General features: G+C 44.5%; 1 protein-coding gene across 2 annotated transcripts; it reads left to right on the top strand.

The window, feature by feature from the left end:
- The first annotated feature begins 125,459 nt into the window (after positions 1-125,459).
- Positions 125,460-267,314, top strand: LOC121005333 (cytosolic carboxypeptidase 2-like). Of its 2 annotated transcripts, none has more exons than XM_040438005.1 (20): positions 125,460-125,539; positions 136,778-136,863; positions 141,361-141,412; positions 167,145-167,330; positions 167,704-167,811; positions 183,253-183,403; positions 203,827-204,609; positions 213,819-213,987; positions 215,815-215,941; positions 226,321-226,421; positions 229,610-229,728; positions 233,588-233,654; positions 234,010-234,099; positions 241,550-241,618; positions 249,813-249,923; positions 253,538-253,591; positions 254,018-254,072; positions 260,730-260,909; positions 262,660-262,870; positions 266,722-267,314. In XM_040438005.1, exons 1-20 carry the CDS (start codon positions 125,512-125,514, stop codon positions 267,173-267,175), a joined length of 3,201 nt encoding a protein of 1,066 aa, XP_040293939.1. In that variant the 5' UTR covers positions 125,460-125,511; the 3' UTR covers positions 267,176-267,314. The 2 variants fall into 2 exon arrangements, with proteins under 2 accessions (XP_040293939.1, XP_040293945.1); XM_040438011.1 differs by lacking the exon at positions 125,460-125,539 and adding an exon at positions 126,396-126,430.
- Positions 267,315-288,358: the final 21,044 nt, after the last annotated feature.

Here is a 288,358-nt window from a genome sequence, read left to right as displayed (position 1 = left end):
AACCTACAAGCAAAAATTCTAAAACAGTGTAGGAGATTAAAGCAGAAGAAGGGGGTTTATATCTTAGTCCAGGGCCACATGTTACATTGATATTCTCACCTATTCCCTCTGCGTTTTCTCTGCTGTAGAAAAGAAGAATATGCTTGTTTCATTCTCTCACGTCTCGCACTGCGGCACTGACACATCTCGACCTACATAAACAATAATATTTCACAGCAAGGGATTTTCAGAAAAAGAGAAAAATGCTGCTCTCTAAGGTATAAAAAGTGCAGATTGACTGGTGTTTTGTACCTTTCTTTTTTCTTAAAGGAGACGATCAATTATAGACAAAAGTTTCAACTATATTCACTATATTCACTGTATCGTGTCTACAGTATATTGGGGTAGCTACAATCTCTTGCCTCCTTGGCACTTATTTTCCAACTAAAACAAAAGTTTGTCATGGTCAAGTTTCCTATTTTATTCCTCTTTTCATTAGACATGCTATTATGGTCCATGGATGATGGGAGAGCTACCAATTGAAAGCAACGAATCGTGGGAGACGAATAAAGTGTATATAAATTCTAGTTATATTAGAGGATGAGATTCATGAATGTATGAAATTACTGTATTTTCCTGTATTTAATAATGATGACCTATTCTTAGTGACAATAGTGGCCCCATCCAGAGCAATTAGCTCATTACGTGTGTACATCATCATATCGATAACCCTCCTAAAAAATCAGTTATTGGAATAAAATTACTGTAAAAGTCATAATAAGAAGTAGTTACAAAAATAATTAGTACATTATAACAGACAAAGACATTAAAATGTCAATTGTGTTACCCAAGTTGTCCGATCAGACCAGGCGAGCGTTTCCCAATAGTGAAGGAATCTTGGTGACGGCCAAGGGCGCACCAGCAATGTCAGTTAGTCTAATAATCTGTCCGTGCCCGAACGGGCACAGACGGGCTTGCCTTTGGCTCGCCTTTGCGCTGGCGCAGTGGGGCCGGGTTAATAAGGGTACCTAATTAGGCCACACCCACAGTGTCTCTGTTGGGGCTCCGCCCAGAGTGGTGTTCTTGGGATTCCTGGGAGACAGGCTCTGGCAGGAGGAAGTCTCTTGTATTTGAGGTAGGTGCTGGAAGTTCAATCTGGATAAAGTGCTCGTGCTTCTCAGTTGGTGCAAGGTGCAAAAAGATCTGGGATCCACTGCCTGCTCACCCGCTGGGGGGAGTCAATTAGCCGCTGCGCTGGCGCAGTGGGGCCGGGTTAATAAGGGTACCTAATTAGGCCACACCCACAGTGTCTCTGTCGGGGCTCCACCCAGAGTGGTGTTCTTGGGATTCCTGGGAGATAGGCTCTGGCAGGAGGAAGTCTCTTGTATTTGAGATAGGTGCTGGAAGTTCAATCTGGATAAAGTGCTCGTGCTTCTCAGTTGGTGAGTCTGGTGAGCCTCAGGTAGGCCTTATCCAATTTTCCTTCCATAAAGTCATGCTGCCCTAGTTTCCTACAATGCATGAAGGCACAAATTAACTACATGCCCTTCTCTCCAGAGATAGGGAAGGTTTAGTGACATTAGAAAGCACCAGAAAAATTCTATTGTATGCATGGTTATGTATAGGTTGGATCCAAACTGTTTGTGACTCTCAATAAGGAAAATGATCAACCTATCATGCTCTAAAAATGAAGAGCAGAGCAGAACTATAACCCTTCTGCCAGATCATCAGGGCTTGTAAAAATGTGAAACCAGCTATCATAAAGTTAATCAGTTCTTCATCCCCAATTATTTTGTCTGTGGAGACCTCAATCAGTGATTGGGCCATTAAAATCAAAGCTATGATGATTGCATAATAATACTGTGTTCCTTGGAGGGTCGATATCAGGTCTCTAATTAGGTGATGATCCTGCTGCAAAACCATTGAGAAATTATTCACAAAAAGTTGCTCGGGAAGGAACCGTGCAAAAAATGTTTCATGGAAATGCATACAATCTACATACTGTACAAGAGGCAAAGCTCATATCATATGGACTTACAGGACCTTAAGGGGTCTATGACATCTTAAAAAACATGGTTACGTCATTCCAGGAACATTTCTACTGTTGACCACGTTAATGGGATTGAGCTGCAATGCTGGACACAGCCTATAGATAAGAGTGGCACTGTTGGTGGAAGAAAGAAGCCGTATTTCTTTTTTTACCTCATTTAATATTACAGTCCTGCTGGATATCTGCTCTCGGGAGGAGGGTTAGATTGGCCATGTTTGATTCTTAAAGATGATTAATTTGTAAACCCCCACCCGCAGCCAAACTGGATAAGAGGTGCCAGAGTCAATAATCTGGGTCAGACTGGACCACCCAGAGGATCTTACAGTGGGCCCAGGCTCTGACAATAATGGATCCTATATGTCTGACTGCAGGCAACTCCATTTGGTGCAGACTCAATCACTTGCCACCTTATTGTGGACCAGGGCTTGTTTTAGGACGTAGCAAACACATAAACCCTTAGGCCCCTTTCACACGGGCAAGTTTTCCGCGTGGGTGCAAAGCGTGAGGTGAACGCATTGCACTCGCACTGAATCCGGACCCATTCATTTCTATGGGGCCGTGTACATGAGCGGTGATTTTATCACAAGACACGGAGGCTTCATATTGCAATCTCTTCCTTTACTAAATTCCATAGCAGCAAGAAGAGTAACCATGGTAACAAAAGAAACACCCCTAAGGGTAACCCCTCCCTCCCATCAGTCCATAAGTAGCCCATCCTCAGAGACCACTTCCTCTTTGTTTGCTGCTCCATGGCAGATAAGTGTTCTGAGAATTGTCATTTTGTGTGTTTTACCATGTTTTCATAAGTATTTGGTGTTTTTTCCCGCTCTGGGCAGTCTCTCCCTTCTTTATTAAGGGTTTCTTCTGCCCTCTGTCTGACGAATTTTGTTATTCATATATATATATATTTATATAGGGGTTTCTTTATTCGTTCTTCTGATCTCTCCTTGTTTCTTGCCTTCCCCATATCACTGCCGCCTTTTCAGGTTTGTTCGTGCGGTCTTCTTGCTGCGCCCGAAGTCTCGCGAGTTGCGGGATTTCGGGCGCCATCTTGGTAGTTCTAGCGTACTGTCTCGACGCCATCTTGGTGTCCTCGGCCGCATTCGGGTTCGCCTCCCGGGGCGGTCCCTCTTGGGGGCGGCACCTCTCTATTCCTCTCCGCTCCTATTGACGCTTTTCGGAGTGGGGGGCGTATCATTATAACGTTCCCTGCCGCGTTCTTGTCCGGTCGCCATTTTAGAGAATAGGTCAGGTATTTCTGTCGGCCCCTTCTCTTTCCCTAATTAGTTCTTTGGAGTGACTAACTCCTTCACATTTAGTATGTCTCGCCCTACACAGGATCCGATCCCTCCTGCAGCCAGTTCTCTGGTCCCCATGCCCCAGGGATCTTCCCCTGCTCCTGGTGCTTTTACTGTAGCCCATCAGCAGGCTATATCCCAAGCTATTGCGTCTGCAATGGGATCCATGTCCTCTATTGTCACCCAGTCCATCTCGCAGGCCCTTATCCCTCTGAGCTCACGCAGCGCGCCGCCACCTGCGGCTACTGCCTCCAGAAACCCAGTTAATGATAGCACTGTTCTATCACATGAAAGCGTGCTTAGCTCACGCAAACGAGCCTGTCCACGCCAGGCAGAAAAGTCGCGTCGGTGGAAGTCTGCTCGCACTCAGCACGAGCCTAGTGATAACTCTGAAATGGAGTCTGATGAGGAGGCTTTGAGTTTCCATCCGGGTGGTTCGGATGATGATATTGAGGGTGTCAGGGTGGACCCCGATGTGGACGATTACGTCCCTGTGTCCCGGCCGTCTACTAGTGGGGCCTCTGGGCTATCACTGTAGGTGACGCTCCCCTTACTGACCCGTCTGGGGAACCCATGTTTGACCCCGACAGTCTACACCATCCTAGGTCGGCCGAGTGGGTTCCCTCCCCACATGTGGCTCAATACCTGGAGGCCAGGATTAGGACACCATTGTGTAAAGAGACCCGCAATAAGCTTAGGGCTGAGTGTCCGCGCCCTGTGGTTCCCAATAAAGTAGCCGAGACCCCTAATGTGGATCCTAAAATGGTCCAATTTTTGGCCAAAACTGGCTTTAACCCTCGCAGGGGCCTTGACTCGGCACTGCGCGCTTGCCAAGATAAGCTCTTGGATATCTTAGGGCCACTTACCAAGATCTTTGATCTAGCGGAGTCTGCTAGGGCGGATGGCACACAGATTGATCCAGAAGAGCTCAGGGGCTGGGTGCAACGTGCCATCTGTGTTACGGGAAATGTGAATACTTCCCTAGCAATTGAGCGGAGGAAGGCTATCCTCATGAAAATAGAGCCGAAGCTAACTAACATGGCCTTATCCGAATCTGGCAAAAATGCGCAAGGGCTCCTTTTTGGCGATTCCTTTATCAAGGAATTAGGAAAATTTGTTGGGGCTTTCACTGCCTTGGATAAGGCGCAATCAAATATGCGCAAAGTCTTTCATGGTAGGGTCTCTACCAGGGCCGGCAGTACTAGGGGCCGTCTGTCCGTCCGGTCACACTTTCAGACCCGTAACACCGGTCGAGGTCCCTTTAATCAGCGCCAAGGTTTTCAAGACCAGAGACAGCAGTCGTCATTCTTCCCGTCCAGAGGCGCCTTCGGGAGGTCCAGAGGTTTCAGGGGAGCTCCTGGTTCCCGACGTCCGTTTGGTAAGTCCTCATGTTTATCCTCTGTCTTCTTCCCTATGCATAGGGGGCAGGCTCCAACATTTTTTACATGCTTGGACTCACATCACCTCCGACCCATGGGTGTTGTCCACTATCAGGGGTTTTCAGATCGAGCTGATAGACGTTCCACTTTGCCTTCCTCCCTTCAGGCCACGAGCATGCTCTCTAGAGTCTTGCAAGCTCATAGCCGCGGAACTCTTGTCCCTTCTGGAAAAAGGAGCCATAGAAAGAGCTCCATGCTCCCATGGGGGAGTGATCAGCGATATTTTCCTAGTGGAAAAGAAAGGGGGACAGTTTCGGCCGGTGATAAATTTGAAGAATCTGAACGTTTATGTACGTTACCGCCACTTCAAAATGGAAGGCATACATCTTCTCAGGGACCTTCTCCTTCCAGGGGAGTGGATGGTCAAACTCGATTTGAAGGATGCCTACCTCACGGTACCGGTTGCCAGTCAGTCCAGGGACCTCCTACGTTTTCTGTGGGGGGAGCAGATATGGCGGTTCACTTGCCTCCCGTTTGGCCTGTCGTCGGCCCCATGGTGTTTCACCAAACTTATGAAGCCGGTGGTTTCATGGCTTCGGGGTCAGGGTGTCCGTCTGATAATCTATCTGGACGACATGCTCCTTATTGCCCAGGATCCACCCACTCTTCTAGCACATCTGCGGTTGTCCATCTCCCTTCTCACCGATCTGGGGTTTGTTATCAATCAAGAGAAATCTTGTCTTCAACCATCCAGGTCCATGGAGTTCTTGGGGTTCCGGGTGGACTCTGTCACTCGCACTCTTTGTCTTCCGATGGCCAAGGTGCGTTCCATCCGCAAGGAGTTGCGCCACACCCTTCGATTGCCTCAGGTTTCCCTTCGTCACTTGACCCGTGTTTTGGGTCTTCTTTCTGCCTCAATTCAGGCGGTTTTTCCAGCTCCGCTCCATTATCGAGCGCTTTAACGTCTAAAGATTGCCCATCTACAGGCGGGTGCCTCCTATGGGGAGTCGGTGATCCTGGATCAAGACACCAGAGACGAGCTGACGTGGTGGATCCACAATCTCGACGCGTGGAATGGCAAGGCGATCGTGGGCCCTCAGCCGGACGTGGTAATAGAGTCAGACGCCAGCCTGCAGGGATGGGGTGCTCGCTGCAATGGCGTGTCCACCGGAGGACCTTGGTCAACGTCGGAATCTTTTCTGCACATCAACGCGTTGGAACTTCTGGCGGGGTCCTTTGCGATTCAGAGCTTCGTCAACGGCAAGGTCAAAGCTTGTGTACGGCTCAGGATGGACAACGTTTCGGCCGTGCATTATGTGAACTCCATGGGCGGCACTCGGTCAGCAATGTTGACACATCTGGCGAAGGAGTTCTGGTCCTATTGTCTGGACAAAGGAGTCACGGTGGTGGCGGAGTATATTCCAGGTCTTCTCAATGTCCACGCAGATTGGAGTTCTCGTTACATCTCGGACTTCAGCGACTGGAAGTTGGATTCGACGGTGTTCTCCTCCATCGAATCCCTTTGGGGCCCGTTCTCCTTGGACCTCTTTGCTTCTCGTTGGAACGCCCAGCTGCCCAGGTATTACAGTCGGAGGCAGTGGACGCCCTTCTCCAGGATTGGTCAGGCACCCTCTCATATGCCTTTCCTCCTTTCGCCTTGATACCCCGGGTGTTATCTCAGGTGCGTCGCCAGGTGGCGGAATTGGTTCTGGTAGTCCCATTTTGGCGTCCACAGACTTGGTTCCCACAGCTGTTGGAGTTGTTGATTGCGGACCCACATCTTCTTCCGTCACGGCCGGATCTTCTGTTGGGTCCACTGGGTCAGCACCATCCCCTTCTGTTGGACGGCACGCTTCGTCTTCTGGCGTGCAGGATCTCGGGGGTCGCTGGGACATCGCTGGAATATCGGAGACAACTAGATTCCTCCTGGAGAGTGCTTGGGCCCCCGGTACCATTCGGGCCTACCGGGCAGCTTGGGGATCTGGGTCTCGTTGGTGCTTGGAACGGAACCTGGATCCCGTTACAGCTGCTGTAGAGGATGTTTTACAGTTTCTGTCCTCCCTCTTCGAGGATGGCAAGGCCTATCGTACGATTAATTTGTACAGGTCAGCTATTTCTTCCCGTCACCTGGGTTTCTCGGGTCTTCCGGCAGGCCAGCACCCTCTGGTACGCCGGTTGCTTAAGGGTTCTCGTCTCTCTAGGCCTCCTAGACCTCGGTTCTCCTCTCTTTGGGATGTGTCCTTGGTCCTTGAATTCTTCTCTCGTTGGCCTTCTAATTCGGAACTTTCGTTACGTCAGCTTTCGGCAAAACTTGTCATTTATTTTGCCTGGTGTCTTGTAAGCGCGTTTCGGATGTCCGTGCCTTGGACTTTGATGCGGTTTCGTTCACCCCCGATGGGGTGTCGTTCAATATCTCTCGACGTACCAAGACGGGTATTACTTCTGTCTCCTATCCTTTTTCTGATTCTCCCGCGGTTTGTCCGGTTTCCTGCTTTAGGGAGTACCTCTCTCGGACTTCTCCCCTTCGGCCTAGGGACTCGCCACAACTCTTTGTGTCCTTTCGCAGACCTTTTGCTCCGGTTACAAGTGTTACTCTGTCTCGTTGGGTCAAGTGGATTCTGTCTCTGGCGGGCATCGATACTTCTGTCTTTACAGCTCATTCGGTGCGAGGGGTTTCCGCTACGTCTATGGCAGTCTCGGGAGCCCGTTTGGAAGATATATTGAGACTAGCGGACTGGTCCAGGGCCTCTACTTTTAGGGATTTTTATTTTAGGCCTGGTCCTCATGCTTTTTCGTCAGTTATTTCTTCGCTTTGAACTTGCAATATGAAGCCTCCGTGTCTTGTGATAAAATTTAATGATTTTCCTAGTTTATGACATAAAGTCATGATTTTATTAAAGACACGGAGGCGAGTATTGCCCTCCCTTCCCTCCCTTTAAGTGTGGTTTTCCTTTTTATATAATTTTATACAGTATATGCTATTTTATGTATCTGAGATTATTTTTTCCCTTGTGGATTATGTATTTATTTCATTTGGTATTGGCCAATTTTATTTTGGCTTTTGTGCGATTGTTATTTTTACATTATTCTTTGAACTGAGATTACCATGCTGTTTGTTTCCCTTTTCTCCTAGGTTGATGCTCACGATCATGGTGCGTATCTGTGCAGCTCCTGGCAAGTTTGGTTCGGAGTTATGGTCGTCTCCCGTTGGAGTGAACCGGTTTGAGAGATTCCAGTGGCTTGTGGACGTTCGTTTATGTTGCAGTTGACAAAGAAAGAGGAAGTGGTCTCTGAGGATGGGCTACTTATGGACTGATGGGAGGGAGGGGTTACCCTTAGGGGTGTTTCTTTTGTTACCATGGTTACTCTTCTTGCTGCTATGGAATTTAGTAAAGGAAGAGATTGCAATACTCGCCTCCGTGTCTTTAATAAAATCATGACTTTACGTCATAAACTAGGAAAATCATGAAATTTTCACGCATCACTTGTGCGTTGCGTGAAAATCGCAACATGCTCTATATTGTGTGTTTTTCACGCAACACAGGCCCCATAGAAGTGAATAGGACTGCGTAACAATCGCAAGTATCTGCAAGCAAGGGCGGATGCGGTGCGATTTTCACGCACTGTTTCTAGGTGACGATCGGGATGAGGACCCGATCATTATTATTTTCCCTTATAACATGGTTATAAGGGAAAATAATAGCATTCTTAATACAGAAGTAAATTAGGGATGGAGGGGTTAAATATTTTTTTTTAAAAGATTAAACTCACCTCATCCACTTGTTCGCACTGCCCGGCTTGTCTTCTTTCTTCTTCTTTGATGACCTGGGAGGAAAAGGACCTTTGGTGGTGTCACTGCGCTCATCACATGGTCCGTCACATGGCCCATCACACGGCCCATCATCATGGTGATGGACCATGTGATGAGCGCAGTGACGTCACCAAAGGTTCTTTTCTCCCAGGTCCTCAAAGAAGAAGAAAGAAGACAGGCCGGGCGCGTGCGAACAAGTGGATGAGGTGAGTTTAATATTTTTTTTTAACCCCTCCATCCCTAATTTACTTTCTTTCTGTATTAAGAATGATATTATTTTCCCTTATAACCATGTTATAAGGGAAAATATTAAAATCTACAGAATACCTAACCCAAACCTGAACTTCTGTGAAGATGTCCGGGTTTGGGTACCACATTCAGTTTTTTCTCACGCACGTGCAAAATGCATTGCACTCGCGCGAAAAAAAACGGAATAACGCAAAGCAATCGCATACAAAACTCACCCCACTTGCAGGCAAAATCGCACGATTATCCCACGATGCACCCGCATCCTATCCGGCCCTCACACGCGATGCCCGTGTGACAGAGGCCTTACTGTATATGGAAACTATATAGCAGTGGGCTTTTTAAGGGAGCATTATTTAGATACTGCATATTATCTAGGTGCTATATGGTGGTATACTGTGGGTCTTATATAAAGGTATTTTGTGTTATTATGTGGGTTGAAATTATGCAAAAAACTGTCTAAAAATTTCAAGATGATACTTGTTGCCTGGGCATATTTTCTATTAAACCAGTCCTGTTGATGATAGGTCAGCAATCATAAAAATAAAAAAGTTTATGATGCAATTAAACATGGTAGTGCGCATATTTTGCATAGACAGAGGCTCATTTGGCAGGCTCAAGGAACTCCAGAACAGTTGCTACCTACAGCTTCCTCATTGTTAAGTTGGCCACAAACAGATTGCTACAGTGTCCCTATAACATTTGGTCAGTTGGTTGAGGAAACTGAGTGTTAAGTGGCCGCAGATACCTATGATTGCAGTGTACCACTAGTGTACGTGGGCACTGCAAAAGCTTGTTACATTACATTCTTATGTGAAATCCCTGTTACCAGGCTGTCAGGTGCACTACACACATTTCACCACTAGATGGGGGTAGCACCACAGTATCTATAGCACAGTTCAGGCCTAGTTAGTCAGTTAAGAGTGTAGGAGTTGAAAGAGATGGAGTCAGGAGCAAGGGGGAAGGAGAGGTCCCCTTTCCTCTCAGCTCTCTCTTGGGCTCCACGGCCCAGAGAAGCCAATTTATATCTCAGTGTCAAGCCAGGAAAATAGGCAGAGGTGAAGCCTGTATTCTACCATTCACTCTTCCGGAGTAGCAAGTGGATTTTGCCAAGTTTATTGTGGAAAAGACAAAGGAAGGACAAAGCCATTATTCTAGGCTCTAGGCGCCTTTGTATCTAGGTGAAGGATTTATTAGCCTCACCGTTATTTTAAGGACAGATAAGATTTTTGTTGCATCACTTGTGTGTAGAAGATAAGGACTTGAACTACCTCAAATGAGACTGAAGCAAGGCAAAGAGTTGAATATCAGTGAGTACACAATTACCTACTATAGCCTGAGACATAACTACAAGTACAGCCTACTACAGAGATTCATCACATCCAATTTGCATGTGTATCAGAGACTGTTTCATAACTGGATGTAAACTGTTATCAAAAACCTGGTTACAGTAAAGTTCTTAGTTGGTTTCAAACCTTCTATCTCCATACTACTACCACTCATCATTTTGCACCATCAAGGTGCTGGCGTCACGACATTACCTAAATCAAGGGCCCGGCCACACAAGCACTCAGAAACCATCACCATCAAGGGCACCTCGATCACCACCTGGCCGGGGTCCCCTGTAATAGAGTGTGCCCCGGAGAATCCAGTGCTGTTCTCCCCTTCACTGCACTGCTGGCCCAGGGAGGCATCTGCTAAACCGTGAGTAACCGATGAACTGTTGTACCTACCGCTGGCCTACCGTGAACCTTACGTGTTCTCCCCTGCAGAGCGGCACGTTGCATATTGAAATTGGTGTCACAAACAGGATCTATATCCTCTGTGCCTTATGTGAATGAGCTCCATTTGTTTGACTGTTTTATTGGGCTGAAGAACTGTTTAAACTACTTAGGAGCTGCATGGATATACAGTGCCAATTGAATACTTTGGAATCACACTGTAAAAACTGAAGAAATCGCAGATGTTAGGCCCCCAGGGCGGGTCCTTTCTTTGGCACCCCCCCCCCCCCTCCTTCCCCAAATACTTTAAAAAAAATTGTACCCCTCACAGTAGTATTGCCCTCATTGTACAACCTTCACAGTAGTTTTCTACAGATGTGTGCCCCCTAACAGTAGTTATGCCCACATTGTGCCCTCTCACAGTAGTTATGCCCACATTGTGCCCCCCTCACAGTAGTTATGCCTTCTCTATGCCCCTTGCACAGTTGTAATGCCCTCTTTGTGCCCCGTTCACAGTAATAATCCCGATTGTTCCCCCTTCACAGTAATAATCCCCATTGTGCCCCCTTCACAGTAATAATTCCCATTGTGCCCCCTTCATAGTAATAATCCCCATTGTGCCCCCTTCATAGTAATAATGCCCATTGTCCCCCTTTCACAGTAATAAGGCCCATTGTGCCCCCTTAATAGTAGTATTGCCCTTTGTGCCCCCTCCATTGTAGAAATCCCCATTGTTCCCATTCACAGTAAAAATGCCCTATGTGCCCCCTTCATTGTAGTAATGCCCTCTGGCTCTGTGCCCCCTCCATAGTAGAAATGCTTATTGTGCCCCCTTCCCATTAATAATGCCCTCTGTGCCCCCTCCATAGTAGTAATGCCCTCTGTGCCCCCTCCATAGTAATAAAGTCCTCTGTGCCCCCTCCATAGTAATAAAGTCCTCTGTCTGTGCCCCCTCTATAGTAATAAAGCCCTCAGTGCCCCTCCATTGTAATAAAGCCATCTGTGCCCATCCTGTATTAAAAAAAAAAAAAACATGGTAACTACTCACCTTGTTCCGCTCCTGAAGCTCCCATACCTCTCTTCCCTGCAGGCACAGATCGCTCTGCAGCACTGTGTGGGCAGAGCTTATGCAGATTTATGGGCGATCTGTGCCTGCAGTCTGAATGGTGGAGCCGGGAGAAGTCTTCCTGCTTCACCATTCTGTGCGCCGCCGGCCTGAAGGAGGAGAGGAGCGCTGGGAGCTGAGCGGTGAGTGACAGGACCGCAGCTCCCAGCGCTCCAGCAATGAGCGCTTACATCTGTATTGATGGAAGCGCTCATTGGTTCTGGCACCCCCCTGAGAGTGGGCACCACCCGGGGCAGACCGGCCCCCTAAGCCCCCTCCTTAGTACGCCACTGCCCCTGTATACATCTGTGACCTGATCTCCCGATACCTTCCTACGCGCAATCTCTGATCCTCACAAAACCCCTTCTCTCCTATCCACTTATCACCTCTTCCCACAATCATCTACAAGATTTCTCCCATGCATCCCCCGTACTCTGGAACTCTCTACAGCAACATATCAGTCGCTTATCTATCGTGGAAACCTTCAAAAGAAACCTGAAAACCCACCACTTCAGACAAGCCTACAACCACTGACCCTGCTGCCTCTATACCGCCATGACCAGCTTTACCCTCACCTTGTGTATCCTGCTCCCATCCCTTGTAGATTGTAAGCTCTCATGGGCAGGGCCCTCTCTACTTCTGTACCGGTTTGTAACTGGTCTTGGTCATGCTTATTGCACTTGTTTTTATTATGTATGTAGGCCTCTTTTATATGTACCGTGCCATGGAAAGAATGGCGCTTTAATAATAATAAATATTAATAATATCCTAGCGATATACCATCAGTTTCTGAGATGAGACAATCCTTTTAACAACACTGGTGTGATCCCAGCCTGAGCCGTTCCTTAGAAGTGAAGGGGGCCGAGATGCAATACCACGCACAACCTGTGGACAGGCGCAGTGCTAGTTTTGATTTGGCTTCAAAAATTCCTAGATTTATAGTGGCACGGTGTGACTGCCTTATTGATGCACCATTGAGCTTCTGTATTACCCACTTACAGAATTTCCCTCTGACTGGGGTCTCCAAAAGGAAGCAGTGAAAAGGTGAGACTCTGGTGTGTGCCCTCAAGTCCTGTGATTGTGTTAAGCACAGTGTTGATAACAAGTAAAGGCCATTGTTCCCTAACCACATCCACCGAGCAGATGGCAACATATGCACCAAAGCGTTCGCTAACTTAATATAACTCCCAATTGTGAAACAGACAAGCTGTCACACGGTGTCCAACAAGCTCGAGCACTCCAAAGAGGCCATGACAGATGGACCGGCCAAGGGCTGTAAAAACTTGTCCAGTTATAATACATGGTGTTCTATTAAACGCCGATCCTCCCACCTAGATGGGTTTATTGCCTTAAGAAAAAAAATTGTCTTTTGCTTTCCATCCGCACAGGGCTACGACAAGGATTAAATTATTTCTCAATGCACAAGATAACATGCGTAATTTATAAATGCGATGTTTGCTCCATTAACCAGGGACCTTTGCTATAATTTATTTATAATGGGCCACAGTATATTGCGGTGAAGCATGGGGTGAGAAAATAATAATAGAGTTATCCCATTCTTTTCTCCACTAAGTAATCATTCAGCTGGATATCATGAGATAATGTGCGTCAGTGTCTATTACGTTGAGGGCTCTTTAAATTAACACTTGCATTTACTGTGCATAGCATGATACATACAGCAATCAGCTATGACATTAAAAGAGTGACTACAGTAACATTGGTTATTTCATGTCAAGGGCACATGTCAGGGGGTGCAAGATATTATACAGTATGCGAAGAGTCTGTTCTTGATATGTTGGAAGTGGTAAAAATGTGCAAGCGTTCAGATAAAGGTCCTTTTAAATGGACTGATGATCAGGCAGATAATTGGGGGTGAGCGTTTGTAGAAACGATCGTTCCCAATAACTGGCCGGTGATCACCTGATGAATGCTCAAATCATCTGGTGAGCCCAGGGGCGTAGCTATAGGGGAAGTGGCTGCTTTGGGGCCCAAACCCAGAAGGAGCCCAATCAGGAAGAGGACTAAAAGATTTTATTGTCAGGGACTCTTCAACCATATTATAATAAGACATTATGTAGTGTCCCACTCAAGTAACCGTGGGCCCCACAAACGTGTTTTTATCATGTATTAATGTCATGTGATATGCCTGTATTTTGTATTTTATCTCCTGTCATATTCTCCATGTCACAATGTGATTCTATATGCAAATATCCTTTACACAGGCCTAGTCAGGGTGCACTACACTTGTTTCTCCACAAGATGGAGCAGTGTCAGTGTGTATATATAGCTTAGCTCAGACCTAAGTTAGGCTGTGCAGTTCTGTGCAGTTCTGTGGCTGTGCAGTTCAGTTCAGTTCCTGGTTGAGGTAAATCCAGACCAGTGCAGAAGAGCTCAGGTAAATACAAGTGAGAGTTCAGTTTAATGCAGCTCTCTCATGAGCCTACAAGAAAGCAACAGCCATGTAGCTGAATATCTGGAGGGAGGCCTCTTCCTAGCCTCTCTACTCTGTCCCTGTCGGCAACATAGCCCAGGGTTAAGGCCTACAAGTATTCTACCTAGAGGTGAGCAATCCACTGCTATAGATCACTCTTCCAGGGTGACCAATGTCTAGACTGTATGCAGCCGAGTATTTAAGGAATTATCAAGTTTATGCAAGACAAAGGATTAGCAAGATAGTCATTACCTGAGGACTTATTAGGCACCTTTGTAGTAGGTGTAGGACATAGCTTGAAGCATCTACATCTCCAGGCCAACTGTCAGAACAACATTGGAATAGAAGTTTCAGGATTCAGAAAAGCACCTTTAAACAAGGATTAGGATCAGGCCGGAGTTGTGACCAGTGTAAGACTTTCATTATTACCAGCCTAGTCTGAGCAGTAGCTTTCTTATGTATTACAAGAGCCTGTACTTCATTGAGGATTTGCATTTCCCTTTCCCCCTATGCATGGGAGATTGTGCTTAATGCCGGATTGTATCAAGAGACTGTTTATTGCCTGTGGATGTATTGTAATCAAGAGTCATCATCAGTAAAGCGCTATTTGGAGTTTTACCCTGCTTGCCTCAGACTCAATTCCTCTATTAACCCCTTAAGGACTTAGGGCGTACCGGTACGTCCTATTTCCCGAATCCTTAAGGACTCAGGGCGTACCGGTACGTCCTAAGTTCAAATCGCAATTGCGGCGCCGCGGGGGTTAATCCGAACAGGATGCCGGCTGAAATCATTCAGCCGGCATCCTGTCACAACGCCAGGGGGGGTCATGTGACCCCCCCCGTATCGGCGATCGCCGCAAACCGCAGGTCAATTCAGACCTGCGGTTTGCTGCGCTTTCTGCAGTTTCTGATCCCCTCGGTCAGGTCAGAAACTTTAACATGCCCAAAATATAGATTTTCACCACCCCTGCACCCCTGAGTGATTTTATGGCGGTGGGTGGTGCAGGGGGGGGTGCGGGAGGCGGGCGATGCGGCAGGCGGGCCCCCGCCCGCCTCCTTTTGAATAATCATTAGTGTACAGTGGTTATACCAGAGTGTCAGCACATTGCTGACACTCTGGTATAAACGGCTGACATCTGTGCAGATGTCAGCCGTTTAACCCTTTCCATACCGCGGTCCATACGGACCGCTGTATGGAAAAGGTTAACAGTCAGGGTCAGGGAGCTCCCTCCCTCTCCCACCGGGGGGGCTGCTGTGCCTTTGCAGCCCCCAGACAGGATGGGGTGACAGAGGGAGGGAGTGTCACAGCCAGACAGCTGAGAAGCGCTCACAGGAGCTTCTCAGATCCTCCTCCTTGAATTTCTTTGTTTTGGTTTAGTTTCTCATCTCGTTAGTCTATCTCAGCTGTCATGCAGTTGGACTGATTGCTACCCTTTAAGTTCCTCCCCATAATGCAGTAGTGTGCGGCTGATACAACTTCCTGGAGTGTGTGTGCATGCTGTTCCCAGTTCCCAGTTCCCAGTCGTCAGTCGTCTGCAAGATAAGTGCTGTTTATGTATTTATGATTTTGTCTTTTCTGGATCCAGGTGACCCTGACTCCCTCCGTGTCAGTGTAGGGAGCCGGTGGTCGTGTCCCTTCACTATTGTAGGGTCTTCAGGTAATAGATAGCCGAGGAACGTGGATATGCGGCCATCCATAGGCTGAGCAGTGAGGGAGAGCGGCAGGTCTATTGCAGGGGTCTCCCTTTGTTCCTTAGTTGTGGATCCAGAGAGACATTGTTTATATGGTATTGTCTTGTTTCCTGTACACCATCCGTGACATTATCAGCCGCCAAAACCGTCTCAAGCATGGATCCGGTTTCACTTTTGGCTGAACGCCTCCAGGGTCTTTCATTGGAGGTAGCTGATCTCCGTAGGATATTTTCTCAGTTTCAAGTGACCGGTTCAGCTTGCGTTCATGGAGTTTGTGCTGAGCCCAAGATCTCGCTCCCGGATACGTTCTCTGGGGGTAGTGAGAATTTTCTGCGTTTTAAAGAGGCTTGCAAACTCCATTTTCGCCTTCTTCCCCATTCTTCTGGTGATGAAGAACGGAGGGTGGGGATCATTGTATCGCTGCTCAGGGGTAACGCTCAGTCTTGGGCCTTTTCTCTACCGGAGGGGGCACGGCCCTTCCGTTCAGTGGATGAATTCTTTTTAGCCCTGGGTCAGATATATGATGATCCGGATCGTATTGCTCTGGCTGAGTCTAGACTACGTCTGTTATGCCAGGGTAAACAATCCGCAGAGATATACTGCTCAGAATTTCGAAGATGGGCAGCTGATACTGGTTGGAATGATGCTGCACTCCGAAGTCAATTTTGCCATGGTCTTTCAGAGGGATTGAAAGATGCATTTTCCTTTCATGAGAGGCCTATCTCCTTGGACTCTGCTATGTCTCAGGCCGTTCGTATTGACAGGCGTCTTAGAGAGAGACGAGAGATCTCTCCTTCCTGTCCTAGTCAGTCCCGGAACAGTGCAGCGGTCTCATTCTGTGCGCAGGAGTCTCAGTCGCTGTCAGCCCCTTCTGAGCAGGAGCCCATGCAGCTGGGGTTGATTGCCTCTGACAATAGAAGATTCAGCCCGCATGGGAGGGTTTGTTTTTGTTGTGGAGGTATAAATCATTTGGCAAATGTTTGTCCCTCTAGGAGATTCAGGCAGTTTTCTGGGAGTAATAAAGAGACAAAAAGGAAAAAATCTTTTAAAAATGTTCCGTCTGTTACTATTGGCAGGGTTGAGGCGGAAATTGAAGGTTTTCCGTTTGCTTGTAGTTCCCGTTTTGTCCTGCCTGCTAGGGTGGCGCTAGAGAGCAAGAGCATTTTTTGTGAGATTTTTGTGGATAGTGGAGCAGCTGTCAACCTCATTGATAATCAATTTGCAATAACTCATGGTTTCCAGGTATGCACTTTGGGAAAGGATATTCCTGTTTTTGCTATTGATTCAGCTCCACTTTCTCAGAAATCATTAAAGGGCATAGTTCACAATATCCGTTTAATTGTGAGTGATGCTCATGTTGAGGATGTGTCATGTTTCGTCCTTAGCGGTTTGCCTACTCCTCTAGTGTTGGGGCTACCCTGGCTCATTAAACATAACCCCACCATTGATTGGCAAGCGAGGCAAATAAATGGTTGGAGTAACTTTTGCAGAGAGATTTGCCTCATAACATCTGTTTCTGAGGTTTCTACTAAGACTGTACCACCTTTCCTCTCTGAATTTTTGGATGTCTTCTCTGAGAGTGGAGTTCAGGGTTTACCTCCGCACAGGGAGTATGATTGCCCTATTAATCTCATCCCAGGCGCCAAGCTGCCTAAATCTCGTTTATACAATCTCTCCCAACCTGAGAGGCTCGCTATGCGGGCTTATATCTCTGAGAGTCTGAGAAAAGAACACATACGACCCTCGAAGTCACCTGTTGCCGCTGGTTTTTTCTTTGTTAAGAAAAAAGATGGTTCTTTAAGACCTTGTCTGGATTTCAGGGAGCTGAACAGTATCACTATTCGTGATCCTTATCCGCTTCCTCTGATCCCGGACCTGTTTAACCAGGTTGTTGGGGCTAAAGTCTTTTCCAAATTAGACCTAAGAGGGGCATACAACCTGGTCAGGGTCAGAGAAGGAGACGAATGGAAGACGGCTTTCAATACCCCTGAGGGCCATTTTGAGAATTTGGTTATGCCTTTTGGTTTGATGAATGCCCCAGCCGTTTTTCAGCATTTCGTCAACAGCATTTTTTATCATTTAATGGGAAAATTTGTATTAGTGTATTTGGATGACATTTTGATTTTTTCTCCTGATTTCAAGACTCATAAGGAACACTTACGTCAGGTCTTGCTCATCCTGCGGGAGAATAAATTATACGCAAAACTGGAAAAATGTGTGTTTGCGGTTCCAGAAATCCAATTTCTGGGGTTTCTTGTCTCCGCTTCTGGTTTTCGCATGGACCCCGAGAAGGTCCGCGCTGTGCTTGAGTGGGAGCTTCCTGAGAATCAGAAGACACTGATGCATTTTTTGGGCTTTGCCAATTATTACATCAAATTTATTTTGAATTATTCCTCTGTTGTTAAACCACTCATTGATATGACCAGAAAGGGGGTAGATTTTTCTTCCTGGTCGGTAGAGGCGCGTAAGGCCTTTTCTAATATCAAGGAGAGTTTTGCTTCCGCTCCCATCCTAGTACAACCTGATATTTTGTTACCCCTCATAGTTGAGGTTGATGCTTCTGAGGTAGGGGTGGGTGCGGTCTTGTCTCAGGGTTCCTCTCCTGCCAAATGGCAACCGTGTGCCTTTTTCTCAAAGAAACTCTCCTCCGCAGAGAGAAATTATGATGTGGGAGATAGGGAATTGTTGGCCATCAAGTTGGCTTTTGAGGAATGGCGCCATTGGCTAGAGGGAGCCAAACACCCTATTACCGTGTTTACTGACCATAAAAATCTGGCCTACTTGGAGTCAGCCAAGCGTCTGAACCCGAGACAGGCCAGATGGTCTTTGTTCTTTTCAAGGTTTCATTTTGTTGTTACGTTCCGCCCTGGGGTTAAGAATGTGAAGGCAGATGCCCTGTCACGTTGTTTTCCGGGAGGTGGGAATTTTGAAGACCCGGGTCCCATTTTGGCTGAAGGTGTGGTGGTCTCTGCTCTTTTTCCTGAATTGGAGGCAGAGGTGCAGGCAGCCCAGTCAGAAGCTCCTGATCTTTGTCCTCCTGGGAGGTTGTTTGTGCCTCTCGCTTTGAGACACAAGATTTTAAAGAACACCACAACACGGTCCTTGCTGGGCACCCGGGGGCAAGAGCCACACTGGATCTCATCGCTCGGAGATTCTGGTGGCCTGCGCTTCGTAAGTCGGTTGAGGGTTTTGTGGCAGCTTGCGAGACTTGCGCTCGTGCCAAGGTCCCTCATTCACGGCCATCAGGTCCTCTCCTTCCTTTGCCCATTCCTTCCCGTCCTTGGACACATCTGTCCATGGACTTCATAACGGACTTGCCTCGTTCCTCGGGGAAGTCTGTGATTCTGGTGGTGGTGGACCGTTTTAGCAAAATGGTGCATTTTATCCCTTTTCCTGGTTTGCCCAATGCTAAGACGCTGGCGCAGGCATTTATTGACCACATTGTCAAATTGCATGGGATTCCTTCAGACATAGTCTCTGATAGGGGCACGCAGTTTGTTTCCAGATTCTGGAAGGCTTTCTGTTCTCGCTTGGGGGTTCGGTTGTCATTCTCTTCTGCTTTCCATCCGCAGTCGAATGGCCAGACAGAGCGCGTCAATCAGAATCTGGAGACATATCTGCGCTGTTTTGTGGCGGAGAATCAGGAGGATTGGTGTTCTTTTTTGTCCCTTGCTGAGTTTGCTTTAAATAACCGTCGTCAGGAGTCCTCTGATAAGTCACCATTTTTTGGTGCATATGGGTTCCATCCGCAGTTTGGGACTTTCTCGGGAGAGGGCTCTTCTGGTTTGCCTGATGAGGACAGATTCTCCTCGTCTTTGTCATCTATTTGGCAAAAGATTCAGGATAATCTAAAGAGCATGAGTGAGAGATATAAGCGTGTGGCGGATAAGAGACGTGTGCCTGGTCCGGACCTGAATGTTGGTGATCTGGTGTGGTTGTCTACCAAGAATATCAAATTGAAGGTTCCCTCCTGGAAGTTGGGTCCTAGGTTTATTGGGCCTTACAAGATCCTGTCTGTCATCAATCCTGTTGTCTACCGTCTTGATCTTCCTCAGACTTGGAAGATCCATAATGTTTTTCATAAGTCCTTATTGAAACCTTATGTTCAACCTATTGTACCCTTGCCTTTGCCTCCTCCTCCGATTATGGTTGATGGAAATCTTGAATTTCAGGTCTCTAGGATTGTGGATTCTCGTCTTGTCCGCGGTTCCCTCCAGTACCTCGTTCATTGGGAGGGTTATGGTCCTGAGGAGAGGATGTGGGTCCCAGTGACGGACATTAAGGCCTCTCGTCTCATCAGGGCTTTCCATAGGTCCCATCCTGAGAAGGTGGGCTCTGAGTGTCCGGAGTCCACTCCTAGAGGGAGGGGTACTGTCACAGCCAGACAGCTGAGAAGCGCTCACAGGAGCTTCTCAGATCCTCCTCCTTGAATTTCTTTGTTTTGGTTTAGTTTCTCATCTCGTTAGTCTATCTCAGCTGTCATGCAGTTGGACTGATTGCTACCCTTTAAGTTCCTCCCCATAATGCAGTAGTGTGCGGCTGATACAACTTCCTGGAGTGTGTGTGCATGCTGTTCCCAGTTCCCAGTCGTCAGTCGTCTGCAAGATAAGTGCTGTTTATGTATTTATGATTTTGTCTTTTCTGGATCCAGGTGACCCTGACTCCCTCCGTGTCAGTGTAGGGAGCCGGTGGTCGTGTCCCTTCACTATTGTAGGGTCTTCAGGTAATAGATAGCCGAGGAACATGGATATGCGGCCATCCACCTTTGGGGTGTTCGCATAGGCTGAGCAGTGAGGGAGAGCGGCAGGTCTATTGCAGGGGTCTCCCTTTGTTCCTTAGTTGTGGATCCAGAGAGACATTGTTTATATGGTATTGTCTTGTTTCCTGTACACCATCCGTGACAGGGAGCCCCCCTCCTTACCCTTCCCCGTCTGCTCAGTTGTGGCCACAACCGAGCAGACGGGGAAGGTTCCCCTGGCAACAGGATGCCTTCTCAGGCATCCTGCTGTCCATGGTGCTGAACAGATCTGTGCTAAAGGCATAGATCTGTTCAGACAAAGTGTAAGTAAAATATAGTACAATACACTATATAGTGTACTGTACTGTATTATACAGACATCAGACCCACTGGATCTTGAAGAACCAAGTGGGTCTGGGTCAAAAAAATGTTTAAAAAAAAGTGAAAAAAGTAAAGATAAAAAAAAATCACAAAACACATTTATCACTGAATAAAAAAAAAATAAAAAAAATACACTACACATATTAGGTATCGCCGCGTCCGTAACGACCTGATCTATAAAACGGTCATGTTACTTTCCCCGTACGGTGAACGCCATAAAAATAAAAAAATAAAAACTATTGAAATTTTGCCCACCTTACTTCACAAAAAAGGTAATAAAAGTGATCAAAAAGGTCACATGTACGCCAAAATAGTACCAATCAAACCATCATCTCATCCCGCAAAAAACGGTGCCAAAAAAGCTATTTCTTGTTATCTTGCCTCACAAAAAGTGTAATATAGAGCAACCAAAAATCATATGTACCCTAAACTAGTACCAACAAAACTGCCACCCTATCCCGTAGTTTCTAAAATGGGGTCACTTTTTTTGAGTTTCTACTCTAGGAGTGCATCAGGGGGGCTTCAAATGGGACATGGTGTCAAAAAAAACAGTCCAGCAAAATCTGCCTTCCAAAAACCGTATGGCATTCCTTTCCTTCTGCGCCCTGCCGTGTGCCCGTACAGCGGTTTACGACCACAAATGGGGTGTTTCTGTAAACTACAGAATCAGGGCTATAAATAATGAGTTTTTTTTGGCTGTTAACCCTTGCTTTGTAACTGGAAAAAATATATAAAAATGGAAAATCTGGCAAAAAAGTGAAATTTTGAAATTGTATCTCTATTTTCCATTAAATCTTGTGCAATTTAAAGGGTTAAAAAAGTTTGTAAAATCAGTTTTGAATACCTTGAGGGGTGTAGTTTCTTAGATGGGGTCACTTTTATGGAGTTTCTACTCTAGGGGTGCATCAGGGGGGCTTCAAATGGGACATGGTGTAAAAAAAAAAACAGTCCAGCAAAATCTGCCTTCTAAAAACCATACGACGCACCTTTCGCTCTACGCCCTACTGTGTGCCCGTACAGTAGTTTACGGCCACATATGGGGTGTTTCTGCAAATTACAGAATTGGGGCAATAAATATAGCATTTTGTTTGGCTGTTAACCCTTGCTTTGTTACTGTAAAAATTTTATTAAAATGGAAAATTTGCCCAAAAATTTAAATTCTGAAATTTTAACACCATTTGCCATTAATTCTTGTGGTGCACCTAAAGGGTTAACAAAGTTTGTAAAATCAGTTTTGAATACCTTGAGGGGTGTAGTTTATAGAATGGGGTCATTTTTGGGTGGTTTCTATAATGTAAGCCTCGCAAAGTGACTTCAGACCTGAACTGGTCCCTAAAAATTGGGTATTTGAAATTTCTAAGCCTTGTAACATCACCAAAAAATTAAATATAATTCCCAAAATGATCCAAACATGAAGTAGACATATGGGGAATGTAAAGTAATAACTATTTTTGGAGGTATTACTATGTATTATAGAAGTAGAGAAATTGAAACTTGGAAATTTGCAATTTTTTACAAATTTGGGGTAAATTTGGTATTTTTTTATAAATAAAAATGAATTTTTTTTACTTCATTTTACCAGTGTCATGAAGTACACTATGTGACAAAAAAACTATCTCAGAATGGCCTGGATAAGTCAAAGCGTTTTAAAGTTATCAGCATTTAAAGTGACACTGGTCAGATTTGCAAAAAATGGCCAAGTCCTTAAGGTGAAATAGGGCTGAGTCCTTAAGGGGTTAACACTATAGTAAATGGTTGTACCTCCATATAAAAGGTACTGGCGTCACTATTACAAGGGACATTGCCACTGGCACATTAATACAGACCACCAAGGGCACCTCAAACCCACATCTGGCCAGTGTCCCTTACACCAGAGTGTGCCCCAGAGAATCCTTTGCCATTCTCCTTTTTACTTATGAGAGCCTGCCCAGGGACGACATAACCGTGAGTAATCAGAACTGTATTTACCTCGGCCCACCTATTGCTCACCCCGTGACCTCACACATAATTCCCCTGCAAGGTCTGGCATACCGAAATTATATACGGTGACACTGTAGGAAACGGTCGTAGCGTCTGCCAGGCCTGGTCTGAGACAGCTATCTTGACTAGCCACAGGAGTGGGGGATGCACGAGAGGAGGGGGTTGCGAAGAAGTTGCTTGGGGCCCATTCAAAAATTAGCTGTAAGTCCCAGTCATTTCTAGTTACGCCAGCACTAAAAATCATCTTTTCTCTGCAACAGATAGTACTGTCTAAACAAGCAATCGCTGTAGTGATCACTTCTTCCCATACCAGGGTTGCCAACCTGAATTTTTCTTCTTTCTGGACAACTTATCCCAAAATCACAGACAACCAGGGGCGGACTGACAACTCATGGGGCCCCCGGGCAATAGAAGATTATGGTGCCCCTGTGCCCCGCCTACCCTCAACCCACACGCAACCCCACCCACATGTCACTCCGCCTCCAGTCTCAGTGGGCCCCCCTATACTGTGATAACTCTCTGAGTTCAGATAATATAGTAGATGTCCCCTGCAGTCCTATGTAACAAAACAGATAACACAGTGATGGCTATCTGAGTACAGAAAATGTAGTAGTGTTACCTGAATTCTTATGTAAAAACACAGATAACACTAGTGCTGATAATGTGGCAGTGTTACTTACGTCCTTAGTGTGCCTCCCTGTGCCTCTCCATGTTGGTGGCGCTGCCTCCTCTTCCATCTTCTTCTTCTTGCCCCGCACAGAACGTCCTGATGCAGCTGTGTCAAGGACATAGGAACGCTGTGGGCATGGTGATGGTGACAGACACATGGAGAGACACACAGGGACAGACACACACACAGGGACAGACACACACACAGGGACAGACACGCACACACACACACATAGGGACAGAGACACACAGGGACAGACACACACACACAGGGACAGACACACACAGACAGGGACAGACAGACAGCTAAGTCTCACCACACTCCAACCAGACTCCTCTCTGTACAGAAACACACAGGGTCACTAGTGGGGGGGAGCAGGGTCACTAGCGGGGTGACAGGAGGAGGGGGTAGCAGGGTCACTAGTGGGGTGACAGAAGGCGGGAGGAGCAGAGTCACCAGTGGGGTGACAGGAGGAGGGGGGAGCAGGGTCACTAGTGGGGTGACAGGAGGAGGGGGGAGCAGGGTCACTAGTGGGGTGACAGAAGGCGGGAGGAGCAGAGTCACCAGTGGGGTGACAGGAGGAGAGGGGAGCAGGGTCACTAGTGGAATGACAGGAGGAGGGGGGAGCTGGGTCACTAGTGGGGTGATAGGATGAGGGGAAGCAGGGTCATTAGTGGGGTCATGGACTGCAGCTGCAGCCCTATTTCAAAGATGGAAAGCTGGCGCTGCTCTACAAAATGTCTAAGTGTAGAGGGAGCCCCAGCCATTAACTATAGAACATGTCACTCTATATGAGGCTTGTGATTTCATAATCTGTGCATTGAAGAAGCAGTCATGTAATGTTAATAGTCAATGAAGCAGTTATGTTAATACTAACTAACATATCCACCTGTGCCATCTCCTGTCTGGGGGCATGGTGACTGGTCAGTGCTCATGTATTGTCACACACACCCTGGTGACCTTCACCAGGGTGTGTGTGACAATACATGAGCGCTGACCATGCCCCCGGACATGAGATGGCACAGGTGGATATGTATTACCTTAGTTAGTATTAACATAACTGCTTCAATGCACAGCACAGATTATGAAATCACAAGGACACAAGCCTCATGACGTCCATTTTGATTTTGAATAAATGATTTAATTATTTTCATTTTAGTATACTCTCTAACTCTACTCACTCTTATCTCACAGACTACTAGCGTTGGTGCCTTGGCATGCGTTGTGAACTTGTTTAGCAGCAGGCCGGCAGGAAAGCAGCGTAAATTCGTCACTCACTGCGTCACTCGCCTGCTCCTCCCACTTATGAAGCAGGCGGAGCAGGACCGTGATGACGTAAATGACGTTACGATTACACTGTCGTCCGGCCAAGCCTGCCTGCTGCGCACTACTTTGATAGTGAGACTCACCACTCGTCGTGATTGAGTATTAGTACAGTACATAATAGACCCTGCAGGAGCCTCTTACGGGGGCAGGCCCCCTAGTGGCCGCGGGCCCTCGGTCCATGCCCGGGTGCTCGAATGGTCAGTCCGCCCCTGCAGACAACCAAAGTTTTTACAGGCAAATTTTAAAACCATATTGATTGATAAAGATTATAAGTGATGCATGTCTATAGCTCAATATACTGATAACACTTCATTGCCAGCATTTACTGTGAGCTGTAAAATGATGATAATTACCACCAAAATAATGTAATCAAGTACCACCAGCCTCAAAAAAAAATCATGGACCCCTCTATTTCTTTTCACGGACACAGGAAAAGTCACCTATTTTTACAGACTTTCCAGAAATTTCTGAACGCTTGGCAACCCTTATCACTGACAAAAATCTATAGTACTGAAAAGTGCAGAAATAGCTATCACAGAGAGACTAATGACTTTTCGTCTAAAACTTAACTTTTACTTCATTGGTAATAAAATAATACCCCACAATGTATACAATAATTCATAGCATATTATGCCACAATTGAAAAGCAGAGCCTTACTTTGGACGTGGTGAAGGATTATCCACGAAATTGCAGATGCAACAACTTACAGTTTTGGAGACCGAGGGATTGGATGCTTCAATAAACTAGAAGTGAGGTCAGGAGAGGGTGGAGAATATCTTTCCCTGATGAATCCCTCAATCCACTACCCCTGCCTACAGGTGGAGCACCCGCCCCGAAAGGGGCGACCCCAACCTCTCCTGGCTAAGCCCTCGCTGTCACCTACTGTGACCCTGCTATGGTGTGATGAATACTTGTCCCGACGAGTTTCTCCAGTGTCATGTGAGCTGGTTCATCAGGGGACCAAAATTAAATAATCCAAAAGGCATCATTGATGTAAATAGCATGGTAATGGCATCTGCAATGAGCAAGACACTGGGTCATGGGGGCTGCTATGCAGTGGGTCAGATTTAGGTGTAAATAAGTTTGTGACGCCAGTTGCAGCTTGCGCAGGTACTGTAGAAGGGCTCTTTAAGATGGTATGAGCACATGTACTAGGTGAGGCATGCCAGAGGGGGATATTGTCTCTGTATTGTGTCAACGGTGTCTCCTACCTGTAGTACGGCTGGACTCCTGTATCCTGGCTCACATGCAACAAAATTGAGTGCTGTAGATAGGAGTAATGTAGGAATGATGGAATTCCACACAGATAATAGGGTCTAACTTGTCTTTACTTGGTGTTATAAGATGCAGCTCTTGATCCATACAAGTTTACAGCAATAGTCTAGGATCCCAGCAGGTATTGGCAATATGTGGCAGGAATTTTATATATATATTCTGCATCTGGTACATACGCCTATTAGAATCTGGCAGGTATCTATCTTCTGCTTGATATGGGCCTGACTAGCTGTGGAGGTACTTATCTTCTCCTTGTTTTGGGATCTGTACTTACAGGACTGCTCGCAGGGTATGGTGGTTTCGTCCTGGAGATCTGATAATTCCGAAGTTGGCTGCTTTCTTTGTCACCAGCTGAGGTAAGGAACTCAGGCTGGGAAGGTTGATCTTGGGCCTCAGGGAGGCTTGGATCCCTGGTTGGGGTCCCTATTTCTGGGAGCTCCTATTCAAGCAGCCTACACCAACAGGGGGGGGCTGGTACACTGCTAGAACTTTCTTTCCTCCCTCTGAAGTAGGATGTGGGAACATTCCACTCCTCCTCAGATAGGGGGAAGCTAGCCTGGAATGGTTTATTCCAGTCTAGGTCTGTTAACTAACTAACTGTAGACTGCCTACATACTGCTGCCACCTGCTGGTGTACATCAAGAATTACAGCATATACATATTAAACAGTCCCAGTAAATCCATATTATATAAATGCAATGCCAAATTACTCAAGGTGTTAACACATTCACACTTTAACATTATATAGCAGGGTGACAGAGTTTTAGTGACATACTCTGGGATGTTACACATCCTAATGTACGCTTGGCAACCCTGCCCCTATACAGTGGAGGTGAATGCCGCCCTCATCTCCGCTGACAATCAGGCAATTATTGGGACTGCAGAGATACCATTTGCACCTAGGCCCTGGAGGGAGCCCAAAGGTCCCACATCCCCATGAGAAGACACGAGTATTATAAAGGACACATGGTAAATGGAGACCTTTTTAGACATTTTGCACTGGGGCCAAAGAGCTTAAAATTATTCCTCTGGATGCAAGTAAGGTATCAGAGTTCCTTTAGGCATTTTGCGCCTTTCTGACAAAATGACTCCCACTGCTGCGTGTGGGGCGATGGGTTCACTTTAATCTTTTGCCTATGAAGAGGCGAGTCAGAGGTTAAGAAACTGATATGTTAACTGCAGCACTTGTACTGAGGTTCAATTACATAAAGTAAGCCAGAGGTCGCTTCCTTGGATTTAGACAGCTCTGTGCCGCTTGCACTCCACGTTACCTCTTCACCTCTCCCTGCCCTGTGTGTAATGTAAACTTTATCATATCGTTACAGCTCACATGGCTGAAATTGCCTCAATCTCAGCGCTGATTACACGTAACAACATATAAACTCCCAGGATCACACAGGCGCAGCAACCATCTCACTTCTACAGTGGATTTTCTGGTCATAAAAATCCTTCTTCTGGTTCCCTATTGTTGCCTTCGCCATAATTTACTGGTTAACCCTTTCCTGAGATTTCCACAGGTAAGGCTACTTTCACACTAGCGTTCGGAGCGGATCCGTCTGATGTTTCCTCAGACGGATCCGCTCCGATAATGCAGACGTTCGCATCCGTTCAGAAAGGATGCGTCTGCATTAAAACTTAGAAAATTTTCTAAGTGTGAAAGTTGTCTGAGCGGATCCGTTCAGACTTTACATTGTAAGTCAATGGGGAACGGATCCGCTTGAAGATTGAGCCATATTGTGTCATCTTCAAGCGGATCCGTCCCCATTGACTTACATTGTAAGTGTGGACGGATCCGCTCGCCTCCGCACGGCCAGGCGGACACCCGAACGCTGCAAGCAGCGTTCAGGTGTCCGCTCACTGAGCGGAGCGGAGGCTGAGCGCTGGCAGGCGGATGCATTCTCAGTGGATCCGCCTCCACTGAGAATGCATTGGGGCCAGACGGATGCGTTCGGGGCCGCTCGTGAGCCCCTTCAAACGGTGCGCACGAGCGGACACCCGAACGCTAGTGTGAAAGTAGCCTAACTTATTCTGTCAGAATTGTGGCTTCATCAATTAAAAAAGTCTATTGCCACCCCACACGTATTGTTGACCTAACCTGCCTTTTTCGGCAGAACCAGTTGATAATCTAATGTGTATGGGGAGCTCCTGACTAGAGTTGACCAAACCTGCCTTTTTCTGCAGAACCATTTGATAATCTAAGGTGTATGACTAGAGTTGAGCGAACCTGACTTTTGGCCGGTTCGAGTTCAGGTTCTAAGTGAATTACATAATGGATTCCGTTCTCACGGAATCCATAGCGTAATTCAATGCTTTTAGAGGCATTCGGTTTTGCATGCCGTCATAATACAAGTGTATGTCCAGCAGAACGGAACCCTCGGGGCTGGCCATACACTTGCATTATAACGGCACGTTTGGTAGGCCGGCATTGAATTACGTGATGGATTCTGTGAGAACAGAATCTATTATGTAATTCACTTAAAATACAAACCCGAACTGGAACCTGCCAAAAGGTAGGTTCGCTCAACTCTACTCCTGACTCTCCCCTGACAGATTAAATTGGCGGAGAAAAAGAGTGGGCATGATGAATTTCAATGTCCAGTTCATTTTGGGAAAAGCTACCAAGAGAGGTGTCTGGCAGTAGTTTTCTCATCTCTTACCCCACTGAAAACACATAACCATGTGAACATGGGAGGTGAAGAGATAGCTGTTGGTCTACTGATAAGGCCCCCAGAGCGTTTAGCTTGGGGGACACAGGGTGGCATCATTCTGTGGGCATTTATTGTGTTGGTATGGTCCGCTTGCTCCCCTCCCTCCCCCCTGCATTCCCTCTTGTTTTACAGTGAACTTACCAAGTGGTTATTTTTGGTTTGAGGTCAGTGGCGTAGCTAGAAATGCTTGGGCCCCACAGCAAATTTTTTCGCAACCCCTTCCTTTCATGCCGCCCCCATTCCTGTGGCTAGTAAAGATCGCTCTCTCAGACCAGGGCCGGCAGCTGTTGCATCCGTTTCCTACACTGTCTATACTGCCACTGTATATAATTTCATTATGTAATACTGTTGAGGGGGCCCTGACAAAATCTTTTAGTCCTCCTCCTCCTGGATGGGCCCCCTTCTGGGACAGGGCCCCAAAGCAGCTGCTTCCCCTACAGCTACGCCCCTGGTTGAGTTGTACATCTGGTATGAGCTGGTTCTGGTCACTTCAGCTGTGGCTTTGGCCATCCTAGACAACAGCTGATTGGTTATTGACGCTTATGGTGGGAAGATTTCCCCTTCGGTGCCAGTCTGAGATGAAAGAAGACCAGCGCCCCGACCTCCCTCCCTCCCTTTTGTTTTAGCTTTTTGAACTGTCATGGTGTTTATTAGAGGGAGTTTAGTGTCCCAGCTCACTTAAAAAAATAGTTGCAAGTGGCGGTTTTTACGCCGTTTTCGAAAGAGGGTGTGGCAAGTGTGGGAAGAGGGATGGGCAGCCACAGCGACAAATTTATCTTCATTTTCGCAAATTTTCTGTCGCGAATGAAGCCAGAAATCTACGGCAACTGATTTCTGTTTAGGTATAGGGACTGTTGGAGGATGCGCCTAATTTATGACGGGCATGCACCTAGTCATAAATTAGATGCATCCTCTGGCAGCGCAAGGGATATCTTAATAAATCTCCCCCTATAATCATAAATCATGATATCTTTAAACTGAAAGCACTACTTTACCAGGTAAAGTCCCCAGAAAGCCTCTTAGTAATGTAAATGCAATGTATGTTGACCCACCAAGAGGATTATACTGGGGGTAACGGCGGATAGAGACATCTAGTGGTCATTGCGAAAACTGCAATGTATAGCATTATCTTCATTGAGACTGGCTCTATGTGCTCTTGCAATGGCCTGCTGTGGGTTGAAACTACACAGGAGTTACTCTTCTCCAGAATGACCATAACCAAAGCAAATCACAAGGGATGGAGGAGGTGAGGAAAGGTACCAGCTCCTGTCCATTGATGACATGAGCAGACACCAGTAGTGACTCCCTTTTTCCTATTTATTATGGGGTCCCTCTTTGGTGTTCCTTTGGCCCAGGCCTGACTGTAAATGAACACTATAGTCATATACCTGCTTTGGTTTATTTCTGCTTCATTTGGCGATTCTATATTCAAGTAGAACACATATTCCCAGTGAGATGCAAATGAGTAGATCTTCAATAGTAAGCGTCACCACTAAAAATATAATGTGGAAGTGGGGTGAGATCAAGAATCCCAATGTCAAACATCTAATACCTGAATTCTGCAACTTATGTAATACAGCAGATACTAGACGTGCCTTTGTTCCTATCTCAGGTGCCTCTTTTCATCCCATATTATATTGCTGCCCTCTGTTGTCTGTAGTCAGTAAGGCTATTGATTTTCTCACAGACATTTCTAGTCTCACAATCAAGGTTTTGGGCCATCTCATACTTTACTACCAGAATTAGTACTGTACACTTGAAGAGCATGTTCAAAGTGAATGGCAATTTTTGTGCAATCTTGGCCACACATTTAATGGCCGTTGTTCCTTGTGTAATGGCGTGTGGTGGCTGAAAAATCACCAGTAAAGATTAAATCTTGATGTTTTTTTCTCAGTGATATAATAATAATAACCTTTATTTATATACCGCCACCATATTCCGCAGTGCTTTACAATTCAGGGGATTCATGTACAAAATAAAAGACATCACAAAGTTACAGGCTAATGGATAACTGAATTGCTAGGAGTGAGGACCCTGCTCGTAAGAGTTTACAATCTATGAGGAAGTGGGGGTGACACAAAAGGTAGTACATGCGGTATATATATATATATATATATATATATATTTATATATATCTACAAAAAATATTCATCAGCGGATGTGTATGCCAGATGTCCCGAAAAAGACGAGGATTTTGCACCCAACTTCTGTTTTGGTCTGACTGTGCTGCTGCTTCTTTTGTTGTTTTTTTAATAACATTTCTAGAAAAGCCAATTAAGTTCTGTGGGTATCTCAAGGTGGCCATTTATTGCCAACAGTCCTGAATTTACCAGGATTTTTTCATAGACAAATTCAGTCTGGCCTGGGCCAAGTGGGTAAACCGCTGACCATTAGTGGGCATTCCTGGTGGGTGTGGCATGATCATGGGGCGGGACATTTCCCCAAGTTTACCAACAATAAAATTGGTAAGTATGTACTGGTTATCACCAAGCTTTCCCAGAAACATATACAACTAAGATTTTTTTAAAGAGCTGGATAGAAGATGACTAATCAGGGACCAGGAAATACACTGAAATAATAAAGTAACCGACCTGCTCTGAACACTACCGCCATACACTTCATGCCATTCCTGGGTCCATGCTGTGGCTGCCATAGCTCCACTTCTTTGTGCTTCCAGTTACCTGCATATAATTATAAAACATGGCTGATTCTGAAATCCGTAAGAAGAAATGTCGGCCATATTTCCGAAAGACTTTTACTGAATTTTTGTAGTGCGCCAAATTGATAAAGTCACATGATCATCTATAATTTTGGTGAAAACAGGATAACGGATGAGTTTACTGTAGGTCCAGTTAGTAGATAAGATGGAAAGGTTAGAATGGAGAACAGGCAGATGGACACATAGGGTGGATTGGTGGACAGGGTTGATCAGTAGATAGGGTGATTCCGTGGACAGGGCAGATGGTGGATTGACTGGATGGGATGGACTGTGGACAGAACAGATTGGTAGATGGAGTGAATATAGATAGGGCCGATGGGTGAATGTAGCTGATAAGATAGATGGTGGAGAAGTTAGAATGGTAGATAGGGTTGATAGAGAGGATCGGTAGATAAAACGGATGGGTGAACAGAGCAGAATGGGTGGAACAGTGAATAGGACAGATCAACTGAGTCTTCTCTGGTTGTTCACTGGTTAACACATGTTTGAAACTTTGAAATATCTGAGAATCTGCGCTTGAAGGCACAGAAAAAAGAAAATTAAATTGCACAGGTTTTTCTTCGCAATTATTCCATACTGCGTGTCATGGAGAAGATTAATTGAGAATTATGGTTAAGGCTTCAAAATGGATAACCTGCCATCTGTTCCATCCTTTTTCCTTGGATAATTTATGTATTTCCCCTTAAAAGAACCGCACAGCTGTTTCTGGAGTCACGTGGTACAATAAATTCACTAGTGGTATAAGCCTGCAATGCCATGTGCCTGCCATGATGACACAAAGACTCAATGAGCAGCATATGTACAATATCAGCAGCAGAATCAGAGCCAATGACAAGTCCAAACAGTAATGCTATGCTCATGGCCATACAATTTCCCATACACCAGTTCCCTTCACTGGACATAGCATAAAAGTGCTTTTATATAAAATGTATAATATTACCAGTCATATTAGTACCTATACATATACTCCAACCACAAACCAAAATCCAACCACATGTTCAAGCAAAAGTTTAATACCATAAACTATAATAACATAATACCATTGATGTCAATATCGTTATAATAGTACCAAACATAAAAGTGATTATATAATAGTACCAGCTAGATTGTTGCCCACATACCATTGATCTCCTGTCCATCCATGTTTGAACCGATATAATGCTATTGATATCAGTGCTTATATTATAGTATCAGCCATAGTATCACCCTCAATATCAGTGGCCATATAATAGTACAAACCATATCAGTGATCCTATAATAATATCAGTCATATTACTAGACATATGATAATGCCATTATTAATATCACTGCCATATAAGCACCAGCCATAAAAATGAACACATACCGTAATAGTACCAGCCATATTAGTGGCCATAAAATAATACCATTACTATCAGTGTCCATACAGTAATAGCTTTTGACAGCAGCATACTCTGAGTGATCATCAGGAACATTACTGTATATTGTGAAGAGCATTGCACCACCGCCCTCTAAGAGTCTCCCCTATAATAAAAAAGAGTTCCCTTTAAATAATTTACAGCTCTGTATATATTTATTGCATCTATAGGCCTATTTCAATTAACCCCTACTTGCATGAGTACCGCCAATGTCTCATTACTATTTAAAATGGCTGCATAAAATAACAAGGCGGAGCTATCAGTGTTGGACAGCCTTCCCTCTATGACTGTGTATACAGATAGCTGTCAATCACTGATAGGACCGCCTCCTTGACTTCAAAACTCAGAATGAGCAGGAATTTAAATGACTAAATTACAGGTTATACTGATTTTTTCACATAAAATTATACATCAATCTGCTCAGCTCCTCCTGCTCTATAACATGCTGCCTGCAGATTACAATGAATTTTAATAGTAATAGGTTCCCTTTAAGACCCTATGACTCTAAGCTTCTTATACTTCAGGACATATACAAGTGGTCCCTCAAGTTACAATATTAATTGGTTCCAGGATGGTCATTGTATGTTGAAACTATTGTAACTTGAGTAATCGGTTCAAAAGCCTCAAAATGTCACCCAAAGTAACTATAACTAAGATAACTAAGACAGATAAAACAAGTCCTCACATCTAACAGTCAGAAATAGCTGCTAACTAGCAACTAATACATCTAATTTACCAGAAAAATGACCTTGATTAGGTGGATCTGTATCTGAGGCATTGTATGTTAAGTCTGGTTTCAACTTACGATGGGTCAGAAAAGACCATTGTATGTTGACAATATTGTATCCTGAGGCCATTGTATCTTGAGGGACCACTGTACCTGAACATTCACAGCTTCACACGACCAGAAAAAAAGGAAATCACAGTCCTGAAGCTTCACATAACCTGACAAGTCACATTCCTCTCTGACAGACCATAAATGACAACGTGTGTCGAGGGAACGTCAGTGGGGGGAACGGGGAGCTGTCATGAGCTGTCTATCAAGGGTTAATCTACTGCCTCAAAGACATCTCTACACTGTGGCGGGCATTTAGAAACAAAACACCTTCGAAACATCATTGGGGAAAAAAATCCAATAGTAAAACTGCATGTGATTTCTTTTTGAAAACCACATGCATTTTTTTTAAAATTATTTTTCCAATGGTGTTTATGTTGTTAAACAATGCAGAAAAAAAAATCAAAAACACCTTGTGATAACCTAGCATTAAAGGGGTTGTCCAGGATTTGATATTGATATCTTCAGGATAGGTCATCAATATCTGATTGGTGGAGGTCCATCTCCCGGCACCCGGCCCCACCAATCAGCTGTTTGAAGAGACCTCTCTCTAGACCAGTGACATCACGTTCATCGGTCATATGGCCTAGGCGAAGCTCAGTCAATACCAAGCACAGCCACTATACAATGTACGGGGCTGTGCTTGGTGAGCTGTAAGGAGGCTGCAACGCTCAAATAGTTTATCGTGGTGGTGCCAGGAACTGGATCCCTACCCAGGGGCGTAGCTATAGGGGGTGCAGAGGTAGCAGTCGCTACCGGGCCCAGGAGCCTCAGGGGCCCAAAGACTCTTGTGCCGCATGTGAAGACAATGGTATTATAGAAAGTGTTTGCAAGTTACACCTCTGGCTGGACAGAAGGGGTTAGGTTAAGAATTTGGTATGGAGGAGGGGGGGTGCAGTTTAAATTTTTGCCTCATGCAGCACGAAGGTTTGAGGGAATGGGGGCCAAAGCTGAACTCTTGCACCAGGGCCCATGAGCCTTTAGCTACGCCCCTGTCCCTACCCATCATGTTTAGAAGACTTATCCTCACCAACCCCTTTAAAGTAGTTTTCCAGTTTTATATAATAAAAAGTCTTTAATCTTAATCAGTTTTCCACCATTGTTAGGTTTTCTGCTTGTCATCAGTGAATGAAAACATTCCTACTTACATTCAGAAGCTGAAAACCCATAAAGAACTAGCACTCCTCACAGCTGAGGGTTTGTTACAATTGTATCCAGTCTATACAGGCCTCTGTGAGGTAAATGCAGCAAGCCACAGGGTAGGCGCAGGGCAGAGAGGATGGGAGTGGTGGTTGTGGCCCTGAGATGGGTAGTAGTACTCACAGTTCACGGTGGCAGTCCTCACTTTGGCATTTCTTGGGCACAGTGAATGGAGGTCTTACCCTTTCTTCCTTCGGGGCACCCCCTGATATTGGGGCTCCTGCCTGATAGTGGTTGGGGTGCCCTTGATGGTAGATAGCCGGCAGGGTGCAAGGCAGGAAGACAGATGCAGAGGCCAGTGGATGGATGATGGAGTCAATATTCAGGCCCAGTTTAATTAAAACAGATAATAATCTCTGAATGATGAGAGTTACCGTGCAAACAGCAGCAGCCAGCACAGTGCTGAGGTATTCTACAGTGTAGTCTTCTCCCAATAGCTGTTTATGGGCAGCAACAATGATGTTGGTAGTAGTCCTGAGCTCGTTCTGAACACTTTGCCATCCTTCCAAACTGACCACAGGCGTGCAAAACTCTCTCAATCAGTACTGCAGTTCCCACGGCCGGGTACAGATCTTCAAACGGACGGCCAATCTGTTATATAAGTGTGGTGGGCGCTATCGGCACACTCCCCCCACACAAACCACAAAGGGAGTCATTTATTAAGACCGGCATTTTAGATGCCGGTCTTAATAAAGCCCCTGCATCGGCGGTGGATCGCCAAAGATATGTAGAGGCCCCAACCTCTCCATAACTTTGGCACATCCAGTGCCAGTCTAAATGTAAGACAGCTTCCTAGCTGGCTTACATTTAGACCATTTTCTACACCTAAAGCCTGTCCCTTTCCCGCCCACTTATTTTAGACCTAGCGTGAACGGGGAAAAGTCGCAGATTGCGGCGCAAATAAACATTGCACTTCAATCTGCACCTGAAATACACCTAGTATAGGTGTATTTCAGGTTGATAAATGACCCCCAAAGTCTTTTGCCGTAAGCAAGAGTATCTTTCCTAAAACGCACAGTCCATTGCTATCCTAGACCAGGGATCAGCAACCTGGGGCGCGAGTGCCAAATGTGGCATGCAGGCCGTGTTCTGCTGACATGCTAGCTGTAGCCAAATGACAGCAAGACTTTTCACTCTTGTCATCATTTGTTCCTTGTCCCACCACTGTGCTGTATCTTTTAATGAAAAATTTCTGACGCGTCACACACGACACATCTGCTACGCCACCCTTAAAGCTTCCTGCCCTGGAAGCCAAAGAGGAGCGATAGCAGAGTGCGGGACTCTGCTACGCTACTGGCTGCCTGCCTACCTCTCTGCTGCTGCTGCTGCGCTGCTCCTACTCAGGACTGCAACAGACTAAGAAACGTATGTGAAATGACTGGGATGGGGGGAGGATGGTGAGTTAGGGGAGATGGTGGAACGAACTCTGTGACTAGATTTGGGGTGGAGAGAGGATGATGAACCTGGAGAATGAGCACTGTGACCAGTTTAGGGGTGGCAGAATGATGGTGAACTTGGGGATATGGGGGAACAAGCATTGGGACTAGTTTGGGGGAGGATGGTGAACTTGAGGACATGGGGGAACAAGCACTGTGACTAGTTTGGGAGTGGGGAGACAATGTTGAGCTTGCGGAAATAGGGGAACATGGACTGTGACTAGTTTGGGGGTAGGGGAGGATAGTGAACTTGGGGAGATGAGGGAATGAATACTGTGGCTAGTTTGGGGGTCGGAGGAAGATGGTGAGCCTGCATGTGATTGCAGGGGGGATGATGAAGAGCCAACTTTTTGACTATTTTGGGGGGTTGGAGGGGATGGTCATCCTGTATTTGATTGCTGGGGGGATGATGGGGAACAAGTTTTCTGACTACTTGGGAGGTGGAGGAGATGGTGAGCCTGCATGTGGTTCTTGGGGGAAAGTGGATGACGGGAGGATGTTGAGTCTGAATGTGATTGATGGGGGATTTTGGGAGACTGGTTATGATGGGAAACCAGATTTTAGACTACTTTGGGGAATTGGGGGGGGGAGTGATTGCTAGGGGGGGGAACAAGCTCTCTGACTACTTTGGGGGGTAGGGTGGGGATAGTGAGCCTGAATGTGATTATTGTGTTTGGCGGGGGTGAGATCTGTATGTGATTGGTGCATGGGGGTGAGCTCGGACTGTAATTGTTGTTAGGGTGACCAGTACATGGGATAGAAGTAGGCTTTGCTACCGAGGTAACAGCCAATACCAAAGCCCATTTCGGATTCCTATTTTTAATTGTTTTTAAATACGCAGATATGAATACAGTAGTAATTCATCGAAGTCTTGCGTGACTTTGGGCGAGACAAACTTTGGCTCCACTGAGCCAATAAATTTTTTAATGCTGTACAGAAACAGCAATAACATTGAAGTTTTTGTATGAATCGACTTCAAATCTATATTCCGAAGGTCAATTCGCTCAAGCCTACTGATGACCTATCCTCACATTGAAGTGAATGAGGCTGAGTGCGATACCAAGCGCAGCAGCTATACAATGAACAGTGCTGTGTTTGGTAAGCACGGAGATGGCCGCGGTGCTCACAGGATGCCTTCTGAAAATAGCTGATCGGTGGTGGTCCTAGGTGTCGGACCCCACCAATCAGATACTGATGAACTATCCTGAGGACGGGTCATCAGAATCAAAATCTCTGAAAAACCCTTTAATTGCTGTGTAACCTATGTTAAAGGGAACCTGTCATCTACTTCATGCTGACCTCACTGAAGGCAGCATAAAATAGTGACAGACATGCTGATTTCAGCGGTGTGTCACTCATGAGATAAAAGTAAGTGGTTTCCAAGAACCAGCATCATAATCATTGCAGCAGAGGCCTTGAGAAGAGTCCTGGTTATTCAAAATCTTCTGCTCTCCCCGCCCATCTGCTGATGATTGGCAGTTCTCTCCTAGACAGAAAGGGAGAAAAGTACGTAGAAGACTGTCAATCATGGGCAGGGAGAGCAGGAATTCATGAATAACCAGGACTCTTCTCAGGGGGCCGTGACTCTTTTCCAGGCTCAGTCTGCAATGATTGCGATGTTTAACTAATAAATGACAGACCACTGAAGTCAACTCACCTGTCTCTACTTTATGCTGCCATTAGTATGGCCAGCATAAAGTTGATGACAGGTTCCCTTTAAAAGTAATTTGCAGTAACTTTTGACATCATCCTTTGTTTTCATGTGTCCCCCTTAATGCTCCTGCTAATCTGCGCTGCTGGGGCTGTGGCATTGGGGCGAATCAGTCTCGTTCCCCCTCTGGCAATAGACAATATAGTCTTTTGGCTGCTCTTGTGCACATTGCTATACAATTCGAACACCAGGGCATGCACCAGGGCATATAGAGCTAATAATATGTACATAGCGCTATCACAATTGGTTGTTCTGGGCAGCACCTCTACACCTTCATTGTACTAGTTTTTATACATCTCATGAATTATTTTTGTACCAGGGGAGGCTTCTTCAACACTTAAAGGGCTAGTCCATTTAAGGATGTTGGTAAAGCACCAGCAAACTTTGATGGTAAGGTGCATGGTTAATATATTTCAGAAACATTTGTCTTGTGAACCATGGCTGAGTATTTATTCATGAAGAAAGATCACCTTACATACCGGTGTCTGACAGCCCAGAACAGTCCTGCATTACTGGACTGTAGCTAATCTCTCCTATGGTTGACTAGTTCATCATCATCTATGTTTACAGGTAATGAAATATATCTTGTAGGCAGCTCTAGACTAAAAATGTGGAATGATGGAAATACCAGCCCCATGAAGAGAGGCAAATATGGAAATCTGTATATGAAAATTAGTGTACTATGCGTATACGTTACAGTTGTCTCTCATGGTTGTTATCTGTTCAGAGAATTAACTAAAATAATATAATATTTAGAATATTAAAAATTTTTAGTTGCCAAATTTACAATTTATAGAGACAGTCCCTGCAAATGCTAACTGTCCCGGGCAGAAAATGGGCAGTCCTGCATAATTTGGCGGCATTCCCGGGGGCAGGGTCTATATGTCTCTAACTTACCAACTGCAAATTTGCTAAGAACGTTTCAACCCACCATCTCACAAATTTAGATTCCTAAACAGAGACCAAGACCTGCAGCCATATTGTTTTTTAAGCAGTCATTTAAAGGTGCGCGTCCAGCAGGAAAGTCCAGGTGCTCTGCGGTCACGTGAGATTGTCACATATGGTCTGGTTGAATATTTATTTATGAGGCAAGGTGCATAGAAAATTTGTGCATTAATTCCCATATATTCAGAACAGTGGCATACCTACCACAAAGGGCCTAAGGGGCCTAAGCCTCTGCAGCTGACTCAAGGGGAAGCTCAGTGCATACAGATGTATACATCTCTTGATAAGTTCTATACTAGACCAGCTTCCCACTGCAGATCAGCAGTACACTGCAAAAGGGGTTAAAATGTCCTTTTGTGTGGCATGTGCATTTTATTTACTGTATTAATTGCTCATCAAGGAGTTAATAGGCCATAGGATCCACCACTAATCAATAGTTGGGTCTGTTTTCCCTTTCCCCGTAGGGAAGAGTCAATCGGCAAAGAGTTAGGGTAGTCTGAGTTTAGACTTGGAGGAGTAAGCATATGTTAAGTGTGATAGCTGATGGAAGAGCCGGCTCTGGTTCATATGTCAACAAGGGCAAGGCCTGACAAGAACTTTCCAAATTCGAAAACTGGACTAGATGTCAAAGAAGAGATGTAGTGAGAAGTCCTTGGAGGATTGCTGTCTGAAATGAATCACTGAGTGTCCATTGCCATGTGTCTAGGAAAATAAGTGCTCCGATGCCGGGACACACAAAAAGTAGCTTCATCACCCGCGTAACTAAAATATCCACATCCCGCAGTGGACATTGTGGACTTGTACCTTTTGGGTCCACCATGAGGTTGCATTGCAGATAGAAAATGTTACTCCCCATGCCTGGATGCTTTTGCAAGAATCAGCAACAGAAATGCAGTATCAAGAGAATTTCTTTAAAGAAACACCCTGACCAACCAACTAAAGTGCATTTATGGACTTCCGGTTCCGGCCCCAGCATGAGCGGCAGCGTGTAGCAGGAGCTCCGTACCTGAAGCAATCTGAAAACGGCTCCCCTCATCTTCCCAGCTACAGGAACAGACACAAACACTCTGATTCCAGACCTTCGGTTTATGGACCAATTCCTGATTCCAGCGAAAGCTGACAAACATACCGGGGATCCCAAGATGGTGGACCCACCAGAAGGGCGCGAGGGCAACGCCAGCAGATCCTGGTGATCTCTTCCAAGACACTAACAAGCAGAACATCGATTATAAACATCTAGTACTGGAGGTTGCCACTCGCATAATACCAGATCTCCAGGAAGCCCTCTCTTCCACCGTAGCCCAATCCCTTGGGGCACTGCAGGCTGAGATAAGACAACATTCAGCTCACCTGGAGGATTTGGAGACAAGATTGGTGGTGGTGGAGACAGATAACGCAGTGATCAAGAATCACCTCACCCAGGCGGTTGATGAGAACACTAGGCTATGGGCAAAAATTGACGATTTAGAAAACCGCTCCAGAAGAAGCAACTTGCTCATAGTGGGTTTGCTGGAACAAATCCCAGCAAAAGAGCTCCCCAGGGCCCTGGGGCTACTATCCTGCTGCAAGGTTGAACAAGCACACAGGGTGGGCCAGGGGATACCTCCAGAGCCCTCAGGCAGATCAGTTAAAACACAAGTGCGCTCGGACCGTAATGCAAGACCCAGACAGGTCATAGTTAAGTACCTGGACTACTCTGACAAGGCCGCACTGCTGAGAGCATACAAGCAGAAAGGCAATAGAGTATCGCTAAGAGGTCAGCGCATTTTAATATTTGGAGACTTCTCAGCCAAGGTCACAAAACGGAGGAGATTATTCACCCCAATCTGTTCTGCACTGCATAAGAAGCAAATCCGCTTTGCCCTACTGTACCCGGCTATCCTCCGGGTCTCACTGCCTGATGGTTCATCTGTATAATTTGATAGCCCAGATGAGGCGAAGATACATCTCGGAGAGACTCTTTCAGAACGACATCTACTACCTGCCTTGGAGTAGAACGACATCTACTACCTGCCTTGGAGTACCCGGAGAGTTCCTTAACTCCCAAACCGCACAGACAGCCTAGGAAAACAACATCAAGAGATGATTTGCCTTCTTCCCGCCATATTGAACTCCCTGCCAATGGAGATAAACAAGACTCAGAGCATCCGAACACCTGAGTATATACAGTCGAGCCTTTCTTTTTATCAGGGGACACGATCTACACTGTTCCTGAATATATGAACTGAAGGCTGGCATAACCCGCAACAGTCAAGTCGCCAGTGGCGGGAATCACCTCCATTTGTACAGATCTACATACGAACTGTAAGTGATCAATCTAATGGGCGATTCACGGTTATAATTCCTGTTCTTGTTTGCCCGTCGGTACTGGTCAAAACTCTACTTATTACGGATGGCTCCCCAAAGTTGTTTGACAGTGTATACTCACTCCTTTTAACTATACCGAAGGGGAGAAATTCACTTTGGGCAGTAACCCTTTGATACACTACATAGGGCGAGTCCCTTCAGTATCTTCAACACTGTTATAGAATATGTTAAGATGGCTTAATGATTCATTATTGAATCCAGTTCAGTGTTATATAATAGGTGGCCATTAGCTTAAATCATAATGCACCCCTGTAATGCACCCCTGAAATGATCTGACCGTGGGGAAAAACGCGGGGGGGCATCCTGGTCACCTGATATATCGGTCCGGGGACCTCTGAGGTACCCACACAGGGCATCTTTGCTACCAGCTGAAGCCCGACATGGTTTTATTGTATGATTGCTTCTAGGTAGAAATGTCCTTATTTCTTTCTATTATTTAGCTAACACGCATACTGTTATGCTGGAAAAAAGTGAAGTCTGAATATTTGAGATAATGTTATATTTCTTTGCTGTATTGGATGGTTTCATCTTAGACAGTTTGTTCCTGTTAGGGTTTGGGGATATAGTTGGGGGTCTGGGGAGAAGGGACATTTTTGGTGCCTACTTCAAGCCCACTGGTATATACAACAAAATCAGTAAGCTACCCCCCAATGGCTAACCCGTTGAAAATTGTATCCTGGAATATAAAAGGGTTGAGATCCCCGGGTAAATGCATGATGATTTTAAGACACCTTAAAAGATTAAAAGCAGATATAGCTTTATTACAGGAGACGCATTTGACATCACAGGATTTTCACTGTATGAAAAAGCTGTGGGTAGGGGAGTTTTTTGGTTCAGAGGCAATAGGGAAGAAGCAGGAGTCCTCACCTTACTGAAGAGAGGCCTACCATATAGGGTACTAACACATGACCAAGATGACAGGGGTCAAATCTCTCATCTCCATCTTACCTCGGTGAAGGGGGATTTGAGTGTTTACAATGTATATGGACCGAATGAAGCTGATGCCGTCTTTTTTTATGCTTTGAGGCAACGTATAGCTAGGGATCCTGTGGCGCTACGAATAGTGGGGGGAGATATGAACACTGTTGTCAGTCAAGTAGATTGTCAGGGATCGAACCAGGAGACTCCGGCATCCTAGGCTGTAGCCTTGCTCACTAGACCACAGAGCTTCCTGGACAGTTTCTGTTACTTTTTTGAACCTCCTCCTTGACCTGAATGTTCCTGCTTTTGGTTTGACCAATCAGATCTGTGTACGCCCTATTTAAGGAAGACCATGTCACTTCCTCCCTTGCCAGATTATTGAGCTATCTCAGCCGTAGTCTTGCTTCAGCCTCTCAGTATTTGTCTGCTAACCTGCTCGTGTACCGAACTCTGCCTCCATCGTCTACTCTCCTGCCTCATCCTGAATCCTTGCACCTGCCATCTCGTGTACCGAACTGTGCCTCCATTTGACTACTCTCCTGCCTCATCCTGAATCCTTGTACCTGCCATCCCGTGTACCGATCCAGGACTGCCTGACTACTCTCTTGCCTTCCTCGTTCTTCGGCACTCATCTACCACGTGCACCTTATCGGGTCCATTGAGCCACCGCCATTCCTGCATATCGGGATCATTCATCCATTCCGTTTCCGCGCTCCTCTGTTCCTGTGTCGCAGCCATTGGACTCCTTCCCCTCTTCGAGTAACCTCTACAAGCAATTGTGCAGGTAACCTTAACAGAATAATCTGGCCTCAAAAATGGAGTCCGCGGTGACGCTCCTGAACAACAAGTTATAGAGCTACAAGAATTCGGAACCACTTATCAGGAAAAGTTTTCCCAGTTACAAAGTGTGGTACAAGATCAACAAGGGGAAATAATCGCCCTACAGAGACAACTCCTGGAGGGGCAGGCCCAAGCTGGAGATACTCGCATGCCGCTCCCAGCAAGGTTTAATGGAGATCGACGCCAATTCCGAGGTTTTTTGAACCAATGTCGAATCTATTTTGAAATTAATCCAGCCCGGTTCACTACTGGAAAGATGAAGGTATTGTTCATCATCAATCTTTTGTCTGATGAGGCTCTCGCATGGGCATCTCCTTACGTGGAGACCGACAGCAGCCTTCTGCGGGATCTGGAGACCTTCATCTCCGCCATAAGTCAGGTGTTTGATGATCCTAATCGTTGTGCTACTGCGGAACTAAAACTACATAATCTACGCCAAGGAAACCGTTCAGTGGCCGTTTACACAGCCGAATTCCGCCGCTGGGTGACCGACACCACCTGGAATCATGCCGCCCAAAAGAGTCAGTTCCGGCGGGGGTTGTCTGAGCAAATGAAAGATGAACTTGCTAGGACAGATATTCCAGAAGACTTTGAAGACTTCATTCAACTTTGTATCAGAGTCGATCAGAGACTTACTGAAAGGAGAAGGGAGAAAGCATGGGCGCAGGAAAACTGACCCACCTATTCTTTCAGACCATCAGCTCCCCGTAATCCTGAACCTGCACCGGAACCTATGCAATTCGATGCATTACGGATATCCATAACTGTAGCGGAAAAGGAAAGACGCATCTCAGAAGATCTTTGTCTGTACTGCGGAAAACCGGGACATTATGCTATCGACTGCCCTAGAAGGGTCCGTAGAATAAACGCGGTCAGAGAGATAGAAGAACAATTGGAATCAGAAATTCCATACTCCATACACTCTGAAATAAACTCTATTTCCCCTATTGCTTGGAAGAAAGACAAAAATACTATCCCCTCATTTCATGGTACCCATTCAGATATTCACCTCTGAACTCGAAATCTCCTGCTCTGCTATGCTGGACTCTGGGGCCGGGGGCAATTTTATGGACTTAACATTTGCACAAAAAAACCATATCCCACTATTAAAGAGAACAACACCATTGGATATGGAGACTGTGGACGGCTCACCTCTTTCCTCAGGTCCAGTTACGCAAGAAACGGGAAAGCTCCAAATACGCATCAACACAGATTACCTTGAGGACATCCATTTTTCTTTGATCTCTTCACCCAAATTTCCCATAATCTTGGGGATCCCATGGTTGGCGATTCATAATCCATCCATTGACTGGGAAAATCATGTACTACACTTCCCGTCGGAATTCTGTCAGTGTAATTGCCTGCAAGACACTCAGTCTTCGGCTCCAGCGATCCCTCTGGTTCCGGAACAGTCTACAAGTGAGTTATTACCTCTGCCGTACAAGAATTTTCAGGATGTTCAGACAAGAAAAATGCAGATAAGCTTCCTCCTCACCGTTCTTACGACTGTCCGATTGAACTATTACCGGGAGCGGAAATACCGTTTGGCTGCATTTATCCGCTTTCTGATCCTGAATTGAAGGCTTTAAAAAAATATCTAGATGAAGATCTAAAAAAGGGGTTTATCCGACCCTCCACCTCTCCAGCTGGTGCTCCTTTTTTCTTTGTAGAAAAGAAAGATTCCTCTTTACGCCCCTGTATAGACTACCGGAAACTTAATAGTATCACTGTAAAAAATCGGTATCCCCTTCCTTTAATATCTGAACTTCTCGAAAGACTGCGCACTGCCAGAATATTTACGAAACTCGATCTCAGAGGAGCATATAACCTGGTCCGTATTCGTCCCGTTGACGAATGGAAGACTGCTTTCCGAACTAGGTATGGACATTTTGAATACCTCGTTATGCCTTTCGGACTGTGTAATGCGCCAGCTACATTTCAACACTTTGTTAACGATGTGTTCCGGGACATGTTGGATCAGTTCGTAATAATATACTTGGACGACATTCTAATTTTTTCTGAAAGTCTGGAGCAACATCGTATGGACGTCTGCAAGGTTCTACAGAGACTTCGAGAACACCAACTCTACATTAAACTTGAGAAATGCGAATTCGAAAAAACAACTGTTCAGTTTTTGGGATACATCATTTCTCCGAAGGGTCTAGAGATGGACCCCAGCAAGATTAGAGCTATAACGGAGTGGCCTACTCCCAGAAATGTAAAAGACATACAAAAGATTCATCGGTTTTGCCAATTTCTACAGGAGATTCATCCGGAATTTCTCCAGGGTCATCAAACCAATCACACAACTCACAAAGAAAACCGTACACTTTACCTGGACTCCCGAGGCACAAGACGCATTTAGTCAACTAAAGATTCTGTTCACAGGCACACCAATACTAATCCATCCAGATCCAGAACTACCATTCACGGTAGAAGTGGATGCATCTGATTCAGCAATGGGGGCGGTTTTTTTTACAACGTGCAGGAGATAAAGAGTTGCTTCACCCTTGTGCCTATTTTTCTCGCCAAATGTCCCCAGCCGAGAAAAATTACGACATCGGGAATAAGGAACTACTTGCAATCAAGGAAGCTTTCTCGGAGTGGAGACACCTTTTGGAGGGGGCCACCATTCCCGTAACCGTCTTGACTGATCACAAGAACCTTGAGTTTCTGCATAACGCCAAAAGATTATCCTCCAGACAGGCCAGATGGAGCCTGTTCTTTTCTCGTTTTAACTTTATTATTACCTACCGTCCAGGTTCTAAGAACGGCAAAGCAGACGCGCTGTCCAGAATGTTCTCTGACTCCTCCCAAGAAAATAAGAATCAAACCACGATCCTGCCTGAAAGAAACTTCTTGGGGGCCACCCATTCGGGGGATTTATGGAAACTAATTAAAGACGGATATCAGAGTGACTCTTTTCTTAGCCACCCCACTAGTGAGGTTAACCTTCACTTCCAGGATGGTTATTGGATCAAACCGGATCATCAACTATATGTTCCCGAAATAGCTCGACTTGAAGTCCTTAAACTGGCTCATGATTCCAAGTTGGCCGGTCACTTGGGCATAAAAAAAACTCAAGAACTATTATCTCGTTCCTTCTGGTGGCCCAATTGTAAAGGGGATGTGAAAAGGTATGTTTCTTCATGTTTGACCTGTGCGCACTACAAGACACCACGTTCTTCCCCTCTGGGATTATTACAACCACTTCCGGTTCCATCTCGCCCTTGGGGCTCAGTCTCTATGGACTTCGTGGTCGATTTACCTCCTTCTCAAGGAATGAACACTATCCTTGTTGTCATAGACCGTCTTACCAAGATGGCACACTTCATACCTTTCAAAGGAATACCATCTGCAAAACAGACAGCAGAACTCATGATCCGTGAGGTGTTCCGGCTACACGGGATTCCAGACAACGTGGTCTCTGATCGTGGGGTACAGTTCACGTCCAAATTCTGGAAAAACTTCTGTTCTGCCCTTGGAATCAAAGTAAATTTGTCATCAGCTTTTCATCCACAATCTAATGGTCAGACTGAAAGAACTAATCAAACCCTTGAACAGTATCTACGCTGTTGTATTACCCATTTACAAGATGACTGGATGGAACATCTCTCCACTGCAGAATTTGCATACAATAACTCGGAACACAGTTCGACTTCTTTCAGCCCGTTCTACGCAAACACAGGCCTCCATCCAGTCTTTATTACCCATCTGCCAATCACCACGGCCCTCCCAGCAGTAACCGAACGAGGCCCAAAGATGCTGCGGACAAACACCGTAGACCAGCACCAGTTTTTCATATTGGGGACAAAGTGTGGCTGTCTACAAAAAATATTAAGCTGAGAGTCCCTTCTCAAAAACTGGGTCAAAGATACATTGGACCATATCAGATTTTGGCTCAAATTAATGATGTCACATTGAAACTCAAACTCGCGGATTCGCTCAAGATACATCTGGTCTTCCATTGTTCACTCTTCAAACCATTTGTCGAGAATACTTTCCCTGATCGCTTTTTGATGCCACCCCCACCAGTCAGGGTGCATGGAGAAGAGGAGTTCGTTGTAGAAAAGATCCTGGATTCTAGAATTTGTCGAAGAAAACTGCAGTATTTGATCCGTTGGAAGGGTTATGGTCTTGATGAGGACTCGTGGGAACCCAAGGAGAATGCTCCCAGACTGGTCAGTGAGTTTCATCGGCAATACCCCGACAGGCCTATCTTGGAGATGCCCGGAGGTCATCGTGGAGGAGGGGGAGTACTGTCAGGGATCGAACCGGGAGACTCCGGCGTCCTAGGCCTTGCTCACTAGACCACAGAGCTTCCTGGACAGTTTCTGTTACTTTTTGAACCACCTCCTTGACCTGAATGTTCCTGATTTTGGTTTGACCAATCAGATCTGTGTACGCCCTATTTAAGCAAGACCATGTCACTTCCTCCCTTGCCAGATTATTAAGCTATCTCAGCCGTAGTCTTGCTTCAGCCTCTCAGTATTTGTCTGCTAACCTGCTCGTGTACCGAACTCTGCCTCCATCGACTACTCTCCTGCCTCATCCTGAATCCTTGCACCTGCCATCTCGTGTACTGAACTGTGCCTCCATTTGACTACTCTCCTGCCTCATCCTGAATCCTTGTACCTGCCATCCCGTGTACCGACCCAGGACTGCCTGACTACTCTCTTGCCTTCCTCGTTCTTCGGCACTCATCTACCACGTGCACCTTATCGGGTCCATTGAGCCACCGCCATTCCTGCATATCGGGATCATTCATCCATTCTGTTTCCGCGCTCCTCTGTTCCTGTGTCGCTGCCATTGGACTCCTTCCCCTCTTCGAGTAACCTCTACAAGCAATTGTGCAGGTAACCTTAACAGAGAGGATAGAAGGAGGGAAACAAACCCACCAGGCGGGAGGGGAGAACTTAAACCTAGCGCGACCATTAACGGATGCTAACCTTGTGGATATTTGGCGCCTGATTCATCCCGAGGGGAGAGAGTTTACTTTTTTTTTTCTGCCGCCCATAAGTCTTGGTCCCGCATTGATTATATTCTGTCCGACAGGGAAACCTTGGGTCGTTTCACAGAACCAAAAATTGAGGATATGGTGATCTCGGATCACGCCACGGTCTCGGTTTTATTTCAAGACGGAGTACCAAGGGGATCGGATTTCTTATGGAGATTCCCAGCATGCTTGATGAAAGATGAAAACTTCTGTGATATGCTCCATGGCTGGTGGCTGGAATATAAGCAAGATAATGAGGGAACCACGGACCCCCAGCTGTTGTGGGATGCTGGGAAGGCTGTTCTCAGGGGAAGAGTCATGGCATATATGTATAACAAAAACGTACAACCAAAGTAAAACTTACACAATTGAGCGATGAATTGAGATTAGCATATTAAACCTTCCAAAGCAATCCTAACACAATTTCTCAGCAAAAATAGCGGCAAGCCAAGCAGAATTATGACACATGGCTTCTCCACTGGGAACAGCTGATACAATCTAATGGGGAGGCTCACATGTTTAAATTTGGGAATAAGGCTGGCAAACTCCTGGCTAGATTGACTGCAGGGCAAAGAGGTCAGACACATATTCACAGTCTTTTAGATAACACAGGCAAAACATGTACGCACCCCAAAGAGATTAATGGGATTCTACAGGACTTTTATACCAAACTATACTTCGGGCTGCCAGACTAGAGGGGTCCAGGAGTGGTTGGGAGATGCCACTTTAACAAAAATATCAGAAGCTGACAGGGCCATTCTCAATTCCCCAATTACTACTGAGGAAGTCCTGCATACTGTCAAAAACCTCGCTATGGGGAAAGCGCCGGAACCGGATGGGTTCACAGGGGAGTTTTACCGCATTCTAGCACAGGACATAGCCCCTATTCTTTCGTGCATATTCACTAGTTATATGCAGGGGAAGAGTATCCCTACATATACAAACACAGCCCATATCAAGGTATTACCAAAGCCAGGCAAGGACCCCACTTTAGCCTCCTCATATCGTCCGATTTCACAAATAAATTTTGACCTGAAAATAGCATCCAAGATCCTGGCAGACAGATTGGCAGCTGTTCTGCCTAAACTAATCTCCCCCAGTCAGGTGGGGTTTGTTCAGGGCAGAGCGGGGGTCACCAATATTCGTAAAGTGTTGGGAGTTCTGGACGAGATAAAGATGCATCCGGAGGCACATCCATCCCCAGCAATTGTGGCTATAGATGCAGAAAAAGCGTTTGACAATGTGGACTGGGGATGGATGGGCAATGTGCTGGAATGTGTAGGAATTAGTGGTCCCTTTAGACAATATTTGACAGCCCTCTATACTAATCCACAAGCTAGGATCCACACTCCTGGATTTGTTTCCACTCCCTTTACATTGCGCAAAGTTACTAGACAGGGATGCCCACTATCCCCCCTACTATTTAATCTTGCTATAGAACCCCTTTCCCGTAAATTAGCCCACGCCAAGAATATAGAGGGTATTAAGATAGGTAGTGTCACTATAAAACATGCCCTTTTTGCAGATGACCTTTTACTGTTTTTAGAGAACCCAAAGAGAGATCTGAACCCTTTTTAAATTCTGAATGGTACCTAAAAAAGAAAGTAGCGGGCTCTTTGGGAAGATTGTTAGTGGATTAGTCTACGATTCTAACCTGTGTTTGAGGTTTGGCACCAAGTTGTTAGGGGGGTAGGGGGGTGGGGGGTAGGTTTGAGAAAAAGTTGTAATATCTGTGAAGTAACAAGATGTGTGCAACATTCATGTGTTGGCTTCTCTAGAAGAAATTCATTAAGTGTCATGTATACAAATCATATGTATAACTCCTGTATATGACTTGTGCAACAATCCTGTATCTTACCTGTTGGATAATAATTGTCATTCATATATGCATGAATTATGTGTACAACCTTTATACATGATCTTATACTATTGCATATGAATACTCAATACAAATTTATATTTTAAAGTGCATTTATGTACTGCCAGCTCATGCATGCTGAGATGTGTACTGATGAGCTTGCATTTGACTCATCATTAAAGAACCATTTGTTGTTACCCTGGCTTAAATATTTCCTGCATCACTACACTGCACAAACATCCACATCTGCACCAAGGGACCTTGCCTTGCACCTCACAGCAACCCTCAACAACAAGGAAGCCTCAACCGATACCAGGCAGGAGAACCCCTAAACCAGAGAGTGCCCTGAAGGAAAGAACAGGTGCACCCTTCTATCACCGCACGGCCCAGGCGAACGTCAGAGAGAGTACCCGCTACAACCATCATACTTGCTACTATCACTCCTATCCTCTCCTGGGTACACTGCCCTAGTGATATAAATCCAAATGCAGTTAGCCCACATGATAGTGATATAAAACTATATATTGTCTGCCTGTCAGGGTTACAGGTTGTCATTTAATATTTCAATGTTTCCTAGCATTGATACTTCAGTCTTACTTATTGCAGTGCTCAGCTATTTTAAGATCCCTTGGGATGAGAGCTGCAGGCATTGGGAGATGTCATGTCATTTCTTATGATACCCAAAGAATGTCACAATTACTGTATCACGTCAGTGTCTTGTGAATCGTATTTTGGACATGAGTATGGAAGTGCTGTTCTTTTCCCCAGGCTACTGACGTGGTTACAGGGGCAATGTTGGCCTCTGGCAGCTGACATTCCTACCCACAACCATCACATTATTGATTCCATATAACAATGGGCAGAGAAAAGATCTGATGGAACAGAGCAGGACATGGCAGAGAGCCAGCGAGTAATCTGTAATTAGTAGAAGCTTTGGAGACCGACCCTCAGGGCGCTTTGTGAACTTTACCCAGATAAATAATTTGTACTGTAGGTAACTTAGAGACAGAGTCAGTCCACATTCCTCCAGACATGTCATCTGTATGACATGTATCGTGTGGCTGACGACACCTTGTAAGGTCCTGCATTATTAATGGGGCAGGCATGAGGCCTCCATCGTTATGAGAAGCAGATCTAATATGGGGACCACTCCATCATCTACCATGTAAAGGGACTAATAAAGTTGTGCTACATCTCAATTCCCCTCGGCATGCTATGATATAGAGGGCACAGTTCTGCCAGATAACAAGAGGAGCTGAGAATAGGAGGTGAGTCCTCATGAATTATTCTCTTTTTAGCCTTTTGCCTAAAGGGGTTATCCCATGACTAAAGGAGTTCTCCTGGAATTAAGAAAATGAGAATACCGTAAATATTACTTTATTAATAATATATTCCTAAATACCTTTCATTAGTTATAATGGTTTATTTTGTCTAGGAAGCAATCATGAGAAATATATTCTACTAGTACACACAAAACCCGTCCTGATCACACAGCAGGACAAGTTACTTCAAAGCAGTGAGCTAAAGAGCTGCCTCATCCTCCTCTCTGCTCTAATTGTCAGGAATTATGATCAAGAATAAAGTTTAATAGGAGATATGAAGTACAGAGAGGAGGTGGGGGTGTAGATAATAAGCAGCAGCACTTGTATGTAGTCTCCATTACCACAGACCCACATTACCACAGCCTGTCCTGTCCTTCCTCTCTGTACTTCATGTCTCCTCATGAACTCCGTTCCCACAGAGATTAATTTGAAGATTTTATCATCTGTATGCTCTTTACCTCAGTGTTGTGAAATAAATTGTCCTGTGTGATTAGGACAGGTTTTGAGTGTACTAATAGGATGGCAGCCATTTTATTCCTCCTAATGATTGCTCCCCAGACTAAACGAGCCATTATAACTAATGAAAGGTAATTGAGAATATATTTACAAAAAAGCAATATTTAGGTATTTTCATTTTTTTATTCCTGGAGAACCCCTTTAATGTAAAAAATGAAAATCAGACATCATATAGTACATGATAATCTCTTTCTAACAAAGAACCAGCCCGGTACCTCACATGGATCCAGAGATATCCCCATTAATTGCTCTGCTAGATTTATATCAAGCTGACAGCTTAAGGGGAGTGTCGTTTCTGCTACAGCACAGGGGGCGTGTCCATGTCTCTCCCTATCACAATCCGGGGGCAGTTGAAGGATGAAACTGAGCATGTGCGGCCTTCTCAGTGAACCGGACAAAGAAATAAGAAAACGAACAAACAGCAGGTGGCGCTAAACAGATACATTTATTGAATAACTGTAAAAAAATCAAAATAAATTACATGCAATTACAAAAGCATTCAGATCCAGGTGCTGGTTTGAAAACTGTAGAATATTTCCTGTGGGACAATCCCTTTAATTTCAAATCAGTGAAATTCCTTTAAACCAGAATTAATGGGATGTGACAGGTGTCAGGTGATGAAATATTCTGGATTAGGAGGTGATAAAGGCTACAAAAGGTATACAAAAATGTGCTATCACTTTCCAGGGTTTTCTGTTAATGGATTTAAAGGAGGTCTCCAGTTATATATACACTTATCGGTCATCATCATTTATTTATAAAAAGTTCTTCAACTTTCTAATATACCTTGTGGTTCAGCTCCTCACCACTTTCAAGAGAGAACGTTTGTTTTTTCTCCCCCTACCCCCACATTTTCAGGCTGCGAACCTCTACATACAATAGCTAGTCCTGTTGTAAATGCAATTATATCCACTTATCAGCAGAAAACAGGACTAGCTCTATACAGGTTTAGGCCTCATGTACACGACCGTTGTTCTGGTCCGCATCCGATCCGCAGTTTTTGAGGCTCGGGTGCGGACCCATTCACTTCAATGGGGCCGCAAAAGAAGCGGACAGCACTCCATGTGCTGGTTACGAATAGTCGGGCGGCACTGCGTGAAAGTATGGGTGCGTGGTTAGCGGACGTCACTCCGGATGCTTAAATGAAGAGGTGAGTCAACCTATGCTACTATCAGGCGGGCTTGTTCTTCGCTGTAGCTGAAGGTGTTGATCTGTGTTGCCGTTGCTGATTGCACTCTGTGTGTGCCGGTTCCTTTCTTCATTTAAGCATCCGGAGTGACGTCCGCTAACCGCGCACCCATACTTTCACGCAGTGCCGCCCGACTATTCGTAACCAGCCTTCAGGTTTTTTCGGAGCGAGCATGCACAGAGTGCAAGCAGCAACGGCAACACAGATGAACACCTTCAGCTACAGCGAAGAACAAGCCCGTCTGATAGTAACACAGGTTGACTCACCTCTTCTATGAGTGGCGAATAAACCTGATATAATTGCAGTATACAGGAGTGCCGGTTCCTTTCTTCATTTAAGCACTCCGTGTGCTGTCCGCATCCATTGCTCCATTACGTGGCCCCGCAAAAAAAATATAACATGTCCTATTCTTGTCTGTTTAGCAGACAAGAATAGGCATTTCTACAATGGGCCGCCTGTTCCGTTCTGAAAATTGCGGAAGGCACACGAGCGGCTTCCGTGTTTTGCGGATCCACAATTTGTGGACCGCAAAAAACGGAACGGTCCTGGGCATGAGGCCTTACTGTCTAAAGGGGGTGTTCTCATTCACTGACAGCAAACCCGTAAAGGGAATCTGACGTTCCCCACCCTCCTGCTGCTGATTCATATGGAAAAAACTGTCAATCAGAGGCAGATGGGCGGGGAGAGCCGTGAGCTCATGAATAGGGGGACTCATTGGCATGTGCTGGAGCTGTTAGGATTTAAAGGGAACCTGTCACCTGGATTTTGGGTATAGGGCTGAGGACATGGGCTGCTAGATGCCCGCTAGCACATCTGCAATACCCAGTCCCCATAGCTCTATGTGCTTTTATTGTGTGAAAAAAACGATTTGATACATATGTAAATTAACCTAAAATGAGTCAGAGCTTGAAAATATGACTCTCCTCTGGTCACACAAGTAAGATATGACTCTTTTATGTTAATTTGCATAAAAGGCGGGAAGTATAAAAATGCATAATACTGATTGAATTCGTCTGCAAATGAAATGAAAAGTGTAATTTATATGTTTAGGGTAACACAATGAACATTTAGAAACGCTCAGTGAGGGTAGCATAGTAGAGGTGACAGGTTCCCTTTAAGTGAGGGCAGCAGAAAACTGATTCCCTTTACAGGGATATTCTGACACCAGGAACTCCTTTTTATATAGGGATTTTAAAAAAAGGACTCACCTGTCACTTGCGCTCTGGTTCCATCATCAAGTTCCCTTCTTGACCAAAAGTGTGACATGCTGTAGACATCACCACTGCTGGTCAATCAATGGCCTTAGTGTTGATGTGTGCAGGCATGGGAAATGATTTCAGCCACCAGAGGCCATCCATTGGTCAGCAGCGGTCAGCAGCAGTCATGTGCGTTGCATTCCAGCCGGACCTGAAGTGGGAGGAGAAAGAAACACAGAGCTGGGGCAACAGTGACAACTGATTTTCTTTAACCCCTACCTGACTGTATGAAAAGAGGTCCAGGTCTCAGACAACCACTTTTCACATAAATCCAGAAGGCTCACCTTTAGGCCTCATGCACACGACAGTATTTTTTCACGGTCCGCAAAACAGGGTTCTGTTGTTCCGTGATCCGTTTCTGTTTTTGTTTCCGTGTGTGTTCCTTGATTTTTGGAGGATCACCAGACATGAAAAGTGAAAAAAAAATTTAAGTCAAGTTTGCCTTGAAAATGATAGGAAAAAAACAGACACGGATGACAATCTTGTGTACCTCCGTGTTTTTTCACGGACCCATTGACTTGAATGGGTCCGCGAACCGTTGTCCGTGAAAAAAATAGGACAGGTCCTATTTTTTTGACGGACTGGAAACACGGATCACGGACGCGGATGACAAACGGTACATTTTTCGAGTTTTCAACGGACCCATTGTAAGTCAATGGGTCCGCAGAAAATCACGGAAAACGGAACAACGGACACGGAACCCAACAACGGTCGTGTGCATGAGGGCTTAAGCAAATTGATAACTGTACATACATACTGTATATCTTCTCCGTCACGCATAATCTACAACATTTAAAACATCTGCAATCTCCAAATAACGAGGTTACCGCTGTTACTGATATTACTGTTTGTATGCTTATTATTAGATTTGCTTTGGATTATTAATATAAAAATCATATATGGATATGATCAGGATATGATTGATATTTTCATATTTGGTGTGAAGTACAGAGCTTGACGTAAGAGGGAGACAGATTTGGCCAGTACTGGGTGGGAATACTTTGGGGTACATAGTGTGTAGTACTGTGTACTGGTGATGGGTGTATTGGTGGGGGTGGGTTAATAATTCTTTATTATATTTTCATAAAATAATTGTTGTGTATGATGTGTGTGTTTCTTAGGACTGTGGGGGTTGTTCGTTCTGTCTTATGTGTGATGTTATTTTATCAGATGATGGATTCATGCAAATATTTCTGGACAGTCAAATCTATTATGGACATTATGAATACTCATTTTAATGATGATGATTTTTATTCCTATATTTTTTATTATTTTAATACCAAAAAATAGTCACTGGCACTTTAGAAAGTAGTCTTTGAGTTGCCATAGTATTACTATAATATTACCGACATTGGTCCATAGGGATCAAGTTGGATTTGTCAGAAGCAGACGGTCAGTGGATGCTAAGCGGTGGTTTATTACTAGTATTGGAACGGAGCATCAACAAATGCATTTTCTGCTCCTATCTGTGGAGAAGATATTCAATCAAGTCCACTGGGGTTATTTGGCTACCTAATTTGACATTGATGGCACAGCTCACAAAAGTAAGGCTTTATATACCTCCCCTTCAACCTCCGTACCACTTTACTTACAGTCACCTTAGCAGAACGTATCCGCTCTTCCCCATCCATCAAAGGTTTTATAATAGGTAATACAAAGCATAAGATAGGATTCTATGTGGATGATGCACTCATTGCGCCCACAGACCCACAACATTCCCATATGCGGACAAGAACAGTGCGGGATGCACACAGCCAGTATCCGCACTTTTTCCGGTCCGCAACAGCCGTGTGCATAAAGCCTTAAAGAGGTTCTCCAGTCTTTTCCAAAAATCCCGCCATCTTCTATACTATGTATGAAACATAGTTTGATCATATTTCACACCACTGAAGGTGTACTTAGACTGGTTGCATCTTTTTCTACTCAGGTCCTGACTAGGGATGAGCGAACCCGAACTGTATAGTTCGGGTTCGTACCGAATTTTGGGGTGTCCGTGACACGGACCCGAACCCGAACATTTTCGTAAAAGTCCGGGTTCGGTGTTCGGTGTTCGGCGCTTTCTTGGCGCTTTTTGAAAGGCTGCAAAGCAGCCAATCAACAAGCGTCATACTACTTGCCCCAAGAGGCCATCACAGCCATGCCTACTATTGGCATGGCTGTGATTGGCCAGTGCAGCATGTGACCCAGCCTCTATTTAAGCTTGAGTCACGTAGCGCCGCAAGTCACTCTGCTCTGATCAGTGTAGGGAGAGGTTGCAGCTGCTGTTAGGGCGAGATTAGGCAGTGATTAACTCCTCCAAAAGACTTCATTCAGTGATCGATCTACAGCTGTGGATCATTGAACTGCTGCTATTCAATTGCTCACTGTTTTTAGGCTGCCCAGAGCGTTTTTCATTCACTTTTTTCTGGGTTGATCGGCGGCCATTTTGTGTCTTGTGGTGCGCCAGCACAAGCTGCCACCAAGTACATTTAACCATCAATAGTGTGGTTATTTTTGGGCCATATACTACATCAGGGGCAAGCTGAGCCTGTCACCAAGTGCATTTAACCATCAATAGTGTGGTTATTTTTTGGCTATATCCTACATCAGGGTCAAGCTGTCATCAAGTGCATTTAACCATCAATAGTGTGGTTATTTTTTAGCCATATACTACATCAGGGGCAAGCTGAGCCTGTCACAAGTGCATTTAACCATCAATAGTGTGGTTATTTTTTGGCTATATCCTACATCAGGGTCAAGCTGTCATCAAGTGCATTTAACCATCAATACTGTGGTTATTTTTTGGCCATATACTACATCAGGGGCAAGCTGAGCCTGTCACAAAGTGCATTTAACCATCAATAGTGTGGTTATTTTTTGGCAATATACTACATCAGGGGCAAACTGAGCCTGTCACCAAGTGCATTTAACCATCAATAGTGTGGTTATTTTTTGGCTATATCCTACATCAGGGTCAAGCTGTCATCAAGTCCATTTAACCATCAATAGTGTGGTTATTTTTTGGCCATATACTACATCAGGGGCAAGCTGAGCCTGTCACAAGTGCATTTAACCATCAATAGTGTGGTTATTTTTTGGCTATATCCTACATCAGAGTCAAGCTGTCATCAAGTGCATTTAACCATCAATAGTGTGGTTATTTTTTGGCCATATACTACATCAGGGGCAAGCTGAGCCTGTCACCAAGTGCATTTAACCATCAATAGTGTGGTTATTTTTTGGCTATATCCTACATCAGGGTCAAGCTGAGCCTGTCACCAAGTTATTCTCAATAACTTCACACACACGCTACAGTGCAATTCCAAGTCTAATTCTGTGTGTAAACGTATACCTGTCACCCAGCGCCTAAAAAAATGGGTCAAATTTATATTCATCCAAATCTGTCATTATTGCTTTAGCTGGTCAAGTTATTTAGTGTCCGTCAAAGCACAGTTTTTGTTCTGGGTTGAAATACAATTCCCAATTTTGCAATTCTCTAAATTAGTGGTTTCTGCTGTATCAGGCCTACTTTAAATCTATCCCTAAAAGGGTATATTAGATTCAAGGTGCTGATAGGGTAATTCTCAATAAATTCACACACATGCTACTGTGCAGATCCAAGTCTAATTCTGTGTGTAAACGTATACCTGTCACCCAGCGCCTAAAAAATAGGCCTCAAATTTATATTCATCCAAATCTGTCATTATTGCTTTAGCTGTTCAAGTTATTTAGTGTCCGTCAAAGCACAGTTTTTGTTCTGGGTTGAAATACAATTCCAAATTTTGCAATTCTCTAAATTAGTGGTTCCTGCTGTATCAGGCCTACTTTAAATCTATCCCTAAAAGGGTATATAAGATTCAAGGTGCAGATAGTGTTATTCTCAATAACTTCACACACACGCTACTGTGCAATTCCAAGTCTAATTCTGTGTGTAAACGTATACCTGTCACCCAGCGCCTAAAAAATAGGCCTCAAATTTATATTCATCCAAATCTGTCATTATTGCTTCAGCTGTTCAAGTTATTTAGTGTCTGTCAAAGCACAGTTTTTGTTCTGGGTTGAAATACAATTCCCAATTTTGCAATTCTCTAAATTAGTGGTTTCTGCTGTATCAGGCCTACTTTAAATCTATCCCTAAAAGGGTATATAAGATTCAAGGTGCAGATAGGGTTATTCTCAATAACTTCACACACACGCTACAGTGCAATTCCAAGTCTAATTCTGTGTGTAAACGTATACCTGTCACCCAGCGCCTAAAAAATAGGCCTCAAATTTATATTCATCCAAATCTGTCATTATTGCTTTAGCTGTTCAAGTTATTTAGTGTCCGTCAAAGCACAGTTTTTGTTCTGGGTTGAAATACAATTCCCAATTTTGCAATTCTCTAAATTAGTGGTTTCTGCTGTATCAGGCCTACTTTAAATCTATCCCTAAAAGGGTATATTAGATTCAAGGTGCTGATAGGGTAATTCTCAATAACTTCACACACACGCTACTGTGCAGATCCAAGTCTAATTCTGTCCGTAAACGTATATCTCTCACCCAGCGCCTAAATAATAGGCCTCAAATTTATATTCAGCTAAATCTGTCATTACTGCTGTGCCTGTATTAGTGTAATACGGTAACTAAATAGATAGCCAGATAGTGTTAGGTGTCTGTAAAAAAAGGCCTGAATTTGAATTCAATACATTGGGCCAAATAATATTTTTCTTATTGTGGTGAACGGTAACAATGAGGAAAACATCTAGTAAGGGACGCGGACGCGGACTTGGTCGTTGTGGTGTTAGTGGACCCTCTGGTGCTGGGAGAGGACGTGGCCGTTCTGCCACAGCCACACGTCCTAGTGAACCAACTACCTCAGGTCCCAGTAGCCAGCAGAATTTACAGCGATATTTTGTGGGGCCCAATGCCGTTTTAAGGATGGTAAGGCCTGAGCAGGTACAGGCATTAGTCAATTGGGTGGCCGACAGTGGATCCAGCACGTTCACATTATCTCCCACCCAGTCTTCTGCAGAAAGCGCACAGATGGCGCATGAAAACCAAGCCCATCAGTCTGTCACATCACCCCCATGCATATCAGGGAAACTGTCTGAGCCTCAAGTTATGCAGCAGTCTCTTGTGCTGTTTGAAGACTCTGCTGGCAGGGTTTCCCAAGGGCATCCACCTAGCCCTTCCCCAGGGGTGGAAGAGATAGAATGCACTAACGCACAACCACTTATGTTTCCTGATGATGAGGACATGGGAATACCACCTCAGCACGTCTCTGATGATGACGAAACACAGGTGCCAACTGCTGCGTCTTTCTGCAGTGTGCAGACTGAACAGGAGGTCAGGGGTCAAGACTGGGTGGAAGACGATGCAGGGGACGATGAGGTCCTAGACCCCACATGGAATGAAGGTCGTGCCACTGACTTTCACAGTTTGGAGGAAGAGGCAGTGGTGAGACCGAGCCAACAGGGTAGCAAAAGAGGGAGCAGTGGGCAAAAGCAGAACACCCGCCGCCAAGAGACTCCGCCTGCTACTGACCGCCGCCATCTGGGACCGAGCACCCCAAAGGCAGCTTCAAGGAGTTCCCTGGCATGGCACTTCTTCAAACAATGTGCTGACGACAAGACCTGAGTGGTTTGCACGCTGTGCCATCAGAGCCTGAAGCGAGGCATTAACGTTCTGAACCTTAGCACAACCTGCATGACCAGGCATCTGCATGCAAAGCATGAACTGCAGTGGAGTAAACACCTTAAAAACAAGGAAGTCACTCAGGCTCCCCCTGCTACCTCTTCTGCTGCTGCCGCCTCGGCCTCTTCTGCTGCTGCCGCCTCGGCCTCTTCCTCCGCCTCTGGAGGAACGTTGGCACCTGCCGCCCAGCAAACATGGGATGTACCACCAACACCACCACCTGCGTCACCAAGCATCTCAACCATGTCACACGGCAGCGTTCAGCTCTCCATCTCACAAACATTTGAGAGAAAGCGTAAATTCCCACCTAGCCACCCTCGATCCCTGGCCCTGAATGCCAGCATTTCTAAACTACTGGCCTATGAAATGCTGTCATTTAGGCTGGTGGACACAGACAGCTTCAAACAGCTCATGTCGCTTGCTGTCCCACAGTATGTTGTTCCCAGCCGCCACTACTTCTCCAAGAGAGCCGTGCCTTCCCTGCACAACCAAGTATCCGATAAAATCAAGTGTGCACTGCGCAACGCCATCTGTGGCAAGGTCCACCTAACCACAGATACGTGGACCAGTAAGCACGGCCAGGGACGCTATATCTCCCTAACTGCACACTGGGTAAATGCAGTGGCGGCTAGGCCCCAGGCGGAGAGCTGTTTGGCGCACGTCCTTCCGCCGCCAAGGATCGCAGGGCAACATTCTTTGCCTCCTGTCTCCTCCTACTCAGCTTCCTCCTCCTCTTCTTCCACCTGCTCATCCAGTCAGCCACACACCTTCACCACCAACTTCAGCACAGCCCGGGGTAAACGTCAGCAGGCCATTCTGAAACTCATATGTTTGGGGGACAGGCCCCACACCGCACAGGAGTTGTGGCGGGGTATAGAACAACAGACCGACGAGTGCTTGCTGCCGGTGAGCCTCAAGCCCGGCCTGGTGGTGTGCGATAATGGGCGAAATCTCGTTGCAGCTCTGGGACTAGCCGGTTTGACGCACATCCCTTGCCTGGCGCATGTGCTGAATTTGGTGGTGCAGAAGTTCATTCGCAACTACCCCGACATGTCAGAGCTGCTGCATAAAGTGCGGGCCGTCTGTTCGCGCTTCCGGCGTTCACACCCTGCCGCTGCTCGCCTGTCTGCGCTACAGCGTAACTTCGGCCTTCCCGCTCACCGCCTCATATGCGACGTGCCCATCAGGTGGAACTCCACCTTGCACATGCTGGACAGACTGTGCGAGCAGCAGCAGGCCATAGTGGAGTTTCAGCTGCAGCACGCACGGGTCAGTCGCACTGCGGATCAGACCCACTTCACCACCAATGACTGGGCCTCCATGCGAGACCTGTGTGCCCTGTTGCGCTGTTTCGAATACTCCACCAACATGGCCAGTGGCGATGACGCCGTTATCAGCGTTACAATACCACTTCTATGTCTCCTTGAGAAAACACTTAGGGCAAAGATGGAAGAGGAGGTGGCCCAGGAGGAAGAGGAGGAAGAGGGGTCATTTTTAGCACTTTCAGGCCAATCTCTTCGAAGTGACTCAGAGGGAGGTTTTTTGCAACACCAGAGGCCAGGTACAAATGTGGCCAGACACTACTGGAGGACGAGGAGGACGAGGATGAGGAGGAGGTAGAGGAGGAGGAGGATGAAGCATGTTCACAGCGGGGTGGCACCCAACGCAGCTCGGGCCCATCACTGGTGCGTGGCTGGGGGGAAACGCAGGACGATGACGATACGCCTCCCACAGAGGACAGCTTGTCCTTACCTCTGGGCAGCCTGGCACACATGAGCGACTACATGCTGCAGTGCCTGCGCAACGACAGCAGAGTTGCCCACATTTTAACGTGTGCGGACTCCTGGGTTGCCACCCTGCTGGATCAACGGTACAAAGACAATGTGCCCACCTTACTTCCTGCACTGGAGCGTGATAGGAAGATGCGCGAGTACAAGTGCACGTTGGTAGACGCGCTACAGAGAGCATTCCCAAATGTCACAGGGGAACAAGTGGAAGCCCAAGGCGAAGGCAGAGGAGGAGCAAGAGGTCGCCAACGCAGCTGTGTCACGGCCAGCTCCTCTGAGGGCAGGGTTAGCATGGCAGAGATGTGGAAAAGTTTTATTACCACACCACAGCTAACTGCACCACCACCTGATACGGAACGTGTTAGCAGGAGGCAACATTTCACTAACATGGTGGAACAGTACCTGTGCACACCCCTCCACGTACTGACTGATGGTTCGGCCCCATTCAACTTCTGGGTCTCCAAATTGTCCATGTGGCCAGAGCTAGCCTTTTATGCCTTGGAGGTGCTGGCCTGCCCGGCGGCCAGCGTTTTGTCTGAATGTGTATTCAGCACGGCAGGGGGCGTCATTACAGACAAACGCAGCCGCCTGTCTACAGCCAATGTGGACAAGCTGACGTTCATAAAAATGAACCAGGCATGGATCCCACAGGACCTGTCCATCCCTTGTGCAGATTAGATATTAACTACCTCCCCTTAACAATATATTATTCTACTCCAGGGCACTTCCTCTTTGAATCCTATTTTTATTTTCATTTTACCATTATATTGCGGGGCAACCCAAAGTTGAATGAACCTCTCCTCTGTCTGGGTGCCGGGGCCTAAAAATATCTGACAGTGGCCTGTTCCAGTGGTGGGTGACATGAAGCCTGATTCTCTGCTATGACATGCAGACTGATTCTCTGCTGACATGAAGCCAGATTCTCTGCTATGGGACCTCTCTCCTCTGCCTGGGTGCCTGGGCCTAAATATGTGACAATGGACTGTTCCAATGTTGGGTGACGTGAAGCCTGATTCTCTGCTATGACATGAAGACTGATTCTCTGCTGACATGAAGCATGAATCTCTGCTATGGGACCTCTTTCCTCTGCCTGGGTGCCGGGGCCTAAATATCTGACAATGGACTGTTCCAGTGGTGGGTGACGTGAGGCATGATTCTCTGCTATGACATGAAGACTGATTCTCTGCTGACATGAAGCCTGAATCTCTGCTATGGGACCTCTCTCCTCTGCCTAGGTGCCTGGGCCTAAATATCTGACAATGGACTGTTCCAGTGGTGGGTGACGTGAAGCCTGATTCTCTGCTATGACATGAAGACTGATTCTCTGCTGACATGAAGCCAGATTCTATGTTATGGGACCTCTCTCCTCTGCCTGGGTGCCGGGGCCTAAATATCTGACAATGGACTGTTACAGTTTTGGGTGACGTGAAGCCTGATTCTCTGCTATGGGACCTCTCTCCAATTGATATTGGTTAATTTTTATTTATTTTATTTTTATTTTTATTCATTTCCCTATCCACATTTGTTTGCAGGGGATTTAACTACATTTTGCTGCCTTTTGCAGCCCTCTAGCCCTTTCCTGGGCTGTTTTACAGCCTTTTTAGTGCCGAAAAGTTCGGGTCCCCATTGACTTCAATGGGGTTCGGGTTCGGGACGAAGTTTGGGTTGTGCACCAATGGTCTCTTGAGACCTACAATCCCTGTAGGGGTCCCTAACTGATAATAAAATATTTATCTTTATTGATTATTTATTAAAAAGTTTTATATTCACAATAACACACAAAAAAAGAAAAAAGGATTAACTTTAAAATTGTCAGTGTCCAGTGATCTATGGGATAATATCCGTCGGAGTAGTGTACTTTCTTTGACACTCATTCAGTGAGGGCCCCCTTATTAGATATAGGGTAGTATACACACTGGTTATAGGTTGGTTGATTGTTTGTATGTATTTACATATAGAGTGCTGGTGGAGGTATTGCTCCTGCTGAGGTTCGCTGCTTTTTGGCCCTTATACTTCAAGTAACCATGCAGCTACAATGTTGCTATCCTTTCAATAGTTGCAGCTGTTTTCCTTTGCTGCAGGGCTACCTCTGGATCCCTATTCACTCTTTGCTGCTGTTGCCCTAGATCTCAACCTATACCACGGCTATCCTAGGTCCTCTATTCCTATTCATAGAGGTCTCTGTAGCGCTATGAGTATCTATTTCCCTCACTCCTGGCACTCTCCTATCTACTGCGTTGCTGCTGCATCGTGCTGTATAACAACAATTTTCCTGCACGTGGACGCTGTTTAAAATTGTCACACTATACCATCCCTCCCGACATGTTTCGCCACATACTGTGGCTTCGTCAGGGGATGTGGGGTATATGTGTGTGCGCGCTCGCTAAGATCCTCCTTTATGTCTTCCCAGGTCCCGCCCAACTGCCGGAACTCATCACTTGCGACCAATCACAGTCGCCTCCTCCGATCATCTCCACAACGTACAAGCTGCGCCCATCCTTAGATGTATATCCTGTGCGCTCGCATCTTGACCCTCTTTATATAACATGAGGTCTTTCTATAATCTTTCTTCTGATTTGTTATTTCCATGTATTGTATTTTTTTATATATTTTTGACTTTTTGTTTGTTATGCTATGTTGGGTTTAGATGAAGATTACTAACTATGGGACTCACTACAAGATGGACCGTAAACACCCCCTCCCGCCCACTTTCCCGTGTCAATAACTCATTCACACAATGCGCTCTGTTTACATGGTGTCATAGGTTACGAGGCTTTATTTACCTGGTGTCATAGGTGACGAGGGTCAAGATGCGAGCGCACAGGATATACGTCTAAGGATGGGCGCAGCTTGTACGCTGTGGAGATGATCGGAGGAGGCGACTGTGATTGGTCGCAAGTGATGAATTCCGGCAGTTGGGCGGGACCTGGGAAGACATAAAGGAGGATCTTAGCGAGCGTGCGCACACATATACCCCACATCCCCTGACGAAGCCACAGTATGTGGCGAAACATGTCGGGAGGGATGGTATAGTGTGACAATTTTAAACAGCGTCCACGTGCAGGGAAATTGTTGTTATACAGCACGATGCAGCAGCAACGCAGTAGATAGGAGAGTGCCAGGAGTGAGGGAAATAGATACTCATAGCGCTACAGAGACCTCTATGAATAGGAATAGAGGACCTAGGATAGCCGTGGTATAGTTTGAGATCTAGGGCAACAGCAGCAAAGAGTGAATAGGGATCCAGAGGTAGCCCTGCAGCAAAGGAAAACAGCTGCAACTATTGAAAGGATAGCAACATTGTAGCTGCATGGTTACTTGAAGTATAAGGGCCAAAAAGCAGCGAACCTCAGCAGGTGCAATACCTCCACCAGCACTCTATATGTAAATACATACAAACAATCAACCAACCTATAACCAGTGTGTATACTACCCTATATCTAATAAGGGGGCCCTCACTGAATGAGTGTCAAAGAAAGTACACTACTCCGACGGATATTATCCCATAGATCACTGGACACTGACAATTTTAAAGTTAATCCTTTTTTCTTTTTTTGTGTGTTTTTGTGAATATAAAACTTTTTAATAAATAATCAATAAAGATAAATATTTTATTATCAGTTAGGGACCCCTACAGGGATTGTAGGTCTCAAGAGACCATTGGTGCACGAATATAAATATCCCGAGGGTCTTTAAAAGGGACTTTGTTTAAAAGATTGCGAATACAAGGGTTACCCCCCATCATTATTGAGCCCTACCAATTGGAAAATAATTCCGCTATAATAGTTGTGCTATGGCAGGTTTTTTAGCTCAGGGTATAAGCAAAGATATATTCAGTTTAGAAGCTACACAGGTATTTTCACAGCAGGCAATTCCTCTCAATAGTACGGATATTACAACAGGATTCAAAAATCTCAGTAAAACCTATAAGCAATATTATCGATCCTGGTGGGAAATAGCCAGTCTTGAGACCTATCTGAGCCAGAAAATAGTATACAGAGGCCTGAGAAGCACTCTGATACCCAACATCCATACTGAGGACCCTGAATATATAAAGGGGTGGGAGGATATCCAGACAGAGAGCTCATTAAAACTTATGAGATATATGGTGGAATATGAAAAACAGTGCCTGGAACACACAGTAGAACAGCTAAATCAGGAGGTAAAAGAGATACTCACCTTTGGACAACATCCGGAATTTAAAAGTCAGGAATCAAAACTGCAGAAAAACTTGGAAATCCTAAAAGAAGAAATAAAAGAAAGGAAACACCGTAAATATATCCGGGATAGACTGGATTTTGATACCAATCGTGTTTACAATTGAAGAAACAGGCAGAACTACCCGACTAGAAATACACGGTATACAGATTATTCTGAGTCTGACACATCTAGCACCGAAAGTACAAATTATCAAGACCCCAGAACGAGGGGGGGAACCAAAAGAAAGGTGCGCTATAACAGATTCAGAAACCAGAAAAAAACTGGTAATCCAAAAAATAATATACCGGAATGTACTCAGCCCCAAACAAGTGGAGCACCTTCTTTCTTGGGTGGCTTTGCCTTTTCCAATGTAGACAGGGAAGCTCAGAGCAAAATAGACCAAGTGGTCTCAGTGAGGTCAAAAGTACCCTCCACCGTACTGACCCCCTTGAAAACAACGCCATCAGTACCCACATGTACAAATATGAGTGGCATAAATGCGGCGGCATTACAAAATCAAGGCCCAATTACACCAGTACAATCAAATCTATTTGGCATACCACCCATAGCCCCTCTTTTTTTAGGACAGAGCAATGTGCAGTTGAGGGACAAGGACAAGTGGGGATACAGCACAAAATAATTGAGAATGAAGACGTCGAATCTACCCAAATTATAAACCTATCATCACTATCTCTCACAGAAGCACAAGTCACTTTATTAGAAAAAAGACTAACTTTCACGCCAATACCGAATTTTGATAAATTCAATTGGATAAAAGATATCAATCTTTTCGCACGTAAATTAGCACTGCACAAGCAATTTTCCAGTACTAACACAGAAACTGGAAAACTCATCCAGAAAGAGCAACAAGCGTTGGACATATTGGAGAGCCTACATTTAGAAAGTGAGGGCTTTAGTGTAGAGATCACACCTCCATTAACAGATCTTAAACCTAGGTCCAAGTGGACCCCCCCCCCCCCTTCTCACAGTTTCAAAAAATCGATACTTTTGTACAGTTGGTATCTCAGGACATCAATAAAGTGAGAATAAATAAAGAATTGATCCCTGGTAATTTAACCAAGGAAGAACTTAGGTCATTGGATGCACTGAGAGCCAACAAAGATATAATAGTGAAACCTAGTGACAAGGGGGGAAATATAGTTATCCTGGACAGGGATGACTATGAAAATATGGTAAATAGGTTATTGGAGGATAAAGAAGTATATCAGATCCTACAGGAAAATCCAACCAGGAGATATTTGGAGGACCTTAAAGGGATCCTGGGAACAGCGAGAGAAAACAATCTTATATCCAAAGATGAGCTGGACTTCCTATATAACAAAAGCCCCACGATCCCTACCTTCTATGCACTACCCAAGGTGCATAAGAGGAAGCACCCAATACCTGGGCGCCCGATAGTTTCGGGAAATGACTCTCTAAGCCAACCTGCCAGTGAGTATGTGGATGAGATATTGAGGCCTTTTGTGTCATCTCTCCCTTCGTATATCAAAGATACGACTGATGTATTAACAAGAATCAGGGGAATCTCTTTATCTTCATCCACATTCCTGGCAAGCCTGGATGTGGAAGCTCTCTATAGCAATATAGATCATGAGCTGGGCATTCAGGCCACCAAGCAGTTTCTGGACACAAAGAGCACAAATTTTCACGGCCACAACCAATTTATTTTATCCCTATTAAGATTCATCCTCACCCACAATTATTTCCTCTGCAACGGTGCCTTCTATCAACAGATGAAGGGTACCGCGATGGGGACCCCATGTGCACCAACTTTTGCAAATTTGTTTTTGGGGTGGTGGGAAGACACTATTGTTTTCACCGACAATATGGCACAATTCACCAGTCACATTTTATTTTGGGGTTGATTCATCGACGATGTTCTGTTGTTTTGGGAGGGGGAGGAATGGGAGTTCGTCACTTTTGTTGATAGTTTAAACCACAATGAAATAGGCATGCACTTCACGTTCGAAATTCACCCTAGTCAAATATGCTTCTTGGATCTTTTGATCCAGAAGGACATGGATGGGCAAATCCTAGCGCAAATATTCCGAAAACCTACCTCAACAAATAGTCTTCTCCACTGGACAAGCTGGCATCCAGTGGCATTGAGGAAAGGAATACCAGTGGGGCAGTAGTTGAGAGCTAGAAGAAATTGCGCCACTGAAGAGAGCTTTAAGAAAGAGGCTGATGAGCTCTACAATCGATTCAGGAGCAGGGGTTACCCAGGTAAATGCCTAAAAAAGGCATTTAACCGTGTCAAAAGCATAAACAGGGATGAACTAATATCTCAGGACTACAAAGCCAGCCACAGAAAAGAAGGAGAAGATAAAAGGATTAGATGCATAGGGACCTATGACTGTGGTAATCAACAAGTGATGAAGATTTTGAAGAAATATTGGAAGGTACTTACCAGCGATGACCAACTGAGAGCTGTATTACCACCATATCCCAGCGTCACATACAGGAGAGGACCAAACCTGAGGGATAAGCTGGTTCATAGCTTCCTTCCTGAAAAACAGAGGACAAATACGAGTTGGTTAAAATCCAGCATTATTGGCTCTTTTCCCTGCGGAAATTGCACCTTTTGCAAATACTTACCTAGAGTAAAAAAATTCAAGAACCCTATGGATGGACGTGATTATGTGATCAGAGATTTCTTTAACTGTCAGAGCAGTGGTATTATTTACATCGCCTCATGTAACTGCCCCAAATTATATGTGGGTAAAACCACACAGGAATTGAGGCGAAGAATATCTGGTCACATAAGTGCTATTAACACGGGAAAAGACACGTCACTATATAGGCATATAACTTATGCCCATGGTGGAAATTTGGAGGTTTTAAAATTCTGGGGTCTAAAGAAAAAAACTCTGGGACCAAGAAGAGGCAATTTGGATGTCAAACTCCTACAGGAAGAGGCCAAATTGATACACAAACTACAGACCCTGAGCCCAGGTGGCCTAAATGAGGGTTTCTCATATACGGCCTTCATCTAAACCCAACATAGCATAACAAACAAAAAGTCAAAAATATATAAAAAAAAATACAATACATGGAAATAACAAATCAGAAGAAAGATTATAGAAAGACCTCATGTTATATAAAGATTGTTACCTCCGGCCTGCTGTAGGACAGTCACATACCCAAAAGTATATATGTTACATCGTCATCTCCAGGCAAATTAGCATTGGTGTCATCTCCATGGAACAGTATAAAGCATGGTGGATGGAATACATCTTGGCCATTTTGACAATTAATGTCACCTCCATGGAGTTACCATCATGATACCTAGCTATGGCATCATCCCTTTGGAGAAGTATAAAGAATGGTGGATGGATCAAATCTTGCCAACTTTGATAAGAAATAAAAGATAATAAAATAACAAAGCTTTTAGATCTCCTCACCTATCACCTTGATGTCTGTCTTGATCCAGAGATGAATAATGGACCATGAGGGCAGCAGAATATACTATATGGACAGATTGACGCCTTTAGAGGGTATGAATGGAGTAAAACGCAATTGATGAAGAGAAGGAGGTGCGATGAGTAGAAGAGGGTGGAAGATTACTAACTATGGGACTCACTACAAGATGGACCGTAAACACCCCCTCCCGCCCACTTTCCCGTGTCAATAACTCATTCACACAATGCGCTCTGTTTACATGGTGTCATAGGTTACGAGGCTTTATTTACCTGGTGTCATAGGTGACGAGGGTCAAGATGCGAACGCACAGGAAATACGTCTTAGGATGGGCGCAGCTTGTACGTTGTGGAGATGATCGGAGGAGGCGACTGTGATTGGTCGCAAGTGATGAGTTCCGGCAGTTGGGCGGGACCTGGGAAGACATAAAGGAGGATCTTAGCGAGCGCGCACACACATATACCCCACATCCCCTGACGAAGCCACAGTATGTGGCGAAACATGTCGGGAGGGATGGTATAGTGTGACAATTTTAAACAGCGTCCACGTGCAGGGAAATTGTTGTTATACAGCACGATGCAGCAGCAACGCAGTAGATAGGAGAGTGCCAGGAGTGAGGGAAATAGATACTCATAGCGCTACAGAGACCTCTATGAATAGGAATAGAGGACCTAGGATAGCCGTGGTATAGGTTGAGATCTAGGCAGGGCCGGCGCCACCAGTAAGGCGACTTAGGCAGTCGCCTAGGGCGCCATTTAGCAGGGGGCGCCCGTTGCAGTGTTAAAAAAATAAAAAATAAAAAAAATGTTGGTTATATAAATCCGGCCGGCCGGCGGCGCCCCTCATGCTGCGCCTCCTGAGCGGCTGAGCGCTTGCCGCTCTAAAGAATCTCCGGCCGCCGCCTCAGTGCTGCGCAGCCTGCCTGCTGTCATGCTGTGTCAGCTCTGTGCTGTCCGTGGCCGAGCTCTGTTTGGTCCGCGGTACAGGAGCTTTTGTTTCCTGTACCCGGCCGGACTGACAGGAAGTGCTCACTTAGTGTGCACTTCCTTTCAGTCCGGCCGGGTACAGGAAACAAAAGCTCCTGTACCGCGGACCAAACAGAGCTCGGCCACGCTACATTAGAGGTGACCGGGGGGGGGGGGCTTCAATGAGAGTGACAGGGGGGGGGGGCTGCAATGAGAGTGACAAGGGGGGGGCTGCAATGAGAGTGACAAGGGGGGGGCTGCAATGAGAGTGACAAGGGGGGGCTGCAATGAGAGTGACAAGGGGGGGGCTTCAATGAGAGTGACAAGGGGGGGCTTCAATGAGAGTGACAAGGGGGGGGCTTCAATGAGAGTGACAAGGGGGGGCTGCAATGAGAGTGACAAGGGGGGGGGCTGCAATGAGAGTGACAAGGGGGGGGTGCAATGAGAGTGACAAGGGGGGGCTGCAATGAGAGTGACAAGGGGGGGTGCAATGAGAGTGACAAGGGGGGGCTGCAATGAGAGTGACAAGGGGGGGGTGCAATGAGAGTGACAAGGGGGGGGCTGCAATGAGAGTGACAAGGGGGGGGCTGCAATGAGAGTGACAAGGGGGGGAGGGCTGCAATGAGAGTGACAAGGGGGGGAGGGAGGGAGAAGAGAGTGACAAGGGAGTCCCCAGAGCCAGACCAAGAGCCAGACTGCAGCCAGAGACCAGATCATCTTATTGTCCTGGTGGTAAGTAGACAATGCAATATGTTTATTATGTAATTGTTTAGTTATTAATATTACATTTGAAACGAATTTACCTCACATCTTTTAATTTAAAAGCTGAGAAAGGGGTGGAACATATGTGATGTCATGATATGGGCAGATCATCTGATAAGGGGGGGGGCGGCAATTTTTATCTTGCCTAGGGCGGCAAAAATCCTTGCACCGGCCCTGGATCTAGGGCAACAGCAGCAAAGAGTGAATAGGGATCCAGAGGTAGCCCTGCAGCAAAGGAAAACAGCTGCAACTATTGAAAGGATAGCAACATTGTAGCTGCATGGTTACTCGAAGTATAAGGGCCAAAAAGCAGCGAACCTCAGCAGGAGCAATACCTCCACCAGCACTCTATATGTAAATACATACAAACAATCAACCAACCTAGAACCAGTGTGTATACTACCCTATATCTAATAAGGGGGCCCTCACTGAATGAGTGTCAAAGAAAGTACACTACTCCGACAGATATTATCCCATAGATCACTGGACACTGACAATTTTAAAGTTAATCCTTTTTTCTTTTTTTGTGTGTTATTGTGAATATAAAACTTTTTAATAAATAATCAATAAAGATAAATATTTTATTATCAGTTAGGGACCCCTACAGGGATTGTAGGTCTCAAGAGACCATTGGTGCACGAATATAAATATCCCGAGGGTCTCTAAAAGGGACTTTGTTTAAAAGAAGTTCGGGTCGGGTTCGGATCCCGAACCCGAACATTTCCGGTAAGTTCGGCCGAACTTCTCGAACCCGAACATCCAGGTGTTCGCTCAACTCTAGTCCTGACTGGAGTTGTTCCCAAGTCATCGTGTTCAACTGCATATACAGTACATACAGACAGGACAGAAGATGCTTATATTTTATGAAAAGCCCCTTTAAATGCAGTCACCCTTTTTTTTTTTTTAAGGAGTTGTACCATCCTCTAAGATTGCTAGAGCGTGCTGTGCCTATGTGCCTCAAGTAGGCTCTACTTCGCTTTTTCCATGTGGCCACACTGACAGCCATTGACTATGATGGTCATCCTTTCATCTGCCTTCACCACGTCCGTGGTGCATTGCGGAACTGCAAATTGCGGATCCACAACACACCCGCCCGGCACCCCTATAGAAATGCCTTTTCTTGTCCGCAGCTGCGGACAAGAATAGGACACGTTCTATCTTTTGCGGAGCTGCGGACCCGAAGATCAGGGCCGCGCTCCACAAATGCGGATGCGGACAGCACACTGTGTGCTGTCCGCATCCATTCCGTCCCCATAGAGAATGAATGGGTCCGCACCAGTTCCGCAAAATTGCGGAACGGATGCGGACCCATTTGCGGACGTGTGAATGGACCCTAAATGGGGTTTACCAGGATTTTAATACTGATGTCCTATCCTCAGAACAGACTATCAATAAACTGATCAGTAAGGGTCCAACACCCAGCTGATCAGCTCTTCTGCAGTGGCTCCGGTGCCAGAGGTTTGACCCGGAACTACACAGCTTTGTCCATTAGGTAACTACAGCATTGCTCCCATTCACTTAAATGGGATCAGCGCTGCAGATACCAGCTCTATCCCCCACCCGCCAAGGACAGAGCTCTGTAGTTCTGGCACCAACTGCTGGTGCCAGAGCCAAAGCAGAACAGCTGATTCACAGACCCCAGCCAATCAGATATTGATGGTCTATCTGGCCATCAGCATTAAAATCCCGGAAAACCCCTTTAACCACTTCAGCCCCCCTAGCTTAAACACCCGTAATGACCAGGCCACTTTTTACACTTCTGACCTACACTACTTTCACCGTTTATTGCTCGGTCATGCAACTTACCACCCAAATGAATTTTACCTCCTTTTCTTCTCACTAATAGAGCTTTCATTTGGTGGTATTTCATTGCTGCTGACATTTTTACTTTTTTTGTTATTAATCGAAATTTAACAATTTTTTTGCAAAAAAATGACATTTTTCACTTTCAGTTGTAAAATTTTGCAACAAAAAACGACATCTATATATAAATATTTCTCTAAATTTATTGTTCTACATGTCTTTGATAAAAAAAAATGTTTGGGTAAAAAAAAAATGGTTTGGGTAAAAGTTATAGCGTTTACAAACTATGGTACAAAAATGTGAATTTACGCTTTTTGAAGCAGCTCTGACTTTCTGAGCACCTGTCATGTTTCCTGAGGTTCTACAATGGCCAGACAGTACAAACACCCCACAAATGACCCCAGTTCGGAAAGTAGACACCCTAAGGTATTTGCTGATGGGCATAGTGAGTTCATAGAACTTTTTATTTTTTGTCACAAGTTAGCGGAAAATGATGATTTTTTTTATTTATTTTTTCTTACAAAGTCTCATATTCCACTAACTTGTGACAAAAAATAAAAACTTCTATGAACTCACTATGCCCATCAGCGAATACCTTGGGGTATCTTCTTTCCAAAATGGGGTCACTTGTGGGGTAGTTATACTGCCCTGGCATTCTAGGGGCCCTAATGTGTGGTAAGTAGTTTGAAATCAAAATCTGTAAAAAATGGCCGGTGAAATCCGAAAGGTGCTCTTTGGAATGTGGGCCCCTTTGCCCACCTAGGCTGCAAAAAAGTGTCACACGTGGTATCTCCGTACTCAGGAGAAGTTGGGAAATGTGTTTTGGGGTGTCATTTTACATATACCCATGCTGGGTGAGATAAATATCTTGGTCAAATGCCAACTTTGTATAAAAAAAATGGGAAAAGTTGTCTTTTGCCAAGATATTTCTCTCACCCAGCATGGGTATATGTAAAATGACACCCCAAAACACATTGCCCAACTTCTCCTGAGTACGGAGATACCACATGTGTGACACTTTTTTGCAGCCTAGGTGGGCAAAGGGGCCCACATTCCAAAGAGCACCTTTCGGATTTCACAGGCCATTTTTTACAGATTTTGATTTCAAACTACTTACCACACATTAGGGCCCCTAGAATGCCAGGGCAGTATAACTACCCCACAAGTGACCCCATTTTGGAAAGAAGACACCCCAAGGTATTCCGTGAGGGGCATGGTGAGTTCCTAGAATTTTTTATTTTTTGTCACAAGCGGAAAATGATGTTTTTGTTTCTTTTTTTTCTTACAAAGTCTCATATTCCACTAACTTGTGGCAAAAAATAAAAACTTCCATGAACTCACTATGCCCATCATGAAATACCTTGGGGTGTCTTCTTTCCAAAATGGGGTCACTTGTGGGGTAGTTATACTGCCCTGGCATTTTAGGGGCCCAAATGCGTTCAAAGTAGTTTGAAATCAAAATCTGTAAAAAATGGCCGGTGAAATCCGAAAGGTGCTCTTTGGAATGTGGGCCCCTTTGCCCACCTAGGCTGCAAAAAAGTGTCACACATGTGGTATTGCCGTACTCAGGAGAAGTTGGGCAATGTTTTTTAGGGTGTCATTTTACATATACCCATGCTGGGTGAGATAAATATCTCGGTCAAATGCCAACTTTGTATAAAAAAATGGTAAAAGTTGTCTTTTGCCAAGATATTTCTCTCACCCAGCATGGGTATATGTAAAAAGATACCCAAAAACACATTGCCCAACTTCTCCTGAGTACGGGGATACCAGATGTGTGACACTTTTTTGCAGCTTAGGTGGGCAAAGGGGCCCACATTCCAAAGAGCACCTTTCAGATTTCACCGGCCATTTTTTACAGATTTTGATTTCAAACCACTTCTCACGCATTCGGCCCCTAAAATGCCAGGGCAGTATAACTACCCCACAAGTGACCCCATTTTGGAAAGAAGACACCCCAAGGTATTTCGTGATGGGCATAGTGAGTTCATGGAAGTTTTTATTTTTTGTCACAAGTTAGTGGAATATGAGACTTTGTAAGAAAAAATAAATAAAAATCATCATTTTCCGCTAACTTGTGCCAAAAAATAAAAAATTCTAGGAACTCGCCATGCCCCTCACGGAATACCTTGGGGTGTCTTCTTTCCAAAATGGGGTCACTTGTGGGGTAGTTATACTGCCCTGGCATTCTAGGGGCCCTAATGTGTGGTAAGTAGGTAAATGACCTGTGAAATCAGAAAGGTGCTCTTTGGAATGTGGGGCCCCTTTGCCCACCTAGGCTGCAAAAAAGTGTCACACATGTGGTATCGCCGTATTCAGGAGAAGTTGGGCAATGTGTTTTGGGGTGTCTTTTTACATATACCCATGCTGGGTGAGATAAATATCTCGGCAAAAGACAACTTTTCCCATTTTTTATACAAAGTTGGCATTTGACCAAGATATTTATCTCACCCAGCATGGGTATATGTAAAATGACACCCCAAAACACATTGCCCAACTTCTCCTGAGTATGGCGATACCAGATGTGTGACACTTTTTTGCAGCCTAGATGCGCAAAGGGGCCCACATTCCTTTTATGAGGGCATTTTTAGACATTTGGATCCCAGACTTCTTCTCACGCTTTAGGGCCCCTAAAATGCCAGGGCAGTATAAATACCCCACATGTGACCCCATTTTGGAAAGAAGACACCCCAAGATATTCAATGAGGAACATGGCGAGTTCATAGAAATTTTTGGTTTTTTGGCACAAGTTAGCGGAAATTGATTTTTTTTTTCTCACAAAGTCTCCCTTTCCGCTAACTTGGGACAAAAATTTCAATCTTTCATGGACTCAATATGCCCCTCAGCTAATACCTTGGGGTGTCTTCTTTCCGAAATGGGGTCACATGTGGGGTATTTATACTGCCCTGGCATTCTAGGGGCCCTAAAGCGTGAGAAGAAGTCTGGAATATAAATGTCTAAAAAATTTTACGCATTTGGATTCCGTGAGGGGTATGGGGAGTTCATGTGAGATTTTATTTTTTGACACAAGTTAGTGGAATATGAGACTTTGTAAGAAAAAAATAAAAATTTCCGCTAACTTGGGTCAAAAAAATGTCTGAATGGAGCCTTACAGGGGGGTGATCAATGACAGGGGGGTGATCAATGACAGGGGAGTGATCAGGGAGTCTATATGGGGTGATCACCCCCCTGTCATTGATCACCCCCTATAAGGCTCCATTCAGATGTCCGTATGTGTTTTGCGGATCCGATCCATGTATCCCTGGATCCGTAAAAAACATACGGACATCTGAATGCAGCCTTACAGGGGGGTGATCAATGACAGGGGGGTGATCAATGACAGGGGGGTGATCAGGGAGTCTATATGGGGTGATCACCCCCCTGTAAGTCTCCATTCAGACGTCTGTATGTGTTTTGCGGATCCGATCCATGTATCCGTGGATCCGTAAAAAACATACGGACATCTGAATGCAGCCTTACAGGGGGGTGATCAATGACAGGGGGGTGATCAGGGAGTCTATATGGGGTGATCACCCCCTGTCATTGATCACCCCCCTGTAAGGCTCCATTCAGACGTCCGTATGTGTTTTGCGGATCCGATCCATGTATCAGTGGATCCGTAAAAATCATACGGACGTCTGAATGGAGCCTTACAAGGGGGTGATCAATGACAGGGGGGTGATCAGGGAGTCTATATGGGGTGATTACCCCCCTGTAAGGCTCCATTCAGACGTCTGTATGTGTTTTGCGGATCCGATCCATGTATCCGTGGATGCGTAAAAAACATACGGACATCTGAATGCAGCCTTACAGGGGGGTGATCAATGACAGGGGGGTGATCATTGACAGGGGGGTGATCAGGGAGTCTATATGGGGTGATCACCCCCGTCATTGATCACCCCCGTGTAAGGCTCCATTCAGACGTCCGTATGTGTTTTGTGGATCCGATCCATGTATCAGTGGATCCGTAAACATCATACGGACATCTGAATGGAGCCTTACAGGGGGGTGATCAATGACAGGGGGGGTGATCAGGGAGTCTATATGGGGTGATCAGGGGTGATCAGGGGTTAATAAGGGGTTAATAAGTGACAGGGGGGGTGTAGTGTAGTGTGGTGCTTGGTGCTACTTATTACTGAGCTACCTGTGTCCTATGGTGGTCGATCCAAACAAAAGGGACCACCAGAGGACCAGGTAGCAGGTATATTAGATGCTGTTATCAAAACAGCGTCTAATATACCTGTTAGGGGTTAAAAAAATCGCATCTCCAGCCTGCCAGTGAACGATCGCCGCTGGCAGGCTGGAGATCCACTCACTTACCTTCCGATCCTGTGAACGCGCGCGCCTGTGTGCGCGCGTTCACAGGAAATCTCGCGTCTCGCGAGATGACGCATATATGCGTGACTCTGCGCAGGGCTGCCGCCTCCGGAACGCGATCCTGCGTTAGGCGGTCCGGAGGCGGTTAAGGCAAGAGTACACTGACGAGCAAAAGGGTAACAAAGTTTTGAACTTTTGACTTTAAACAAGTAGTGGCATTTATCATGTAGACAAAGTTAATACGAGCCACTTACTAATGTTCTGTTATTATCCATATTGTTTCCTATGCTGGCTGGATTAATTTTTCCATCACATTATACACTGCTCGTTCCCATGGTTACAGACCACCCTGCAATCCATCTTCGGTGGTCGTGCTTGCACACAACAGGAGAAAGCTTCAGCCTCTCTGATGGCCAGGAACATGGGCGCTCACATAGGCTAGTGCTTTTTCCTATACTTTGCAAGCACGGCCACCAATGCTGGATTGCAGGGTGGTCGTAACCATGGAAATGAGCAGTGTATAATGTTATGGAAAAATGAATCCAGCCAGCAAAGGAAGCAATATGGATAATAACAATATATTACTAAGGAGCTTGTATTAACTTTCTCTACATGATAAATGCCACTTACTTAAGTGAGAAAGTCCCTTTAAGGCGCCATATCTCACCATCCCCTACAGCTTCGAATGTTAGACTACCATCATTGTATAGACAATCATCTTGTATATCTCATATATAAATTGGACTTGCAACTATTTAGCATATGATTAGTTATGCAGATTATTGTCATTTAACTGAATTATTACTGTTTTGCTCCTAAAATTCTACATTTTTATTTTTATTATTCTGTTAGTATAAAAATTCAAAACATTGTTAGCCTTTTGCTCGTCAGTGTAGAATAGATAAGATCCATTATCAGAACCCAACCAGCTTGTTCGTGGTTTCCAGGTAGTAATATAAATGTTATTCTACACAGCACAGAAAACAACATTTCTAGCAAATTATCATTTCAAAAAATGTATTGGAGAGGGGACCTTTCATACTGAACAGTACTCACAACAGACATAAGCAATACTTTACTCATATTCCAAGTAAAGACTTTGATGAATAACCCTTATACCTGAGGACTAATTGGGCAAGCATTGCCTATGGATTTGTCCTGTTTTGATGAATGGCCTCTTAAGCTAGATCCTTCTGGTTTCTTGCACAGTCCTTTGTATATATTTAAGGCTCCAATAATCTTCTTAGTACGGGCCAATAATCTGTGTAAACACAGGACCCGTTTAATTGCTCCTCTTTGCCTCTGCTTTGCTTCGTTAATTTCCTTTACGTCTATTTTTCTACTTGTTGCATTATTTATAATGATCTATGGACATATGCTTAATTTATGCATCATCATTTATTATTTACTTTAAAGACTATATTTAGATGTCTAAAGGGCAATGTATTCAGCGCCTCCCTCTATAGTATATAAGGAGCTCTGCATAGTTTAATCTGTTAAAACATATAGGGGAGGGGGGGGGGGGGGGATTTATCACAAGGGGAATATTTGAAGTCAGTTTTGCTTGGGTCTGTGTTGGCATGCTTTATGCCACATTTATGCAATGCTACATGTTGTTTTATAAATGTGGCATAACACTTGTCTAGAAAAGCTACTCCAATTTTCCTACTCAATCCTCCTATTGGAGTGAGATTGTGACTTTTTTTGCAACTTATTAAAAAAGTCTCAATAATAAATTTGGAATGAAATTAATTAACATAGCTAACCGCACCCACTTTCCCAACCATATTTCAAAACGGTAAAAATACAAAAAGTCACCGAATTTTTTGCAAATGAGCCCAAAAAGGTCTCAAAAGCCCAATTTTGTGACCTTTTGAAGCCAGAATTGAGGAGTAATGGCATGATAAATCAGGACCATTGGATTTATTGATGTACACTATCCAGGCCATTATAAATTATGGGTTCAAAAAGTCAAACTTTTTTGTGGATATACCCAACACATCCTTACTCAATGTACAGCATGCGGGTCAACGGAGCAATGCAAAAAATTAAGAGGTCACAAAGCTCGTCTGAACTGTAGGCCCCTTCAAAGAGCTGATTAACACCAATCTGATATTTATGGTCTAGCCCAAGGGTAGAACATCAATTTTGTAATTCTAGAAAACCATTTAACTTATGGATACCAGGACTGGGACACTAACCATCACAAAGAGAGAATAGGATACCAAAACAGCACAGTCTTGGGTAGTAAATCAATGAACAGTAAAGCTCAGACACTGAACAACAGGGACTGTGGTGCCAATCCAAAAGACACCGGGTTACGGTAGAATGAGGCACCTAATCCATACACACCCAGGTCAAAAGCACCAGATATTGGTAACACCATTGATGACCAGGAACTAGGTTAGCAGAACAAAGGATAACAGAGATAAGGGCACTAAATCATCGGACACCTGGCCCATTGGTTACCAGGTACTAGGTAACCAGATCAAAGAATACCAGATTTAAGCAAACTACAGGTCACCAGGTACCAGGGTACTAGACCAAATGATACCAGAGGTAAGGACACTAAATCTTTGAACACCTGGGCCTGCTGGTCACCAGGAACAAGAGTACCAGACAAAATGATACCAGAGGTCAGGGCCGGATTAAGAGCATCATGGGCCTGGTGCTGAGGATTTTGCTGGGCCTTTTTATGGAACTGCACTCAGTGTCTTAATTACATATATATTTTATCGATACCATTAAAGTATTTTGTTCCTGCAACTACCCCTTCATTTGGCATCTATCTTGGCAACATGGAGGGGGACCACGAGAGGGGGACCCTGAGGGTGGGGGCACCATCAGGGCACTATAGTGTCAGGAAAACCGCTTTGTTTTCCTGACACTATAGTGATCATTTAACATTACTATGAAGATTACTGTTTTCTAGCTGCTGTGGACTATGGACAACAGCAGCTAGAAACAGTAATTTTCATAGAGCTGTGTTATGATTTATGGACACAGCACTCAGCATGCTTAGCCAGTCAGATAGAAGGCTGGCTAAGCATGCTGAGAGCTGTGTCTAAATAACATAACACATTAAAGGGATTCTGTCACGAGGTTTCACCCCTGTCAGCTAAAAATATGCTGATGTTCAGGGCATCTTCACGAATCCTAATGTGGGCTTATAAATGTCATCTGTGGGCTTATTTAGCTAAAAAACAGCTTTTACTAACCTGTCAGTCAAACAAATAAGGTGCCCAAGGGGATGTTAATGGGTGCAAGGTGACGGCCGCACCCGCCGCCGTTCGTGCCCAGCACCGCCTTTCCAGACTTCTGCGCTGCCTCCTAATCCTCTGTGCCGCCTCTCGCTCTCCCTCCCTCCCCCTCCTTCTGCTGTAAGATCTCGCGCATACAGGGGTTGAGCGAAGTGCCGGCGCATGCGCACTTCGCTGTGAGAAGCCAAATAGAGAAGTCCGCACAGGCGCATCAGGCAGAGCCCTGTGCGCAAGATCTTAAAGCAGAAGGAGGGGGGAGGGAGGGAGGGAGAGCGAGAGGCGGCACAGAGGATTAGGAGGCGGTGCAGAAGTCCGGAAAGGCGGCGCTGGGCACGAACGGCGGTGGGTGCGGCGAGCATCTTGCACCCATTAACATCCCCTTGGGCACCTTATTTGTTTGACTGACAGGTTAGTAATAGCTGTTTTTTAGCTAAATAAGCCCACAGATGACATTTATAAGCCCACATTAGGAATCGTGAAGACGCCCTGAACATCAGCATATTTTTAGCTGACGGGTCAAACCTGGTGACAGAATCCCTTTAAAGAAATTACTGTTTCTAGCTGCTGTGGACTAGCAGCTAGAAACAGTAATTTCTTTAATGTGTTATGTTATAGAGACTGAGCTCTCAGCATGCTTAGCCAGTCAGTAATTTTCATAGTGCTGTTAGGATTTATGGACACAGCTCTCAGCATGCTTAGCCAGCCTTCTATCTGGCTGTGCTTCTTGAGAGTCACAGTCCACAGGCTCAGAAACAGCCTGTGGACTGTGACTCTCAAGATGCAAAGCCAGATAGAAGGCTGGCTAAGCATGCTGAGAGCTGTGTCCATAAATCATAACAGCACTATGATTGCCCTCCCTTCCAACTGGATGAGTTTATCTGATACCTGCCCTGCTCCAGAAGCTCCTGCTGTCTCGCGGGCTGGTGTGGCTGAGCACTGTGGGCCGTGTGCTGGTCGAAACTGCTGAGTAGGTTGTACACAGCGCAGCGTGCAGGAGGGATAACCGTGGGCGCACTGAGGTCATATCCGGCGGGCCGGCATTACAGGAACCGCACCAGCTGCTCTGATGTCCTTCCGCCGGATATCCTGTGACGTATATCCAGCGGCAGGACGTCAGAGCAGCTGGTGCTGTTCCTGTAAAGCCGCGGCCCGCCGGATATGACCTCAGTAGTGATGGGAAGTTCGGATCTTTCAGATGAATCGGATCTTCGGTTCACTTGCTGAGTCACTGACTGCTGAGCTGACTCGCAAGTGAACCGAAGACTCTAGGTGCCGGTGCGCATGCGCAGATGCTATCCATTCGATTCACTTGCTGCTGCTGACTCAGTCGGCTCTTCAGCTCTCTAATGAGTGAGTCCGGATCAGGAAGAGTGATTGATTATAGTGATAGTGAAGGGAAGCTGAGGCTGACGCCGGACAGGAGGACTCAGGAGCTGTCACTGTGGTGTGCATTGTTGTCTGTTGTGCATTGTTACCCACAGTGACAACAGTCTGACACTGACAGTAGTACAACCAACCAAGTGAAGTGAAATGTGAATGCACAGGGAAAACTATGTGCTGAATTGATAACAGTATTACAGTAACACAGTCACTGGCTGATAATAAAATAGTCCCCACTTAACGGAATCCATAAAGGAGATGTGAACCCACCCTTAGTTATATAGCTACTGAATGAGATGCCTTTAACATATATATCTCCTGAGAAGCCAATTTGATCCTAAAGGGTTAATTCAACCTGTAATCTAAACTCTGTGTCATCTGTCACTTCTCTTATCTCTCTGCTCCTGTCAAAGGCGTACATAGAAATCACTGGGCCCCATAGCAAGAATCTAAATTGGGCCCCCATTCCCCTTTTATAGCCCCTCCCACTACCCATCCCAGGCCTCTCTCTTTGTTCCATGAACTATGTTCGCTGCTGTTTTATAATTTATGCCATCAGGGCCGGATTGGGATTACAAAACAGGCCTGGCACACAAACGAGGTATAATAGATACAGTGTGTACAGATGTATAGTATATACAGCAGTGTACTGATATGTGAGGAACGTGGTATAATTTATGCAGTGTGTTCAGGTATATAGTATATACAGCAGTGTACTGATATATGAGGTATAAATTACAGCTCGTACCTCACATATCAATCCAATACTGTATATACAATATACCTGTACACACCATCTATTATACCTCGTACCTAACATATCAGTACACTGCTGTACATACAATATATCTATACACACTGCATATATTATACCTTGTACCTCACATATCAGTACACTGCAATATATATTATATATCTGTACATATTGCATCTATAATACTGTTTAATATATGCAGTGTGTGTGTGTATATATATATATATATATATATATATATATAGATGTGAGGCATACAAGGTATAATACTGTAGATGCATTGTTTATAGAAATATGTGGTCAGTTATACATTATAATCGCTGTGTGTGTGAGGTACATGAGGTAGTGGTCACTGTAACTGTCTGAAGTATTATACATGAGTGAGCAATGAGTAAAAACAGGGCATGGAGGGGGGGGGGGGTAAATGATGAAAAGTGGAGGACCTCCTCTTACCACTCCATTCCAGTCTGTATGGATCCATGCAGAGCTGCTTGTGAACTAATACTTGCTGTTAGGGGTTGAAGGACCTGTGATGATGATGTCATCACAGGTCCTGGCAGATGTACCTTTCAAACCTAGGAACTACACCATTTTTGGTGCAGTTCCTTTGCTAGATTCTGCAGGACCTGTGATGTTGAAGATGATGTCATCACAGGTCCTGGCAGATGCACTGTTCTAACCTGGGAACTACACTTTACACTGTGCAGTTCCCTTACAGGACCTGTGATGACATCATCAAAGGTCCTTTAGCTTTAGAAAGATAAACAGTCTACTCAGACGGCTCAGAGCTGCTAGTGCTTGCCTTGCCTCAGCTCTGATTGGTTGGTGGGCGGGGAGGGGAGGGGCTGGCAGAAGCATCTTCCACTCTAGGATCATATTACGCTCCTCCCGAGTCCCTCCCTCAGGCTCCTGCTGCCAGCGTGAGGTGAGCGTCTCTGCATTGTCTGTGCTCTTTGTGACGCTGCGCTGTGTACAACAGAGGACTTTTAACCCTCCCGACGGCCTTTTGGCTGGCAGATGGGCCTATTTTATGGTAGGGGCCTGGAGCTGCAGCTCCATCAGCCCCTACGTTAATCCGGCCCTGCCAGAGGTAAAGACGCTAAATCATTGGACACCTGGGCCCATCATCAGGGACGAGGGTACCAGAGCAATGGATGTCAGAAACAAAATCAGCAAACCATTGTACATCAGGGACTAGAGCAGTAAATCAGAAAACTTTGATGCATTTTCAACTTGCATAAGCAGGAGTTTCCTAATTTCTAAAGGATTTATTGTGTAAATCTACGTAACAAGTTGCTCAAAGAAATTAGAATTTTTTTTTTTATCGACAGCTATTTTTTTTATAGACAGCTAACACATATCAAAACTTCCTGAAGAAAATAATGACATGGCTGAGGAAACTGAGATGTGATTATAGCATGATTCCAGCTGAGGGCTAATCAAGAAGAATCAAGAAGTGTGAATAAGTCCTCCACGGCTTCCTTCAGGAAGCAAATACAAACCTAAGGGACCCTAAACCATCACTGCTATGACATCTTTAACTAAACAAATGTACCTGGAGAAGAAAAATATTATTTCTTACACTTCTCAGTTTCATATAAACTGAAGAAATTATTATTATTATTTATTTAAAAGCACCATCAATTCCATGGTACTTTGCAACGCATATTGTGTCAAGAGCAGACAAGATGAGAACAAAGAAAAAATTGTGAACACAGCCGTATATGTTGTTTATAGTATCTTGAACTGAATTTTCCGGGCAATGGGGAGCCAGTGAAGGGATTGACAGAAGGGAGAAGCAGAGGAGAAAAACAAGAGGAGAAGTGGATTAACTGGGCAGAGTTGAGGATAGACTGGAAGGGTGTGAGAGTGCTAGATGGTAGGCCACAAACGAGGATGCGGCAGTACTCCAGGCGGGAGATGACAAGGGCATGCACTAGCACTTTAGTTGACTTAGGGGTGAAGAAGGAGCGAATATGAGCAATATTCTTACATTGAAAGCAGCAGGTGATAGTAATGATTTGGAAGTGTGGTTTGAAGGACAGGGCAGAATCAAATGTTATCCCCAGGCAACATACCTGTGAGACTGGAGAGGGCATGGTGCTGTTAACTGTAATGGATAGGTCTGGTAGGGGGGGCTGAGTGACTTGGGGGGGAAAGATGATGAATTCTGTTTTCTCCATGTTGACTTTTAAGAAGCTGTAGGAGAAGAATGAAGATATAGCTGATAGACACGGTGGGATTCGAGATAGAAGGGATAAAAAGGATTAATCTTCCGGGACTATATGGAGTCATCATAAATAGCGCATTTATCTCCTAACACTAGAACACCTCTCCATGAATAAATTATTGATTGTCAGAACAGTTCGGGGCTTCACAATGACTGATTAGCGTACATTACAGATTTAACCCTTCAGTAACACAATATTCTTCGCAATCTACTTTACTTATTGTTCTCACCAATGGCTCAATATAGGATTTTGTGTTAGCAAATAGATTTTGCCACACAGTTAGCAGACACTAGCTCAAAGGTGTGTGCACAAGAAAGGAGGATTCCTCAAAATGAACATCCCTTGAGATGGACACCCATATTTTCTTGGGACAGCAATTTACTGGCTATGACAACTACCGTACTTGAATCAGGAATCAAAAATTAAGCAGGAATAGACTTATATCCATGGTCCACTTAAATGTCTGGAATGCCGCAGTCTGCAGCAGTATCAGGTCTGCATCTGCAGGTTCAAAACCCAAATCACAAGAAAAGTGCAAAATTGGAGCCTAAGGGGTAATGTGTTCTCGACATCCCCCCTTGCGTTCGGCTATGTGTGGAACTCCCATAAAAATAAATGGAGCGGCCACCCACATGTGCGACTGGTTGCTCAGTTCTTTCCAAGTGGGCCGCAGGGGGTATGGGGCCCCGATCTCATGATCCCGGTGGTAGGACCCCCATTGTTCTAATAGTTATCCCCTATCCTGTGCAAATGATAATAAGTAGGGTAATTGTCTTGGCTTGCCCCACTCCTTTGTTTCCTTCCATATGTTCCCCAGCATGCAAGAAAGAATGGGAGACCCAGTTTCGCATACATCATACTTAAGTCTGCAAGCATTTCTATTTAATTGCCAGGTTTTATGTTATTATTGTTATTTATGTAGCCTAGATGTACCCTGCTGACCTGCATATAGAATGTGCCAACTCATGCCAGTCTCTGTGCCAGTGGAGTTTACAATCTGATTTTCCTATGAACATGTGGACATAGTAGGGCAAGTTTTATGTCAGATCGATTAACCTACTCCCTCAAGAACAAGCAGTGTATAAAACTTTATGAAGATTATACCAGAATATTAATGGCATCCATGGTCACAGGCCAGCACTGTCTACACCAATGCCACGGATGCAAAAAGCAACTGTATTCTTTATTTGTATTAAAAATATTAAAGGAAAGATGTGCAAAATAATGTTTATACAACCCTACTTCACTTTTCTTGCCCAAAATAATGGCCAAATAACACCACAGTACAATGCATACCCCCGACGACACAGTGCTGAAGGAGCAACACTATACATTGCCATTATTAAAGAACCATACAGTGCCTAAGCAATATCACCATACTTTGCCCATATAACAGCCATTTACCATGCCTAATTAATACCACCAAACATTGTCCAAATAACAGACCCATTCATTGCCCAAGCAATACCACCTAAGGGTGCACAAATAATAACACCATACAGTGCCTCTGTAATACCACCTAAGGGTGCACAAATAATAACACCATACAGTGCCTCAGCAATACCACCTAAGGGTGCACAAATAATAACACCATACAGTGCCTCAGCAATACCACCTAAGGGTGCACAAATAATAACACCATACAGTGCCTCAGCAATACCACCTAAGGGTGCACAAATAAGAACACCATACAGTGTCTCTGTAATACCACCTAAGGGTGCACAAATAAGAACACCATACAGTGTCTCTGTAATACCACCTAAGGGTGCACAAATAATAACACCATACAGTGCCTCAGCAATACCACCTAAGGGTGCACAAATAATAACACCATACAGTTCCTCAGCAATACCACCTAAAGATGTACAAATAATAACATCATACAGTGCCTCAGCAATACCACCTAAGGGTGCACAAATAATAACACCATACAGTTCCTCAGCAATACCACCTAAAGGTGTACAAATAATAACACCATACAGTGCCTCAACAATACCACTTAAGGGTGCACCAGAATTAACACCATACAGTGCCTCAGCAATACCACCTAAGGATGCACAAATAATAACACCAGGAACCTTAAACATCTCGACTTTCGCTTGCTTTCTGACTCTCTACCATCTGTTCCCTCCAAGACCCAGATGCTGCCACCACCCTAAATAACACCACAATAACTACAGCTCTGGACACTGTTGCCCCCCTCACACACAACAAAACCCGAAAAATTAACAGACAACCCTGGCACACCAACCTGACCAAAAAACTCAGACAAGCTTCCACGGCTGCTGAGCGGCGATGGAAGAAATCCCATTCTAAAGACCATTTCACCGCATACAAGCAATCCCTCCTCACATTCAAATCCTCACTCGCTGATGCAAAACAGGCCTATTTCTCATCTCTCATATCTTCCCTGGCTCACAGCCCTAAACAACTTTTTAACACTTAACTCCCTTCTCCGTCCCCCAGCGCCCCCACCCTCTCCTCTCATCTCAGCCGAGGACTTTTCCAAATACTTAAAACAAAAGATAGTCAATATCAGAGAAAGCTTCAGTACACAGTCCCCACAGACCCTCCACACAACTGCTCGGTCCTCTTCTCCCAAAACCCGCTTCTCCACCATTACAGAAGAAAAACTCTCCACTCTACTCTCCAGATCACATCTCACCACCTGTGCACTTGACCCAATCCCATCCCACCTCATCCCTAACCTCACCACAGTGTTTATCCCACCCCTATTTCATCTCTTCAACCTATCACTAACCTCTGGTGTCTTCCCCTCTGCTTTCAAACATGCTACCATTACACCCATCCTCAAAAAGCCTTCACTTGACCCATCTTCTTTGTCCAGTTATCACCCCATATCACTTCTTCCGTATGCCTCAAAGCTACTTGAACAACATGTCTATTCTGAACTATCCTCTCACCTCTCCTCCTGCTCCCTCTTTGACCGCCTACAATCTGGATTCCGACCCCATCACTCGACTGAGACTGCCCTTACCAAAGTCACCAATGACCTACTAACAGCCAAAACCAAGAAACAATACTCTGTCCTCCTTCTCCTCTACCTGTCCTCTGCCTTCGACACTGTTGACCACTCCCTTCTGTTGCAAACTCTCTCATCTCTTGGCATAACTGACCTGGCCCTCTCCTGGATCACATGATACCTCACAGAACGGATATTTTGCGTCTCCCACTCCCGCACCACCTCCTCGTCTCATTCCCTCTCTGTTGGTGTCCCGCAAGGCTCTGTCCTAGGACCCCTGCTCTTCTCTATCTACACTTTTGGCCTGGGACAGCTCATAGAGTCCCATGGCTTTCAGTATCACTCTTATGCTGACGACACACAAATCTACCTCTCTGGTCCAGACATCACCACCTTACTATCCGGAATCCCACAATGCCTATCTTCCATATCATCCTTCTTCGCCTCTCACTTTCTAAAACTTAACAAGGATAAAACAGAACTCATCATCTTTCCCCCATCTTGCTCAACCCCCCCAATAGACCTATCTATCATGATCAATGGCTGCACACTATCCCCGGTCAACCAAGTCCGCTGCCTTGGAGTGACCTTGGATTCTGCCCTTTTCTTCCGACCGCACATCCAAGCCCTTTCCACCACCTGCCGCCTCCAACTCAAAAACATCTCCCGCATCCGCGCTTTCCTCAACTTTGAATCTGCGAAAATGTTTGTACATGCCCTCATCATCTCCCGCCTGGACTACTGTAACATTCTCCTCTGTGGCCTCCCATCTAGCACTCTCGCACCCCTCCAATATATCCTCAACTCTGCTGCCCGACTAATCCACCTCTCACCCCATTACTCCTCTGCCTGTCCCCTTTGCTAATCCCTTCACTGGCTCCCCATTACCCAACGAATTCACTTCAAAGTACTAACAAATACATACAAGGCCGTCCACAACCTGTCCCCTCCCTACATCTCTGAGCTACTTTCCAGATACATCCCCACACGCACTCTCCGATCCTCACAAGACATCCTTCTCTCCTCTCCTCTTATCACCTCTTCCTACAATTGCCTCCAGGATTTCTCCCGTGCATCCCCCACACTCTGGAACTCGCTACCCCAACATATCAGACTCTTACCTACAGTGGAATCCTTCAAAAGAAACCTGAAAACCCACCTCTTCAGACTAACCTACAACCAGTGACCCTGCTGCCTCTATACTGCCATGACCAGCTTCACCCTCACCTACTGTGTCCTTCTCCCATACCAAGTAGATTGTAAGCCCTCACAGGCAGGGCCCTCTCTCCTTCTGTACCAGTTTGTAACTTGTCTAGTTTATGATTAGTGCAATTGTCTGTATTATGTATGCATACTTTCCATATGTACAGTGCTATGGAATGAATGGCGCTTTAATAAATAATAATAATAATAATAAATTAAAAAACAGTGCCTCAGCAATACCACCTAAAGATGTACAAATAATAACACCATACAGTGCCTCAGCAATACCACCTAAGGGTGCACAAATAAGAACACCATACAGTGCCTCAGCAATACCACCTAAGGGTGCACAAATAATAACACCATACAGTGCCTCAGCAATACCACCTAAGGGTGCACAAATAGTAACAGCATACAGTGCCTCAGCAATACCACCTAAGGCTACTTTCACACTTGCGTTGTTCTTTTCCGGCATAGAGTTCCGTCACAGGGGCTCTATACCGGAAAAGAACTGATCAGGTATATCCCCATGCATTCTGAATGGAGAGTAATCCGTTCAGTTTGCATCAGGATGTCTTCAGTTCAGTCGTTTTGACTGATCAGGCAAAAGAGAAAACCGTAGCATGCTACGGTTTTATCTCCGGCTAAAAAAACTGAAGACTTGCCTGAATGCCGGATCAGGCATTTTTTCCCATAGGAATGTATTAGTGCCGGATCCGGCATTCAGAATACCGGAATGCCGGATCCGTCCTTCCGGTATGCGCATGCGCAGACTGAAAAAAAGGTGAAAAAATAAATGCCGGATCCGTTTTTGCCGGATGACACCGGAAAGACGGATCCGGCATTTCAATGCATTTTTTCGACTGATCAGGCATTTTTAAGACTGATCAGGATCCTGATCAGTCTTACTAATGCCATCAGTTAGCATACATTTTGCCTGATCCGGCAGGCAGTTCCGGCGACGGAACTGCTTGCCGGATCTCTCTGCCGCAAGTGTGAAAGTAGCCTAAGGGTGCACAAATAATAACACCATACAGTGTCTCAGCAATACCACCTAAGGGTGCACAAATAATAACACCATACAGTGTCTCAGCAATACCACCTAAGGGTGCACAAATAATAACAACATACAGTGCCTCAGCAATACCACCTAAGGGTGCACAAATAATAACACCATACAGTGCCTCAGCAATACCACCTAAGGGTGCACAAATAGTAACAGCATACAGTGCCTCAGCAATACCACCTAAGGCTACTTTCACACTTGCGTTGTTCTTTTCCGGCATAGAGTTCCGTCACAGGGGCTCTATACCGGAAAAGAACTGATCAGGTATGTCCCCATGCATTCTGAATGGAGAGTAATCCGTTCAGTTTGCATCAGGATGTCTTCAGTTCAGTCGTTTTGACTGATCAGGCAAAAGAGAAAACCGTAGCATGCTACGGTTTTATCTCCGGCTAAAAAAACTGAAGACTTGCCTGAATGCCGGATCAGGCATTTTTTCCCATAGGAATGTATTAGTGCCGGATCCGGCATTCCGAATACCGGAATGCCGGATCCGTCCTTCCGGTATGCGCATGCGCAGACTGAAAAAAAGGTGAAAAAATAAATGCCGGATCCGTTTTTGCCGGATGACACCGGAAAGACGGATCCGGCATTTCAATGCATTTTTTCGACTGATCAGGCATTTTTAAGACTGATCAGGATCCTGATCAGTCTTACTAATGCCATCAGTTAGCATACATTTTGCCTGATCCGGCAGGCAGTTCCGGCGACGGAACTGCTTGCCGGATCTCTCTGCCGCAAGTGTGAAAGTAGCCTAAGGGTGCACAAATAATAACACCATACAGTGTCTCAGCAATACCACCTAAGGGTGCACAAATAATAACACCATACAGTGTCTCAGCAATACTACCATACATTGCCCACATAGCGGCACCATACAGCGCCTCAGAATATGAGTTTAGCACTGGTGTAACTAGTAAAGGAATGGGCCCCACAGTAAATAAATGAATGCCCCACCCCAAACACTTCTTCGCAAATCCCTACTCCCATGCAACCCCCACTCCTGTGGCCAGGGCCAGTTATAGACAAAGTGTGGCCCTGGGCAAAATTTTAAGTGGGGCCCCAAAAGAAATATTGCACAAACAACACATTCACACATAGCCTGCCTGCACTGATTGCGGATTACACATGGTTTTTCCACGCAGATTCTCGTGCAGAGAAACTGCAGTGTAATACAGTACCAGCAAGGTGTATAAGATTATCTTTAGGATAGGTCATCAATATCGGATCGGCTGGCGTCCTTCTCCCGGGACACCTGCCGATCAACTGTTGGGAGGCCAGTGATGTCACTATATATCAGTCACATGGCCTAGTTGCAGTTCAGTCCCATTCAAGTGAAAGGAGATGATCTGCATTACCAAGCATCGCTGCTGTCTAATGTACGGCGCTGGACTTGGTAAACTATAAAGAGACCGCAGTGCTCGCCGGAGCTCTGGTGAACGCAGTGGCCTCTTCAAACACCTGATCAGCAGGGGTGTCAGGAATCGGATCCCCGCTGATCTGATACTGATGACCTATCCTGAGGATAGACTATCCATATCAAATTCCCAGGTAAACATTTTAACTGGAAAAAAAAACAAGAAGTAGGTTGGAAAAACAAACAATTATAGCCTTTAAAGTGTAACTCTCCTTTAAAAATACTTTCTATATGTCATAGTGACCTGCCAATTTTGATTGTTGGGAATCGGGGTATTGAGACCCTGCAAGGAGGCAGAAATACTCAGCCTTGCACTGTGCCTCCACACTAACGAAAAACTGGATCACAGACTTTCTATAAGGCCTCATGCACATGACAGTATTTATGGTCTGCATGCATTCCATGTTTTTTGTGGCTCCGATGAGGACACATTCATTTCAATGGGGCCACAAAAATGCAGACAGCATGCCATGAGCTGTCCACATCCGTACTTCTGTAGTGTCCCACTACGTAAGGGTGGGCACTACTAAGTGACATGTTGCCCCCACCTCCTGTGGGAAATTGCTATTGTATTTTGTATTACATTATAATGCATATTTTCATGTTATTTCCTGTGTACCAGGCCTGCTAGGGGTGTAGTTTCTCCTCCCAAGCTGTAGAGGGAGCTAGGGAACCCCCTAGTATATATAGTTAGGCCCAGACAGAAAATAGTTAGTTCAGTCTAGTCCAGGAGGCTAAGTAGCTCAGTCTAGCCTGCCTGAAGTCCTGAGTAAGCAAAGCTCAGAAGTTAGTCCAGGAGAAGAGGTTTCCTCCTGAAGTTATCCTGCATCAAGCAAAGTACAGAGCAGTGCTAATTTTAACCAGCAAAGTAGAAAGCTGAAAGGCAGAAGGTTATTTGCAGCAAGTGGATTCATACCAGAGGAAGGTTCCCCTCCCAAGGATAAAGCCAGTTATTAGGCATCCGGGCCTTGGAGAAAGTCAGACAGGATTCTGCAGAAAGTACAGCCTGATCTGTGAGTTTATTCCCTCTGAGTTATCTTGCTAGGATTTTACCTGCCATTTATGTGAAGCCTGCCTGATACCATTATCCTGCATATGGAACTTTATCTGAAGCCTGTAAATAGTTGAACTGTTCAGTAAAAAGGAGTTCTGGTTCACTACAACTGTGTGTACCTCAATTATTCCTACAACAAATCGGTGTGCCACCGTTACCGGCACTGGCATGACGCGTCACGAACTATAAGGGATCTTGCCACCGGCACACTAAACTTCCAACACCCAGGGCACCTCACCTACCACCCGGCCTGGTCCCTTTATACAGAGAGTGCCCCAGAGGATCCATGTGCCAGCCTCTCCATCACTGCTGTACGCCTGCTCAGGGTCTTCTACAAATTGTGAGTACCAAGAGTAACCCTCGGTCTGCTAACTGACCCCCGTGACCTCACATTCGCTCACCCTGCAGGACTGGCGTACTGCATTTCTATTCCGTGTCACTGCATAAAAATTTTATTTTCTCTAGACTGGTAAAACAGGTGGCATGCTCATGGCCAGGATCCGTGTTTTGTGGACCGCAAACAGATACGGTCATGTGCATGAGGCCTTGCCAAGTCTTCAGCTAGTGAGGAGGGACAAGACTTGACTGAGCACTTCTGCCTATTGTTGACTTCTATAAGAGAATATATATTTCTACTGTATATACATTATATAGGTATATATATACAGTGTACATATACAGTATATACACACATATTTACACATATATACTGACATCAACATATATAAGAACATATACAGTGTGTGTGTTTATACATATATATATATACATATATATACATATGAACTTACAGACATACAGTATATTTGTTTACACATACCTGTATATACTCACACAACATACATATGAACATACATTTTACAGTATATACTCATACATATACATTATAAACAGTCATGCATAAGAGTATACATACAGTGTGTGTATATATATATATATATATATATATATATATATACCTACACACATATACCTACATAAAAACTCACAATATACACTTAACACACACTTGCAAATTTACACTCGCATATGCACATAATTACATTCACTTTACACACAAATACACTTACTTTTTATGCAGCATAGCTGGGTGCGCTGAAGGGAGAGTTAGGGTACTTTCACACTTGCGGCAGAGGATTCCGGCAGGCAGTTCTGTCGCGGCAATACGGACGCAAACGGGTGGCATTTGTCAGACAGATCTGGATGCGGATCCGTCTGACAAATGCATTGAAATACCGGATCCGTGTCTACGGTGTCATCCGGAAAAACGGATCCAGTATAAATTTTTGGGCATTTTTAAAGATCTGCGCATGAGCAGGCCGGAAAGCCAGATCCGTTTTGCCGTAACACTTAATGCCGGATCCGGCAAGTGTTCAGTATTTTTGGCCGGAGAAAAAACTGCAGCATGTTGCGGTATTTTCTCCGTCCAAAAAACGTAAGAGGGACTGAACGGACTGCTCTCCATTCAGAATGCATTAGGATAAGGCCTCATGCACACGACCGTTGTGTGCATCCGTGGCCGTTGTGCCGTTTTCCGTTTTTTTTCGCGGACCCATTGACTTTCAATGGGTCCGTGGAAAAATCGGAAAATGCACCGTTTTGCAGCCGCATCCGTGATCCGTGTTTCCTGTCTCTCAAAAAAATAGGACCTGTCCTATTTTTTTGACAGACAACGGTTCACGGACCCATTCAAGTCAATGGGTCCGTGAAAGAACGCGGATGCACACAAGATTGGCATCCGCGTCCGTGATCCGTGGCCGTAGGTTACTTTCATACAGACGGATCCGAAGATCCGTCTGCATAAAAGCTTTTTCAGAGATGAGTTTTCACTTTGTGAACTCAGATCCGACAGTATATTCTAACACAGAGGCGTTCCCATGGTGATGGGGACGCTTCTAGTTAGAATATACTACGAACTGTGTACATGACTGCCCCCTGCTGCCTGGCAGCACCCGATCTCTTACAGGGGGCTGTGATCCGCACAATTAACCCCTCAGGTGCTGCACCTGAGGGGTTAATTGTGCATATCATAGCCCCCTATAAGAGATCAGGGGCTGCCAGGCAGCAGGGGGCAGACCCCCCTCCCTCCCTAGTTTGAATATCATTGGTGGCCAGTGTGCGCCCCCCCGCCCCCCCTATTGTAATATCATTGGTGGCCAGTGTGCGGCCTCCCCCGGCCCCCCCCTCCCCCCTCCCTCTATTGTAATATCATTGGTGGCCAGTGTGCGGCCCCCCGCCCCCCCCCCCCTATTTTAATATCATTGGTGGCCAGTGTGCGGCCTCCCCGGCCACCCCCCCTCCCTCTATTGTAATATCATTGGTGGCCAGTGTGCGGTCCCCCCTCTATTGTATTAATATCATTGGTGGCCAGTGTGCGGCCTCCCCTCCCCCCCCGATCATTGGTGGCAGCGGAGATTCCGATCGGAGTCCCAGTTTAATCGCTCTGGGGCTCCGATCGGTAACCATGGCAACCAGGACGCTACTGCAGGCCTGGTTGCCATGGTTACTTAGCAATATTACAATATTAGAAGCATCATACTTACCTGCTGGCTGCTGCGCTGTCTGTGTCCGGCCGGGAGCTCCTCCTACTGGTAAGTGACAGGTCTGTGTGGCGCATTGCTTAATGATCTGTCACTTACCAGTAGGAGGAGCTCCCGGCCGGACACAGACAGCGCAGCAGCTAGTAGGTAAGTATGTTGCTTCTAATATTGTAATATTGCTAAGTAACCATGGCACCCAGGCCTGCAGTAGCGTCCTGGTTGCCATGGTTACCGATCGGAGCCCCAGAGCGAGTAAACTGGGACTCCGATCGGAATCTCCGCTGCCACCAATGATCGGGCCGGGGGGGGGAGGGGAGGCCGCAAAATGGCCACCAATGATATTACAATAGAGGGGGGGAGGGGGGCCGATGGAGGCCGCACACTGGCCACCAATCATATTACAATAGAGGGGGGCCGGGGGGGCCACACACTGGCCACCAATGATATTACAATAGAGGGGGGGGTCGGGGGGGGGGCGCACACTGGCCACCAATGATATTACAATAGAGGGAGGGCCGGGGGGGGCCGCACACTGGCCACCAATGATATTCAAACTGGGGAGGGGGGTCTGCCCCCTGCTGCCTGGCAGCCCCTGATCTCTTACAGGGGGCTATGATACGCACAATTAACCCCTTCAGGTGCGGCACCTGAAGGGTTAATTGTGCTGATCACAGCCCCCTGTAAAAGATCGGGTGCTGCCAGGCAGCAAGGGGCAGTCATGTACACAGTTCGTAGTATATTCTAACTAGAAGCGTCCCCATCACTATGGGAACGCCTCTGTGTTAGACTATACTGTCGGATCTGAGTTTCACGATGTAACTCAAATCCGATGGTATATTCTAACATAGAGGCATTCCCATGATGATGGGGACGCTTCAAGTTAAAATATACCATCGGATTGGAGAAAACTCCGATCCTATGGTATATTAACTTCTGACTTTACATTGAAAGTCAATGGGGGACAGATCCTTTTGAAATTGCACCATATTGTGTCAACGTCAAACGGATCCGTCCCCATTGACTTGCATTGTAATTCAGGACGGATCCGTTTGGCTCTGCATGGCCAGGCGGACACCAAAACGACTTTTTTTTCATGTCCGTGGATCCTCCAAAAATCAAGGAAGACCCACGGACAAAAAAACGGTTACGGATCACGGAAAAACGGAACCCGTTTTTGCGGACCGCAAAAAAAAACGGTTGTGTGCATCAGGCCTAAAACTGATCAGTTTTTTTCCGGTATTGAGCTCCTGTGACGAAACTCAGTGCCGGAAAACAAAAACGCTAGTGTGAAAGTACCCTTAGCTGGCAGGATCCAGAGTGGATTAAAACATCCTCCCCCACCCTCTCTGTCCCGACGCTCTTCATGACTAATGTATCTGATGTGAGGTATCTGTGTGTGTGCTGGGGTAGGGGGTGTATGACAGGAGCAAAGGCAGTAAATCAGCTGCTATCAGAGGGACCCCTGCTAGAGGCAGTAGGCTGCTAATTGATGGGGCAGACTGATTCCAGTTCACCTCTGCTCCTGAGTCCAGCCTCCAGAGCTCGATAACATTGTATTCTCCAAAGATTGGAGGAAGACCACTGGAAGAGGGCCCCATTGGTGACGGGGGCCTCCAGAGCTCCATAACATTGTATTCTCTAAAGATTGGAGGAAGACCACTGGAAGGAGGCCCCATTGGTGACGGGGGCCCTCCAGAGCTCCATAACATTGTATTCTCTAAAGTTTGGAGGAAGACCACTGGAAGGGGGCCCCATTGGTGACGGGGGCCTCCAGAGCTCCATAACATTGTATTCTCTAAAGATTGGAGGAAGACCACTGGAAGGGGGCCCTATTGGTGACGGGGGCCTCCAGAGCTCCATAACATTGTATTCTCTAAAGATTGGAGGAAGACCACTGGAAGGGGCCCCATTGGTGACGGGGGCCTCCAGAGCTCCATAACATTGTATTCTCTAAAGATTGGAGGAAGACCACTGGAAGGGGGCCCCATTGGTGACGGGGGCCTTCAGAGCTCCATAACATTGTATTCTCTAAAGATTGGAGGAAGACCACTGAAAGGGGGCCCCATTAGTGACGGGGGCCTCCAGAGCTCCGTAACATTGTATTCTCTAAAGATTGGAGGAAGACCACTGGAAAGGGGCCCTATTGGTGACGGGGGGCCTCCAGAGCTCCATAGCATTGTATTCTCTAAAGATTGGAGGAAGACCACTGGAAGGGGCCCCATTGGTGACGGGGGCCTCCAGAGCTCCATAACATTGTATTCTCTAAAGATTGGAGGAAGACCACTGGAAGGGGCTCCATTGGTGACAGGGGCCTCCAGAGCTCCATAACATTGTATTCTCTAAAGATTGGAGGAAGACCACTGGAAGGGGGCCCCATTGGTGACGGGGGCCCAGGGCAATTGACCAGTTTGCACCCCCCCCAACGCCGGCCCTGCCTGTGGCTAGTCCTCATCGCTCTCTCAGACGAGGTCCAGCAGCCCCTCTGTCCGTTTCTTACAGTGTCACCGTATATAATGTTATATTATAATACAGTTGAGGAAGCCCTTTTAGTCCTCATCCTGGGTGGGCCCCTTCTAAGTTAAAGGGATTCTGTCATGAGATTTTACCCCTATAACCTAAACATATGCTCAAGTCCGGAGTAATAATAAGAATCCTAAGCTGGCATTATTAAACTGTGGCTCTATTTGCACAAAAAACTGTTTTTTATAACCTGTCAATCACTCACTTAAGGTGCCCATGGGGAGGTCCGTTAATACAGGGTGCCCGGCCGCACCCCTCGCCGTCCGGTGCCCAGCGCCGCCTCCGCAAACCTACCCGTCCCTCTGCCAGATCCCGTGCCTGCGCACTAGGCTCAGCCTGATGCACCGCGGACCCCTGGCAGCGGCTTCGTTGAGCAAAGTGCGCATGCGCATCAGCCGGCACATGCGCACTTTGCTCAACGAAGCCGCTGCCAGAAGTCCGCGGGCACCCTGTATTAAAGGACCTCCCCTTGGGCACCTTAAGTGAATGATTGACAGATTATAAAAACCTGTTTTTTGTGCAAATAGAGCCACAGTGAAGTTTAATAATGCCAGCTTACGATCCTTTTTATTACTCCGGACATGATCATATGTTTAGGTTATAGGGGTAAAATCTCATGACAGAATCCCTTTAAGGCCCCAAAGCAGTGCTTCCCCTATAGCTAGACCCCTGGAGTTCAGATTGCATAATTGACAGCACCATACTGTGCCTTACAACAGTGGCCCAGATTTAATAATGGGTCTGGGCCTAGAATCCATCTAAGAAGTGGCAGAAAGTTGGGAAATTTGGCAAAGTTTGGGTTTCTACAACTTTTTCTCACTCAAAAAGGGGACAGGGCTTAAAAAGGAAGCGGAGTAGATTCACTGAAAAGGGTTGCGGGACCTAAGGCCTGTTTCATACTACCGTTATGAGTTCCAGAAGGCTGTTCCAGCATGCAGTGCTTTCTGTCTCTCCGGATCTCAGGTGTACCCCATTATAGTCAATGGGGCCTGCGGGCATTCTGGTAACACCCGGCAATGCCAAATGCAGAAAGCTATTACCAGCAGTGTGAAAAGGGCCTAAGATGCACCATTTTGCTGAAATATTGTACCATAATTCTGGAGTAAAATTTTGTCTTAAAGTTAACCTGTCAGGAATTCGACAAGACTTTCTTTTCCGTCCTGCATAATGGAAACCAGACAGATCCGTTATGCTTGCCCATAGAACTCTATTATGACGGATCAAAACGGAATGTCTCTAAAGGTTTCCATTTTGAATTCCGTCTTATGAATTCCGCTTTTTTCCGTTATAACCATGTTATAACGGAAAACAATAACGAAATTCATAACGGTGATGTGAACACACCCTAAGGGTACTTTCACACTAGCATTAAAGTTTTCCGGTATTGAGTTCCGTCCTAGGGGCTCGATACCGGGGGAAAAAAACACGCAGTAGTTTTGTCCTAATGCATTCTGAATGGAAATCAATATGCATCAGGATGTCTTCCGTTCCGTCCCTCTTACCGTATTTGGCCGGAGAAAATACTGCAGCCGACAAAATTCCGGAACACCTGCTGGATTGCCAGATCCGGCATTAATTTCCATTGAAATGTATTAATGCTGGATCCGGTACCAAGTGTTCAGGAAATAGCCGCATTGACGGATCCAGTTTTCTGGTCTGCGCATGCGCAGACCTTTAAAAATGTGAAAAAAATAAATACCTTATCCGTTTTTCCGGATGACACCAGAGAGACGGATCCGGTATTTCAATGCATTTGTCAACAGAACTGCCTACCGGAATCCAACAACACAAGTGTGAAAATACCCTAAGTGCCTACTATTAACTTTCTCTATATAATAAATGCTATTTGCTGAAGTGACACAACCTCTTTAAGAAATAATTGCCTAAAAAACTGTGCTTTTTAGTGCCCTCACTATAAAGTGCCACAATAAGAGTGCCATTGGTTTCTTTGTCAGAAACCAATCTAGAGTGAGTACAGGCTCCTTAAAGGGGTTTTGTCACTTCAGCAAATTACATTTATCATGTACAGAAAGTAAATACAAGGCACTTACTAATGTATTGTGATTGTGCATATTGCTTTCTTTGATGGCTAAATTAATTATTCCATCACATTATAGACTGTTCGTTTCGACCACCCTGCAATCCATCATTGGTGGTCGTGCTTGAACAATATAGGAAAAAGTTTCGGCCTCTCTGGTGGCCGGCCCCATGGGAGCTCACATAGTCCAGCACTTTTTCCTATAGTGTGTAAGCACGACCACCACTGATGGATTGCAGGGTGGTCGTAACCGTGGAAATGAGCAGTGTATAATGGGATGGAAAAAAGAATCAAGCCATAAAAGGAAGCAATATGGATAATAACAATACATTAGGAAGTGCCTTGTATTAACTTTCTCTACATGATAAATTCTATTTGCTGAAGTGAGACAACCCCTTTAATGTTCATACCCTAAGCATCCCTTAATCTAGATCTGAATCCCTTTGTTGGCTCACTATGCTGGTGACAAATTGTGAGAACAAAGACGCTAAAAGCTCTAGAAGAAAGATGCCCCAAGGCAGTTGCCTCATCTGCCTACTACCAGCCCTACACCTGGAGGTACTGTCAAAATCCACCACGGTTTCTGCATCGATTGTTCCCTTTGAATGCCATAGACCTGCTCATGGTTTAGTTCCATTGGGTGGTGATAAACCTTCCGTGGATTCAAGCGGCATCTGTCTGGACAACTCACCAAGAAGGGACATATCCCTTCTTGGTGCGGGTGTGGCTTTGGACGTGGCCACACGAAATGCAGCGCTGCCTCCTACTGAAAACAAAGGCGGACACCAAGCAGTCGCTGCAAGAATTGTGGCGCGGAAAATGCGCCAAAATTCTGGCAGCATAAACCGCCATGTGAAAAGACCCTTTCCCTTTCTCTACCAATCAAAACTGATAGCCTACAACAACGGGTATGGAAAATAATGTGGTGACTGAATACGATATTGAACTTTTGTAGCCATGATGAAACTATGGACGAAGGAGAGCAAAAGAAAAAAATCCCATCACGCAAGGAGTTAAGCCACACTAAACAAATTGCCATGGAAACGCATAGAAAGCAATTCTTGTCTTCCCCTTCCCTTAGCTGAAAGATTAATGAGCAGCAACTGAAACACGTCAACTGTGTGTGAATTACTGCGGGTTTCGCAGGGTTTGAGTCCTTCATGCTGAATTTTAGAATAAGTGGCCCATAAACATCAATTGGATGTTAATAGGAAAAAGCTGAACTTTTTGCTTCTCGGTGACAGCTGAAATTTAGGAGTGCTGCACTGCCCTGACATCGGTATTTATGGCTATATGCTTATCATCTCACTGCTTTACAATAGGTGTCAAAAATAATGTATAATACTACAGGTATCCATGACCTGCCTCAAATCATGGCACAACCATTCTACAGAGTGATATGTTTTTAATGAGAAATTAATTTACCTGATATCTAAAAATACAGCGTCATAGTCTCTTCATACAGGAGACAATTATAGTAGTTATATTCTTATACATGGGGGCAGTATTATAGTAGTTATATTCTTCTACATAGGAGACAGTATTATAGTAGTTATATTCTTATACATAGAGAACAGTATTATAGTAGTTTTATTATTGCACATAGGGAGCAGTATTATAGTAGTTATATTCTTATACATAGAGAACAGTATTATAGTAGTTATATTATTGAACATAGGGAGCTGTATTATAGTAGTTATATTCTTATACATAGGAGACAGTATTATAATTATATTCGTCTACATAAGAGACAGTATTATAGTAGTTATATTCTTCTACATAGGAGACAGTATTATAGTAGTTATATTCTTGTACATAGGAGCAGTATTATAGTAGTTATATTCTTATACATAGGAGACAGTATTACAGTGGGGGAAATAATTATTTGACCCCTCACTGATTTTGTAAGTTTGTCCAATGACAAAGAAATGAAAAGTCTCAGAACAGTATCATTTCAATGGTAGGTTTATTGTAACAGCGGCAGATAGCACATCAAAAGGAAAATCGAAAAAATAACTTTAAATAAAAGATAGCAACTGATTTGCATTTCATTGAGTGAAATAAGTATTTGAACCCTCTAACAAAAAAAGACTTAATACTTGGTGGAAAAACCCTTGTTTGCAAGCACAGAGGTCAAACGTTTCTTGTAATTGATGACCAAGTTTGCGCACATTTTAGGAGGAATGTTGGTCCACTCCTCTTTGCAGATCATCTCTAAATCCTTAAGGTTTCGAGGCTGTCTCTGTGCAACTCTGAGCTTGAGCTCCCTCCATAGGTTTTCGATTGAATTAAGGTCCGGAGACTGACTAGGCCACTCCATGACCTTAATGTGCTTCTTCTTGAGCCACTCCTTTGTTGCCTTTGCTGTATGTTTTGGGTCATTGTCGTGCTGGAACACCCATCCACGACCCATTTTCAGTTTCCTGGCAGAGGGAAGGAGGTTGTCGCTCAGGATTTCACGATACATGGCTCCGTCCATTTTCCCGTTTATGCGAATAAGTTGTCCTGTGCCCTTAGCAGAAAAACACCCCCAAAGCAAAATGTTTCCACCCCCATGCTTGACGGTGGGGACGGTGTTTTGGGGGTCATAGGCAGCATTTTTCTTCCTCCAAACACAGCGAGTTGAGTTAATGCCAAAGAGCTCTATTTTGGTCTCATCAGACCACAGCACCTTCTCCCAGTCACTCTCTGAATCATTCAGGTGTTCATTGGCAAACTTCAGACGGGCCTGCACATGTGCCTTCCTGAGCAGGGGGACCTTGCGAGCCCTGCAGGATTTTAATCCATTGCGGTGTAATGTGTTTCCAATGGTTTTCTTGGTGACTGTGGTCCCTGCTAATTTGAGGTCATTAACTAACTCCTCCCGTGTAGTTCTAGGATGCTTTTTCACCTTTCTCAGAACCATTGACACCCCACGAGGTGAGATCTTGCGTGGAGCCCCAGAGCGAGGTCGATTGATGGTCATTTTGTGCTCCTTCCATTTTCGAACAATCGCACCAACAGTTGTCACCTTCTCTCCCAGCTTCTTGCTAATGGTTTTGTAGCCCATTCCAGCCTTGTGCATGTCTACAATTTTGTCTCTGACATCCTTGGACAGCTCTTTGGTCTTTCCCATGTTGGAGAGTTTGGAGTCTGCTTGATTGATTGATTCTGTGGACAGGTGTCTTTTATAAAGGTGACTAGTTAAGACAGGTGTCCTTAATGAGGGTGACTAATTGAGTAGAAGTGTCTAACCACTCTGTGGGAGCCAGAACTCTTAATGGTTGGTAGGGGTTCAAATACTTATTTCACTCAATGAAATGCAAATCAGTTGCTATCTTTTATTTAAAGTTATTTTTTCGATTTTCCTTTTGATGTGCTATCTGCCACTGTTACAATAAACCTACCATTGAAATGATACTGTTCTGAGACTTTTCATTTCTTTGTCATTGGACAAACTTACAAAATCAGTGAGGGGTCAAATAATTATTTCCCCCACTGTATAGTAGTTATATTCTTATACATAGGAGACAGTATTATAGTAGTTATATTCTTATACATAGGAGACAGTATTATAGTAGTTATATTCATGTACATAGGAGACAGTTTTATAGTAGTTATATTCCTGTACATAAGTGTGAGTATTATAGTAGTTACGGTATAACTGGAGGACTGGCAGCCCCACAAGCGAGGAGTGAACAATACTGGCAGCACCGACCATTTGCCCTCACGGGTGTTGTGCCTGCGTATGCACAACACGTAAAGGTGAGCCTAAGGGCTCTTTCACACTTGCGTTGTCCGGATCCGGCGTGTACTCCATTTGTCGGAGGTGCCCGCCGGATCCGGAAAAAGGCAAGTGAACTGAAAGCATTTGAAGACGGATCCGTCTTCAAAATGCGCTCAGTGTTGCTATGGCACCCAGGACGCTATTAAAGTCCTGGTTGCCATAGTAGTATTGGGGAGCGGGGGAGCAGTATACTTACAGTCCGTGCGGCTCCCGGGGCGCTCCAGAATGACGTCAGAGCGCCCCATGCGCATGGATGACGTGTCCATGTGATCACGTCATCCATGCGCGTGGGGCGCCCTGACGTCACTCTGGAGCGCCCGGGGAGCCGCACGGATGGTAAGTATACTGCTCCCCCGCTCCCCACTACACTTACCATGGCTGCCAGGACTTTAGCTTCCTGGCAGCCATGGTAACCATTCAGAAAAAGCTAAACGTCGGATCCGGCAATGCGCCGAAACGACGTTTAGTTTAAGGCCGGATCCGGATTAATGCCTTTCAATGGGCATTAATTCCGGATCCGGCCTTGCGGCAAGTGTTCAGGATTTTTGGCCGGAGCAAAAAGCGCAGCATGCTGCGGTATTTTCTCCGGCCAAAAAACGTTCCGGTCCTGAACTGAAGACATCCTGATGCATCCTGAACGGATTTCTCTCCATTCAGAATGCATTAGGATAAAACTGATCAGGATTCTTCCGGCATAGAGTCCCGACGACGGAACTCTATGCCGGAAGAAAAGAACGCAAGTGTGAAAGGGCCCTAACTATTAATTGCTTTTAAACCAATTTTAACAAAAACCTACTACCCTATGAGTGCTTCTTCCTCTTTTTTTGCCACATATGCTCTTGTACATAGGGGGCAGTATTATAGTAGTTACATTCTTGTACATTGGAGCAGTATTAAAGTAGTTACATTCTTGTACATAGGAGGCAGTATTATAGTAGTTATATTCTTGCATACAGGAGCAGTATTATAGTAGATATAATCTTGTACATAGGGGCAGTATTATAGTAGTTATATTCTTGCATACAGGAGCAGTATTATAGTAGATATAATCTTGTACATAGGGGCAGTATTATAGTAGTTATATTCTTGTACATAAGAGGCAGTATTGTAGTAGTTATACTCCTATACATAGGGGGCAATATTATATTAGTTATATTCGTGTACATAGGGTGTTGTATTATAGTAATTTTATTCTTGTACATAAGGGTACTTTGTAGTAGTTATATTCTAATACATACAGTGTAGGGCAGTATTTTAGCAGTTATAGTCTTGTACAAAGTAGGCAGTATTATAGCAGTTACATTCTTGTACATAGGGGCAGTATTATAATAGTAATACTCATACATAAAGGCAGTATTATGTTAGCTGTATACTTGTACATAGGAAGCAGTATTATAGCAGTTACGTTCTTGCACACAATGGGCAGTGTTATAGTACCTGCATTCTTCTCTGTAGAAGGCAGTATTATAGTACTTATATTTTTCTACATATGTCACAGTATTATAGTAGTTATATTCTTGTATATAGATGGAAGAATTATAGTAGTTATCGTATATTTTTGTACGTAGGAAGTAGTATTATACTAGTTATAGTCTTGTACATGAGGGCAGTATTATAGTATTTTTATTCTTGTACATAAGGGCAGTTTTATAGTAGTTATATTCTTGTACATATAAGCATTATGTTCCTGCACATAGGAGCAGTATTGTAGTGGTTATATTCTTGTATATCAGGAGCAATATTGTGGTAGTGGATTCTTGTACATAGGGTTTGCACGATCGGTCGGGGCTGACTCTCGACAACTCCGCCGATCAGCCATTTGAAGAGTTGAGCTCCGACGAGCAGTGTGGCCTCTTCCTAGGCCAGTAACATCATGTTCATTGGTCACATGGCCGAGGGGCAGCTCAGTCTAATATAAGTGAATAGACCTACACTCACCTAAAGAATTATTAGGAACACCATACTAATACGGTGTTGGACCCCCTTTTGCCTTCAGAACTGCCTTAATTCTACCTGGCATTGATTCAACAAGGTGCTGATAGCATTCTTTAGAAATGTTGGCCCATATTGATAGGATAGCATCTTGCAGTTGATGGAGATTTGAGGGATGCACATCCAGGGCACGAAGCTCCTGTTACACCACATCCCAAAGATGCTCTATTTGGTTGAGATCTGGTGACTGTGGGGGCCATTTTAGTACAGTGAACTCATTGTCATGTTCAAGAAACCAATTTGAAATGATTCGAGCTTTGTGACATGGTGCATTATCCTGCTGGAAGTAGCCATCAGAGGATGGATACATGTTCTCATTCTGTTTACGCCAAATTCAGACTCTACCATTTGAATGTCTCAAAAGAAATCGAGACTCATCAGACTAGGCAACATTTTTCCAGTCTTCAACAGTCCAATTTTGGTTAGCTCGTGCAAATTGTAGCCTCTTTTTCCTATTTGTAGTGGAGATGAGTGGTACCCGGTGGGGTCTTCTGCTGTTGTAGCCCATCCGCCTCAAGGTTGTGCGTGTTGTGGCTTCACAAATGCTTTGCTGCATACCTCGGTTGTAACGAGTGGTTATTTCAGTCAAAGTTGCTCTTCTATCAGCTTGAATCAGTCGGCCCATTCTCCTCTGACCTCTAGCATCCACAAGGCATTTTTGCCCACAGGACTGCCGCATACTGGATGCTTTTCCCTTTTCACACCATTCTTTGTAAACCCTAGAAATAGTTGTGCGTGAAAATCCCAGTAACTGAGCAGATTGTGAAATACTCAGACCGGCCCGTCTGGCACCAACAACCATACCACGCTCAAAATTGCTTAAATCACCTTTCTTTCCCATTCTGACGTTCAGTTTGGAGTTCAGGAGATTGTCTTGACCAGGACCACCCCCCTAAATGCATTGAAGCAACTGCCATGTGATTGGTTGACTAGATAATTGCATTAATGAGAACTAGAACAGGTGTTCCTAATAATTCTTTAGGTGAGTGTAGTCTGCAATACCAAATACAGTGGCTAAACAGTGAATGGCGCTGTGCTTGGTATGCTGTGAGGAGGCTGCAGTGCTCACCAGAGTGACGCAACCTGACAAACAGCTGTTCAGGGGTGGTGCTGGGTGTCGGAACTCCACGATCAGATATTAAGTACCTACCCTGAAAACCCCTTTAAAAATTGTATTTAGCATAATACCTAATGTATCTATCATATCAATGGTAATTGCAATTGCCCTGTAAGTAAACTTCACCATTACAGTGGAATAATTATATTTATGCAACATAATACCCTTAACATAAACATGAAAAAAAAATTCTGTCCACAGCGCAGTCACTAAATATACTCAAGGGGATATGTTTCGGTTTAGGCTGATAGATTTTCTTCAGAAGACACAGAGTGATTCAATTTGTTCAGATGCAGTTCAAACTCTGCACCATCTGCTATGTAAACAAGTCATGCTTTGTGGCCGTAATACACGTTAATCAACTTACCTTCCAAACCAGAGGAGGAAATCAAAGCAAAATTGGAAATAATGGAGGGATCAGATAAACATATTTTAGGGACTCTCATGTGGACATAATCTTTCCATATAAACTATTAGAGCATAAGAACGCTATATAAATGAAGGGTCCCCTCAGGGGTGCACCACCAATGAGGCCAGGTGAGGCAACAGCAGGTAGGAGCAAGAGGGGGGAATGAGTACTTTCATTGTGGCAAAGGGGTTAGGTTAAGAAATTGGCATTGAGGGGGACGGGGCCCCGTTTCAGTTTTTGCTCCCAGCAGCAGAAAGGCTAAGTGCACCCCTGGTCCCTGCTTGGATCTCCCCTCTATTGGCCGCTTAAAGGGGTTTTCCGAGATTTTCTTACTGATGATCTATGCTCAGGATAGGTCATCAGTATCTGCCCCCACCGATCAGCTGTTTGAGAAGGCTCCTGTGAGCACCATGGCCTTCTCTCTGCTTTACCAAGGCCGAATGCCGAGATGTTTATGTGTTACTTAGCCTAGGATCAGCTCAGCCCCATTCAAATGAATGGGGCTGAGCTGCGATACAAGCATAGCCTAGCCGCTATACAATGTACGGCGATGTGCTTGGTAAGCTGCGAGAACAGGAATCCGAAATTGGCTTCCTTACCGAGGAACCAGCCGATACTGAAGTCAACCTCATATTCCTGTTTTGAAATGTTTTTAAAGGGATTCTGTCACCAGGTTTCACCCCTGTCAGCTAAACATATGCTGATGCTCAGGGCGTCTTCACGATTCCTAATGTGGGCTTAGAAATGTCATCTGTGGGCTTATTTAGCTAAAAAACCGCTTTTACTAACCTGTCAGTCAATCAAATAAGGTGCCCAAGGGGATGTGAAGCGATGCCAGGTGCCGGCCGCACCCGCCGCCGTTCGTGCCCAGCGCCGCCTTTCCGGACTTCTGCGCCGCCTCCTAATCCTTGTGCCGCCTCTCGCTCTCCCTCCCTCCCCCCTCCTCCTGCTGTAAGATCTCGGTTGAGCAAAGTGCCGGCGCATGCGCACTTCGCTGGAAGAAGCCAAATGGAGAAGTCCGCACGGGCGCATCAGGCAGAGGACTGTGCGCACGCGCGAGATCTTACAGCAGGAGGAGGGGGGAGGGAGGGAGAGCGAGAGGCTGCACAAGGATTAGGAGGCGGCGCAGAAGTCCGGAAAGGTGGCGCTGGGCACGAACGGCGGCGGTTGCGGCCGGCACCTGGCATCGCTTCACATCCCCTTGGGCACCTTATTTGATTGACTGACAGGTTAGTAAAAGCTGTTTTTTAGCTAAATAAGCCCACAGATCACATTTATAAGCCCACATTAGGAATCGTGAAGACGCCCTGAACATCAGCATATTTTTAGCTGACAGGGGTGAAACCTGGTGACAGAATCCCTTTAAAGTCGTAGAATCGAAGCTCGAAGTTATTCACCGAAATCTTGCACAACTTCAGACTTAACAAATTTTGCCTCCGCGTAGCACATATATTTTAATGCTGTGCGGAGACAGGTCTCTGTACAGCATTAAAACGAAGTTGGGGAACAAAGCGACTTCGGATCTTGGACCCAAATCTCATTTCGCTCACCCCTAGTCATCTGTAGTGATGGCCCAAATAGTTCGCCGGCGAATAGTTCCCGGCGAACATAGCTTGTTCGCGTTCGCCGCAGTGGGCGAACATATGCGATGTTCGGTCCGCCCCCTATACATCATCATTGAGTAAACTTTGACCCTGTACCTCACAGTCAGCAGACACATTCCAGCCAATCAGCAGCAGACCCTCCCTCCCTGACCCTCCCACCTCCTGGACATCATCCATTTTAGATTCATTCGGAATCTGCATTCTCAGTGAGAGGAGGGACAGTGCTGCTGCTGCTGCTGATTCAATAGGGAAAGCGTTAGCTAGGGCATTGTTCTGTGTCCACAGACTCATCTGCTGTAAGGACAGCGTCCTGACAGCACCCCAAAAAGCCCTTTTCAGGGCTGGTACATCAGTCTGCTTTCTTTTTTCTTTTTTATATATATATATATTGCAGTTGCCTGCCCGTGTGTGAGAGGCTGCAGGCTCAGTCACAGACAGTACTGTGTGCACACCATTCATACAGGGTGTGACAGAAAATACCTTGCAGATAAAAAAAAATTCTATTTAATATTTTTCTGTGATCTAATCCCATTTGCAAGCCCGTGTGTGTCAGGCCCACACAGACTGTACTGTGGCCACTGGCTAGTGGCTAGACCTCCACTTATACCGTTACAGGGTGTCACTCACAAATACCACGCAGATAAAAAAAAAATCTATTTAATATTTTTCTGTGATCTAATCCCATTTGCAAGCCAGTGTGTGTCAGGCCCACACAGACTGTATTGTGGCCACTGGCTAGTGGCTAGGCCTCCACTTATACCGTTACAGGGTGTCACTCACTCACAAATACCACGCAGATAAAAAAAAAATCTATTTAATATTTTTCTGTGATCTAATCCCATTTGCAAGCCCGTGTGTGTCAGGCCCACACAGACTGTACTGTGGCCACTGGCTAGGCCTCCACTCATACCGTTACAGGGTGTCATTCACTCACAAATACCACGCAGATAAAAAAAAAATCTATTTAATATTTTTCTGTGATATAATCACAGTTGCAAGCCAGTGTGTGTCAGGCCCACACAGACTGTATTGTGGCCGCTGGCTAGTGGCTAGACTTCCACTTTTACTGTTACAGGGTGTCATTCACTCACAAAAACCTTGCAGATAAATAAAAATTCTATTTAATTTTTTTCTGTGATCTAATCCCATTTGCAAGCCAATGTGTGTCAGGCCCACACAGACTGTATTGTGGCCACTGGCTAGTGGCTAGGCCTCCACTTATACCGTTACAGGGTGTCACTCACTCACAAATACCTTGCAGATAAATAAAAATTCTATTTAATATTTTTCTGTGATATAATCACAGGCCCACACAGACTGTACTGTGCCCACTGCCCACCACTTATATAGGGTGGCACAGTATCTTGCACGCATAGTAACACTTATCTAATAAAAAATGACAGGCAGAGGCAGGCCACGCTGCAGGGGCCGTCGTGTTCATCGTGCTGTGATTTCCACTGGCCCTGGAATAATGCCCAGTGTTCAGAGGCCACGTACCCTGAACCCAAAAAATTCTGAGAAAATAGTTGACTGGCTTACACAGGACACCCAATCTTCAACAGCTTCTGCTAAGAACCTTGACGCACCATCCTCCTCCAGCTCAGCTTTGGTCACCTGCTCTCAAGTTACCACTCTCCCGCCCGCCGCCACCACCACCACTACCACCACAGCCACTTCACTTGATCCCTCAGAGGAGTTATTTACACATCAGTTGGATGAAATTAGTGATGCGCAACCATTATTTACAGAGGATGGAGATAACAGGGATATGTCTCAGTCAGGCAGCATTACACACATGGACGTACAATGTGATGATGATGATGATGTTGTACCCGCTGCTGCTTCCTTTGCTGAGGTGTCAGATACAAGTGAAGTGGTTGATGATGACGATGTGTGCCTGCCACGTGGGTGCCTGCTCGAAGAGAAGAAGAAGAGGGGGAAAGTTCAGAAGGGGAGACAGAGAGAAGGAGGAGACGAATTGGAAGCAGGGGGAGGTTGTCACAAGGAGCTAGTGTATCGGCACCCGGGGTCAGCCAGACAGCACACCAATCAACGCATGCTGTTGCCACCACCAGAATGCCATCATTGCAAAGCTCAGCAGTGTGGCATTTTTTTTGTGTGTCTGCCTCTGACAACAGCGATGCCATTTGCAACCTGTGCCAAAAGAAACTGAGTCGTGGGAAATCCAACACCCACCTAGGTACAACTGCTTTGCGAAGGCACATGATCGCACATCACAAACGCCTATGGGATCAACACATGATGACGAGTAGAAGCAGCACACAAGCTCAAAGCCACCATCCTCCTCCTGGTCCAGCATCTTCAGCCACGTCAACCACTGCTGTCCTCCTTGCCCCCTCTTAACCACCCGCCACTCCGCCTCCCACCTTCAGCAGTTCCATCTCATCTGCCCACAGTCAGGTGTCTGTAAAGGAAATGTTTGAGCGTAGGAAGCCAATGTCACAGAGTCACCCCCTTGCCCGGCATCTGACAGCTGGCTTGACGGAACTCTTAGCCCGCCAGCTTTTACCATACCAGCTGGTGGAGTCTGAGGCCTTCAAAAAATTTGTCGCTATTGGGACACCACAGTGGAAGGTACCCGGACGAATTTTTTTTTCAAAAAAGGCAATCCCAAACCTCTACTCAGTGATTGAAATGGAAGTCATGGCATCTCTGGCATACAGTGTTGGGGCAAGGGTCCATTTGACCACTGATACCTGGTCTGCAAAGCACGGTCAGGGCAGGTATATCACCTACACTGCGCATTGGGTCAACCTGCTGACGGCTGACAAGCATTAAATGTGTGGCTCTGCAGCGGAGTTGGTGACACCGCCACGACTTGCAGGCAGGCCTACTGCCATCTCCTCTACTCCTCCTACTCCATCCTCTTCCATAACCTCCTCGGCTGAGCCCTCTTCTGCTGCGGTGTCTGGCTGCACATCAACTGAATCCCCCCAGCTCCCCAGGGGCTATTCCACATCCCGGATACCACAGTGTCACGCTGTCTTGGGGTTGACTTGCCTGAGAGCAGAGAGCCACACCGGACCAGCACTCCTGTCCGCCCTGAATGCACAGGTGGATCAGTGGCTGACCCCGCACCAACTGGAGGTCGGAAAAGTGGTGTGTGACAATGGAAGCAATTTGTTGGCGGCTTTGAATTTGGCCAAGTTGTCACATGTGCCGTGCATGGCACATGTGTTGAATCTCATCGTACAACGCTTTGTGTCTAAGTACCCAGGCTTACAGGACGTCCTCAAGCAGGCCAGGAAGGTGTGTGGCCATTTCAGGCGTTCCTACACGGCCATGGTGCACTTTTCAGACATTCAGCGCCGAAACAACATGCCAGTGAGGCGCTTGATTTGCGACAGCCCGACATGTTGGAATTCAACACTCCTAATGTTCGACCGCCTGCTCCAACAAGAAAAAGCCGTCAACGAGTATTTGTATGACCGGGTGCTAGGACAGCCTCTGCAGAGCTGGGAATTTTTTTGCCACGTTACTGGACGCTCATGCGCAATGCCTGTAGGCTCATGCGTCCTTTTGAGGAGGTGACAAACCTAGTCAGTCGCACCGAAGGCACCATCAGCGACCTCATCCCATTTGTTTTCTTCCTGGAGCGTGCCCTGCGAAGAGTGCTGGATCAGGCTGTAGATGAGCGTGAAGAGGAAGAGGAAGAGTTGTGGTCACCATCACCACCAGAAACAGCCTTGTCATCATCGCTTGACGGACCTGCGGCAACGCTGCAAGAGGAGTATGAGGAAGAGGAGTCAAAGGAGGAATGTGGCTTTGAGGAGGAGGAAGACCAACCACAGCAGGCATCCCAGGGTGCTCGTTGTTGTCACCTATCTGGTACCCGTGGTGTTGTACGTGGCTGGGGTGAAGAACAGACCGTCAATGACATCAGTGAGGACGAGGAACGGGAAATGAGTAGCTCGGCATCCAACCTTGTGCAAATGGGGTCTTTCATGCTGTCATGTCTGTTGAGGGACCCTTGTATAAAAAGGATGAAGGAGAACGACCTGTACTGGGTGGCCACGCTACTAGACCCCCGGTATAAGCAGAAAGTGGCGGAAATGTTACCAACTTACCCAAAGTCAGAAAGGATGCAGCAGTTCAAAACAAAACGAAAAAATATGCTTTACAAAGCTTATAAGGGGGATGTCACAGCACAACGGGAATCTAACAGGGGAAGAGGTAAAAGTAATCCTCCTCCTACCACGACCACGGCGGCAAGGACAGGACGCCTTACAGATGTGTTGTTGATGGAGGACATGCAGAGCTTTTTCAGTCCTACACATCGCCACAGCCCTTCGGGATCCAGCCTTAGAGAACGACTCGACCGACAGGTAGCAGACTACCTCGCCTTAACTGCAGATATCGACACTCTGAGGAGCGATGAACCCCTGACTACTGGGTGTGCAGGCTTGACCTGTGGCCTGAGATATCCCAGTTTGCGATAGAACTTCTGGCCTGCCCCGCTTCAAGTGTCTGTCAGAAAGGACCTTCAGTGCAGCAGGAGGCATTGTCATGACAAAAGAAGTCGCCTCGGTCAAAAAGTGTTGATTACCTTACCTTCATTAAGATGAATGAGCATGGATCCGAAGGGACTGACAGTGGGGATACGTTTGACTAACAAAATGCCTGATGACATGCCTTGGCCTCAAAATGGTCCCCACGCTGCTGTATTTAATGTCTGCATACCGGATGACTTTCGTGAATTCTCCGCACCAACTAGGGTTCAAGCCGCAATGTATTAGTCACCTTTCTCTGCCTTGAAAACATACATTTTTCCGGCCGCTGCAACAACAGCGGCTGCAACAATACCATTATTTTTCAGGCATGTGTACATGCTAATATTCTGGCCTCTGGTGCTGCCACTGTGCTGCAAAAACAAACACAAAAAAAGGCACATACAAGTGTAAATACTCCTTCGTGATCGTTACTTTTGTGGTGAAGGGGCTTGCGTATCACCATGAAGCGCTTCATCACCTCTATGAGTGTGTTGGCAATGTTGCCACACCCCAGATGATAAGGCCGTTGCTTCATTATGATCAGACCAAAAGCGATCGGCTGGATAATTTTTCATAGGAAATTTTTTATTTTTTTAAGTTGTTTGGGTGGGTTTTTAATACATAAAATAAAAAAAAAATCATAATAAAGTCTCTTAATAGTTTATTAAAAATAATGCAGACAATTAAAAAAATCCCCATCAATTCCAATACAAAGCAAGTACAAAGCTCAGAACTAAATTATTCCAGATGTCGTAATGGTTCGTTAATTCGACAATGGTTAATCAATTCGACACACGTCCCCGGATAGGGGGCGTAACAGGGATTAAACTGATAGGAATAGTACTTGTTAAGACAACACTCATATAGGGTGTCACAGCACATTGCTCCGTGCACGCGCAGTGCCCCAACTTGGGACTGAGTAAGAGGACCGACCAAGCTGCTTTTTCCATCTCCTGGTTCCTAAAATCAATTCAGTTTGGTGTATCAGAGTTTGGTCTGTCATTGTGAAGGCAGTCGAAGGTACCCGGCCTAATTTTTTTTTCACAAAAGGCAATCCCACCCTGATATGGGACATAACAGGGATTAAACTGATGAGAAGAGAGAACTACAGAAAACAGCACTCATATCGGGTGTGACAGTAAATTGCACGGCGCAGACGCAGTGACCGTGGCGTAAATTTAAACAAAGGGTAGGGAGCCATCGTTTTTTTTAACCATCTCCCTGTTCAAAAAATCAATTTAATAAATGGACCCCAGATTGGGGACGTAACAGGGATTAAACCGATGAGAAGAGAGAACTACAGAAAATAGTACTCATATCGGGTGGGACAGTAAATTGCACGGCGCAGACGTAGTGACCGTGGCGTGGATTCAAACAAAGGGGAGGGAGCCAGCGTTTTTTTAACCATCTCCCCGTTCGAAAAATCTATTTAATAAATGGACCCCAGATTGGGGACGTAACAGGGATTAAACTGATGAGAAGAGAGAACTACAGAAAATACCACTCATATCGGGTAGGACAGTAAATTGCACGGCGCAGACGCAGTGACCGTGGCGTGGATTCAAACAAAGGGGAGGGAGACAGCATTTTTTTAACCATCTCCCCGTTCGAAAAATCAATTTAATAAATGGACCCCAGATTGAGGATTTAACAGGGATTAAACTGATGAGAAGAGAGAACTACAGAAAATAGCACTCATATCGGGTGGGACAGTAAATTGCACGGTGCAGACGCAGTGACCGTGGCGTGGATTCAAACAAAGGGGAGGGAGACAGCGTTTTTTTAAACATCTCCCCGTTCGAAAAATCTATTTAATAAATGGACCCGAGAATGGGGACGTAACAGGGATTAAACTGATGAGAAGAGAGAACTACAGAAAATAACACTCATATCGGGTGTGACAGTAAATTGCACGGCGCAGACGCAGTGACCGTGGCGTGGATTCAAACAAAGGGGAGGAAGACAGCGTTTTTTTACCATCTCCCCGTTCGAAAAATCTATTTAATAAATGGACCCCAGATTGGGGACGTAACAGGGATTAAACTGATGAGAAGAGAGAACTACAGAAAATACCACTCATATCGGGTAGGACAGTAAATTGCACGGCGCAGACGCAGTGACCATGGATTTAAACAAAGGGGAGGGAGCCAGCGTTTTTTTAACTATCTCCCCGTTCGAAAAATCAATTCAATTCACTTTTCCGGGACCTTTGGTGTTGTACGTGGCTGGGTGGAGGAAGAAACCTTCAATGACATCAACGGGACATGGCTAGCTTGGTATCCAACCTTGTACAAATGGGGAGTTTGCGGTTGGGCAAATGGATTGTTTGCGGTTGTTTGCGGTGCATTAAAAAGGGAGTTTGGTCTGTCAATGTCTGTAAAGCGGGCGTAACCCTTACACTACCTGATCGATACAACATCATACCTGATCGTATACACACACTGGATGTTTTAAACCACGTTGTTCAAAAAAAAATTGGATTGTTAGGTGATTTATGCCCTTTATGGATTAAAATCCAACTCTGCGTCAACTATGTAATTTTGCATGGGAGTTTTGCCGTGGATCCCCCTCCGGCATGCCACAGTCCAGGTGTTAGTCCCCTTGAAACAACTTTTCCATCACTACTGTGGCTAGAAAAAGTCCCTGTGGGTTTTACAATTCGCCTGCCTATTGATGTCTAAGGCGGATCGCCCGGTTCGCCCGTTCGCGAACATTCGCGAACGGAAAATTTTATGTTCGCCACATCTCTAGTCATCAGTATAAAAATCATGGAAAACCCTTCTAACGACCTGATTATGGCAGATACACTCATCCGTGCATTCTATTGTCAAGGAAGGGGGATTTTACTCAGACAGGCCAGGACTTAACGAAGGCAAAGTAGAATCATATTTACCCTGAAATTTGTGATCCCATGTACAGTATAAATGGGATTTTGCCTATTTTTTGCCACATATAAACAGGGGTTTGCCCTCTTACTTGTCTTGTATTATAGTTTATTGCAGATCTACAGTGCACAATATGTATGGAAAATAATCTGCCAAATCTGAACATGGCCTGAACCCCTTAAGAACACCGCCTACCGTATATTTCTGGCTATAAGACACACCCCAGTTGTAGATAACAGAAAATTAGAAAAAATATTTTCTCCTTATTAAACCTTTCCTGGTGATTTAATGAAGAAGAGGGTTAGTAAGGTTAATAACTTTGGTATCTAGTTTAGAGGGGGTTAATAGTTTTGGTCAGCTCCTGTTAACCTTGGTGTGTAATCTGCTGACCACCGGCAATATCTCATTGCTTTGTAGTATCCCGTCATGCTTTTTTTTGTCACTGTCCATGATCATGGCATTTATACAAATACACACACACAGCTCTGCAGCACACATATTACACATATTAGATACACACACAGCACTGCTACATGCACAGCTGGCACACACATCTTTGCTACACACGCAACTCTGCCGCATAGACAAACACAGCACTGTTATATACACATACTGCCCTGCTGCATACACACACAGCACCGCTGTATACATGTGCACAGTTTTGCTGCATGCATGCATACACACAAACAGCATTGCTCCAGGCTTACATATACACACACAGCTCCACAGCATGCATATACACTGCGTGCAGAATTATTAGGCAAATGAGTATTTTGACCACATCATCCTCTTTATGCATGTTGTCTTACTCCAAGCTGTATAGGCTCGAAAGCCTACTACCAATTAAGCATATTAGGTGATGTGCATCTCTGTAATGAGAAGGGGTGTGGTCTAATGACATCAACACCCTATATTAGGTGTGCATAATTATTAGGCAACTTCCTTTCCTTTGGCAAAATGGGTCAAAAGAAGGACTTGACAGGCTCAGAAAAGTCAAAAATAGTGAGATATCTTGCAGAGGGATGCAGCACTCTTAAAATTGCAAAGCTTCTGAAGCGTGATCATCGAACAATCAAGCGTTTCATTCAAAATAGTCAACAGGGTCGCAAGAAGCGTGTGGAAAAACCAAGGCGCAAAATAACTGCCCATGAACTGAGAAAAGTCAAGCGTGCAGCTGCGAAGATGCCACTTGCCACCAGTTTGGCCATATTTCAGAGCTGCAACATCACTGGAGTGCCCAAAAGCACAAGGTGTGCAATACTCAGAGACATGGCCAAGGTAAGAAAGGCTGAAAGACGACCACCACTGAACAAGACACACAAGCTGAAACGTCAAGACTGGGCCAAGAAATATCTCAAGACTGATTTTTCTAAGGTTTTATGGACTGATGAAATGAGAGTGAGTCTTGATGGGCCAGATGGATGGGCCCGTGGCTGGATTAGTAAAGGGCAGAGAGCTCCAGTCCGACTCAGACGCCAGCAAGGTGGAGGTGGAGTACTGGTTTGGGCTGGTATCATCAAAGATGAGCTTGTGGGGCATTTTCGGGTTGAGGATGGAGTCAAGCTCAACTCCCAGTCCTACTGCCAGTTTCTGGAAGACACCTTCTTCAAGCAGTGGTACAGGAAGAAGTCTGCATCCTTCAAGAAAAACATGATTTTCATGCAGGACAATGCTCCATCACACGCGTCCAAGTACTCCACAGCGTGGCTGGCAAGAAAGGGTATAAAAGAAGAAAATCTAATGACATGGCCTCCTTGTTCACCTGATCTGAACCCCATTGAGAACCTGTGGTCCATCATCAAATGTGAGATTTACAAGAAGGGAAAACAGTACACCTCTCTGAACAGTGTCTGGGAGGCTGTGGTTGCTGCTGCATGCAATGTTGATGGTGAACAGATCAAAACACTGACAGAATCCATGGATGGCAGGCTTTTGAGTGTCCTTGCAAAGAAAGGTGGCTATATTGGTCACTGATTTGTTTTTGTTTTGTTTTTGAATGTCAGAAATGTATATTTGTGAATGTTGAGATGTTATATTGGTTTCACTGGTAAAAATAAATAATTGAAATGGGTATATATTAGTTTTTTGTTAAGTTGCCTAATAATTATGCACAGTAATAGTCACCTGCACACACAGATATCCCCCTAAAATAGCTAAAACTAAAAACAAACTAAAAACTACTTCCAAAAATATTCAGCTTTGATATTAATGAGTTTTTTGGGTTCATTGAGAACATTGTTGTTGTTCAATAATAAAATTAATCCTCAAAAATACAACTTGCCTAATAATTCTGCACTCCCTGTACACACACACAATTATCTTTAATAAAAAGACATATCTGTACACTAGTGCAGACTGCACTGTCTTCCTTCTGTCTGGCCCCTCCCATTAGTGACATCATCAAAGGTCCTTCAGCTGCAGTTAACATGAGCGTTGATCTCCTTTCACTGCAGCTGGAAGACCTTCAAGATGGAGAATGCTGTGTTTCTTAGGCTAAAATTACACGACCGTCACACAACTGTTTCAAGAACAATGGCAGTCTATGGGGTTATTTACACAGCGCTTTTTTGATGGGCAGTTAACCCATTCTTGACATATGACGTAATAGTACGTCATAGCGGCAGGTGACTTGCCGCATTTTAACGTACTATTACGTCATGGTGATCAGACGGGCATTGCAGGGTCCCAGCTGTCACTGATAGCCAGGCCCTGCTGTATCCGCCGGCATTGCTGTAAAAGCAGATGACGGCGGATTAACCCCTTCTATGCCGTGCCATAAAAGGTGCATGCGGCGGGTGAGGGAGCCCGATGCCATGCACAGACTGCCTAATGCCTTGTACGGCATTGTGAGCTGCCTTCTACAGAGGCCGAGGAGATCCAGCATCAGGCTGTGTCTCCTAGGCAACCTATTAGTGTATTACTCTGTGTAATAAACTAACAGGCAATGCATTACAATACAGATGTATTGTAATGGATTGCAGAGGGGATCAGACGTCTAAACGTTGAAGTCCCAGAGTGGGACAGAAATAAAGTAAAAAAAATAAGTCCAAAAAAGTGATTTAAAAAAAATAATAATAATTGTTTCAGGTAAAAATAGAAAAAAACGCCCCTTTACCCTGATTTTATAATAACAAATAGGAAAAAAAATGAAAAAACACACATATTAGTTATCGCCGTATCCATAACGACCGGCTCTATAAATATATAACATAATCTACCCTGTCCAATAAGCACCGTAAAAAAAATAAACAATAAAAACAGTGTAAAAAAAGCCATTTTTTGTCACCTTATATCACAAAACGTGCAACACCAAGCGAACAAAAGGGTGTATGCCCCCCAAAATAGTATCAATCAAAGTGTCACCTCATCCCACAAAAAATGAGACCCTACATAAAACAATCAGCCAAAAAATAAAAGAACTATGGCTCTCAGACTATGGAGACACAAAAACATAATTTATTTTGTTACAAAAGTGCTACATATTAGATATTGCCACGTCCTTAATGACCTGCTCTATAAAAATATCACATGACTTACCCCCACAAGTGAACACTGTAAAAATAAATAAATAAAAACTGTCCCAAAACAACCAATTTTCTGGTGGAATAATAAATTATCAAAAAATCATATGTACCCAAAAATGGTACCAATAAAAACGTCAACTCTTCCTGCCAAAATCAAGCTCCTGCACAAGACGATCGGCAGAAAAAAAATAAAAATGGCGTTCAGAAAATGGAGACACAAAAACATAATTTTTTTCAAAAATGCTTTATCATGTAAAACTGAAACGAACAAACCAAGAAAGTAGACATATTTGATATAATTGCGTCCGAAACAACCTGCTCTATAAAAATATCACATGATCTAACCTGTCAGATGAACTTTGTAAAAAACAAAACATTTTAACTGTGCCAGAACAGACATTTTGGTTACCATGCCTCACAAAAAACGTAATATAGAGCGATCAAAAATCATATGTACCCCAAAATAATACCAATTAAAGTGTCACCTTATCCCGTAGTTTCCAAAATGGGGTCACTTTTTGGGAGTTTCTACTGTAGGGTGCATCTGGGGGGCTTCAAATGGGACATGGTGCCTAAAAACCAGTCCAGCAAAATCTGCCTTTCAAAACCATGCGGAGCTCCTTTCTTTCTGTGCCCTGCCGTGCGCTCTTACAGCAGTTTACTATCACATGTGGGGTTTTTCTGTAAAACGCAGAATCAAGGTAAGAAATATTGAGTTTTGTTTGGCTGTTAACCCTCGATGTGTTTAAAGAAAAAAATGGATTAAAATGCCCAAAAAAGGGAAATTTTCAAATTTCATCACTATTTTCCTTGAATTCTTGTGGAACACCTAAAGGGTTAACAAAGTTTGTAAAATCTGTTTTGAGTAACTTGAGGGGTTTAGTTTCTAAAATGGGGTCATTTATGGGTGGTTTCTACTATGTAAGCCCCACAAAGTGACTGTAGACCTGAACTGGTCCTTAAAAAGTGGGTTTTGGCAATTTTCATAAAAATGTTAAGAGTTGCTTCTAAAATTAAAGCCTTTTAACGTCCTAAAAAAATAAAATAACATTTACAAAATGATGCAAACATAAAGTAGACATATGGGGAATGTTAAGTAATAACTATTTTATGAGGTACTACTTTTTGTTTTAAAATCAGAGATATTGAAATCGAAAAAATAAAATAAAAAGTTTCATAAATAAAGGTGAAATATATCAACTCAGATTTACCACTGTCATGAAGTACAATGTGTCACGAGAAAACAATTTCTGAATGGCCTGGATAAGTAAAAGCGTTCCAAAGTTATTACCACATAAAGTGACACGTCAGATTTGCAAAAAATGGCCTGGGCAGGAGGGTGAAAACTGGCCCGGAGTAGAAGGGGTTAATAATGGACGTAAAAAAAACAGAACATGTTTTATTTTGTCCATTTTCACTGAATGAGAGCCCCAATAGGGGGGGTCAAGTGGATGTAGCCTTAGGGTACGAGTACACGCAACATGTCATGCAATGTTTGTCAATGGTGATGCAATGTGACATGCTGCGACTGCGATTTGGAAAAAATCCAGACATGTAGTATTTAGTGTTGCACGTTGCAGGTTACACTCAGCTTTTACTCCATTGACTTTAATGTTAGTCGTGCACAAAAATTTGGTCTTAAAAATAGGGTAGTTTGGTACTTATGGCTCTGCGATTTGTCTTTTTTATCTCCGCATTCGAAAAGCCATAACTAATTTATTTTTCTGACAACAAAGACGGTTTAGAGCTTGTTTAACCCCTTCAGTACCAAGCCACTTTTCACCTTAAATCCCAGGCCGAATTTTGCAAATCTGACATGTGTCACTTTATGTGGTAATAACTTTGGAACGCTTTTACTTATCCAGGCCGTTCAGAGACTGTTTTCTCATGACACATTGTACTTCATGACAGTGGTAAATTTGAGTCGATATATTTCACCTTTATTTATAAAAGAATCAAAAAATTTTCTAAATTTGGATTTCTCTACTTTTAAGGGCTCGTTCACACGATCGTATGTTTTTTTTCAGTGTTTTGCAGGCCATTTTTCCACGGATCCGTTGTTCCATTTTTTGTTTCCGTTGTGTTTACGTTTCTGTTCCGTTTTTGCGTTCCGTTTTTCCGTATCTGTGGAGGACGCTGTTATGTGGGGGATCTGTGGAGGACGCTGTTATGGGGGATCTGTGGAGGAGGCTGTTATGGGGGATCTGTGGAGGACAGTGTTATGGGGGATCTGTGGAGGACGCTGTTATGGGGTGGATCTGTGGAGGACGCTGTTATGTGGGGGATCTGTGGAGGACACTTATGGGGGACCTGTGGATGACGCTGTTATGGGGTGGATCCGTGGAGGATGCTGTTATAGGGGATGTGTGTTATGACACATAGGGCCATGAGGGGGGCCAGCATAAGACACACATATAGCATCTTATGCTGGTCCCCCTCATGGCCCTATGTGTCCCCTCATGTGTCCTAAACTGCGCACATAACTGGCTTTGTGTGTAAAGTATTCTACTACTGTGTGAAACAATCTCTCTCCTATTGATAACAGGTCCAGCCTCTGTACTCACTGTTACTATGAATGCACTGCAGCGAGCGGGCCGGCCGGCGTGTGACTAACGTCACTTAGTAACGCTCCTCCCACTTCAGGAAGCAGGAGCGTTACTAAGTGACGTCAGTCACACGTCGGCCGGTCCGCTCGCTGCAGTGCATTCATTGTGAAAGTGAGTACAGAGGCTGGACCTGTTATCAATAGGAGAGAGATTGTTTCAGACAGTAGTAAAATACTTTACACACAAAGCCAGTTATGTGCGCGGGGCCCCTTCATATATAATCGCGGCATTTTCGGGTCGGCCAAATCGCCATATCGCATTTGCCGACTATCGCGATTCGATTATTTTTTCGATTTATCGTGCAGCCCTAGTGTGAACTATCCCTAAGACAGATAGTAATACCTCATAAAATAGTTATCAATCAACATTCCCTATATGTCTGCTTAATGTTGGCATAATTTTGTAAAAGTCATTTTATTTTTTTAGGACGTTAGAAGGCTTAGAAGTTTAGAATCAATTTTATAAATTTTCCAAACCATTTTTTTAAGCACCTATTCAGTTAGAAAGTGATTTTGAGGGGCTTACGTAATGTAAACCACCCATAAATGACCCCATTTTAGAAACTACACCCCTCAAATTATTCAAAACTTATGTTACAAACTTATGTTAACTTATGTTAACCCTTGAGGTGTTCCACAAGAATTAAAGGAAAATGCAAAAAAAAATTTGCAGATTTTTCATATTAATAATTTTTTTCTTGCAAGGGTTAACAGCAAAATAAACCTTAATATACAATACTCTGATTCTGCAGTTTACAGAAATACCCTATATGTGGTGGTAAACCTCACGTGGTAGTGGTCAGAAGGAAAGGAGCGCCATATCGATTTTGGAGGCAGATTTTGCTAGAATGGTTTTTAGGCACCATTTTGTATTTGAAGAGACCCTGACGTACCCCTACAGTGGAAACCCTCAAAAAGTTACCCCATTTTGTAAACTACACCTCTTAAAGAATATATTAAGGGGGGTACTGAGCACTTCGACCCCCTAAATGTTTTACGGAATTTGGAAACACTTGGCTGTGAAAATGAAAAGCTTAATTTCTTCCAGTAAAATGTTGCTTTAGCCCCAAATCTTTAATTTTCACAAGAGGTAACAGGAGAAAAAGCAATTTGTTATCCATATTCTCCTGTATCCGGCAACACCCCATATGTGGTGGTAAACTGCTGTGGGGGCAGATGGCAGGACTCAGGCTTTTTGATCGCTTGGTGTTACACTTTTTGTGAGGCAAGGTGACAAAAAATGTTTTTTTTGGCCGTTTTTTATTTTTATTTTTTTTTACACCATTCACCTGAGGGGCCATCTCATGATATTTCTATAGAGCAGATTTTTACGGACGCGGCAATACCCAATGTGTCTATTATTTTTTTATTTTTGCTAAGTTTTACACAGTAAAAACCTTTTTAAATAGAATGAAATCTTGTTTTTGTGTTGCCATTTTCTGAGAGCGATATTTTTGTTATTTTTTGGGTGTCTCAGATAGGGTCTCATTTTTTTGCAGGATGAGATGCCGATTTGATTGGTACCATTTTGAGTTAAATACACCTTTTTGATCGCTAGGTATTATACTTTTGGTAAGGCAAGGTGACCAGAAAATGGCTGTTTTTGCACTTTTTTTTTTTTTTACGGCGTTCATCTGATGGGGTGGATCAAGTGATATTTTTATAGAGCCAGTCGATACGGATACGGCGATACCTAATATGTCTACTTTTATTTTTTTCCCTATTTTTGCAATTTTTTTAAAATAAATTTTGGAAAAAGGACACTTTATTATAATTTTTTTACTTGAAACTTTTAAAAAAATGTATGTGTAAAACTTTATTTTTTGTCCCACTCTGGGACTTCAACTTTTGGGGGTCTGATCCCCTTTACAATGCATTACAATACTTCTGTATTGTAATGCATTGGCTGTAAGTGTATTACACACTGTAAGGGTCCATTCACACGTCCGCAAATGGGTCCGCATCCGTTCCGCAATATTGGGAATGGGTGGGGACCCATTCATTCTCTATTAGGCCGGAAGAGATGCGGAGAGCACACTATGTGCTCTCCGCATCCGCATTTCCGGAGCCGGCCCCGAACTTCCGGGATTCAGCCCCAAACTTCCGGGCCAGACAAGAATAGGCAGTTCTATGGGGGGGGGGGTGCCGTCCGGGTTTATTGCGGATCCGAAATACACTACGGATGTGTGAATGGACCCTAATACACTTACAGCCTTCCTGCCTGTGAGATCATAGGGGGCTGGATCTCGCAGGCTTACATGGAAGACAGCCAAGATGCCTAACGATGCCACAGCAGTGCAGGGACCCAATGGCAGCTCCCTCCCTCCCCATACATCGCACGTGCAGCAGTCATCTAGGGTTAATGCGCTGGCGTCTGTGTTTTCACCGATGCCGGCACATACAGCAGGGGTCCGGCTGCTGGACGCAGGGGGCGGCTGCTGGACCCCTGCAGCTAATCGGGCTATGGAATTTTGGACACAGTAGCCACTGCCGTACATGTACGGCGCTGGTACTGTACGGGTTAATGTGGGACGAGATGTCACTTTGGTGGCAGCATTTTGGGGATCCTGTAATGTATTGTATGACTTGTAAAGTAGTTTATTGAGGCGATGGAGTGAAAAAAACAACTCAATTCCACCAGCGGTTTTGGGATTTCATTTATAACGTTTTGAGAGCATGGTAAAACATTTATTTTACTACTTTTAAAAAAAAAAAATATTTTAGAAAAAAATGATTGCTTTGTGTCATCATATTCTAACATCCATAACTTTATTATTTTTCTGCTGACAGAACCAGGTGTGGATTCATTTTTTTTTTTGCAGGCCAATTTATAGTTTTTCATGATGCCATTTTGGAATACATGCGACCATTTGATTATTTTTTATTCATTTTTAAGCGGGCTCTTCCGTTGGGGCCCTGATCAGATGTCTCCCCTTCTCTTCCTGTTCTTCTAAACATGAAAAGAAGTGCACACGTCTGGTCAAGACCCAGGTGGAGGAGCCTGCAGCGGGGAGGGCGAGGAACAGCGCATGATTGTACAAAGCCCCTCACCAATAAGAACTACTGACTCCACAAATGAGTACAAAACAATAAATCCTTTATTGAACATACATAGGTAATCATAAAAACATACATTATAAAATACCAGATTCCAGCTCTGTTTAGCGGCTATTGGGTTCTTAAAACTGTATTATCAACCTCGCACCTCTAATCCACAACCTCAGCGAGGAGGGGGCGTGGTTATACACTTCCCACCAATCGCACCACCGCTTAAGAACGAGGCTTGGAACGCAGCAGACCAGGTGGTCGGTAGTTATGGAGACAAGTAAACACAGACTCCCCGGAGCTGGCTCGTGGCCATGGAGGTGGAGCAAGAGCAGGACCAGGAGGATGAGCAGCGTTCACTAGTACCTGTGGGACCGAGAGGATGCACAGGACATCCCGAGGGAAAGAAGGTGAGGGAGAATCAATGGGGGACCCCCGGGGGGCGGGGAGAAACTAAAGAGGCAAAGTTACCATGTGCTGTTTAGAAATGTATTACTCTATCTATTATTTCTATGGTATTTTATTTGTAAATACATACATATAATATATATTATTATACTGTATAATGTATAGAGATATTTTTACAATATTTATATACTATATGTTATACTATTAGATAGACATGAATAGGCATCGCTACAGGGGGGCAAGGGTTATTTCAGTACAGCGGGGATCTGTCAGTTTTTCCAGCCCTGACCAGCGCCCCCTGCGTTACGCGCAGCCCTGACCCAGCGCCCCTGCGTTACGCGCAGCCCTGACGCCGCCCCCTGCGTTACGCGCAGCCCTGACCGCCGCCCCCTGCGTTACACGCAGCCCTGACCAGCGCATCCTGAGTTACACGCACCCCTGACCACTGCACTCTGCGTTACACATACCCCTGACCGCCCTACTCTGCGTTACAAGCAGAATAAGTAGCATTAGTTGCACACACCAACAACACCCCCAGGGTTATTTCACAAAAGGGTGAAGAGTTTGGAGAAGTCAGGAGAAGTGAACAATATAAGACAACATTTGAAATAAAATCTCCAATTCAGCTCACTTTCCTATTCAGTTATGTTGTCCTAGATTATTCCCTTCTCCAAACTCTTCACCCTTTTGTGAATAAGCCTGTGAGCGTCTGTTCATTGGTCTTCTTTAGTGACATGTTTAACATCTGGGATTATTTACACAGCCCTGGTGTTTGCTGAAAACTGCTTTAAACTATAAAGAAAAGTTTTCGAGAGTGTTTCTCTCTTTCTCAGGACTGAAGCAATACCAAGGAAGAAAGGAAAACTCTTGAAAGCTTGTCTTTTACGCATTAGGTCAGTACAATAAAAAGGTATTCCTGCAATCTTGTAATCTTATTTATATATACTTATTTCGTTTTTTCCGTAGTATGATTAAGTGGTGAAAATTATTAGTGCCCCCCATTTTTGACTGTGATATCTTATGTGCCCCCCTATATCTTGTTCCTAGACTCGCCACTGGAAATAGATAGATAGATAGAGAGATACTATAGATCAGTGATGGCGAACCTGTTAGAGACCGGGTGCCCAAACTGCAGCCCAAAACCCACTTATTTATCGCAAAGTGCCAAAACGGCAATGTAACCGGAATACTCCAGTCCAGTATGGTATATTTTCCATGTACTTTATCATTTAACTATAATAACCTGCCTACATTCAATGTGCTGTCCGTGCCGTACATAGTGCGCCCAGCGCTGATGAATGGCTGGTAAAGTCCAGAGTATATTGGTACACCATAGACTTTTTCCGTGCCATAGATTCGCCATCACTGCTATAGATAGATATTAGATGGATGGAGAGATAGATATGATAGATAGATAGATATGAGATAGATAATCTAGTCTCACTAGGAACATAATGCTTTGTCATATACAATTATAATAATCATTCATGCCACATATATGTCTGACTGATGGGCCCCCACCAATGCCTAGGATGAAGGGTCTGCCGGCGCTGACCAGGTACTGTGTCCGTCATGACAACCTAACCCTATCACTACAGTAGGTCGGGGGCCGTTTTGTGCTTCTGCGCTACACTCAGCAGCCTGGCCCTTTTTTTTTCTCACCAGGGACCCCCATGGATGGCTGATCTAATCCATCAGTGTATCAATAGCTTAGAGGGGTTATCTTATCAAGACCATATTGTCCATATTGTCTCCTTCGCTGGCTGGATTCATTTTTCCATCACATTATACACTGCTCGTATCCATGGTTACAGACCACCCTGCAATCCAGCAGCGGTGGTCATGCTTGGACACTATAGGAAAAAGCAGCGGCCGGGAACATGGGAGCTGCAGCGGTGGTCTTAACCCCTGGAAACGAGCAGTGTATAAGGCGATGGAAGAATGAATCCAGCCAGCAAAGGAAGCAATATGGACAATCACAATGCATTAGTAAGTAACTTGTATTAACTTTATCTACATAATAAATGCCATTTTCTGAAGTAAGACAACCCCTTTAACACCAAAGTAACAGCTCTGATGACCATCTGGCAGAGACAGGGCCCCAGGATTCTGCATAGGGGTGCGCTCACTTCTGTGTTAGGGGAGTCTGCTGAAGATCCTCCTTAAAAGAGAACAAAATAGTGAAGCATGCTGGGCACCATTGCTGTCTGTCATCTGATGATTCCACTGTGGCCTCCAGGACAGTGACTTCACATTCATCCGTCACATGGCCTATTTGGAGCTCTATCCCATTCAAGTGAATGGGCCTAGGCTGCAATACCAATCACAGCCACTATACAGTGTACGGCGCTGTGCTTGATATGCTGTGAGGAGGACGTGTTTCAACCAGCTGATTTCCAAAGTACCAGTCGCCGGATTAATGGACTTTAATTGTAAAATGCAATTCCTGGCCTAACATCTGAACAGTAACAGGATGCCCACCGAAATCAGAGAAGGGGGGGGGGGGGGGCTCTTGCACAGGACACCCCTATATCAGCTCAACAAGCCTGAAATGGTTAATAAAAAGGATGACTGATGAGAAACATACACACGGCAGTCAGTGATCTGTGTAGTCTTGCTTGACCAGTCCAAAAGCGCTTGCAGAAATGACATTCCAGAGCGGCGGGCTATGGATGAGAGGGCATGACTGTGGTTAAAGTGTAAACTTGTGGGCAAATAGAAGGATTGTGCTGAAGAAAGAGAAGGGTATGTCAGTATTAGGAGGCTAATCGCAGTGAATGGCACCCTCCATGTTACTTTCCGACCTCTCCCACTCTGTATACCAATATATAAACATGTGCACCCCTCTGTAATGGGGGGCGGCAGTGAGGTGGCCAGTGGTCCAAGAACCATATTATCAGATTGTAGCACTCCCAATGGCCAGAATAAAATGTAAAGGGGTATTCATCGCGGGCCCCAGGTAGTCCACCCCTGGTCTAGAAGGACAGACTGTTATGTTGTAGGAAGCCAAAGTCAGACCAGTTGTTTTTTAACCTGTGCGTTCCTTTGTTTCCTCTTAAAGGGGGTCTCCAGGCTCTTGATACTTATGACTAGAGTTGAGCGAATCAGGTTCAGACTGCTCTATCTAAATCTGATTCATTTCCAAACTTCATTTATAATATGCGCTCCGTACCGCAGTAAAACGTATGGGCTCCGCTGAGGGCTTCTTCTAGCCACAAGTAATGCTTGACTGACTTGCTTAGTCTCGTGCCTGTGACGTTACATTTCGGTTCTGCGCATAAATTACTCTTTCAAAATCCAAACCGTAATGAATTTGCAGAACCGAAATGTAACGTCACAGGCACGAGACTAAGCAAGTCTCGCGTTCCTTGTGGCTAGAAGAAGGCCTCAGCCTCAGAGCCCATACATTTTACTGCGGTACGGAGCACATATTATAAACAAAGTTTGGAAACGAATCCGGTTCGGATAGAGCAGTCGGAACTCTGTTCTCTCAACGCTACTTATGACCAATCCTCAGGATGCAGGGCCGGTTCTAGGTGAAATGGGGCCCTGGGGCGAAAAACAATAAGTCCCCCCCCCCCTGACTTTAACGTCCCGTATTGACTCTGGAGATTTAATTTGTGGACGTTCATACAGAAGAAACTATATTGTGTGGCACAGTGTAGAGGTATACTGTATATTGTGTGGCACAGTGTAGAGGTATACTGTATATTGTGTGGCACAGTGTAGAGGTATACTGTATATTGTGTGGCACAGTGTAGCGGTATACTGTATATTGTGTGGCACAGTGTAGAGGTATACTGTATATTGTGTGGCACAGTGTAGAGGTATACTGTATATAGTGTGGCACAGTGTAGAGGTATACTGTATATTGTGTGGCACAGTGTAGAGGTATACTGTATATTGTGGGGCACAGTGTAGCGGTATACTGTATATTGTGGGGCACAGTGTAGCGGTATACTGTATATTGTGGGGCACAGTGTAGCGGTATACTGTATATTGTGGGGCACAGTGTAGAGGTATACTGTATATTGTGGGGCACAGTGTAGAGGTATACTGTATATTGTGTGGCACAGTGTAGAGGTATACTGTATATTGTGTGGCACAGTGTAGCGGTATACTGTATATTGTGTGGCACAGTGTAGAGGTATACTGTATATTGTGTGGCACAGTGTAGAGGTATACTGTATATAGTGTGGCACAGTGTAGAGGTATACTGTATATTGTGTGGCACAGTGTAGAGGTATACTGTATATTGTGGGGCACAGTGTAGCGGTATTACTGTATATTGTGGGGCACAGTGTAGCGGTATACTGTATATTGTGGGGCACAGTGTAGCGGTATACTGTATATTGTGGGGCACAGTGTAGAGGTATACTGGTATATTGTGGGGCACAGTGTAGAGGTATACTGTATATTGTGCGCACAGTGTAGAGGTATACTGTATATTGTGTGGCACAGTGTAGAGGTATACTGTATATTGTGTGGCACAGTGTAGAGGTATACTGTATATTGTGTGGCACAGTGTAGAGGTATACTGTATATTGTGCGGCACAGTGTAGTGGTATACTGTATATTGTGTGGCACAGTGTAGAGGTATACTGTATATTGTGTGGCACAGTGTAGAGGTATACTGTATATTGTGTGGCACAGTGTAGAGGTATACTGTATATTGTGTGGCACAGTGTAGAGGTATACTGTATATTGTGTGGCACAGTGTAGAGGTATACTGTATATTGTGTGGCACAGTGTAGCGGTATACTGTATATTGTGTGGCACAGTGTAGAGGTATACTGTATATTGTGTGGCACAGTGTAGAGGTATACTGTATATAGTGTGGCACAGTGTAGAGGTATACTGTATATTGTGTGGCACAGTGTAGAGGTATACTGTATATTGTGGGGCACAGTGTAGCGGTATACTGTATATTGTGGGGCACAGTGTAGCGGTATACTGTATATTGTGGGGCACAGTGTAGCGGTATACTGTATATTGTGGGGCACAGTGTAGAGGTATACTGTATATTGTGGGGCACAGTGTAGAGGTATACTGTATATTGTGGGGCACAGTGTAGAGGTATACTGTATATTGTGGGGCACAGTGTAGTATGCTATATGTGTATAACAAACATATTTCACATAAAAACTTAGTTACTTGGCTCGGCCCTTGGGGATCTCGGACACCACTTCACCACTTTGGCTGGGGGGCTCGGTGGAGCTGATGTTGTGTTTTATCCTAATGAGAAAGATTTCTTAATAAGGATTTGGAGAAGGGGCAGAGGGATAGCAGAGCAGGGAGAGGCTGGTGCTGCTACTAGGGGGCTCATACCATGGGGAGTAATAAAGCCCACCATAATGCCCCCCCCCCAGTAGAAATAATTCTCCTTATAATGTGACAATGCAAAGAATACCCCCTTTTAATGCCCCCAGTTGAGCTAATGTCCCCATAGTGCCCCCATAATGTGCCAGTATAAAATACCCCTATATAGTGCCCCTAGTAAACGCCCCCATAGTGCTCCTCTCCCCCCTCCCTCCTAATGCCCCCATAATGTACCAGTATAAAATTCCCCATATATAGTGCCCCAGTAGATGCCCTCAGTGTCCCCCATAATTTGCAAGTATAAAATACCCCTTCCTAGTGCCCCCGTAGATGACCCCATAGTACTCCTCTACCCCCTTCCCCATAGTACCCACCATAATGTGTCACAGTATAAAATGCTACTGTACAGAGCCCCCCATATAAAATACCCCTTCTTTGTGTGGAAGCGCTCATCTCCCTGTGCCCTGCCGCCGCTGCCCCCACTTGCCGCCACGGGGGACGGGCCCACGAAAATATATTTACAGGGAGTGCAGAATTATTAGGCAAGTTGTATTTTTGAGGATTAATTTTATTATTGAACAACAACCATGTTCTCAATGAACCCAAAAAACTCATTAATATCAAAGCTGAATATTTTTGGAAGTAGTTTTTCGTTTGTTTTTAGTTTTAGCTATTTTAGGGGGATATCTGTGTGTGCAGGTGACTATTACTGTGCATAATTATTAGGCAACTTAACAAAAAACAAATATATACCCATTTCAATTATTTATTTTTACCAGTGAAACCAATATAACATCTCAACATTCACAAATATACATTTCTGACATAAAAAAACAAAACAAAAACAAATCAGTGACCAATATAGCCACCTTTCTTTGCAAGGACACTCAAAAGCCTGCCATCCATGGATTCTGTCAGTGTTTTGATCTGTTCACCATCAACATTGCGTGCAGCAGCAACCACAGCCTCCCAGACACTGTTCAGAGAGGTGTACTGTTTTCCCTCCTTGTAAATATCACATTTGATAATGGACCACAGGTTCTCAATGGGGTTCAGATCAGGTGAACAAGGAGGCCATGTCATTAGATTTTCTTCTTTTATACCCTTTCTTGCCAGCCACGCTGTGGAGTACTTGGACGCGTGTGATGGAGCATTGTCCTGCATGAAAATCATGTTTTTCTTGAAGGATGCAGACTTCTTCCTGTACCACTGCTTGAAGAAGGTGTCTTCCAGATACTGGCAGTAGGACTGGGAGTTGAGCTTGACTCCATCCTCAACCCGAAAAGGCCCCACAAGCTCATCTTTGATGATACCAGCCCAAACCAGTACTCCACCTCCACCTTGCTGGCGTCTGAGTCGGACTAGAGCTCTCTGCCCTTTACCAATCCAGCCACGGGCCCATCCATCTGGCCTATCAAGACTCACTCTCATTTCATCAGTCCATAAAACCTTAGAAAAATCAGTCTTGAGATATTTCTTGGCCCAGTCTTGACGTTTCAGCTTGTGTGTCTTGTTCAGTTGTGGTCGTCTTTCAGCCTTTCTTACCTTGGCCATGTCTCTGAGTATTGCACACCTTGTGCTTTTGGGCACTCCAGTGATGTTGCAGCTCTGAAATATGGCCAAACTGGTGGCAAGTGGCATCTTGGCAGCTGCACGCTTGACTTTTCTCAGTTCATGGGCAGTTATTTTGCGCCTTGGTTTTTCCACACGCTTCTTGCGACCCTGTTGACTATTTTGAATGAAACGCTTGATTGTTCGATGATCACGCTTCAGAAGCTTTGCAATTTTAAGAGTGCTGCATCCCTCTGCAAGATATCTCACTATTTTTGACTTTTCTGAGCCTGTCAAGTCCTTCTTTTGACCCATTTTGCCAAAGCAAAGGAAGTTGCCTAATAATTATGGACACCTAATATAGGGTGTTGATGTCATTAGACCACACCCCTTCTCATTACAGAGATGCATATCACCAAATATGCTTAATTGGTAGTAGGCTTTCGAGCCTATACAGCTTGGAGTAAGACAACATGCATAAAGAGGATGATGTGGTCAAAATACTCATTTGCCTAATAATTCTGCACACAGTGTAGTTGCGGGCCGGCGGGGGCCCCTAGGACTTGGGGGCCCAGGGGCAATTGCCCCCCTTGCCTTAATGGAAGCGCCGGCCCTGTCAGGATGGGTCTTTAATATCCGATCGGTGAGGGTCCGACACCCCGCTCCTCCACTGATCAGCGGTTTTCTGCAGCCTCTGGCACTGGAATTAGCACTGAATGGAGCAGGAAGCACAGCTCCGTTCTACTCCGTACCGGGTTACTGGGGCTCAGCTCCCATTCACTTCTGCATGGCCCAGCACAGCCACTACACTTTGATTGGAGCTGTGCCTCCTATTTCATTCAAAGTGCTAGTTCCAGCGCCGGAGGCTGCAAGGAACAGATGGGGGGAGCGGAGACCCTCACCGATCAGATATTAATGACCTAGGATAGGTCAATAATATCAGCAGCTTGGAAAACCCTTTTAAAGATGTTTTCACACTAATAACACATCCCATACCCACAGGATGGATGTAGGAGAACTGTCTGATGGCTGAGGTCTGACTGCTGGGACCCCCTGGCATCACAAAAGTCTCTGGATGTATGGAGCAGTGGTGTGCATCTGTGACTACTTCTCCATTCACTTCTTGGGACTGCAGAGTACAGTACTCACCAATATCTCTAGCAGTCCCATAGAAGAGAATCGAGCGGTGGTCACGCATGTGCACCACTGCTCCATACCTACAGGGGGGTTCCAGTGATCGTACCCTCCAGGGATCAGGCACTTACGATTTCTTTTTTACTGATGACCTATCATCTGGACAGGTCATCAATATTCTGATCGGTGGGGATCTGACGCCCGGGATCTCCGCCGATCAGCTGTGTGATAAGCAGTAGCACCACGGCTTTCTCTCTACTTTTCCTAGGCCTAGTGACCACACATTATTCAGTCACGTGGCCTAGGAATGGGGCTAAGCTGTGATACCAAGCACAGCCACTATACAATGTACGGCGCTGTGCTTGGTGAGCTGTGAGAAGGCCGAGCGCTGGTGTCTTTTCAAAACAGCTGATCAGTGGGGGTCCTGGGCGTTGGATCCCCACCGGTCAGATACTGATGACCTGTCCAGAGGAAAACCCTTTTAAGTCCCTTTTACATGGGCTGACCGAGCAGGCAATTAGTGGGAGAGATCTGTTTGTTCCTGATAATTCCCCAGGTGGAGTGTAGTGCTGTCGGCGTTAGACGGAGAGGTTTTGTAGGTTTATATAAGTATATGTTCCTGATAATTGCCTGAATTAGATGAGGTAAGAGCTGCATTTACATGCTGTACTGATTCAGTGTTTCTGGGCAGCAGATCCCTGTTTAGACAGCGTGATCTACTGCCCTGAAGTTATGATTTGGTGTCCACATCAACAATGTGCACCCAGCGACCAATCAGATTCTACCTTTCATTTTCCAAAGCAGCTCTGAAAAATCAAAAAGGTGGAATCTGATTGGTTGCTAGGTTCAACTGAGCCAATTTTCCTTTACGCCAGTTTTGAGAAATCTCCCCCTGTATGTTTGGCTTTACTTTCTGTCTGAACAGAGAGTGAGAGCCAGGAGGGTGCAGGGCAAACCCAAATGTGTCATAGGCCTGGAACTGTTTGTGTGCAGAACATGTACATCCAGTAATTAGTATAATTGCCTGGTTACCACTAAGTACCTGCAAGCAGGAAACAAATGAGATTCCGGTAATCCCCTCCGCAGGTTTACTAGATATCAGGGTGTGGACTGTGACGGAGCTAAGTGATTTAACGGATCTCAAGCCTCGCAGGGTGCCGACACACATAAAGGGTTTTTATGCAGTTTTGGAAGTTGATAAAGAAAAAAAGAGAAGTTGTATCTGCCCTTAAGGCTACGTCTACACGACGACATTTGTCGCGCGACATTTTGTTGCACTAATGTCGCGCGACAATTTTTATGATGGCAGTCTATGGTGTCGCACTGCAACATGTGACATGCTGCGACTGCGACGCAACAGTCGCAGAAAATCCATTCGAGATGGATTTTTCTGCGACTGTTGCGTCGCAGTCGCAGCCTGTTGCATGTTGCAATGCGACACCATAGACTGCCATTATAAAAATTGTCGCGCGACATTGATGCAACAAAATGTCGCGCGACAAATGTCGCAGTGTAGTTGTGCCCTATCTGTCGTCGTGTAGACGTAGCCTAACGCTTTCTCCCCTGTTATGATCCTCACCTGATAAAAGCCCCCTCGCTCTCCACTATGCAGCCATTTTAGGCTGCCTGTAGTCAGTCATGCCAATCATGATCACAACTTTCCATGGCAGAGAATCTTACGCCCATAGATGTCACTGATATCAGACCCTCCTTCTATAGGGTGCTCACTTTAGGGTACATTCACACGACTGTGTGTAATCCTTTCCGTTTTGCGGTCCGCAAATAACGGAACCGTGTGTCCGCATTTTGCAGACAAATGACTTCCGTTTGTGTTCCGTATGTCTTCCGTTTTTTTACGGTCCGCAAAAAAAATTGAAGGAAAAAAAAATTGAAGAAAAAAATAAAAAGAATTATTAAGGCCTTCAAAAATACGGAAACATCCGCAAAAAAACGAATGACATACGGAAACCATTCCGTATGTCATCCGCAATTTGCGGATCCATTGACTTGAATGGGGCTGCGGACCGATCTGTGCGGACAATAGTAGGACAAGCTTCATATTTTTGCGGACTAGAAATACGGAAACACTGATGCGGACAACATACTGAACGTTGTCCGCACATTTTATTCACCCATAGAAATAAATGGATCCGCATCTATTCTGCAAAATGCGGATCGGATGCGAATAAAATAATACGGTCGTGTGAATGTACCCTTAGGGTCATTTAAAAAAATATCGAGGCAGTTTCTATGTAGGTGAACTGACTTCATTTTCATCATATGGATCGCAATGTCGTGTTAGGACGTGGCAAGTAATAATTGTAGTGAATGTGGTCGGGTTGTCTGGATTTGCAGTTGTCACCGGCATAGAGGTCAATGCAAACTGCGTGCGACTGTCACGTCTGCATTTTATACTTTTATTGTTTAACGGGTGTTGCAAATCTAAAATCGCACGAGTCGCAGCCGAAAATGCACACAACAACAGGTTGAAGACAGGTCGTGTCTGATGCTGTTTTCTTGTGCCACTTGGAAAATGTGGTGATTCTTCTGCAAGACACAGCTACGCTTTATACTGCAGCACTGCCTGTTCATGTTGGCTGAGGTTTATAAGCCCAAACCCAGTGCCCCTGAGCAGAAAGTCAATTTACAGCAAGAACTACAAGCAAGTAAGGCTACTTTCACACTCGTGTTTGGTGCGGATCCGTCATGGATCTGCACAGACGGATCCGTTCAGATAATACAACCGCATGCATCCGTTCAGAACGGATCCGTTTGTATTATCTGTGACATAGCCAAGACGGATCCGTCTTGAACACCATTGAAAGTCAATGGAGGACGGATCCGTTTTCTATTGTGCCAGATTGTGTCATAAAAAACGGATCTGTCCCCATTGACTTAACCTGATCCATTTTGGACCGCTTGTGAGAGCCCTGAACGGATCTGACAAACGGAAAACCAAAACGCCAGTGTGAAAGTAGCCTAGACCAGGAGTGAGAAGAAAACTACATCAGGAATATTGACCAGCAATGGACATCTTGAAGATGGAGAGCTACCAGGGAATCAGGAAAATTCTGACTGCAGCATCAATTTAGAAAGTAAAGCCCCGTTCACACATCACAGTTATTTATTTTACGTGAGGTTTTCACCACTTTTTTTGTTTCTTTTTTTTTGTTTCTTGATATTCTATGTAGTTGCGGTGCAGCAAAATGATCTTCTAACATTTCTTCTTTTTCTAGAGCTGGAGAACGTCTGGACAATGTCTCGTGCCACAGAAATCCAGGACTTTGCGTCGGATGAAACGAGCAGCAGTGATTCAGAATCGGTAGGTGCCGGTCATAAAAGAACACAAATCCTAATGTAAAAAGAAATGTACTGAATTCAGTTGGGATATACAGTATAAAGTGTTCCGGATTCTCAGGGGGGATTTACCGCTAGGGTCATGACCCAAAGCTGATCCAATGTTCCTTCTACTTTTGGATGCTGAGATGGTGATTCCAGATTTATTTTGGGTCTGTTGGAAATCTCTCACCTCTCTGAAGATAATTTACCATTCCTCCCATCCTTGTGTCTCAGAGAGATGCCGCATCCGCACGCCGCGATGTCAGTCACATGTTCCCGTGTAATTCCTGAGTGGCACAATAGCGGCAGCTGCAGGATAGGCTTACAAGCTGTGAATGAAGAATCGCTGAACTGTGGGTAACCTCTTTCAAAAACCACAGTGCGGAGTGTGAAAGTGGCGGCGTCCTGCCGGCTTGTCTACTCATGTTGTACGGCATAGAATATATTGAATTCTGTCCATGATATATCTTCAGACATAGAACTCCAAATCCCCTGCATAGACATAGAGAAATGACAAAATTCTGCTAGTCTAATGTGACCACCAGAGGGAGCTTTGGAGCTTATTTATCTAATACAGAGCTTCTGATCCTAGGCTCCCCTTCACACAGCCATGGGGGGGATTTATCATGCATTTTGCTCCAAAAATTTGGAGCATGCCTTATCTTTAATTTTAGAAAAATAGGTTTAGTTCATTAGGTGCGCGCTAAATTTATCAATTGCAACAGTTTAAAAAGTTGCAAAAAAGGTGAAGTGTTACTCCAGCAGGGGGTGGTATACAAAAACCAGAGTAACATCTCTAGACAAAAGTTCTGTGTATAAGGGTTCATTCACACGTCCGCAAAATGGGTCCGCATCGGTTCCGCAATCTTGCGGAACGAGTGCAGACCCATTCATTTTCATGGGGGCCGGAATGTGCTGTCCGCATCCGCATTTGCGGATCCGCACTTCCGCATCCGTACTTCCGTTTCCGCAAAAAAATAGAACATGTCCTATTCTTGTCCACAATCTGTTATACTTCCAGCGATGTGCGGTCCGCAAATTGCGCAATGCACATTGCCAGTGTCCGTGTTTTGCGGATCCGCAAAACACTTACAGACGTGTGAATGGACCCTAAGGCCTCATGCACACGACCAGTCATTTTTTTGCGGAACGGAACGGGCGGCCCCTTGTAGACATGCCTATTCTTGTCCGCAAAATGGACAAGAATAGGACATGCTATATTTTTTTTGCGGGGCCTCGGAACGGAGCAACGGATGCGGACAGCACACGGAGTGCTGTCCGCATCTTTTGCGGTCCCATTGAAGTGAATGGGTCCGCACCTGAGCTGCAAAAACGGCGGCTCGGATGCGGACACAAACATCGGCCGTGTGCATGAGGCCTAAAGGTATGCTAAAAGACTTGCACCATTTCATAAATTAGCTGCAAATTACAGCAACTGGCTCAAAACAAAATAGACTTAAAAAATGTATACATGATAAAAAAAAAATATATATAAATTTATAGACCTAAAGGTTATTGACATTAGACGATTTATGGCATATTCACAGGATATGCCATAAATGTCTGAAAGGTGGGTCCCATGTTTAGGACCAGCTCCTGGAGAGGAGGCCGCCCATGCATGGATCTCTCCATTCACTGGTATAGGACTTCCGAAATGGATGGAGAGATCCGCACATATGCAGCCTCCTCTCCATGCCAGGTGGCATGTAATAGGGCCCTGTTCTTGACATAGGGCTTGAAAAGTGCCAACCTTTTTTGACTCCCAGAAAAGTGCTTAAGGGCTCATTCAGACAGCCGTATGAATGAGTACGCATTCTTTCCGCAATTTTGTGGAATGGGTGCAGACCCATTCATTTCAATGGGTCGGCAAAAGATGAGTTCCGTTCCTCGGCCCTGCAAAAAAAAAATAGCGCATGTCCTATTCTTGTCCGCAATCAAAAATGGGCATTTTTGTGCCACATACTTCTGTATGTTCCATTATAACGTATCCCCTCTCTGCAGCCAAAGGCCCCCTGGTCCCATTCTTTGGGCTATACAAGCACCTACAGTCCTCAGCTGTCTCGCCTATAGGGTGCAAGATGGCGGAGGTGACGACGCCACTTTCTGTGCAGCCCCTGGTTGGATTCTCTTCTGCTCTTGCACTGAATATGTTCATTTACTGTTCAGCGCATGCACAGAAGAGATTCTGTACAGGGACAGTAGGGAAAGCAGTGGGTGAATCACATCGCTGCTGCCATCTTGCGCCCTGCAGACTCCTGCTGAGATTTGTAGATGTTATTATAGGGCAGAGAAGTGGACCTAGGGGTGGGAGTAAGATATGATCTGACATACAGATGTATGTGACACAAAAAATAAATTAGGAGCTACTGGAAAATATTTTCACAAATTAGGCAACCGCTTCAAAGGGGTTTTCCTGAACTCCTATATTGAGGACCTATCCTCAGGATAGGTCATTGATATATGATCGCTGATGATTCGACACCCAGCACCCTGGTGTTTTAGTTAGGTGCTGTAGCCTCCACACAGAAAACCAAACACAGCGCTGTCCATTGTATAGTGGCAGTGCTTGGAATTGCAGCTCAAGACCATCTACGCCATGTGACCGATGAACGTGGCGTCACAGGCCTAGGAGGAGGACGCAGCGCTCACCAAAGCAACATGCCTTCTTGAAATAGCTGCTTGGCAGGGTTCTAGGAGTCACACCTCCACTAATCAGATATTGATGACCTATCCTGAGGATAGGTCATCAGTATATGTATCCCTGAAATACCCCTTTAATAAAGCTGTACTGCAGTACCAGAGACACATACACAGTTGAGTAACATTATTATAACCAGCAGCTAATACCCAGAGTAACCGCCATGTGCACAGCAGCTTGATGGGCTGGAAGTGACTCTATAAGGTCCTGGTAGGTTGTCACAGGGATCTGGAGCCATGCTGACAGCTGCTAGAGGGGGGGAAAAGGACCTTTAGTGACATCACTGCGCTCATTACATGGTCCATCACCATGGTGATGGAACATCTGATGAGCGCAGTGACGTCACCAAAGGTCCTTTTCCTCTCGGGTCCTCAAAGATGAGGAAAGAAGATTAGCGGGGCTGCACGAACAAGTGGATGAGGTGAGTTTAATTATTTTTTTTTTATTAACCCCTCCATCCCTAGTTTACTTAGCACTCTGTATTAAGAATGCTATTATTTTCCCTTATAACCATGTTATAAGGGAAAATAATAAAGATCGGGTCCCCATCCTGATCGTCACCTAGCAACCGTGCGTGAAAATCGCACCGCATCCGCACTTGCTTGCGGATGCTTGCGATTTTCATGCAGCCCCATTCACTTCTATGGGGCCTGCGTTGCGTACAATATAGAGCTTGCTGTGATTTTTACGTAACGCACAAGTGATGCGTGAAAATCACCGCTCATGTGCACAGCCCCATTGGAGTGAATGGGTCCGGATTCAGTGCGGGTGCAATGCGTTCACCCACAAGCAAATAACGCCTAATGAATGGGGCTAATCCACCTACTGATTCTGTGCAATACACAGGACACCGGCCGCGTGCATTCCGCATCACGGATGCAGACCCATTCACTTGAATGGGTCTGCAAATCCAGGCATGCAGTGCGGAAGCACGGATCGGAACTCCACGGAAGCACTACAGAGTGCTTTAGTGGGGTTCCGTTCCGTGCTTCCGTTCCGCAAAAAGATAGACCTTGTCCTATCTTTTTGTGAATGGGGTCGCGATCCGCATGTGGCTGGCCCGCGGTCGGTGCCCGTACATTGCAGACCGCAATTTGCGGTTCGCAGCACGGGCACGGCCAGCACACGTTCGTGTGCAAGAGGCCTAAGGGCTCATGCACATGACCGCACAGCACAGTACAGCATATTATGGAGTGTGCATTGTGTAAACTCGGCACACTGAGGTACAGTATGGGTACCGTATTATTGAATATGTATGGGGCAGTTGTCTACTAAAGACATGTCAAGGCAACACTGGTTGGTCAATGCAGTCACGTGGAGACGAGTCATAGATACAACATCACTGTGATCTAATGTATAAATGGACATGATGGGGTAAGTATAAGAGGGTGTTATGGGCAGTGTAAAAAGTTTTGTTTATGTTCTTAAATAATTCTTTATATATCAGCCATTTTATGGTCTCTTTCTAATAAACGTCAGATCAGACCTGTCTGATTGTAAGACAACTCACCGTAGCAGGAGCCCTCCCCCACTGAAGTACCTGCAGTAGAAGACCAGGGATGCTATTTCACATGCCTTCTGCTATCTATCAATGCAAGGAATCAAGAGAAAAGTCAACCTTCTCTTGACCTCTTGTTTCAGGGTTTGCAGAAAACCCTACTGACCAACAAACAGCATGGCAAAGATTTTCTTCTATGTCCTTTATTGTATTTATTTTTAGGTTTACAGTTCCTTTTAATGGCCCCTTGTCTGCTCATCCTGTTCATTTTATTGGTTCTACAGGATGAAGACCCCTATGAGTCAGAAAATGTTGATGCCTATGATCTTCACTCAGGTATTGTTCCATATATCTGGTTTTCTCTCTTTAATTCCCGTGTCAGGAGTGTGAAAGAGAGCCAAGTGCGGCTGACAAGGAGAGGCTCTTGTGTGGGCAGCCATTCATCTCAGGGACTAGCCGCTATGTGAGCAGGGGAAATGTCTGGCTAGCCGGGGCTTCTCTCAGGTAGTGTCTCAAAGACTTCAAATGCATAAGTTCTTGAGAGAAGACACCTCTGGTAGGCAGTAACATTCAAGAAATACTGGAGCAGTCTACAAGCTCATACACATGGCGACACTGTGTATTACGGTTCTTTCCTAACACAGCAAGTAAAAGAGCATGCTATATACAGTACAGACCAAAAGTTTGGACACACCTTCTCATTCAAAGAGTTTTCTTTATTTTCATGACTATGAAAATTGTAGATTTACACTGAAGGCATCAAAACTATGAATTAACACATGTGGAATTATATACATAACAAACAAGTGTGAAACAACTGAAAATATGTCATATTCTAGGTTCTTCAAAGTAGCCACCTTTTGCTTTGATTACTGCTTTGCACACTCTTGGCATTCTCTTGATGAGCTTCAAGAGGTAGTCCCCTGAAATGGTTTTCACTTCACAGGTGTGCCCTGTCAGGTTTAATAAGTGGGATTTCTTGCCTTATAAATGGGGTTGGGACCATCAGTTGCGTTGAGGAGAAGTCAGGTGGATACACAGCTGATAGTCCTACTGAATAGACTGTTAGAATTTGTATTATGGCAAGAAAAAAGCAGCTAAGTAAAGAAAAACGAGTGGCCATCATTACTTTAAGAAATGAAGGTCAGTCAGCCGAAAAATTGGGAAAACTTTGAAAGTAAGGGCTATTTGACCATGAAGGAGAGTGATGGGGTGCTGCGCCAGATGAGCTGGCCTCCACAGTCACCGGACCTGAACCCAATCGAGATGGTTTGGGGTGAGCTGGACCGCAGAGTGAAGGCAAAAGGGCCAACAAGTGCTAAGCATCTCTGGGAACTCCTTCAAGACTGTTGGAAGACCATTTCAGGGGACTACCTCTTGAAGCTCATCAAGAGAATGCCAAGAGTGTGCAAAGCAGTAGTCAAAGCAAAAGGTGGCTACTTTGAAGAACCTAGAATATGACATATTTTCCGTTGTTTCACACTTGTTTGTTACGTATATAATTCCACATGTGTTAATTCATAGTTTTGATGCCTTCATAGTCATGAAAATAAAGAAAACTCTTTGAATGAGAAGGTGTGTCCAAACTTTTGGTCTGTACTGTATATACAGTATATATAAAATGGGAGTCAAACTGAGCTACAGCATGAGCACTGTATTATGGATCCATACAGCACGGATATGAGTAATATGTAGGGTTGCCTCTTTTTCCAAGAAGAAATACCAGCCATGTGTACACAGGTAAAAAGGCTGTGTGGTTTAGGGGTGTGGCCTAACAAAGTGTTGTTTGATACCGGTGGTTTGATCATATTTTGAGTTTTGTGCCCCTTTTTTTTAAATAAAACAAATTTTCTTCCTGTCACTTTTAATATAAAACATAACCAAAAATACTGCCCTGATCTCCGATGTAAACAGGTTTAATGAATTAACTCTTATGGAGAAGAAAATAACCACAAAACCTGAAAAAATACATCCTCTCCACCTATTTCACTGCAGCCCTTGAACTGTGCAGCCCCATGCAGGAGCCAAGTGTGCTCTGACCGATGGGGGATTGATTAGGCTTCATTCACATCTCTGTCAGGAGCAGCGGCAGACCATGTGACTGCTATAGGGCCCAGGGCAAGAGGGGGCCCAGTCTTAGTTGGTCAGAACTCTACCCTCTAAAGGAACAACTTTTAGAAAATGAAGCAGTGTAAAAATGGCCGGAGGGTCATTGAAAAGGGTTTAGGTAGAAACCCTTCTGTCTTGTGTGGGTGGTGATCCTTGCTATGGGGCCCTTACTTCCCTATGTACGCCACTGGTCAGGAGATGCTAATTCCGTTGAAAACATAGAACAGACTAGTGCAGCATGCTGCACCGCTTTCTTAATGGAAACCTGCTCCCATTATAGTCAGAGGGTTTTATCAGGTCATGTCGGAACAGGAGCATCTATACCTCTCCTTCTGTCCCTGCAGCCTGTCAGCACCTCACCCACACCCCCTCTCCACCTCCTCTATGCCGCTGGTTGACGGGGGAAAAGGCGGGTGAGGACTGCATGAACCTAGAATATCTCAGGCCGTATAGCACCAAGAGATACAACCTGAGATATTTTGAGTGAGATCTGCAGGTAATACTTCTCACTCCTGACCTGATTTCTAAGAGCCATCTCTCAGGCTGTATGGTGGCTAGCACCACGATCCCGGTCTTGTTTTAAAATGTAGAGTCATAGCGTTGGCTCATATTTATACATGCTGAGCCTGTACCTCCTGAGATATAGCCGTTAGTTGCATATCTCCTTGTAGGGCTGGGCAATTATGGCCTAAATCAAAATCCATGAGTAATTGGACAGTTTACCTCAATTACAATTATAAATGATAATTTTGTTAGTGATGTTTGGGCAAGCGTTGGCGGGCACCTCTCTTCTATTTACATCCTGGTGGGCAGCAGTTTCTCTGGCTCTCTGGCATGCATGGTGGTGCTCTGGGTAGCATGCATTCTGTGCATGCCAGGGATACAACAAGTGGGCTGGGAGTACCACCTGTCAGTGGTAGAGCAATATAGATGCACATGTTGTACCCTTTAGGAACCCTGTTGATAGAGGATGACTTAAAGGGGTTGGCCCAGCTCATACATCGGGGGTATATCAATAGGGTATGCCCCCAATGTCTCATAGGTGTGGGTCCCACCTCGACCCGCACCTATTTCTAAAACACAGACCTGCAAAGTGAAAGAGAGCAGTCGACTATTTCCATCAGCCCCATAGAAGTGACTGAAGTGGTGGCTGCGCCTGCATATTGCATGTCCCATTCATTTCCATGGAACTTACTGCTCGGCTATTTTCTGCACTCCCATAGAAATGTGCAGTCCGCTCTCCTTCACTTTTCAGACTCCGTTCTAGGGATAAGTGTAGGTCCGAGAGGTGGGATCCGCACGTATGACATATTGGGGGCATATCCTAGTAAAATACTCCCAGGGTATGAGATGGGCTAACCCCTTTAAGACAACCCTTTTTAAATACTGGAGTGTGAATGATACCAAAATGCATAAATAAATGAAAGGGCGGGCTCCATTTGTCGGTCACAGGGGACATAACAACTGGCCCAGGTTTACCTGCAAGTGTTAAAGTTCATTCACAAGAGGCACGTACACTGTTGATTTTTCACTATTGGATTGCAAAATCTGATCCACAGGCTGGATAAAAAGTGCAGAAAAATGAAACTGTGGCTTGTCAATGTATCATACTTACCGCCATATGTGTTGGGGAATTCAGGGCATTGCACCCCAAAAGTCCACCCAATGCATTTCATTTCACTTTTCCTGACCCACCACAAGATATAATAGCAGAGTTTCTAAGACCCCTGTAGCAAGCAGATTGGTGGACAGTGGGCCATGTATTGTGCCTGCTGGTAATTATATACCTTCAAGATGGCATCAGACATCTTGGATGTGAACAGGTTGGCAGGTTGATGCACGTAACAACCAGAGCTCAGCTTTCATACCTCAAACTGCTCTGGCAAAATAAAAGTTATGTTGTGATTGGTTGTTATGGCAAAAAAGGCCAATGGGTTGATTGCTCAACAAGTCACCCCTTGGTAGAACAACAAGTCCCAGCAAGCACTTACATAGATTTATATATGGTGATGGATCATGTGATGGACCATGTGATGAGCGTAGTGGCGTCATGTAAGGTCTTTTTCCTCACAGATGAAGACAGAAGAGCGCGAACAAGTGGATTAAGGTGAGTTAAATTTTTTTTATTTATTTTTTTAACCCCTCCAGCCCTATTTTACTTAGCATTCTGTATTTAGAATGCTATTATTTTCCCTTATAACCATGTTATAAGGGGTAATAATAATGATCGGGTCCCCATCCCGATCATCTCCTAGCAACCGTGCGTGAAAATCGCACCGCATCCGCACTTGCTTGCGGATGCTTGCGATTTTCACGCATCCCCATTCACTTCTATGGGGCCTGTGTTGCGTGAAAAACGCACAACATAGAGCATGCTGCGATTTTCACGCAACGCACAAGTGATGCGTGAAAATCACCGCTCATGTGCACAGCCCCATAGAAGTGAATGGGTCCGGATTCAGTGCGGGTGCAATGTGTTCAACTCACGCATTGCACCCGCGTGGAAAACTCGCCCGTGTGAAAGGGGCCTTACTCAGCAAGATGAAGATGTTATTTTCTCCTCCTTATTCTTGATGTTTTTGATATTGTTGACCATGATGTTTCTGGTCTTTTGACCATAATGTTTGTAGCCTTTTTGACGTTAATGTTATTGGTCTTGTTAACATGATTGTGGCCTCCCTGCCCTTAATGTATTTGGCATTTGTGGCCATGTTTTTGGCCTCTTTGAACCTGGTGGTCTTTTTGGCCATGATGTTATTGGTCTCTATGCATTATGTTTTTTGTAGGCCATAATTCTGTAGGCCTACTTAACCTACATTTTATTGGTTTCCTTGGCTGCCAATCATGGTTTTTGGCCTTCTTAACCTTGATGTTTTTGATCTTGTTGGCCATGATGTTTTGGTTTCCTTCCACTGGATGTAAAGTATTTGGTATTCTAGGCCATAATGGTCTTGGCCTCCTTGACCTTGATGTTATTGGTTTTCTAGGCCATGATGTTTTAGCAGTCTGTTTGCCTATGATGTTACTGGCTTCTTTGACCATGATGTTTTTAATCTTTTTGGATGGTATAAGATGGTGGATGGGTGGCTTTCAGAAAAAGAGCTTTAAAGGAATTGTGTTACTTTAGCAAATAGCATTTATTATGTAGAGAAAGTTAATACAAGCTACTTACTAATTGTATTATCGATATTGCTTCATTTGCAGGTTGGATTAATTTTTCCACCAGCAATGGCCGTGCTTGCACACTGTAGAAAAAAGCACCAGCCTATGTGAGCTCCCACAGTTCCGGCCACTATAGTGTGCAAGCACGGTTTCCACTGATGGATTGCAGGGTGGTTGTAACCATGGAAACGAGCAGTGTATAATGTGGCATGAATTAATTTTCTCTACATGATAAATGTCTCTTGCTGAAGTGACACAGCCCCTTTAAGAGATGGCGCATATACCCCTGATGTCTTGGGGTGTGGTGGAAATATTCAGATGTAATAGCTGTTTTAATCTTTAGCAATGAGATTTTACTGTGGCAAGATGATATTACTTTTGTCTCTTGATCTTTTTTGTTTTCTTGACCATGGTGTTTTTGGTCTTTTTTTGCCATATTTTTGGCCTCCTTGACCTTGATGTTTTTGGTCATTGGGGGCTGATCTGAGGTATGTGGGTCTCATCTGAGGTCTGAATGGGGGGTCTTATTTATATTGGGGCTCTTATCTGAGGTCTGATTGGGGGTCATTCACAATGGGGTTTGAGGTGAGGTCTGATCTGAGGTCTTATTAACATTGGGGGTCTGATTGGGGCTGTGAGCTGAGGTCTGATTAACATTGAGGGTCTGATTGGTGGTCTGACCTGAGGTCTAATGAAAAATATTTTTTTCTTATTCTCCTCCTTTAAAACCTAAGTGCTTCTCATGGGCAGGTGTGTCTTATAGGGCGAAATATATTGTACTATAACACTGTCCCCTATGTACAAGAATATAACTTCTATAATACTGCTCCTATGTATAAGAATATAACTACTATTATAAAATGGTTTGTATGGAGCCATTTGAGTATTTTTGGTGCAGAAAGTCCTGCAGGGTTGTTCACAGCTGTCAGTGACTTTTTATGGCAGTTATATATTCCAGTAATCATATCACCGCAGGAACGTCTAGTATAACAGTCGTTGCTCCTTGTTTCTTTATAACATAGGATGCTTTGTAGCCAAGATATAATGACTGTAAACTATGGCTTCCCTCAAAGCCTATAACTAGAACAAACCCCCCACATGGAGGCATCAAACCTCCGAGTTTAAAGGTTCATTCCACTTTCAGATGTATCATTGTCTGAACAATCCTCTAAAACGACATGGTCACTAAGGTAATTATCCATCCGGTGACCCATAGATTTGGTCTTTATAAAGAGATTTCTCAGGCAACTGAGAGCACAGAACTGCTCAACATGCATTAGAGGTTAGCAATGCTTGGAAGTAGGACACTTTTTATAGTAGCGTCACTATTGCTAAAGGGAATATCCTCCATTAAAATAAAATCCGACCCTGGAGGTCCTTGACTTTATCCCTCTGAGACAGTTTGGTAGGAGTCCTAGCAGCCAGACTATACTAGTATCTGCCAATACCAGGAATCTGCTGCCAAGCCAAATTAATATGGGATGCCGTATAACTTTTTGGACATCTATGTATAAAAAAGACCTAATAGTGGAGCAAAAGCAGAGAAGGGCAACCCAACTAATAAAATGGGTGGAATGTAGTCTCAAGAAAGAATAACTAATGTAAAGGGTTATGCCACAGGATATCCACATGAAATAGTCACAGGATGTACATGTCCTATATGTCCAAAACTGTGGGTCCTAGCTTTGGGACCCTCACCTATCATAAGAATGTGGGTCCAACCCCCTTTTTATTGTTGCTGCTGTGATTGGGGAGGTGGCAGCCCTTGCATCCCTCTCCATTCACTTCTGTGTGAGCAAGCATGCTCGGCTAATTTCGTCGCTTCCACGGAAGTAAATGGAGAGAGCCACGCATAGACGGCAACCTCTTCACTGACAGCAGCCATGGGACAGGGGTCCCCTGTTCTTAAGATAGTTACGAGTCCCATGCAGTATGTGAGACCCACACCTGTGGGACATTTATGACATATCCTGCTGACATGCCATAAATGTGCAGTTGACAATAACCCTTTAAAGGGGTTTTCCGATTATTTCAATATACCCCCTATCCACATACCTATGGGACTGCCAGAAATAACCAAGTGGTTGTATTCTGTTATTTCTGGCAGTCCCATAGACATACAGCAGCGGGAAGGAAGAGAGAAGAAAGACATCATGTCACCATGGTGATGGATCATGTGATGGACCATGTGATGAGCGCAGTGACGTCACCAAAGGTCCTTTTCCTCCCAGGTCATCAAAGAAGAAGACAGAAGATGAGCCGGGCAGCGCAAACAAGTGGATTAAGGTGAGTTTAATTTTTTTATTTTTTTTAACCCCTCCATCCCTAATTTACTTAGCATTCTGTATTAAGAATGCTATTATTTTCCCTTATAACAATGTTATAAGGGAAAATAATATATAGATCGGGTCCCCATCCCGATCGTCATCTAGCAACCATGCATGAAAATCGCACCACATCCGCACTTGCTTGCGGATGCTTGCGATTTTCACGCAGCCCCATTCACTTCTATGGGGCCTGCGTTGCGTGAAAAGCGCACAATATAGAGCATTCTGCAATTTTCACGCAACGCACAAGTGATGCGTGAAAATCACCGCTCATGTGCACAGCCCCATAGAAATGAATGGGTCCGGATTCAGTGCGGGTGCAATGCGTTCACCTCACGCATTGCACCCGTGCGGAAATCTCGCCCGTGTGAAAGAGGCCTTAGTTTACTCACTGGTTTTCTGTCCCTTCTCCTGTTATGTTCAGCAGCTCTTTTCCATATTGTCTCTCCACTGCTGGTTTCGAACTTGGTTGCTGCTCCTGGAAACAGTGCCTGTGCACTGTTTTTGCAGCCCTCACCCCTGTCGATAGCATCATAGAAAATAGCTGCATAGGTTCCCCTGGGCAGACTCCACATCAAGTATTCAGTGTCTGCACAGTAGAAACCATTCCTGCCTTCAGTGTCCCATCCTCAGAGTGCTCTGAGAAGGCAGGAATGCTTTTAACTGCGCAAGCGCTGTGTTTGTGGCACATGAGCTTCCAGGGGATATTCCCATCCCAGTATATTTAGAGGATATGCCAGAAATGTCTGATAGGTGCACATCTTACATTTGGGACCGACTCCTACCTCAAGAATGGAACCCTGCTGTGAATGCAGAGCAGCCACCCCTCCAGTCAACGCTATAGGACTTCCGAAAATAGCCAAGTGCCGGTTTGTATTTTTGGAAGTCCAATAGCAGTAAATGGAAGGTGTGCAGCTTGCTCTCCATTTATGGTAGGACCCTGTTCTTGAGACAGAGGTGGAACCCGCACCTATGAGACATTTATGGCATAGTCTATCAATATGTTAGAAATGTGCCAGATGGGAATACCCCTTTAAAGTTTCTGGGCTACAAGTACATAATCGGTAACACCCCCCTCTTGCTGGCATGTGTCATATGTAATAGTGGTGTCATTTTATGTGACAGAGGACGATTGGGCCCTTATAGCTAATATTCACACAGCTTTTTTTTCCACACAGCTTTTGGCGAATATTCCACACTGAAATCTGCATGGAAATTGTGCTAAAACCATGCAGTGAGCCCGCAGGAGAGAGCTGAGAGGAGGGGAGTGTTAGTTGCAACACTGATAGGAGTTGTAGTGGTTCATGGTGGCAGTCCCCATTCCAACGATTCCTAGGGCCGTGCAGTGAATGGAGGGCACATCCTTTCTTCCCACAGAGCACACCATGGACCTTTTTGGGGCTCCTGCCTAGTGATAGGTGGGAATCTTAGGGTTGGACGATATCAAAAATATTCAGACGATAATGATATTAAAAAATTTATCGCGATAACGATATATATCGCGATAAATACCCGTTTAAAAGGAAAAAAACACAAGGAGATGTTATACTGTATGGGGGGCCACAAGGAGACATACTGTATGGGGGCAGCCACAAGGAGGCGTTACACTGTATGGGGGCAGCCACAAGGAGACATTATACTGTATGGGGGCAGCCACAAGGAGACGTTATACTGTATGGGGGCGGCCACAAGGAGGCGTTACACTGTATGGGGGGGCCACAAGGAGGCGTTACACTGTATGGGGGGGCCACAAGGAGGCGTTACACTGTATGGGGGGCCACAAGGAGGCGTTACACTGTATGGGGGGCCACAAGGAGGCGTTACACTGTATGGGGGGCCACAAGGAGGCGTTACACTGTATGGGGGCCACAAGGAGGCGTTACACTGTATGGGGGGCCACAAGGAGGCGTTACACTGTATGGGGGGGCACAAGGAGGCGTTACACTGTATGGGGGGCCACAAGGAGGCGTTACACTGTATGGGGGGCCACAAGGAGGCGTTACACTGTATGGGGGGCCACAAGGAGGCGTTACACTGTATGGGGGGCCACAAGGAGGCGTTACACTGTATGGGGGGCCACAAGGAGGCGTTACACTGTATGGGGGGCCACAAGGAGGCGTTACACTGTATGGGGGCCACAAGGAGGCGTTACACTGTATGGGGGGCCACAAGGAGGCGTTATAATAAGGTCTTGTGGCCACAGGCCACCATACATGCAGTAATACTTTGCGATATACCTTTCCCGCGACTGCCTCGCTTGTGTGCTCTGATTCTGACAGATGCCGGTGGGCAGAGATTTGAATATGGGAGCAAGGAGGAGGGAGAGCCTAGGCGGCCGCTGCGGGAAGTAGTAAGTTTATAATTTCGTCACCAGCGCACACACTAGTGAGGCAGCCGCAGGAAAAGTCTCTCCAGAGACACACAGTACTCACACAGGGGATCGATTCGCCACATATACAATAGAGCCGGCACTGGTGGGTGACGACGGTGATGATGTCAGATGGTGGGTGGAGACTTGACTAAGGGAGGCGGAGCAAGAAGGAGCCAGGCCAGGAGCTAGAGGAAGTAATGTTACTCAGCGGCAGCGCTATGCAAGGTGCAGGGGCGGGCGGGCGCACGTTTAGAAGCGGTCAGCGCACAATGTGAGCTGACCGCTTTGATGACGTCACAAAATACCGCGGTATTTTGGAAACAGCGATATCGCCATATCGCCGTTTTTTTAATACCGCGGTATATCGTGATACCGGTATATCGCCCAACCCTAGGTGGGATGCCCTTGATGTTAGGTAAATGACTACAAGGCAGTAAGGCAAATGTAGGGACCGGCAGATGGATGATGGCAATGACCAGGCCCAGTTTAGTGATAACAAAGAACAGTCTCTTCTCTAAGGATGATAGGTGATGCAGTACAAGTATGATAGGTACATTTTATTAGGTATATCACACAGTAGGTCTAGTGGCAATGATGGTGGTAGTAGTAGTCCTCTCTGAGTTTCTCTCTAAACACTTTGCAATCTTTCCAAATTGACTACAGGTGTGTAGGTTCTAGTGTGGCAGGCACCTGAGGCAGTGTGGCAAGTCCAACGTTATCTTTACTGTCCCAGCGCACGCACTCACCTGGTCCTAAAGGTCTGTAAGGCCCCTTTCACACGGGCGAGTATTCCGCGCGGATGCCATGCGTGAGTTGAACGCATTGCACCCACACTGAATACCGACCCATTCATTTCTATGGGGCTGTTCACATGAGCGGTGATTTTCGCGCATCACTTGTGTGTTGCGTGAAAATCGCAGCATGCTCTATATTCTGCGTTTTTCACGTAACGCAGGCCCCATAGAAGTGAATGGGGTTGCGTGAAAATCGCAAGCATCCGCAAGCAAGACAATCGGGATGGAGACCCGATCATTATTATTTTCCCTTATAACATGGTTATAAGGGAAAATAATAGCATTCTGAATACAGAATGCATAGTAAAATAGCGCTGGAGGGGTTAAAAAAAAATAAAAAATAATTTAACTCACCTTAGTCCACTTGATCGCGGAGGCCGGCATCTCCTTCTGTCTCCTTTGCTGAACAGGACCTGTGGTGAGCATTCACTACAGCAAAATTACCTGTGGTGACGTCACTCCGGTCATCACATGATCTTTTACCATGGTGATGGATCATGTGATGACCGGAGTGACGTCACCACAGATCATTTTCCTGTAATGAATGCTCACCACAGGTCCTGTTTAGCAAAGGAGACAGAAGGAGATGCCGGCCTCCGCGATCAAGTGGATTAAGGGGAGTTAAAAATTTTTTTAATTTTTTTTAACCCCTCCAGCGCTATTTTACTATGCATTCTGTATTCAGAATGCTATTATTTTCCCTTATAACCATGTTATAAGGGAAAATAATACAATCCACAGAACACCGATCCCAAGCACCAAACATGCGTGATTTTTCTCACGCGAGTGCAAAACGCATTACAATGTTTTGCACTCATGCGGAAAAATCGCAGGTGTTCCCGTAACGCACCCGCACATTTTCCCGCAACGCCCGTGTGAAAGAGGCCTAAGTGTCTTTCCTGCTTTCTCTGAGGTTGTAGACTCCTCACAGGCCACAGTCAGTCCCCTAAGCTTCTTCTGTAAACCAGCCGCGACAAGCCAGAGTGGACGGGGCAGCCTGTCTCCACGGTAATCCACTAAGAGGCTGCCAGTTGTTAACTATTTACTAACTATACATAGCCTTATGGTATTACACAGTTCATGTTCACTATGCATTAATCCATTTAACAGTGGTCTACCAGGTCACTGCAACTGCAGAGGGTTTCCACATGTGGATTCCATGGCAAATACATCAGATTTATACCATGTGAACATATCCTGTAACCCATGTAGCTACAACTCTATATGTCACTATATGTCATTATTTGCTCACAGGCTGTGTTGCAAGGTGCTTGAACTATATTGGACAAATCATTTAAAAGTCATCTGTCAGCAGATTTGTACCTATAAAACTGTCTGAACTGTTGTATATGCGCTTGGCAGCTGAAGACATCTGTGTTGGTCCCATGTTCACATGTGCCCACATTGCTGAGAAAGATGTGAGCCTCTAGCAGCAACGGGCGCGTTACCATTAAAACTAGAGGCTCAGCTCTCTTTGCAACTGCTGCTCCCTCTGCACTTTACTGGCAGAGCCAGACATGATCACGTTTACACTGCCTGGTCCTGCCAATAAAAGTGCAAAGGGCGCGGCAGTTGCAGAGAGAGCTGAGTCTCTAGGTGTAACGGTAACGCCCCTGTTGCTCCTAGAGGCTCATTTGCATATATTGAAACATACTTTTTCTCAGCAATGTGGGCACATATGAACATAGGACCAACATAGATGCCTTCATCTGCCAAGCGCACATGTACCAGGTCAGCCAGTGTCATAGGTACAAGTCTGCTGACAGATGCCCTTTAAGAATTTCAGGAAAAAATTGATTCAAAAATGGATTGAACAGCAATCTAAATCTCGAAAAATATAAATCAGTTATTTTTTTTCAAAATGTCTATTTTTTCTGACTTACTACTATTTTTACCATGATTTTGCGTCCCCCTTTGTGCGCATACATGTAACAGGAGCACAGAGACAGCAGCAGTGATTGATGGATGCTCTGGTCTTATTTATTGTTTGGCGCGCGGTGATTAATGGTCCTTTCTGGTCTGTAATGTAGTACTCATTTGCCTCTCTGTTAAAGGATGGGGTGATTTATTTGTCTCAGCGTAGGTGTTGCATTTCAATAGCTTTGACAGTGATAACATTATATCCTCACGGACTATCAATTAGGTAGAAATCTAAGAGAGCCATGCACTCCAGCGGAATTGACGACCTGAATGGAAGATTTAGTGAGGGTGGACGGTTTTAAAATCCTGGTATTGGTGCTCGGCTGATTAAATGTGCATTTACATTATTTATGGCGGCACAGGGTGAGCAAACACCTGTTCTGTACTGTACACGCCAGAGTCTTCAAGGTGCACATCTAGAAACCATTAGACATTGTGTGATGGTAATTAAAATGGTTTATCACAAAGGGAAAGAAAATGACTATGATTTCCTCATAATTACTTTTTTTTCCTATCAAATGCATTCAGTGGGTGTTAGAATTAAAGGTCCAAGAGATGAGAAAAAAATATATAGAATTCACTTAAAATGGTAATTAGCACCCGCCCCCCTCGCCCCCAACCAATGTGAGGTACATCTATATGTTTGTATTTCTAGTAAGGGTAACATCGGCTGTTGCCCTAGCTCATAAAATCCCGCTCCATAGTGACTTGGTAAGGATATGGAAAAATTAAATGTAGGCTGTTTCGAGTATTGCCTGACACGGACACACTACTAACCACAGGTTGGAAAGCACTGCACCATAGGGAGCAAGTGGATGCACTTTCCTGTCAATACACAATATGTTATTTCCCAGCTGAGATGTGGTAGAAAACGCTATAATGATAATTTCTCTGGAGAACTACTGAGTATACGAGACCCTAACAAGCACATCCCATTAAAAGGGGATTCCATCCAAACCTACAGTTATTCCAACAGTGCTGAACGTGACCCCTGGGGTCCAACAGCTGAGACCTCCCACCTAAAATGAAGAGTCTGTCCCCACTTTAGTCCTTCTTTCCTTGCACAACATTTGTTGGACCCTCGAGGACGATAAATAGATAGATAGATCATAGATACAACGGATAAATATTAGATGGATAGGCAGATATATAGAAAGATTGATATCTAGATAGATAGATGTGACATAGATAGATAGATGTGACATAGATAGATAGATGTGACATAGATAGATGTGACATAGATAGATAGATAGATAGATAGATGTGACATAGATAGATGATAGATAGATAGATATGAGATAGATAGATAGATAGATAGATATGAGATAGATAGATAGATAGATATGAGATAGATAGATAGATAGATAGATATGAGATAGATAGATATGAGATACAGTGGGGGAAATAATTATTTGACCCCTCACTGATTTTGTAAGTTTGTCCAATGACAAAGAAATGAAAAGTCTCAGAACAGTATCATTTCAATGGTAGGTTTATTGTAACAGTGGCAGATAGCACATCAAAAGGAAAATCGAAAAAATAACTTTAAATAAAAGATAGCAACTGATTTGCATTTCATTGAGTGAAATAAGTATTTGAACCCCTACCAACCATTAAGAGTTCTGGCTCCCACAGAGTGGTTAGACAGTTCTACTCAATTAGTCACCCTCATTAAGGACACCTGTCTTAACTAGTCACCTGTATAAAAGACACCTGTCCACAGAATCAATCAATCAAGCAGACTCCAAACTCTCCAACATGGGAAAGACCAAAGAGCTGTCCAAGGATGTCAGAGACAAAATTGTAGACCTGCACAAGGCTGGAATGGGCTACAAAACCATTAGCAAGAAGCTGGGAGAGAAGGTGACAACTGTTGGTGCGATTGTTCGAAAATGGAAGGAGCACAAAATGACCATCAATCGACCTCGCTCTGGGGCTCCACGCAAGATCTCACCTCGTGGGGTGTCAATGGTTCTGAGAAAGGTGAAAAAGCATCCTAGAACTACACGGGAGGAGTTAGTTAATGACCTCAAATTAGCAGGGACCACAGTCACCAAGAAAACCATTGGAAACACATTACACCGCAATGGATTAAAATCCTGCAGGGCTCGCAAGGTCCCCCTGCTCAGGAAGGCACATGTGCAGGCCCGTCTGAAGTTTGCCAATGAACACCTGAATGATTCAGAGAGTGACTGGGAGAAGGTGCTGTGGTCTGATGAGACCAAAATAGAGCTCTTTGGCATTAACTCAACTCGCTGTGTTTGGAGGAAGAAAAATGCTGCCTATGACCCCCAAAACACCGTCCCCACCGTCAAGCATGGGGGTGGAAACATTTTGCTTTGGGGGTGTTTTTCTGCTAAGGGCACAGGACAACTTATTCGCATAAACGGGAAAATGGACGGAGCCATGTATCGTGAAATCCTGAGCGACAACCTCCTTCCCTCTGCCAGGAAACTGAAAATGGGTCGTGGATGGGTGTTCCAGCACGACAATGACCCAAAACATACAGCAAAGGCAACAAAGGAGTGGCTCAAGAAGAAGCACATTAAGGTCATGGAGTGGCCTAGTCAGTCTCCGGACCTTAATCCAATCGAAAACCTATGGAGGGAGCTCAAGCTCAGAGTTGCACAGAGACAGCCTCGAAACCTTAGGGATTTAGAGATGATCTGCAAAGAGGAGTGGACCAACATTCCTCCTAAAATGTGCGCAAACTTGGTCATCAATTACAAGAAACGTTTGACCTCTGTGCTTGCAAACAAGGGTTTTTCCACCAAGTATTAAGTCTTTTGTTAGAGGGTTCAAATACTTATTTCACTCAATGAAATGCAAATCAGTTGCTATCTTTTATTTAAAGTTATTTTTTCGATTTCCTTTTGATGTGCTATCTGCCACTGTTACAATAAACCTACCATTGAAATGATACTGTTCTGAGACTTTTCATTTCTTTGTCATTGGACAAACTTACAAAATCAGTGAGGGGTCAAATAATTATTTCCCCCACTGTAGATAGATATGAGATAGATAGATATGAGATAGATAGATAGATATGAGATAGATAGATAGATAGATAGATAGATATGAGATAGATAGATATGAGATAGATAGATATGAGATAGATAGATAGATAGATAGATAGATATGAGATAGATAGATAGATAGATAGATATGAGATAGATAGATATGAGATAGATAGATGTGACATAGATAGATAGATAGATAGATATGAGATAGATAGATAGATAGATAATATATTGGATACATAGATAGATAGATAGATACAGATATGAGATAGATAGATAGATAGATATTAGATAGATAGATAGATAGCTAGAAAAGAAAAAATGCCAGCAGCACACCAGAAGTTTCAAAAGAAGCGTGTGGTTTATTCACCCAGAGTGAACAGCAGATAGATAGCTAGACGCACATGTACACACGCACACCAGAAGAACAGCAGATAGATAGCTAGACGCACATGTACACACGCACACCAGAAGAACAGCAGATAGATAGCTAGACGCACATGTACACACGCACACCAGAAGAACAGCAGATAGATAGCTAGACGCACATGTACACACGCACACCAGAAGAACAGCAGATAGATAGCTAGACGCACATGTACACACGCACACCAGAAGAACAGCAGATAGATAGCTAGACGCACATGTACACACGCACACCAGAAGAACAGCAGCATGTCATCTGGTAAATGTGTGTTCCGGTAATTTCTGGCTCACCATTATCTGTTTTGTTGAAAGGGAAACAAATTGCGACCAAAGAGATAATGATTTTTAATCAAATGCAGTTAATACTAGAAATATGCTTCACATTTAGACTGAAGTCAATTTCATTTTTCAATAAAGCCATTAAAGCAAGACGGTCTATTTATCCATAGATCAGACAAAGGCGGTAGTTCCACCCTAAATGTACTTACACATGGGTATAATCATCTTCTAGAAGCAGGTTTATATTCCTATAGGGCAGGGCTGGCCAACCTGCGGCTCTCCAGCTGTTGCAAAACTACAACTCCCAGCATGCCCAGACAGCCTACAACTATCAGCCTACAGCATGGCATGGTGGGAATTGTAGTTTTACAACAGCTGGAGAGCCGCAGGTTGGCCAGCCCTGCTATAGGGGAAGGGATGGACCTGGGCGGCACCCCTAGCCTTTCTTTCTGGGCCCTTAGAAACCACAGATTTTGCGTAATACATATCCCATGGGTCCAGGTACTGGAACTGCTCTGTGGGAATGTGCAGCCTGAAGTCTGTGGTTCACCTGCACAAAGAATTGCTATCATTGCATCCTCTCTGTGTCTCCCACCCAAAATTTGCAGTTATGATGGGAGACATGTGGCTGTCATGTTGGGCAGTAAAGTTATCAAGGAAACAATGCCAAAAGTTCCTATTAAGGAGAATGTCAGCTCTTCTGGCAACTTGGCGTTGCCAGTTATGGGTGTGTACCTACGTGCTAACCCTGGTAAAGGGGAATAGTGAAACCTAGTTGTCAATTTAGATAACTTTCCAGGAGAAATAACAACACAACATAGTTTTATATGAAAAGATGCTTCAAAATTGATATTTTATGGGGAATGCAAGTATTTCCTAAAACAAACTTTTCAGAAGAGGTGACAGGTCCTCTTTAAAGTGGTTGTTCCACAAATGATAATCTACATTTTTCAAACCATCAGTTGGATCTGAATAATTTTGTAATTGCATGTAATAAAAAATTTAGTATAGCCACTGAGTTATTCAAGAAATTGTATCCATATAGCGCCACCTGCTGTTTGTTTTTATTTCTGTGTCCACCTTGCTGAGGTGGTCGCACATGCTCAGTTCCATCCTTCCAACACTATCTATGTAGTGTTAGAAGCTGTGACAGTTACACAGAGAAAGCTGCAGCAGTAATGACACACCCCCTGAGAAACGACATGCCCTAGAGAAAGGACACGCCCCTGAGCTGCCAGCTTGATATAAACCTAGGAAATAAAGCAATGAATGGGGAGATTTCTGGATCGATGTGAGGTCTTTCTAAGATCCTTTATTTTAGACAGGATCATCATGAGACAACACTTTTAGGATACCTGCACACATTGCATATTTGTTTGCAGAAAATCTGCATGAAATCTAAATCAAAACCACATAAAAATGGACAAAATTCTGCACTATTTATCATGGTTTATGTGTGTTGTAGCAGATTTTGGTGTGGATTTTCAGTTTATTTTAACAACCCCATTGAAGTCTATGGGGTGAACCACTGTAGGGAAGGTGCTGAGTAGCACATAAAATTGACATGCTGTGGATTTTAAAATCTGTACAAAATCTAGGGTTCTTCTTTTGCATGAAAATCCACGCAGAAAAAACATAATCTACGACCTTGTGCAGGTAGCCTTTAAGCGTAAAAAAGTTTGCATAATGGCTGTGCTTCTTTGTACAATCATAACTGTGAAGGAGCAGGTGTTTTGGGGCTTTCCTTTTTTTTTTGTCATATTATTCCCTGTTTCAGCTGCACAGCTAGATGCATTTCACTTACAAGCATTGTGAAATCTGCCAGAACTGTACTGTTGTGAAATCCTTTCCCTTACTTCCACTGTGTTCGTTTTCAGCAATCAAGCTCACAGAGCAGATAAGGAGGGGGAAATCACACTCAAAGAAAGGCTGGACGCTCCTGTGATCTTCAAAAGCTCTAGAAACAGTTCTTTTATCTGGCTCAGGCCAGGTTCATATCACCATTTAGCTTTCCATTCTTCTTCAGAAAAAGAAAAATCTATTATTTTGAGTATTATGCTCAGTTAGCATCAGTTTGCACCAAAAAATAACTGATTTGTCTTTTTTTTTTTAGCATCAGTTATGATCTGTATGCATCAGTTTGTGTCACTTCTGTCAAAGATCAATTATCTTTAACGGGAGAAAAAGTACTGCATGCAGGGCTGATCATAACTGATGCTCACAATAAGGGCTCATTCATACGGCCATATGCTGTCTGCAAAAATGCGGATCCGTTTCTTTGTGGATTAGATGCTGTCCCATTCACTTCTATGCGGCCCTTTTTTTACCATTGCACGGCTCAGCAAAAAAAAAAAGAAACATGTCCTATACTTGTAAGTGAAAATCAGGACATGGCCCTATTGAAGTCTATGGATCAGCAAAAAATCTGAATGCAATCCGTTTTTTTGCAGACATGCTGAACTCTCCGCAAAAAAAACTATCCGCATTTTTGCGGACAGCATAAGGCCATCTGAATGAGCCCTAGCGGATCAGTTTTTTTAATTTATTTCTCTTTTCTTCTAACAGATCAGAAGAACGGAAAGCTAAAAGATCACTTAGCTCTGACACGCCCCCATTTCCCGTGAGCCGTCTTCTGAATCTCTGTTACTAGGGACAAATCTTGTCTGACAACAGGCAGCATATTAGGTGGAAGTGAGACCCCTAGTGGCCATGACATTAACAGCTCTTTTTCAGGGGGATGCAGGCAGGTTTTTTAAATGAAGTGATTTAGTTTGCTAGTTACACAATTCTCTATTAAATGAAATGAAATTGTGTGAATGTACAGTGACTTTTTAAGTGGATTTGGATTTAAGCAGACTGGGAAATATTGGCTAGATCCAGAAACAGAACTTACAAACACCTGTATAGAATTTTTAACTTCACACAATAGGACAACTGCAGGACTTAAAGGGGTTTTCTTAGACTTTACAACTGATGACCTATACCTGTGATGGCTAACCTCCAGCACTCCAGCTGTGGTAAAACTGCAACTCCCAAGATGCACACTTGCTTGACTGTTCTCAGAACTCCATAGAAATGAATGGAGCATGCTGGGAGTCGTAGTTTCACCACAGCTGGAGTGCCGGAGGTTAGCCATCACTATACTTTGGATAGGTCATCAATATCTGATCGGTGGGGGTCTGATACCCGGGACCCCGACAATCAGCTGCTTAAGAAGGCACCGATGCTCGCAGTAGCTCTGCTGCCTTCTCTCTGCTCACGAAGCACAGCGCCATCCATTTGATATAGGCTATGTTTGGTATTGCATGAGGCTGAGCTGTGCCTAGGCCATGTGACTGATGAATGTGATGTCACATGCCAGGACGCTACCGCGAGCTCCGGTGCCTTCTCAAACAGCTGATCGGCGGGGGTCAGACCCCCACCGATCAGATACTGACGACCTATCAATAGTAAAGTCTCCAAAAAACCCTTTAAACATTTACTCCGTTTCTTTAGGGGGAAAGGATCTTTAAAAGAATCCAGCACATCTGATGCGGAAGTTTTCTGTAAATACATCACAGTTATGAGAAGAGGGAGACGGCAGAGTAAACAGATGCTGATACACTCCATTTCCATCCATCCGTGCCGCCATCTCCTCGTGGTGTCTAAATCAGTAGGATATAAAGCAGAATATAAAAGCCATCTAATTAAAAACTCCACGAATCTGAAAAAAAATAATCAAAATAAATGAAAATGCGCTTAATTAAAAAGCCTGTTATGTTAATGAGATGAAGGCTTCTTCTTCTTATTACGGATTTGCAAGAAGCGCGTCTGTGAATAACTGCCGTAAAATGAGCACATTTGCTGCACAGATCCGAAGAGCGCCTGGTGACCTACAGCACCCCAGCTGTTGCACAGTTATGTCTCTCGTGGGAGGATCACGGGAATTTTCTTCGCACTGGAGCTGAAATGGCAAATATGTTCTCTCAAAAAATTTCATATCCCTTCTTAAAGGAGACCCGTCCTCTCTCCTGACATGTTGGTTTTAGTAAATAGTCCTAAAATAACAATGCAAAAACTTACTCTATTGACAAGTGGAATGGCAATGTCCAGTTGCCAGTTTATTCATATATTTCCAGGAGGAGTTACAGAGGAACGATGTCATTCAGCCTGGTCATTTCTTTAATCGCTGGTGTTTAAAGAGAACTTCCAATAGCACCCAATCAATCACTTTTGAGGATTGCAACAATTCCAACAACTTATTAGAACTTTAACACTGAGGTTCCATACAGGTTGCAGTAACCGTTTTAGGCTACTTTCACATCTGCATTTTTGCTGGATCTGCCATGTATCAGCAAAAACACTTCCATCATGAAAATACAACCGTCTGCATCCGTTATGAACCGGATCCGGTTGTATTATGTCTAAAATAGCCATGACGGATCCGTCTCTAAAACCATTGTAAGTCAATAGGGGATGGATTGTTTTCTTTTATGTCAGAGAAAACGGATTCATTACCATTGACTTACATTGCGAGTCATGACTGATCCGTCTTGATCAGTATTCCATGACGCACTCACAAACGCTGCTTGCAGCGCTTTTGTGTGCGTCATGGGAACGCAATGAAATTTAACAGAATGCATTCTGGTGCACTCCATTCCCTTCAGTTCAGTTTTGTCCCCATTGACAATGAATGGGGACAAAATGGAAGCATTTTCCCCCGATATTGAGATTCTTTGACGGATCTCAATAGCGGAAAGGGAAAACGCAGATGAAAGTAACCTTACTGTGACTTTCACTAGACAAATTGTCAATGTAATTTTGAGGTGTAAAATTCTGTGCTGATTTCTTAATATAGCTTTGTGGTAGTTAAAGCTCTTGTTTTAATGATACAGAGCCTCAAATCCCCTACATAGACAGAGATAAATACTAAAATTCTGTCTGCTGCCAGCTACCACTAGGGGGAGCTTAGGAGCTTGCTGCATCCTGTTATACAATGAACTCAATAATAAATTGGTAAGTGGTAAGCTCCTAAGCTCCCTCTAATGGTAACTAGTGACAGACAGAACTTTGGGGGTAATTTATCAAGACCAGCGTTTTAGACGCCAGTCTTAGTAACTCCTGCGCCGGCCTCTACCTTCGGCATATCCGGTGCTGGTCTAAATGTAAGCCAGCTTCCTAGCTGTTTTACATTTATACCATTTTCTACACCTAAAACAGGCATAGAAAATGATGAAAGAGACTGGCCTGTCTGCCCGTCCCATACCCCGCCTATGCCAAGCCCACAGGGGGGCTGGCATAGTGTAAAAGTTAAAAATATATATATATATATATATAACACTGACCTGCTTAGAACATTCCAGGTCCAGCGCCGAGCTCCCGTCTCCACCATCTGGGGTCCCTGCTGGACCAGAAGTTTGACATGTCTACATGTACGTCACTGCTGTCAGCCAATCGATGGTCTTTCCAGTGACCTTTGCAGGAATATTGTCACCAAACCATTGGTTTCCAGTCTTGGAGAACCCCTTTAAAGCAACACAATAGTGTTTAATAATAGAAAATCTATTTCTATCCAATCAAAGATGATCTTCTACCATGTTATCTTACACGCTATAAACGCAAACATAGAGACCTTTTTGAGATTTTAGCGACTGGAGCATCACTGATTTGAACCTTTGTTTAGAAGTCACTCTCTGAGCTGCACCAGAGGGCTTTGGATGATCTGCAGTTTTAAGGATAGGCCCATACACATTTGACTAAACTGAACGTGTATGTGTATGGGGCAGTCAGGAGAGATAGTGGTCAGATGAACGATCGTTTGGCCAAACCGCTATTGAATGTGTGTCCCTAGTGTTGTATCCTGATACTGTATGTCTCTATGACATATAGAAAATCACTTCTGGGAGGATTTCCCCTCTTTGACCGCCCTGATTATCATGAAGCAAAAACGAAGTAGATTTACTGGAATTTTTTTTTCGTTCTTTGAACAATCGCCTCCTGTTCAGTTTGGTAACGGAATCCTCCAGGAATGGCGTCATGTTTGCGGTTCTCATCATGTGAGTGTTTGCATTGCTAAATCACTTGAGTGTCTCTTGCATAGAACAAATGAATTCATTATCTCAGATTCTTATCTGATTACTAATCCGCTAAACCATTCATTCCCATATCTAACTGGATGCAGAAATCTATGTGGTGACCAAAACAGTTTCTTTCTGAGATGTCACAGGAGTGTGACTACATTATACCCCCCGTGATTTATTTGCTGTTCGTTGTGCTTCCTCTTTACAGGGGTTGTCTCATCACAACAACTTATCCACTATCTACGTTTGTCCGCCGCTCCATTCAACTCTATGGGACTGCCGGAGATAGCTGAGTGTTCGTACTAAGCTATCTCGAATTGAGCGGTGGACACACATGCACGACTGCTGCTCCTTTCATAACAAGAAATACACGCCCCAGTTTTAGTGACCAGCAAGGGATCCAGTAGTTGGCCCCCACTGATCAGACACATCATGGAACAACACCTTTACATCCCATGACAGTAGCTTATTGTAATGGACAGTGGGTGTGGACCCACTGTACAAAATAACCAGTTTGACTTTGGGCTAAACCTAAGGGCTTTGACCTGGCGGGTCTCCTGGTATTCACCCATTAACCCCTGTACAGGCATGTGGACTTTGCTGCAGGGAAACAACCAAGCCACTACCTCCTGGAATAGTCCTAGTGCAATCCCAAGGTCAGGACAGGCGGCAAGGAGCAGAATCAGTAGTCAGGGAAGGTACGGTACAGAGGTAGTCAGAGAGACACCTTTGCTGGTTACTAGTCACTAGAAAACCCTAAAGCTCAGGCAAGGAGGTGGAACAATCAGCTCAGCTAAATAGGAAGATGATGAGCACCTTAGTCAGCAGCTGGTCAGAGAGCAATAGGGAACGATAACTCGAGCAGCGCTGTAAGAAATTCACTGAGCGCTAGTCCCAATACACACAGGATGAGTGGAGCGACGTCTGCGCCCGCACAGGAAAGTCCTTTGCTTCACTTTGGACAATCCCTTTTGGTTATTCCCAGCTGTATTCTGCTGGGGAATCCACAGCAAGTCTTGCAGGCTGGCTTTACACATTCAGGTTTTTGAAGCCAAAACTCGGTGTGGATGATAAAAGGAGAGGTAGATATAAAGGTCAGATACTACCTCATCCTCAACCACCCCTGGTTTTGGATTCAAAAATTGCATTAGAAAACCTGAATGTAGAAATGAAGCATTACACTTTCTCCATTGTACCTGTTAGGGTCCTCAATTGGGGACTCTGCGGTTGTTTTCTCAGAATTTCCTGATAGGGTATTTGAAAATCCCAGCTGAACTATTATCTGCAGTAATACATGAGTAGTACTGCAGATAAGGAGTTCAGATCACAATTTTCTTTTATTTTCCTCACTGTCAGTGTTTAAAGCTGCGCTGTCTATTTCACCGCAGCTTTGTATGCTGGCCGTATGGGCATAGGGGGCAGTAGGAAGATAAAAAATTCTGATCTGGGCTCCTTATGTGCAGTACTACTTATATGTTACCTTAGATAATAGTCCAGAATCCTGGTGACATGCCCATGCATCTTAATTCAACAAAACAGCTTTGCGAGATGCAATGCATTTTTTTTTTTACTAAAGCCCCATTCACTTCTATGGGGCCAGAGCTGCGTGAAATACGCAGACTATAGAACATGCAGCGATTCTCACGCAATGCAGAACTGATGCGTGAAAAACACTGAACTGAATGTGTCAGGATTCAGTGTGGGTGCAATGCGTTCACTTCACACATCCAGGGGTGCACCTAGCCTTTTTGCTGCCTGAAGCAAAAACTGAAACGGCGCCCCCCCATGCCAATTTCTTAACCTAACCCCTTTGCCACAATCAAAGCACTCATTGCCCATGGCCCTTCCCGCTCGTGTGAAAGGGGCCTTAGGCATTATTTGCACATCCATGTTTTGGTCAGTGATCTCAATCAGTGATTGTCAGCCAAATCCAGGAGTGGAACCTATTCATAGAGATAAGGTATAAAGGAAAGATCTGCACCTGTTCTATGTTTAGACCCACTCCTGGTTTTGGCTCACAATCACTGATGGAAATCACTGACCAAACACTGATGTGTGAATGAGGCATTATGGAAACACATACCGTATGTCTGTATAGGAGCTGTATGCATCAAAAGATAGGCTTTTTACCAAGACGATTTGCAAAGTTGCTTCATTTTTTATTTAGATCTGTTGAATAAATAACAAAGGGGGTTGCGAATGTATACACACCCGTTAAGCTTAATTTTACACACCAAACGCCAATTCACCAATCCCATTGTTTGCAACCCTCATTTCATTCGATTGTGAACAAACATCTAAACCATTAAATAATTAATTCACTTTAATTACAAACACTAAGCAGAAGGACGACAGTATCTCTAATTCATGATAGCAGTGGCGGCTAACAGCGTGGACCTAGTGACAGCGCACTGCGTGTTTTCCCCAAAGTGTCAAAAGACAAATTACTCAGCTTTGCAGCGAGTTTTGTCGTTTTCCTGTTACAGCTACTAAAACAGAGCTTTGAAATATCACAAAGTGACATGTTAATGGCTGCAAAGTCCGGACTCTTCAGAATTCAATGAGACGCAAAGTGATGTACTGTCATTTCAGAATGGAAACGGGTTAATGTAAATGTTCAGTAACAAAGTAGCTTCCAGTCTTTACAGTAAGTCAGCATATTGATGGGCTGCGGAACAGGCGAAAAGCCAGCAGAGGTACAGAACGACTGAAAGGTCAATAGCGTGCTCTCGTACCGAGGAAATTAATGGAAGCACTTTGCATAGAACCATCACCTATGTTGAATCAGTAACTCATTTCAAGTGGTATTCCGTTTGTTATATGGGTTCTCTGACTATGGTCTGACTATCAGTGTATGATCAGTGGCAGTCTGATCTCCAGGACCCCTGGAACCCGTCATCAACTTTATCCTGACCTCACTGAGGGCAGCATAAAATAGTGACAGAAATGCTGATTTCAGCGGTGTGCCACACATCAGCTAAAAGTAAGAGGTTGTTGAGAACCAGCATCATAACCATTGCAGCCCAGGCCTTGAAAAGAGTCAAATCTACCTGAGAAGATTCATGGTTATTCCTAATCTCCTGATCTCCTCGCCCATCTGCTGATGGTTGGCAGTTCTCTCCTAGAGAGAAAGGGAGAAAACTAGGTAGAAGACTGTCAATCATCAGTAGGTGGGCAGGGAGAGCAGGAATTCATGAATAACCATGACTCTTCTCAGGTGGCCGGGACTCTTTTCCAGGCCCAGTCTGCAATGATTGTGATGTTGGTTCTCGGCAACCACTTACCGTACTTTTAACTTTTAAAAGACAGATCGCTGAAATCAACTCACCTGTCTCTACTTTATGCTGCCGTTAGTATAGGCAGCATAAAGTTGATGACAGGTTCCCTTTAAAGTGAGGGGGTTATAGCAATCCTGTGTGACACATCGCCTCCATAGTTTGTGTCTGGTACGGCATCCAAGTCCCAGTCATTTTATAGACCAGAAAATACAATAATTATTTCAGCTAGGGCTTAGAAGAAATAGGCGATTCGTACAGAAGTCTTCTTCAGTATGAACTTGGAAAGTTCTGGGATTTTGTGCTAATGTAAACTTTCTCTACAGACAATTCACCTTTATACTGCTACACCCAGAAGACCAACCAGATTGTGTATGAATACCACTCTGGAAGGAAGGTGGCACGCCTTCGAGAGCCAAGAGATCTCTACGGTGTATCCTCAAACAGCTTCTTCCAACTACCACGGTGGCCATATGAGTGCCAGGTTCTCAAGGAAAAAATTGAGCACATAGGTGAGGAGTAACACTGTATAAATCTTCATAGAAACCATACTGAGTAACGCACAGAGATAGTATAGATGTGTACATTGTAACAATACGGTTATTGGGATAGGTTCGCCAGTGGAATGTATTTTTGCAAAAATCTGATTAATATGGTGAGAGAAATGTTGAGTTCTGTGAAGCCACCTTGCATTCCCACTAGTGACATACAGATTGACAATTCTATAGAAAAGATTGTAACAATTAGGAGATGCACTTAGCAACTAGTCTATCGTACTCCATGCCATTGTCTGTCTCATCGTGCTGTATTATTTCGATTTTTTCAAATGTAAATTTTATATGGAATATTTTGTGGGTTTTATTCATTTTTCTGTCTGTGTTTCAGAGTGGGATCCTCCTGTTCCTGAACCGATGTACAAGTCTTCAGGTTTAGAGCAGGAGCCCACATGTGCTAACCCTACAGAAAGCAAGGTTATCTACCAACTCAATGAAGGTGGGTACAAAACCCTGAGCCTCAAATGGGCAAGTGGTCATCAACCTCAATCCTGCGCCCTTGTACATACATTTCCTGAATACTTTTGCAAAGCACTGTAACCCACAGATTTTGACATGAAGGTCCTTTATACTGTATTATATATATCGTATTTTTTGCTTTATAAAACGCACCTACTTTTCAGAGGAGGAAAATGGTGGGGAAAAATAATTTGAACTAAAAGGTGGGCTAAAACATTTTAATAAAATAACATGTAATGTGTAGACATTACCAAACAGCCAACAGCAGCATTGGGAAACATTATTACTGTAATTAATGGTAACAGATGAGGAAAGATTTAGAACAATACACCTCTGGTCATCTGGAAACCCCAAAAAGTCCTCACTACTGTCCGAACTCAAGCTCAGTGTCTCACTATCAGTGGTATCACTGTCACTGGTGTCTTCATACAGGACACCATCCTCAGAACAGCCTAAGGCATTACTGATGCCACATTTTTTGAAGGATTTTAGAACAGTTTCATCCTTCACTGACTGCCATGAAGACTTCATCCACTCGCAGACTTGGGTGATAGTGGAGCTTTTCATCCGTCCACTGGGTGTAAGATTGTGATTTTCAACCATCCATTTATTCCACTCCTCTGGCATAAAAACCTTAGATGGCTTGTTGATTGACACATCCAAAGGCTGCAACTGGCTGGTAAGCCCCCCAGGAATCACCGCTAGATGAGTGTTCACGTCCTTGAATCTATTTTTTATGGGTTCACTGATATTTGCCCTAAACTGGTTTCTTCAGAAGCCCTCCAGGGCGTTTGGACCACACTTTGTCGATCCATATTCTCATGCAGTTCTCATCCATCCACCCTTTGTCGTGTACATGCACTATTACAGTCGTGGCCAAAAGTTTTGAGAATGACACAAATATTAGTTTTCACAAAGTTAGCAGTTAAAATGCTTTGAGATCTTTGTTTCAGTTGTTTCTGTGATGTAGTGAAATATAATTACACGCACTTCATACGTTTCAAAGGCTTTTATCGACAATTACATGACATTTATGCAAAGAGTCAGTATTTGCAGTGTTGGCCCTTCTTTTTCAGGACCTCTGCAATTTCGACTGGGCATGCTCTCAATCAACTTCTGGGCCAATTCCTGACTGATAGCAACCCATTCTTTCATAATCACTTCTTGGAGTTTTTCAGAATTAGTGGGTTTTTGTTTGTCCACCCACCTCTTGAGGATTGACAACAAGTTCTCAATGGGATTAAGATCTGTGGAGTTTCCAGGCCATGGACCCAAAATGTCAAAGTTTTGGTCCCCGAGCCACTTAGTTATCACTTTTGCCTTATGGCACGGTGCTCCACCGTGCTGGAAAATGCATTGTTCTTCACCAAACTGTTGTTGGATTGTTGGAAGAAGTTGCTGTTGGAGGGTGTTTTGGTACCATTCTTTATTCATGGCTGTGTTTTTGGGCAAAACTGTGAGTGAGCCCACTCCCTTGGATGAGAAGCAACCCCACACATGAATGGTCTCAGGATGCTTTACTGTTGGCATGACACAGGACTGATGGTAGCGCTCACCTTTTCTTCTCCGGACAAGCCTTTTTCCAGATGCCCCAAAGAATCGGAAAGAGGCTTCATCTGAGAATATGACTTTGCCCCAGTCCTCAGCAGTCCATTCACCATACTTTCTGCAGAAGATCAATCTGTCCCTGATGTTTTATTTGGAGAGAAGTGGCTTCTTTGCTGGCCTTCTTGACACCAGGCCATCTTCCAAAAGTCTTCGCCTCACTGTGCGTGCAGATGCGCTCACACCTGCCTGCTGCCATTCCTGAGCAAGCTCTGCACTGGTGGCACTCCGATCCCGCAGCTGAATCTTCTTTAGGAGACGATCCTGGTGCTTGCTGGACTTTCTTGGACGCCCTGAAGCCTTCTTAACAAGAATTGAACCTCTTTCCTTGAAGTACTTGATGATCCTATAAATTGTTGATTGAGGTGCAATCTTAGTAGTCACAATATCCTTGCCTGTGAAGCCATTTTTATGCAACACAATGATGGCTGCACGCGTTTCTTTGCAGGTCACCATGGTTAACAATGGAAGAACAATGATTTCAAGCATCACCCTCCTTTTAACATGTCAAGTCTGCCATTTTAACCCAATCAGCCTGACATAATGATCTCCAGCCTTGTGCTCATCAACATTCTCACCTGAGTTAACAAGACGATTACTGAAATGATCTCAGCAGGTCCTTTAATGACAGCAATGAAATGCAATGGAAAGTTTTTTTTGGGATTAAGTTAATTTTCATGGCAAAGAAGGACTAGGCAATTCATCTGATCACTCTTCATAACATTCTGGAGTATATGCAAATTGCTATTATAAAAACTTAAGCAGCAACTTTTCCAATTTCCAATATTTATGTCATTCTCAAAACTTTTGGCCACGACTGTACACCTCTTCGAATCGCCTCTTTTGGCATGTTCTTCCTCTTGAAAATTAGCATTAGTGGCAGGTTGGTCCCATCTGCGCAGCAGGACAACACAACCGTGTAATGGGTTTTCTCGTGTCCTGAGGTTTTCACCATTACGTTTTTTGCGCCTCTAACATCAACAGTCCTGTTCGATGGAACATCAAAGGTTAATGGGACCATCCATATTCCCAATCTGGCCTATTTCATAGCCATTTTTCTTTCTTGCATCCAGCACATATTTGTGAAAAAAAAGAATCTTGGACTCATTTTCTTTTGGCATTTTGTGCGCAATTCAAGTTTTGGTGCGCATAGCAAGGCCACAGCTTCTCATGAACCTGTAGCACCATGATGGGGATCCAGTGAACTCATCAATGTCTTTCTCTGCTGCTAGACACTTGGCTTCATATATGATCATTTTTGTAGATACTGAGAAGGCATTGTTTCTGTGACGTGTGTTCCACTCTTTCATTTCCACGTCAATTTGTGTCCATTTTGCAGTACGCCCACGAAAAGTGTGTTCTGCTTTTTGCAGCTGATCCTCCTCTTTCTTCCACTCCCGTATCATTTTTTCTGTTGGAGGCGGCCCGAAATGTCTCTCAGAAGCACTGTTTCAATGTTCTCTGGCGTATTGTATCACCTCCAGTTTAAAAGGGATCTTATATGAAAGCCTTTTCTGCTTTGACATCTTTCTAAATTTGGATGCAGCAGGAGACTACAGTACGGTAGATTTCTACAACAAAATACAGTAATAAAAGAAACTGTCAACATTGTGTCCTTCATAGTCATGGGGGCACTGTAGGTGAGAATATCAGTGGATGAAACTGGTATGGGGGAACAGTGGTTGACACACTGTTATGGGGAATCTGTGGGTGAGGGTCCATTCACACGTCCGCAAATGGGTCCGCATCCGTTCCGCAATATCTGGAACGGGTGTGGACCCATTCATTCTCTGAGTCCAGAAGAGATGCGGAGAGCACACTATGTTCTCTCCGCATCCGAATTTCCGGAGCGCGGCTCCGGGCTTCGGCCCCGAACTTCCGGGCCGCGTCTCCCCAAAAAAATAGAACATGTCCTATTCTTGTCCGCAATTGAGGACAAGAATAGGCAGTTCTATGGGGGGTGCCGGCCGGGTATATTGCGGATCCGCAATACACCACGGACATGTGAATGGACCCTGACACTGTTATGGGGGATCTGTGGATGACACTGTTATGGGGGATCTGTGGGTGACACTGTTATGGGGGAATCTGTGGATGACACTGTTATAGGGGAATCTGTGGATGACACTGTTATGGGGGAATCTGTGGATGACACTGTTATGGGGGAATCTGTGGATGACACTGTTATGGGGGATCTGTGGATGACACTATTATGGGGAATCTGTGGATGACACTATTATGGGGAATCTGTGAATGACACTGTTATGTGATTATAATCCCCATCATCCTAAAGAATACACTGATTTACTGTAGGTACTGTACATTACTGTATTCTTAAGGGTGAGGATATGAACACTGTCCAGGGACTCTACCAATATTGGCTTATGGTAACTGATATAACTACCGTATAACCCCCCTCATCCATAGGAATCCACCCATATACTGCAGTATATGGGTGGATTCCTATGGATGAGGGGGGTTAGTCATATTTAATATAGACACATGCCAATTACAGAACAATCCCTGGACAGTGTTTATATTACGGTAAATACGACTATAACCCCCCTCATCCATAGGAATGGACTCATGTACTGCAGTATATTGGTGGATTCCTATGGATGAGAGGGGTTCTAGTCATATTTAAAATAAACACTGTGTCTATATTGAATATGACTATATCCCCTCTAATCCATAGGAATCCACCCATATACTGCAGTACATGGGTGCATTCCTATGGATGAGGGGGGTTATAGTCATATTTAATATAGACACATGCCAATAACAGTGTTTATTTTAAATATGACTATAACCCCCCACATCCATAGGAATCCACCAATATACTGCAGTACATGGGTGGATTCCTATGAATGAGGGGGCTTATAGTCATATTTGGCACACATTATATTTTTCATTAGGGTGCCGTATATTGCCCTGAGCTGTCCTCACCAAGGGACTTAGACAGTAATCTACGGTACCAGGACCAGGGGAAGGCTCATATGGCAGGAGAAATGTAGGGAGCTGATTGGTGGAGGCAGGGGGGGGGGACATGATGCGCTCACCACCAATCAGCTGGATGGCCAGGCAGCACAGAGGAGAAGGGGATCCTCCTTCTGCTCCAGCTGTGGTGAGTGAAGGACGTGCGGGCTGGCGGAAGTACAGTGCATACAGAGAAGCTGCCAGCTCGCCCAACGTGATAGTGTAGTGCATAATGGAAGCACGGGCTGCCCGCCTCATTTAGCATTTGGTGAAGCCGCGAGCCCCCCCAAATGTCTGGTGCTGCTTAGTGCCTGCAATAACTCCCGCCCAACCACCCACGGTTTCATGGCAGCCTGCACATTTGGGGTCACCTTTCATTTATAAGACGCAGTGACTTTTTCCCTCCACTTTGGAGGGAAAAAAGTGTGTCTTATATATCCGTATTTTAAGTTTTTTTAATATATATATACATATATAGAAGAAAAATGGCGGCACTGACTGCAATCAGAAAAATTGGGTGCACGTTCCAGGGGAATCGACCTCTTACCCCAATCAATGAATCCAGAAAATGGACGGCACTCCAGCTGGATAAAAGTGAAGTTTTCTTTATTCAACCGTATGGTTGAATAAAGAAAACTTCACTTTTATCCAGCTGGAGTGCCGTCCATTTTCTGGATTTATATATATATATATATATATATATATATATATATATATATATATATCTCAAACGAATGATGAGGCACCACTTCCAGTATAGAGTGAACGGGTGAGGACCCCAAACTTTATTCAAGCGACGTTTCGGCCTGCTCAATGAGGCCTTTCTCAAGCTAAATAACAGTGCATATAACAAGGTATATATACCCATCAGTCAATACAAATCAATTACAATCAGTGATTGGGCGTGACTTCAGTCAAGTCACGTGATCAGTAACCATATAAATACATGACATAAGTGTATAATGAACATTCTCATATTACAAGCGTACAAATATTTCATAAGTGATCATAATGATATCAAAACTCATATATAGAGATGAATCTCTGTGCTTCAATTGTAAAATAGAGTATGTATCCCTCTCTATTCAATACAAAATTACCCATAATGGACACTGTTAAAAACATCGATAGTCGGTACAGCTGTACCTTATCATAAGTTAAAAACAGCAGGATGGAGCTCACCACACTTAGACACTTGGAACCAGCCGGCATTGGCGTCCCCCCGCCGACGATGCGCATGCGCCGAGTCAGACGTCATTGGCCACGCCCCCCAACAGAGCCGCGCTCACACGTGACCGCTCCATGGACCGCAGCGTCATCCTCTGGAGCGCACCGCAAGAGACGCAGCTGTGAGGGGAGGGAGGCCAAGACATCTGACTCAGCGTCAGACGCACAGCACTCGGGGGCGTGTTTTAGTGACCATGGTGATGTAAACAATCGGGAAACATGCGGGCGTATGCACTGTCACCAGGACACATGTGAATGTACGCAATCTAAATAGCAATGCGCATGCAGGAGCATATAGCTGGCCCAACGAATAGGCCATCAAACTCTGTTGAGTCACACAGAGTGACTGCCCACTCGACACTGGCCATCGCTATTGCACCCCCTTTCCTGTGTGGTTACAGTGGGACACACCTCCCATCTGCCCACACCTATAGCACTGATCTGTGTATAACACCACCAGCCCACAAATATGAGACCAGTGAAATCACACACATCTCATCAGTACTAATAAAGTATCTATCGAATTTCAATAAAAGTAGCGTGCACCATGGTGACAATCCAAGTCGTCAATCGCAGTCCCGCCAGTCTCCACACAATGGTCACTATCACAATCTTGTATCCCAGGTCATTGGGCGGCTCCATCCAGTACATAGACAAAGGCTCATCAAGTTCACCAAAAGTCATCTAGGATAAATGAAAAATAACAATATAATATACATTGATAATCTAATCAGACATATTAGCACTGTTATATGTCTCCTACCCCAGACAGAGCGGTCAAGGACCCCCACGTCGGCGAGTGAAGCACCTATCCATCACCCACATAATTCCCATCTACATTCAGCATTAAGGCCATCCGGCTTCAATGTCCGTAGCCTATGTATCCACATGATCTCACGTTGCTTAAGTAATCTTTCCCTGTTACCTCCCCGTTTAAGTGGGGGTATGTGATCTATCACCCTAAATTTGAGATCTTTCTCTCCGTGCCTTGCCTCAATAAAGTGCTTAGGCACAGGAAGATCCCTTCTTTTTTGCCGAATCGAGTACCTGTGATAGTTCATTCTAGTCTTGACCTCACAAATAGTCTCCCCTACATAGAAGAAATTGCAGGGGCAAGACAAGAGATAGATCACAAATGAACTATCACAGGTCAAGAAGTGCCGTATCTCAAATTGCTTCTTCAGTATCGGGTGTGTGAATTTATCCCCTTTTAACATATAACTGCAGTTTACGCAGCCTAAACATGGGTAGCATCCATATTTCTTGCGACCTATGTAGGTCTGCACTGGGGCTTTGCCCCCAGCCACCTCAGCTTTGACCAGCTTATCCCTCAGACTAGGTGCTCGCCTATAGGACATCAGGGGAGGTACGGCAAATTCTTTGACCTTTTGAAAGTTGCTATGCAATATTGGCCAGTGCTTTTTGATAGCATCTGCTACCTGATAGCTACCCTCAGTAAAAGTAGAGATGAATGGCACTCTAATCTGTTTATTGGTGTCCTTAGGGGTCCTAGATTCAAGCTCATCCAGTTGTCTATTGACTAGTCTTCTAGGATACCCCCTATTGACAAACTTGTCCGCCATCTGTGACAATCTCATGTCACATATCTTGGGATCTTTTACTATACGTTGCACGCGGAGGAACTGGCTCCGTGGTAAGGTTTTGACCATGGACCGTGGATGACAGCTTTCAAATTTCAACAGCTTATTACAGTCCGTTGGTTTGGTGTATAAGTCGGTCACCAGTACCACAGACTAGCACAGACTAGCAAAAGGGTAACAATGTTTTGGACCTTTGACTTTCAGGCTCCACATCTCACCATCCACTACAGCTTCGAACGTGAGACTATCATCATTTTATAGACAATCATCTTGGCTATCTCATACATAAATTGTTACTGTTTTGTTAAATTTTTATTATTTTGTTAGTATTTTGTAAATCCACCTTTGGCTTTCAATATTGCCTGAATCCTTCTGGGCATGCTCTCGATCATATTCACGCTTATCTCGACCAAAATCTGTTCCCAGGTCTCTTCTACACATTCCCAATGTTGGTGCATACTGGTCGACTCACTTGGGTATGAATACAGCTTTTTCTTCAACTCTACCCACAAGTGTTCGATTAAGTTGAGGTCTGGGGACTGTGGGGGCCAATCCAGTAAAAATCTCCTTCACAGTATAATTGCTGTTTATACAGCACGACCTGTTGCCCAGAAATGATGATTGATCTGCCTGCAAGAATGAAAGGATCACCCAAGAACGAAAATTTTGCTTGTTCATCGGGTGATCGGTGGCACATTTAGATGGGCAGATTGTTTGGAACAAGCATTCGCAGGAAATCGGGCTGTGTAAATCCACCTTTAGATGGATTTAGAAATACAAAAGACTGATAACAAATACACTGGGATATAGGGTGAATGGTCAATCTCTATATAAGGCAAGTGTCAATGCAATAATTATCGGGAAAAGGAGTGAGTGTATTTGAATAGGGGGTGGCCTCCCCAATGTAAGGGGTGAAATGGAAGTGCCTGTGGACATTGCATTGAGTGTAAGGTTGTGTTCAACTCTGGGTGAGAGGTTCTCCATATTAAATAGATATACACTATAAACAGTGAACAACTGTCCGAAGCGCACTGAGCACTATCCACAACTGTAGAACAATACTCAATTACACAGGTTCAACCTAAATATATTGAGTTTAAAGGGGTTCTGCACTTTGTTTTAACTGATGATCTATCCTCTGGATAGATCATCAGCTTCTGATCGGCGGGGGTCTGACAGCCGGGACCCCGCCGATCAGCTGTTTGAGAAGGCAGCGGCAGAGCTTAGCCCCGCCCACGCTAGTTGATACTAGTCGTGACGTCAGTGGGCCGGCGGTAAACGGTGAGAAGGCCGCTGTGCTGCTGGAGCGCCGCTGCCTTCTCAAACAGCTGATCGGCGGGGGTCCCGGGTGTCGGACCTCCGCCGATCAGAAGCTGATGATCTATCCAGAGGATAGATCATCAGTTAAATGAAAGTGCAGAACCCCTTTAAGTATATTTATTTTGCGACAACCCCCAAGAATTTGTAGCAGTGTATAAACTGACCTCTCAGTAATTATAGTTCTCTGCAGACCAAATATTAACAGCTATACAGGGTGGAGTGTCACTGGAACAGACAGGGGGACCTACATGGGATGTGCTTTATCTTTCCTAAAAAGAACAGGATCTAGGTGCTCAAGAAACAGCCAAATTGAGCAGAAAAAGACATCTTGTTCATAAATAATTTATAAATCTCCACACAATAGTATTCCCGCACGTATAATCTGTTTATAGACACAGAAAATCCTGTGTATAATACATAGAAAAAACACAATCCCCTCTAGTTACTTACAATCTGTAATCAATTGAAGCAGAGTTTTTTTTTGTACACTTTATCCCAGTGAAATTACTGTACAGAGATTGCCATTAAATAGATCCCTGTGTATATTAACAACAATTACTGTATCTGGTGATTGACTGATATTTTTAAGTCAATATATGGCGTGTAGCTATAGTTATATTTTAAGTTATTAAGAATTAAAAGTTACATTTAATAGCATTTTGATTGGTTGCGAAGTGTGAATTTTCTGGCCTTTTGGCCTTTAATGTATACGTATTAATTTCCCTAAGACCTTTTAAGGGGATAACAATATATGGTTTAACATCCATAACATCCCGCACTACACAGTTATCACATCATTTATCCTGCATGGAGAACTCATAAAAAGAAAACAAATGCTAGAATAGCAACCAAAAAGTGTTATGTACCTCAAAATGATACCAATGAAAACTAGTCATCCCACAAAAATCAAGATCCCATACAGCTCCATAGATAGGAAAATAAAAAGGTTATAGTTCTTGAGATGTGGCTTTGCAAAAACGTTTTCTTTAAAAAAAATGTTTTTTATTGTGCAAAAGTGGTAAAACGTAACAGATTTTTCACTGTCTAAGATGCACCTGATTATAAGACCCCCCTAAGTTTTAGAGGAGGAAAATAAGAAAAAAATATATTTTTCATCACATCTCAAATCAGACCCTCAGTGTTAATCACATCTCAAATCAGACCCCCCAATCTTCATTAGACCACCAATCCTTATCAGACCTCAGATGAGACCACAATCTTTATCAGACTCCCAAATCAGACCCACAATCCTCATCAGACCTTAGATCAGACCTCCAATCTTCATCAGACACTTAATCCTCATCAAATCTCAGATCAGACCCCCAATCCTTATCAGACCCCAATCTTTATCAGACCTCACACCAGACATAAAATCAAAGAAAAATAATCACCAAAAAAATGAAACTAACTTTCGTATGTATGAAAATCCAAAAAGCTTTATTGTAAATATATATGAACAGTACATACATGTATTATAAAACAGGCAGCACAAGGTGGGACACACAGAGGAGGAGCAGGACCCAAGGAGAGGCCGGGAGATCAGTGCACAAAAATACAGGGAAAAAGAATACTAGCTGAAAAAGCATACCTCAGAGTCTCATAGCAGCAACGCCCCAAACACAATGCAACAGAGGCGATTGTAGAGACTGAGGTTAAGATGGAAGGAACACAAAGGAACACAATTAAACATACCCTGAATGGTGCAAAGATCTCTCGGCCAACTCCTGACCCAACGCTGTTTCGCCAGTAGATCTGGCTTCTTCCGGGGCTATCCTGTTATAGCTCTTGGAATGCGATGATGAAAAAAAAAAAAAAAAGTCATACTAAGGCCCAAAACAGGCCGGTCCGTAAAGAGTAAATCATAGGATAACTCCTTTAGGCCTCATGCACAGGACCGTTGTTTGGGTCCGCATCCGAGCCGCAGTATTTGCGGCTCGGATGCGGACCCATTCACTTCAGTGGGTCCGCAAATAAAATATAACCTGTCCTATTCTTCTCCGTTTTGTGGACAAGAATAGGCAGTTATATTAATGGCTGTCCGCGCCTTTCCGCAAAATTGCGGAACGCACACGGACGTCATCCGTGTTTAGCAGATACGCAATTTGCGGACCACAAAACACACAACGGTCGTGTGCATGAGGCCTTAAGCGAAGTATGTTGTGACAAGCTATTTTGGGTGCACATTTATATGGTGGAAAGTATTTGCTTACTAGGATTTTTATTATTTGTTCTTCAATTCAGCCTGATGACTTTTTACAGCTTGAACCTCATAAAAATATGTTTACTAATTTCCACTTAATTTCATCTCCATAATATGTAGATGAGACGCAGAGAACTTCCATCTCCATAGAGACATAATAGTCTCGTTCTGTACCTAAACTGATTAAATTCTTTACAGTTTCTTATTAGCACAGGACGTGTGTGACTCACAGCAGAGGCATTGTTTCTCTGACACTCTATTTTTGCCTTCCACCCCATCCTGCGCTCTATTTTTAATCAAATCATTTTATTTTTGAGGGGGAGGGGAGAAAAATAATTGCACTATAAAATGCTCTTTGAAAATGTCACAGAATGGTAAGATTCATCGGCCCCGTTGGAGAGCTGTGCCTTAATTGCTAATATTTTGAGATTCTGTAGAATTCTCTCACTTTCTCACAAAACTCCCTCCTGTCACGCTGAGGCTGCTTTGTGGCTTTTTTTTTCTTTCCATTTTTACTACCGATATGAATAAACATAATTTAACCTGCTCTGAGCAAGACAGGATTTGGGGAAATGGCACTGAAAGAGTTGAGATCTAAAAGTTAATTGCGTCTCTGAGCCGGAAATGTATATTTATGTGGCAATTAAGAGGTAACTTTGAACCTCGTGTCTCGGTGACACACAATCATACAATTCCATGACTGGCTTGACATTAGTTACTAAGTAAACCCTCGAATTTGGGTCAGTGATTTTGTGCTCAGCCATTCTGAATTATCTTAATCCTATAGATAACCTGCGATAGGAATAATAATTATGTTTCTGTCTTTTCTTATATCTCTCATCTCACTTCTGCCTTTAGCTGAGACCGTTTTCTTTTTTCATCTGGCTGTTCTCTGCACTTTCGCTCCTGCTTTTCCTGAATGTCCTGTGTGAAACCTTTCTTCCTACATTCCTGTGTCCTTCTTCCACTTATTATTCTTTGTCTTACTCCTTGTTACTTTACTGTGTTTTCCTTCTTTCTGTCCAGTTTCCACCTTTTCATCTTCCTCCCTTGTGTCTTCCATCGGCCTCTCCTTTGTCATCACTTACCCATGTCCTTCTTCCTCTGCTATGCTCAACAGCTTTCTCTTACTTTACTAATCCTAGTTTTATTCTTTTTCCCTCATGTGTCCCCTTGCTTTGTATTTCTACAATGTCCTTTTCCTGTGTCTTCCTGTTATCTTTCTCTCCCAAGTCCTCCCTCATTCTGCTTTTTTTCTGCCTACTGTATGTCTTTCTTCTTCTACTTCTTCTCCTGTATTCTCTGCTTTCTCTTCCTTTCTTGTGTGCTCCTGCCTCTTCCCCTCCTATGTCCTGCTTGACCTTCCTTTCCTACTTTACTCTCTTTTTTTACTTCTGCCAATTCCTCTCCTTTGTCCTTTCTATTACTCATTTGCCAGTATTTTCCTTTTCCGGTCCTCTGTGCTTTTACTCTCCGATGTCTTCCTTCTGCCTCTTCCTCTTTTATGTCCTTCTACTTCTTCCACCCCTGATTCATTTTAGTCTCCCATGTCCTCCTTCTACCTCTTCCTCTTATGTCCTTCTACTTCTTCCACCCCTGATTCATTTTAGTCTCCCATGTCCTCCTTCTACCTCGTCCTCTTTTATGTCCTTCTACTTCTTCTTCCTCTCCTGTGTTCTCCTGAATTCTTTCACTCTTCAATGTCCTCCTTCCTGTTCTATATCCTACTGTTTATTCTTCTGTGGTCTCCTATCTATTTCATTCCTGTACCCACCTAATTAACCTTACTGCCCTGTACCTGCAGGAACTTTGAACCTTGTGTATTGGTATCACACACTCATACAATTCAATGAGCAGCTTGAGTTACTACAGAAACCTTCAGAATTTGCGTCAGCCACAATATCAGCCATTTTGTTCTGAGACACTGGACCTATAGATAACCTGTGACAGAAATATTAATGTTTTGACTTTTATTTCTCACCTTATCTTGTCAGTTTTGCCTTTGGCTCTGAACTAATCCTTTCCTTTTTTAACCAGTTGCTCTCTTGGCTGATCTACATTTTCTACTTCTCTGGTGATTCGCGTATTTAATTTACGGTCTGCTTTCTCCAGCATTTCATCAACAGGCTGCCAATCTATTTCAACCCGTGTCCCTAATTCTAGTCCGTCTTATCTTTCCTCTTCCTTATAATTAGTTCCTTCTTGTGGGAATTATCTAACATCTGTAAGTTACATGAATTCTGCTTTGTTCCGTGACTTTGGTACTGTATTGTCATCCTGTCCTCATTCTCATATCTTAATCCAATCTCTGCCACCTCTTCAGTTGTCTTTATCATCATATCTGTCTCCCATTGATTTTCTGTCCCAAGGATATTCTGTTTCACCTCAATGGTTTCATAAATTAGACAAAATGTTATAATATGAAGTCTAATTTTCTTTATCTTGCTTGTTCTTCCACTGAATTTGTTTTTATTGTTACTCATTTTATGTCTTCCTTCACTCACCCAAAAATTTTCCTACCTCTTACTATTCTTCGTCCTTCCCTTTATCTTTCTCCTTCACTCTCCTGTTTTTATCTCGTTTATCTTGCTATTTTTTTTGTGTCCTTCTGCTACATGTTTGTCTTTCTCAACCTCACCTCTGCCTTTCCTCCTTTTCTTACTGTCCTTAAAGGAGTCGTCTGCTTTTTACTATTGATGACCTATCCTCAGGATAGGTCATTTATAATCAGATCAGCGGTGGTCTGACTCCCATCAACCCCACTGACCAGCTGTATGAAGAGAAGCAGCGCTGCCTTCTCTGCTCTGTTTACCTGCTCGTCGCAGGAATTGCAGTGGTGAGCAGTGTAATTACAAGTATGGCGTCCCCATTCACTTCTATGGGATGGCTCCGTCTGTTCAGCTGCCCCATAGAAGTGAATGGGGACTCGATACTTGTAATTACACTGCTCATCACTGCAATTGCTGTGGCGAGCAAGTAAACAGAGCAGAGAAAGCAGCCCTGCTTTCTCTTCCAACAGCTGTTCAGTGGTTGCCAGGAGTCAAACCCCCATCGATCAGGATAGGTCATCAATAGTAAAAAGAGACCCCTTTCATCTTTCTCTTGCATCTGTGTTCTGTTTTCTACATCCTATTGCTTACTCTCACTTTCTGAAGCCCCAATTTTGTTTCATGTCTTATTGCTTCCTCCCACTGTTCTGTGTTTCTTCTTTCTCTTCCACTTCTTTGTCCTACCTTGTTCTCTTCAATTTCACTTTCTCTTTTACATTTTCCTCTTGTGCTTTATGATACTTTCCAGTGTCTCCAGCTTCCCCTTTCTTTCCTATGTCCTTGTGCTTCCTTTTTGTCTGGTATTCCCATCCTCTTTCCCTTAACTTTATAGGGGTCATTAACTATGCCCCTGTACACCATAAACTGGGATAAAATGAAGTAAAAAAACTGCAGGTTTGCTACTTTTTAAACGCCATTGGACCTCAATTTTGTCACAAGTAGCGTTTCTACTCCACCCTCGCCACTTTCATTAAAGGGGCATGGTGGGGTGTGGGCAGGTTCATCGGCCCAGGTACACTCAATATAATTTGCAATGGTTTACTGACGTAAATGACTATTGAAATCTACTCCATCTACCTGTTGGAGTAGATTTCAATCTAGGCACACTGACAGCCAGAGGATAAGCCTAATTTATGACGAGGCGTGTGTCTCATCATTTATTGGTGGTACAGGGGATATCAAAGACTGACTAAAAGGTCTTTGATAAATAATAACTAGTGTTGAGTGAACTTCTGTTTTTAAGTTAAGCGTACAAGGTTCGGGTTCGGGATATCTAAGAATTCCGTTATGGATTCTGCTACCACGGACCATAACTTACGGACCATAACTTATGGTCGGTGGTAGCAGAATCCATAACGGAATTCTTAGATAACCCGAACCTTGTACGCCAAACTTGAAAACAGAAGTTCACTCATCCCTAATAATAACCTCTAATGTGTTTTTCCTTCTACAATTTTCATTTTCTGTATTTTTCTACAGTCAGTCACTTCCCTTTACTTGTCCTTCTGCTTCCTCTTCCTTGGTTTTGACCTGTTTCTTATTCTTTCTCCTTTGTTTTCTCTTAATTTTTTACACCCTTCTTTTTCCTCCTACATGCATATGTCTTTCTCCCTGTTCGTATTCTCTTTTGGCTTCTATGTAGCGTCTCTTACATTCATGTATCCCCTTTTTCATGGTACTATTCCTCTGTGCAGGTGCTATAATTTGCTCTTCTCTTGTTTATTGTCCTCTCATTTATGTACTTTATACCCCCCACTCTCATCTGTCTCTATCCCTTCCCCCATCTTTTGTCCTTGCCGCTCTCCCTTCACACTCAGTTCATTCTTTAGTCTTCTTTCCCTCTCCTCTTCTTTCTCACACATTTCTTGCTCTGTCATAGTTCTTTGTTATTATCTTCCCATCCTAGAGGCTGAATTGTATTTTTCTTCTCTGTATTCTCTCAGGTCTGAAGGAATCTTACTTCATGTGTTCTCGTGTTGGTGGCAACCGCAGCCCCCTCAAGCCTGTATCCCCGAATGGCTGTGAAGAATCTGATAACACGCTGGTGTTTGAGTCTCGATTTGAGAGCGGGAACTTGCAGAAAGTGGTCAAGATGTAAGAAACCATGTCCTAAGATATACTGTGTGTGTATGTATATATACAGTTGCAAGAAAAAGTATGTGAACCCTTTGGAATGATATGGATTTCTGCACAAATTGGTCATAAAATGTCATCTGATCTTCATCTAAGTCACAACAATAGACAATCACAGTCTGCTTAAACTAATAACACACAAAGAATTAAATGTTACCATGTTTTTATTGAACACACCATGTAAACATTCACAGTACAGATGGAAAAAGTATGTGTACCCCTAGACTAATGACATCTCCAAGAGCTAATTGGAGTGAGGTGTCAGCCAACTGGAGTCCAATCAATGAGATGAGATTGGAGGTGTTGGTTACAGCTGCCCTGCCCTATAAAAAACACACACCATTTCTGGGTTTGCTTTTTACAAGAAGCATTGCCTGATGTGAATGATGCCTCGCACAAAAATGCTTTCAGAAGACCTACGATTAAGAATTGTTGACTTGCATAAAGCTGGAAAGGGTTATAAAAGTATCTCCAAAAACCTTGCTGTTCATCAGTCCACGGTAAGACAAATTGTCTATAAATGGAGAAAGTTCAGCACTGCTGCTACTCTCCCTAGGAGTAGTTGTCCTGTAAAGATGACTGAAAGAACACAGAGCAGGCTGCTCAATGAGGTGAAGAAGAATCCTTGAGTGTCAGCTAAAGACTTACAAAAGTCTCTGGCATATGCTAACATCCCTGTTAGCGAATCTACGATGTGTAAAACACGAAACAAGAATGGATTTCATGGGAGGATATCACAGAGGAAGCCACTGCTGTCCAAAAAAAACATCGCTGCACGTTTACAGTTTGCACAAGAGCACCTGGATGTTACACAGCATTACTGGCAAAATATTCTGTGGACAGATAAAACCAAAGTTGAATTGTTTGGAAGAAACACACAACACTATGTGTGGAGAAAAAGAGGCACAGCACACCAACATCAAAATCTCATCCCAACTGTGAAGTATGGTGGTGGGGGCATCATGGTTTGGGGCTGCTTTGCTGCGTCAGGGCCTGGACGGATTGCTATCATCAAAGGAAAAAGGAATTCCCAAGTTTATCAAGACATTTTGCAGAAGAACTTAAGGCCATCTGTCCACCAGCTGAACAGAAGATGTGTGTTGCAACAGGACAACGACCCAAAGCATAGAAGTAAATCAACAACAGAATAGCTTAAACAGAAGAAAATACGCCTTCTGGAGTGGCCCAATCAGAGTCCTCACCTCAACCCGATTGAGCTGCTGTGGCATGACCTCAAGAAAGAAATTCACACCAGACATCCCAAGAATATTGCTGAACTGAAACAGTTCTGTAAAGAGGAATGGTCAAGAATTACTCCTGACCGTTGTGCACGTCTGATCTGCAACTACAGGAAACGTTTGGTTGAAGTTATTGCTGCCAAAGGAGGTTCAACCAGTTATTAAATCCAAGGGTTCACATACTTTTTCCACCTGCACTGTGAATGTTTACATGGTGTGTTCAATAAAAACATGTTAACATTTAATTCTTTGTGTGTTATTAGTTTAAGCAGACTGTGATTGTCTATTGTTGTGAATTAGATGAAGATCAGATCACATTTTATGACCAATTTGTGCAGAAATCCATATCATTCCAAAGGGTTCACATACTTTTTCTTGCAACTGTATATATATATATATATATATATATATATATATATATATATATATGTATGTGTGTGTGTGTGTGTGTGTGTGTGTGTATGTATATATATATATATATATATATATATATATATATATATATGTATTTTCTTGCAATTTTACAATATAGAATAAAGTAGAATAAAGTAAAACAAAGCCCGCCTTATAGATAACGCGACAATATCAGCACCGGTCTGCTGCTGCTTGCCTTACTGGAATCACTAGTCAATGTGTGATGCTATGGTTTCCTGGTATCTGCCACTTCAGGCTGAGGAGATCCGACTGTAGGGTTCTTAAGTCGGATGACTGAAAGGAAATACAAAAAACTCCATGCTTCCCATGTTGACTTTGTTACATATCTCCACTGCTGACGACCTCCAGGGACCGTTCCATCCATATGTGCGACTAATATCAGCCACTCCACTTATAACAGGGCTGCTCTATTATAAGCTGCCAGTTATAATGTTTCTTTACTTATTTGGGTTGTCTCCCCCTTCGCTGCTCCACGTTCACCGTGTTGACAACATAGTAATATGGAAATATTACCAATGTAAAATCTCTTCTATTCCCCTCTGCTTTGCACCAGTGGTGTCATTTGTTGACTAGGCCCTCCACATGACCTCGGTATCCAATGGCTCGTAGACATCAGGGCTGCATCGTCCATAGTGATGTGGCATTCCAAGGCAGCCCTTGAATGGTACTGTGAAGCAGCGTTTCATCACAATGGACAGATGGAGAATTTCATCAGTAAACATATTTGAAAGTTTTTTCCCCACCCTGCAATATGTGACAAACCCGCTCTAAAATGACCCCACGTTTAAGGCTACTTTCACATCTGCGTTTTCCTTTCCGGTTTTGAGATCCGTCATAGGGTGGCAAAACCGTAGGAAAAAATGCTTCCGTTTTGTCCCCATTCATTTTCAATGGGGACAAAACTGAACAAACCGGAATGGAGTTCACCAGAATGCATTCCGTTCCGGTTTGTTGCGTTCCCATGCCGGACACAAAACCGCTGCAAGCAGCGTTTTTATGTGCAGCATGGGAAAATGAACATGCCCCAAAAACCATGTAAGTCAATGGTGCCGGCCCCAGTTTTTTCAGACACGTAAAAAAAACTTCTCCGGCGCCCCCTGACTTACAATGGTTTTAGTGCCGGATCCGGCATGTTCATTTTCAAAATAATATAACCAGATCCATTCCGTATTATTCAAGCGGATGCGTTTTGCTCTGGTTTTGAGATAACATTCCGGGATCCTTAAAGGAATATTTTAATATACTCTGTTTTTCCATTCCTTGTCCTTTTCAAGATCTCTGCTTGCAGTCTGTGAATGGAAACATGTTTACAATGACATGCTGTAATGCCTGTTTTGATCATTTATTTCTAAGATGGACTCAGGGCTCTTCATAGATCTTTGTTGTAATGAACTGTACACCTGTGTGAATAAGACATGGTCAGGACGGGTTGATATTTAAAGGGGTATTCTGGTACTTTTAAGTTATCCCCTATTCACAGGGTAGGAGATAAATATTAGATCAGTGGGGGTCCTACTACTGGGAACACCACCGCTCACGAGAACAGAGACCCTGTACCCTGCAGGGCACAGCAAAATCAACAAGAGGTCAGGTCGAGCATGGGTACTACTGCTCCATTCATCTCTGAGACTGCCAGAGATAGTGCTCAGCTCTTTCAGCAGTGCATACTTGACCTGTCGCTCTGTTCAGTTGGTGGGGGCCCTGCGGGATATGGGACCACCACTCTCTTGATTAGTGGGGGTCCCAGTGGTGGAACCCCTGTGGATAGGGGACAACTTGAAATTACTACTGGAATACCCCTTTGGCCTAGATATGGAAGATAAATATAGGTTGAGGAAAACGAGGCATTTGAACAATCTTATGGCCATGAACAGGCACGAGACATCTCTTGAGGTAAATCTCTGAAAGAATGATAGAAGTGTGGTGATGTTTACCAGAGACCACCCTGATTTGTCTCATTTGCATACTAGCCCCTTTTCTTTTTACAGCTTGGCTAAAATAAATAGATGTTCTGCTTAGTGGCCAGTCTTCATCATTAGCTAAGCATAAAGATAAAATCACATTAATAAGAGGTTACCTAATTAAAAATCTGATTTCATTTTCAGATTTTTGAATTCTATTTTATTGACATTATTATGGCGACAGCCATGTTTTCTGGGCTTCTACAACAGCAGTTTCAGTCGCCTGTGCTGGAAGAGGGAGGAGTGAGGAGGAGATGAACTCTTCTATAGGAGAGTGTAGTAAGCATGCTCTGTGTCATGTGAGGTGACTGTGCTGGGAGAGGGAGGAGAGAGGAGGAGATGAACTCTTCTATAGGAGAGTGTAGTAAGCATGCTCTGTGTCATGTGAGGTGACTGTGCTGGGAGAGGGAGGAGAGAGGAGGAGATGAACTCTTCTATAGGAGAGTGTAGTAAGCATGCTCTGTGTCATGTGAGGTCACTGTGCTGGGAGAGGGAGGAGAGAGGAGGAGATGAACTCTTCTATAGGAGAGTGTAGTAAGCATGCTCTGTGTCATGTGAGGTCACTGTGCTGGGAGAGGGAGGAGAGAGGAGGAGATGAACTCTTCTATAGGAGAGTGTAGTAAGCATGCTCTGTGTCATGTGAGGTGACTGTGCTGGGAGAGGGAGGAGAGAGGAGGAGATGAACTCTTCTATAGGAGAGTGTAGTAAGCATGCTCTGTGTCATGTGAGATCACTGTGCTGGGAGAGGGAGGAGAGAGGAGGAGATGAACTCTTCTATAGGAGAGTGTAGTAAGCATGCTCTGTGTCATGTGAGGTCACTGTGCTGGGAGAGGGAGGAGAGAGGAGGAGATGAACTCTTCTATAGGAGAGTGTAGTAAGCATGCTCTGTGTCATGTGAGGTCACTGTGCTGGGAGAGGGAGGAGAGAGGAGGAGATGAACTCTTCTATAGGAGAGTGTAGTAAGCATGCTCTGTGTCATGTGAGGTGACTGTGCTGGGAGAGGGAGGAGAGAGGAGGAGATGAACTCTTCTATAGGAGAGTGTAGTAAGCATGCTCTGTGTCATGTGAGGTCACTGTGCTGGGAGAGGGAGGAGAGAGGAGGAGATGAACTCTTCTATAGGAGAGTGTAGTAAGCATGCTCTGTGTCATGTGAGGTCACTGTGCTGGAAGAGGGAGGAGAGAGGAGGAGATGACCTCTTCTATAGGAGAGTGTAGTAAGCATGCTCTGTGTCATGTGAGGTCACTGTGCTGGGAGAGGGAGGAGTGAGGAGGAGATGAACTCTTCTATAGGAGAGTGTAGTAAGCATGCTCTGTGTCATGTGAGGTGACTGTGCTGGGAGAGGGAGGAGAGAGGAGGAGATGAACTCTTCTATAGGAGAGTGTAGTAAGCATGCTCTGTGTCATGTGAGGTGACTGTGCTGGGAGAGGGAGGAGAGAGGAGGAGATGAACTCTTCTATAGGAGAGTGTAGTAAGCATGCTCTGTGTCATGTGAGGTCACTGTGTTGGGAGAGGGAGGAGAGAGGAGGAGATGAACTCTTCTATAGGAGAGTGTAGTAAGCATGCTCTGTGTCATGTGAGGTCACTGTGCTGGAAGAGGGAGGAGAGAGGAGGAGATGAACTCTTCTATAGGAGAGTGTAGTAAGCATGTTCTGTGTCATGTGAGGTCACTGTGCTGGAAGAGGGAGGAGAGAGGAGGAGATGAACTCTTCTATAGGAGAGTGTAGTAAGCATGCTCTGTGTCATGTGAGGTCACTGTGCTGGGAGAGGGAGGAGAGAGGAGGAGATGAACTCTTCTATTGGAGAGTGTAGTAATCATGCTCTGTGTCATGTGAGGTCACTGTGCTGGGAGAGGGAGGAGAGAGGAGGAGATGAACTCTTCTATAGGAGAGTGTAGTAAGCATGCTCTGTGTCATGTGAGGTCACTGTGCTGGGAGAGGGAGGAGAGAGGAGGAGATGAACTCTTCCATAGGAGAGTGTAGTAAGCATGATCTGTGTCATGTGAGATCACTGTGCTAGGAGAGAGGAGGAGATGAACTCTTCTATAGGAGAGTGTAGTAAGCATGCTCTGTGTCATGTGAGGTCACTGTGCTGGGAGAGGGAGGAGAGAGGAGGAGATGAACTCTTCTATAGGAGAGTGTAGTAAGCATGCTCTGTGTCATGTGAGGTCACTGTGCTGGGAGAGGGAGGAGTGAGGAGGAGATGAACTCTTCTATAGGAGAGTGTAGTAAGCATGCTCTGTGTCATGTGAGGTCACTGTGCTGGGAGAGGGAGGAGAGAGGAGGAGATGAACTCTTCTATAGGAGAGTGTAGTAAGCATGCTCTGTGTCATGTGAGGTCACTGTGCTGGGAGAGGGAGGAGGAGATGAACTCTTCTATAGGAGCGTGTAGTAAGCATGCTCTGTGTCATGTGAGGTGACTGTGCTGGGAGATGGAGGAGAGAGGAGGAGATGAACTCTTCCATAGGAGAGTGTAGTAAGCATGCTCTGTGTCATGTGAGGTCACTGTGCTGGGAGAGGGAGGAGAGAGGAGGAGATGAACTCTTCTATAGGAGAGTGTAGTAAGCATGCTCTGTGTCATGTGAGATCACTGTGCTGGGAGAGGGAGGAGAGAGGAGGAGATGAACTCTTCTATAGGAGAGTGTAGTAAGCATGCTCTGTGTCATGTGAGGTCACTGTGCTGGGAGAGGGAGGAGAGAAGAGGAGATGAACTCTTCTATAGGAGAGTGTAGTAAGCATGCTCTGTGTCATGTGAGGTCACTGTGCTGGGAGAGGGAGGAGAGAGGAGGAGATGAACTCTTCTATAGGAGAGTGTAGTAAGCATGCTCTGTGTCATGTGAGGTCACTGTGCTGGGAGAGGGAGGAGAGAGGAGGAGATGAACTCTTCTATAGGAGAGTGTAGTAAGCATGCTCTGTGTCATGTGAGGTCACTGTGCTGGGAGAGGGAGGAGAGAGGAGGAGATGAACTCTTCTATAGGAGAGTGTAGTAAGCATGCTCTGTGTCATGTGAGATCACTGTGCTGGGAGATGGAGGAGTGAGGAGGAGATTAACTCTTCTATAGGAGAGTGTAGTAAGCATGCTCTGTGTCATGTGAGGTCACTGTGCTGGGAGAGGGAGGAGAGAGGAGGAGATGAACTCTTCTATAGGAGTGTGTAGTAAGCATGCTCTGTGTCATGTGAGGTCACTGTGCTGGGAGAGGGAGGAGAGAGGAGGAGATGAACTCTTCTATAGGAGAGTGTAGTAAGCATGCTCTGTGTCATGTGAGGTCACTGTGCTGGGAGAGGGAGGATTGAGGAGGAGATGAACTCTTCTATAGGAGAGTGTAGTAAGCATGTTCTGTGTCATGTGAGGTCACTGTGCTGGGAGAGGGAGGAGAGAAGAGGAGATGAACTCTTCTATAGGAGAGTGTAGTAAGCATGCTCTGTGTCATGTGAGATCACTGTGCTGGGAGAGGGAGGAGAGAAGAGGAGATGAACTCTTCTATAGGAGAGTGTAGTAAGCATGCTCTGTGTCATGTGAGGTGACTGTGCTGGGAGAGGGAGGAGAGAGGAGGAGATGAACTCTTCTATAGGAGAGTGTAGTAAGCATGCTCTGTGTCATGTGAGGTCACTGTGCTGGGAGAGGGAGGAGAGAAGAGGAGATGAACTCTTCTATAGGAGAGTGTAGTAAGCATGCTCTGTGTCATGTGAGGTCACTGTGCTGGGAGAGGGAGGAGAGAGGAGGAGATGAACTCTTCTATAGGAGAGTGTAGTAAGCATGCTCTGTGTCATGTGAGGTCACTGTGCTGGGAGAGGGAGGAGAGAGGAGGAGATGAACTCTTCTATAGGAGAGTGTAGTAAGCATGCTCTGTGTCATGTGAGGTCACTGTGCTGGGAGAGGGAGGAGAGAGGAGGAGATGAACTCTTCTATAGGAGAGTGTAGTAAGCATGCTCTGTGTCATGTGAGGTCACTGTGCTGGGAGAGGGAGGAGAGAGGAGGAGATGAACTCTTCCATAGGAGAGTGTAGTAAGCATGCTCTGTGTCATGTGAGGTCACTGTGCTGGGAGAGGGAGGAGAGAGGAGGAGATGAACTCTTCCATAGGAGAGTGTAGTAAGCATGCTCTGTGTCATGTGAGGTCACTGTGCTGGGAGAGGGAGGAGAGAGGAGGAGATGAACTCTTCTATAGGAGAGTGTAGTAAGCATGCTCTGTGTCATGTGAGGTCACTAGGCTGCAAGTGGTAGAAGGAGATGAACTCTTTCCCTCATCTTTTGTGAATGTAGGTTCCTCTTATCCCTTCCAATTTTATAAAGCAGATGTTAAAAAAGGTATGATATAGACGACAGATTTGATTGCCATTTAAGCATCTTTCACCATGATTTACAAAAAAAACTTTTTTTTTTTTTAGATTTTTAGCAAAAGTTCAGCTAGCAAGCAATTGATTTCTCCCGTAATGTATTAGGCTTTGTACATCATTTGGCAGCTGATTGTTAATAAGAATGGAAATAAATGTAGCTCATTGAAACACGAGCCTAATTCATTGTGTTGCAGCGCCGCCCAGTGGTTGGTCTTGGAAATGTAAAAAGGGAACGTTCATATACTTCTCTAGGAGGCCTCTGCAAAAACTGAGTTCACCTCAGACCAGTAGCAGACAGCATCCATGAGGAGCATCCTGCGGTTAGCGCAAACGATCGCTGAGGTTGTCTACGCCCATCCTGTATACAGAACTGCAACAAGACAATCGCTGTCAGGTTTTTTCCCCACCACAGACGGTTGTTAATTCCATGCACACGCACCCAAGACAGTCGGGTCCATTTCAGAAATCTATTACCTACATTAGCATTTTTATTTTCTCAGCAGGACAGCATTTTTTCCCCAGTCAGTTGAGCTGCTGTCTGCTTTTTATAGAATAAATTGCCATAAATTCAGTTAGTAGCTGTGCATAATAATGGTATAACTCACAGTCTTCGCTCTGGAGGCTGACAGGACTCATGCACGGCAATATGAGCTCACGCATTTCACTATACCCATATTATGTTTACTGCCCGCTGGAGGTGTGCGCCACGCTCCACTTTATATATCACCAGAGAAGAATAGAAACCTGCTGACGGGAATTATGTTAAAAGCACAAAGGTCTCCAGCCGATCTCCAACCTGTGGTATTCCAGCTGTTACAAGACAAGAACTCCCAGCATGCCTTGACTGCATGTATGGCAGCTGTAAGGGTTGTCAGATTTTTATCACACCGCTGTCCCAGAAGTCAGCCTCTGTACTGCTGCCTGACTAGTAAGACTTGCCATTCTGAAATTTAGGAAAGCCGTGGGACTGCATATGTGGCAGCTGTAAAGATGTCCACATTGGTAATCACACAGCTTTCCCAGAAGCCAACCCCTCTACTACTGCCTGACTAGCAGAATTTGAGTTGTGCGATTGCGTATCTAGCAGCTCTAAATGTGGGCAGATGGTTTATCACGAGCTTTCCCCAAAAAAGTCAACCCCTCTCCTGGCTGAACAGGAAGGATTCTAGAAAAGCTGTGTGACCACATACATGGCAGCTAGTGATGAGCCTCGGATCCTAGATCAGAAGTCGCTTAGCTCAAAACTTCGGTTTAATGCTGTATGGAGATCCATCTCCGTACATCATTAAAATGTACGGCCTCTGACGAGACTAAGTCAGTTTTTTCCGAAGTCTCACGAGAGTTCGGTGAATAATTTCGGTATTTGATTTTTAAACTGAAAAAATATTTTGAACCTGGACTGGTACCTCCGGAACCAAAGCTGAGTTGGGATTTGGTTTTTCAGTTTAAAAAGCAAATACCGAAGTTATTCACCGAAGTCTCACGAGGCTTCGGAATAACTGACTTCGCCTCGTCGGAGGCCATACATTTTAATGCTGTATAAAGACGGACCTCCGTATAGCATTAATCCGAAGTTTTGAGCGAAGCAACTTCGGATCTAGAATCCAAAACCTGCTTCGCTCATCACTAATGGCAGCAGTAAAGGTTCTCAGAACTGTCCCAGAAGTCAACTGTAACTTTCACGTCCATACACACACAGGGGGAAGGGTAGTGACCACTGCGCTCCACCCTCACCCCTGGCCCTGCCTACTTGCCTCACGAGTCCTGATGACAGGGGACAACTGGACGGCAATCCCTAACTTAGGATATGTGCAGGGAAGACAGACAAGACAAAATACGGAACATGAACGGACCGGGTCAGAACCAAGAGAGCTACGCAGTACAACGAATTAAGCAAATAATGGTCAGGAGAAGCCGGGGTCAAATACCAGGAGAGTAGCGAAGTACAAGAGGAGTCCTAAGAGAGTAGTCAGGTGGGAGCCGAGGTCACAATACCAGGATGTATGCGCAGTACAGGAGGAGCAGGCAGAGGATCGTCAGGGAACAGGATCAGGTAAATATTCAGTAGTCCAACAAATAGCCAGGAGCCTAGAAATTAACAGGCAACCTGTAGCCAGCAGGCTGCCTGTATTTATAATGGGGAGTGAGGGTCATGTGACGTGGCCAGCATCACATGACCTACAGACCAACCAGTCGAGCACCGAGTGATCAGCTCGGCGCTCAAGGCAGACTAGGAGCAGGGAGCCACCCAGCTAGTAAAGCCGCCCTGGGAATGAGGTCAAACACAGAACCTCATTCCAAAAGCTAAGCAACAGTTCTGCGGGCAATGGGGGACTGAGTGCACCTTCGGAACCCCGTGACAGTACCCCCCCTTTTACGAGGGGCCACCGGACCCAAGACTTCAGGCGATGGCTTTTCAGGGTGTTCTAAATGAAATTTACGAACTAGTCTAGGAGCATGAACCTCCCTGGCAGGTACCCAAGATCTCTCTTCAGGTCCATACCCCTTCCAGTGAATCAGATACTGCAAGGAGTTACGCACCTTCCTGACATCCACTATTTTAGACACGACATACTCGACAGCATCATTAACAAGAACCGGCGGAGGCGAGGCTTTCGATGGTACTACAGGTTCAAAATATTTTTTAAGTAGAGATTTATGGAACACATTATGAATGTGGAATGACTCGGGCAGCTCCAACCTAAATGATACCGGGTTAATCACCTCCGTGATCTTATATGGACCAATAAAACGAGGAGCAAATTTTCTAGAAGCTACCTTGAGAGATAGATTCTTGGAGGACAACCATACTTTATCCCCAACCTGAAAGTTCACCCCCCTTGAACGTCTCCTATCGGCCTTGAGTTTTTGAGAACTTTGAGCCTTTTCTAGGTTCGATTGAACCCGGGCCCAAACTGTGCACAGTTCGGAGGACAGTTTATCAGCTTCAGGGTTAGAGGAGGAGACGGACGACCCAGAATGAAAACGGGGATGAAAACCATGGTTACAAAAGAAAGGGGAGACCCCAGCAGAAGAATTGACACGGTTATTCAGAGCAAATTCAGCCAACGGAAGGAATTTGACCCATAATTGCTGGTCATCAGCAACATACAACCTCAGGAATTGTTCCACAGACTGATTAAGGCGTTCAGTCTGCCCATTACTCTCAGGATGGTAGGCGGAAGAAAAAGACAACAAAATTTTACATCTTTGACAGAAGGCCCTCCAGAATTTGGACACAAACTGCACACCCCTGTCCGAAACAATATTTTCCGGGATGCCATGTAAACGAACAACCTCTCTCACAAAAATAGACGCCAGGGTTTTAGCATTCGGAAGTTTAGACAGGGGAATGAAATGAACCATCTTGCTAAACCTATCGACCACTACCCAAACCACAGTCTTACCCTCCGCCAGCGGTAGGTCAGTTATAAAGTCCATCGAGATATGGGACCAGGGTCTACTGGGAATGGGTAGGGGTCGTAGGTTACCAGCAGGGCGAGTCCTAGGTGTCTTAGACCTGGCACAAACCTCACAGGCTGACACGTAGGACTTGACATCCCTGGTCAGAGTGGGCCACCAATAAGATCTAGAAACCAGATCCTTAGTGCCCTCAATACCCGGATGTCCACAAAAGGCAGAATCGTGACACTCACCCAACAGCTGGAGACTAAATTGTACGGGAACAAACAACTTATCTGTTGGGGTGGATGCCGGTGCCAGATGTTGTTCAGCCTTAATGCGAGCCGAGATATCCTGGGTTAGAGCCGCTAAGAAGATGTTTGCTGGTAGGATGGATTCAGGCGGCGTCTCAGTGGGTTGAAAAGCATGGAAGCTCCGAGATAATGCGTCTGCTTTCACATTTTTACTTCCCGGCCTGAACGTAATGGAGAAATCAAAACGGGTAAAAAACAGAGCCCATCGGGCTTGTCGGGGATTCAACCTCTTAGCGGACTCGAGAAACATTAGGTTTTTATGGTCAGTGACAACAGTTACTCGATGCCTTGCCCCCTCCAAAAAATGTCTCCACTCCTCAAATGCCCATTTAATGGCCAACAGCTCCCTATTCCCTATGTCGTAGTTTCTCTCCGTGGGAGAGAATTTCCTAGAGAAGAAGGCACACGGTCTCAGGTTAGTGAGGCTAGCAGGACCTTGTGAAAGGACTGCTCCTGCGCCGTCCTCGGACGCATCCACCTCCACAATAAAGGGTCTCTCCTGATCAGGCTGGATCAGAATGGGAGCGCTACTAAATGCCTTTTTTAATGTTTCAAATGAAGAAATGGCCTTGGTAGGCCAATTCTCCAAATCCGCCCCTTTCTTAGTAAGGTCGGTCAATGGCTTAGCAATTACAGAAAAATTCATGATAAATTTACGGTAGTAATTAGCGAAACCCAAAAACCGTTGTAAAGCCTTTAAGGATGAAGGCCTTACCCATTCCTTAATTGCTAAAACCTTACCAGGATCCATCTTAAAGGCGTGAGGAGTCAAAACATGCCCTAGAAACAGTATCTCCTGTACACCAAAGACACATTTCTCTTGCTTAGCGGATAGCTGGTTCTCCCTCAACACCTCTAATACTTGTTTGACATGGGACACATGAGATTCGAAATCAGGAGAGAATATCAAAATGTCGTCAAGATAGACAATAATAAATTTACCTAAGAACTCCCTAAGAATATCGTTCATTAAGTTTTGGAACACAGCTGGGGCATTGCTGAGTCCAAAAGGCATCACCTGATATTCAAAGTGTCCTATCGGAGTATTGAACGCTGTCTTCCATTCGTCTCCCTCCTTGATTCGGATTAGATTGTATGCCCCTTTCAGGTCAATCTTGGAAAACCAGGTTGCCCCCAAAACCTGGTTAAATAAATCCGGAATCAATGGGAGAGAGTATCTATTTTGGACAGTGATTTTATTTAATCTCCGGTAATCAATACAAGGCCTAAGACCACCATCCTTCTTTTTAACAAAGAAAAACCCTGCTCCCATAGGAGAGACTGAAGGTCTAATATGCCCTTTAGCAAGGCTCTCCTTAATATAATCCTCCATAGCCTTGCGTTCGGGCCCTGAAAGATTATAAATTCGACCTTTAGGAAATTCGGCACCCTCAATTAGCTCTATGGCGCAATCATAAGGTCTATGGGGGGGTAGAACCTCTGGAGTAAGGGACGAGAACACATCAGAATATTCCTTAATAACAGAGGGTAATGTATTAGACCTTACTGAAACCCAAGCCTGGACCACGGACAAGCATGAGTCACACTTAGGTCCCCATTTCACCAACTCTCCTTTGGACCAATCAATTGTGGGGTTATGTAAACGGAGCCAAGGCAACCCTAGTACCACCTCAACCGGTAGGTTCTCCAGGACTAGAAGAGAACATCTCTCAGAGTGGCACACACCCACGGACAGAGAAATTTCAGAGGTACATGACCTCACCGTACCACCAATCAGGGGAGTAGCATCAATAGCCATGACATGGATAGGTGTAGGTAAAGCAAACATTGGAATACCCAATTTACAAGCAAACTCAAAGTCAATAAAGCTGGCCGCTGAACCGGAGTCAATAAAGGCCTTACCCGGCCACTTATTAACCCCCAGAGAAATTGTTATGGGTACCAAAAGCTTACCTTTAGAAAAATCAGGGTGTACCTGGTCTTTAGGTTGTCTTGCTTTAGAAGACTTGTCAGAGAGGTCCCTCTTAGGACACTTGTTGATCCAATGGCCAGGATCTCCACAGTAGAAGCACTCTCCGCGTCTGCGACGAAGATTACCCCGGGTCATGCCAACCTGCATGGGTTCCTCGGTGGAGACCTCAGTGTTGTCCCTGGAAAAGGCCTCTGGCTGGACCACCATCTGAGAACTGAACTGTCGTTCTTGTCGTCTCTCTCTAACTCGTCTGTCAAGTCGGACAACTAGGGTCATCATCTCCTCTAAGGTCTCAGGAATTTGGTAATTGACCAATAGATCTTTTAAATTATTAGATAGACCAGACCTAAACTGACTCTTCAGCGCTGGTTCATTCCATCCTGAGGAAACACACCACCGTCTGAATTGGGTGCAATACTCCTCCGCAGGGAGATGGCCCTGAACCAGTGCCCTAAGAGCTGTCTCGGCTACCAGGGCCCTGTCTGGTTCGTGATAGAGGGTACCCAGGGCCTGAAAAAAACCCTCCACAGAAGTTAGACAACTGGCCCCAGGAGGTAACGAAAATGCCCAGTCCTGGGGATCACCCTGTAGTAGAGAAATGATAATCCCCACGCGTTGGCTCTCGGGACCGGAGGACACGGGGCGCAAACGGAAGTAGAGTTTGCAATTCTCCTTAAAGGAGAGAAACCTCTTCCGGTCTCCAGAAAAGGGTTCTGGGAGCTTGATCTGGGGTTCAAAATATGGACTGGAGGACAGAGTAGTGGAAGAACCTTGCCCTAACTCACAAGAACGGAGTTTCTCTCCTAGCTCCTGCACCCTCTGTGTCAAGTCAGAGACATGGTCAGTCAGGGTAGTAAGAGGATTCATGATACAGTGGTTATTGGGCCTGTTAATCTGTAACGGTCACGTCCACACACACACACAGGGGGAAGGGTAGTGACCACTGCGCTCCACCCTCACCCCTGGCCCTGCCTACTTGCCTCACGAGTCCTGATGACAGGGGACAACTGGACGGCAATCCCTAACTTAGGATATGTGCAGGGAAGACAGACAAGACAAAATACGGAACATGAACGGACCGGGTCAGAACCAAGAGAGCTACGCAGTACAACGGATTAAGCAAAGAATGGTCAGGAGAAGCCAGGGTCAAATACCAGGAGAGTAGCGAAGTACAAGAGGAGTCCTAAGAGAGTAGTCAGGTGGGAGCCGAGGTCACAATACCAGGATGTATGCGCAGTACAGGAGGAGCAGGCAGAGGATCGTCAGGGAACAGGATCAGGTAAATATTCAGTAGTCCAACAAATAGCCAGGAGCCTAGAAATTAACAGGCTGCCTGTATTTATAGTGGGGAGTGAGGGTCATGTGACGTGGCCAGCATCACATGACCGACAGACCAACCAGTCGAGCACCGAGTGATCAGCTCGGCGCTCAAGGCAGACTAGGAGCAGGGAGCCACCCAGCTAGTAAAGACGCCCTGGGAATGAGGTCAAACACAGAACCTCATTCCAAAAGCTAAGCAACAGTTCTGCGGGCAATGGGGGACCGAGTGCACCTTCGGAACCCCGTGACATCAACCCATGTACTATTGCCCGACTAAGATTTGATGTTTGTGTGACAGTATCTTGGCAGCTGTGAAGCTGGCTTAGTGGTCAGTATAGTTTTATTGGAGGTCTGGTTTCTGATATGTATGTGTCTGTATTGTTGCCAAGATAGGCAAACTTGACATTCAGGGCTCTACAAAAACTAGATATTATCCATATGGTGGCTAGAATGGGGATATTCCTTTCTTTAAAAGACACTGCTATACCTGAGTTTGTATTTTTTGCACCCTATTTTCATAAAGAATATTCATGCAAATGCACACCTGCTGTTGCCTCAAGCCATGGGCGGATGGGCCATAGACCCTACCCAGGGGGCCACTTAAAGAGGTTTTCTCACTTCAGCAAATGGCATTTATCATGTAGAGAAAGTTAATACAAGGCACTTCCTAATGTATTGTTATTATCCATATTGCTTCCTTTGCTGGCTGGAGTCATTTTTCCAAATTATACAGTGCTCGTTTTCATATTTACGACCACCCTGAAATCCATCAGTCATGGTTGTGCTTACACGTTATTGGAAAAAGTGCTGGACTCTCTGGCGGTCGGGTCTGTGGGAGTGGGTGTAGGCCAATGCTTTTTCCTATAGTGTGCAAGCACATCCACCTCTGCTGGATTACAGGGTGGTCGTAACCATGGAAATGAGCAGTGTATAATGTGATGGAAAAATGAATCCAGCCAGCAAAGGAGGCAATATGGATAATCACAATACATTAGTATGCAGTGATGGTCAGTTTGCAGTGTTCGCCAGCGAACACATGCGGGCTGCCATCTTTAGTAAGGTAGACTCACCCGTCCGGCGATGCACAGGTAAGCCCTTACCTGTGCCTGTGCCGCGAGCCGGTCTGAAATCAAATGCGGTCACCGGGAGCAGGCAGTTCCCAGAACAGCACGATGAAGGCCCCCGAGGGCTGTTCTCGGAACTGCCTGCTCCCGGTGACCGCATTTGATTTCAGACCGGCTCGCGGCACAGGCACAGGTAAGGGCTTACCTGTGCATCGCCGGACAGGTGAGTCTAACCTTACTAAAGATGGCAGCCCGCATGTGTTCGCTGGCGAACACTGCGAACTGACCATCACTGTTAGTAAGTGTCTTGAGTTAACTTCCTCTACATAATAAATGCTGTTTGCTGAAGTGAGACTACCCCTTTAATTCCTCCTTTTGGTCGTCAGCAAGGTGCATAAGGATCAGATGCTCTCAGCATTATTTAATGTAGGAGCATCAAGCACTTATGTACCTGGCCAGTAGCCGCAGACGCCCTCCTGAATTCGATGATAGTGCCGTCATCAGGAGGATAATACCGCTTCATACTGTGGGGCGGGTGGCAGTATTTTGTGCTGCACAGTGGTATTTGGTTCTGCTGATGAAGTATTTAGCACTGCACTCTGGTATCTGGTTCTGCTAGAGGAGTAGTTTTGTGCTGTACTGTGTTATTTGGTTCTTATTCTTGGTAATTATTCACACCGAAGCTCCCTAAGGCCAAGGCAGTGATTGGTACACCCTTTCTTTCCTTGAGGCACACCCAAGGAAAGAAACGGTTCCTGCCTGATGGTAGTTCGGGTGCCCTTGGTGTTATGACTATTGTATGGGTGCAAGGCAGGAGATGCAGGTGCTGTGGTTGTCAAATGCTAACCAAGCCAATTATAGAAAATGAACAAGTCTCTCTTTACTAACGTGCAGCATGGGAGCTGTAGTACATCCAATGGTATGAAAACACAGTTCAAAACAATTGACAGTGCAAATCTTTCTATATAGGAATGTATGCGTATAGGCTATGATGGGGATTGTAGTACTCCTTTCCTCTATCTCTCAAGTCTCTCTCTGCAGAGTCTAAGGCTGGCAATATTACTCTTACAATGGTGGCTGTAATTCCCAGATGGGGGAAACAGGATTCAGATATTGTGGGCCAGACCATGACAGTGACAGGTGTTTTAGCAATGTTCCTCTCACTGCAGGTAAGTCTCTAACAGCCTTAAACAGCGAATACCTTACTGACTGACTCCGATGCTCAGGCATGCAGATTTTTGACCTTCTAGTACTTTCCTTTCTCTTTCTGAAGTACCTTTGGATAACAATTACTTTCTTGTTCAGAGATGATGATACTCTGGAAGCCAGGCATAGTTTAATGGTGAGTGAGCACAATTAGCTTCTCTCACTTCCTCAGTTAAAACACACTAACTGAGCTAGGCACTGACCTTACAGGGAGTGCAGAATTATTAGGCAAGTTGTATTTTTGAGGATTAATTTTATTATTGAACAACAACCATGTTCTCAATGAACCCAAAAAACTCATTAATATCAAAGCTGAATATTTTTGGAAGTAGTTTTTAGTTTGTTTTTAGTTTTAGCTATTTTAGGGGGATATCTGTGTGTGCAGGTGACTATTACTGTGCATAATTATTAGGCAACTTAACAAAAAACAAATATATACCCATTTCAATTATTTATTTTTACCAGTGAAACCAATATAACATCTCAACATTCACAAATATACATTTCTGACATTCAAAAACAAAACAAAAACAAATCAGTGACCAATATAGCCACCTTTCTTTGCAAGGACACTCAAAAGTCTGCCATCCATGGATTTTGTCAGTGTTTTGATCTGTTCACCATCAACATTGCGTGCAGCAGCAACCACAGCCTCCCAGACACTGTTCAGAGAGGTGTACTGTTTTCCCTCCTTGTAAATCTCACATTTGATGATGGACCACAGGTTCTCAATGGGGTTCAGATCAGGTGAACAAGGAGGCCATGTCATTAGATTTTCTTCTTTTATACCCTTTCTTGCCAGCCACGCTGTGGAGTACTTGGACGCGTGTGATGGAGCATTGTCCTGCATGAAAATCATGTTTTTCTTGAAGGATGCAGACTTCTTCCTGTACCACTGCTTGAAGAAAGTGTCTTCCAGAAACTGGCAATAGGACTGGGAGTTGAGCTTGACTCCATCCTCAACCCGAAAAGGCCCCACAAGCTCATCTTTCATGATACCAGCCCAAACCAGTACTCCACCTCCACCTTGCTGGCGTCTGAGTCGGACTGGAGCTCTCTGCCCTTTACCAATCCAGCCACGGGCCCATCCATCTGGCCCATCAAGACTCACTCTCATTTCATCAGTCCATAAAACCTTAGAAAAATCAGTCTTGAGATATTTCTTGGCCCAGTCTTGACGTTTCAGCTTGTGTGTCTTGTTCAGTGGTGGTCGTCTTTCAGCCTTTCTTACCTTGGCCATGTCTCTGAGTATTGCACACCTTGTGCTTTTGGGCACTCCAGTGATGTTGCAGCTCTGAAATATGGCCAAACTGGTGGCAAGTGGCATCTTGGCAGCTGCACGCTTGACTTTTCTCAGTTCATGGGCAGTTATTTTGCGCCTTGGTTTTTCCACACGCTTCTTGCGACCCTGTTGACTATTTTGAATGAAACGCTTGATTGTTCGATGATCACGCTTCAGAAGCTTTGCAATTTTAAGAGTGCTGCATCCCTCTGCAAGATATCTCACTATTTTTGACTTTTCTGAGCCTGTCAAGTCCTTCTTTTGACCCATTTTGCCAAAGGAAAGGAAGTTGCCTGATAATTATGCACACCTAATATAGGGTGTTGATGTCATTAGACCACACCCCTTCTCATTACAGAGATGCACATCACCTAATATGCTTAATTGGTAGTAGGCTTTCGAGCCTATACAGCTTGGAGTAAGACAACATGCATAAAGAGGATGATGTGGTCAAAATACTCATTTGCCTAATAATTCTGCACGCAGTGTAGTCCCTCCTAGGTTCCTGCAGGGGCAGTGTCACGGTCATATTGGTGTTTGACCGTGACACGGTTGCCGTGCAGACTGGTTGCTATGGGCAATGTGTAGTTTGTGGTTTGCACGTGCACTTCCCCTTTAAGGTGTGCCTCCCTGCTGTTTGGTGAGCAAGAGGTTAATCTTCCGGCTAGTGGGGATTAAGTTGTTTCCTGGGTGTGGCCACAAGCTTGATATAAACCTCTGGCTTGCTGGCTGGGTGCAGTTGTACTACAGCCTTGCTTGGTGTTGGAGCTTTGCTCCTTGCCTGGGTGTTCCAGCCCAGTCCTTGAGGGCCACCTTATGGAACATAAATTGTCCTCTCTTTTGTACCCTCCTTGTACCTTTACCCTCACTTGTTGTATGTGTGGTGTGGGTTTATGTTCTGGGTGTGTGTAGCGTTTTGTTGGTTGTTACATGTCTGGGCTGTTGATGGTGTTGGTCCCTGCATGTGTGCTTTACGTTACCCGGTATGTTGATACCTCCGAAAGGGGGCTGGTTTCCCGGAGGGGTGAACCATATGTCTGGATGCAGTGCTGCCGCGGCTGCCGTGCACCTTGCTGTATGGGATATCAGGTATGCTGGATTCCTGTGTGTGGTGTTGTTTGTACAGTGTCCTATTTGGTGTGTGGGCACCTGTACTTATGCATGGGTTCTAGTCGTGGTGGCTGTGGCAGGTAAGTGTGTTTCTGGTGTTCTTACCTATGTCATCCTATTTGGTGTGTTTTCCCTTTGTTGCTAGGCCTGTGGAGACTCTGGTTCATCCGTGTCTTGGATGAACCTGGTTGTCTCTTGTCCTTGTCTCCTAACCTCAGGGACATTCAGGGATTTCAGGGTTCTGAGGTTTCCAGCGTATGAGCCCTCCTACCTTAAGGGTCGGCTCATACAGTTAGGAGAACAGGGCCAGATTTAGGGATGCTATAGGAGGTGACCAGCTCCCTTTTCTTGGCAGCCTGGCCTAGCTGCTACCCCTATCCCTTTTACATTGAATGGTCTGGGGTTTCCCCCCACTCCCCACTGTGACAGGCAAAGTCAGGATAGTTAAGCCTGACAGATTCATACAAAACTATACTGGGTTGTACAATAAATTAAATAACAATACATAAAAATAACATTTTGCAAGTACCCTGTTCTGGAGTGCTGCACTATGAGGTAGAGGAGTAAGTTACAAATTGTCCCAGATTGATCATGTTACACTTGCTTACCAGCATTTCAATCCAAAGTTGCAGGACATTTTAAGCCCTACTCTGCTTCTCCATTTTTAAGATAAATTTTCATAAAGCCTTCCTTGCCACAATATGCCATCACCTTAAGATTGGTGAGAGATATCCCATCTACACAAAACAATGACCCTTGAGCTGATTTTTTATGGTCCTCTTACAGTGGTGACTACGACTACCAGTTGATCCTTCGGACTGACCTTTACACTGACCGCCACACCCAGTGGTACTATTTTCGAGTGAAGAACACAAAGGCTGGTATCCCTTACCGATTTACCATCATTAACTTCAGGAAACCCACAAGTCTCTACAACCACGGTATGCGTCCCCTCATGTACTCCGAGACTGATGCCAACACCCAACACATTGGTTGGAAGAGGATCGGGGATGAGATCAAGTATTACAAAAACAGCTTTGGCAGAGAAGGACAATCGTACTACTCCCTCTCTTGGACCTTCAGGTTCCCACACAGTGGAGACATCTGTTACTTTGCCCACTGTTATCCATATACATACTCTAACCTCCAAGATTACTTGGCCGAGATAGCCAATGATCCAAAACGGTCCAGGTATTGTAAGATTCGGGTCCTGTGCCACTCCTTGGCTGGTAACATTGTATATGTATTGACTATCACCAACCCCTCTCTGGCCACTGAGGAACCCAAGAAGAAGAAGGCCGTAATACTGACAGCCAGGGTTCATCCAGGTGAGACCAACAGCTCTTGGATGATGAAAGGTTTCTTGGACTACATTTTAAGCTCAAGAAGTGATGCCCAGCTCCTGAGAGACAACTTTGTCTTCAAGGTGGTGCCCATGTTAAACCCAGATGGGGTGATTGTGGGAAACTATCGCTGCTCTCTTGCCGGACGAGATTTAAATCGCAATTATAAGTCTAGACTGAAGGATTCATTCCCGTCTATATGGTTCACCCGTAACATGATAAAACGGTAAGAGTGGTGGTTTATGTCTGTGTGTCTATTATATCTTTCTATATATCTGTCTGTCTATGGATGTAGCAAACATTATTGTGACACTAATGCATTGAATACTCTGAGGGGAGGGGGCATTTATGACTCCCCTTTTTTGTAGATTTTGGCAAAATCTTTTTCTCCTCTTACAGCAAGCTCACCACTTTTCAAAAAAATTAGCAGGAAGTGAGTGGGGCCTATACTGCCTGACAAATTTAACAATATTTGATCCACAAAACTGGGATAAATGACACAAGGAACCTATACCAACTGCTTACTGGCTTAGATTTTATTTACTGCTGCACAGGCCTCCTTAGATGAACCAAAGTTATTAAGAGGCATGGACCTCCTTATAATTTTGGAGCATCTTCAGTGTATTTAACATGTTAAGTGTCACATTAACGATTGATTCATGTATGTCTATCTTGCATCTGTCTATTCATCTCATAACTAACTATCTCATATGTCAGTGGTTAGCACTGGTGCCTTGCAGCCCTGGGGTCCTAGGTTCGAATCCGACCAAGGAGTTTGTATGTTCTCCCCGTGTTTGCGTGGGTTTCCTCCCACAATCCAAAGACATACTGATAGGGAACTTAGATTGTGAGCCCCATTGGGGACAGCTTGATGCTAATATCTGTAAAGCGCTGCGGAATATGTTAGCACTATATGAGTGCATACAATAAATTCATTAATTAATATGTCCTTTTATCTATTCATCTCATAACTATCATCTATTTCCCTTATATCTGTTAACTTATTTGACTCACTTATATAACGCTGATATTTTTCCTCAGCGCTTTACAGACATTAGCATCACACAGTCCCCAATGGGGCTCACAATCTAAGGTCCCTATCAGTATATCTTTTGGAGTGTTGGAGGAAACCGGAGAACCTGGAGGAAACCCACGCAAACACGGGGAGAACATACAAACTCCATGTTGGTTATCTATCTATCTATCTATCTATCTATCTATCTATCTATCTATCTATCTATCTATCTATCTATCTATCTATCTAATCTATCTATGTATCCAATATATTATCTATCTATCTATCTATCTATCCTATCTATCTATCTATCTATCTATCTATCAGAAATAAGTGGTCCTCACATTTATAAAATCAGTTTATTTGTCACGCTAATTATGTTTATATGAGGTGCAGGTATAGACACTGTAATGGACACCGGAGTAGGGGGTGAACATACTCCATAAACTGCTGAATTAAATATTATTCGCTATATAGTCAAGGTAATCAGATATCATTGTGATTTCTGGCAGATGCAGTATATCACTGCACCAAAATGTTATATTAGTGAACAGGATTGTTAAAAACCCCAATAGTAAAGCAGAGCCACAGAGCCCAGGACATGCTTGTGTTTTCTTGTCACTGAATGGACAATCTCCAGGGCTGTACTGATACTACACAAGTCCTAATACTACCGCCATACAGCATTTAAATAATGCTATCATATAAATAATACCACCCAATAAAGCCAAACTAACACTGTCCTACAGAGCTCAAATAACACTGCATACAGAGGACAAATAATAATACTACCAGACAGAATTGGCATCATACAGAGCCCAACAAGTACCGTCACAGTGCCCAAGCAGTATTAAACTGTGCTGATATCATTTTACTACAGAGTGTTCAAATTCTAGTATTGTATACATACAAAACAATTAATACCACCATATACTGCCATACAGCCTCCAAATACTATTACCAAACAAACATTAAGTGATATTGCCATGCAGTCGAAATAGTACCACCATACAAAGATCAGATAATATCGCCATAAGGAATCAAAATACCTCCATATAAAGATCAAATAATATTTAAATGCAGAGTGAAAACAACTGCCTGTAGTTAGTACTGTAATCAGCCCCAGTAGCTCACATTATTACACTCCTATTCTTCCCACCCGCAGTGCGGCCCCCTGCAGAGCACCCTAATGTGCCCCTTTACACAACCCTGCTACTTCACTCTACAGTGGATCTCACCTGGAAGTTGCTGCAGTCTCTCTCCCGTCTACCTAGTGCAGTTACTCTGAATATGCCCCAGGGTATCTTGTGACAATATGGGAATTATAAGGTAAATACTGTTCAATCAGCAAAGTTACCAAGGACAGGATCACAGGGGAAATTCAAAAACCCCATAGTTCCCCTTGGGTTTGTAGCAGGCAGTTCACTATAAGGCATCACTATCTGCAATCAGCTCTGGCAGTCAAATTGTCATTTTCTTTCCATCTTTGATGTTGGATGATGGAAGCTTTTTTTCAATCCTTAATGCATAAGATAAGAGATCAAATTAATTATTACAGTAATGATAACACCTGCTGATAACATAAAGACTCCATCTCTGCTCATGTACCTTCCACTTCAACAGCCTAAATCTCTCATTGTGGAGCTGATTGCCTATAATGGTCTGTCTGGCGCTGTCAGTCATGCTGCATTCAGCTCTGCATTTACACAGCAAAGCTTATTTCATCTGATAATAAAAAAAATATTGTCCATATCTAAAATTCATAAAAAGAGAATGTGCATTGTGACTGCTCAATGCTCTGTGTTGTTTCCTAGCACCCTCTAGTGGTCAGTTTGACTACTGTCGCTTAATTAAGCAAACTGTCTTTTGAATGTTTTATTTTATGCACTATATTCTGCAGCGCTTCAGACATTAGCATCCAACTGTCCCCAATGGGGCTCACAATCTAAGGTCTCTATCAGTATGTCTTCAGAGTGTGGGAGGAAACCAGAATACCCAGAGGAAACCCACGCAAACACGGGGAGAACATACAAACTCCATGTAGATGTTGTCCTTGGTCAGATTTAAACCTCAGACCCCAGCTCTGCAAGGCACCAGTGCTAACCACTGAGCCATCGTGCTGGCCAACGTGTTGCCCTATTTGCCATCTGTATATGGCGCGTATTGTGTACCAGAATCTGCTCCTTATGTTAATGAATAGGGTAATTCACATGAGCGTATAGTTTCCAGCAGTATTTGAAATACGCAGCATCCCCTAGTTTTCTTCATATTTGCTTTCAAATCCGCCCATTATAATGTATGGGAGAGCATGAAAAATGCCGAAAAGAAATAATACGCATGTAAATCTGGATGAATTACAGATGGAATCCTGATAACAATCTTGATGGTATATCATCCAGAATGTGAGCCTATTCTGGAGCCAGAATACAGACAGATTTCAATATGGTTGTGAAAGAGGCCAAAGTCTGACAGAAGTAGCATATCTGATTATAGCAGCTATGGTACTGTATCTTTTGTACAAGAATTTACTATAAATAAATATTGTCCCCTATATATAATATATCATAATACTTCTTCCTATGTACAAATAAAAACTATAATACTGCCTCCTATGTACAAGTATATAACTACTATAATACTGCTCCTATGTACAATAATATAACTACTATAATACTGCCCCTATGTACAAGTATATAACTACTATAATACTGCTCATATGTACAAGTATATAACTACTATAATACAGCTCCTATGTACAAGTATATAACTACTATAATACTGCCTCCTATGTAGAAGTATATAACTACTATAATACTACCTCCTATGTACAGGACTATAACTACTATAATACTGCCTCCTACGTACAAGTATATAACTACTATAATACAGCTCCTATGTACAAGTATATAACTACTATAATACTGTCTCCTACGTACAAGTATATAACTACTATAATACAGCTCCTATGTACAACTACTATAATACTGCCAAAAGATCATTACGAACAGCTCCAATACAGAGGTCCAGGGCACGGAAAAGCGTGGCACTCCAACAAATGCAAACTTGAAAAGAAAGTTCATTCCAGCCTCCGAATAAAACAATGGAATCCTTTATTGAGAAATAGTCATAAAATCCAGGTATGCCAAACACATAGTGCACAGAAAAACGCACCTCCTGTGACGTTTTTTTGGATGTAGATAACATCCTTAGGCCTCTTTCACACGGGCGTCGCGGGTGAGGGCCGGATACGTTCCGGATACGTTCAGGGTGCATTGCGCGAAAACCCGATGTTCAGTTTTTCCGCGCGAGTGCAATGCATTTTGCACGCACGTGAGAAAAAACTGAATGTGGTACCCAGACCCGAACCCGGACTTCTTCACTGAAGTTCGGGTTTGGTGTTCTGTAGATTTTATTATTTTCCATTATGGTAATAATGGAAAATAATAGCATTCTTAATACAGACTTGATCACGCAGCCGTGATCTTCTTCTTTCTTCTTCTTTCAGGACCTGCTTTCAGGACCTTTGATGTAATCGCGCTCACCATGTGGTGAGCATGGTGACGTCAGCGCAGGTCCTGCTGAATTAAGATAGAACCACGTAAGCGCAGTGACGTCAGCGCAGGTCCTGAATGAAGATAGAAGATCTTCATTCAGCAGGACCTGCGCTAACGTCACCACGCTTACCACGTGGTGAGCGCAATGACATCATCAAAGGTCCTTTTGAAGGTCCTGAAAGAAGACGATGCCGGCTGTGCGATCAAGTGGATGAGGTGAGTTATGTTTTTTTTGTTGTTGTTTTTTTTAACCCCTCAATGGACATTTTAGTAAGCATTCTGTATTAAGAATGCTATTATTTTCCCTTATAACTGTGTTATAAGGGAAAATAATACAGTGATTAGACTTAAATAGGGTCTGGGGTTGCTCATCCCTATCATCTCCTAGCAACCATGCGCATCCGCATATGCTTGCGATTTTCACGCAGCCCCATTTATTTCTATGGGGCCTGCGTTGCGTGAAAAACGCCGAATATAGAACATGTTGCAATTTTCACACAACGCACAAGTGATGCCTGAAAATCACCGCTCATCTGCACAGCCCCATTGAAGTGAATTGTTCCGGATTCAGTGCGGGTGCAATGTGTTCACCTCATGCATTGCACCCGCGCGGAATTCTCACCCGTGTAAAAGGGGCCTTAGGTGGTGTGAATACTGGTGCTGCAGTATAGTTTTGCACATTGTACTTATGACCTTTTGGGTCATCCAGTCGATTTGTAAATTTAAATCCAAAAAAGTAATACGTTCCTGGTGATAGTAATCAGTAAAGCTAAGGTTAAGAGTGTTACTATTCAGGAAATGGATGAACTCCGGTAAGACCGCTACATCGCCACACCATATAAACAGCAGGTCATCGATGTAGGGAACATACCAGAGCAGCCACCGAGCAAAGGGGTTAGTGTCGCCCAATAAATATTTACTTTCAAAATAACTCCTAACTTTTTTTTTCTCTATGTATACTGCTTGTTGTGTCTGCTGTATCTGAGGTTAGTGGGGGTCATTCACTGCGAGCTGTTGTCACACATGTATTACATTTTTTTATGAAAATAATTCAGCTCTGCCCCAACCTCTGATATAAGCAGCACCAGTATTCACACCACCTTGCTACGACTAAAGCTACATTCACACAAACGTTGTTTGTTTCCGTTCCGTTTCTTTTTTGTGGATCCGCAATTTGCGGACCTAAAAACACCTACGGTTGTGTGCCTGTAGCCTAAGGGTGTTATATACATCCGAAACGCGTCACAGGTGGTGCCTTTTTCTGTGCACTATGTGTTTGGCATACCTGGATTTTATGACTATTTCTCAATAAAGGATTCCATTGTTTTATCCGGAGGCTGGAATGAACTTTCTTTTCAAGTTTACTATAATACTGCCTCCTATGTACAGGAATATAACTATTATAATACTGCCTTCTATGTACAAAAATATAACTACTATAATACTGCAAGTAAATTTAGACTAGAACCTTCAGAATCACAGGTGCATATCCATGAAGCAAACATAATTACAAAAAAACAAAATGTCTGCACACCGTTATATATACAAACAATAGAGCTAAGAAATGGGGGTCATTCTAGATAAAAGTGGTACAATACCGACTATAAATGAGTATAAATGAATATTGGAAGCTCTTAGCGCACATACGTGTCGGGCCCACCTACCAGGCGTCAAGGTGGCTTCCACAGATGGGTCCCTATCACTAAAGATACTGCCTCACTTTGGACTTACTTAAGGCTACAATATTCAGGGCAGTGTAGGAACCAGCTACAAACGTACTCTGCTCAGAAGTCCCAGGTAGATGGGCCTGTCCAGTCTAAAAGGGGTGCCACCCCCAATATATTGCAAGAAAATTTAGACTAAAACCTTCAGAATCACAGGTGCATATCCATGAAGCAAACATAATTACAAAAAACAAAATGGCTGCACACCGTTATATATACAAACAATAGAGCTAAGTGGTACAATACTAGATAAAAGTGGTACAATACTAATCTAGAATGACCCCCATTTTTTTGCTCTATTGTTTGTATATATAACGGTGTGCAAACCATTTTGTTTTTTGTAATTATGTTTGCTTCATGGATATGCACCTGTGATTCTGAAGGTTCTAGTGTAAATTTTCTTGCAATATATGGAGGGTAGCACCCATTTTTTAGCTCTATTGTTTGTATTTACTATAATACTGCCTCATACGTACAAGAATATAACTATTATTATTCTGTATCCTGTGTACAAGAATATAACTACTATAATACTGGAGACATTTTATCACTAGGGGATTGTTTGTGAACTGAAGTCATACTCCCAATATTAATAGAATTAGGACACTACAGTGGATATAAAAAGTCTACACACCCCTGTTAAAATGTCAGGTTTCTGTGATGTAAAAAAATGAGACAAAGATAAATCATTTCAGAACTTTTTCCACCTTTTAATGTGACCTATAAACTGTACCACTCAATTGAAAAACAAACTGAAATCTTTTAGGTGGAGGGAAGAAAACTAAAATAATGTGGTTGCATAAGTGTGCACACCCTCTTATAACTGTGTCTTATAGCTGTGTTCAGAATTAAGCAATCACATTCAAAATCATGTTAACTAGGAGTCCGCATACACCTTCCATCATTTAAAGTGCCTCTGATTAACCCCAAATAAAGTTCAGCTGCTCTAGTTGGTCTTTCCTGAAATTTTCTTAGTCGCATCCCACAGCAAAAGTCATGGTCCACAGAGAGCTTCCAAACCATCAGAGGGATCTCATTGTTAAAAGGTATCAGTCAGGAGAAGGGTACAAAAGAATTTCCAAGGCATTAGATATACCATGGAACACAGTGAAGACAGTCATCATCAAGTGGAGAAAATATGGCACAACAGTGACATTACCAAGAACTGGACGTCCCTCCAAAATTGATGAAAAGACGAGAAGAAACTGGTCTGGGAGGCGACCAAGAGGCCTACAGCAACATTAAAGGAGCTGCAGGAATATTTGGCAAGTACTGGCGGTGTGGTACATGTGACAACAATCTCCCGTATTCTTCATATGTCTGGGCTATGGGGTAGAGTGGCAAGACGAAAGCCCTTTCTTACGAAGAAAAACATCCAAGCCAGGCTACATTTTGCAAAAACACATCTGAAGTCTCCTAAAAGCATGTGGGAAAAGGTGTTATGGTCTGATCAAACCAAGGTTGAACTTTTTGGCCATAATTCCAAAAGATATGTTTGGCGCATAAACAACACTGCACATCACCAAAAGAACACCATGCCCACAGTGAAGCATGGTGGTGGCAGCATCATGCCAAGGGGCTGTTTTTCTTCAGCTGGAACTGGGGCCTTAGTTTAGCTAGAGGGAATTATGAACTGTTCCAAATACCAGTCAATATTGGCACAAAACCTCCAGGCTTCTGCTAGAGAGCTGAACATGAAGAGGAACTTCATCTTTCAGCATGACAACGACCCAAAGCATACATCCAAATCAACAAAGGAATGGCTTCACCAGAAGAAGAATAAAGTTTTGGAATGGCCCAGCCAGAGCCCAGACCTGAATCTGATTGAAAATCTGTGGGGTGATCTGAAGAGGGCTGTGCACAGGAGATGCCCTCGCAATCTGACAGATTTGGAGTGTTTTTGCAAAGAAGAGTGGGAAATCTTGCCAAGTCAAAATGTGCCATGCTGATAGACTCATACTTCAAAAGACTGAGTGCTGTAATAAAATCAAAAGGTGCTTGAACAAAGTATTGGTTTTAGGGTGTGCACACTTATGCAACCATATTATTTTATTTTTATATTTTTTCTTCCCTCTACCTAAAAGATTTCAGTTTGTTTTTCAATTGAGTTGTACAGTTCATAGGTCACATTAAAGGTGGAAAAAGTTCTGAAATGATTTATCTTTGTCTCATTTTTTTACAGCACAGAAACCTGACATTTTAACAGGGGTGTGTAGACTTTTTATATCCACTGTACATCTAATGTTCATTTTTCTACTGCAGTGGCCAGGGAGGAGTCAGAGTAGAGGCTGGGAGTGGTAGTGGCTCTGTTTGTTAAAGAGGACCTTTCACTGATTATTACACTATGAACTAACTATACAGACATGTAGAGCGGCGCCCGGGGATCTCACTGCACTTACTATTATCCCCGGGCGCCGCTCCGTTCTCCTGCTATGTCCTCCGGTATCTCCGCTCACTAAGTTATAGTAGGCGGAGATTTCAGTCACTAAGTTATGGTAGGCGGAGTCTGCCCTTGTTCTGCTCTAGCGCTGGCCAATCGCAGCGCAGAGCTTACAGCCTGGGAGGTTATTTTCCTACCATAACTTAGGGAACGGAGATACCGGAGGACATAGCAGGAGAATGGAGCGGCGCCCGGGGATAATAATAAGTGCAGTGAAATCCCCGGGCGCCGCTCTACATGTCTGTATAGTTAGTTCATAGTGTAATAATCGGTGAAAGGTCCTCTAATCACAGTGGCTTCCCTCTCACCAGGCCTGTGCAGTGAAAGGAGGTTGCACCCTTTCTTCCCTCAGGGCACACCCTAGTTCTGGGGCCCCTGATGCAGTTTTTGAAGCCAAAACTTGTAGTGGATTAAAAAAAATGGAGTAGTAGCATTTGTCCTTAATACTTTTTGCTTTTTAATGATCCACTCCTGATTTTGGCTTCAAAAAACGGCATAAAACCCCTGAACGTAGTTATATTCTTGTACATGGGGCAGTATTACAGTAGTTATATACTGTGTGGGCAGGCACACAGTTTGTGCGGACTCCTGAATGGCGATTCTTTCATGTATCGTATGATGCAGACGTGCCTCTGATTTGTTGAATCATGACATGGTCGACGTGCTTCTGTAACTTGGTTCCTCTACTTTCCTTTCTCAAAGGGTGATGGAAGAGCGGGAGATATTGCTTTATTGTGACATGCATGGACACAGCAGGAAGCAAAATGTCTTTATGTACGGGTGTAAAGGCAGAGGTGGCCAGAATGGCGGCCAAAGTTACTTGTGCGAGCGCATCTTCCCGTTAATGCTCAGCAAGATCTCCCCCGACAAGGTAATCATTGGAGGCCATCTAAGAATATTGCACAGTTTCTTAAGGCTAGGTTCACAATTTTTTTTTTGCCTTTTTTAGCCATTTTTACAGGCTTTTTTTTTTTTTGGGCAAAACAAATTCCAGCTCCAGAATCTATGGAATATTATGGGAAATATTAAACAGCACAAACCTGCATTTTTTTTTGTTTGTGGTGGTATTTTTGATCATTTAGGTGCATTTTTTTTGGCTCAATGGTGTTTTTTTTCCCCATAGACCTTTATTGTTCTTGTTTTTTTTTTGCATGCTATTTTTTTTGTAACAATATATTTTTCTATACAGGTCTAAACAGGAAATTACATCAGATTGAGGAAAGAGTGTAGAAAGACTCAAGCCATGCAAAAAAATAAAATAAAAATCTGATGCTTCAAAACACTATTTCCACAAAAATGACTCCTATCCTTATTCGTAACGCAGACAATATTAGGACATGTTCTATTTTTTTGCGGAACAGAAATACGGACATACGGAAACAGAATGAACACGGAGTAACTTCTGTTGTTTTTTTTTTTTGCGGACCCATTGAAGTGAATGATTCCGCATACGGTCCGCAAAAAAAAACGTAACTGACACAGAAATAAAATACGTTTGTGTGCAAGAGGCCTTAGGGAGATGGTAGATCTCGCACCATAGTGTGTAAATACCCTAAATTGTTTACAGGATTAGGGGCTCATACATACGACGATTGTTGTTTTGCAAAACACGGATAGCGACCGGGTGTATTCCGCATTTTGCGGAACGGAATGTCCGGCTCCTAATAGAACAGTTCTATCCTTGTCCGTAAAGCAGACCATAATAGGACATGTTTTAATTTTTGGCGGAACGTACATGTGGCCATACGGATGTGGAACAGACGCAGAGTCATTTCTGTTATGGTTCCACATACAGGCAAATAAAAAGGAACGAACACAGACAAAAAATGCGTTCATGTGCATGAGCCCTTAAAAAAACATGGCGGTCAGCAAGTTGTGTGTGGTGTTGCAGCTCAACCCCAGTCTCTTCAGTAAATCTTTGCTGCAATGCCAGGTATACCCCATGGACAGGCGTGGACGGATACGGTCATGTGAATGTAGCCAAAAACAAGAATTTTTGAAGGCATATTTTGTTCCATTTATAAAAACACCAGTAACCCAGGGCCTAATCTCATACACTTTTTTGTTACTGTATTACGCTGCAGTTTTTTCCGAATAAGAATCCACACAGAGAAAACGTATGTAATCTGCAACATGTGCAGATATAGCCTTAAAGTCCCAAATCCAGTCACAAACAGATTGCTTAGTAAAAGATATCATTACATTCAGTGGATCTAGCCCCACAGGACACTAGAGTAGAGTTATCAAACTGGTGTAAAGTAGAACTGGCTTAGTTGCCCATAGTAACCAATCAGATTCCACCTTTCATTTTTCAGAACTCCTTTGGAAAATGAAAGGTGGAATCTGATTGGTTGCTATGGGCAACTAAGCCAGTTTTCCTTTACACTGGTTTCGATAAGTCTCACCCGCTGTACCTAGTTTTCCAGGGATGACAGCCTCTTTTTAAAATCCCCCTCAACTATTGTATATCATACTGCACGTCTCATTTTTACACATTTTCTTTTATTTTCGTCTTCACACCTTACAAACATTTTTAGGGGTAGAAAACTGGACTTCGCTGAAATCCACTTCAGTACTAAGTATAATCTTTCTCAAAGAAGAACTGCAGCAGGAAGACGTGCAGAGTCTTCCCCCACATGAGCACCCACCGACATTTATTTTACGGCATAACGCACATCCTTACCAATGTCCCATTCAGTTTTCATTTTCAGCCTGCAAGTTCCAAGTACAGAAGAGCAAGGAAGGAACGGGCCGCGTGGTCATGTGGAAAATGGGCATTCAGAACAGCTATACACTGGAGGCCACTTTCTGCGGGTCTTCACTGGGTAAATTCTTATGACGTACTACACCCCCCTATTTTGTATAGAATATAATAGCGTCTTGTCATCATCCAGTTAATTATGCCAACTATCACGTAAATACTCCACTATAATGCTGATACTGGTGTGCCGAGATCTCCCAACACAGGGACATAACGGTAGGTAAGAGCCAAACTCAGTCACACGGCAGTCCCACTCTCTAGGAGCGGCTCAACAAGTCTATGTCGCTGTGTTCGCATATACAGAGCAGGGGGTCATGCTATACCCCACATGTATACCAAACAGTTACCCTAAAAAGTGGCATATAGCAAAGACGCATGTGCCACCACGTAATACACAACTCTATAAACCAAAGCACTGCATGCCAATCACATACACATCGGTAACAACTTTATTAAATTACACAACTAAAGCAATGAAAAAACAAGCAAAAGTACAGTATAATAGGGGACGCGAACATGCACCAAGGGCGACATATCACTAGGAACAATACATAACAATGAAGTGCGAATGCTAATACTGTACATAAGTAATTATTCCATAGTGGAACATAGTAAGGGTCCATTCACACATCCGTGTGTGTTTTGCGGATCCGCAAAACACGAACAGTGGCAATGTGCGTTACGCATTTTGCAGACCGCACATTGCGGCCACTAAGAGAATATGCCTATTCTTGTCCGCTATTGCGGACAAGAATAGGACATGTTCTATTTTTTTCAGGATCGGAATTGCGGACCCGGAAGTGCGGCGTCGCAATTCCGTTCAAAAATGCGGAATGAATTGCGGATGTGTGAATGGAGCCTAATAGTAAACTGGTTCAATACATAGTGTAAACAGTATACAGACCTTAGTGGTAGTCCCCCAGCCCAACACCTTCCGCCTTTGGCTTCTTCCATCTCTCTCTTTCTTTCTCTCTCGCTATACAGATATATATATATATATATATATATATATATATATATATAGAGAGAGAGATTGTAGAATTGTGAATGCAGCTCTGGGTGTGACTGAAGTAAGGCAAAATAAATCCAAGATACTATTACTATTAAATACAAAACTCAGATGAAATCCAGGGCTTGATATTATTGCTCCCTCTAAGTTGTGCATCAGCTCAGAAAAATTCTTCCTCCGCGAAGACTCCCTGAGATTACCTGTTAGGCCTCATGCACACGACCGTTATTCTGGTCCGCATCCGAGCCGCAGTTTTTGCGGCTCAGGTGCGGACCCATTCACTTCAATGGGGCCGCAAAAGATGCGGACAGCACTCCGTGTGCTAAGGAGAAAAGATATCGGCACTCGCTTGTTTAGATAATCTTGTTGTGATTTATTGTCACTGGAATGTGACAATAAATCACAGCAAGATTATCTAAACAAGCGAGTGCCGATCTCTTTTCTCCTTATCTACAAGGGACGCCGGCCCTGAGACACGTGCACCGCTACTCTACTTCAACCGCAGTGCCGATTGATATATTGCATTAGCACTCCGTGTGCTGTCCGCATCCGTTGCTCCGTTACGTAGCCCCGCCCAAAAAATATAACATATCCTATTCTTGTCTGTTTTGCGGACAAGAATAGGCATTTCTACAATGGGCCGCCTGTTTCCGTTTCGCAAATTGCGGAAGGCACACGGGCGGCTTCTGTGTTTTGCGGATCTGCAATTTGCAGACCGCAAAAAAAATGGAACGGTCGTCTGCATGAGGCCTTAATGGTGCTGTCCAGGATTTTGGTATTGATGGCCTATCTTCAGGACAGTTTATTAATATATGATCAATGGAGATCCGACACCCTGCGCCCCTGCCGATTTAGCTGTTCACCAGTAGTTCCAGCGCCCGGAGTCGGTGCCGGTACTACACAGATCCATCCATTGTGTACTGAACAGGGTTGGTGACTGCAACACTGCTCCCATTCACTTAAGTGGTGCCAACTTGGAGTGCTGGAGCCACTCTGAAACTGAACTGGGTTGCGAGATGTAAGATTCCAGCCGATCAGATATATCAGATAGGCCATCAGTATTAAAATCCTGGAAAATGCCTATAATGATCAGACAGAGTGATCTTGAATTGCTCTACCCAATTATAAAAAGAGTGTTCAGGTTCTTGTACTGGTTGTGCCTAGAATGCCCAAAAGATGTCCATCCCAAAACAACCTTGCACTAAACCGAACACACACAAGAGACCATTTAAAACATCTAGGGGAAAAAAAGTCCTGCAGTCCGAGAAAATACTTTCTAAAGCACTCACCAAAACCTGTCAGAAGCCCATAAACGGTACACTTTACCCTCCTGTTAGATATAGGACAGTGCTGGAGCCTAGAGAGGTGAGTATCCCACTGGTCCACACGTATACAGTGTTAATTCTTCCACTGCCCTCCACCAGGGATCTTAGAATTGACCATTTAATTGACCTAGACCACCGGAGATACTAGAATTATCCCCCTAACTGTCCTAAACCAACAGGTATACTGAGATCAACTCCTTCACTACCATGGAGGATACTGACATTAACCCATTCACTAGCCTAGACCACGAGGAATATTGACATTACCTGGTTTACTGCCCTGGTCAAGCAGGTATACTAGTATTAGCTCTTTTCATGACCCTTGATCACCGGGGATTCTGACACTAATCATTTTCTTGCCATAGACAACCAGGAATGCTGGTATGAAACTTTTTAGTATCTTAGACCAACAGGGATAGATAAATTAACCCCTTCTGTGCCCTAGACCACCAGGAATGCAGAGCATAACCTTCACTGTACTAGTCCTGCATGCTGTTTAATACTATTTGCTTGGATGCTATGTGGCCCTGTATTTCTTGCTGCTTTATAATGAAATATTAGGATGCAATAATGTAGTTTGTAAATTGCCCGGCTTAGAGGGAGCAGCCTCCCGGTCTCTAACTGCCCTGTTCACTAGCAACAAAGGGAACACTGTATTACAGGTGCATCTCAATAAATTAGAATATCATCAAAAAGTGAATTTATTTCAGTAATTCAATTTAAAAAGTGAAATACATTATATAGATTCATTACAACAGAGTGATCTATTTCAAGCGTTTATTTCTTTTAATGTTGATGATAATGGCTTACAGCCAGGGGTGCACCACCAATGAGTCCAGGTAAGGCGATCGCCTCAGGCCGCACCAGCTTAGGGACAAGAGGGAGGCAGCCGAAGGGCCATGGGCGGTTAGCGCTTTCATTGTGGCAAAGGGGTTAGGTTAAGAAATTGTCATGGGGGGGTGCCGTTTTAGTTTTTTCCTCAGGCAGCAGAAAGGCTAGGTGCACCCCTGCTTACAGCTGATGAAAACCCAAGAGTCAATATCTCAGAAAATTCGAATATTGTGAAAAATGTTCAATATTGTAGACTCATGGTGTCACACTTTAAGCAGCTAATCAACACAAAACACTTGCAAAGTGTCTTAAGCCTTTAAAAGGTTCTCAGTCTAGTTCAGTAGGCTTACACAGTCATGGTGAAGGACTGTGACTTTACGGTTGTCCAGAAGACAGTCATTGACACGCTCACAACGAGGGCAAGCCACAAAAGGTTATTGCCTAAACAAACTGGCTGTTGCAGAGTGCTTACCCAAGATATTAATAGAAAGTAGAGTGGAAGAAAAAAGGTGTGGTAGAAAAAGGTGCACAAACAACAGGGAAAACTGCAGCCTTAAAAGAATTGTCAAGAAAAGGCCATTCAAGAATTTGGAGTTGATTACAAAGGTGTCCAGGATTCGAACACCAGTGACAGCCATGACCCAGGCAGTAGCTCTAGCCACTCTAGACTACCAACCCTTCTGGCCATTTCCTTCTACTGAACTCTTTGATCTACCTTGTTCCAGCCTTGCCTTGTTAATCTCTGTGATTCCTTCCACCTGCTACTTCCTCTTTATAAGCCCAGCCTCTTGCACCAGATCCCTGCTGGTTATTGTTCTTCTGGACTTGATCCTGCTGCATCTACCGCTGTTCCTCTGTTGCTACTGCTACCAACTTGACTGCTGCCGACCTTGGAATTGTCCCCGACTACTCTTCTGCTTGTCCCTACCAACTGAACTGCTACCACCGTTCCCGATCCGGATTGTCTGACCACGCTCACTGCCGCCTGCCCTGACCCACCGCCTGCCAACCGATTACGCCTCTGCCTGACTTCTTGCAACTACAACCTGCCTGCGGTCCTTGCCACAGGGCTCCCACCTCCAGCCAGCTGTCCTCTGACTCAGGTGAGCCTGTAGGATTGCAACAGAATAACCAGCCAAAAAATGGAGTCCGCGATGGCCACCCTGCGCAAACAAGTCTCCGAACTTCAGGAGTTTGGCGCCTCTGCCCAAAAGGAAATGGCTCAACTTCAAGGCGCAATCCAGAGCCAACAGAGGGAAATTATCGACTTGCAGCGTCAACTACTGGACGTACGCGGCGCGGTCACAGACACCCGCATGCCTCTCCCGTCAAAGTTTAACGGCGATCGGAGCCAGTTTCGGGGGTTCCTCAACCAGTGCCGTATCTACTTTCAGATGCAGCCGGGCTCCCTTTTCCTCGGACAGAAAGAAGATCCTGTTCATCATTAACCTTCTAACTGACGAGGCCCTGGCATGGGCATCCCCATATGTGGAATCCCACAGCCCCCTTATTAAATAGCCTAGACAACTTCACCGCAGCCATGAGCCAAGTCTTCGACGACCCTAACCGCTGCGCGACTGCCGAGGCTAGGCTGCACAGTCTACAGCAGGGAAGACGCTCTGTAGCCGAGTATACCTCCGAGTTCCGCCGCTGGGTCACGGACACCACCTGGAAACCCCGCTGCTCAGAAAAGTCAATTTCGCCCGCGGACTCTCCGAACTTATAAAGGATGAGCTCGCCAGGGTAGACGCCCAGACGATCTGGATGACTTCGTCCAACTGTGCATCCGAATTGACCGGAGACTCGCGGAAAGAAGGAGAGAAAGACTCTGGTCCTTAGATAACAGGCCCGCGTAACCTTTCACTCCAATGACTCAGCCGGCTCACCAACCCTCCACCGAACCGATTGCAGGTCGACACACTGCGCAAGACTCTATCGGCTGCTGAAAAGGAGAGAGACTGGTCGCAGGCCTCTGCCTTTACTGTGGCGAGCCAGGGCACTTCGCTATTAGTGCCCCAATAAGACTCGCCGAACCAATGCTGTCACTGAATTACGGGATTTACAAACAAGCCACAATTTTCACCCTTGGCCTCTGAAACCATGGACACTACAGGTACCGGGTCCCACTTCATTGTTCCATCCTTATCACATTGGGGAACGACAGCTTCCCTGCTCCGCAATGCTTGACTCGGGGCCGGTGGAAATTTCATGGACTTTGACCTTCGCCCATGAGAAACAAACATACCATGGTAACCAGGGCCAGTCCCCATCGATCTGGAAACCGTCGATGGGACCCGCTCTCTTCTGGGCCGGTTAGCACCAGACCGCTGATCTTCAACTCCTCGTCAAGCCCGATCATCAGGAAACCATTCACTTCTCCCTGATCACCTCCCCTAAGTTTCCGGTGATCTTAGGCATCCTTGGTTGGAAATCCACAACCCCTCGGTGGACTGGGACGCCCGCTGCATACGGTTCCGCTCGGACTTTTGTTCTCAGAACTGTTTACGTGAATCCGTCCCTCCTCCGCCGAAGAACCTACCATATTCGGACTATCACAAGAGCTTTTACCCCTCAATATCGGGAGTTCCAGGAAGTCTGTGACAAAAGAAATGCAGACAACTGCCCCGCATCGGCCATATGACTGCCCGATTGAGCTGCTACCTGGAGCCGAAATACCCTTCGGCAGTATATACTCCCTCTCCGAGCGGAACTAAAGGCCCTGAAGGAGTACTTAGACGAAAATCTAAAAAAGGTTTTATCCGACCTTCCACATCTCCTGCAGGGGCCCCTTTCTTCTTCGTGGAGAAAAAAGACTCTTCTCTACGCCCTTGCATAGATTATCGAAAGCTCAACAATGTTACTGTGAAGAACCGGTACCCCCTCCCCCTGATTTCTGAACTTCTTGAGAGACTTCGGGCGGCAAAAGTCTTTACTAAGCTCGATCTCCGAGGAGCCTACAACCTGGTCCGAATTCGCCCGGGGGACGAGTGGAAAACCGCCTTCCGAACCTGCTACGGTCACTTTGAGTATCTGGTCATGCCTTTCGGCCTCTGCAATGCCCCTGCTACCTTCCAACATTTTATCAATGACGTCCTCAGGGACATGCTTGACCAATTTGTGGTAGCATATCTGGACGATATTTTGATTTTCTCAGAAGACCTTGAACAACATCGTGGGCATGTCCGCAGGGTGTACAGAAACTCCGTGAACAGTCTCTCTATATTAAACTGGAGAAGTGCGAATTTGAACAGACTTCCACCCAATTCCTCGGCTATATTATTTCCCCGGAGGGCTTAAGTATGGATCCCCGGAAGATCCAGGCCGTGACTGAGTGGCCCGCCCCCGAAGAACGAAAAGGAGGTCCAGAGGTTTGTAGGTTTTGAAACTTTTATCGGAAGTTCATCAGGAACTTTTCGAAAATCATCGCCCCAATCCACTCAACTAACAAAAAAGACTGTCCCCTTCGTGTGGACTCCGGAGGCACAGGAGGCCTTTGCTAAACTGAAGTCCCTCTTCACCTCTGCCCCAATCCTGGCCCACCCAAACCCTGAATTCCATTTACGGTCGAGGTGGACGCCTCCGACGCTTGCGGTGGGCGCAATTCTGTCTCAACGTTCAGGGGAGAAGATGGTCTTACACCCTTGCGCTTTCTTCTCCCGCCAGATTGTCCCCCGCTAAACGGAATTACGACATTGGGAATAAGGAACTGCTGGCATTCAAGGCGCTTTCACCGAGTGGAGACACTTGATGGAGGGGGCCCACAATCCCATTCTGTATACACCGACCACCGGAACCTAGAGTTTATTCCGCAGCGCCAAGAGACTCACCGCCAGACAGGCCAGGTGGAGTCTGTTTTTCTCCAGAATTCAATTTTGTTATCACCTATCGCCCTGGGTCGAAGAACGGCAAGCGGATGCTCTTTCAAGGATGTTCTCTGAACCCTCTCAGATCAATGAGGCTCCGGCCGGTATCCTTCCCGACAGAAGCATCCTAGGAGCCACCTACTTGAGGGAACTCCTGGGTTCCCCTCAAGAAAGGGTATGAGAACGATCACCTCTCCCTACCACCTGGAGCTGTAAACCTTACTCTCAAGGGTGGCTACTGGTTGTACCGGGATCAGCAGTTGTACGTACCAGAATCTGCACGACTTGACGTACTTAAACTTAACCACGATTCCAAACCGGCCGGCCATCTGGGTATCAGAAGGACCAGGAGCTCCTCTCCCGTTTCTTCTGGTGGCCAACTTACAGAAAGATACAGAGAGGTTTGTCTCCTCATGCACGACGTGCGCCCGCAACAAGACCCCCGCTCCTCCCCGTGGGCTTGCTATGTCCACTCCGGTTCCCTCCCGCCCCTGGGGTTTCAACTCCATGGACTTTATTGTGGACCTTCCTCCCTCCAAGGGCATGAACACCGTTCTGGTCGTCGTCGACCGTCTCACAAAATGGCCCACTTCATCCCCTGCAAGGGCTTAACTACCGCCAAACAGACGGCCGATCTCGTACTCCGAGAGGTTTTTAGGCTACATGGGGCCCCCGGACGATGTTGTTTCGGATCGGGGCGTACAGTTCACTTCCAGGTTCTGGAGAAACTTCTGTCAAGCCTTGGGATCAAGGTGAACCTGTCTTCTGCGTTCCACCCCCCAATCCAATGGGCAGACCGAGAGAACGAATCAAATCCTCGAGCAGTATTTGCGCTGTTTCGTCACCCATCTGCAGGACGACTGGCCGGACCACCTCTCTATGGCCGAGTTCGCCTATAACAATGCGGAGCACAGTTCTACCCAATACAGCCCATTCTACGCTAACACCGGCCTACACCCAACCTTCATCCCTCACTTGCCCATTTCCACCACAGTCCCAGCTGTGGCCGAACGTCTTGCAAGTCTACAACAGGCACAGGAAAATATTCGGGACAATCTACATCGAGCCCAGAGCCGCTTCAAGCAGGCAGCGGAATAAACACCGCAAACCCGCTCCGGAATTCAGGTAGGCGACAAGGTGTGGCTCTCCACCAGAAACCTAAGCCCAAAGGTTCCCTCCCGGAAGTTGGGCCAAAAAACATGGGTCCTTTCCGGATCACGGCTCGAATCAACGAAGTCACCTTCCGACTCGACCTTCCCGACTCCATCCGAGTGCACCCGGTTTTCCACTGCTCTCTCCTGAAACCTCATGTTGAGAACACTTTCCCAGGCCGCCACCCCCCTCCTCCTCCTCCGGTAAGAGTACAAGACCAGGAGGAATACACTGTGGCCAAGATCCTTGACTCCAGACTCCACCGTGGAAGGCTGCAGTATCTAGTTGGGTGGAAGGGCTATTCCCCCGAGGATAACTCCTGGGAGCCGGAGGAAAATGTCCATGCCCCCAGACTGGTAAAAGCTTTCCACCAAAGACATCCCGATAAACCTTCATCTGCGGTGCCCGGAGGTCACCTTGGAGGGTGGGGAGTACTGTCAGGATTCGAACCAGTGAGCAGCCATGTCCCAGGCAGTAGCTCTAGCCACTAGACTACCAACCCTTCTGGACATTTCCTTCTACTGAACTCTTTGATCTCCTTGTTCCAGCCTTGCCTTGTTAATCCTCTGTGATTCCTTCCACCTGCTACTTCCTCTTTATAAGCCAGCCTCTTGCACCAGATCCCTGCTGGTTATTGTTCTTCTGGACTTGATCCTGCTGCATCTACCGCTGTTCCTCTGTTGTACTGCTACCAACTTGACTGCTGCCGACCTTGGAATTGTCCCCGACTACTCTTTGCTTGTCCCCTACCAACTGAACTGCTACCACCGTTCCCGATCCGGATTGTCTGACCACGCTCACTGACGCCTGCCTGACCCACGCCTGCCCAACCGATTACGCCTCTGCCTGACTTCTTGCAACTACAACCTGCCTGCGGTCCTTGCCACTGGGCTCCCACCTCCAGCCAGCTGTCCTCTGACTCAGGTGAGCCTGTAGGATTGCAACACAAGGAGTGGACTGCTTTAAGAGCCACTACACACAGACGTATCTAGAACATGGGCTACAACTGTTGCATTCCTTGTGTTAAGCCACTCATAACCCAGAGATAACATCAGAAGTGTCTTACCTGGGTTAGAAGACAAATGACTGGACTGTTGCTCAGTTCTCCAAAGTCCTATTTTCAGTTCAGAGTAAATTTTTCCATTTCATTTGGAAATCAAGGTCCCAGAGTCCGGAGGAAGAGCTGCACACAATCCAAGTTGCTTGAGGTCCAGTTTGAGATTTCCACAGTTAGTGATGGTTTGTGAAGCCATGTCATCTGCTGGTGTTGGTCCACTGTGTTATATCATGTCCAAAGTCAGTGTAGCCGTCTACCAGAACATTTTAGAGCACTTCATGCTTCCCTCCGGTGACAAGCCTTATGGAGATGCTTAATTCATGTTCCAGCAGGACTTGGCACCTGCCCACACTGCCAAAAGTACCAATACCTGGTTTAATAACCATGGTATTTCTGTGCTTGATTGGCCAGCAAACTCGCCTGAACCAAACCTCATAGAGTAGGGGTATTGTCAAGAGAAAGATGAGACACCAGACCCAACAATGCTGATGAGCTGAAGGTTGCTATCAAAGCAACCTGGGCTTCCATAACACGTCAGCAGTACCACAGGCTGATCGCCTCCATGTCACGCTGCATTGGTGCAGTAATTCATGCAAAAGTAGCCCTTACCAAGTATTGAATGCATATACTGTACATACTTTTCAGTAGGCCAACATTTCTCTATTAAAAATCATTTTTTATTGGTCTTATGTAATATAATTTTTTTTTTTGAGTTACTGACTTTTGGGGTTTCATTAGCTGTAAGGCATAATCATCAACTTTAAAAGTAATAAACACTTGAAATAGATCACTCTGTGTGTAATGAATCTATAGAATATATGAATTTCACTTTTTGAATTGAATTACTGAAATAAATTAACTTTTTAATCATATTCTAATTTATTGAGATGCACCTGTATATCCATGTCTACTATACATACGAGTGTGTTAATTGTGAAGGAGCACTGCAGGCAAACCTGAAACACCGTTATACTTGGTGCAAAGCCTGAACAGGTGGAGTATGAGTGGATTTTGTCTTTAGTGTCATGTGAATCCCTGTGTCATGCTCCACCCATTCAGCATGGAAGTAGGTATAAAACAGTGTATCGGTTTTAAGTATGCCCTAGCTATGTGAATACACACCTGCTACGTAGTTAGCTTGATGTACAAAAGATAGATCTTAAACTGACCCTTTAATTCAGTCCTGTTCTTCTCTGTAAATTACAGGTAAACGACGTGGAACTCATTTTAGCGCAAAGGATCTGCAGTCGCTTGGTTACCATTTCTGTGATGCACTTTTAGATTATTGTGACCCAGACCAAACAAAGGTACGCATGTCAACACCTGTGGGAAATACAAATAGGTCCCTAGTACTCCGAGGAGGACACTTTCAGAGAAGTGTGAGTCATGATAATTTCTGAGGGTGATGACAGTGACACTTGGCTCTTCTGCTGTGAACATTCATAATCTGGAACAGGTTGGCATTTGCAGATTACAGTATTCACTTCCCAGAGGTGACCGTGATCTCCTTATGAGTTGCTGCTCCACCTCTGGGGAAATGTACGTTTGTTGCAGGCTCGGCAGATATGCATCATATATGACATGCTCCAGGATAGGCACTCACAATCCATGTGGGCAGCCAACTAACTTTATTTAGTCATACAGGAAACATTCCTGTGGTTCAGACATTTTATAAAAGAAGCATAGAGTACCGCCTTCTATGGTCAAGAATATACCTACTATAATACTGCCCCCATGTACAAGAATATAGCTACTATAGTACTGCCCTCTATGTTCAAGAATGGAATTACTATAATACTGCCCCCTATGTTCAAGAATGTATCTAGAAAACAAAAAAGAAAACGTTCAGCTGACCTATACCTCCACAGGATGCACATATGGTGCAGGGTAGCACCGAAAAATGTAGGATCAGGATACAAAGACCTCCAAGGTCTAAATGAATAAAACATAGAATCTTTATTAATCCACAGATAAAATGCAAAAATCTGTGGATTAGTAAAGCTTCTACGTTTCTTTGTATCCTGTATTCTATGAGTTCTTTGTATCCTGATCCTAATATAATACTGCCCGCTATGTACAAGAATATAAGTATTGTAATACTGCCATGTATGTACAAGAATATAACTACTATAATACTCCCCCTTGTACAAAAATATCACTTCTGTAATACTATCCTCTGTGTACGAACATAACTACTATAACACTTCCCCTATGTACAAGAATACAACTACTATAATGCTACCCCCTATGTACAAGAATATACAGTCAGGTCTATAAATATTGGGACATCAACACAATTCTAACATTTTTGGCTCTATACATTATCACAATGGATTTGAAATTAAACGAACAAGATGTGCTTTAACTGCAGACTGTCAGCTTTAATCTGAGGGTATTTACATCCAAATCAGGTGAACTGTGTAGGAATTACAACAGTTTGCATATATGCCTCCCACTTGTTAAGGGACCAAAAGTAATGGGACAATTGCCTTCTCAGCTGTTCCATGGCCAGGTGTGTGTTATTCCCTCATTATCCCAATTATAATGAGCAGATAAAAGGTCCAGAGTTCATCATTAGGCTGAAAAAACACAACAAACCCATCAGAGAGATAGCAAAAACATTAGGCATGGCCAAAACCACCGTTTTTTATTTTATTTTATCAAATCATCTTTATTAATCAGGTATAACAAAATTTTCCTGATAGCACATTGTCTTTTCCATCATAATACAGAAATTTAGAAAAGTACAATAACAAAAGACAGCATCTGATGACAAATCCATCTCAGCAGTATACCATGTACACAATCAAGGGTAAATATAGCAAATTATAGGCACAAAACATAGCATTAGCCTAACCTCACTCCCTCCCGCTCCCTTTTTGAATCGGATCATTTTTATTGAACAGGTATAATAAACTTTTCCTGAATGCACATTTTCTCTTCCAACATAATGCAGAAAACAGAAAAGTACAGTAACATAAGGCAGCATCAAATGACACATCCATTTCAGCAGTAGACAATGTACCCACTCACGAGTAAATATAGCAAATTAAAGGCACAAAACATAACATAGGCCTGGATGGCACTTCACAGTGCAGATGGACAATGACCCAAAGCATACTGCAAAAGCAACCAAAGAGTTTTTTAAGGGAAAGAAGTGGAATTTAATGCAATGGCCAAGTCAATCACCTTACCTGAATCCGATTGAGCATGCATTTCACTTGCTGAAGACAAAACTGAAGGGAAAATGCTCCAAGAACAAGCAGGAACTGAAGACAGTTGCATTAGAGGCCTGGCAGAGCATTACCAGGGATGAAACCCAGCGCCTGGTGAGGTCTATGCGTTCCAGACTTCAGGCTGTAATTGACTGCAAAGGATTTGCAACCAAGTATTAAAAAGTGAAAGTTTGCTTTATGATTATTATTCTGTCCCATTACTTTTGGTCCCGTAACAAGTGGGAGGCACATATGCAAACTGCTGTACTCCTACAACCGTTCACACTGATTTGGATGTAATACCCTCAAATTAAAGCTGACAGTCTGCAGTTAAAGCGCATCTTGTTCGTTTCATTTCAAATTCATTGTGGTGGTGTATAGAGCCAAAAATGCTAGAATTGTGTCGATGTCCCAATATTTATGGACCTAACTGTAACTACTATAATACTGCACTTTATGTACAGTACAGGAATATAACTACTACAATACTGCAGGTAAAGAAAATGCAGAAGGGCTCCAGCACCTATGGTCAATAATATAACTACTATAATACTGCTTCCTCTGAATAGAAGTACTATAATACTGATGCCTATGAACAAGGGGTATAAGCTGTTCCTTATTTATAGACTACATATTAGTGGAGCATTTCCTTACTCTGATGCTCCCCCTTGTCATGCTGCATTGCACAGCGCAATGCTCTGTTTTACGCTGGTGACATACCGGGCTTCGCATCACTATGCTAAGTGGAGACCTCTGCCTAGCAGTGAGCTCGTTGACATCACTGGCACAGATGAGTGGTCTCTAACGCTGCCAGGGGCTGTTTTGGAGGAGGGTACTATGCTACTATAATACTGCCCCCTATGGACAAGAATATAAAAGCTATAATACTTCCTTCTATGTACAAATTTATAACTACTATAATACTGCCCCCTGTGTACAAGAATATAAATGCTATAATACTGCCTCCTATGTACAAGAGTATAACTACTATAGAACTGCCTCATATGTACAATAATATAACTATTATAATACTGCCTCCTATGTACAAGAATAGAGCTACTATAATACTGTCCTTATGTACAATAATATAACTACTATAATTCTTCCTCCTATGTACAACTTTATCTACTATAATACTGCCCTAATTTCCAAGAATATAACTACTATAATACTGCCCCTATTTCCAAGAATATAACTACTATAATACTGCTCCCTATGTACAAGAATACAATTCTGCACGATATTTATACACCTGAATGGATGTGTTGCTCTTTTTCTAGTATTACTCTTGTCTGAGAGAATTGGAGGAGATGGTAAAACAGAGAGTGAACAGCAATCGGCAACTCAGCTTGGACTCCGAATCCACTCTGGAGAATTTCTTATCAGATTTTGATTCTAGGTAAGTTTTGGGTATTCAACAACAAGGATTGCATTTCTTTGGCTGAGTTATTTTATTCTGTTCCATCAGAGGCAATGTCTGTGATGGGCGATAATGTCTGTGATGGGCGATAATGTTAATTGTGACCACGGCATCTGAGAGGTTTTTCTCTGGTAGCACTGTGCTCCCAGGGCCTAAACAGCTCCCCTGTACCGAGATCAAGGGAGCCCTTCGTTCATTGTGGTAGCCTCTAGCCTTCTAAAGCAGGTCCTCCAGCTGTTGCAAAACTACAACTCCCATCATGCCCAGACAGCCTACAGCTATCAGGCTACAGCAGGGCATGGTGGAAATTGTAGTCTTACAACAGCTGGAGGGCTGCAGGTTGGGCATCCCTGTTCTAAAGGATCTGAGGCTAACACATCATGTTCCTATTGCAAGCAGGGCTCCATAGGAACATAGCAAATCTCCCAGTTTTTGCGGCTGTAATTCATTCCAGTCCATGGTAGAAGCGATCAGATGATCGTATGTTCAGTTTTGAGGGATTTGAAAAACATTAAAATAAAGTTTTTAACAATATTCAAAAAATATAAAAATTCTAATCACTTTACTTTCCCCATATTAAAATAAATAGTAAGAAAAACTATATAAATGTGGTATCATAATCATACTAACATGTAGAATTAAGGTAACAGGCCAGTTTTACCATATAGGGAATGCCGTAAAAATTCAACCCATAAAACTATGGTGGAAAAGTGTTTTTTTTTTTTTTCAATTCAACCCCATTTAGATTTTTTTTCCAGCTTTCCATTACATTGTATGCAATATTTAATTCTATTAGAATGTACAATTTGAATGGAAAAATAAAAAAAGTTATGGAACTGAGAAGGCTGGGAGTGAAAAACAAAAACACAAAAATGTAAAACCTCTTTGTCTTCAAGGGGGCAAAGGTGTTTTTTTCTATTCCTCTGATGGAACAGAATAATAGACAATTCAAAGCAGATGTGAACTCAGTCCTAAAGGGGTTGCCCCACAAAAATATTCTACATATTTCAAACCACCACCTGGATCTGAATACTGTTGTAACTGCATGTAATTAAAAATGTGTATATTTACTGTGTTATTCAAAAGAATTTATCTGTATAGTGCTACCTACTGATTGTTCCTTTCCTTATTTCTCTGTCCACCTCAGTAACATTGCTGAAGTGGTCGCACATGCTTAGCAGTTGCCGACAACAATAGGACGTGCCCTATTTTTTTGCGGGAACGGGACTACTGATGCGGACAGCACATGGTATGCTCAAAGGAAGAACGGACCGGCACTCGCTGTTAATATACACTGCTCAAGAAAATAAAGGGAACACAAAAATAACACATCCTAGATCTGAATTAATTAAATATTCTTCTGAAATACTTTGTTCTTTACATAGTTGAATGTGCTGACAACAAAATCACACAAAAATAAAAAAATGGAAATCAAATTTTTTAACCCATGGAGGTCTGGATTTGGAGTCACACTCAAAATTAAAGTGGAAAAACACACTAAAGGCTGATCCAACTTTGATGTAATGTCCTTGAAACAAGTCAAAATGAGGCTCAGTAGTGTGTGTGGCCTCCACGTGCCTGTATGACCTCCCTACAACGCCTGTGCATGCTCCTGATGAGGTGGCGGACGGTCTCCTGAGGGATCTCCTCCCAGACCTGGACTAAAACATCTGCCAACTCCTGGACAGTCTGTGGTGCAACGTGACGTTGGTGGATAGAGCGAGACATGATGTCCCAGATGTGCTCAATTGGATTCAGGTCTGGGGAACGGGCGGGCCAGTCCATAGCATCAATGCCTTCGTCTTGCAGGAACTGCTGACACACTCCAGCCACATGAGGTCTAGCATTGTCTTGCATTAGGAGGAACCCAGGGCCAACCGCACCAGCATATGGTCTCACAAGGGGTCTGAGGATCTCATCTCGGTACCTAATGGCAGTCAGGCTACCTCTGGCGAGCACATGGAGGGCTGTGCGGCCCTCCAAAGAAATGCCACCCAACACCATTACTGACCCAATGCCAAACCGGTCATTCTGGAGGATGTTGCAGGCAGCAGAACGTTCTCCACGGCGTCTCCAGACTCTGTCACGTCTGTCACATGTGCTCAGTGTGAACCTGCTTTCATCTGTGAAGAGCACAGGGCGACAGTGGCGAATTTGCCAATCTTGGTGTTCTCTGGCAAATGCCAAACGTCCTGCACGGTGTTGGGCTGTAAGCACAACCCCCACCTGTGGACGTCGGGCCCTCATATCACCCTCATGGAGTCTGTTTCTGACCATTTGAGCAGACACATGCACATTTGTGGCCTGCTGGAAGTCATTTTGCAGGGCTCTGGCAGTGCTCCTCCTGTTCCTCCTTGCACAAAGGCGGAGGTAGCGGTCCTGCGCTGGGTTGTTGCCATCCTACGGCCTCCTTCACGTCTCCTGATGTACTGGCCTGTCTCCTGGTAGCGCCTCCATGCTCTGGACACTACACTGACAGACACAGCAAACCTTCTTGCCACAGCTCGCATTGATGTGCCATCCTGGATAAGCTGCACTACCTGAGCCACTTGTGTGGGTTGTAGACTCAGTCTTATGCTACCACCGCCAGCATTCAAAAGTGACCAAAACATCAGCCAGGAAGCATAGGAACTGAGAAGTGGTCTGTGGTTACCACCTGCAGAACCACTCCTTTATTGGGGGGGTCTTGCTAATTGCCTATAATTTCCACCTGTTATCTATCCCATTTGCACAACAGCATGTGAAATTGATTGTCACTCAGTGTTGCTTCCTAAGTGGACAGTTTGATTTCACAGAAGTGTGATTGACTTGGAGTTACATTGTGTTGTTTAAGTGTTCCCTTTATTTTTTTGACCAGTGTATAATCTTGTGATTTATTGTCACATTCCAGTGACGGCGTTTCGGCATACAATCTACCTTTATCAAATTGTCAAACAGGCAGATTCTATGCCGAAACGCCGTCACTGGAATGTGACAATAAATCACAAGTTTATATATTAACAGCGAGTGCCGGTCCGTTCTTCCTTTGATCTACATGGGACACGCGCAACGCTACTCTATCTCCCGCAGTGCCGATCAATATATTTAGCACATGGTTTGCTGTCTGCATCTTTTGTGGCCCCATTAAAATGAAGGGGTCCACACCCATTCCGCAAAATTATGGAACGGATGCAGACTCATTCATACGGTCATGTGAATGTAGCCTTAGAAAGAGACTGTAAATAGATAACCACAGACATGGGATAACCGCAGACAGGGAAAGAGCTGTAGCTGAAAAGACACTACCCCTTAGCTTGTGCTAGGGAGAGAGCTGCAGCAGAAAGGACACCCCCTTCCCCCATAATGGACACAACCCCTGATTTGCCAGCTTGAAATAAATTTAGCAGAGCATAGCTTTGGATCCATGTGAGGTACAGGGCTGGTTTTAACTTTGTTAGAAATATATTTCCGTGGGATAACCGCTTTAAGGGTTTTCTGACTTCCTTGTACAGGATTATTATCATATTAATATTAGTATTATTAGATATATGTAGTATTATTATTATTATTATTATTATTATTATTATAATACACTCTTATTCCTACAACAAAATCTAAGGGCAGCTACAAGTAGCAAGAAGAATGAGATTGACCCCAATAGGTTAAAACGGATGGATTTTAAATAGTGTTATTACACATACCGCACTGTACTGCAGACATTAAAGCAGCAGAGGGCAGCATAATTTGGATGCAGCTATGGATGTGACTAGAGTACAAAGAAAGATTTAGACTGTAAAGTGTAGTTAGAATGCTGTAGTATGAGTCGAGTATATGTATGACTGTTTTCTGTTGGTTTCAGCACTGGAGGATCAGACAGCTCCGACTCGAATGGTCCTCCTGCCCACCTGATGGAGCTAGCTTGTAAGGTATGTATATCCAGAGAGCTCTTTATCTACTATTCATCACATAGATATCAGGACAATTCATATTATATCAGAGGGTGAGAAAAATAAGGAACGAGGCTTTTACTTTGTAGCAGGTTGTAGCTGCTATCTCAATGACACACATGCCCCTTGTCTGTACCGCCTTGTGCTTTATAAGGGTCTTTAAACCCTGCAGGAAATCTGAGAGATAAAAATCTTACTGCTGTGTGTCAGTCTTCACTGTGGTTCTTGCATTCTGTTCATGAACCAGGAAACCCAGGATGAATAGCACTATGAATCCTACTCAGATGTTAGAGGCTTAATGTTATGTCTTAATTCTTTCTCTGATTATGAGCAGGTTAAACCACAGAGAAAGCTGCTAAAGTCAAAGAGAGAAAGAAATTCCCAGAGGAAAACTCCAGGGAGGGTTCTAATTCAGGAACCACAGGTAAGAGGAACACACACAATCATCCTAGCAGATGGAGATAAGGAGCTACTAGAACATCTCTGGCGCCACTTATCTCAACTAACCAAGTATAGTTACACCCCTGCAGACAGCAGTCTTCTTATACTTGCCCATTGCTATTTTTGTAGAACTGATCACAGTGCAATATCTGCCTACACAATAATCCACCAGGGACACATCAAAAAGTTATCACGGAAAAGGTCAAAGCGAATGCGCAACCTGGAAATAAACGCTTTGTGATTACGGAGTCATTACTCATTACCCGCATAATTGTCTCACCTTTGTTTGGCATTTCAGGAGAGGAAACGCTTCTGTGATTACACTGAACTATTATGTACATTTTAGGTTTTTTTAATGTTCCCCTCTGGATCCATTGACAGAACTCTGGATTGAATTCTATTAACTGTGTAGATGTGTGGGGTCTGTTCCAGTAGAAAGCCGACAATCCTGGACACTGCAGGGAAAAAGGGGAGACCTCTCAGTCCCAGAAGAGTAGGTTTTTCTCCTAGATATATTTGGGAGTTTAGAGAGGCATCTGGTGTCTGTAGAGTAGCGCACTGTAGCTGGCACTGTAAGGTTAAATGATCAGGATTGCGTGCAGATTTTCCACTCAGATTGGCGTGCGGAAAATCCGCACCGTAGGTCATGTGTATTGTATTCTATTAGAATTTGAAATTCTCATATACCCAATGCAGATTTTAAAATCCACAGCATGTCAATTTATTTTATTTTTCCTTACCAGAATATTTCTCCATCCCTTCAATGGGGAGAGTAAATCCGCACAAAATCCTATGTAAAATCAGCACCAATTGATGTGGATTGACCGCATCGGATTTCCTGCGAACACCTGCAGATTTCAGTGTGGATTGTCCGCACATAAATCCTGAACGTGTGGCATTTACCCTTATGGGGAAGTGAGATTGACACTGTCGTGAAAGCGCTGTTGGTTTTCACGTTTAGGGCTCATGCACACGACCGTATGTTGTGGTCCGCAAAGGCGGATCGCAAAAAAATACGGATGACATCCGTGTGCATTCTATATTTTGCTGAATAGAGCAGCTGGCCCCTAATAGAACAGTCCTATCCTTGTCTGTAATGCGGACAATAATAGGACATGTTCTATTTTTTTGCGATATGGATATATGGAAACTGAATGCTCATGGAGTAACTTTTTTTATTTTTTATTTGCGAACCCATTGAAATTAATGGTTCCGCATACGGTCCACCAAAAAAATGGATTGGACACGGAAAGAAAATATGTTTCATATGTATGAGCCCTTAGGCTCTATCTGCACAGGCACTATCCATACGCTGCCGTGATGGATCCAGAATGATTCAACTTGATGCGTCCATGATCCGTCCACACACCACAAAAAATAGAACAAAGGTCTATTATCTTTTGCAGTGCGAAGGCATGGAGAGGAACCCCATGGAACCCCACCTCTTCCATGGGGTTCCATGCCTTTGTTCTGCACCACACTTTCGAAATGCGGACCCATTCACTTGATGCGGCGAGCACACGGCCAGTGCCCACATTTTGCGGACCTGCTGTTTGCGGTCAGAAATACGGGACAACGGCCGGCAACGGGCCCTACTGTGACATGACATATCACTGGGTACTTGAAGTAGGGTTCCCACCACTTGTACATTTGTAAAAGAACTCCAGTACTCCAAAAGTATGAGTGAAAAAGGAAATAGTGGCCCTGATTTATCAAGACTGGCGCGTGCTACTCCGGCACTGTAATTTATGACAAGGTGCAGGCCTCATCATAAATAACATGCCCCCTCCGGCTCTATGTGCGCCGAAAATGAAAATGGATAGCTTGCCAACAACTGATAACAGGAAAACTAGACATTCTTGGATAGGCGTGTTTATATAATATAACAGTGGGGCTCACTTCTGGTTAGCTCTGGCGTGGTGCTTCTAGCCCAGAAGAGGGGTCACCCTTACCCTCTGGAGGATAAATGGTAAAATATGGAGCTATAATGGGCGAGCACTCATGCATTCAGCATTAATAGATATGGTATAAAAAACTATTTATTAAAATAAAAAGCACATGAAGTATTAAAAATTAAATATTCTAGAGAAATCAAACAAACTAAAAGCAACTTGTAGTCCCAACATAGATTCATATAGTCATAATGTTCCCTGAGTCCTTATAAAATAAGCCCATGGGCATCTATGGAGATGTCTAGAGGGTTTTTGTAGATTGGCGGAACACATAGCGAATATAAAGAAAGGCTATAATAAACATTCTTTGTCAAAGCACTTTAAAGATGCTCATAAATCGAGGATCCGTCAAATCTTATGTCACGGCATTGGAGAAGGTGGGTAGACATTAGAGAGGAGGCAATTACATTAAACAAATGTCTAGGATAGAATCCCGGCGCATCTATGAATTCGGGTCTTTACTACCGAAAGGATTAAACTCAGACTTGGAGATATTTGAATTTCTGTAGGCTGGGGCGTCTCAGACCCGACAGGATGTCACATGTCAGGCGCTGTGACATCCCCTTGGGTAGGAGATTCCATTCCGTTTTTCTCCTATCAATATACAGTTGAATTATGAATGTTGGATATATCCCCCTAAATACTACACAAAGTTTCAATAACCAATAAAACATTTTTTATATATACCCCCTATATATTCTTTATATATACCTTTTTATATTTTCTTATATATACCTTTGACATTTATCCTTATACGTTTTATACTTTTTACATGTTTTCATATATGTTATACATGTTTGTGAATATATGGTGATGCACTGATATTAGATTCACCGTTATTGACCACAAGCAACTACAGATTGAAATTTCACTACATGTAGTCGTGCACCATGTCATAAGAAAACACTTGGGCAAAAAAACGAACCTATACAAAAAACCGCAACAAAAATCGCAAGCAAAACGGCACAGATCATGCACCTTATTTAGAGTAATGAGAGTGTGGAGAATCCGGTATCCGTATTTTTGATTTAATTAGAGTCAATATAAAAGATGGAGGCATGGCGGGTAACACCTAACCACTGAGGAAGGGGATAGGTATCCGAAACGGCGTAGGTCGGAAGGTGGGCGCACCCGCTACAAAGTCCTCCAAAATATTTGCATGGCCAAATTTATATTTTACTACCTCCGCTCCGAACATTAATCAAACAAACGGCAACCAAGGTAACAGGGAGACATCGCGGCCGAAAATCCCGCGCATTCTCGCGAGATCCTAGTTGCATTGGCATGAGGAGTGCGACGCGAGACGCTGACTACTCTCTGCTCCGCTCGCCAAGCCACCGGGGACGATCCGGACAAAACAAAAGGAGGGAGGTAAGAGATCGACTCTAGTGGACACTGGAGTGTCCGTATGCAAAACATACAAGTTGGACTATATTGAGACATTGAATTTATAAAGGTTCCTATGGTCGATATACATGTGTGCAATACGATAAATCTCATTAAGGATCACGCAGGTGCAATAGTGACCATTTAGGTGCTTTACAAAACCCCTCTAGGACATCTCCATAGATCCCCATGGGCTTATTTTATAAGGACTCAAGGATTATTATGACTATATGATCTCTGTTGGGACTACAAGTTGCTTTTAGTTAGGACATCTATTGTCTGAAGACAACGCAATTTGGAACCATTCAGGACAACTGTCTTATACACTGTTTGTTTGATTTCTCTAGAGAGTATTTAATATTTTAAAGGGAGTCTTTCACGCAGATTCACCCTATTAACCTAATAACAGTGTTATGTCCCACGGCATCCCCCCTATTAAAACTGTGCTTACCGTTAGTTCCTTGCTATCACTGTTCTGCAGAAAAACACTTTAATCCACATGCAAATTAGGCTGTGAAGGTGCCCAGGGGCGGCGTTACAACGGCCGATGCACAGGCCCTGGGTCATTTTCATACGAAGCCACTCCCCTCCTCCGTGTCTGCCCGCCCTTAGTCTCTGCTCTAACCTCCCTCACCTCCCGTCCGTAATCCCGCGCATGCACCGATGAACGCGATATCGGTGTGTGCGCATTGAATGACCACAGTCGGGCCCGGTGTAACGTTACATTACCCTACTTCGTGAGATTTCCCTACCTCCTAACTTCCGGTCGCACTGCTAATGACGTGAGGAGGCGTTCCTGAGTTTTGACGATCTGCGCATGCGCAAAACAGACAGTTTATGGAAAATCTCAGCGGAGTTCAGCTGCACACCGGGACACTGCGCATGCGCCGGAGAGCCTCAGTAGGGAAATATTACGGCCCATTGCGCAGCGCGGCTAGCTCCAGAAGATCCATCCGATCTCCGCGCCTGCGCAGTGTGGGGGTAGGGAGATCTCATGGCCATATTTTCTGTTAAATAAAATTATTTATTAACAGAAAATATGGCCATGAGATCTCCCTAGCAAAGTGTGGATACATTTATAGATAAATAATTATGGATTTATAAATATATATATATATATATATATATATATATATATATATATATATATATATTTAACAGAAAATATGGCCATGAGATCTTCACCTTCACAGCCTAATTTGCATGTGGATTAAAAGTGTTTTTCTGCAGACCGATGCTAGCAAGGAACTAACGGTAAGCACAGTTTTAATAGGGGGGATGCCATGGACATAACACTGTTATTAGGTTAATAGGGTGAATCGTTGTGAAAGACTCCCTTTAATACTTCATGTGCTTTTATTTGAATAAATAGTTTTTTATACATATCTATTAATGCTGAATGCATGAGTGCTCGCCCATTATAGACATTTCTTACTGATAACACATATTGTAAAGTTTCTTGTGCTCTCTTGTACAATTTATGCAAAGTTGTGTAAAAAGTTAGTTACCATTTTAGTCATTATGTACGCCAGTTTCTGGCATAAATAATGATTAATTAGTTGGGGCCGATGACCCCGTCCTTGCAACACCTTCACTCTGCCCTCGTCATGCTCCCTCTTACTAGACTTGGCGAGGGCTGAATAAAATGCAGATTGCAACTAAAAATGTCACAAAGTGCGCTGTATCTAGCACTATTTTCAGAGCGCTATAGCTGCCACTAGTTTGGAGAAACTGTAGCTGGCACTAGTTTAGGGGCACTATGGCTTTAGTTTTGGGGCACAGTAGCTGGAACTAGTTTGGGGCACTGTGGTTGTAACTGTTATGGGCCAGTGTAGCTGGCACTGTTATTTGATACTGTTGCTTGTTCTGCTATGTGGGTACTGTTGCTTGCACTACTATGCGGGTACTGTGGCTGTGATTAGTTTGGAGGCATTATAGCTGGTGCCGCAGCCCCAGGAGGGGTGAGCAGAGTATGGGGGTAGTGGTTATGGCTCCCTAGGGCCATGGAGTGACTGGAGGACCCCCCCCCCCCTTCCTTCCTTTGGGTAACACCCTGGTATTGGGGCTGCTGCCTGGTGATAGTTGGGGTTCCCCTGATGTTAGGTGTTGGTCTAGGTGCAAGGCAGGAGAACATGTAAAATGGACAGCAAATGGTGGAGTATGTACTGTGACTGGGCCAGTCATTATCAATAGATAAGTCTCTATATAAGTGCAGGAGTAGTAGTAAATCTGACAATAACAAGATATTCCCAAATACCTTTCATTAGTTATAATGACTTGTTTTGTCTAGGGAGCAATCATTAGGAGAAATAAAATGGCCGCTATCCTATTAGTACAAACAAAATCTGTCCTGATCACACAGCAGGACAAGTTACTTCAGAACTCTGAGCCAAAGAGCTGCCTCATCCTCTTCTCTGCTTGTCAGGTATTATGATATTGAATACAGCTGATCTTTAGCTGAATATCTGTGGGAATGGAGTTCATGAGGGGACATGAAGTATAGAGAGGAAGGACAGGACAGACTGTGGTAATGTGGGGCTGTGGTAATGGAGACTGCAAACAAGTGCTGCTGCTCATTACCACAGTCTGTCCTGTCCATCCTCTCTGTACTTCATGTCTCCTCATGAACTCCATTCCTACAGAGATTCAGCTGAAGATCTTATCATTTGTATTCAGGATTATAATCCCTGACAAGTAGAGCACAGATGAGGAGGAGGAAGCTTTATAGCTCAGTGTTGAGAAGTAACTTATCCTCCTGTGTGATTAGGACAGGCTTTGTGTGTACTAATAGGATGGCGACCATTTTATTTCTCCTAATGATTGCTCCCAAGACAAAACAAGCCATTACAACTAATGAAAGGTATTTGGGAATATATTTACAATAAAGTAATACTTAAGTATTTTCATTTTCTTAATTCCCAGAAAACCCCTTTAAGTCAAATTGTTATGTTAAACATATTTTTGGTCTGGTGCTGAGATCCCGTGCCTGCGCACTATGCATCTTCACAAGTTGAGAATGAAGCCATAGATGTTGTGTGCATGCGCTGTCTGGGCATGGTGTGCATGATATCAGTGCTAGACAAGAGGTTTGTCAATCTAAAGGCGGGGGCATGAACTACAGTGGAGGGGCGTCATTATGGAGCACCATGGGCGTCCGAGCGGTGCTCGAAACGCATAAGCCTGCCTCCTGGTGCTCAAATACTTCATTTGCATATTTTTAAAAGTCAATTTTTCTCCAACCGCTATATGCCTGGTAAGTTAGGGTTGATCTGGGTGACAAAGCCTCTTTAAAGAACTTTGGTGCTGATATTATTAATTTTCCATATCACCATGTTTTGAAAAATCCTCAAATGCTGCCGTTTTTGCGCTGGCCACTAAGCCTAAGCACTACTACTTCTTGGTCTGTACAGGTCTCTTTACTGAAGTTATCTGCTTATCATCACAGGCAGGATTACAATGACATATATCACCTATATAGAGATAACATTGGATCCACCGTTCACAATAGGTGATATCACAGCTTATCTAGTCCCTCCTCACCTCTGCACAGGTCACAGAGCATCCCTAGAAAACTCTCCTATAGAAGGCAATGAGTCTCCTTCTGTCCATTGTGTCTAGGGCCCATGTAGCTGCTGTCATGTAAATGCTGTTAAGAACAGCTCAGGCAAGATGGCCGCTACCATAATCATATTCAGGAAACAGAATGAACATAAACTACAATAAGAAAATAAAAACTGATAAAAAAAAGGATGTGTATTTTTCACTGAAGAATAAGATAAGTGACACAGTATTCTCTTTAATCTGCACTATTGTACAACTTAAAAGGAGCAGTGGATGGCACTAGTTTGGCAGCACTGTAGCTGGTCCAGTCAGGAGGGCACTATGTCTGGTACTGTCATGGAGGCACTGTGACTGCCACAGTCACATGATGTCTGTTACATGACATCCTGGTCATGATGTCACATCATAAGAAAGTAATCGGAACCTTAGCTAAAAAATACTAATATCCTAAGAGGTTGTAATGTTTGGGAGAATAATATTTGTTAGTGATATATAAAGTGACTCTATTCATAAGCAGACATTTTCTCTGTCCAGGAGGAAGATGAAAGCTCAGGAGAGAACGCGAGGGCGGTGATTGTAGAGCGGCGGATGAATGCAGAGACTGTAAGTATCACTACTGTCTACATTAGGGATGTGTGAATCACAAGCTCTTCACCTGCAAGGGGCTGTCCATACAGGGGAAGAAGCTCCTACTTTCCTGGTAATTGACATCTTCCCCGGCCTTATAATCTGGGCCTTGCATCGGTGCTCAAATTTGGCTTTGTGAGTAGCGACTAGTCTTGTTCCTTTGCATGGAAGTGTAGGAGCGCATGCGCAGTCACTGTTCATTAGAATCGATTTGCTCATCCCTAGTCTACATATTTTGTATTGTAATGGTGACCAGTTGTCACCCAGCTTTCCTTGGGATATTCTCCTTATTATGCAATGATCCACAGTTTGTATCGCTGCCTAAGGCTATGTACACCCTTGGGGTAAAATTTTTATTATTATTATTGAATTGTACTTATTTTGAGCTAAAAATCATTTTTTAAATGTGTCTTTATTAAAATATGTACAGTACATAGCTGAGTTGCTGTAGTAGCAGCCTGTGAATTTTCAGTCTTTTCCGTCATCTGGGGAGCAGATAGACTCCTTATCTCTGTTCTCTGACATTATAAACACTCATTATAGCTCAATCCTTATTTTACTGATAAGAATGTTGCTTAAATAAGTGTTTATGACCTCTTAGTAGTTTAGAGATAAGGTTTGTTAGATGACCAGCACAAAGTGAAAGTGCCAGTCACACAATAAAAAAGTTAACCCTTTGTGACAGAATGGCTCAATATTTTTAATAAAAGCCAATTGAAAATATAATTTTTAGCCAAAAATTGGAAAAATGCAATCATAAGCAAAAATTGCCTCCTGAAGGTGTACATAGCCTTTAAGTATTGGAATCCTGGAAAGCCGAATGACAACTAAAGTGGGATTGAATGTTGGCCATAGTGGGTGTCAATGTTTAATTTAGTGCCCAGGACCCAAGTGGTAAAAGTCTATTTCCCCTTTAAGAAGTTACAGTAATAACTATGTTTTTTATTTTTTTTTATTTGTTTTTTCTCTTCTGCGTCTTAAGGCTGAGGCAGTGGCATCTTACACAACCAACAGTGAATCAGGCGCCGGAAAAAACACTTGGTCACGGTGGACTAGCTCTGATCACCAGAATGTAAATGTTCTGTAGATATCTGAGAGCTTTTAATGAGTTTTCTGATTCTGGACTATATTGTACTTTTTCCTATCCTTCTGGATATGCCGATTATCTTGGGAATCCCCCTTTAAATTACTTTATGTCTTTTACTCTAATCATATCCAGAGCTGCATTCAAAGTTCTGCTGGTTGTATGCTACAGTACCTCTCAACTTGCAAGGCTCAGTTTAGTGCCTGATGCAGTGAATGGTGGGGGATGTAATATTTACATGCACACAGATTAGAAGTTAAAAGGGTTGTCCCATTAAAACAACCTAATCTAACAGGGCCCCAGCCGATTATAAGATTGGGGACCAATGCTCCCCTGTTTCAATGGAGCAGCAATCTTGCATGTACCAAGGGGTGGACTGGGATCTTAAAGTGGCCCTGGAAAAAAAATCTAAAAGTGGACCAATGTTGTAGGTGAGTCCAAATTTACAGAAGGTGGAGCATCTTTGGGATGTGCTGGAAAAACAAGTCTCATCCATGGAGGTCCCACCTCATAACCTACAAGATTTAAAAGGGTACTCCCATTTTGTAAAGTCATGGCAAATAACTAGAATATTCCACCACTTTACGATTGGTTTGGATCTGACCTCTAGGACTCGACTGCCACAAATCCTGAGTGTGAAGGAGCCGCAGCACCGATCCAGTTGCTATGCAAAGAACAGCAACACAGCTCTGTTAAAGTGGTCCCAGAGGTCGGACACCCACTTATCTTAAAATGGTGGCATAGCCTAGTGATAGAGCATTACTTTCTATAAAAATACCCATTTAAAGGATTCACTGCTAACAATTTGGTGCCGGGTACCACAGGACACTGTCAGAGGTCTTGATCATGTCTTGATGGGTCAGAGCTGATATAGTGGAGCAAGGGGACCTACAGAATATTAGTTTACTGTTATGGCTGATATGACAATGGTAACTTGATTGTGGAGTTGAAAAGAGGAGTTAAATGGGTCAAATGTTTTTAGGTTGGAGGTCCTCCTGAAGAGTTGATTGCAGCAATCATCCAGAGTATGAGATTATCTCTGTAGCTCCCACTGTCCTGCTATACCACATGCCCTAATAAGATATATGGGAAGGGGTTGTCTAAAGCAGACTTGTCCTTTAAATGCAGTATATCAGTATTTCCGATATGTTAAAGAAGAAAAGAGAAAACACATTAAAAGCTTGTGCTTGTGTTTGTTTCTGATGTGAAAAATATGCTCAATGCCTACTATTTGAAACAAATATACATTCCTCTCTACACCATGATGTGATAGGGCATCTTTATTCTGTAGTTGAAGGGTATTCAAAACGAGTCTTAAAGTAGAACTCCAGCTATCACGTAATGTTCCTTTGATGAACCCATTGTAGGGAACTAACAGAACCTGACACATTTGCTTTAAGGGGAAATACTTGGGGTGTTGGGGAGATAACAGTCTCCGGTTCTACAGTGTAGAAACTGTACTACTGCCATCCTTCCTACTTTTAGAAAAGGGAGAATAGGAATATGTGATGGTGTCAGATGTAAGCCTCATTCTAATGCCCGTAATATATAGACAGATATACGTCTCCTGATATAGTCATAGTTAATACGGTTGAAAAAAGACATTAGTCCATCAAGTTCAACCAAGGGATAGGTGGGGACACGAATCCCAAAAGGAAGTGAGACTCAGATTTCTACACATATTCATAAGCATTAATGTCATTTACTTTCAAGAATTAATCTTAACCCTTTTTAAAACTGTCCACTGTTCCTGCTGTGACCCCGTCCTGAGGTAGTCTATTCCACAGATTTACAGTTCTTACAGTAAAGAAGCTTTGACGCTTCTGGAGACTGAACTTTTTCTTCTCCAGTCGGAGGCAGTGCCGCCTCTTTTGAGGGCATTTTACATGAACAGTCTTTCCTCCAAATTTTTTGTATGGCCCATTTATATATTTGTATAGGTTAATTATGTCCCCCCTTAGATATCTCTTCTCAAGACTAAATAATTTAATTATTTTAATCTTTCTTTATAACTAAGACCCTCCATGCCCCTTTTCAGTTTAGTCGCTCTCCTCTGTACTTTTTCCAGCTTCAGAGAGTCCTTTCTTTGGACTGGTGCCCAGAACTGAACTGCATATTCCAGATGAGGCCGCCCCAATGCTTAGTCCAAGTTGCCTTGCCCCTGGAATAGTGCCAGCTGTAGTGCTCCTAGAATAATGACAGTTACAGTGCCTCTAGAATACAGCCAGCTACAGTACCCCTAGAATAGAGCCAGCTTCAGTGTCCTAAATTGTTCATGCCACAATGACCCTAGAATATTACCAGCCAAAGTTTCTTTAGAACTCAGCCAGCTGCAGTGCCCCTGGAATTGAGTCAGGTACCCTACCCCTAGAATACTGCCATCCACAGTGCTCGTAGAATAGAGCCAGTTGCAGTGCCGCTAGAGTGCTACTGGATGAAAGCCAGCTGCAGTGTCCCATGAAAATATGGCCAGCTGCAGTTCCCCTATATTAGTTCCAGCCACAGTGCCTCTAAAACAGTTTCTGCCACAGTATCTCTAAAGTAGTTCCTGCCACAATGCCCCCAGAAAAGTTCCAGTCAGAACACCCCTATAATAATTCCAACCACAGTGCCACCAAAATACTGCCAGCCACAGTGTCACAAGAATAGTACCAGCCACATTGCCCCATAACAGCTCTGGGCATAGTGCCCCAAGAATATTGCCAGTTACAGTGCCCCTTTAATAATTCCAGTCATAATTACTCTATAACAGTTCCAGTCATAGTAATTCCAGCCACAGCACCTCTGTAATAATTCGAGCCACAGTGCACCTATAATAATCCCAGCCACATTATCCCTATAATAATCCCAGCCACAGTACCCCTATAATAGTTCCAGCAACAAAGCCTTTATAATGGTTCCAGTCATAGTGCCCCTATAATAATTCCAGCCACAGTGCCCCTATAATAATTCCAGCCACAGTGCACCTATAATAGTTCCAGTCATAGTGCCCCTATAATAATTCCAGCCACAGTGCCCCTATAATAATTCCATTCATAGTGCCCCTATAATAGTTCAGTTCATGGTGCCTCTAGAACAGATGTACACTAGCTGTTGTACAAAGGCTGCCCGGATTGGGTGTGTGGGATCATGAAACAAGGAAACAGTTCCCAGGAACCGACTATCTGGCCAAACTGTGCCTTAAATACAAGGAACCCAAGACATCTTATGAAGCAGAATATTAAGGTTTAGAGTTAATGTGAGCATTCTTTGCTTTTGCATATCCTTCTTGTTCAGTCTCTGAGAAATATTCACATCTTGGTCTCTAAAATTGTGTTTCAAATATTAGGTTTTGTGTGTGGTGTGACTGTTGAGCTAGATATTTGGTGACTAGAAGAAATGTCTCTTGTGCTGGGTGACAACCAGCAATAGCCACTTTCAGAGTGTCCCTAGTGGTTGTCATCCATCTTTCCATAGAACCTGCAGAAATAGATACCTCTCGCACCACCTCATTTACTGTTCTACTTATGTTTGAGTCTTCAATTGTGCTTTTGGATTTCTGTTCATGAAACCTAAAACACAGGATTAACAGAGCCATAGGCCTCCCATATCAGGATGTTAAAAACTATTCTACAGCACATGCTATAGCTATTTATGTAGCTGGGGGCATGCAGTACATTAACTCAATCCTACCATAATCCACATGGTGAAACATATAGAAAAAAATCTGCAATTACTATGGTGCCATTGAGGCTTACAAATTCTTCAGTGGAGGGGTGGAGCTGTGACAACCTCTCATTGTTTATGTAAAAAGGTGGCAGGTTGTCGCTATTCCAAATGCAGTATAACCCCTGCTGTTTCCCAGCTCTGTTGTACACGGGGAGGTGTTATCAGTGATTGATAGCATTCTCTGTGTAAGTGTGAATACAACAGAGCGCAGAAAGAGCAGAGATTTAAAGAGGACCTTTCATCAGTTTAGCCCTAGTCTAATTATTGTCTTACCTTTTATAGGGAGGCCCCCACTGATGCCATGGCACATTTTTTTTTTTTCCAACAGTTCGTCCACTGTTGGCCCCATTAATTTTGGTTCCTTATATTATAATGAGCCGACTCGGTTATACTAGGCAGGGAATGCTCCTCCCTGGCTAAGAGTGGTGCACTCTGATTGGATGCACTCACAGCCAGGGAGAAGAGAACCAGCAAAACTGTGAGTCTCCGCTAGTATAACCGAGTCGGCTCATTATAATATAAGGTGCCGAAATCAACGGGGCCAACAGTGAAAAAAAAAAAAAAAAGCCATGGCATCAGTGGGGGCCGCCCTTTAAGGTAAGACCATAATTAGACTAGGGCTAAACTGATGAAAGGTCCTCTTTGAATGTATAAATTACAAATTGATTGACTCTTTTCAGTCTGCTCAGCTCCCCCTGCTCTATAACATGCTGTCTGCAGATTGCCATTCATGGTGACAGGTTCTCTTTAAATGACATTTCCACTTATGTATTAAATAACATCCGCATTCAGTAGTGTACAACTTTTTTTGCATATCTAATATAACATAGCCGTTGTGCTGATTTTGGTTAGGCTTATGCTTGGTAGATGTTATGCAGCTCAAGTCGGACACACACCCCTTTTTAGGGTTTAATACAGTGTCCTACAAATTATAGCCTATGGCCGTGAGTTCATCTACAGTGTGCCATTTGTGTGCTTGCATGTTATGGGCTCCGCCTCCTAGACTTTTTGGGACAAAGGATCACACTGAGATTTGTCATATAACTATTAAGCGCAGTCACATGAGCAAAGGGTCATATGTGGCCAGCTTATTTGTCATCCTCTAAACATAAAAGGGCATTTAGGTTGCTTGGGAACCTTTAAACTTCTCATCACATGGCCCCTTTAACGCTGATATTTTTTTTTTCTTGCTTTTCCTATTTTTTGTTTTTGTATTTAACTGCACACTAGTCCTACGGGAAGGTAAAATCTGAGCTGGCAAGGCACACCTTTTGATTTTGTCTTTGAATTTGATTATTTTTCAGCTCTCTGCTTGCTGACAGGGAATGTCAATGTTTAGACTGAAAACCTGGTGTAGTCCTTCTCACACAACTGAGGGTTTGTTACAAAGTAACAGCATAGGTAAGACCAATTAGTCTGGCGTCCAGGACAGGAGGAGGAGTTATGCTGCTGCTAATGCTATGGCCAACCTATAGAGGACTGTCTACACTGATACATTATAACAAACCTTCAGCTGCATGAGCAGGACTAGATTAGAACAAATCCAAACATGAATATTTCAATTCATCTGGAAAATAAAATTTGTATCTTACAAATAGGCCCAACATTCAGTGCTGATTCATTTCTTAATATATCTTTTTAGAGACTGTGTAGCTACGGTCTTCAGATCAGATCCCCCATACAGACATAAAGATATATCTTAAAATTCTGTCTGCCCGCAATCACCACTAGAAGGAGCTCAGGAGACTACTGCATACTGTGTAGTTATTGAGCCTATTGTTGTACAAACCCTATGCACTAAGCTCCCTCTAGTGGTGGCTGCAAGTAAACAGAGTTTGTAGCTTTATATCTAAGCAGGGGATTTAGAAAACGGTGGGGTTCTTTGATACCTCCTGTGCTGCCGCAGAATGCGCCTAATTTATGACAAGGTGCAGGCCTCATCATAAATTAGGCGCATCCTCCAGCAGTCTGTGCGCCTAGAGTGAAATCTGCCACAGCCCCTGACTGGAGTAATGTTAGTAAATGTTAGTGAATTTGCGGGGACTGATGGCTTGGCCCTGTTTCTGCCATACCTCCGCCACTCCCCAGTGACGAGGACAGCATTTATTAAATGATCTTCGTTGCGTTCACGTCATTATAAAAAAAAAAAAAAGGTGTTTAGTTACTTTTGTTTCTGAGTGGAACCTAGCACGGTCATTAGACCAGCTTTACAAGAATGGCAGAGATCTGGGTATAATGGTAAATCTGGGTGCAAATTACAGTAATGATAAGCATTATGGCTGTTACTTAGCTTTTCCCAGAAACATATACAGTATAACTAAGAAATGGTTAAAGAAAGCCTTGCAAAACTGGACAGAATAATACAACTCTAGGACTTGTATTTTTTTGATTTCTAGAAGGAAATTGTTCTCCTATTTATCCATCCCGCCTCCTTGAAGGCGCCACAACCGCTTGTTATGATAGGTCCTCTGCTATCTATATGTGGATAATTGCTGTCATTTTACGGACGCGATAAACACCTCATCAAAGCCTGTGGGTGTTTTAATCACTGGTTACTGCCTGACAATAGTACACAGCTAACGCTTTTCAGTGCCTCCAACCACAAACTCTTCACTAAATATTGAGTCTTCTTCTCCTGTTTAAAAATTCTAGTCAGCCATTTCTTAGGTATAGATTTCTGGGAAAGCTCAGTAATCACCAATATGTTTGTCATTAAAGCTCCCACAGGGGTTTTCACTCAGCATTTACAGGCGGATTGGCCATAGACCCTACAGGGAATTTTCTTGGGCCAATGCCCAGGGGCTGTCCGAGCCCTCCTCAGCACCTGAATCTGAATATTTTTGAAATTGCATGTAATTAAAATGTATTATAGCTACTGAAATCTGTCTGTATAGCGCCACCTACTGTTTGCTCTTTTACTCATTTCTTCGTCCTGCTCACTGAGCTGGAAGCACATGCTCAGTTCTATCATTCAACTGCCACTAGCTGCAGCATACAGGACAGACTCCAGCTTGAAATTAATGCAGAGCAATTGCAGCAATGAATGGCGAGCTCTGGATCCATGTAAGGTACAGGGCTGGTTCTAGCTTTGTTAGAAAGAAGTTATGTGCTAGATTATACAGTATGTGATTTTTATATTATTCATGAAATAACCCTTTTAATAATGCACTGTATAGTATGGTTATATGTGCGCTGTAAGGCAGTAGCCCATATAGGAGTGTCACCAAAAGAAGGCACCAGCCAACAAAAGGTTAGCCCTCTACTTAAAAATTGTTCCCCAACCTATGACTCTCCAGCAGCTGCAAAACTAAATTCTGGCGGCTGCTGGGGACATGAGAATGGACTATGTAGATGATTTACAAATCTTTATCTTCTCAGTCAGAATTCAGCTCTGTCAGGAAGCTGCACAACCTTAACAAAGTGTCCAAAAAAAACAGGATGACCAAGCAGCAGAGGACACCTCTCTTCCAAGACATAAGTGCTACAAAGGTATGTATTCTGTAAGAGGCTTACTGATCTTGTCAATACCAATCCATAGTTCCTGGAATGTCCTATCAGTTACACTTTCCATCCACCATCTTGAAAGCCACCATCTTGGGACATGGACAGAGCACTGGGTAACTTCATTTGGAAAGACTGAGCTATGATTGATCTGTTCTGATAGAGCATCTATGTGGTGTTACATGCCAGGAATACAGGACTGTAATGATGAATCCTATATGTCCTGGGATATCATTTTCAGAGAAGGAGACACTGCGTGCAGCTGCCAAGTCACAGTGTAGGCGCTGGGCGTCTTTTAGAGCAAATGGGGCACTGAGCGGCAAGCTCCACAGTTTCATCAGTAGAGTTTTCTCAGAACTGCAAAGCTGCATATATAAAACAGGACTGCCATACAATTCCCTAAATAATACAGTACAGACCAAAAGTTTGGACACACCTTCTCATTCAAAGAGTTTTCTTTATTTTCATGACTATGAAGGCATCAAAACTATGAATTAACACATGTGGAATTATATACATAACAAACAAGTGTGAAACAACTGAAAATATGTCATATTCTAGGTTCTTCAAAGTAGCCACCTTTTGCTTTGATTACTGCTTTGCACACTCTTGGCATTCTCTTGATGAGCTTCAAGAGGTAGTCCCCTGAAATGGTCTTCCAACAGTCTTGAAGGAGTTCCCAGAGATGCTTAGCACTTGTTGGCCCTTTTGACTTCATTCTGCGGCCAGCTCACCCCAAACCATCTCGATTGGGTTCAGGTCCGGTGACTGTGGAGGGCAGGTCATCTGGCGCAGCACCCCATCACTCTCCTTCATGGTCAAATAGCCCTTACTTTCAAAGTTTTCCCAATTTTTCGGTGTACTGACTGACCTTCATTTCTTAAAGTAATGATGGCCACTCGTTTTTCTTTACTTAGCTGCTTTTTTCGTGCCATAATACAAATTCTAACAGTCTATTCAGTAGGACTATCAGCTGTGTATCCACCTGACTTCTCAACGCAACTGATGGTCCCAACCCCATTTATAAGACAAGAAATCCCACTTATTAAACCTGACAGGGCACACCTGTGAAGTGAAAACCATTTCAGGGGACTACCTCTTGAAGCTCATCAAGAGAATGCCAAGAGTGTGCAAAGCAGTAATCAAAGCAAAAGGTGGCTACTTTGAAGAACCTAGAATATGACATATTTTCAGTTGTTTCACACTTGTTTGTTATGTATATAATTCCACATGTGTTAATTCATAGTTTTGATGCCTTCAGTGTGAATCTACAATTTTAAATAGTCATGAAAATAAAGAAAACTCTTTGAATGAGAAGGTGTGTCCAAACTTTTGGTCTGTACTGTACATCCATACAGTATCCCTACAATACCACCATAAAGTGCCAGAATAACAGCGCCATATATTGCCAACACATAACTGCCATTCATTGGCCAAGAAATGACATTTAATATTCAAATACATCCATACAATCCCTAAATCATGTTACCATATACTGCCTAAATTTATTACTTCTAAATAATACTTTCAGTGTCGAAATAATACCACTAGGGATGAGCGAATCGACTTCAGATGAAACATCCGAAGTCGATTCGCATAAAACTTTGTTCCAATACTGTATGAGGTTTTCACTGCCTGGCTCGGTCAATCAAAGTGGAGATGGTGTGGCAGTTTCAGAGAGATCTGAGCATCTAGGAGTAACAGCAACGCCCCCATTGCTCCTAGAAGCTCATTTGCATTTATGAAATACTTTGCAAAGTCTCGCTAGACTTCGCATAATAACTTCATAAATTATTTTGTACTGTAAAAAAACATTTCCTGTTTTATGGAATCGACTTTGGATGAAACATCCGAAGTCGATTCGCTCATTCCTAAATACCACCATATAATAATTAAAGTGCATCTGTCAGCAGATTTGTACCTATGAAACTGGCTGACCTGTTGTATGTGCGCTTGGCCGCTGAGGGCATCTGTGTTGGTCCCATGTTCACATGTGCCCGCATTGATGAGAAAAATGAAGTTTTCATATATGCAAATGACCCTCTAGGAGCAATGAGGGCGTTGCTGTTACTCCTAGAGGCTTAGATCTCTCTGAAACTGCCACGCTATCTCCACTTTGATGGACCGAGCCAGGCAATGAAAACCTCATTACTCCTACCTGGCCCTGTCAATCAAAGTGCAGAGAAGAGCCTCTTGGTGTAACAGCGACGCCCCCATTTCTCCTAGTGTTATAGGCTGGCGGCTGCGCTCTGCTGAGAGCAGCACCACCGTCATCAATGTCAGATCCATACCTTTGCTGGCAGGCGCTCTTCCCAACAGCTGGCACCACCACGTCCTATTTCCTTGGTGATAAGGCCGGGCTTGCAAAAGCAGGAGCACTGGCCAATGAGATTGAGTGTTGGCTCGTCCAGCGTGGTGACGTCACCAGTCACATGATGCAGGATACATCACATGATCGGAAGCACGGCCCATTTAATCCAGGCAACTGCTGGCCACAGTGCCTCTGATTGGTTTCTGCGCTGTTCTAGCCTGAGTTATTACTTACTTTTGACTCCTGCATTACCGACCTCTGCTTTTTACCAGACTTTGCCCTTTGCCTGACAATTTGGATTTTGACGTGACTTCCTGTTTTGACTTCTGGCTTGGTATGATCTCGATTTCTGGTTTCTGATTTGGGCTTTGTTTGGATCCTCCTAGTATTGACCTTGGCTTGTTAGTTTTTGTCTCAGTGTTAGGTCTACTCTGGTTCTCTTGGACCTCATTGTCTGTTATCTGCTCTGTGCGGCTGTCATTACGTTTTGCTTCTGTCCTATGTACCGTTCTACGTAGGCCCCTGCACTTAGTAAGGAAAGGACTGCTTTCCAGTTGTGGGCCGTTACTTAGGGCGGATTGCACAAGTAGGTAGGGACAGTGGTGTGGGTAGAGTTCAGGGCTTCACTGATCTCTATCATGACACCTGGAGGCTCATTTGCATATAATAAAACATAATTTTTCCCAGCAATGCAGACACATATGAACATGGCACCAACACAGATGCCTTCAGCTGCCAAGTGTACATGTAACAAGTCAGCCAGTGTCATAGGTACAAATCTGCTGACAGATGCCCTTTAACTAACATTTCCTTACAGTGTTCACATAATACCACCATATATAGCTCATATACTACCACCATATAGTAACAACTGCAATTCAATTCTCATAATACCACCATACACTGCCAAGTATTACAGGGTACTTTTAGAGCTGATTTTAATCTAGGTAGTCTCGGGCGCCCTGAGCAAATGCCCAATTTGCCTCCTATTAAAACTGCCCCTAATCCTCCCTTTATAAGAAAACATGAAACAGGTTTACTAAACAAGCAGTTCTGACTGTGGACACTAGAGAGCAGCACAGTACCAATTCTTCTATCTTTGGCTTTTTGTGCTATTGAAATCGGGCATATTCTCTGTGTACAGTATTTTTAGCTAGAATAAGCTAATCTACATCAAAAAAAAAAATTACACAAGCCCATATAATGTACAGTAGATAATACCGACTGTCCTATAAAAGAACCAGACATAGAGCTGTTTGGATCACATTCTAATCCCATGCCTGTGTGACAGGTCTCCATGATCTACCTCGTGTTCAATGCCAAAGGAGAAGTCATTACAACTAAGGTGAGTCCACAGACCATGAATAGTCTATGTGAGGGGCTCAGGAAAGGGACGGTTACAACCTTTAAAAGGTTAAAATTGTATTTCTCCACTGCATGTTAACATAAAAAAGGAAGCAATTTTCCTACATAGTATCCACCGTGTTTATGTCTGCAGCTCCTAAGCAGACCTATTGATGACAAACCAACGCCGTTTATAAGCCCTAAACGTGGGGATCATGATTCCAAATGTAAGGTTTCAAGGGGTTGTCCCATGAAGACACCCCCTGTCCATGTGCCCTATTAAGCACAGCATAGTGGGGGGACCTCTCCCTGGCAAAATCAGCTATTCGGTCTTCCTGGAGACCTGCAGTGACCATGCTGACAGTGGTTATTGGTATTTTTGTGTAAAATTGATCTGTATTTTTTCTGTTCATTATTTTATATCTAATCCCACCCTTACACCAAGAACCAGGATGTCATGGACATTACGAGCACCTTCAATGGTGAGTAAAAATACTGAATGCGCTACTCAAATTTACTACACAGTGGAGGAGATTTATCAAAACTGGTGTAAAGGAAAACTGGCTTAGTAGCCTACAGCAACTAATGAGATTTTCCAAAGGAACACTAAGATAATAAAGCTGGAATCTAAATGGATGCTAGGGCAACTAAGCCATTTTTTTCTTTACACCATTCTTGATAAATCTCCCTCAGTATGTTTGTAGTATATGCAACGTCCGACAGCGGCAAAGGGTCCCTTTAAGATGTTTAAAATGGTACCCAGGTGTAGGAATGGCCGAGTGGTATAGGGTGGCCTACAATGCCCCTTAATGTTTTGTATGTGTCACGGTTCTCCTGCCTGGATACGCTGGACCCCAGGCATTGTCTCCCGAAGCAGAAAATAAGGGGTAGTTGAAATTGGGGGATAAAGGAAATAACTTGAGTCCAGACTTTGTGATGAAGTTCAGTAACAGTGAAGTTCAATATTTTCACTCAAAATTAAATTTTCATATATATTGTTGCTGCTGTGGTGATAATCCATAATCACTAATTATTGTGTTCACATACCACTTGTTTAATAAGATTCCGTCCATAGCAACCGCTCCTCACAAGACTTCTTTCTGACTATCTTCTCAAGATGGCCGCCGATGCCCTTACCCTGACGTAAAGACCTCCCTCCCTAACTACCCAGAATTAATTCGGCTCATCTCGGGAACGCGCAGCCTCACCTCAACCAATCGGCTTTCTCCAGACTTAAACACACCCTCTTCCTCCTGAGTAGTTGATCGCGAATATTCTAATCGCAAATTGTTAGCGTAAATATCAGCACTATCCCGGTCTGATAGGAGGGCGCACACAGCGCTCGGGACTGCCCTCTACTACGTCCTCCGTCTTCTGTATGTAGAAGATAGGAGACGGAGGAGACCTAGCAACGCTGTTTTAGCTGCACCACTAAAATACCTGGGGGAGGAAAGAACATGCTGCAATTACTAGGTAATTCAATGCCTATACAAAAGTATTAACTAGAGAACTAAGGTAAACTTAGTCAGACCAATCCAATTACATAAAAAAATATATTATTACAGTTACCCTTTAAAGGGGTTGGCGCATCTCGCACTTTGGTGGCATATCTCTAGGATAAGCTTCCAATGTCCGATAGGTGCGCGTCCTATCTCTAGAACGGGGCACCCAAAGGGAAGAAGAGTGCACCATGCTTGCACAAAGTGCCCTCCATTGACTTTGATGGGAGTTCTGAAAAGTGCTCTCTGCTTTTTCTGGAACTCCCATAGAAGTGAATGCAGGGTCTTTGCACTTGCCAGTGCGCCCTCGTTCACTTTGGAGGCCCCATTCTAGAAATAGGTGCAGGTACCAGAGGTGGGACCCACAACTATCGGACACTGGTGGCATATCCTAGCGATATGCCACCAAAGAGCGAGATGGGCCAACCCCTTTAAGTCATTTTAGGACACAGTAGTGCCTTCTGTGAATGGGTTGTGAATCTGAGGTTGGATTCTTTTTTTTATTTTATTTTTTTATGTCATTTTTTACATGTGTATTATGCAGTTTTTTTGCAGGAAAAGCGCCAGATGTTAGCTGAAAGGCTATGGGAATTTTAAAACATAAAACACAATTATCCATATTGTCTCGTTTGCTGGCTTAATTCATTTTTCCATCACAGTATACACTTCTCGTTTCCTTGGTTACGGCCAATCCTGCAGTGGTGGTCGTGCTTGCACACTATAGGAAAAAGAATCACTTATTAACTTTCTCTACATGATAAATGCCATTTGCGGAAGTGAGACAGCCCTTTAAAAAAAACCAAAGCAAATTCATGTGTGAAGGAGGCCTTATTTACTCATTAAACCAGTTGTCCCATGGGAACAACTTATCACCTATCCTCCACTCGAGCCTCTGGCTGACCACTAGAACAGGATGTGTCACAGCACCCATTACGTTGCCTTTGTAGTGGTATCATAAATTAGAAAGCAGGATTGCACCAGACTAAAACGGCATCGTCTTTAGCAACAAATCCAGGTTCTGTTTGGGATCCCACGATGGTCAGGTTTGAGTATGGAGGCTTCATGGTGAACACTTGAATCCTGCCTTTGCTGTGGAGCGACATACTACCCCTTCTGCTGATGTGATGGTCTGGGGAGCCACCATATATGACAGTCGGTCACCCCTAGTAGTAATACAAGAGACACTAACAGCCCAGAAATATGTGCAGGACATCCTGCAGCCACATGTGTTCCTCTTATGGCAGGGTTTTCAACTAGCACTTTTCATCAGAATAATGCTTGCCCACACACAGCAAGGGTTTTTCCAGGAATGTCTCCTCTCGATTACATCACTTCCTTGTCCTGTCTGGTCCCCAGATTTATCGCCAATTGAGCATTTATGGGGCCAGCTTGGATGCCATCTTCAGTAACCTACAGATGTGTAGCATCTACAGGACGGGTTGGGAAGGGGGCTGAGCCACTTATATATGTGCAGGAGGGCTAGGATTGGTTGGCGAGGTCACATGATCCAACCCATAAAACACAGTAAGTGACGTGCGCCGGCCCTTAAGGAAATGCTGCAGGTACAGTAGGGGAGGAAGCAGGTCGGACCTCTGGTAAGCAGGTGGACTGGCAGGATGATCTCCAACGCAGAATCTGACCGGAGTGCCAGTCCAGAACTGGAGTGTGCTGACGCAGCCAGGAAAGGCCAAGGATAACCGGATTCACAGACGCTGGCAGCACATAGGAGATCATCTCTGAACGCAGAACCCCTAGTTGCAACTTAACCACCTGCCATCTGGGCCATTTGCCCCCTTCCTGACCAGGCCAAATTTTGCAAAACTGACATATCTCACTTTATGTGGTAATAACTTTGGAACGCCTTTATTTATCCAAGTCATTTAGAGATTGTTTTCTCGTGACACATTGTACTTCATGATAGTCATAAATTTGAGTCAAAATATTTCACCTTTATTTATGAAAAAATCCCAAATTTACCCAAAAATTTGAAAAATTCGCAATTTTCTAAATTTCAATTTCTCTGCTTTTAAAACAGAGAGTGATACCTCATAAAATATTTATTATTTAACATTCCCCATATGTCTACTTTATGTTGGCATCATTTTGGAAATGTCATTTTATTTTTTTAGGACGTTAGAAGGCTTAGAAGTTTAGAAGCAATTCTTCAAATTTTTAAGCAAATTGCCAAAACCCACTTTTTAAGGACCAGTTCAGGTCTGAAGTCACTTTGTCGGGCCTACATAGTGGATACCCCCATAAATGACCCCATTGTAGAAACTACACCCCTCAAGGTATTCAAAACCGATTTTACAAACTTTGTTAACCCTTTAGGCGTTCCACAAGAATTAAAGGAAAATGGAGATCAAATTTTTAAATTTCACTTTTTTGGCAGATTTTCCATTTTAATCAATTTTTTTCTTTAACACATCGATGGTTAACAGCCAAACAAAACTCAATATTTATTACCCAGATTCTGCGGTTTACAGAAACACCCCACATGTGGTCATAAACTGATGTATGGGCACACGGCAGGGCGCAGAAGAAAAGGAACTCCACATGGTTTTTAGATGCCATGTCCCATTTGAAGCCCCCTGATGCACCCTTACAGTAGAAACTCGCAAGAAGTGACCCCATTTTGGAAACTAGGGGATAAGGTGCCAGTTTTATTAGTACTATTTTTGGGTACATATGATTTTTTGATCATTCATTATAACACTTTATGGGGCAAGGTGACCAAAAAATTGGTTGTTTTAGCACAGTTTCTATTTATTTATTTTTACAGCGTTCACCTGAGGGGTTCAGTCAAGTGACATTTTTATAGAGCAGATTGTTACGGACGTGGCGATACCTAATATGTATACTTTTTTTTTATTTGTTTCACTTTAACACAATAATAGCATTTTTGAAACCAAAAAAATGATGTTTTAGTGTCTCCATGTTCTAAGAGCTATAGTTTTTTTATTTTTTGAGAGATTTTCTTATGTAGGGGCTCATTTTTTGCGGGATGAGGTGACGGTTTTATTGGTACTATTTTGTGGGACATACGCGTTTTTGATCACTTGGTGTTGCACCTTTTGTGATGCAAGGTGACAAAAATTGCTTGTTTTGACACAGTTTTTTTTTTTTTACGGTGTTCACCCGAGGGGTTAGGTCATGTGATATTTTTATAGAGCTGGTTTTTACGGACGCGGCAATACCTAATATGTATACTTTTTTTTATTTTTTCTATTTTTAACTTTATTTTTTCATTCCTTACTTGGGGACTTTTTTTTTTTACATGTGAAACTTTTTTTTATTTTTTTATTTTCAACCTTTTATTTTTATTTTTTTTATTTTACACTTTTCGTCCCCCATAAGGTCATACAAGACCTCTGGAGGACATTTACTTCACTTTTTTTTTTTTTTTTTTCACTGTTGATTTCTCCTGTAACTGGGGCTGACATAGTAGCCCCAGTTACAGGACAAATACACCCCTAGAGAGGCTGTACAGCAGCAATCCAGCGCTGTACAGCCTCAGAGCAGGGCTGATCGAGGTCTCTGAGAGACCTCACACAGCCCCTGCACTCTCCGGTCACGGCGGTCACATGACCGCCGGGCCGGAACAGGAAGCGCATAGCGCTTCCTTCTCTGCATACACAGCGCTCGGTAAGCGCTGTGTCTGCAGCGATCCGGAAGGCAGGGACACCTGGGCACTGTCCCTGCCTTGTCTTAGGGTTGCCCTGCTGTCACTGACAGCGGGCAACCCGATCAGCAGCTGCACGATTAGCGTGCAGCTGCTATTTCTGAAAGGACGTTCTAAAACGTGCTTTCAGAAATAGACGTCCACCCATAGGACGTTTATATCCTATGGGCGGACGTAAAGCGGTTAAGGGGCATAGTAACAGAAAGCACAGGTTCAGGAAGTGGCAGTCCATTTACGGAAGCCACTGACAGAGGCCTTTCTAGACAGATGGTAGGAAGTCGGTACTGATGGACCAGAGCTTGCTGAATGAAGTTACCGGCTGACTCAGAGTCCAAGAATGCAGGCACCTACAGTGAGACTCCTTTGTGAGAGAGTCACCGGAACTGAAAGTTTCGGAGAGGACTTCTCCTTGTCTAGGACCACCTATCCAACTGACCCTAGGGGAACACCAGGTCGCTTCCTCATGAAGAGGATAGGCACACGAGGCATCTGGTCCAGGCAGACCAGGAGGTACCTGAGAAAGGTACCAGAGGTACAGTCGTTGTCAGCAGGCTGAGTCATTACCAGGAGCAACAGTGCAGGACCGAAGGATGAGGCAGACGCGAAGTCAGACAGGCAATAGGTCAGGGCAGGCGGCACAGGTACAGGTCAGGCAATCCAGGTCGGCAACAGGAGAGTCAAGGCAAGCAGGCAGGGATCAAAGAGGTAGCAGAATGCAGGAACACAAGCGGATATCAGGAGCCTTAGCAGGACACAAGGACTTTGACACTGAGGCATTTGGGAAGGGGGCTGAGCCACTTAAATATGTGCAGGAGGGCTAGGATTGGTTGGCAAGGTCACATGATCCAACCCATAAAACACAGGAAGTGATGCGCGCCGGCCCTTGGGGTCCATTCACACGTCCAATAGAAATGCCTATTCTTGTCTGCAGCTGCGGACAAGAATAGGACATGTTCTATTTTTTTGTGGAGCCGCGGACTCGAAATGTGGATGCGGACAGCACACTGTGGAACGGATCCGGAACCAAAGTGAGGACGTCTGAATGGAGCCTTAAGGAAATGGTGCAGGAAACAAGCAGCAACCAGCGGCCAGGGCTGAAAGGAAACACTGGTAGCAGATCACCGCTGAACATGGCGCCCGGGTCCGAGGTGGTAAGCAGGGGAACAGCGGTGCACAGCAGCCGCTGTTACACTTTTTTTCTGAAAAATCTGCTCGGCAACCAGCATGGCCCCCATCACAGCTCCCACAGGGCTTGTCACCTTACCAATTCCTGCATGTAGTGGTTATTTTTGTGATTTAGTCTTTTATATTTTCAGAAGAAAATGTAAAAAATAAAATACTTTTTTTTCTGTTTGTTTAACATTGTTTTCCATTATGGTCATCTTTATATGGGGGATATGTATCGTTGGCTCATCAGGGTTGAGGCTAGAAGTTGGGACTAGCGGTGGCTTCGGGCTTTTTATTTTTTTATTTATTTAATATTTGCTCATTTATTTTATTTTACACTATCCCTCCCCATAAGGTCATACAAGACCTTTGGGGGACATTTTTAAATGTCACCATTTTTTATTGCTTACTTCTCCCTGGAACCGGAGCTGACATATTTGCCACAGTTAGAGGGTAAATGCAGCCTCCTGAAATAGAGTGTAGAGCTGTTCTTGGTCTACAAAAAAAACTGAAGCTCCTGCAGCTAATCAGCTCCTGGTGAGAACATGATCGCTGAAACTGGAGAAGCCATTGCTGCTTACTAAAACTGTATACAGTGTGCTCCCTGAGTGCAGGGTGTGCAGTGATCAGGCAGGGAGGGCAGTAATCTGTCTCTGTATTTTCTATGGGGAGTCTGGCTGTCTCTGACCACTAGCTGCCCTCTTCTGCAGCTGTCCAATCGCGTCTGCATAGCTGCTAGATGTTTTAAAATGTTGGATGTTGCCTAAAAAGTTTTTATTTTATTTTGCCAGGTATTAACTGGAAGAGGCCACTCCCATTATTTAAAAATCTGCTTTCACAGCGATGCCCATTCAACAGTATTCTAGAGCCATGCTGCTACTACATCAGTCCAGATACCAGCAACTCCTTCAGAACTAATACTGCCATCGACACATGTGAGCATGGGTCTGGTAATAGAGCGCACAATTCAGGTGAGTGGCACAAGTAGCTCATTAAGGCCCCTTTCACACGGGCGAGTTTTCCTCCCGGGTGCAATGCGTGACGTGAACGCATTGCACCCGCACTGAATCCTGACCCATTCATTTCAATGGGGCTGTGTACATGAGCGATGTTTTTCACGCATCACTTGTACATTGCGTGAAAACCGCACCATGTTCTATATTCTACGTTTTTCATGCAACGCAGGCCCCATAGAAGTGAATGGGGCTTCGTGAAAACCACATTGCATCCGCAAGCAAGTGCAGATGCAATGTGATTTTCACAGATGGTTGCTAAGGAGATGATAATAAATAGGGATGAGCCCCGGGACCCCATTAAAGTCCATTTACTTTATTATTTTCCATTCTAACATGGTTATAATGAAAAATAATAGCATTCTTTAATACAGAATGCTAAGTAAAATGTCCATTGAGGTTTAAAAAATAATAAAAAAAATTACCTCATCCACTTGATCAGGCAGCCGTTATCATCTTCTTTCTTCTTCTTGCAGGACCTGCAAAGGACCTGCGCTGACGTCACGTGGTGAGCGCGGTTACGTCAGCGCAGGTCCTGCTGAATGAATATAGAAGGTTCTTCTATCTTCATTCAGTCCATAATGTTCCAATCTGTATAGTAAAGCTCATGTGATGTGTGTTTAAAATAGAAAAATGGATGGTAAAGGGCACTACAAATCGCAGCATGGGAAAGATCATACCAATAATCCAGTTACCCGGCATTCAGGTCCAGAGAAGTGGTGCCCGCGGAAGGAGATCCAGGCTGGGGTTCTCTTCAAGTAGCAAAATTTTAGAAAATCCGCAACACTCTCCAATTTGTGCAAAAAATGTTTTTTATTCCATCAGCAGCTTACATTGCGATGTTTCGACTTAAGCAAGTCTTTATCAAGCAGTTGAGAAGAGTGAAGTGCACTGTGTGTTTAAATAGTTACCATAAAGGTGGGAGTGGAAACTATCCCCCATTAAGTGGGTGTGTTCAAATAACTAGACATTCATACCATTTTACCAGAAGTCTAAATATTAAGAAATAGCCAAAAGATCACTTAGTGGGTGGAAATCCATGTGGCTCCCAAGGGGCTCCCAGGCAGGTGCCAAAGTTCGGCGTGTCCAGGTTCCGACTGCGCAGATGCCTGCCATCGTGCAAAAATTTAAATTAGCCAATAATATAGCAGAACGTCAGTATGGAAGCATGACATCCATTGTTGCTAGGCAGAATTTTATCAGTAACCAGTCCTCATGCCCGTCGTCACTAGTTGATAGGCAGATTTGTGTTATATATATATCAATCATTCCTGCAAGGTTTGTTGATTCTAATCTTAATTCCAATATCTGCTATCCGGAGGGCAATTAAATATCTTTTAGAAATCTACATATAGTGGCCACTAAGAAGTTAGTTTAGAAAAATTCATTAAATTCAGAAGTGAGTAATTCCTCAAAGCAGATTACTGGGTTTTGCCATAACTTAAGATAACCCATAGGTTGGGATCATCTGCCTAGCAACCAGTGACATGTCATAGTTTTATTCCGCCCGCCTCTCAGCATGTTTGCCGTGCTGCCGATTAAACTCCGGCCGCCCCTATTATAGTCAATGGGGCCGGAGCGGACCTCCGGCAGCACGGATCCAGCAGGCTGTTCACCCACCGGAACATCCTGCCGGAGAAGGCTGCCGCTAGTGTGAAAGTAGCCTAAGAATAATCATCTTTTTCTAACAATGAATTTTTTCCTCAAGGTAACTTTGTGCAGCACAAGAGCAAGCCCATGGAGGCATGTTCTCCTGCGTCCCAAAACAGTGATTACAGAGGGAGTGGCCAGAAAAGGGAGAAAATAGACCATCTGAGACATGAGAGGGAAGAGATTTTCCTGCCAGATGTGGCTACCTGTAGACAAGCTCCTCTTAATGGAACAGACATTCTGTATACCACCGCTGCCACCAAAGTCCAGTAAGTGTACACTGCGTGCAGAATTATTAAGCAAATGAGTATTTTGACCACATCATCCTCTTTATGCATGTTGTCTTACTCCAAGCTGTATAGGCTCGAAAGCCTACTACCAATTAAGCATATTAGGTGATGTGCATCTCTGTAATGAGAAGGGGTGTGGTCTAATGACATCAACACCCTATATTAGGTGTGCATAATTATTAGGCAACTTCCTTTCCTTTGGCAAAAAGGGTCAAAAGAAGGACTTGACAGGCTCAGAAAAGTCAAAAATAGTGAGATATCTTGCAGAGGGATGCAGCACTCTTAAAATTGCAAAGCTTCTGAAGCGTGATCATCGAACAATCAAGCGTTTCATTCAAAATAGTCAACAGGGTCGCAAGAAGCGTGTGGAAAAACCAAGGCGCAAAATAACTGCCCATGAACTGAGAAAAGTCAAGCGTGCAGCTGCCAAGATGCCACTTGCCACCAGTTTGGCTATATTTCAGAGCTGCAACATCACTGGAGTGCCCAAAAGCACAAGGTGTGCAATACTCAGAGACATGGCCAAGGTAAGAAAGGCTGAAAGACGACCACCACTGAACAAGACACAAGCTGAAACGTCAAGACTGGGCCAAGAAATATCTCAAGACTGATTTTTCTAAGGTTTTATGGACTGATGAAATGAGAGTGAGTCTTGATGGGCCAGATGGATGGGCCCATGGCTGGATTGGTAAAGGGCAGAGAGCTCCAGTCCGACTCAGACGCCAGCAAGGTGGAGGTGGAGTACTGGTTTGGGCTGGTATCATCAAAGATGAGCTTGTGGGGCCTTTTCGGGTTGAGGATGGAGTCAAGCTCAACTCCCAGTCCTACTGCCAGTTTCTGGAAGACACCTTCTTCAAGCAGTGGTACAGGAAGAAGTCTGCATCCTTCAAGAAAAACATGATTTTCATGCAGGACAATGCTCCATCACAAGCGTCCAAGTACTCCACAGCGTGGCTGGCAAGAAAGGGTATAAAAGAAGAAAATCTAATGACATGGCCTCCTTGTTCACCTGATCTGAACCCCATTGAGAACCTGTGGTCCATCATCAAATGTGAGATTTACAAGGAGGGGAAACAGTACACCTCTCTGAACAGTGTCTGGGAGGCTGTGGTTGCTGCTGCACGCAATGTTGATGGTGAACAGATCAAAACACTGACAGAATCCATGGATGGCAGGCTTTTGAGTGTCCTTGCAAAGAAAGGTGGCTATATTGGTCACTGATTTGTTTTTGTTTTGTTTTTGAATGTCAGAAATGTATATTTGTGAATGTTGAGATGTTATATTGGTTTCACTGGTAAAAATAAATAATTGAAATGGGTATATATTTGTTTTTTGTTAAGTTGCCTAATAATTATGCACAGTAATAGTCACCTGCACACACAGATATCCCCCTAAAATAGCTAAAACTAAAAACAAACTAAAAACTACTTCCAAAAATATTCAGCTTTGATATTAATGAGTTTTTTGGGTTCATTGAGAACATGGTTGTTGTGCAATAATAAAACTAATCCTCAAAAATACAACTTGCCTAATAATTCTGCACTCCCTGTATATATGTAACATATAACTTTATATTGATGCTGGGTAATATCTCATCTGCCATATTTAGTCCATTTGCTAAACTTTTCCAAATCTATTTAAATGAGCTTTAGTCAGATGAGCTTTTAAATTAAGCCACCATGTTTGTGTACATGAGGAGTAGCGACACATCAGACCATTATATGACTTCTACTCTGCATTTTCACTAGTTTTATCGCACTGCAGGCTTTAGCTCTCCATTCTCCCTGAACGAGTGGGTGTAGACTAGCTGCTATGATGTTTCCCATAGACCACACATGGAGAAACCAGGAGATTCTTCTCCCGTAAAGCTGATAATGTACAAACTTAATATAAAACACATGTAAAGCAAATGTGAACCTGAGAATATTACCACCAAAAATGAAAAAATGCACACTAAGCATAATAATATTGAACTGCAATATTTGCACAAAAATTCTATGAAACACTTCAGAGGTAGACATATACCCATGTTACTCCTAACTGTGTGTAGCTTACCTTCTGAAGCACTAAGTAATGGAGAACATTATACAGCAGACCTAAGAAGTGTAGATGCGAATCCAGCAATGAAATGAGACAATAAAACTCTAGCCAGCAGCATGGTATGTGTGTCTCTCCATCTCTCCAGCAGCCCCCCCTCCTTCTCCTCCCCTTCCCCTCTCCATAGATTTCTTTGTAATCAGATCCTTCAGTGAGCTGCTAACTTGTCTTCAAAGAAGACCACCAGTGACGGAGTCAAAGATGCAGGTGAGAAGATAAGGCTAACCATCTGGTCCAGTCCAACAGAAGAGCAACTATAGCAGACATTACTGAAAAATGTTGGTGGTGAAGGTGTCAGAACATAGTGCATCACAGCTTTTTCCATAATGAACACACAGTGCATCACAGCTTTTCCATATGGGAATTGTCTACCTGCAGACTGTTCGGAGTGTTGCTTGTGCAGGAAACTGCTTAGTGACTCCTGACTGGCATTTTCAAAACTCTTGTACTGTGTACAGTTATGTGCTCTAGTTCAAATTTTCTCATACTTGCTTACTGTCCTGGATTATAACCCCCTCCCAAAATATTGTAGACTTGGTTTCACGCATTGCCATCTGTTTAAACTGGAAGTAAAACACACACTTTATCACTATTTTAGTGAGCCATTTCCAGAATTTTACCTGAAACCATTTGGTGTTACTAGAACATCCTTATAGAGCTTCTCCCACTTACAGTACTTTTAGTTACAGAAAGTCCCTAAATATGTATAGAAGTCACGTTGACAGGAATGTGAGAATAATATGAGTAACAAGGAAATGTTAGTATATTCAAGTAAAAGTCTGGTGGGGGGGGGCACTTATTCCTACTTATGGTATTTTTGGTTTCCTCTTTATATTTTCTGTAGTCTATATTTTCTTTATACTGTATTTTTTATAGTCCCCTTTGGCGTGTCCCCTCCTTTTGGTCCAGTGTGCTTTTTATGATTTATGCCTGTCCTGTCCCTTTAGCTCAGGCATCCTCAAACTGCAGCCCTCCAGCTGTTGCAAAACTACAACTCCCAGCATGACCGAACAGCCTACAGGTATCAGCCTACAGCAGGGCATTGTGGGAGTTGTAGTTTTACAACAGCTGGAGGGCCGCAGTTTGAGGATGCCTGCTTTAGCTGCTGATGCTCAGTGGGCCACTGCACACAGTGACACAGCCACCAAACTCTGCCATCATCACTGGTTGGAGTACCACATTCTCAAACCTGGCCTGTACTAATACAGAACCATCTGGGAAAACCTGCACTGTGAACTGTTGGAATTATGTTCTGGATGTACTACAACCCTCATTTTGCACTTCAGTGGCTCGAGGGAAAAAAGAGTGCGCCCTCTTTCCACTGCCCTACCCCTAAGGATCAACAGTGTGAGAAGAAACACTGTGATAGACTTTTGCATTTAGAGCCTCTATCAGTCCCATCCTCCATTCTGGCTCCTCAGGGGCTTGCGGCATATCCTTTCAAAGGCTCATAGTGGCACAGAAGAACAGCCTGTAATAAGCTGACAGTCACGCTGGCACAGCCTGATTTGGTGAGAACTCCTGCGGAGATAGAGATGTATGTAGTTCTTTCTCCTTCAAGGAGACCACAGTATTAGCAAACAAGGAGGAGAAAATCACACCTTGACAATTATTATTAAATGGCACAAGTGACTATAGCTGACACCATATTACGGAGTAATTCTATCAATCACAATTGGTCATTTGAACATTTTTTCACACATTGTCATATTTTATCTTTTGTTCCCCTACAGAAAAGTGCAGAACATTTTGCCGAAAATGATGTCCCATCCTCATACATCACACAAGTCATCCACAAGAACCAGAACACTGCCCCCTACCAAGGTCAAAATTAAATCAACAGTTGAGTATAATAAAGGGACAGTACAGAAAAGGAAATTGGGAAAGCTTACTGGCCCATGCCCCCAGGAGGATCATGTTACTACTGACCATGCCAACCTGGAAGCTGCTGCTAACCTCCCTGCTAACACCTGGAAGGACATCCTTATTGGACTACAAACGGGTGAAGGGGGAGGGTCTGTAGAAAGTATTATGCTACATCAGGATACTGACCATCCTATACCTGTACCACCTAAGGGGCATATGCTAAAAGATAAGACCTCTAATGGGTTTTCAAAATTCACAAGGAAACCTGGACAGAGAGTCAGTCTGGTGCCTCTTCCAAAAACAGTCCCATCCTCCGACTGATGTATCTTTTGATCACGGCTCAATTCACAGCCTTCTACTGTTGAGGACCCTTCATTAGCTGAACTATGTACAGTTTAAAGGGTTTGTGATAATTCCAAAATTCACCAATGCCTTCAAATGCTGTAAAAAATGATTACAGGTCCATGATTAAGGTATTGGTTGATACTCCGGGTCTTCACCAACACTTAGCCCCACCATTCCTATACCCGTCTACCCACCATTATCCCCCCGAAATAACCACACCACTCATCAAATGGATTTAATTGGCCACAGCAGCCATTTATTATTAATATAAATACATAACATATATATAACATAACCACAGACGAAGGAGGTCCTGGAAGCCCCAAATTGTCCACTTACAAACCACACGGCAAATCCACCTTGCCTCCAGCCGCAGTATACAAGCTCGGAGACACCCGGTGGTGGACGCCTCGCCAAACCGAACAGGTAAGCCCCACCATGAGAGTCCAGCCCCCACCAACCAGCCCTCTCAACCTCAAATCCCGATCCGTAGTCCCAGCTTCCAGTACCTCCTACCGCCTCGACTGCCATGACATACTTTTTTTTTTTTTTTTTTTCTCACCACAACAAACAACCCACATAACCGCCTCTTATTGCCTTATATCTACTCCAATTAATATCCCCGTTATCAAACCAACACGCCTCTTTCCGTCCACGAACCTGGCTCGCTCACCTCCTTATCTCACCTCCTCACTACTTCCAAATATATGGGAGGGTGGGTGGGAGTTTTCTTTTTCCACAAAATGGCACCCCTCACCTCAGTACACCCCCATAAATAGCCCCCCAAACTCCTCCCACTATAGCAACGCCCCCCACCCCACCATTCAATTCAAATAACTTAACCCCTTAACCCACCAGACCCTACAACCAAACCTAATCATGCTGGCCTACCCTTAGCTGCGCCCTAGTCCGGCCAAACTTGATTAAGGTATTGGTTGATACTCCGGGTCTTCACCAACACTTAGCCCCACCATTCCTATACCCGTCTACCCACCATTATCCCCCCGAAATAACCACACCACTCATCAAATGGATTTAATTGGCCACAGCAGCCATTTATTATTAATATAAATACATAACATATATATAACATAACCACAGACGAAGGAGGTCCTGGAAGCCCCAAATTGTCCACTTACAAACCACACGGCAAATCCACCTTGCCTCCAGCCGCAGTATACAAGCTCGGAGACACCCGGTGGTGGACGCCTCGCCAAACCGAACAGGTAAGCCCCACCATGAGAGTCCAGCCCCCACCATAAGGGGCCCTCTCAACCTCAAATCCCGATCCGTAGTCCCAGCTTCCAGTACCTCCTACCGCCAACAACGCGCAACTTGACCCCCCGCACCCCTCAAGCTTGCGCGTTCCGCCACACCCCCAACGCTCTCTCAATGCCATCCTGCAACCCTAGTGACCACAAATCAATGCCCACCGCATTTAAATGCACTCCATCCCTTCTCCAGAACTCCCCCACACCATCTTCCAACTCCCTATGCCTCACAGCCACTGCACCATGCTTCGCCACAAACTTCCCTATCGCTCTATTCACTTTAATCCTCGCCTTATTTATCCTCTCGACCGACCGTGCATCCCGCCATCTCTTACGAGGCACAATGTCAGACCATACAACCACTATCCCTGGAAATAACGACCAAATCCTCAACAAATCAAATTTTACATCCCGAATCAAGTTACGCACCGGCGTAACCCCCAAATCATTCCCCCCACAATGCACAACCAACACATCTGGAACACGATCCAAACGCGCAAATTTATGCACCTCCCGTAACACCCCCCCCCATAACATGCCCCTAAACCCCAACCACCTCACTACCGCAACTTCCTCCGACAACCCCAACTGCCGACCCTGCTTCCTGACGTCCGCCCTAAGCGCTCCCCACCAAACAAAGGAGTGGCCCAGGATCCAGACGAGAGCCGTCGAGTAACCTGAAACAACAAAAAACACATTAAGCATCAAAAACCCCACCAACCCCACTCAAATCAAACTATCCAGCCTGACACACGACCTGAACCTAACCGATTCCCATCTCCCCAATCTCATAATCTGCTCGTCACTCAACCCCAGCCTAGCTGCCTCAGTAGCAGCCCCAATCCTAAATGAATGACCAGAATACCTTGCAGACTCCAAACCCAAAGCTGACAGACACTTTTTTAACACTGCCACAAATTGGTACCTCGACAAAAACGAGCCATCCTCATGCCTGAGCAACGGTCCCACCACAAAGTCTGCATACCTTCTAAAATCCCCCAGGGTGGAGACCGGACACAACCCGCACCCAGGAACCGTAAATAAAGTAATCCTACAACCCTTGCCTTCCAAATCCGTCTTGGACCCCCGCAACCTGATCCAGACCCTGTCACCACCCAACTCTACGTCCTCCGCAGACAAACCCCCCGAACACCTCACACTCCTGCCTACCAATTCGCCCACCCTAAACGCACCAAAAAATGCGAGCGAGAAGGCCAACTTAAACAAACGCCGTTCCCATGCCGAAGAACACACAACCTCCACCTGCCTCCCAATGCCCAGCAATAACTCGAACGATATTGGCTTCCTGCCGTCCTGGTACCGCCTACCCCGCCTCCAACCCCTCAAAACCCGCTTAACCAAAAAAGTCTTAGTCACATCCGCTAAACCTCGGAACTGGAACCCAAAAGCCAAACCTGCCATACACCTGTTAACCTGCGCAACCGACCACCCTTCCTCCTTCATCTGCCCCAAAAATAACAACAAAGGAACTTCACCCCCGTCGACTCCCAACCTCAAACCTGCACACCAACGCTCCCAACCAGCCCAAGCCCTCCCATAAGCCGCCCATGTTCCATCACTAAGAGATGCCCTAAACAGTCCCGCTACAGTACCTCCAAGATCTCCCACATTGACGCCGGACAAACCAAACCTTCCCGATCCGCCTCCGGTGCCAACTGCCAAAACCGCTCCCACTGCAAACGAGAAAGAGCATCAGCAATGGAATTAGACACCCCCGGGACATGACACGCAACCACCCAAACATTCCTAGACAAACATTGTAACACCATGTGCTGCAACAAACGCACTACAGGAGGGGATGAGGCGGTCAGGGAATTGATCGCCTGCACCACCCCCAAATTGTCACAATGAAAACAAATTTTCTTATCCCGAAAAACCTCACCCCACAACACCACTGCTAACACTATCGGGAAAAGCTCCAATAACGCCAAATTCCGCACCCAGCCCCTGCTTATCCATGACTCAGGCCACCTACCCGCACACCAACTCCCCTGACAATACACCCCGAAACCCACCCCCCCAGCGGCATCCGAAAAAAGCTCAAAATCAAACGTATCAATCACCTCCTGCATGACTAGCGTCCTCCCATTAAAATGCTGCAAAAACCCATCCCACACCTCTAAATCCGTCTTCAGCTCTCTCCCTAACCTAATAAAATGATGCGGTGCCGTCACCCCCGCCGTCGCCGCTGCCAACCGTCTACAAAATATTCTGCCCATCGGCATAATGCGACACGCAAAATTCAACTTCCCCAACAGCGATTGAAGGTCCCTCAACCTTATCTTCTTAGCCCTCCCCGCCCTAGCCACCGTCTCCCGCAAATCCTGAACTTTTTCCACAGGGAGTCTACACTCCATCCTAACCGTATCGATGATGATCCCCAAAAAACTCAGTTCGGTCGTCGGACCAACCGTCTTCTCCTCCGCTAACGGAACCCCAAACGATGCAAAAACTGCCTGCAACGAACCTAACAACAACGCACACACCCGTGAGTTCGCCGGACCCAAACATAAAAAATCATCCAAATAGTGAATGATGGACGAACAACCCGCCACGTCCATCACTACCCATTCCAAAAATGAGCTAAACCTCTCAAAAAACGCGCAAGAAACCGAACACCCCATAGGTAAACACCGGTCCACGAAAAACTTCCCTTCCCAACAGCATCCCAACAAATGCAAGCTATCTGGATTAACCGGCATCAGGCGAAACGCAGCCTCAATGTCCGTTTTTGCCAATAGCGTCCCGGGCCCCAACTTCCTCACCCAACCCACAGCCGCATCAAATGACGTATATACCACCGAACAAATATCGGGGTCAATATCATCATTGACCGACGCCCCTTTCGGAAAGGAAAGATGGTGTATCAACCGAAATTTATTCGGCTCTTTTTTAGGCACCACCCCCAAGGGCGAAATTCTCAAATTCGCCAACGGGGGTGTATCAAACGGCCCATCCATCCTCCCCAACCGAACCTCACCTGCCAATTTCTCCGCTACCACCCGACTATGCTCCAATGCCGATCGCAAATTCCTACCCCCCCAAACCGCCGGCATAGGATCTGACGGAATCACAAACCCAACAGTAAAACCCTCCTTCAACCATTCCGCCACCTCCCTATAAGGATATCTATCTAGGAACGGGCCCATCTTTTCCACCCGCACCGGCGTCCGACCCTTTTCCAGCCCCATCTGCACCCCCCCTGTGCTTTGACCCCTTAAAACATCTGTTCGCCCCGTGATTCCCCCCGCAACTGGCACATTCATGTTTGAATCTGCACTTCGCGCCAAACTTACATCCCCCTCATTAAACAAAAAACACTGTCCCTTTGCGGATGCGGACGCCAAGGTAAACTGCCCAGCTCCCCCTGCCTCACTCCGAAAGGGCTGCCCCTGTCTCCCTGGCGCCGTCACCCTCATCCATAAACCTATATCCTTATGGTCCCACCGCATATTAGGGCGGACCGCTTTTCTCTGCCTAAACTGTTCATCATACCTTAACCAACCGACACCCCCGTACACACGGTAAGCTTCCCCTATCGCATCCATGTAACAGAATAACGGCGAGCAACACTCCGGATTCTTCTCCCCTATAACACTCGCCAAGATTGCAAACGCCTGCAACCAATTCCCGAACGTACGCGGTATCAATCTGTACCGCCGTTTTTCATCCTCATCTTTCCTCTTCTCATCCTTCCTCTCCCTATCCAGATTAAAACGCTCCAGCGGGAGAAGCGAAAAAATCTCCACGTATTCACCTTTCCAAATCCTATCCCGCACCTCCTGCCTCAAGTGCGCCCCCAACGGCCCTTCAAAACAAACGTATATCTCCCCTTGAGCCGCATCACCCACCTTATCCCCTACCGCTTCCCCCCCCGCCTGCGTCTGCACAGAAACCGACCCGCCATCCTGCGTCACCGCCTCACCATTCCCCCCGACGTTCCCCGCCCGGACTCCCCCAGCCTGCACCGGAACCCTGCCCGCACTCCCCAACCCCGCTACCAATCCCGCCAAACTACTCAACAACTGGCCTAAACCCCCGGCTAACTCCCCCTGACCACCCCCCAGCCCGCTCCCCCCTTGGGCACTCAACATAGAATTAAGGGATCCCCACGGGTTCTCACCTTGCTGCCAGGGGGCTGTGAACCCTGCAGCGGAAAATCCTGCATCCTGACGAACATCCTCCCTCTGGACCACCACGCTCCTTCTTGGGACTTTATTGCTGCAACTCTGCACCCCAGCAGAATCCATGCTGGGTGCGCTTCTCTCAGAGGCCACCAGAGGGCGCTGAAGCGACACTGATCTTCCCGGCACATCTTCTTCCTGAGGCCTGCGCTCCCCACCATCTTGCAGCTGCGCAGCCTCGTGTGCCTCATTGCTCCTGCCGTTCCCACGCTGAGCAGGCCTCCCAACCAGCGTACCAGTAAGGGATCCCGCCGCACCTGTTCCCGCTCCACCGCCGCTTGCAGGAGAGGGCAGAGGGAGGGACCTCCTGCCCTGTGCTGGGTTCCGCCTTGTTCTCGGATTCCTCCCACGCCGGGAGGACACAGAAGCAGGCTGCCCTGATGACTCCCGGGGTGAAGGGTCCCTGGAGGGGCTCCTAACGCGGCGCCGAACCCGGGGGGTCTCTGTGGGACTCAGGCGCGCCGGCGGCCGTACCCGCCGCGTCCGTCTGCCTTCCGGCGGTGAGCTGACAGTACTCACCGCCTCCCCCCTCAACATGCCAGCCATCTGCTCGCTCAGCCATTCGTGTCCCCGTTCTGCCGCCGCCTCCCGCAGCCTGGACAGCATGTCTTCCACGGTAAGTGTCTGTGACATCTTCAGTTTTCTTTTTCCACAAAATGGCACCCCTCACCTCAGTACACCCCCATAAATAGCCCCCCAAACTCCTCCCACTATAGCAACGCCCCCCACCCCACCATTCAATTCAAATAACTTAACCCCTTAACCCACCAGACCCTACAACCAAACCTAATCATGCTGGCCTACCCTTAGCTGCGCCCTAGTCCGGCCAAACTTACTCGCCTCTTTCTCAAACACCGCTCTCTGCACCACCGGTGCGGTCCTTCTGCTGCTTTTTATATACAGACTACAGCAGTCAGAGGCAAACTGGCCATAGACCCTATTGGGAAATTTTCCAGTGGGCCAATGCCCAGGTGGCCACCCAAGTCCTCCTCGTGCCACCTACCAGGTATCAGTGATCTGATGTTCTCAGCATTCTCTAATGCTAGGAACATCAGGTACTTATGCACCTGGCTGGTGATACAGTTGAATACTGCAGCAGGGGTAGCAGTATTTTGTGCTGCACTGTGGTATTTGGTTCTGCTGGGGTGGTATTTTATTGTATTGCTAACCTACCTACTTCTGTTGTCCCTGCCTACTTGTATTGCGCCACCTTCTTTCAGTTTGGACCCACCTACAACATGGAACTACTTTTAGTTTTTTCCAGTGCCACTTAAAGTTCCCAGTCCACCCCTGGCAGTTGTGACTTGCAGGATTACGGCACGTGACTACTGTAGTCAGTCACTGTCCTCAATGTTATAACGCATAGTAGAGTGACTGGCTGCAGTCATCTTGTGCCGCTTAACTGCACTTCTCCACTGCAGCCTGTAAACAGCGAAAGAAAAAAATGGCACAGAGTATTGTGCCAGAGAATGTGATGGGTATGTCATTTTTTTTAACAGCATTTGGGAGCATTGATACGTTTTCTAATTAACTCAGAAAACCCCTTTAAGAAATGGAATTGCCAGTTGCGGGCACAGTGATGTTAGGAGCCCCCCCAGGAGACAAAGCTGTCAAATGGAGTGCTTCCAGATAATTAACTTGAAGATCCTGGGTCATAACTAAATATGTGTACCATGAATCCCCTACCATTGTGTTTCATTTATAATACTGATGTCCCCCTATGTGGTTGACATGTCTGTGAGGGGGCACTAATGGTACCTCTGCACTCGCTTTTAATGTATGTGTCTACCCCTAGTGAAGGAACACAGACTTTCTATATCCAGTAAACACAGTATTTAAATGATGTGTAAACTTTTCAACTTTTTTTGCTGTAATATACCTAAAATAAAGCACCTCTGGAGCAGTCTTTATTAAAAATCTACTACCTTTTTTTTTTAATACTGCACCTATGCAGACCTATGTGTCTCCATGGTTACAGACTACAAACAAACCCTATGTAGTCTGATACTGTAGTTATCTGTCTCAACTTCTACAGTTTGACTGTTAGCAGGCGTAAAGTAACGCACAAGTGCCACATCTAATTCCACGGTTTATGTTTGTAGCCTGCAATCATGGAGATACATAGGTCTTCAAAGGAACTGTATACACAAAATGGTAGGAGATTTTTAGTCAAGACTGTTTACAAAAATGCAGTTTTTTATTTTATTTAAAGGAGTTATCTGGTAATTAACATTGATTACCTATCCTCAGGATAGGTCATAAATATCAGGTCCGACACCCGGGACTCCCGCCAATCAGCTGTTAGAAGAGGCCGGCGCTCCGTGAGTGCAGTGGCGTGGCTCCTTCCTGGGCCATGTGACATCACTGTACATTGGTCACATGGCCATTGAAGTAAGTGGGGCTGAGCTGCAATACCAATCACAGCCGCTTTACTATGTACGGCTTTGTGCTTGGAGAGCTGCCAGGAGCCGGCTGCAGTCACCTGAGCTCCATTGAGCGTGGCATTTCCCTGTAACAGCAGATCTGAGTTCCAGCAACTCCGCCGATCTGATAATGAGCAAAGGTTATCATTATCCATTACTGCATAACCCCTTTAAGAAGTATTTAAGAAAACAAAAACACTGCAAATATATGCATTTGAATCAACCCACATTTTATGATTAAGAGCAAGTGCACACCAGTTATTTGGTCATTTATTTCCATCAGTTATAATGATCCAAAGACAGTTTCGGGACAAAAACACAAAACAGGTGCAAATTTTGCCATTACACCTCATCTCTGGGTAGGCCTCACTACTGGTTTAGGCGCACAATAACTGATGGAAATAACTGACCAAATAACTGAAGTGTGAACTCAGCCTATTATGTGTATTATTTAGCTTCGCATTATAGTTTTGTTGATAGATGGTTCTACCATAATAATGCAACCTTTATTGCACATGATTGAAAAAAATAAATTATGTTTTGGGGCCCATGTAAATGACCATATGACTGTGTTTTGCAGTGCACAAGCGTTGATTTCTAATGCTAATCTTGTTTTCCCCTACTCCTAACAGCAGCATAATAATAGGGTATTTATGCCCCTGAGTAGTGGCAGAACAGATTGAATTTTTAATGAACTAATAAAATATTAAAATTACTTCTCCCCTTCCTATATAACTTCCCCAGAAACCCAGTATCCAGTGGCATACCTCCAATAGAGGCAGACCACGCAGCTGCTATGGGGCCCGTGGGGAAAAGGGGCCCACAGTGAACCAAAGGCTCCACCCACTAATTACACTCATTACTGTCCATCTCCATTATGATATCCCTATCATCAGTGGAGCAAGCTAAAGGACCTGTGGTGAAGTCATCTAGTAAAGGAACTGCACAAAGAATGGTGTAGTTCCCAGGTTAGATAAGAGCATCTGCCAGGACCTGTGATGACATCATTTTCAGCATCACAGGTCTTGTACATCTAGTAAAGGAACTGCACAAAGAATGGTGTAGTACCCAGGTTAGATAGGAGAATCTGCCAGGACCTGTGATGACATCATTTTCAGCATCACAGGTCTTGTACATCTAGTGAAGACAGAGCATCATCACAGGTCCTTCAACCCTCATCAACATGGAGAAGAATTGCACGATGAGCTCTCATTTGCCCACCATTTCCTATTTTTACTCATATCTCACTGATATATATATATATATAGTACTACAGACAGTTACAACCACGATTACCTCATGTACCTCACACAATAAACATAATATATAACTGACCACATATATCTGTACACACTGCACTATTATACCTTGTACTTGTCACATTAGTACATATACTGTATAAAAAAAAAAAAAAATATATATATATATATATATATATATATATATATATATATATATATATTGTGACACAGTGAGAGGTTTGGTCTGGGAAAACAGGTATTTTCCTCCCAGCGTGTGCTGCTGGGCTTATTTACAGGTGAGGTCAAATACCGGACAGGATTTTAAGTGCCGGTCCGGGTTTTGGCAGCACCTGGCTGTGCTTAAATAGGCAGCTGGGCTCAGAAGCCAGGTCTCTGTGTTGGGATCTGGGAGCCTTGTGTCTGGATGAAGGCTTGCTACCTGTTTGGCGTGAAAACAGGTTGGTGCTGCTATGGTCAAGGACTCTTTGAGGCAGAACTGCTGCATGGTGTGAATTACCACCAACACCGCAAGGTGACTTTTTGCTTGATTATGACTGCTTGTTTTGTCACTTGCCTAAAGTGTGAATAAAACACTGAACTGTTTGATCCAAAGAACTTGTTGTTGCCTCTATAGTGCGTCCGCTAATCCTGTCTACCAGAGGGAAACCCCACAATTTATATATTGCAAAAGTATTCACCCCCCTTGACTTTTTTCGTATTTTGTTACATTACAGCCTTAAGTTCAGTTTTTTGTTAATCTGAATTTTATGCGATTGATCAGAACACAATAGTCTAAGTTGGTAAAGTGAAATGAGAAAAATATATAAATAAAACTATTGTTTAGAAATAGAAAACAGAAAATTGGCATGTGCGTATGTATTCACCCCCTTTATTAGGAAGCCCATAAAAAGCTCTGGTGCAACCAATTACCTTCAGAAGTCACATAATTAGTGAAATGATGTCCACCTGTGTGCAATCTAAGGCCTCTTTCAGACGGGCGTTGCGGAAAAATGTGCGGGTGCGTTACGGGAACACCCGCGATTTCTCCTCGCGATTGCAAAACATTGTAATGTGTTTTGCACTCGCGTGAGAAAAATCACCCATGTTTGGTACCCAAACCCGAACTTCTTCACAGAAGGGATCGGTGTTCTGTAGATTGTATTATTTTCCCTTATAACATGGTTATAAGGGAAAATAATAGCATTCTGAATACAGAATGCATAGTAAAATGGTGCTGGAGGGGTTAAAAAAAAAATATAAAAAATTTAACTCACCTTAATCCACTTGATTGTGAAGCCCGGCATCTCCATCTGTCTTCATCTTAGCTATGCAGCAACAGGACCTGTGGTGACGTCACTCCGGACATCACATGATCTATCACATGACCCATCACCATGGTAAAAGATCATGTGATGGATCATGTGATGACCGGAGTGACGTCACCACAGGTTCTGTTCAGCAAAGGAGACAGAAGGAGGACTAAGGTGAGTAAAATTATTATTATTTTTAACCCCTCCAGCGCTATTTTACTATGCATTCTGTATTCAGAATGCTATTATTTTCCCTTATAACCATCCCGATCGTCTCCTAGCAACCGTGCGTGAAAATCGTACCACATCCGCACTTGCTTGCGGATGCTTGCGATTTTCACGCAACCCCATTCACTTCTATGGAGCATGCTGCGATTTTCACGCAACGCACAAGTGATGCGTGAAAATCACTGCTCATGTGAACAGCCCCATAGAAATGAATGGGTCAGTATTCAGTGCGGGTGCAATGCGTTCAACTCACGCATCGCATCCGCGCGGAATACTCGCCCGTGTGAAAGGGGCCTAAGTGTCACATGATCTGTCATTACATATACATACCTTTTTTGAAAAGCCCCAGAGGCTGCAACACCTAAGCAAGAGGCATCACTAACCAAACACTGCCATAAAGACCAAGGAACTCTCCAAACAAGTAAGGGACAATGTTGTTGAGAAGTACAAGTCAGGGTTAGGTTATAAAAAAATATCTAAATCTTTGATTATCCCCAGGAGCACCATCAAATCTATCATAACCAAATGGAAAGAACATGGCACAACAGCAAACCTGCCAAGAGAGGGCCGACCACCAAAACTCACGGACTGGGCAAGGAGGGCATTAATCAGAGAGGCAGCACAGAGACCTAAAGTAACCCTGGAGGAGCTGCAGAGTTCCATAGAAGAGACCGGAGTATCTGTACTTAGGACGACAATAAGCCGTACGCTCCATAGAGTTGGGCTTTATGGCAGAGTGGCCAGAAGAAAGCCATTACTTTCAGCTAAAAACAAAAAGGCACGTTGTGAGTTTGCGAAAAGGCATGTGGGAGACTCCCAAAATGGAATGAAATTCAGAACTGAACGACCAAAAGTTGTACTCTCTGAATTTCTGGCCAACATTCTGTAATGTTTAAAGAATGTCAAAAGTGAGCGTATTCTGGCAGGGAACAGCCTGCAGGGTCTCTCTGGATCTGGCATTGCTGGAAACCACTGTGTTCCCGTTTAAAGAATAAAGGGGACCAGCGGAGATCCAGCTGCAACCTAGCAAATATGCAGAGAATCGGCTGGATGAGAACCACTGCGCGCAGGAATTAGACACTGAGCGAGTGGAATGGGGACGAACAAAGCTAGGGGGTTCTAACCCCTGGGAGGAAAAAGAAATATAAATTGTTTCCTTTTTGCATCTGCTCAGCGTGGGTTTCCCGCTGGGATAATCTCATCCTTCCCAAAATCTTGAGTTCGGGACAAACAAGTTTTGAGGCATCTGGCTATGTCTAGAGTGTCTATTAATTCTTACTCCTCGTAATAAGGATTCTGACATAGCATCGGAAGAGATATAACCTGGTTAAGGTTGGCAAAGGATGGAACCCTATCAGAGAATCGAGAAAGGAATCCAACAAAAAAGAGGTAAGGAGCAGCAGAAGAAAAAGCTTGTAATTCACCTATCCTCTTAGCTGAGGTAATGGCAAACAGAAAAGTAAGTTTCATAGACAAGCACTTTAGGTGAACCTCGTTCAAAGGTTCAAAAGGAGCCGAGAATAAGCCTCAGAAGGCAGCAGTAGATAAATCCCACTGTGGAATTGGCTTGAGGACTACAGGTCTCATTCTTGCTGCCCCTCTGAGAAACCTTTTTATAAATTGATCTTGTGAAAAAAGTGTCAACAGGTGAGCTGATAAGGCCAATAACTGAACCTTTAGTGTAGCAACAATAAGGGGGAGATTCAACATCTCCCTTTCGCCATGAAAAGTGGCATTAAAAGGTACAACTTTTTAACTGCGACTAAGCATCTATTAGTTTTCTTAAATGGGGCATGTCAAGGGTGGGGAAGGGGGAGTGACCAGCCACTCTGACAAATTTATCTTCATTGACGACAGTTTTCTGGTGCAAATGAAGCCAGAAATCTACATCAGCTCTCCTATATCATAGATTTCTGTTTAGAACAAATGGGGAAAAGTCTTTTGGTCCTTTGCGCCTCACATTTTCCCCTTTTATTCTACATTGTCTCCTTGGAAGATTGGGTTTCTGTCAATTAAGATCATCTGACTGTGGCTGCATCCCTGGCAACCTCTGCAATATCTACACACTGACAATAGAATTGTGCCTATCTTAATGCAGCGACCAGGTCCGCAGGGGAAACACATGAGTTACGATGGGCCGATGGGGGGTAGTATTTAATTTACTCACGGTTAGCAGAGCCTCCCTGGGTTGGCGTGCAGTGATGAAGACAGCACTGAATCCTCCGGGGCACTCTCTATTGCAGGGAACACTAGCCAGATGGAAGTTGAGGTGCCCTTGATGGTGTAGGTGTTTAAGGTGCTTTGGTGGCTGGGCCCCTGTGTGTCACGGATGGTGTACAGGAGACAAGATGATACAAATAACATACGATGACTCACTGGATCCACAACTAAGGAACAAAAAGGGAGACCCCTGCAATCGACCTGCCGCTCTCCCTTATTGCTCAGCCTATGCGACCACTCTAAAGGTGAATGGGCGCATATCCACGTACCTCAGCTATCTGAACCTGAAGGCCCTACAATAGTGAGGGGACACGACCACCGGCTCCCTACACAGACACGGAGGGAGTCAGGGTCACCTGGATCCAGACAACAGAAAATCATAAATACTAAAACAACACTTATCTGCAGACGAACTGAGAACTGGTAGTTGGGAGCTGGGAGCTGAAGACAGCATGCACACTCATTCCAGGAAGTTGTATCAGCCACACCCAACTACCTTATGGGGGAGAATATAAAGGTAGGTAATGAGTCTGACTGCATGACAGCTGAGATAGCCTAACGAGGTGAGGAACAGAAACCAAAACAAAGAAACTCAAGGGGGAGGATCTGAACGGCTCCTGTCAGAACTTCTCAGCTGTCTGCTTGTGACAGTACCCCTCCCTCTAGGAGTGGACTCCGGACACTCAGGGCCCACCTTCTCAGGATGGGACCTATGGAAAGCCCTGATGAGGCGAGAGGCCTTAATGTCCGTCACTGGGACCCACATCCTCTCCTCAGGACCATAACCCTCCCAATGAACGAGGTACTGGAGGGAACCGCGGACAAGACGAGAATCCACAATCCTAGAAACCTGAAATTCAAGATTCCCATCAACCATAATCGGAGGAGGAGGCAAAGGTGAGGGTACAATAGGTTGAACATAAGGTTTCAATAAGGACTTATGGAAAACATTATGGATCTTCCAAGTCTGAGGAAGATCAAGACGGTAGGCAACAGGATTGATGACAGACAGGATCTTGTAAGGCCCAATAAACCTAGGACCCAACTTCCAGGAGGGAACCTTCAATTTGATATTCTTGGTAGACAGCCACACCAAATCACCAACATTCAGGTCCGGACCAGGCATACGTCTCTTATCCGCCACACGCTTATATCTCTCACTCATATTCTTTAGATTATCCTGAATATTTTGCCAAATAGATGACAAAGACGAGGAGAATCTGTCCTCATCAGGCAAACCAGAAGAGCCCTCTCCAGAGAAAGTCCCAAACTGCGGATGAAACCCATATGCACCAAAAAATGGTGACTTATCAGAGGACTCCTGACGACGGTTATTTAAAGCAAACTCAGCAAGGGACAAAAACGAACACCAATCCTCCTGATTCTCCGCCACAAAACAGCGCAGATATGTCTCCAGATTCTGATTGACACGCTCTGTCTGGCCATTCGACTGCGGATGGAAAGCAGAAGAGAATGACAAGCGAACCCCCAAGCGAGAACAGAAAGCCTTCCAGAATCTGGAAACAAACTGCGTGCCCCTATCAGAGACTATGTCAGAAGGAATCCCATGCAATTTGACAATGTGGTCAACAAATGCCTGCGCCAGCGTCTTAGCATTGGGCAAACCGGGAAAAGGGATAAAGTGCACCATTTTGCTAAAACGGTCCACCACCACCAGAATCACAGACTTCCCCGAGGAACGAGGCAAGTCCGTTATGAAGTCCATGGACAGATGTGTCCAAGGACGGGAAGGAATGGGCAAAGGAAGGAGAGGACCTGATGGCCGTGAGTGAGGGACCTTGGCACGAGCGCAAGTCTCGCAAGCTGCCACAAAACCCTCAACCGACTTACGAAGCGCAGGCCACCAGAATCTCCGAGCAATGAGATCCAGTGTGGCTCTTGTCCCCGGGTGCCCAGCAAGGACCGTATCATGGTGTTCTTTAAAAATCTTGTGTCTCAAAGCGAGAGGCACAAACAACCTCCCAGGAGGACAAAGATCAGGAGCTTCTGACTGGGCTGCCTGCACCTCTGCCTCCAATTCAGGAAAAAGAGCAGAGACCACCACACCTTCAGCTAAAATGGGACCCGGGTCTTCAAAATTCCCACCTCCCGGGAAACAACGTGACAGGGCATCTGCCTTCACATTCTTAACCCCAGGGCGGAACGTAACAACAAAATTAAACCTTGAAAAGAACAAAGACCATCTGGCCTGTCTCGGGTTCAGACGCTTGGCTGACTCCAAGTAGGCCAGATTTTTATGGTCAGTAAACACGGTAATAGGGTGTCTGGCTCCCTCTAGCCAATGGCGCCATTCCTCAAAAGCCAACTTGATGGCCAACAATTCCCTATCTCCCACATCATAATTTCTCTCTGCGTAGGAGAGCTTCTTTGAGAAAAAGGCACACGGTTGCCATTTGGCAGGAGAGGAACCCTGAGACAAGACCGCCCCCACCCCTACCTCAGAAGCATCAACCTCAACTATGAAGGGTAAGGAAACATCAGGTTGTACTAGGATGGGAGCGGAAGCAAAACTCTCCTTGATATCAGAAAAGGCCTTACGCGCCTCTACCGACCAGGAAGAAAAATCTACCCCCTTTCTGGTCATATCCGTGAGTGGTTTAACAACAGAGGAATAATTCAAAATAAATTTCCTGTAATAATTAGCAAAGCCCAAAAAACGCATCAGCGCCTTCTGATTCTCAGGAAGCTCCCACTCAAGCACAGCGCGGACCTTCTCGGGGTCCATGCGAAAACCAGAAGCGGAGACAAGAAACCCCAGAAATTGGATCTCTGGAACCGCAAACACACATTTTTCCAGTTTCGCGTATAATTTATTCTCCCGCAGGATGAGTAAGACCTGACATAAGTGTTCCTTATGAGATTTGAAATCAGGAGAAAAAATCAAAATGTCATCCAAATACACTAATACAAATTTTCCCATTAAATGATAAAAAATGCTGTTGACGAAATGCTGAAAAACGGCTGGGGCATTCATCAAACCAAAAGGCATAACTAAATTCTCAAAATGGCCCTCAGGGGTATTGAAAGCCGTCTTCCATTCGTCTCCATCTCTGACCCTAACCAGGTTGTATGCCCCTCTTAGGTCTAATTTGGAAAAGACTTTCGCCCCAACAACCTGGTTAAACAAATCTGGGATTAAAGGAAGCGGATACGGATCACGAATAGTGATACTGTTCAGCTCCCTGAAATCCAGACAAGGTCTTAAAGAACCATCTTTTTTCTTAACAAAGAAAAAACCAGCGGCAACAGGTGACTTTGAGGGTCGTATGTGTCCTTTTCTCAGACTCTCAGAGATATAAGCACGCATCGCGACCCTCTCAGGTTGGGAAAGATTGTATAAACGAGATTTAGGCAGCTTGGCACCTGGGATGAGATCAATAGGGCAATCATACTCCCTGTGCGGAGGCAAATCCTGAACTCCACTCTCAGAGAAAACATCCAAAAATTCAGAGAGGAAAGGTGGTACAGTTTTAGTAGAAACCTCAGAAATAGATGTTATGAGGCAATTCTCTCTGCAAAAGTCACTCCAACCATTTATTTGCCTCGCTGGCCAATCAATGGTGGGGTTATGTTTAGAGAGCCAGGGTAGCCCCAACACTAGAGGAGTAGGCAAACCGCTAAGGACGAAACATGACACATCCTCAACATGAGTATCATTCACAATTAAACGGATATTGTGAACTATGCCCTTTAATGATTTCTGAGAAAGTGGAGCTGAATCAATAGAAAAAACAGGAATATTTTTTCGCAAAGTGCAAACCTGGAAACCATGAGTTATTGCAAATTGGTTATCAATGAGGTTGACAGCTGCTCCACTATCCACAAAAATCTCACAAAAAATGCTCTTGCTCTCTAGCGCCACCCTAGCAGGCAGGACAAAACGGGAACTACAAGCAAAAGACAATTCTTCAATTTCCGCCTCAACCCTGCCAATAGTAACAGACGGAATATTCTTAAAAGATTTCTTCCTTTTTGTCTCTTTATTACTCCCAGAAAACTGCCTGAATCTCCTAGAGGGACAAACATTTGCCAGATGATTTATACCTCCACAACAAAAGCAAACCCTCCCCTGCGGGCTGAATCCTCTATTGTCAGAGGCAATCACCCCCAGCTGCATGGGCTCCTGCTCAGAAGGGGCTGACAGCGACTGAGACCCCTGTGCACAGAATGACACCGCTGCACTGTCCCGGGACTGAGCATGATAAGAAGGAGAAATCTCTCCTCTTTCTCTAAGACGCCTGTCAATACGAACAGCCTGAGACATAGCAGAATTCAAGGAGGTAGGTCTTTCATGAAAGGCAAATGCATCTTTCAATCCCTCAGAAAGACCATAACAAAATTGACTTCGGAGTGCAGCATCATTCCAACCCGTATCTGCTGCCCATCTCCGAAATTCTGAGCAGTATATCTCTGCAGATTGTTTACCCTGGCATAACAGACGTAGTCTAGACTCAGCCAGAGCAATACGATCCGGATCATCATATATCTGACCCAGGGCTAAAAAGAATTCATCCACTGAACGGAGGGGTTGTGCCCTCTCCGGCAGCGAAAAGGCCCAGGACTGAGCATTACCCCTGAGCAGCGATATAATGATGCCCACCCTTCGTTCTTCATCACCGGAAGAATGGGGAAGAAGGCGAAAATGGAGTTTGCAGGCCTCTCTAAAACGTACAAAATTCTCACTACCCCCGGAAAACGTATCCGGGAGCGAAATCTTAGGCTCAGCACAAACTCCATGAACGCAAGCTGAACCGGTCACTTGAAACTGAGAAAAAGTCTTACGGAGATCAGCTACCTCCAAAGCAAGACCCTGAAAGCGTTCAGCCAAAAGTGAAACCGGATCCATGCTAGACGGTTTTGGTGGCTGATAATGTCACGGATGGTGTACAGGAGACAAGATGATACAAATAACATACGATGACTCACTGGATCCACAACTAAGGAACAAAAAGGGAGACCCCTGCAATCGACCTGCCGCTCTCCCTTATTGCTCAGCCTATGCGACCACTCTAAAGGTGAATGGGCGCATATCCACGTACCTCGGCTATCTGAACCTGAAGGCCCTACAATAGTGAGGGGACACGACCACCGGCTCCCTACACAGACACGGAGGGAGTCAGGGTCACCTGGATCCAGACAACAGAAAATCATAAATACTAAAACAACACTTATCTGCAGACGAACTGAGAACTGGTAGTTGGGAGCTGGGAGCTGAAGACAGCATGCACACTCATTCCAGGAAGTTGTATCAGCCACACCCAACTACCTTATGGGGGAGAATATAAAGGTAGGTAATGAGTCTGACTGCATGACAGCTGAGATAGCCTAACGAGGTGAGGAACAGAAACCAAAACAAAGAAACTCAAGGGGGAGGATCTGAACGGCTCCTGTCAGAACTTCTCAGCTGTCTGCTTGTGACACTGTGTTCGTAACGCCAGCACCGTAAGGTGCAAATGTTGAGGGTAGTAGAAAGGATGAGGAGTCAGTTGTAATAGAACAGTTGAACCTTTACTGAATCAATGGTCTCAGGACAGTTGGTACAGTTCATTTATATATCAAAGGCAATAATCCAGATGTTAATTTAGCTGGGACCCTTATAACAGGTCTGGCAATTGTCAGTTGAGTTTTCCTAATGCTGTTACTTTACAGGCAAGACAAAAGTTCTCCTCTTAGATAGTTCTACTTTAAGTCCAATCTCTAGCACTCGGGTACTGAATATAATGGTTTCCTTACTTTATATTGAGCAATCCAATAAGGGCGTTCTCCCTCGTGGCAGGCAAACTCTCTGTTACATTATCTGATGTAGGATGCGCTCCTGAAATATTCAGGTTTACTATGTCCCAGAAGGCATTTAGTGAAAAAGGATAATTCTGCACTCTAATCATCCAGTTGTGTCCAGGTACATTTAATTTCCTCCTGGTCACTGGTGCTTGTGAAGTCCCTTGGCTAGACTCAGCTCCAATCTTCACTAGACTTGCTTTATATTCGTACATAGACTCACTTGTCTGTGCTGGGCTGCTGTGACTACTTGGTCTGTCCTCTCCAGGCTTGATCAGGGCCCAGAGGAAAGAAAGGCAGCTACATCTTGGACTGAGCCTGCTCTGCTCCTCCATACACTTCCTTCTCCTCTCTGTTTCCTACATTACTCAACTAACTTTATTAACAAACCCCAGACTATATGTAATATGTTGCGCCAGCACCACCTAGCGGCGAATAGATTAAATAACAATGCCAGCCTGATATTAGGAAATACAATACATTAAAAACATATACAGAAATTTAAGGGAACCAATTATACACATATAAGTGGTACGCTGCACTAGCACAACCCCACAAGGTGAGCCTCCAATTGACATGGGTTTCTGGAATTTATTGTAATTAACGTTCTCACCCTATGGTGTGCCTTGCATTTACAGTGGGATGCGAAAGTTTGGGCAACCTTGTTAATCGTCATGATTTTCCTGTATAAATCGTTGGTTGTTACGATAAAAAATGTCAGTTAAATATAGCATATAGGAGACACACACAGGGATATTTGAGAAGTGAAATGAAGTTTTTTGGATTTACAGAAAGTGTGCTATAATTGTTTAAACAAAATTAGGCAGGTGCATAAATTTGGGCACCACAAAAAAGAAATGAAATTAATATTTAGTAGATCCTCCTTCTGCAGAAATTACAGCCTCTAAACGCTTCCTGTAGGTTCCAATGAGAGTCTGGATTCTGGTTGAAGGTATTTTGGACCATTCCTCTTTACAAAACATCTTTAGTTCATTCAGGTTTGATGGCTTCTGAGCATGGACAGCTCTCTTTAAGTCACATCACAGATTTCCAATTATATTCAGGTCTGGGGACTGAGATGGCCATTCCAGAACGTTGTACTTGTTCCTCTGCATAAATGCCTTAGTGGATTTTGAGCAGTGTTTAGGGTCGTTGTCTTGTTGAAAGATCCAGCCCCGATGCAGCTTCAGCTTTGTCACTGATTCCTGGACATTGGTCTCCAGAATCTGCTGATACTGAGTGGAATCCATGCGTCCCTCAACTTTGACAAGATTCCCAGTCCCTGCATTGGCCACACAGCCCCATAGCATGATGTAACCACCACCATATTTTACTGTAGGTAGCAGGTGTTTTTCTTGGAATGCTGTGTTCTTTTTCCTCCATGCATAACGCCCCTTGTTATGGCCAAAAAACTCAATTTTAGTTTCATCAGTCCACGGTACCTTATTCCAAAATGAAGCTGGCTTGTCCAAATGTGCTTTAGCCCACCTCAAGTGGCACTTTTTGTGCTGTGGGCGGAGAAAAGGCTTCCTCTGCATCACTCTCGCGTACAGCATCTCCTTGTGTAAAGTGCGCCGAATGGTTGAACGATGCACAGTGACTCCATCTGCAGCAAGATGATGTTGTAGGTCTTTGGTGCTGGTCTGTGGGTTGACTCTGACTGTTCTCACCATTCGTCGCTTCTGTCTATCCGAGATTTTTCTTGGTCTGCCACTTCGAGCCTTAACTTGAACTGAGCCTGTGGTCTTCCATTTCCTCAATATGTTCCTAACTGTGGAAACAGACAGCTGAAATATCTGAGACATCTTTCTGTATCCTTCCCCTAAACCATGATGGTGAAAAATCTTTGTCTTCAGGTCATTTGAGAGTTGTTTTGAGACCCCCATGTTGCTACTCTTCAGAGAAAATTTAAAGAGGAGGGAAACTTACAATTGACCCCCTTTAAATACTCTTTCTCATAATTGGATTCACCTGTGTATGTAGGTCAGGGGTCACTGAGCTTACCAAGCCAATTTGAGTTCCAATAATTAGTTCTAAAGGTTTTGGAATCAATAAAATGACAACAGTGCCCAAATTTATGCACCTGCCTAATTTTGTTTTAACAATTATAGCACACTTTCTGTAAATCCAATAAACTTCATTTCACTTCTCAAATATCACTGTGTGTGTCTCCTATATGATATATTTAACTGACATTTTTTATCGTAGCAACCAACGATTTATACAGGAAAATCATGACGATTAGCAAGGTTGCCCAAACTTTCGCATCCCACTGTATGTTTGCTCCTAAGCAGTAATCAGTTCCTGCCGTAGATTTCAGTTTAGGCGCATGCGCCTAATTTATGATGAGGTCTCTTTCTAGTCATAAATATAGTGCATCCTCCAACAGTGTCGGGGATATCAGGACCGGTGCAGAAAGCACCTGTCTCCATAAATCTCCCCCTGTATCTCCTGATGCAGAG

This window comes from Bufo bufo, chromosome 1 (assembly GCF_905171765.1).
Source record: "Bufo bufo chromosome 1, aBufBuf1.1, whole genome shotgun sequence".
Classification (NCBI taxonomy): Eukaryota; Metazoa; Chordata; class Amphibia; order Anura; family Bufonidae; genus Bufo; species Bufo bufo.
The sequence above is the reverse complement of the archived record's forward strand: the minus strand, read 5'-3'. Positions and strand labels throughout refer to the sequence as shown.

Excerpts from the sequence above, each read along its gene's own strand:
- LOC121005333 (XM_040438005.1), top strand. The coding sequence starts at position 125,512 with ATGCACAGGACATCCCGAGGGAAAGAAG. Across the intron at positions 229,729-233,587 it reads TTATCAGATTTTGATTCTAG|CACTGGAGGATCAGACAGCT; the intron begins GTAAGTTTTGGG and ends TGTTGGTTTCAG. Across the intron at positions 254,073-260,729 it reads CATTACGAGCACCTTCAATG|GTATTAACTGGAAGAGGCCA; the intron begins GTGAGTAAAAAT and ends TTATTTTGCCAG.